Source organism: Parambassis ranga, chromosome 3 (genome assembly GCF_900634625.1).
Source record: "Parambassis ranga chromosome 3, fParRan2.1, whole genome shotgun sequence".
NCBI classification, from domain to species: Eukaryota; Metazoa; Chordata; class Actinopteri; family Ambassidae; genus Parambassis; species Parambassis ranga.
The window spans coordinates 19,443,455-19,681,557 of NC_041024.1; the positions used below are offsets into that span (position 1 = coordinate 19,443,455).

General features: G+C 39.8%; 5 protein-coding genes across 9 annotated transcripts; 1 reads left to right on the forward strand and 4 right to left on the reverse strand.

Annotated features, from left to right (window-relative positions):
• Positions 1–41,439: 41,439 nt before the first annotated feature.
• mdga1 (MAM domain containing glycosylphosphatidylinositol anchor 1) lies at positions 41,440–175,196 on the reverse strand. 3 transcript variants are annotated; one of them, XM_028402468.1, is made up of 18 exons: positions 174,657–175,196; positions 173,488–173,577; positions 136,744–136,883; positions 119,633–119,807; positions 92,705–92,901; positions 91,595–91,727; positions 81,872–82,141; positions 79,443–79,769; positions 78,483–78,782; positions 73,388–73,654; positions 73,142–73,290; positions 66,851–67,031; positions 66,685–66,708; positions 64,439–64,591; positions 64,094–64,255; positions 59,714–59,844; positions 49,708–49,816; positions 41,440–45,974 (listed from the first exon to the last, which is right to left on the reverse strand). In XM_028402468.1, the coding sequence occupies exons 2-18, from the start codon at positions 173,552–173,554 to the stop codon at positions 45,889–45,891; spliced, it is 2,871 nt and encodes a 956-aa protein (XP_028258269.1). In that variant the 5' UTR covers positions 173,555–173,577; positions 174,657–175,196; the 3' UTR covers positions 41,440–45,888. The 3 variants fall into 3 exon arrangements, with proteins under 3 accessions (XP_028258269.1, XP_028258270.1, XP_028258268.1); XM_028402469.1 differs by having other exon boundaries at positions 41,440–45,407; positions 79,440–79,769; XM_028402467.1 differs by having other exon boundaries at positions 79,440–79,769.
• A 19,915-nt stretch (positions 175,197–195,111) lies between these two features.
• Positions 195,112–208,282, reverse strand: LOC114433151 (AN1-type zinc finger protein 3-like). The gene is made up of 6 exons (XM_028401523.1): positions 207,913–208,282; positions 204,148–204,188; positions 203,526–203,711; positions 201,981–202,046; positions 200,016–200,234; positions 195,112–197,115 (listed from the first exon to the last, which is right to left on the reverse strand). Exons 1-6 carry the CDS (start codon positions 207,993–207,995, stop codon positions 196,961–196,963), a joined length of 750 nt encoding a protein of 249 aa, XP_028257324.1. The 5' UTR covers positions 207,996–208,282; the 3' UTR covers positions 195,112–196,960.
• A 7,224-nt stretch (positions 208,283–215,506) lies between these two features.
• Positions 215,507–223,655, reverse strand: slc7a9 (solute carrier family 7 member 9). 2 transcript variants are annotated; one of them, XM_028401519.1, is made up of 13 exons: positions 223,539–223,655; positions 222,537–222,647; positions 221,601–221,748; positions 220,216–220,458; positions 219,873–219,998; positions 219,670–219,769; positions 218,693–218,737; positions 218,460–218,583; positions 218,101–218,204; positions 217,843–217,939; positions 216,785–216,934; positions 216,376–216,550; positions 215,507–216,246 (listed from the first exon to the last, which is right to left on the reverse strand). In XM_028401519.1, the coding sequence occupies exons 2-13, from the start codon at positions 222,636–222,638 to the stop codon at positions 216,185–216,187; spliced, it is 1,476 nt and encodes a 491-aa protein (XP_028257320.1). In that variant the 5' UTR covers positions 222,639–222,647; positions 223,539–223,655; the 3' UTR covers positions 215,507–216,184. The 2 variants fall into 2 exon arrangements, with proteins under 2 accessions (XP_028257320.1, XP_028257321.1); XM_028401520.1 differs by having other exon boundaries at positions 222,537–222,644; positions 223,539–223,652.
• Positions 223,656–225,392: 1,737 nt separating this feature from the next.
• On the forward strand, positions 225,393–234,401 carry nudt19 (nudix (nucleoside diphosphate linked moiety X)-type motif 19). Of its 2 annotated transcripts, XM_028401522.1 has the most exons (4): positions 225,393–226,247; positions 227,194–227,401; positions 227,489–227,586; positions 233,989–234,401. In XM_028401522.1, exons 1-4 carry the CDS (start codon positions 225,468–225,470, stop codon positions 234,001–234,003), a joined length of 1,101 nt encoding a protein of 366 aa, XP_028257323.1. In that variant the 5' UTR covers positions 225,393–225,467; the 3' UTR covers positions 234,004–234,401. The 2 variants fall into 2 exon arrangements, with proteins under 2 accessions (XP_028257323.1, XP_028257322.1); XM_028401521.1 differs by lacking the exon at positions 233,989–234,401 and having other exon boundaries at positions 227,489–228,652.
• On the reverse strand, positions 231,348–232,373 carry LOC114433152 (regulator of G-protein signaling 9-binding protein). The gene has a single exon (XM_028401524.1). It carries the CDS (start codon positions 232,371–232,373, stop codon positions 231,630–231,632), a length of 744 nt encoding a protein of 247 aa, XP_028257325.1. The 3' UTR covers positions 231,348–231,629.
• Positions 234,402–238,103: the final 3,702 nt, after the last annotated feature.

A 238,103-nucleotide genomic window follows, 5' to 3' on the forward strand; every position in this document is an offset into this window, starting at 1 on the left:
CATTGTTATGAAACTGGAAAACACACACAAAAATGAACATGTGAAACATCAAGTATTTCAGTAATTGAAACAAGTGCAGTGACACACAATCCTCTTCCAAAACTGTATTTTAATATCCATTTTTATTTTGACAGGCAGCCCACTTGATTCAGCTGTGTATTGATTGAATCTGAAAATAAATGAGCATGAAAATAAATGGTATGTCCTCCTGTAACTTGTCTTCTCCTCCTTATTGTTTTAATTCTTCAGCATTTCACTGCCGTGGCCTTGTGGAGGTGGGCAAAGTGTGTTTAATTTAAGTATGATTAGTGTTGAAGCTACTTTTGGTTGCTCCTTTCTAGTAACAACATTCCTGGCAGAGGCTTTATTACTTTAATCTGCTTTCAAACCTTCAAAAAAGCATTGTTTCTTATTTATTAGGTTTACATATCCTTAGTTAATCCTGTATATATTAAATGCAGCATTAAACTTTTTGGCTTAGAATCTAATGGCTCTACATAAATGCTACTATAATTTCCATTTCTGTAGATGGTGTAAATGGTGTTCATATTTTCCATATGTGGTATTGCTGCTAGTCTGAATCATAATCATAATGTTGGGGTCATCCCTGTATCAGTGTCCCTCCAGGTACCCTCTTACATGTCATGCAGAGAAGAATATGTTTCACAGCCCGAAACCTCCTGATGCCAGATATCATTATATAGCCTAATTAAAGTACTGCCAGTAGTGCCACAGGTCATAATACTCCAAATAATTCACTGTCATTATACTTCCCCCATGCCTTTTCCTGTAGGGAGCTATTTTCACAGCGGGTTTACGTTTGTGATTCTTGTTTCAGATCTGTGAACCTCAGTCTGGCTGACTTTATATTTGATCTATAAAAAGAACATGGGAAGATCACGTTCCTTAGAGAGCTCCTGAGTGTCCTGTTGAATTTCAAACTAGTCACACAATTAGCCATCTTTGTTGGAGACAAAGTCTGTGAACATAAATGAATATAAGGGAGAATATGCTGCCAATGTAACCCTTCCTATAGGAGTAGAACTACATTTTTTAGATGTCTTTAGGTCCACTGAAGAATCACCCCAGGGGCGATCGGAACAGTGTCTGTAGTACGGTCAGTTCTGCAGGTATCTGTTCTTCAGAAATAAATAGCTACAGAATGCTGTGATGACCAGTCAGAATCATGTATTCAACACAGCAGGGTAATAAAGATTTATGAAGAACTTCTGTCTCATGATTGGAACCAGGGGAGGCCAGTTTAGCATAATCACACTGCCCCTGTGACCGGACAGGTAATTAACAGTCTGAAGTCTATGGTTCTCCCCAGGACTTGCTGGAGGAATTATTGATTTGGAAAGTAGATGTATTAATGGATGAGGAAATATTATATTTTTAATATTTATATCAAACCATATCTAATCTCATTTTTTAAATACATTTATCCAAGACTGGTGTGTGAAAGGCAGCTGAGCAATAACCAATTGCTTTTACTGGTTGAGATTTACTGCTGCTGGCTACATGCTAACGATGTGTCATCTTTAATATAACGCACATTTAATTTCATAGTTTCAGTCATCAGTTAATAATAACTGATATGTTTAATGTCCTTGGCCAACATTGCTTCATTAATTCTTTATAAAAAGCATTTATATTGGAAACACATAGCAATACTTTAAGTACTTTTTACCTTTGTCTGACCTTTACTCTCTAGCACTGTGAGGAAAACTACCAGAAGCAAACAGGGGTGTAGTGGAGAGAAGCTACAGGTTGTGTACTTCTGAGCTGTCAGGCACTTAAAACACTAGACACAGCTCTCACAGAGCAGGAAGAGACAAAGGGCTCAGCCAAAACAAAGACACTGTGCTAAGCCACTCTCAGACTGGAAATTCTACTTGTAAACTTTATCAATTGTAACACAAAACACACACACAAACACAGAGATGGTTCATTAAATTCACACATTTACATAGTCATATAAAAAAGAAATAAATAAATGCTATCATGACAGGAGCTCTACCAGCATTCCTCTACTAACAGACCCGTATTGAAGATGGTGTTATGGAGGGAGTGCCGTGCCACTATGAAGCCCCACGTTGTGTATTTTCTGGGGGACATGCATCCAGTCTTAGTGATGGGGTTAAACAACTGCCAGATGTTTGAACGTGCTTCTTGTGTGTCTTTGTCTGTGAACATTTTTCAATTGGAAGTCCAATTCTAAAACTTGCAATGCAAGCAAGCATGTCCAAACTGAACAGAATATCAATAACCCGCCTCTTACAGAAGTAATGACCACCTCTGCTCGCTCTGAAGGTGACTTTGCGTTAGTAATGGCTGTCACATAGACCTGTGTTGAAACTTTGAATTGATTTGCAGTTATATTTTCTACCTCTTACGCTTAAAAACCTGTGCGTCAGTTATTGCTGTATATGCTGATGCCAAGGTCATTTTGAACGTAAGAATGATAGAGTCTGACATTAGCCCCATTGCCTCTGAATGGGCAGATGCTTTGCTTCGGAAAGTAGGTTGCCAAGTGTCTGCTTTGATAACCCATCGGGGCTAGCTGAGAGGAGTTGGCAGGCTTGTGTAGGGAAACTCCCTGTGCATTTACTCAATGTAGATAGACTCTGCTCTGCATTACCATTTAGTGCAAAATGAACACACAAAACGTATGGCTATATATTTCACACACGATCACACATTCACAAGTACAAAGACATGCAGCTGTATACTGGTTGGATGTGGACATTTTTCCTCTAACTTTGTCAGTGATGAAGAGTTTTCCCACTGTGACCCTTCGCTACTTTTTGTCCATTACAATCCTCTTGCTAATCCACAGTAATTTTATTCCACCTGCTACTTCTAATAAAAGGATTATTGCTTTTCTTCAGTACCGTAAAAAACACACTGGGACCATCGGAGTTTCACAGTTAAGATTGATGTCCTTTTATTTCATTCAGGAAATTTGTTTCAATCACAGCACTGCTCTTTTATGTATCAAACATATCCATTTATATTATATCATGGGATAGACATTTATAATTACCCCCTTGTCTTTCCGTTTGAAATATTTGCTTTGGGTATTGCTCTATCCACTGTGATCTTTTACACCCTCATGATCATTGTGCAATGTGTAAGTTATTCATAACTCATTTTAAACATTGTTGCTGGCTCCTCCTCCTCCACCGCAACTCTGTCCTCCCGTGGCTAGTGACCTCCTTTGTTTCTGCAGTGGTGGTAGGCAGCAGCAGAGGACTCGAGGATTGAGATGCTGAGATAATGAGAGCTGACTGTTAGAGGGCAAGCCTCAGCTTCTAAGATTCCTGTTTGTACTGCTGCATCATCTGTTATTAACTGCTTTGCCTACATAAAGTCAGATTCACACATTTTATTACACAGAAGAGTTTCCAGCTAATTCATCCATCTTTTGTAGTCAGCATACTCAAAAGGATTTGAGTTTTTGTACACAGTGAGGGTTCCTCTGGTATGTGAAGATGCTGTTTATTGATGGGAAAGAATTCTAAGAGGATGTTATTAGTGCAGGAGTAGTTTTAGACTATATTGGATGTATTGTACAAAGCAGCTATCATACAGAAATGACTTACCCAGATATTTGAAATATTTGCCTGGAAGTAAAAGCTAATGTAAATGCACCACGTTTTGTTACAGAAGGTCAGGTAGAAGAAAATAGACAGATTCCAATAGTTATGCACAAGTATGCAGAACACAATAAAGTTTATATTAAACCATCATATGTGAGCTTTTCATTATCTTGCCAAGCCTAACCCCAATCAAAGTGTTCATCATCATGAACTACATGCAGGATCCAATTTCATATGGTTTGTTGTTCTGTAGTTTTAGTTGTAGTAATAATTCTGTAACTAAGCAGTACAATTTGCCTTCAGAATGAAATAAGGTAACAAAAATCAAGTGACCAACAGGACAGCTTGCCAGCAGCTGCTAAGTGATTTGTGGTTTATTTTGTCCTTCCTTCTTAATATCTCTGTTACAACTATACCTTTTTGTGTATTTTTCTGAGAAAACATCCATTCTGACGCTTTCCCTGTCCTTTGATATTGAGATACAGATCTTTTGTTGTGTCCAATTAATTACCTGGTGAGTCTACCCACTGCACTTACTTTGATCCTGGGCGTTTCATGTAAGAGAACACTCCACAAACTTTACTGCACCATCACACATTTGTCTTAAATCTTAGTTTTTTTCCCTAAAAAAAAGAAAATCTATAGCAGCCACTTTAGGTTATATTGGAGTTATAAAGTGACATTCCTCCACACACCTGCAGCAACACCAGCCTGGTCTGTGGACACAAGGAAGTTTGGATTCATGCTGTCAGATCAATTTTTTATTTACTATTATTCTTACTTCCCCAACGCCTCACACCTGTATCTGCATAATTTAGGGTTAGATGATAACATTGACCAAGTGTATATGATCAATTATGCATAATTCTGTGCATATTTATAACTTTACAGTTAATATTAAATATTTTCAAGTTTCTGTCAATGATACCCAAAGTTTTTATAACGTTCTCTATAGAGTGACTTTTATATTTTCAATCAAATTTAAAGCAGTGTCACTGAGTTATTTTGATAAAGAGCCTTAAGGTCAAAAATTAAAGACAGGCCAGGAAACAGGTGAATTAAATTTCTATAAAGGTTGTCTGGTAAATGCCAGGTCACCATGATAGAAAATGAGTTTGCTTCAGGGATTATTTTTATTCACAGCTCTGCTGATCTTTTTCCCCCTCCCCCACTCTCCCCCGCTCTCCCCCTCTCCTACTCTCCACAGACTCTCAAACCTGTTTAAAACATCACCCATTCTACTGTTCTACTCCAGATCTCTTACTCTGCTACCAATTTAGTAGAAAAAAAAGCAGAAGCAAGTGCAGGAAATGTTGAGAACCTTGAGGAAAGTGTCAAATAATCCATGCATTTTCCATTGTTGTGCCACTCACGCATGGAAACTAGGTCATGGTTGCATGTGGTTGGTATTAATTGTCCAGGAATAGAGATGAGATGAGTTATATGAGTTATTTATGTTACATGAATGTAGAAATATTAATCGTTTTCTCTGTGAGTGGAAGTACCTGAAGAACATGGTGTGTATTAGCTCCTAGGCATGGTTCACAAGAGACTGAAATACAGCTTTGATGACCACCAGCACCAATTTTACACTTCAATTATATTTTTAATCTCATAGGAGGACTATTTTAAAGTATAACAACAAACACAAATTGACTCTTAACAATTTACAACCTACCAGTTCCAATTTCCACATGACCTGCCATGCCCCCCCTCCATATCCAGTTAATCCTTGGTGTGACTCATTTTGTGGTGACCCTCCAGTGACTGTCTGTACTAGTGAGCAATAATCAAGGCTATAGCAAAAGCGAATGAAAACAACAGCATGGACGAGGAGGAAGGTTGTCTTTTATTTGCTGCTTGAAAGACCCGAATGCTCTCAATAAGGTTCAGGTAAGACCAATATTATTGGAAAAGTTCAAAAATGGAGGCAGGCTAGAGTCACTTGGATTTACAGGGGGCAAACCCAATCATAACCAATTTCATCATTCCTGTGTGTGAATGTATGTGGCTGCCTAGTGTCTGAGTAGGAGAGATGTGTGTGTGTGCACGTTTGTCTTTATAATTATATGCATGCTGAGCATTGCACCACTGCCTCCAGGACCAACATTTAAATCTTCGGTCTGACCCATCCATCTGTCTCTTGCTCGCAGCTGACTGCCTGTGTTGTTGACTCATATTTCATGCAGGATAATATAATGCACATACCAGGCGTATTGTACCAGATTTACACCTGCTTACCAAGGCTGCGATGTCGCAGCAAAACACTGCTAGGGTATGCCAAATAAAATGTGCACTTATATAACTTGTTTGAGATCCAAACTGGTCATTATTGATCTATTTGATTTAGAACACATGTGACCACATGTGTTTTTGGTTCCACGCACCACAGTCTACTACAGAGATCCCCTGAGAAAGTATGATCTGAGAAAATTTGACACGTGAAGCTGAGAAGATTGCCCAGAATGAAGGAGGAGCTCATTTGACAGCAATGAAGTTGTCACTGTTGTGAACCAGTCACGATCACCGACTCACAAGGGATCTATGTGCATGATCCACGATACCTGTGTGAAGACTTTAAATATAGGGTACTATGCTTAAAAAGAGTCCTAATCAGCCAGTATGATGAGGAGATATATATAGATCAGGATCTTAAATTCAAAGGTAACACTGACTGAGAAACACCTTTAGCATACCCCAGGGTTTTCCTCTTCGTTTGCCATGCAGGCAAATCATTTAACCACCTACATACTGAGGTGATCCAGGACTCAAACCTAACATGTCATGAATGTCAAACACAATCTATCTCCAATATATCTCCTTTCTTTTTTGTCTGTCCGAACATTCCTTATCTTTTTTGACAATTAAATCTACAAGCATACATCTAACCCCCTTCTGCTGCTGTCTATTTCTTTTTTATCATTTTCCTCCATCATTTGTTGGTTCCCTCTGTCTTGCCACAACATTTCTGCCAAAGAAATCTGGCATGAATTGTGATCCGGCCTGGAACAACAGAATATGTTAGATATCTGCACTACAGGGAAACAATCTCACAGGGAGACACCAATCAACTGATTTAAAAGAGACCGATACAGACTCCTGACAGAGAAGTAATTGACATTCTTCAAAGCTTCTTTTTTCAAAATGTGCGGCAGAAGAGCAGCAGTGGGGGACGTCTCTGCCCCTGCGCCTGATAAGAAGCCACCTTTAGAGAAACCTTGCATGCTGGCCGGTGGGGCTGCAACGCTATGAGATGTTATTGAGACACACAAACATATTCACTCATAGGAAAACACACACACATATACACACACATACAAGCCTTTGTCAACTGGTGAGATTACATCTTTCTCTGATCTGCGAAGAAAGTGCCGTCCCCTCCCATGGGCCAGACGGTAAACAAAAATCACAAAATGTTGCACTGTCACAACAACAACAAACAGATGCCACGTCTGAGAGACCAAACAAAGATCTACAAATTATTCATGCTCCCAGTTTTAGATCAGTGATTTTTATTCTCTCATTATTAGTCATTGTTGAAGTGATTATTAAACAGGGAAGGATGGTGGAGACGGATAAGGGAAGAAAAAAATATAAAAGACTGGAAGATTGCACAGAGATTTGATACGAGATGGCAAAGAGAGAGAGAGAAATGACGAGGATGATAAGAAAAAAGGAAAAGATGACCGAGTTCAGCAAAAGTGTGTGGGTTGATAATGAATGTAATCTGCATTTAGATGATATCAGGCTATGTGGTCATCCCTGATGTGAATTTGCTAGTTCTGATTACATGGAATTGTGGTGTTTGGAGAGAGGCTTCAAAGCGGGTCTTTGAACAGAACTCGGCTGATACATACCATCACACCATGACTACACCTACTATACAGTCATTTAAAGAGAGTTTACTGCAAGTGACTGATTCCTTTGTGTTTTTTTTCAATACAGATTTCTAAACTTCGCACATGACAAATATTACCAAATTTAGAGTGTGAAACCTGCAACAACCTTGAGCTACATGTACAGATGACACTTGGAAAAACTTTGGAATGGCACCAAAACAACAAAGAATTGGCATCATGTGTTAAGAGCCACTCTTCCAAACTGGATGCAACAAAGTTTAAGTACACAACACACACTAAATACATCCCATTCTTGGTTGTGTTTTTAACAGTTTCAGCCAATACCATTAGCATGACAGTTACATAAGGGTTCACTACCACTTACTGTGTCTGCGTTTCTGGTTATGGCCTGATAAAATATTTTGTAATCGTCCATGCACAGCATCTGTTAAAAAGCTCCACTGTGCACTAGGTCTCCAGTTAGAGTGGTACAAAGTGTCTCTATCAATAAATGCTGAAGGTTGTCAGTTATTTAATCAAAAGAAGCTGCCTCATCTAAAAAATCTAAGAGGGAGACAAAAGGAAATGTGTCTTCAGTTCTGAAGGTAAAAACTGTGGGAAACCACTTAAAATAATGAAAATACACTCTATGCTATATGCTATTTATTCTAATGAAACCACCACTGATGAATAATGCTGACAGCGCAGTCATACAAAGAGGAATCTTAAATTTATGGGAAACCTTCTGATCATCCACGGCCATTGATCACAATATCATTTTTTAAAATTGGTAAAATATGTAGGTGTGAACATTTTCATGAGTAACGCTTCAAAGGAAAGCTGATTCACAGTAAGTGACACACAAATGCTCTACTTGGATCATTTGTAATTTTGAAGACTTTTCCCTTAAATTAGTCTTTTGCCATTTATAATCTTAAAATAATCTAAATCCCTTCTTAGTAGCTACTAAGTCAGTACTGAGAGGCAGTCTTCGGTCCTGAAGCAGCTTTAGCTTATAGGCATGTGACATTACTTTCTTTGCTTTGGTAAAAAGGGCAGAATGGCTTTATCAGTATGTGCACAGTGGCAGTGTGATGAGACGCACAACGCTTGGCAAGTTAGTTTCCACTTATTTAACAATTCCTGATACATATTCAGCAGGGAGATTGTTATCTTTAAGCGTGTTTTTTAAAGATAGTGTGTATGAATCAGATTTGATATTTGGCAAAAAGAAAACAAGCATTTCCGATTAGCCCAGCACTGTACCAACAGTGCACTTGGATTATATTAGCTCTATGTTTATTATTACATTATTTTGTATGAGCACTAGTAAGCGTGTGTTTTGAAGTATTGTTGAGCAGCTGGCCTTTATAGCATTTTGCTTCAAGAAAGACGGTTCCTATTAACCCGATAAATGCATTAGGCCCGATGGTCCTCGTATTTTTTTTTACTAGGTCAATACACAATAATGCAACTCCTGATGCAAGGACAGGGAATGTTTTTATAGTTACAAATGATATGATATGTAATAATAATGATAATAATAATAACTTGCAATGCTGTATTCAATCTGCAAATGAAAGACATGTCCTCATCTCTGTTCTTGCACCAGGTTTTTGTTGTTTCAGGGACTTGTTTTTTTAGGTTAGCAAGCAATAACTGCTTTCTGTCAGGATCGAGAGATTATCCCTTAAATCTGCACTCTGTTCCATGCTTTTTTTCCTGGCCTGTTTTCTCCTTTAGACCTTAAAGACATACATTTTATTTGGCTCAGTCCTTCTACTATCTTTGCCTGTCATCCTCTTTCCCAAACACATTTACAATCTCTGTCCATCTTTTCTCACACTATTGTTCCTGTCCACTGTCTCTCCCTGTAGTTGCCAATCAGTAAAAAGAGCAGGGCAGACACAGTCATCTTCAGAGGGTCATGCAGAGAGGTCACTGCCAGCAGGGCCTGTTGACAGCTTGACGTTCATTATCTGGAGCCGATACTGGGGACAAATTAGATCCCCACAGTGAAGGGAGTTGGTAAGAGGCTCCAGGTGTGGCAGTGCAGAAAGTAAGGGTGGCTCTCAAATCAAACAACCCTTTTGGTAGACAAAAAAATGAAGAGCATTTCTGAAAGCAAAATCTATGTTGGTGTTACTCTTTGAACACTATATGCAGTTCACACATGTGGCCGAACTGTGAACAAGCTCTTTCACACAGAGCCCACGTCTGATAAAATAAAAATGGGTTGAATTGCTGCTTGGTAACAAGATGCTTTTATGTGATTCAGACAGAAACAAAATGATCCATTGGTCCTGCTGCTTATTACAGCTGTTAAGGTGTCATCCTGTAAATCTCTGCTTTTACCTCTGATTTACTTCCTCTTCCTTTTGGCAACCAAGCTTGTTTTGACAGCAGCCAACACCCTTGTAGCAGCCCTGATGTACCAGAGGAAAACATTTCTCTTCATAGAAGGAGGACATAGTGCTATCTAACATGGAGGAGAGTGACTTGAAGAGAGAAAACAGGACAGAGAGCAATGGGTGCACCATTAAGAAATAGCCTCTAAACTACATCTGACAATAGCCAAGATTGCGCTTGAACCCAATTCATCGAGGTAAAGTGGCCATTTGAGGAGGTGCGGTGGGGAATTGGTGTTCCTGGATTGAGATAGTGAAATGCAGGGAGTGTGAGTTGTTTTCTATATCTATATGTCACTTCTGCTCACTGCTACACACTCACACCGTGGCCAAGTGGGGTAAAGCACACTAACACCTAACCAAGCAGAGGTATGCAAGCTTGTATGCACATCTATGATACAGAGGAGGCCATAGAATGCTGTGTGTGAAGAGAAGAAAGTCAGATGCCAGTGAAACAGCAGTATACACAAAACCAGATTGTCTAAAGGCTGTTACATACTCCACGAGAACAGAGAACAGAGAACTCGCTCCACGGGTGGTAAGAGTAAAAAAAAAAGTTATTTTCGGCACGGAGGTACCATACTCCGCGAGACGTGTGTGCAGAACTCCTCATACGGCCCTCCTACGCAGCGCACGTCACACACAAAAGGTTGACAATGCAATTGTATTGTAAATTGTGAGCACAGTCGTGGTTACCTGGCCTAACGAGCTGATAATGTTCAGAGAAGAGGGCGTACAGCATGACAATAGATAGAAGATCAGTGTAGCTGACTGTAGCAGACCTCTGGTCTGTGTGAGTTTAACTCTGAACGTGTGGATGACTGTCTGCAATAATACATCCCGTCTTCCGGTGTTTAATGTGCGCGAGCCACTGTAACACCGTGATCAATACTGGGATTAGTTTTTATCGCCACCTTTTGGACAGACGCTCTCCTCCGTGCGCCATGTTTCTCCTTCCAGGAGCTGTATGCCAGCTGCTCATCTAAACTGTCCATCGTTGCTGTGCTTCCTCCTTCTGTGTGTTCTGCATCTGAAGAAGCTCTTGGCTTCTCCACATTCATCACGCACACAATAAATTCCGACCAATCACAGCATGGTTGACGCACAGCCTTGAGTTCTGCCCGGACCCTGTGCACGAGATCGCTGCACAACGGGTGGTCCGAGATAAAAAATGACATCATTTTGTGGGCGCAACGTCTGCAGGGGGGAGGGAGTTCTCTGTTCTCGCGGAGTATGGATCCAGCTTTACTTAGCATTTTTCAGTTGCTATGCTACATGCTAAATCCAACATTTGGACCCAGCTGAAATGAACAAGAGTGTGTAGTCTGACACCTTCAGCATTTAAGTTACATGTATAAACTTTGACTGAGACATAATGTTTTTGATTTGCTTTATTTCATGGTATTTTCCTCTTCTTCCACGTATTCCTCTGATGTTTCAAGAGTATGATATGATATAATATTTTCACAATATGATGCAATGTTGATTAAAACAAGAGTAAGGACTTGTGGTTCTTTGGGACTGTACAGAGTGCTACTTTAAAACAGTGAATTTGAGATTTAATATTGTGTAAGGTGCAACATTTGTGGCACTTCACACAATAACGGTGAGGATGATGGGGCCACCTGGTGTTTTGTTTGACCAGTTGAAATTACTCACATAATACTTTACCTGCATTTTACTATTGAGAAATCCTCAGTCTTTGTTGTGCAGACTTTTAGTTTGGATCTACGAGCTTAACGGACAAACAGCTGTTGTGGGGCATCTAAAATGAAGGACCATCAAGTTTGTTGTTTAATAAGCACATATTGAAATGGTTAGGCAAACAATGGTTAGGCATCTCTGTGAGTCCCTCTCTCCATTACTGTGGACCAGTGCTTCAAGTGTGTATGCTCATGCATGAATTTGCATTTGCAAGCATGCAAACTGCTGCTGTAACACAAGCGTCACTACTTTTTTTTCCCTCCTATGTGAGTGCATTCCCTTCATTTCACAGGCTCTGAGCCATAACAAAGACCACTGGAGCTGGTATATTGGCAATCACACAAATCTGCCTTCACCTCAATATTTAATGAGCTGAGCAAATTAGCCATACAAAGCAATCTATTGAGCCTTTCCTCCCCACTTTGCAGATATACATGCAGAGGAAAGCACCTCACAGAATGCTTATTACAGCTGAGCCAACACTTCTCATACTCATGGTCAAAGGTATATTGTACACACAAACATCACACACACACACGTAGAGATGCACATAGAACAGATTTGCAGTACATACCAAGAACAACAGAATGTATTTACATAACCTTCTGTCATCAATGTCAATCTCTATTAACACTCTATTACAGAAACTCAAAACACTGAATTAATAATGACATCAGCACTCATTTTTTTCATGTGTGAAATAGAGACATTTAAAGAGATGATGATGACAACTCCTTAGCAGAAGCCCTGATCAGTGATCCATGATGATGGAGCTGTGTGTTTCTTGAGTGTTAATTAAAATGTAGCCTCAACCTTGACAAGCCTCTGACTTGCACAGTAACTTAATTACCTTGTTAAAGAAACATTTAATGGTGCTATAGACAGTGGGAGGTAATATGGGAATGTGTTCTGATTGGGTTTATAGTGGTCAATAAATGTACCTGCTGAATCCAAATGTGAGCCTAACTTACCATTCTCAGTATGCAGAGACAGCTGTTATATGGACAGCTTTTATTTTAAGCTGCTTTGGGTCAAGACATTTCTGTGCAATTATACACACTATTCATTCCGTTCAGTGTTGGTATAATATTCCTCTTTAAGCAAAAATGTGAATGGTTGTGTGTCTAAGCAGGAGAGGAAGGTCTGGCAGAGAAATCCTTCTGTTTAAATACTATATCCCTGTCTAAACAACTACTCCATTTCAGCCTGCAGCGTAATCCCCGGCACTCAGTCAACTAAAACTAATTCATCATGCTCAGGGGAGAGTTGTCTCACCCTCTCACCCTTTTTCTCACTTCTAGCCTCATCAGACCCTCGTGTAACAGGGTTTCTTTTTATTTCAATAAAGACTTATAAATAGCTTGATAGACGTGTGGGTTCGTCCTCTCTCTCTTTGCTCATCTCTAAAGTAACTGTCTCCCTTTATGTACACTGTGTGCTGAAATCCATGAACCAATTGTTGAAGGTAGCCCACTGCTGTGTATGGACAGTGAGTGCAGACAGCAAAACTTACTCTAGAACCTGTCAGCGGTTAACAGTGGTGTCAGAAAGTTGAATAACTATCACAGCACACTTGAGGAATTTTGTATTTGTCAAACACAAACAGTATTATGATGTTTGGGCCCTCACTATGTTGTCTGAACTATTATAATTAAACTCCAGGGATAAAAGTTGCCCCTTTCTTTTGCCCTCAATGGCGCCTTGGGGCGGATTTCTTATTCTCTGCATAGTTTGTGTATACGTGCATCATATGAAAATGTACATATCTTCAGAGGATGTGGAAAATGAGAGGCTGTAAACTTTGGTTTGGTCCTGGATTCCTTCCTGTCTCTTCACCCCTTCATCATTCCTCATCTTTATCTGGCACCCTTTTCTTTCACTGGCACTTTCTTTGCCTCTGTGCCACCCAAGTTCTTGGCGGTAGCCCTGCTCGCTGTCTCACCCATCTGTTTCCATTCATTAGGACAGGATTCGCCTCTCTGCTCTTCTGACACCTTTTCACATCAGGCTGCACAATGTAATTAAACAGGGTTGTGGGGGGATGATTTCTGAGCTGCAGCTCCCTCTTTCCTCTTCCATCTACTCTAACTGTGTCCTGTTTGTTCTCATAGGGTTGACACTGCTCTATGCTCCTTTGTGGATGGACTGTATATTTTATACCCCCATCTCTACTTGTGACACACTTTAAGCATCAAAGGACTCATAGTCTAATTCTCAATACGCTTGTTTCTAATGTTGTCGCTGCGAGTAATTACACAAGTCCTGGAGTCACATGTGTGATGTTTGCCTACAGGTGAACTCACCTCACCTCAACTCACTAATGAGAAACTTTCATGTCACTTTATAAAACCACAACAACTACTGTGTTTCAAAGACTGGAACTCTATCCCTGACACTAACAACTGTGGAAGATCACATTCAAAAAATTGTGATAATGTCGAAAAAGTGATGCTCAGTACAATTTACAGAAGAGTAGTTGAGTTTATAATTTAAATCACATTTTCACATGCAGGTTTATCAGTGTTGGGGACAACTGGAGTAGTAATTAAGTGCACAGCGTAGGAGACTAGTTTATAAAAGCACATACATATCAATAAAGCCCACACACACTTGTTTTCTGACATTGTGACGGATTAGAGCACTCCTCATGATGTCTGGGTAGAACTTTTGGTTTTCTTTAAATAAATGTCTAAATTGCCATTTGAAAAGCCAAGGCTACATACCAGCTGTGTAAAGAGCAACTGTTGAGGTACTGATAGTGGTTCTGTATGAAGATAAAATTCATTTTATCATTTTAAACTTAAATGTAATAAGCAGTTATTTCTGACTTACATTGCATGTTTTGAAGAGCACTTTGTGTGAATGTTTTTGGGTGTCTCAGTAAACATGTACTTAAATAATAAGTGAGTTGTGTATACAGTGCACTGATTTGGACCATCTTGATGACTTTTTTCCCAGGTGAGTCATGTTGTCAGCTTCAATTAAAGGGGCCATGATATTGCTCACAATGACACAATTTCTTAAATGTCTGGATCATGATTTCTGGAAAAAGACATCATTTTTCACTTGTTTATTTTGGTATGTTTCACAAGTTGTGAACCCTCTAGTTCATTATATTGTAGACTCTACATACAAAGATTTTAGTTTCTCTACAATGTAGAGAAACTAAAATCTGATACTTTCCTGCAACACACCATTACAATCTATAAATGAATAAAAGTATAGCGCTGCAGGTCACAGCAAAGAAAGAACAGGACAGACAGGGAGCACCTGGAAGTGAGACTGTGTTAATGTGAGTGACCTAGCCAGACGCACACAGACACAGAGAGAAGCATATTTCTAATCAGACTCTGGGCATTGACTGGTGACTACAAGCCAATATGACAGACTGGTGGGAACGACTCCTGGGGTAGAAGGGCAGCTTGCGACTACAGGAGGATTCTGTGACTTGATTTCTTCATCAGCAGGTGCCAGGGTCCCCTGACACATGGACATGTGCAGCCAGCTTGCACACACATCGCTGTATATGCCGCCTGCACAGACCAATAAACAGCTACACACATCTACACACGTGATGCCATCCAAGTGAGTGTTTGAGACCTTTTGTTCAGGTTACATGCTGAGGCAACCCCTGAACTGTCCACATGATGACCCGAATGTACACCTGACCTCTGTTATTATTTAACACTTGACATTGTCTTCTTTTGCTGTTAGCCTACATCAGGCTTATTTTTACAGTCACCTCCAAACTGGGGTGGGTGCAAACAAAATGCTGATGCTATCTTCTAAGTTCAGATCCAGACGTAAATACCTAGAAATAAAATCTGAAATGTTAATCTTTTGTCTGATATTCATCCATTCACATTTGATGTCAAACCCAAATGTTTGGTTTTGGAGGGGACTGTATTGGGTTCATTGTTACGGGCAGACAAACCTGCTACCTGAGCATGAAACCAAACATAAGGGGCCATCCTCTATCACTGAAGTGTCTTTTTTCTCCTCTGGTGGGCTTGGAGAGTCAGTGTGTGTGTGTGTGTGCTTATATGTATGCATATCCAGCAGAGAGACCTGACACTTGGTTATCTCTCTCCTTTGGCCTCTCTGTCACTACAGCATGGGGAGTGATGAGTCACATAGGGTGTCCCTCAAGTGAGTGATACAACCCATGCATTATGGAGCCTCACGTACATAAACAGGACCCAGTGACCTTTTTGGACCAGCAGAGGAGGCAGCAGATAAAAACTCTCACAGAAAAAAAAAAAACCCAAAAACCCAGAATGATATTTTTAAAATCTTTACACCAGGATGTGCACCACAAAATGCATTTAGAATATCAATGTACAGGAAACTCTTTCCATTAGTTGCCAGCACAGAGCACAAATAAATAAATAAATTACTATTTAATAAATAAAAAAATCAAATGTCACAACAGGTTCGATTGGTCCATTGATGATGGTCGATATGAGACAATACATACTTTCAGAATCACTTCATGGTGAGTTGCAGATACATATTTTTGAATTCATTCAAGGGTCACATTGCCTGGCCCCAGCTGTCATTTGCAACGCAAAGTCACAGGGAAACAATGCCCCATGCCACCAACAATTTAAATATGTATCATGTCATATATACATAATTAAAAATGTTATAATAGTATATACTGTATATGTACATTTTCTGTTTTGATTCCATACTGCATAACATTTTTTTTTATTGACCTACAATATATCTTACATCTAATCAATTGTAATTAATTGTCATAATAAAAAAAAGTGTGAATGTTTGCTATCTTTGGTTTTCAACAGACAAAATTAGTTGTGATTATTGTCAATGATGTTTTTAAATGAAATACCTCAGCCTTAAGATTTCTTTGTATTATTACTGAAATGTAGTTTTTTTTTTTTTTAACGGCATCTAAATTGAAACTAAAACAAAGTCCCACCATGTAACAAAGGATTTTCAGCAGCCAGAAACAGAATTGGTATCAAAATTTAATAGTAACATAAACATAGTTAATTTAATCAGATTTAACGTAGTATTTTCACTGCGAATGATCGTCTTTTTTTCTACAATAAAAGAATATATACTGTATGACCTCATTTCAATCAATACTGTTGTTTGAGAAGTACACACTACAGGTGCCTGTGTTAAGCTAAACGGTGTGTTGTAAAGTCAATAATAGTGTTTTTTTTCTTTAATAAGACAAATTGGGAACACAGAGATGCTATTGATCTTACAGATAGCACAGCATCTGTTCACAAAGTTAGTGTTCCTGCCAATAGAAAGGAGCCATAAGCAGACATAAATAAATAAACAATACATAAATAAAGCTGGCATTCTTTTCCATCCTTGTGTTTTGTTTATGGATGGCTGCACCGTGAAAGGCAATGATCCTAAAGCAACATCATTCACAAAGTAGCAGGCATTCCTGTAAGAGCTGTGTAGAAGCACATGCAGAGATGATGGAGAGAAAGTTGTTGTCTTACAAGCAGATGCTTTATGGCTCTCACACTGACATTCCAAACTTTTCTATATGACTCAAAATTGAAGGAGCTATGATGTCCAATAGAAGAGGCATTAAAGTAAACCTGGATTAAATCCATGTGGACTACTAACCCAGTTCCTAAAGACATAGAAGTTTCATTGGTAAGTTTAGAACAATGGGCCCCAGATTACAATCATAAAGGGAAAAAAGGAAAGAAACTAGTAGTAGGTATTTGTCAATGTCATCTGTAAAGAAGCCCCAGATCCTGGGGATTCATTGTTATAAGGACTCCTGTGAATAGATTTCCTGTACCTTCATCTACAGAAAACAACCCACAACAGCCTGATTTCACCAGACCAGTCCTCCTCAGATTAACTGAGGGTAACCCCACCTCTGGAATCAACACTTGTTAAAGTCCCTTGGGGCCCTGGTGCACAATACAGTATAAATAAACATTTGAGAAAGCATGAAGGAGATGTATGATTAAATCGTGTTCTCCCATGAATGCAGCTCATTTGGTTCCAAGATGTGCATGCTCTCAACTGTCTCTGCTGGAGTAGATCTCTGATACATTTGCTCTATGGGTCTAAAACAAGGACAGAGAAGAACCTTGTGGTGTATCCGCCCAGTGAGCAGCTTTGATTAAAAGAGCCCACTCTTTGGCTGCAGCATCTGCTTCTTCTAGAGAATCTGTGATGTCAGTACAATACTTACAGCATGCAGGACAGACCACAGCAGCACCTAAACACAGCTTCTTCTAGCTTCATGTGGCTTGTCCTGTGTTGGACTCGCACACTTACAGAATATTAGCAGCAGTATATTTATCAAATGGATACAGTCCACAGGGATGTGTAAAGATGTGTTGCACATCTGGCAGACCCAGTGTGCATACCACTGGAAAAACATGTCTACCTTACAAATATGGTCACTTACTTTTGAGCTCTCATTTAGTCAGCAACACTTCTGAGACTATGTTTTTTTTCCGCTAGTGACTTCCTGTCAGCTGTGCTGTTTCTTGCTGGACAGGTACAAGCTTCCGCACTTCCTTGTCAGATGTTGCTGGAGGCTTGAAGTCAAACAAGTATAAGATAATTGCTCATGCAAATTTCACTTTGATCTAGTCCAGTTGATAATAGAACAGATATGTTGTCTACAAATAATGCAGAATAAACAGTATAAACTGCATATAGATACTTACATTCTTGGTGTTTTGACTTTTGGAAATAAAGAGTTAATCTTTGTTCTGACTTTAATTAAGGCAAAGTTGAAATCTGACAATGAACTCAACAAGCTCTTTTCTCTGTGTGAAGTAATGTGCCCATTTCCTTCATTCCTCCTTCTTCTGCTATGCTTTAGAACCCAGAATGACCTTTATGAATAATGAGGTGCTCCAAAGGTAACTGTGACAATGGCTCTACTTTGGAGGCAGTGAACAGGCGCTGAGGCAAAGTAATTCAACACCTGACAAGGAAGTGCAGCGTGTTTGCTTCATCCTGTGAACAGAGAGATAGAAGTCTCCTGATTAACGCTGACAATCTGAAGAGCACATTGTGCAAGCACATTAATAATAAACTCTTAAAATGCCTGAGCATGCTTTTAAAGAAGGTTACACAACCATGAAAGGGAGGTAAGATGTGGGAATGAACGATGAGCGAGGGATGGCAGCAAGGTTAAAAGATAACTTGGCTTGGTTTCACGCACTTTATTTGCACCGTTTGTCCTATTTAAAGGTCTTAAGAAGAAAAATTACAAATTTTTAGGGGTACTAATTAGCTGATTTTTTTTCAGTATAGGAGGATATTTTAGTATGTACAAAGTGCATAATTAATAAGCCAAGAAACTTAAATGGCTTCTGGGGTGTTCAGCATTAATTGCCTCCTCAAATTAACATATCCGCCCCATCATTTTCTCCCACTGTGACTTCAACGCTTTCATTCTCTAGAAGTGAGAAAAAAAGGTTTCCTCACAGAGGGACCAGGAGGGTCATGAACCTGAAAAAATTCTATTTATGTGCTGTATGCCACCAGTGTCTAAAATGGCTAAATATTGGTCTGAGTGTTGGCATGAAGAATGTAATGTGCGGTAAACCCAAGCCCAAAAGTTACTGTGGCATTGATCTCTATTCATTCAATGAATTAAATATTAATTATCCTAATGCTTGCATATACCTACTATGTAACAGATTGTGTAAGCTTAGGTTACCTTCAACAAATCCCGAATGCACTTAGATGTCATTGTATAAACCACTATGACGAGACCGTGTATGCTCCATTGCATTTCTAAATTTGTCACTTGTTTCTGAATCCCAAATGACAAAGTAGCTGTAGATGTCTCAGGTTTTGCAAAACCAGTGCATCAGAGATTAAAAATGATAGTTTGGGTTAAAACTTAGTTGACTTGCACCCTGCATAGATGTAGTGAGTGTGTGCCAAATGTGCCAAGCCAATGTGCCAGCTCAGTGGGAGCAACTCCCCCAGTGTCAGATGACCAGGTTGTGAATCATTGATCTGAGCAAATCAATAGTCAGCACGTCCATCTCCCGTCCACTCTCAGTGGGTCACCATCTGTGTGTGTGACCATATCCTGTCTGAAACCATTGCAGGAGCCCATCAGCACACACCAGGTGGCTGCCATCTGGGTCCCGCCGCTTAACACACAGCATGGATCTCTGTGTAGGAGAGTGTTGTATGTGTGCATGTGTTTGTGAGATAGAGAGTGACTATTAAATGTCACATTTGTGGGTGTGCGTCCACAGTCGCTATGCTGTAAGTGTTGAATTGAGTATGTAAAAATATGAAGGTGCCAGTGTGTCTGTGCAGAAAGGTGGACATTTCGATGAGACACGTGTGGACTCAGATACAAAGTTGAGCTGGTGCTGTTGGCTAGCGGTGAAGAAGGTGGGGCGATAACAACGTGTTGACAAGGCGATTGTTGTTTTGGCATGATGCTGTCCTGAAGATTGGATGTGAAATGTTTTGGAAGAAAGACTCAGCTTGTGTGCATGCTTTGCGTCGAGTGTACAAACATGGAAGTGTTACTGCGTTGGTGTGAGCTTCTGACACGTCAAGACTATTCTTCACACTCTTTAGCATAGCAGGCTTCTCTGTGTATGGACTTGAGTCATGACAGTTTTTCTAATCACTGCACATAAATATAACATTTATCACTTTGTTACTATTACTAGTTACTTTTAACTCATTTATCGTATGTACTTACTATTGTTTTATTCAATATGCTGTTTGTGGATGCTACAAGATACTTGAATTCCCCCTGAATGGGAATTCAAAGTGTCTGTCTGACTGTTATAAACTCATGCTTTGCTTTGCTTTCTTGGAGTCTCAGTTTGGTTCTCCAATATTTTGAATCAGGGGGTAGAAATTCCAGCACAGGCAGTATAAAACCTGCCTCGGTAGGTAAGACTGATTGATCCAGCCGCTGGTTTTGGGTACATATTTGCTACCAAAATCAAGATTTTGAGCAGCAGAGCACAGAGAAGCAAAACAAACATCTCCTTAATGAACCGCTGATATTACTTGGGATTACACTGAATTAATGAGAAAGATAATAAATAATCGTCTTACTTTTACAGCAAGAAGAAGCGCTTGTTCACATAGTTTCCATTTTTTCTTGTTTGGTTAGAATACAGTGGTATGTAATTTGTGTGTGTATAAGTGTGTATGCACACGGCTCTCAGCTCTTGGACATTGTTTGATGAAAGCATGTTTGCTTGAGGGCTATTGTGCAGACCATTCCTGTGTGATGTCTTCTTTGCAGCACCTGTCACTGCCACACCACAAATTCTTTATTTTGATACATACAAGTGGACATTTTCATGTGGTGTGTATGCATTAACATGCACATATATAAAGTACAGTTTTTGTTTTTTTTTTTGCAGGGGACTTTGTCCCAAATCCCCAATCAGTGCTACCTGCTATCAGACTAGCAGTTACACAGGCTGCACCACGGAGCAGAAAAGTAAACACAGTGTGAAACACTCTGTGTCCCTTGGTGAAAGTAGAAGCAGCCATACATCACACGAAAGTGACCTGGAAAAAAAAACAGACAGATTTGGGTTCATAGGGAGAGGTTGTTTCACCGCTAACCAAAAGGAGATGAAGCTTGGCATTTAACTGTGATTACAGTGTAAAAGTAAACAATTTCCTTGGGTCTTATGTATGTTAAGTAAAGAGAAAAGATAAATCAGTGTTGTCTCATGTACGTCTAGTTAATGAGCAGTAAAACACAAAGAATGCCAGGCGAGGAAAGTCCCCAAAAACACCCTTAGACCTTGAAGGGTTTTAAGGTTTTCCTGTTGAAAACCATAAGTGTCCTGATGCAGAAGTATGAGAGTACATATACTTTCACTTGTTTTCTTTTCGCTGTTTGTTTACCTTTCTGCAAAGAATCTTAGCTGCACGGCTCTATTAAAAGCAACGTCAGTTGGTCAGTAAGTGTACCCTGTACTTGGACAGAGCTGAAAAGTAAAGTGAGAGCATCAGGATGATGAATAAAAGCAGACTGTGATGTACACTGATTGATGTTACTGGTGGCGATGAGTGTATTCATACTTGCTGTTTGTTAAGATTTAACACTGCCCTCGGAGGGACTAGTGACCTGTACAGGCTGTACCTTGCTGTGAAGGATAAAGAAGGTTAAGAGAGTAGATGGGTGTATGAATGGAACAATCAATATTTACATGGCAACATCCATATTAAGCTTTTAGCACTGTGAAAATCACTGTGAATCTGTCAAAATCAGATGTACACTTAATGGTAACAAGAAACCCAGAGTCTCAGTACTGTGTCAGCATGGTCATATTAGATAAGAGTAAACAGACCTGTCAGGATTCTGTCTTTTGTCAGTTTATTTTAGAATAATTGTGTTTCATAGTTTGTTGTCATTTCTGTTCCTGACCTCCCTCCTGTGTTTGTAGTGGTGTCGTGTATTTCCTGTTTTATTTTGAAAGTCTAATTTTTCTTGTGTATTCCCATGCATTGAGATTGCTTGCCCCATCCTAATGTGTCATGTATTTCAGTCCGGTGCTCCCCCTTGTCTTTCTCAGTCGGTCTATTTACCTCCGCCTTGTCCACCTGTGTGTTGCTGCTCCTCATTCCCCCCTTTGGATCACCTGTGCTTTAGTTGGGTTTGTTTTCAGTTGTTTTCCCTCTTTGTGTTTTATACTTTGTGGTTTTTGATCTTTGTCTTTCTTTTAGGACTATGGCTTTTATTAATTAAAACTAACCTTTAGTTTACTTTCGGTCTTTTGAGTTGTCTGTGTTTAGGTCCTTTTGAACCTATAATCACAACAAGATCTGATCTTCTGTGTTTTATTGCTGATGTTTTCCAGCCTCACATGCTCCTGTGGTATGAGCAGGTTAGCTCGCCCTTTCTGCTTGACTGAGCATAAGAGGATTGCACTGCTTATATTATAAAAATTGAAAATAGCCACCCAGATAGCAGGTATGAGTAATACTATGTACAGTATGCATGTGTATGTGCATGTGTTTGTCTGTCAGTAGATACTTTGTGTCACAGTCGTTCTACCCTGTGAAGCTCAGATGACAGGGTCGTATGTCTTCTCTCCTCTCTCCCTTCTTCAGGTGTCAAACTTGGACAGGAAGTCGGAGAATTTAAGCCGTGTGCTTCCTGCCACAGTATGACTCAGTTATCGTTCAAGCACAGCTGTTTCTGCTGAGAAGTGTTGTCATCCCCTTTGTTGCCGGGATCATTTCGATTTGGGTATCTGTCACGTATGCTGATGCATATTTGAAAATAAAGACAGCAGAGTTCAAAGAATGTTGAGAAGTGCTGTTGATTAAAATTCTGACCTTCAAAGTGCATAGAAATTTAACACTTAACCAAGCAACATGAGGCACGCTGAGATTTTCTTTTTATCTGGAAAGAGATGAAACCAATAAATTATTGTTGTTTGTTTGTTGTATCACTATAAATTATGCAATGCATATCATAGGTATTTATTGTGACACTGAATACAGAGTGAGGCAGAACACTTTAAAACAAGACACAACTACAATATTGCACTTTAAAATAACAAATACTGCTCAAGGTCAGCCTTGAGTGAAAAGCAGCTGATGATGTGTCAGAGACACAAAAGAGGTGTGTTGTTTTTTTTTTTTTTCATGTATGTTGTGTAATTTAGTGTTAACATAATGATGTTGTCAGTAGTGACTACAATAGATTCAGTGTTTTGTGTGGTTACTGCATCATTATTACTTAGGTTCAATAACATCAGTATTTCATCCAAGTATTTAATATTTTCTCAGTGCACTCTGAAACTGAAGTATTAATTAAACTGCAAGCAGCTTTGTATTCAGGCATGTGTAGGTAAGATCCGAGTGTTTTCCTCAACCCCGCCTTCAGCTTTAGATCACACTGTTTCTTCAGGTGTTGCCAGCAGCCCTCTTAAGGCACGGTTTGTTTCTTTGCTTTAAGTGAATGGGTTATTATCAGTACGTTTATCTCGGGCAGGTCATTTAAAATGACCATAAGGTTAATTAATTAATCAAGCTTAATGGAGCACCTTGAAATCCTCCATGAAGAAATATGTGTTTTATAAAGGCCTTAATGAATGTGGTTTGCTGTTTGCCAGGACTTTATTGATCGGAAAACCTCATTCTTTTTAAAGGTCTTAAGTACGTTTATATAGAAATATGTTTGAAGTTTAGTGTGAATAAGAGTATAGAAATTGTTATTGAAGTTCAAAATATTTAAATGAATGCAAGACATCAGACATAATAGGTTGACATTTGAGAGCTGAGCATACTTAATATGCTATACATTTCTAAATTAAAATTATTACATACAGTTGCTGTGTATCAAGACATTTTTCTGCTAAAGCGGCGCCAGTTCCTTTGAGTCACGTTGTATTGTTCTGAAACTTAGTTGGTGCCCTGTGTTAAGTGGAGTAATTTAGCGGCCTTAATCAATACAGCAACTTCAATTAATTCACCAAGCTTGAAATTCTGCATTAAATAAATATCCCTCTGACTAAATTCCAGGATTTGTGTTAAGTATAAGTAAGCAATGTTTATAGTGGCATCATTTAGCCCTTTTGCTTCATGTGTGTCATGTGTTTCAATAACAACAAAAACACAGTCTCCATGTTTCTACAGAAGCCAGTCTTCATTGTAAATAACATGTCAGGGTACAGGCTCATTCACCTTGTGAGAACATTACTAATGGCTATGTGTGGAAAGAGAGCGTCAACACAATGGGGTCTCAGTCTTGCAACATGCAATCAGGAGACTTACAGTGTATGATCATAAGCCATTACGCAGATTGTTTGAGGCACTACAGAAATTAAACACAGCAATTAAACCATCAAACACCTACTGATCAGACGGTGTCAGAGAGTGGATGAAATGGCAATATTTTATGCAGACATTTTTAATGTCTAACTTGCTAATGTGCATTTCCTGTAATGGAGATAATGGCAGGATGCTCAGTTTGATTTTAAGATTTGCAATTATGGTGGATAAACCCTGCTGTGAGTCCAAACGCAAGTCTGCCCCACGGGGAGTATATCGTAAGTATATCTAATCATAGCATGCAGCTCAGCATTCAGTCACACTGACTGTGTTTGTCTGACTTGGTGCTACTTTTTCAGAAGGGGTAATTGCATATCTGGGGTGGACCTATAAACAATATCAGTATCAATATCATCCTCCTTCCATAAATATTTAGGTGATTCTGCAAAACTGATAATTATATTCAATGACAGCGTGTCAGTGTCTATTCAGGTATTTTGTATACTTTATGAATGATAATGAATCCATCTCTCTTCACGTTTGAGTACTGTGCTTATCTAATTAACCAAAATATTTCATTTCTCATAGCTTTTCTATCTTTTTGGCTATTTAAAAAAAAATAGTCAGTACATACTTCTGTACACTTCCAACCCAACTCACCTACACACCAATACTTTTCCTTGGCTTTACATGGCACAACTAAGTGTAAATTGAGCTGCAGATTTGTTGTATAAAAACTATTGCTTTGGATTCTGTACATGTCAGCTTTATCAAGGATCATCCAGCCGACTTTTCCAAAACATGCAGATTCCACAGCATGACTGTGATCTAGTCTGAATTAGACAAAGTGGTTCTCACGTCTTTGGCAAAGGCATCATCAGCTCCCAGACATTTTGCAGATTTTGTAAATAGCTAATTAAGCTCTGATGGTAAGGAGACACACATCATCCTTGTTTAATGCACTGACAGACACACTTGCTTGTTTCATAAACACAAGAGAGCATCCCACCGTGAAATGAAAAGGTGTTCCTACTGGTAAATGTTTGGTTTATTTTCCATATTAGCATGCAAAGTGTAATTAAAAATTGAAGAAAACTACCTGCACGTGGCCTGTGAAATGGAGTGTGCTGATGAAGCCGCATTAAAGCATTGATTTTTAATTAGCAATTCCCAGGTGTGACATGAGCTTGAAACATGAGTCTGATTAAATATGGTTTCAGATTTCCACTTAATATATTGATATTAATACATTTGTTTTTTTTGTTCAATATGTAATACAATATAATTATTACTTAATAAGCATCCATGTTACGTTAATATTGGAAAATATGGTAAAACTGTTGGATGTTAATTTCATTTTCATTTCAGCAGCACAGCACCATAAACATCTTGCATTGTGGCAGCAGTTTATTAAACACACATTGGTGACAACATAATGGAGCACATTATTCTTCCTGCTTTCTTTATATCTATTACCATAATATGACTGAGCTGTTGTGATAAAACAGGTGGGTTCTGGTAATGAGAAAAGCATACTACGCAGCAAATAACCATTGGACAACTACTATACGTCACTCCACTCTATTTTCTGCATTATTCAAACCCTTTTAGCTTTGGTGACACTGCAGTGCTCCCAGCACATTTGTACACGTGCATTTAACCTATTGTTATTTCCAAAGAGCAGGCTTCACTGGTTTGTTAGTTTTTTTGTCCTTTTTGCATCTCATTCAGTGTGAATGCTGTTTTTTTTCCATCAGTATTTTAACGGCTCTGTCTGCCCCTGCTTGGCTGGATTCTATTGTTGTTAGACGGCCATAAATTTCAAATGTTTTGAATAGAATGAGGTGGGCCATAATTCAAAGCAGATGCTTTGGATAATGGTATTAAATTAAATAGATTTACAGTGCAGCATACACTTTAATACACACCATAACACAGCCAAACACACATACTGTATTCTTTCAATCCACGTGCAACTTCACACTGACAGGTTAGTCTACAATGTTGTTGGCTGATTGAACTACCGTATGTATTTACTGCACTGTTGAACAGTGCAAATAGGTCATGTTAATAGCGCTTGCCAATCATAGTGCAACTGAGTAAGAAGGAAAACACACCATCTGATCTCCACACGCGCACACACACATTAATAGAAAGGAGCATACATAAACATGCATGCACACATTAGTACATGCACAAGTGCAGTCATCCGGAAAATTGTTTGGTGGTCATGTACTGTGTGTTTGGGGGGAGAGAGACAGTCAGACACAGGGAGAGAGAGTGGCGGTTGTCTGTTTAAATGTTGACAAATCCCTGACACTTAGATGGTTTGTTATCTTTTCCTTCTCTCATATACAGTGCGCTGTCAATGATCATTTACTGTATTTCATGCAGAGATTATGAAAGTGTTCACTTAATTTGAGTTTACAGATGTTAACAGCACAAAATCACATCTTCAGAAAATTCTTCAATCTTCAGAACATTTTCAGAAAATAAGTGTGGTTAGTACAGTATTTTACAGTACTGACATAATAAAAATATTTTTAGAAGTCATTGTTGGCCTTTCTGATAGATGCTAAAGTGACACATCATAGAGTAAAGTGCTTCATCTCAGTTTCTACATACAGTATGAATCACACCGTCAAAACAAGCCTTTGATAGCGTTGTCTCCCCTGCTGGAGTTTGCATTTCTGAAGGCACGAAGCAGAATGGTGATTTTGTGATTTTTAATTACGGCCGTTGGTTATGTCTTTGGCTTGATTATAGCAGTGTGCCACAGCTCTGTTTGCAATGGAAGAAAGAAGCAGCTCCCTCACATCGCTTCTCATTAGAGACACTCCCGGGGCCTCATCAAAGATCTCCCTCCCTCCTCTCTGCCACTTCCCTCCCTCACTTCTTCCATAATGCACCGTTTTCCCAGAACACTGCTCCCTACAGCTCCAGGACATGCTTAACAAACACACCAGCAAAACACCCCTCCTAATGCTAACTTTTTGCCATTTTGCTTTACCAGAGAAAGAAAATCTCAGCAACTCTACTCAATTACAAAATGCAATGTACAAAGTTGACTGAGGTGAGGTTTTCAGGACAGCAGGAGACATGATCTTACTGAGCACTTTCAGTCTGCATTCAGTGTCAACATTGTGTTGGTCAGTGTGAAAAAAAAGGATTTTACATATTTCACTGCAATGCAATGACATGAATGACACTGATATTCATGGAAATTTTGATTGATGATGAACTGATGTTGACCTGTCCAGGGTGTACCCTGCCTCTCACCTGTAGATAGCTGGGACAGGCTCCAGACCCCTGTGACCCTGCACTGCAGGACAAAGCAGTTTCAGATGATGGATGGATGGATGAACTAATGATAATACATATTCAGTATTATATTGTTTGTGTCATCATTAGTAACATAACAGAAAAAAAAATCATGATTCTTTCTTTCATGAGCTGCTGAGAGAAATAGATTTTTCATTTTTGAGGAATTGTCTGTTTCCCTGTTTTCCCTGACACACAAAAGGTCTGGAAGGCATCATGTAACACCTGGTCTATCTATTATTTATCAGGCTAGAACTATTGAGACACACAATAATTTTACACTAGGTTATCAGATGACTCAGCTAACAGGAGAGTAGTTACTTTTAGTGCAGTATCTACATTTCTTTCTCAGTTGTTTGTCTTTAGTTTGAAGCAGTGAGATGCAGCATCAAAGCCAAAAACGTGTGTGTTGTTGGAGAGTGCTTATTATATACCATGTCCAATTTATTTTCAAAGTTTGGGTACAGTTTATAGGGCTGATGTGACCATGTCACAAAACATGGCACATGTCATTGAGCCTGGATTGCAGCTTTGTAGACTGATAAAAAGATCACACAAACCGAATTCCTACCTTGAACAGGCTTATTGCATGGATGAAGAGATTTGTTTTCATGATTTCTTGCACAAACATGGCTAGGCTTACTCACGTTAAAAACACACCATATGAATATTTGTTGTTTAAAATAAATAAATAAAAACACAGATTAATGAAGCAAGCAATGTTCTGAAACAATTCAGTCAGAATATTTCTCAGTTGCTGCAGTGGCCCTGCTGTTTTCCTATGTCTGACAACACACTGACACAGGTGTGGTGCACTATCATGATAGGGTGGTGCAGCTGGACTTTTTATTATTAATATTATTTTTATTATTATTCATGACTTCAGAAAGGAATACATTACTTCAAGTGAAACATGGCTCAAGGTGTAACACAAAAGGGTTTCGTTCTTCGTTCTGCAAAATATATATTTTCTACCGACTTCTTCATCAAACACATGGAAGAGTGGAGAACACATACAGACCTACAGTGTGGAACAATTTGCTGGCAACCATTGTTTAAAATTGATGAAGCACAAACTACTCCTGCAACTTCCTTATTCCCAGAGGTGCCACTAGAGTCTTTTGAGGCCCAGAGCAAAACAAAAACTATTTCATAGATTAAGAACTAAATTCAAAGTGCATTAAACAAGCTTTGACAATAACAAGCGATATCAAGAGCATTCATGTTAACTCTCACCCCAGTCTCTGTACAGCACTGTACAAGGCGCTATACTGTGGACATTCCACGACTCATCCATGATGCATGAGCAGGCGTTTAAAGCTCTACGGGTCATTCACACCTTCATATCACATGAGAAGAGGTCACGTGTGAGCTGTAAGGTTGCATTGTAGTCATGTCAAAGTGGTCTGAGCACGACAATTTAGTGTGTGAAGTGTTATGAAAGGAGGGAATGGATGTTGGATGGGAATAGCAAAAAGGTGAAAGAAAGGAAACAGCTCTACATAGTGCAGAGTTATAGGGATTGTCTCCCATTTATGTGAGTTATTATTTTCTATTTGACTATAAGATGAGATAGGAAAGGAAGAATACGTTAAAAGAGGCAGATGGAAGATCAGAGAAAACATGGTGAGCTATTCTTCATGCATACTATCTGCCTCTCTATCTTCCTCTTTATATTCTTCCCTCTATTCACAGCAAATTGCTCTGAGACTTATAACGCTCCTGTAGCAGCCTCCTCACCTGGGAACTGGCCCAGGTCTACGATCTATGCCTCTTGCACTTCTAACTTTAAGTGTGTTGCCATCAGCTCAGCCAATTAAGACTCTTGTTCCCCCAAAGTCCTGCCTTCCTCCTCTAACACCAGTCATTGGAAATGAAAATAAGTTACATGGTTTTCCTCAGGCGACAGAAGGAGAATAGTCTCTTCAGGTCTCTGTCTGCTGTTGGACGTATCAAGCTTCAGATGTGTGCCTTATCTGGAGTTTAAATAGTAAAAATAATGCAAGCGCACAGAAAACTGCCAGGTTTTCATTATGGGGTTAATGAATATGTTTGTCACCTAGGCTTGTCACTGCACAGTCTGCTGCTATCAGTAGTCCAATTATGTCCAATTCCAGACCTTGTAAGGAGGTGGGAATATCACAGCATACTGGCATTAACCCCTTGAATACTAAAAATACACAATAAAATTGCTGTTAAGTGCTGAGGGAAGGATGACAGGCTCTAGATTTTAATAGCCTCCTCTGAGAGTAAATGGGAATTCCATTTGTTCAGAATGGACCACTGCTCCTAGTAAATGCATATGAAAACACACACATGTGTATGTGTACCATATGTTGTATGGCCAAATAAAGTATGCATAATTTATTGACCTGTACTGTACCTCTGTACTATAAACTATTGACTCAGCTGAAGGAAAGCAAGTTTGGAGTATTAAACATCTGCCCCTGAGGGCTAAACATGGCCGTCTCCTTCAACCTGTGGTGGTCTGCGCACTGTGGTTATAATTGCCACTGTGTTCCTCTGCTTATTGAGCTTGGAGAATAAAATGTCCCGCTCTGATATAAAAGACTATCCATTATGGTCAGTGTGCCTGTTAAGAATAATATACTTTATCTGTATACCATGTGTAGCCTTCAGATCCAAATGATTGTCCTTGTTCTTTTGCACAGAGAAATATAGTGTAAGAAAATATAAAAATATAATATAGTTTAGATTTATTAAAAAAGGTAGAAAGAGTCTCTGCCCACATCAGGTTTGAACTTTGAAGGATTCTGCTTTATGTAAGTATTTATGAATTTTGTTACGTCAGGATGTTATATTCAACTGTTTTTCACCAAGCAACAGATACCGAATATGCATACTGTGGTTGTTATGTGAAGAAGCTGGGTTTATTATCCACATTTTTTTAAGGCAACAATCTATGATATGCTGTATGATTATCAGGATATATATTGTATTGATTTCTTCCCCAACAATGTTAACAATGTAAAGTATGAATGATATTATTACCTTTAATGCATTTTAATCAGTAGGAAAAAATGATTGCCTCAAATGTAATTAAAATGATATTGCTTGCAATGCACTGTCTAATTAAACAGAAAGTTTGGTTCAGTCACTGGTAACTTCAGAAGGAGAAATCAATACTGGAAATTGCTAAAAAACTTTAGACACAAGTTGAACAGCTCACCTTGTTTGTAAATGAGGTGTGGACTTCTAATCAAGATCTTGGCAAAGCAGGAAGTCGAGGAGGGATACATATAAACTTTACCAAACTAGCATTTGTCAGTTATACTATGTACAGTCCTTTCAACCTGCATTGTGGAAAAACCCAAGTGAAAGCAGTCTGACATGTCATATACTGGTTTGGTTTTATTAGGATAACACAATATATACATTTAATTCCAGTTCTGTGTAATGCCATGTAGAGGCCTATAGATACTGTGTTTATGTTTAAGGGGAAAAAATGACTTAAAATATCTATATTTTATAGAAGAAAGAATGAAGGTCAAGGATTCGAATGAAGTGGCTGCAATACTGGTATGATGGCAGTATAAGCTGTCTTTTATATCCACTACCCATTCATCTCGTCTCTTCTCCTCCTCCCACTGCTGTGATGTTCATTTGCACCCTGTAATTAACTCAGCATATCTCTGTCATGATGTGGAAATAAACTGCAATTTAGCTCAGAAGGCAATTTAAGCGCACGCATGTGTGGAGGGGTAATGGTAAAACAAACGATACCAAGAGGTTAATAGGAAGAGAATTAAAAGTGAGATTAGACACTGATTAGCTTGTATTGGACATCTAAAACCAGATGAAGGGGGAATGGGAAGTAGAGGAAAAGAGTTCAGGAACAAGCATAGAAATGAAGGAATGATAGATGTTTGACTGAGGGAGGGATTTGAGATGCAAGCAGTTTATTAAATTCATACAGCACATGCTCAGGAAATTAGAATAGAGAAAAAGGTGATGATGATGATGCTAAAAATTAATATTCCTCTTTTTTGCATAAGATTGCTCAATAGAGCAAACACTGAAAGTATGTTTGGCTTCCTAATTTGTCTTTGCACCCACAGATTATTTGATTGGTATTTGTCTTTTTAATTGTATGCACCAGCAAGGAGCTGTTTGTATGATTTTTATTCATCCAGGATATTCTGACATTTTCATCTTTGCATTTAGAATGCATGGCTCAATAGGAAATGCACACATTTATTTCATTTAATACAAATTTAGCTACACAAGTCCTACTACAAGGGGAGAAACAGTGGACAGGTATTTAGAGGACTTTAATTTAGGATTAAACTCTGAGATTTATATTCTGGACAATGCCAGATGTTCTGTTTTTGCTCATTCTGAAGTTTTATTTTTTGCCAACAGTTAACTTACAGTCACAAAATTCTTTCCCCTTTTTGCACTTCTTTTTTCTAAGACTGTATCCCTCTGTGTATACTTTACTGACAAAGCATGGTGAGAGTCTGAGTTCTTTTCATTTTCTGCTCCATCCTAATGAAGGCCACTTTCTCATCCTCATGTCCACCAGTGAGATGTAGAGTGAGACCAAATGAATCCCACTGTGCATAGGTCTTGCAGATGCTCTCTCAGGGTGACTTGAGTTCAAATTTGCCAGCACATCCTTAAATGAAGTCTCCATTAAGTGTGTCTGAGTAGCTACTGTAAGTTTATCAGGAAAAGACAAATGTGACTGATGAAAACTAAACAGTGCAGCTACTGCAGCTGTAATTTGGTACCATTGTTGGTGAACCCTTCCTCCCTGTATAGACCTGTTTTCTATTTCTATTTCTTTGTTTAATGCCAGCCAGCTCAGTGCGGATGGCTAAAGAAAACATCTCATTCACTTCAATTTCAATCAAGCAACACATATTTTCTCCAGTTTTTGAGAAGGATAGGTGATAACAATGTCTAACTTGTCTAACTTGCACGCTATAAGAGGCCAAGACATTTTAGCCTCACAATCTTTAAACATGCAAACATACATACGAGTCCATCCTCACCAGGAAAACATATCTGCAGCTGTGTGTTCATGGAGGCGGGACTCATCCCAATGGCAAAAATGGCGACACTGAAGTGTTTTTGCTTGTAAAATGTGTTTAAAGTTATCATGTGTGTGTTTTAAGTTGAGCTTTAGCTAAACCCTCACATTGTTTTTAATTAATAACCTTAACCAGTCGCTTCTATGCCAAATTCAGCTGTGATCAAAAGCAAAACTTAGCCGTGGGTTAACCGTTGGTTATACATGATAACAAGGATGACTTTTATTGGTTTTCCTGTATGTGTGACAAAGCATTACAACATGACATCATATTGTAATATCCATTATACATATCCTGCTAATTCATAAAGGGTTAAAAGCCTCAAAACTGCACGTGTTAAATTAATTGTTAGATTAAATGCTTTGTTATCTTAGAAATATAAAATACCTCTCCCCCACTGGTAAATATTTGTGTCACAATAGGCATTGACTGTTAAGTGTGTTTTCCTATTAAAAAATAAATGTTAATCTGAGGAAATCACCGAATCACCACAGAGCTTCCAGTAGCTGGAATAAAGCTCTTCTCTTCTGTTTCAATTGAATGTTAACAACTGCAATTTGTGTTCACTCTCCAAAAAGCAATCTACAGTCATCCTGCTCGTTGCAAAACTGCCGTTCCCTCTTTGTGTTGAAGGAACACGTCGGCACTAGAAGTGGCAGAAAATAAAAACAACACAAACTTGAATCAAACGTCTTCATTTACTCATTTTCAGCATGCAGATGTGTTTTTTTTTTGTTTTTTTTGTTTTTTTATCAAGCGCATCTGAACACAATCAGCCCCAAAGCAGATTTGTTCATCTTGTTTTATGCATGCACCCCACTTGTTTGTTTGCTGTTATTATTGATGGGTTCTCTCCTTTGTATTACCAGAACAAATTTAATTAGAGCTGAAGGAATACAAATCAGAGTTCACCCACCAAATGATATTTGGTCGCTTAATAAAGAGATTGCAGAGAAGAAGGAAAGGTTTACAGATGTGTTTCAGGAGTTAGAAAGAAACTTGCTTAAGGAATGAGTCATTTAACAAATGAGTGTAATTTTACAAATTGGCTGTATCAATAAAAAAATGAAAAAATGAAAGGAGCCCCTGAACAAAGATAGTGCTGTTTTTATTAGTAGGTTTATTTTTTGTTTTTGAAATGAAAGTACAGCTCTAAGTCAAACAGAAATACATGAACACTTCAGTTGATTTTTAGACAAATCCCAAGCTGAACAATTACACGTGGTACCTGTACAGCAGCTGTCACGTCTGAAATAACAAAGACTGACCGCTCTTCCATTCCAAATTGAGCAGTAGCTTCCTCCTGATGGGTCAGAGTCGTTCTTGTACAGAATTACTATCACAGGTTCTCGCCCTTTTTCTCAGTCTCATTTATAATCACTGATACCAAAACCTAGCAGGCTAATTGTCAGGCTAATTGTTAGTGATTGATGATTGATTAATTTACTCAACATCATATGCAAAGTGAAGTGTTTAGTATCATTGTTCAATGGGGTCTCTTGTCTTCCTGTGTCTCTTCCATTGTCTTCCTTGTCTTCCTTCCTCTGGCTTCCATTCACTTCTGTTCTGCTGCTTTTTTTTATTTTACCTGGTTTTGTACCTTGTCTGCCACTTTCTTCTCCCTTTTCTTCCTCTACTCTTCCTCTCTCACACATTCCACTGTTTTTTCTTCAACTTTCCCCAGTTCCCACTTCCTTCCATTCAAACAAACACACACCTTGACCTCAGCTCCCTCCCCTGTTCTCTAACAGCCAGTTTTCTGCTTCTCAGTATTAATTGGCCCAGTCTTCCTTCTGCTACCTGGGTCTATTAATAATGTTTTTTTTGGCTGAGAGGAGCTGTGGATCTGACCGTCAAGAAACTAACAGCGCACAAACTTCAACTCCAAATACATTATAGTCTGCTAAACAAATGTGACTAATAATAAGTTGTGGCAGAGGTGGCGGAGGTATGAGAAGGAGCCTCAGAAAAAAACTGCACTTATCACAGTGTTCACAAGCTGTTATCACAACTGGGTAAACAGCGTTTCTCCAGCAGACAGATTTAAAGGGAGTTATTGGGATTATGGGATTTCAGCCCATGGTATTCACTTTAAACTTTACAGGGTTTTCAGAGGTCATGTGTATGATTGCTCACACTTTACTACACACAGTTCTTTATAGGAACAACATGATATGTGCTTTATGGATTCTTGATTTGAACTTTTACAAAACTAGTATTGTAGTGTAAACCCTGCAGCAAACTTTCATCCAGGAGTCTGGGGTTTGTACCAGATGAACATATTGATTGATTAATGAGTTGATTGATTATATCTGCCTTGACATTTTGCATGAAAAGACTGAATAGGAACATCTGATGCTGACAGAAAACAATGCTGGTCAATGCCAGTGTGCGTCAGCGTTGCAGAGTGTAGGATGAGTGTCTGGCTGCACTTTACATTCAGTCCAGTACAGTCCTGACATACAGTACATTGGATATTGAAAGGCATGCTGTACTTTAACATCCATGCCTCCAAGCAGATGTACAAGAACAGTACTCATATTAATATTATTCCTATTATTTATCATTGTTGTTGTTTTTAACATTTCAAATTATGCCGACTCCACATATCATTAATAATCCAGCATGCTTCACTTCCATGCGGTGCTCACCTCAAACCTCTGCTGTATTTACACACAGACATGTCCCTCTCTGGATGACACCATTTCCAATTCATTAAGCCAGGTTTTGTTTGAGAGGGCTTTTAAATTAAATTGAATTTTTTTTTTCAAGTTCCCATCCCCTTCTACCCTGCATCAATTCGTATCTTTTTCTACTCTTACACAGCAGTGTGTGGCTGTGAGCATGACTTCGTTTCTGAACCTCTAATATAAAGCTAGGGTCCTCAAAGCTCTCCACTGTGTGTGTGTGTGTGTGTGTGTGTGTGTGTAGTCCTTTTTGCTCTTCCAAAGAAACTCTACCCAACTGAGTTCTTTCAATTTCCCATCAATGCACCCTACCAAAATAAGCAGAAGCAGTGTTTGTTTACTGCGTGGCAATACACAAATGAAGCCCAGCTGACAATGCGACTTTGAACATGTATGCTTCTGTTATTTTTTTTTGTTTTGTTTTTTTTTGTTTTGAATTTTATTATTTATCTGAAGAACCAGAGTGATGGCAATTCATTATCAGATTACTGTGTGACATAAAAGAAAGCCACCATTCCCATTGTTGTTGAAGGCAATTCACAGCTAAAACATGTTACCCAGAACCTTGTATGACTGCATGGCCCTACGGAGCTGTTTCAACAGTAAACGTGGCAGGTGCACAGACAAACCATCCAGTAAAAAGTCAATCCAATCAATAAAAGAAAAAAATACAGCAAGCTGCTGATGTAGAACTAAGTACCAAGTGGGTGGTAATGAAAATATCCAGATTAACGGCTTTTTATGCTCATATGTTAAACAAAGTAGAGTATTTGTGAATAAAAATAGCTTGAAACTGTGTAAGTTCACAAATCTACTACTACTAAATTGAATAATAAGAGCCAATATATTCTGACTAGTGTCAAAGTCAAATTTTAAAAAGTAGTTTTGTTGTATGTGTATTCCCTGCTTCCAAAGTCTCACTATGCTCCTATGCTTTAGGTAAAATAATCCTTTTAATGCCAGTTCCAGCTCTTCGTTCCTTCCCACTATTTCCCTCAATGCATTTGTACAAACCACCCAATTCAGAACTCCAAATAATCAAATTTCCACAGAGAGAGGGAATTCAATATAGTGCAAACATTAACTCCAATCCCTCTTCTCTCTCTCTCCCAGTGCAAAATCTTTGTTGCCATCCAAGGAGAGCCATGAAAACATTTATATCTATGTGTTTTTATCTATTGACATAAACTCCAGACTTTTCTTAAATCTATTTTTCATCAATCTGGGGCCTTAAGAACATTCACCACATGAGTCTGCCTAAAAATTGTTGCTGTGCTTCATCAGCAGAGACAATAACAGGCAGGCGTGTTAAATTAGATAGATTAAAAAGAGGAGGATGCTGGTGGGTTCACAGTACCTCTCAATGAAATGCAAGTCAGGTCTAGCCAGTACTGAAGTCTGGCAGAGAGCATCTCACCTAATAAAGCTCTAAGAAAGCAGGACATGAAAGACAGAGAAGGAGAGAGAGAAAACAGAGACAGCATGTGGCCGAGGGAGAGCCAGCACTCTGGGAAAGAGACCAACAGACCAGAACACGCAAGGGAGTGGAGCTAAGACAGAAAAGAGAAGGAGCCCAGAGGGAAACTCAGCTACAGAAATAAAGAGTTTAGGTTTAATCTAGGCTCGTATTGTGACTCCTGCTGTTTGTGTTATGATTTGTTGATGAATTAGTTTTTTCTTGTTCTATGTCCTGGTCCTGTGTTGGTTTTACAAATGGGACAGTTTAGCTTTCAAACTTTTCTCGTAACTTTTCAATAACAGAGCTTAAAGATAAGCCAGTCACATTGGTGATATTAACTGTTATCTAGCTGTTAGCACCATTGGAAAGCAAACATACTTAGTGCAATGTTCTCTATCTGCTCCATGCTGATGCAGACTACACAGTTTATACCAACCATGTGTGTGTCTGTGTGTGTGTGCAGAGGGTGTGCAAACAGAGGAACAGATAAGCAGGCGATTCAGTGAGAGTGGGTATGAGACTAATTGGCCGGTAATAAAACCACTGGCTTAATTACGCAGATATTTAGCTTGTCTGACACTGGAATCTCAGTAACATCCACACAAGGTCAGGATGTACTATAGAAACTCAGCAGTGCAGTATATCATTTTAAAAAGTTGTTAAAGTTGTAGTGACAACCGTTCTATGGAAATGTTACCATATAGTAGCTGTCCTGTTTAATAACTTTACACATATAGCAATGCAGTAAATCTATATTCTGAATATTGATTATTGGAAGTACGCAGAGATAAGAATGAAGGAAATCTAATAAAAATGCATAAGAGCTGCTTTATTTGTGATGAATGGGACATTCATTGATTAGACTAAGCTGTTTGGACAGTGATGTAACACAAGGGATAATAAATTGCAAATACAAATAAAATGCAAACCATTTGTATTCACCAGCAAGGGATAAAAGCAGTGGTGAAAACTTCACAAATAAAATGCTGCATCTGTGATAGATCCTTAGATGATCAACCATGGGATTTTGAGGAGTAGTTTTGAGTCTCAATATGGCATCAGGGTCTTATAACACCCTGACCAGCTCCGGTTAATCCACCAGAACTTTCATTTACATGATGTTTAAATGAATGTAAATGAAACACAGAAGTCTGTGTTATATAAATGAGTATGGCTGCAATAAAATATGCACACAGGAATGCTGTGGCTTATTAAGGCCAATTCAGTTTCAAAACATGAATTACCATCAGCCAAGTATTCAAGCACATATTGCATTCTTTCCAGAATGACTAAAGAAACTACTTGTAAATGAATTGGTCTAGTGTGTCCTAAGAGGATGTAACCTGCTTCCTGCTGCAGCTGTGTTGTCTCTGTTGTTCTTAGAGAGTTTCTGCTTGACCTTGCCAATGCGGCACAGACCAATCAATAGCTGTGATTATTACAGCAAAGTGAGTCACTTTGATTCCATCTAGATGCCAAGAAACGCACTGTTCATGAGGACAGTTAATAGTCTTTGGTATCTTTTAGTTATATATATAAAACAACACTGACTTTCTTCCACTTAATGTAAATTAAATATAGAAACACAATTAATTAAACATGGTGTTTGATTGAAAGGTTAACATGGACTGTCATATAACCATGAGAAATAGATACTGATCACTACAGTAAGACGACAGTGTTTGATGATTTACAGATAATTACGGTGGTAAAAATCATAGCACATGTTAGCAAGCTACGGAGCACTGAGCACAGCTACACAGGGAAGTTGTTGATTTGTGTTTGTGGTATATTAAGCTTCTTATTAAGGTCTCTATATGTTTTCCATGTAGTTTCTAGGTGAAATATTGTGAGCAGAATTTTGTGATTTTATCATATTGCCTGTGTGCAGCCAGTAAAAGGTTGTGTGAAGGAAAGAAGTGTGACCTTTGTCAGTTATTCAGATCGTTTGGAGTCCTTTATAGTAAGTTGTTCTCACGAGACTCTGAAACATTTATCAGGACAATTCAACATTTTACCTTCAGATTTCTGCCACAGAGGAAGCATTTAGAGACGCCAGAGCAGAGCTCGATGAATAATGTAAAGAGGACAATCGTAAGGATGTAGAAGTTTCTCTCCCTCTATACTCAGAGTGTCTGGAACAGAGCACATAAGATCTCCGGTGGCAGAATATCAAACAAATGGAATTCACTCCTCAAGCATAACAGAATGTGTTTTTCCTGTAAGGATATCAGTCCTTTGAGAGTAATGCACATGACATGGTGAGGTGTGTGTTTAAAAATGAACCTCTCATCCATAACACGCACTGGTAGGGTAGAATAAAAAAGGAGAGGGAGGAAAAGTAATAAGTAGTAATCCCTGTGTTGGCTGCCTTCAGAAGCCTAAAATGACAAACATACCTGGCTGTATTTTCAGATGAAGAAACAGAATGCAGCACAAAATATCTCAATTTGATGTTCTGTGCAGACAGCGTATTTTAATCCTAATCGTTTTATTCCAATGTATTATACCAATTTTTCTGCATGGATCCAGTGTAGAAGGTATTTAATTGGCTTATTCAGAGGAACTAACCCAGAAAATAACTTGCTTAGTCACAATCAAACCTTAACAAATGTACACTAATACCAGGAAACAATCTCGATGTCGAAAGGATTTATCAGAAGCAAAGCTTGAAATTGAACTCAGGTAACATTTGAATCAAGCAGCATACACCTACAAAACCTTCCTCAAACAAGCACGAGACAATTGCACTGTCACAGGCTCAGTAAGAAATCCCACCTCCCCAGTGTAACACGCAACAAATGAAGGAGAACAGCGCAGCTCTGAACAATTCAGCCCAAGCCCCCTCCAACTAACGCTCCACTAAGAGGCAGCTCAGAGCGGAAAGCACAGATTAATTAGACTTCTATCTGTACATCTCTGCCTTGCTCAATTGAGACAGAAAGAAATTAAAAAGAAAGAATAAACAGAAAGAGATGAGAAGGCAGAGGAGCTGTGCTTTACGTTTAGAACACATCAAAGTAAAAGCTAACAACTTAAATGAGGTATAAATGGATGTGATTGAAAAACGAACATGGAGTGCATGTGTGAGTCTGTGTGTGTCGGTGTGACAGAAAGCCATGATGCAGCTGGACCAAACATTTTAGTGTGAGAGGACAAAGCTCTCCTCCTTCTAGTCAAAAGCCAATAAACACATGAAATCGATCAACTTTAAGAAACCCTCAGACTTTAAGAAACCCTCAGATGCTTACTGTATATTTTTGGCCTATATCTATTTTATTTTTGACACCTAAAATGGGACAAGATGAAGAAAAAAAAGAGACTAATAAAATGAAACAGGAAGCATTTGTAAAACACATTTAGAGACAGTGATAATGTCAGCGCAAGTGAAACGATAATCACACCAGAGAGGAGTGTAAATGAGTTGTGATTACTGTATTCTTTGTGATTACATGACTTTGTGGTGACATTCTAGTCTAAAGTGCTGAACGATGGGGAAAAAGCCATTTGTGTCACCTCATTGCTTTTTTACACACATCTTCCAAATTAGGCGTACACAGTCATGGCAGCCTCAGCAGTAAAGTCATTAGAGAGCAAGTGCTGAAATTTGTTTAGCAGTAAATCCTGAGATCCTGAGAACTTTCATTATATACATGTATCCGATGGTGTATTTGTGCCATCTGTAAAGTCCATGTGAGGATAATATCACAATACATGAAAATGATTAAAGAATGCCTCATTCACATGTTTAATTGTATCATCATCTTGTCATGTTGTTATGCAAAACACGGCAGCTCAGTGTCAGTCCCCATTCCAAACAACTGTCTCTCTCTCACACACACACATATTGGTCAATTAATGGCACATAATGAGTAAGGCTGTGTGTGGTAGTATCCTGTAAGTTGTGGGCAATACGCTTCAAAGCTCTTGAATAGTATCCTGTAATTAACCCCCTGCTGTTGTGATATGTGCCCGAGAATGCGATTTCACTTGAAACACTTTGCAGCTGAATAAGTCACACATAATCTGAAGAGCATGGACGCTAAAAATATTTGAATTTACTAAATGAATTCCATGTCAAAGCCAAAGCCCACATACAGCATAATAATGCTCGTCTGGTTTGCAGTATTACCCAAAATATCAGGATAAAAAGGTTTTCAGGTGTTCTAGCATGTTCTATCCTTACTATTGTTTTTTCACAAGTTTGATGGGCTACTATTCATTAGTGGCCACGCTCATCTTACATTCAGTCACCTCAAGAAGAAGAAATATGTGAAATAGGACAACAATATGATGTGTCATCTTATATCCAAAGAGTCATAAGGTACAAAAGCAGAAACTAGAGAAGGTTTGCTTTTATTTTCATCATTCAATAATAAATTTAAGTTAGTAGTTAAACAACTAATAGGTTCTTATTAACATGAGACTGCTATCAATCCTGTCGTCTGCTTTCCCTTCATACACAGCAGAAAGATAGAAGTAAATACACCTTTGTTTCATTAATGTTTATTTACCTTTCAGTCATATTTGAAATATATTTTCCTCTAAAATACTTAGGTACATGACAGAGATATACAACACGCAGCACTGTGTGTGACCCTTTTCCCCTTTTCTCCCCATTAAAGGTGCATTTCACATCTTTCGCTCCAAAATGGATCAAGACATTGACTGCTGTGAGCTGTAAAACCTGACAGTCAATATGTGCACTGCCACTGTGACCACTGCACTGTTTCCTTGCTTAATGTGAAGACAATGCATTTCACAGTAAATCACAACAGTCAGGTGAGTCCTAAAAATGTCATTTATAAGATTTTAAGGCATATCATTTTGAAGGGCGTGCTTTGCTACCACTGAACACTGCACAGATAGATGGTTGTGTGTTGACCAAAAAGTCCACTGAGACGCTGTGATTATGTTACTTGTGGAGACTTGAAAGGCTTGCGGGTCAGACATATGTTGAACAAAGCTGAGTTGATGAATCATCAAATTGAAACACTGTTTCTGTAAATAAACGTGAATCTTTGTTTGGAAAACCTGGCATGGGTCACAGTGGGAAAGGTAAGTCTGGTTTTCAAACCAAGGCTGTAATATCCAAATAATGTCTTCAGTCACATTATAGGGAAAATTACCCCAGTGTTGCCAACACTCAGATGCTAATTCTTTAACATTATCTATTATCTTTAACTTAACCCACAAAAAAGAAAAGAACTCTCGAGTGTATGCTTCACTTTATTTTCTGTTGCCTGTTGTCACCCAGTTGCTCAGTGTTTGGCAGCTTCTACGTAATCTCATCATGGTCAGCTCCAATCATTCCAAGACAGTAGCCAGACATTATACAATGAGGTGAAAGATTAACAGTCAGTTTGTCATCCCAGTTGTTGTTATTGGTCTGTACAATGGCAGAAATCTACCTGTAAAGTGTGTGTGTGTGTGTGTAAGAGGTGACAGATGAATGACGTAAGGTGGAAATAGACATTTAATGGACACAAGTCCTAGAATTTTGACATCACATACATCGATCACGTATGTTTCATATTTTGAAAGGATTGCTTATTTTTAAATAATATTCTCCAATACTTGCCACATAAAAAAGGTCAGAGTCATTTTCGGCAGGTGGTAAATATTTTAGTCCTCTCTTTGGTTTGACTTTATCAAAATAATTTAATACTGGATTAACTATTCTGGAGATCTGGAGAAATGCAATAAGGGCTTTAAACATTTGGACAGTAAAGGCATTCCTTATCAGCATCATCCTCCTCAGAATGACAAACGATAAGGCTATTGTAGTGATTTTGGTTTTCATCCAAGATACTCCACCGTCCATTTAGGTTGTTTTCATAAATGTGTAAAAATCATTTTACTGCAGTAAAACACCCTCAGTGCTGGACTGTTGTGTTCAAACTACCAGCTGTGCTTCACTTTTCACTGTCTTTAGCTACAGCTTGACAGCCAGCAGGTTGAATATGTTAATTATCTGGGACAGAAGTTTGTTGACAATACATTTCTTTGATTATCTTAAATTTCCATTTTATTGACAGGTGTTACTTTGTTGCAAATGAAGCACAGGACGTGTTATATTGGATTATTAATAATGAACATCACTTGAAAGCTACCTCACTCTGCATCTGTCCTACAACATGACCATGTTGCTACTTGTGATAATACTGTGCAATGGCAATTATGAATAAAATGGTCATTATTGAAACAAAACAAAACAGTGGCTTACATATTCTGATTCCCACTGGATGGTAATTTAAGCAGGAATCCAGCACTGCCTATGATGCCTCATGTTGTGTACTACTTTGGAAGAATTAGTGTGTAAATGAAATTTCATAACAAAAAAAATAACAATAACAAACTGTTTCTCTATTACATACATACATTCTAATCTTGCCATATTGCCACATGTCATAAAAAAGTGACGCATTGTTTAATCAGTCATCACTAGATAATAACAGAAGAGCTCAGCAGTGGGTTGGGTTAATTCTACCTGTGGATATGTATACTTATTATGCTTTGTTTTTCTGTCCTGGTATCAGACCATCTGTCACTATTAACTTCTAGTCCTAAATCATCTCATTATACAAAGGCAAACAAATGTGTGCATGTCCTTGTCAAAATGGTTACAGACAATGCAGCATAAGATTTCCATCATTAATTTGCAGTTGCCACATGTCCAAGTGATATGAGGCAATATGACGAATGATTTGACAGTCAGCATGATGAAATGCCATGCACATCAATGCTTAATAATATTTCTAAGGTGTAACTGCTATTGTGTTGGATAATGCTTATAATACTGTACAACTTATATGACCAAAAGAAGCTACACTGACAAAGGCTGTAACTTAAAATGACCTCAGTGGCTTGTATCAATAACAGACCTCCCATCAGCTGAATTCATCAATGACTACATGTAGGATTTTTTACAATACTGCAGGTTTGCTTGTGAAGAGATTCCATGTATAACAAAGTACTGACAGTGGCATTTCATGCTTTACATATCCTTGCAGCTGTTGTACAGTATGGTGATCTTCACATGTCTTGTGCAACCCTGGCCACCAAACACATAGGCACATCATCTATGCATGGTATGTATTATTTATGATTCATAAGCAAGTAATACAAATTATAGCACAATAACAGAATAAAGAAAAAAATGGGAATGACAATATGAGATGACACAGACAGAAGTACACTCACATGTACACATGGTGAAGAAGCATACGCAAGCAGATCAGGAACAGCAGGTCAGTGTGGAGATTTAAATAATCTGAAGCACGGTAAGCTAAAATTTTACATCTGATATGAAAGATGAGTACGCTGGCTATTATAACTCAGACTTGGTACAACACATTATAATGCATTATGTGTTTATAATGTGTTGTTGGACACTGGGTTGTGTGCATTCTGAACTTCTTTCTTAAATCAAAAACTAATGCATATAGACCTATAGATATGAGTATTGCTTAATTTTAACAACCATATCTATGAAAACTGAATATGCTACAGACATTCAACATGACAATAAACTACGACAGTCACGCAATGCACACCTGGCAATCTCCATCTTTCACCCAGTGATGCATGAGTAATTCATTCATTACATTCAATAACCTGTGGAGAAAGATGTGCTGCAACTTACTCCCTTTTCTGCTTCCTGTAACCACACCACAGTTTCCTTTACATGTCCTCTTGCAGACAGACCGAAGTCCGGCGAGGAAGTTTATGAAAATGTGAGCAGAAATGTGAAAGATGCATCCATCATTTATAATTTTTTACCTCAGTGTTACGTCAGACCAAGGGTGAGCTGAAAGGCTGACTGTGATGCCAGCGAGGACAAATAAGTTGTGTTGTTTCTGGGTTTATTATTGTGTGTATGTGTGTTCAGTATACTGTATGTGCAAGAAAAGTTGAGGGTCTATTAAGATGGCATGGGTCATCTTTCCATTTCCCTTCACGCATTTAAATCATGTTCAGTTCCTCTCATAAATATTAATATAATACTTTATTACCCATTGCTCTTGACCTTCATGACGCCATAACAAAACAAAAAGCAAAATATCAAAAACATTGAATAGGTCTGACAAATTGCAACATCACATAATAAGAAGAATAAAACCCAAAGGAACAGCAGAGTTTGTATAAATGTTGTGCTTCTTTAATTTCATTTTGTAAAGTCCTCCACTGTCCTAGTTGTGTTTTAGTTTAAATTTTTGTTATATGTAATATATATAGATAAATGTACACGTATAATCCGCACTGAGGTTTGTCTCTTGTGGCAGCAGAGAGCCACTAGGGGCACCCTCCATTTATCCTTTGTCTCTGGTTCGTCCTTGCTTCGACCATTCATGTGTTTATTCATTCATTCATTCATCAGCTTTTTCATCTGTCTGTCAGAAGCTCCCATGATCCCAAAGGCTGGGATGGAAGGAGACAGTGTTTGTGGAAAAAGATCCCTTTTTTTAACCACTTTTTCTCTCGCTTTCACTTTCTCTTCTTAAAATCCCTCTTGACTCATTTCATTCCCTCAGGTCCTTTGTCATCTTTGGTAAGGTGTCCGACACTTTGGTGTGTCTGAGGAATAGGGTGGAGGGGACGTCAAGGATCGTGGTTCAAGGGAGTGGAGATACATAGAGGGAGCACATATGGACGGATTAGGTTGATGAAAGAGGTGGAAAAGATGACAAAGTGACACATTAACATGGATTATGTGAATCTAAAGTGATTAAGGACAGAATGCCAAGTTTGACTGTCAAAGATCATTCAGTATGTTAACCTTAAATACAGTATAAGCATCACTTGGTTATACTGATTGGATTGGGGATATATTCAAAGAAAGCGAAGGACAGGAGACTAGACAAAGACTTTTTTTATCTGAGCTAGAAGGATGAAATGGAGGCGTGAAGGATAGAGGAGTGACGAGGACAGCTGAGTAAGGAGACAGTAACGCAGAGGAAAGGACAGGGAGGAGGGTAGCGAGAGAAGTAAAAGAGCGCGAGTCAGGGCAGTGTCTGTCAGCACAGACAGGCGGCGATGCTGTGGAAAGTGTTCATCATCATCTGTAGAGTAGTGACAGGAAGCAGGAGAGGCCAAAGGTCAGCCAGTTGGTCAGTAGGAGTGAGTGTGATCCTCCAATTAGAACTATGGAAACAAAGACATACTTGTTTAATATGGTTTAACAAACAACATTATAAGCCTTACTCCATCTGCAACAAGCTTCTCTCGACGGCCATGGTGGCAGGTCTCACTGTGGCAGGATTTGACATGCACATATTCACATGACCAAAGATGGCTACATAAGCCGTACAGGTAAATTTCATATTTATTTCTTCTGTGTTAAGGCTGTGTTAAAGTAAAAGAAATTTTTTGGTAGAAAGTTTCTTAACAAGAAGCATCATTTGAACCAAATCAAAGTATGTACCAATGTTTAAAGAGGGGAAGGAGGTTGTTGTATGATTACACATGGTGAAAAGAGACACACTGTCAGAATGAAGGGGCTGAATAAGGAGACAGATAGAGCCATATGAGGGGGTGGAAGAGTAAACAAGAGAATCTGAGAGATTCACCATTGAGATCCCACACATTGTCATGACAGCTTTGAGATCTGAACGCAGAAAAGAAGTTGCGATTGATGTCATCACCAATATGTGATGGATTGTTTTCTTAGTTTTTTTTCTTTCTTTCTTCCTCTACAGGTTGGGACTGTTTATGCACAGTTTGAAGATTCAGCGCACACATCTCTCAGGTGGCGTAATTGTTTAGAACCTGTTTGCAGATGAAAACAGCCGTCAGCTGCATACTTCAGATCATCTAAAACATATTTTCTTTTATCTTAATATATTACAAGAACAGTGTATACACACTCACACACACAATATACAGAAATTACCAATACAAGCTGCTCAATTTACGGTTTCATAAATAAAAAAGTAGATATTGTTTTAAATAGATAATATGACTTCGTATCAAGGGTCCTTTCCTCTAGGCAGAAAATCTATATTTATAATAAAGCAAGATTTGTATGCAGCCAACACACACATACATTTCTATAGTACAGCGTGCAGGCATCAAATTGATGTGGAAAGATAGTGTTTTACATATTTCTGTTTATCTGTCCCTTAACCCACCCTATGCTCTCTTTCACACTCTACTTCATTCGTTCGCTCTTTCTTACACTCAATCTAGTGTTGGAGCAGCTTGTGTGTGTGTGTCTGTTTTTCTTCAATCTACATCTTCTCTGTGATGCACATGTGATTAAACCAACAACATTTCCCATCTTTTACTGCTTTAGTGCAACCTGCTAAACCTTAAACATATTTATCGACTAGTTCGATCAGTGCATTAGTAACAGAACTGTTGTCATTTATTTATTTTTAAGAAACCCATGATTTTGTGAGGCTTTACACTCATTTAAAAAATTACACTATGTGATGTCACTGCTATTGTCAATGCCTGAGAAAAATCTCTCAGCAACTTCCCTTTATTTAAGCAATTTGTATCAGAAAATAAAGTAAGGGATCAGCATGATAGCAGAGCATTACCACTTATTGGCTTCTTTACACGTCGGAGGCAGGTGGAGCTGTGTGATTTGCACAGGTAGAGTTGCACCAAGGGAATTATGGATTATTTGAGGAGGACTGCAGGTTAACGGGTCTGCAGGTCCCTTGATAATGAAGTGAACCTGCATGAAAACTCTTGCAGGTAAGTAAGTAAAAACACATTTTTTAAAAGTTAAAGAATAAACCTATGATTCCATGTTTATTGATTTGGATTTAGTCAACTTGTAAGCTGTCAGTGATCCAACTCCTTGACAAGGAGCAGACTGCTACTGATTTCAGTCTGCTTACTATAGTGCACAGTCAATCCTAACCACATTCAAATTTGTCATTAAATTTGTGGTCAGGCTGGACAAACAGTATAATTTATTCCTTCTGTAATCCTCATTCTACCTCACCAACTCCATGGAGGTAAAATTTTTACACAAGACAGATGCATTGTGTTCCTGAAAGTGGCAAAGACGCTTCAGTCGCCTGCCTGATAATTACCCATCTGTCTGCACTGTATGCCTCTGCCCGCACGAAACCTGCAGGACACACATGCACGCGCACACACTCTGGGAGCTCAAGAGCTTTCCTCTTCCTGTTTACACCTTCATCCATTATTCACTCCATCCGCCAGTGTTGTTAAATGCATATGCGTGTGAGTTCGCACCACACATCCAAGCACAAACTCATAAGCACACACACACACACACAGGCGTCTTACACTAGGGCCCTGAGTAGGTAAAAGGAGATTGTTAATAATTCAGTGGAGTGTATTTTTTGCTGTTTTTTTGTTTTTTTTGTTTTCATGCCTCTATTATTTTCTTTGTATTGAATCCTGGCAAAAGTTAAGGAGATGAAAACTTGTCACCACATGTTGCTGCATAAAATCTCACTTGTTCTAAGACCCTCAACACATCACGCCTCCTATATGTCTGTACTTCCTGGGGTTCCTATTTTGCCTTATATATATATATTTGTTCCACTTTTTCCTGTTTTATATGTGTTTTATGTTTTGATCCATGTGAATCTGTGATTTAATTCACTGCACCCCTCACGCATAGTGTGCTGTTTGCCAGTAATTATCAATACAAAATATAAGGTCAAATATGCCTGACAGTGAAGACTGACAAAGTCATCAAAAGGATAGGATGATCAGCCTAAACCCAGACATTAAAACTACTTGGTTATGTTTGATTATGGTTTGTGTTAAAACAGACATCTCCCCTCCATCTCTCATCTAAGCTAAGTTTCCTAATCATATAAAAAAAACTTATGGTCTCCTGGCTACCATGGTGACAAGTCCTGGTGCCTGGAAGATTTTAAATTAATTTGTTCCCCTTCAGTTGTTTGATATAACTGTTGTTTTCTGGTGAGGACAAGCTCGTCTGGTTGTTATGCAGATCCAACGTTTCAGACTGTCCCCATTTTACCTACCAGCAGTGGCAGCAGGCAAGGATAATGGTGCCAACTAGCTTTTCTGTGAAACTCTGTAGATAAAATAATGTCCCTATGCATGTGAGTGATTGTGTGTGTGTGTGTGTGTGTTTGGATGCATGACTTGGCTGACAGAGGGCAGCTCTCACTATAACTAAACTGCTGGCAGGTCTAAGTCTTGGATTCTCTTTTGTCTTCTGGTTCTTGGACCCATTTTCTCTCCACGTCTCTCTCCTTTCTCACACTTACGCACACACACACACAAACCCATGCGCACAACTAACACGGTTTTGGTCACTCTCTTTTCTTTGACCTTTTCTCTTCTCAACTATCCCTCCCTCCAGGCTATTGGAGTCCCTCCACACCTTCACATGGACACAGAGTCCGTCACTAAAATGGCCTATTTTTTGATTCTGATTCACCCTTAACATAAAGTGGCTTCTCACAAACAGTATTTTTAAGTACCAAACTAAGACAGCTTGATTTGACTCAGCATGTCAGCCTGAGTGGTATAGAGAAATTGGGCAGTTTATGTCTTACACTGTGTGCCACATTTGTGTCCTCACAATGACAATATTTTTCTTTCTGCTATATTCCCAGCTCACAAACACTTAAGAAGACAAGTGAACTCTCATTTTCTTCTGTCTCTGAAAAGGAAGGCATCCATAGAAACGACCCTCTCTGCTGCATCCCAATTTAAAGTTATTTTCAGCTTTGTTTCACTATTTTCTAGAAGATAAACTTACTGGCATGTCAACAAGATTAAGATATATAAGAATTGTATTTATCGCAGGTCCTCTGAAGGTGCATGCACACAGAGGATCATACTCTACTTCACTGTGTGTGTTTGTCTTTACACACACACACAAAATGTACATTCTCCCTTAAATTCTTACCTGCATTGGCTACAGTGTTCTCTTGCTTGCACTTTCCTATGGTGATGGATACGTCGTCAATGGCAATATCCCCCTCAAATCCAGCATCTCGAATTCCTTCAAACACAATCTGTTTAGGAAGAAAATGCAGACAAAGACAGACAGATGCTATATGAGTATGACGCATAAACACACAGCTGGATCCCTGCTAAAACAAAAGATGAATCAGTATTAGAATAATCGTCTGAATAAAATTCATACAGCAGCTAACATTACAGCTTTCTCCTCTGTGAGGCATTCTGCTGTAAGAATTTATTGCTCAAGAACAATACACAGATAAGTAGTATCCGTCAGTAGAATTAGGATTTGTGTCCCACAATCATTCGCGGACCCACAACAACAACACTAAACAGGAGAATCATCTGACAAACTTTCCAGGCGGCTTCCCCATTTTAGCCACCAGCCATCTGGTTTTGACTGACAGCCTAATTACAGTGGTGTACCAAGGCACCAAAAGCCCATCGCACCCAGCTAATCAAAAACCAAGTGTATTCTGTCTAGCATCTGAGGAGGGAAAAAGCAAATAAACAGGGAAACTTTGTTGCTAAAAAACAACAAAAGCAGCTTTCATGACTGTAGAATTTATTGCTGTTTTCCTGCAAGCTACAGTGATTACATATCATTTTAAGCATCATAGCCAAAATGCTTGTTGTATAATCATGTCTGAGGGATTTCCTTAGTTTCAACAGTAATCTGCTCCATGCAAAAACTGGTGTATGGAGTGGTTCGTAGACTACAGCTGTATTTTCTATTATATCTAGCCCACAAGCAAGCCCACAATAATATCCAAAACAACAGAGAGGACCATCTCTACAGTACTTACAGGTTAACGAGAGAGTGAACAGGTGCAGGCGTGAAGGGGTGGCCAATATGCATGACCGGCCTCGCTTTAAAAACTCCATCTGTTAATGCTGACATGCTGTGGTTAGAGCAACGGAGCGGGCCTGCCATCAATGTGTGTGTAAATATATCAAGCCAAAGCAAGAGTGGGTTCAATTAACCTGGTACTGACCCACCAAGGAGTAAAGCCTGACCTAACCCCGTATGCTCCGAGTAAATAAAAGGTGGAGAATGGCAGGGTGAACACCGTGATAACCATATCTCACTGCTGCGGCATTCCATTACCTGTGTTTTAATCTGTGAGTGCTGCACTGATAGCATCTAACAGCAATGTCAAGTAAGTCACAGGGTAGTTATCACTAACTTATTTTTCATTGCAAAAGAGAAGGAGCAGCATGATGGCTTGCATGTTTATTCACCTCACCTGCATTGTAATCACAGAAAGCCAAGGTAAAGGCACACAAATAATCTGAGTGGAAATGGATAATTATGTAAATGTCCTTGGTATATGGTCACATCCTCACATAGAGAAGATTGAATAGCCATGTCTGGATATAGTATGATCAATACTACCAACCAGAAAGCCTCTGGTACCAAAAGCTTGTCTTTTGTCTATGGATTCTGCATATTCATATCAATTAAGGTACCCTAAACCATTTTCTTTCACATTCACCCTCTCCACCTCCTCAACAGTTCATCCAATTACATTCATAAAGTGGAGGAAAGCATACAAGCAGTACCTTCTCTTTCCTATTTTCTTTCTAATTTAGTCCCAGAATGAGAGATCTTCTTTGAATGAATAAATAAAATAATTAGGAGAACCCTGGAGCTGATTGGGTGGTGAAGGAGAAAGAAAAGAAATACAGTCACACAAGCTGGATGGCTTTAGTTCCTTGGCTCATTTGTGCAAAGGGTTTATTTGATTTGTTAGGCAGAGTGGTAGCTGTGAGGAAAATTCAGGAGTGGTGAAGGAAAGAGGCTAATTGGTCAAAGGGCCATGGTGCTCTAATTTAAAAACACTGTGATGCTGTTTCTTCATGGTGCAGCAAGATGGGCCGTTATTCCAAAATCCTACACACAGTTCTGCACACTATAGTATGCCGATTTTTTTTAACACATGCATATTTCTGTACACCTGCAAGCACATCTGCAATTAACAGTGTGTAATTAAAGGCAACGAGGAAAATATATGTGGGAAGGAAGCCCACTGACAAATACTGACCTTGACACTGCTCCTTTAAGCTACATAACAATCACATCATAATTTCCTCAAAAACATCAAAGAGAATGGCACATAGCAAAAAACAATGAAATATACTGGCATTGCAGAACTGGCAGGATTCTATATTATATTTAAGTATTTACTTTTATGGGAAGGCTCAAAATAAAAGTGCCCTTTAAGTGAATGTTCACTGCTGAAGTGTGAGTCTCTACCAACAGTGCCTCACACTTAAACACCACAGCTGTGTACTGTGCTGAGGTGCAGAATTTCTCAACCTTGAGAGCAGCAAGGTTGCTTGATTTACAACCAAGAAATATTTTTAGAACTAAGAGTTTTCACAGGTATACTGGATTTCCTCAATAAAAGAAAAGGGATTTTGTAAAAAGAAAAAAAAGGGAGGGGGAAGAAACAAAGAAAGGGAGAAGACGTATTCGTTTTGGGTTTTAATTTACATTTACCAAATCACCAGGCTCTAAATTTCATAAACTTTTCAAAATTCACACTTGATGCCATAACACTGTGTAGTGTGTGACACAGAGAGGGTGTTAGGAAGCCTGACCGAGATAGACAACTCGTGTCTGTGTGTATGTGTGTGTGTGACTGCAGGATCAAAGGGTATACAGTAAACTGTCAGGTTGAAGTTGTGAGTGTGTCGTTTTGTCGAGCCTTGTAACCTTTAATGTTCCCATTGATGTGCTATCCACACACCAGAGGGGACACAGTCGTGTGAGAGAGAGAAAGAGAGAGAGGGAGACAGCTTTGAAATACCAGCGCAGAAGGGAATCAGTGCAATGTGAGGCACACAAATGTGGGTTGGCCTGGTTTCCAACAAGCCCCCCAGGTACCAAACACTGTGAGGAACACAGATGGCCTCTGGGTAATCCACAGAGGAGCGAGTGGGGACACAAATAATCTACTATAACATGCTAGCTCTTTTTTTTCCTGCATTCAGTTTATATGTACATGTAGTAGATGCTTTAAAAGTGGGTCTCAATGACCAACCACCAAGGTGTGACCCTGCCTTCCTACAGTTTAGCTCCTTAGAGTAACCCTTGTATTAATGCAAGCCAATAGCTGCATAGGGTTCAGCTATTGTTTTAGAGAAGCAGGAAAACTGTTTCCAAAGACATCATTACTTTTGTTGGCTGGAGCACAAAGTGAGAGGAAATGCAGAGGCGAGTGGCAGCACCTCAAAGGCCTTCGGTGTGTGCAGTCAGTGAGCTGTACACAGGAATAAAAAGTTTCTGCTCTCCATGGACATGCTCTCAACACGACGCCAAAATGAAACAAGCGTCAATATGCTGTCACTCCTGCACTCATGTGGAACCAAATAACATCTACTTCAAAATCCTCCCATGAGAATTTAAGTGAATTAGAAAATCATATAAATATTGTTCAAAGGGGAACTTTGGGTGAACAGATAAAGGAGAAGGTTTTTTTTTCCCACATATAATCTAGATCAATGGTTTCTTTAGCTGCATGAAGACATTAACATTGCCTATCAAAAAGAAAAGCCTCAGATTGAGATGCTGCTGTACAATTCAGCTACATGACACAGTGTCTGATACTGTTAAGAGTCTTGACATTCCTCTGTAAAGAGAGCAACGCATTGATACAGTTATGTGTGGTCTTATAGGTGTATGTGACCTGGATTCATCATTTTCCTTCTGACGTGATTGATCCCATTACTGATTTTTGACATTTATTCGACATACTAACCTCCCTGAAAAAGATAACTATGAGCATAGCAGGGCAGAGAATGACACTTAAATGGCCATCCCATTAGGTAGTAGAGAAAAGAGGCTAATTGGTCAAAAGGCCAGGCCGTGGGCCTCTAATTTACAAATGCTACAATGCTGCTATTTAACTGTGTGTCTGGATGTACTTTTATACCAGAGTCTTCTTCGCTGTACATTTTCATTGCTAATAGGTCCTGCCAAGCACACTATAGGGTGCCAATTGTCACATGCATGCCTCTGCTGACATTTAAAGGTAGGGTAGGAGATTTTGAAAACTCAGTGAGAGTCAGTCAGATTTCGAAAGTAAACACACACCCTCTCTGGTGCACGCAGAGCAGGAAGAGAGTTACAACCAGCCCATACTCCGCGCAGGGTCCACCCGGAGGATTGGCTGATGTTTTTAGCATTTTATACCTCCACAGATGATTAATATTCTTCGTTGTAATGCGAAAACTAATCGGATTGTAAAGAGAAGTTACACTAATTTAACAAAAAGTGCATCAGAATGAAATCTCCTTCCCTACCTTTAAGTAGAGCTATAACACCTGCAACGGCATCTGTTTTAAATTATACATGTTTAAATTAAAGACAATGGGGGAAATATTTGCATGGAGTAAGCTCAGAAAGAAAAAAAACTTAAGCTAAAACAAAAAAAATCTCCAAGTAAAATTAATTTATTATAATGTATTTTGAACTGATTTTCTGTTAGCTGAAACCTCTCCTCCTTCATACACATCACCACTAAGCTTCTGAATTCAGAATAATAAAACTAATAGAGCCATTCTTTACAGTTTTAACTTGGAGAAAAGAAGCTAAACAGCACAACACCAATTGTGTCAGGTAATTTCCTTTGTCAACAGCAGGCAGTTCAATCACTAATATTGATTGCAAAGAAACCGGCACTCCCCAGAGACAGACAAAGGGAGAATGTGAGATAAACAGAAAATGGGGGAAGACTGAATGATTGGACGAACAACAGCAAGAGACAGTGGTGGATGTCTGCATTAACCTCTGAGGTGATCAGGAGGAGGAAAATGGTTCTTGATACACAGAAACCAGCTAGTACATTGGAGCAGAAATTCATCAATTAATCAATTCATGGAATATTAATTGGAGGACATTTTCTTAATTAAATATTTATTCCAAATGTAGGTCCCTGACAGGGACTCCGCCTCCCATAAATGTTTAACAGAAGAAGAGGTTAAACAGTTTCCCCCTCAGATTAATAAAGTATTTCTGATTCTGATTACTTTGCTGTAACATTGCGATCGCTGCACATTATTCTATTTATTACACAACCACAGACAACGTCGATAATTTTAAATAAGAGTTTTCAAACAACTTTAGCGCATTGGATGTGATCTTCTCCGGTGATCAGAACAGTGTCCATAGCAACGGTCAGCAGTGATGTGCTCTTTAGAAATAATTGCAGAATGCTGTGACTGACCAATCAGAATTCAGGCAACATGGCTATGTAGGCCTGGCTGCGGGAGAAGACCTAAGAAAGACAAGCAGGCGTGGGGTTTACCCTTCTCTTTTATTTTTTTCTTTTGGCCCTTGGAAAGCTTGATGCATAACACAAAGTTGTAAGATATGAGGAAATATGTGAGAAGGAGTGAGTAACAAGCTATATTTATCAGCTCGCCTTCACTGCTGCTGGGATAACAACTGCATGCTCTCTACATTATTTAACAACTCTATTTGTTACACAGCAGTGGTTTGTGTCTGTGTGTTCTTGTGTGAAATGAACTGATAGATAACACCGAAGCATTAAAAGCAACTGTCAGAATTGTTATAATAGAAAAAAATACAGTTTGCAATGTGATTACAGAATGACGGCTCGCCTACATATGCATCATGCTCTGATACTACTACTACTACTACTACTAATAATAATAATAATAATAATGAAGTTGTTGTGTTGTTATGCTGCCACAACAACTAAGGTGTCTGTTGACTTCACTCTGAGACAGAACCAGTGATAACCTCAAACCTCCTGACTTCAGTGGCCATGATTGAGGACCACACCATTTTCCTGATGGAGTTGACAAAGTTCCCAGGTCACACATGGGCAAGGACACGCTGACATGATGGACTGCACAAACATAATGCATGTGTAAATGTGAGAAAAGCAAGTGCAAACTTTACAAAGTCAAACTTGTATCCCTAACTGCTGTGATGGAGTGGAGAAATGTGTGTGCATACGAAGGAGTGTATGTTGAAGAGCGAGGGAGAGAAGAAGAAAAAAAAAACAGCCATGTACAAAGCAGCCTTCAGTTGCCAAGGAGACAACCCCAGTCTTGCATGCGTTCATCCATCCTGCCTCATCTACCTTTCACCAGAGTCACGACACAAATAGGGGGATGAATATTTAAACGCATTAAGTGCTTTATTGATGATATAAACACAAACTTAATGGTCCAGTCACTCTTGCACACACCATTTTTTTTTACACGCTGGCAGGCCACAGCAGTGTGGTCAAACCCAAAAATGTAGATAACAATTTTAACAACACACGTGACAGAAACGCTCATAGTGAGCTATAGGCTACTCTGTAACTTCTGAAGACAAACTTCTGTCTTCATAGCATCCGTGCTGACAATGTATGTGTGGAAGATAAATGGATGTTACTGTATACTGTAAGTGCCTGCCACAGGTTAAAGGTAGGGTAGGAGATTTTGAAAACTCAGTGAGAGTCAACCAGATTTTGAAAGTAAACACATGCCCCTTTCTCTGGAGCTCACCCCGAAGCCACGCCTCCTAACCAGTCTTTGACTTCGGCCATCATGCACGTACCTCTCTGGTGTGCGCAGAGCAGGAAGAGAGTGACAACCAGCCAACTATACGCGCAGGAGCGCCTCGCAGGATTGGCTGATGTTTTTAGAGTTTTATAGCTTCCACAGATGATTAATATTCTTTGCTTTAAAGCGAAACTGCCGAACTAATCGGTTGTTATCGGATTGTAAAGAGAAGTTACACTAATTTAACAAAAAGTGCCTCAGAATGAAATCTCCTACCCTACCTTTAAAACATTTGTCTAAGAGACTTAAATATGCAAATAAATGAATGTCTGTACTGTCCAACGACACGGAGGAACCTTAAAACATACAGCATGTCCAGTGTTTCAGGCTCAATGTTCACTTTAATGGTGAGAGAAACCTGGTGTTGGAAAAGCATAGTTAATGAAGAGCAAATGCAGCCCCCAGCTAAGGCCTTAAGCCCACATTCATCATCAATTCAATTTCCCTCATGCACGTACAGAGAGTATCTGGAATCATTACAACACAACTAGCAGGCATCCCTTGCTCATAAATAAGCCTGTTAATTGACCTGTCATAGCTAATTGCTGCAGGGGATAGGAGGCTGGTGTGTGTGTCTATAAAAAAATATCTGTATATGTCTGGATTTAAGTGTGTTTATGCATGTGATTTATTTGTGTAAAGATAATGTGGACAGACAGTTATACTGAGGAAGAATGTGTGTGGGAATGAGGAGCTGGATAGTTGAAGACTTTCTTTCCTGGGTTTGTTGATTTTAGAGCTATTAGTCATCAGCCTTGAGACATGAGCGTGTGAAGCAGACCAGGGCAAGAATCGACCCAGCTGGTTCCCCCTGTCCCAGCACTGGGCCAGACAGGAAGATAAGTAGAGAGAAAGAGAGAAGTAAAAAACAAAATAGAAAGAGGGCGAGACACACACACACACACACACACACACACACAGGAGGATAGAGGCACGCGCAAAACAAAATCATCATCATTTTTGCCCTCACTTTTTTCTCCCTATGCTGGGTTCTACTGAGGTACACACACAAACACACACACAGTAACTTAGGCTGGGAAAAAAGAGACAAATGAAGCACCATGTCCAGTCAGGAAGAAGGACTGAGTCAACTAGTTTACACATGCCAACAGGGAAGAGCTAACTGCAAGCACAGCTGCCAAAGAGCCAAAGGGACTGCAATGATGTGTCAACAGACAGCGCTCACACACAGACACCTCCTGTTATGTCTCTCAGAGCATTTTCCTACACTTTTGACTGGATATGTACAGTTAACTCTTCAAACATCTGGTGACTCAAACAACAAGGAAAATGTGTGTTTGATGTCCAACTCTCAGGAAGAAGTCCAACTGAGAAAAAGTTGACATCCCTTCCTACAAAATATTTTAGAATGATAACTAATCACATCCAAGTAACAGGCAGGTAGAGAAATTTTCAGTCTGACACATTTTCTTCAGTATTGCATTCACGACTGCATCTCTCCAGAATAAGGCAGCATTTCTCTGTATTCACAGTATACCACTGGTGTATCATGGTGAAACCTTGGACTGACACCTTCCAATAAAAAGCTGAAGATATTGGTCCAAAGGAGTGCAGACACAGTGAGGACAAATGCTACCGAACTGCACTGGTCCTTTTTTGTTAGAAAAAAAAATACTGAGCTATTATATTTACACAATTCTAATAATGAATACTTTCAGTAAAATAAAAAGCTACATAGCTGACTTCTGTACCGTCAATCTACAAGTCAAAGGTAATGTGTATTCAGGCTCCATTATGTCTACATCCCCTTGTGTTTGCAAAGTCGGTAATACTTTTCATCTTTGAGGGAAAATAATAATGTCTCTCAGATTACTCTGAGCGACAAATAGGGCAGGGACAAACAATGATTTCTGATGGTGCATTTATGTTGCTCTCTCCCTTAGTTCCAGGCTGGGTTAGCCCAGCTCCTATACCACAGGCAGGTAAATCACTTTCTGTAGCATTGCTCCACCAGGGGGAGACAAAACTTCCACAGAGTAGCTTTAATGTAAATTAGTCATACTATATGACGTAGTCCAGCGTACTGGATCGCTGTGTTTATTGTAATGATGGTGCATGGCTACATACGGATCGTTCAAAACTGTGTGAAACCTCGTTTCCGGCCCTGACATCAGCACTTTCTTGATGAAGCGAATAATTTTCTCGTTATTATGTGGATAGGCTTGCTGCTGACATTCAGCAGAAAATGAGCTGAATGTTCACTCAAAGGTCCTCATTTATCAATACTCCCCTAGTAGTAAAATGTCAAAACGCTGTGTCCACGTTTAATTAAATAAATGAAAAATAAACGCCCTCATATGAAATGTTTGGGGTTAATTTGTATTTATCATATTTTTCATTGCCTTCATTAGTTCTGCTTTTTTCAGGTTGTTGCTTATATTGATAAATAATAATATGATGCTACCTATATTGATTCAAAAGGGGCACACTCAGAGTGCATACATGTATATTCTGACCGGGTAATCAGCTGCAGTGACCCCAGCGCTGGCAGCAGCAGTCACAGGGCAGGTGCCTGCCAACAGAATGCCTGTGTTCTTCCTCTAACCTTGCCACCAACGTGCAGCTAAAAACTTTAATCCATATGTAGTACTTGTTTAATACTTTACCTTTACTGAAAGTGGAAAAGTGATTTTAGATATAGATTCACTTTAACATGAGTATATGGAAAGGCAGTCAGATTTTAAGTCATTTCTTAAAGTCTGAATTTTGAAGGCTTTCTCGGGTTCCTTTAAATGTCAGTGACTCGAATAAAAACTTTGAAAATTCATCTTATTCTAAGCAGAGTTTTATGCTCAACTCCTTGTGGAATTCCCTTGTTTCAATGAAACAGCCATGAGGGTATAAAATTCCCCTGCTCTTTCTAGGCTGCAGTGGAGGCCCTCCTCTTGGGAAGGAACAAGTAGAAAGGAGAAATGGCTGAAGGAAAAGGCTCAGAAATAAGGGAGGTGACAAGAAAAGGGTTTTTTTTTCTCTTTCTTCTTAAAGCAACACAATGGAACCACACAGTAAAACTGAAATGGAACAAAACAAGCACCAGAGCCTCATTTCAGATGAGTTCAGAGCACAGGATTGGCTCTCAAGAGGTGACCAGGTCATGTCTTCAGGTCAATTTATTCATGTGCACACAACACATCTCAAGTGAAGAGACGGAAAGAATCACTACCCTCTGAAAAACAAGCACTCTGTGGTCTGCTAACTTATATGTGCTATAATGTAGTATGCATAGACAAACATCCTCATAACATCTTATTTAGCTGCTTAAGGGGTAAAGGTTGTCCACACCATGCAATGTTTTTTTCTGGAATTGTGTATGTTTGAAGGAAAAGTAATCACCAGGCTATTACCTGGAAAGGTCCACTGGGGCTGATGTCAAAGAATGCTTTTTTCCAGTCTAGGCCCTGATGACCTGACTTTGTCCACACCACTGAGTCCACAGAGGCGATGCTTCTTACTCTCAGAAGTATATTGAGAGTACCTGTGGGAAAAAAAAAAAACACACAGGTCATTAGGAACTGTCAATGCACTGTCAGTGTATCTGTTATGTACTGAACAATCTCAACTGTTGTTGAGTTATGATGGATACTACCTAAGTTGTAATGTAATGCCTCATTTTCAGTCACAAGAGACAGATAAGGTAATTAAATGTAACCATCACAGTGACACCCAGAGAGACTTATCTACGTATTACAGCAGCAAATTCCAATTTAACACTTTAAAGTAAAACATTGCAGAGTGCTCTCATTGTATGACATTCGTTTTGCTGTATTTGATCAGCACATCAAATTGCTGTTGTGAGCCCAGAGAAGAACTTCCTGCTAGCATAGGGTGAAAGTGAAACCTTGACTCAGTTAAACTCTGAATAAATAGAAGCTGTTTTATGACTCTCAGCTCCACATTGCATCACACAACTCAGCTTATATATAGTGAGACACATGACTGTGTTGCTGTATGACTTCATTTATACTAGAAGTGGAAACATCATGTATTGCAAATACATTGATGGTGCTGTAAGGTGCTACAGGTGGATGACATTTAGGTGAAAATTAAATGTGTGAAGTCTCTTCGGATGACATACTGATATATAGTTCACTCTGCAGTGAAAGTCCAGTGAAGAGTTTTGTTTCATACTGACAGGGCCGCAGTGTGAGTGAGGGAATGCCCTCACAAGCAGTGGTGGAGAGAGCTCTGAAAGAAATATTTAAATAAATGACCTTTGTTAGCTAGCTTTGCTTACATTAATAAATGTGCAATATACACTTGAAGTCATGTGATGTCTGGATTAAAGAATGGCAGTCTTCAGCCAAATAGTATCTTTCCTTTCTTCTCTCAGGTCTCAGAGTTGTGAGAGAATCATTCATCTTCTTAATGATTCCCAGCCAGCTCCTAATTGGAACATTAACCAACCAGTAGTCTACTAAACAAATACACTAGTAGGGGGCATGATATCTGTGCAATACAATGCATTAGTGTGTGTGTGGGTACACATCTGTAGTTTGCAGATGGCACATGTGAGTAAATAATTCTGTGGATATGTGTAGACACTATCCATTAATGGCATCGCTAACATCCCACTTTGTGAAAGCAGAGGTGTGTCTAGAGGATACCTTTGTAAAAACAGCAAACTGGGAAGCCACATGTCAGGAATATCTGTGACACAAAGAAGTACCTGCCAACAAACTATCATTCAGTTCTAAACCCTATAATATACAGAATGTTTGGACATGATTAACCTTTTAAGATCTAGACGTAGAGCATGGAGTAAATGGGATCACACCAGGTCTGCCTCTAGACTAGATTGAATGTCCTTAGTGACCTGTAGATGTGCTCATATTTTGTCTGACACCAGCAGTGCCAGGCTAGGCGTTTCCCCTTGTTCCAGTCTGCAAGAACATGAAGTGTTTATGCAGATACAAACAGCAGCATCCTCATGGTGAAATGAATTATTGCAGGAAAGGCTGTTTTAAGAGAGCCACATGTGACTGTCCATTACATTAAATTTAGAGGACATGGGCAGCACTGCAGTTACATAACAGAGACGTACGATGGCTAATTTTGATGTAGCCCACTTTCCCCTGCTTAACCCACTCTCCCTCCACATATCTGACCATCATTGGTTCTTTCTTTTTTTTTTTCATTATCCATTCCCTCCCTGCTCCTCCTCCCACCACCACCTACACACACACACACACTAAACAGCAGTCTATTGATTGGACTGAGGTAAAACAGAGTGTGTTGGTAAGAGTGTCAGAGAGGCAGAAGAGAAGGCACAGCTCTATCAGGTCTACTTGTCTGTAGAATCATGAGTGGGGGAGACAGAAGAGATACACACAGAGATGGACATGCGCTGCTATACTTGAACTAAAATGAGTTGTTTTTCTTTTAATAAGTGAAAGTAGGCCTGCCTGTATTGGTTCTCACCTCCCTCTGTCCTTCATCTTCTTCTAAATAAGACTCTGCTGTTGATTTTGAAGCAAGAGAGGCAGACAAAACTGAGAATTGTGCCTCTGTCACAAAACAACAACATGGCAAAACAGTGTTAGGTCCCAGTAAATAATGGAAAAATGGACAAAAAATGTTTTACTTTGGTAGACAACACACTGGTTATAATGGTTCCACAAAATAAGTATTTAAACTAAACAAATGTTATTGGTAGGAGCATAAAACACACTTGCTATCCGTTTTCAACACACAAATTGTCACAGAGTGGGCATTATATTCCCACACAAAGTTACAAACAGGAAATGTAAAGTGGATGCAAGAAGAGCAATATTTTAACCCCCAAACTTTAATTTGTCTTCCGTCACTCTGAAGTGAAATTAATCCGGTGATTCTAAGCAAGCTTGCCAGTGGCACTGCAAACCTGAGCCAGTCTTAAATATTACCCAATGCCAAACAAAACTAATTAAATGTTGTTCATTGTTGCTGCCAGCCGGCCCAGAGAGAAACATATTAAGGTGAACAGCAAAGCACATCACCTGGGGAGGTCTGCCCCACTCCAAATCTAAAATACAAAGTAAGCAAAGAACACGAATCCTAAAAAGATACTTATACACTGTTACATACTGTCACACTATCAGTATTTCAACATAGCCAACCTATGTGAGGGTCAGGAGAGAGCAGTGTTTGAACAGCTTTTCAAAAAAGTGTGTTGTGTCAAAATGCTTTCAACTTATAAAAACCTTTTAACATTTCATAGTATAACACTATACAATCAAGTACACTAAAGCTAGTTCAGTACTTCAGCATCCTCTCACTACTCCTGCACAGCAGCAGGTTGATACCCCCTCCAGAAGCTGTCTTTCTCTCTCTGTTTGTACTTCTTTTTACTCAGACCGTCTCTTTTTTCTAATAATCTTTTTTGTCTCAGTCTCATTGTTAAAGTCTCCCTTTATTCCCAAAGGCTAGTTGACCCTCGTACACTCCTCACTCTTCCCGTCTTATCTCTACTTCTCTCTGACCCCCTCTGTCTTGTCCTCACCTTGTCTCATCTCATCTTACATGACTCACAATGTGTCTCCATGGCAAGTGGGTTACCTCCACCAAGGTGAGGCAATTAAAGGAAACACAGATTGGAAGAGACTGGGAGAACAACAGTAGAAATTGAGGCTGGGGTTGTAGCAGGGCTGGGTTTAACTGCTAACACTGTGTGCTAATTGTAAGTGCTGTGACTGATGTTTCACTGTCTTGTAAAATCACCTAGTTGTGAAACACTTGCAATACCTTTGACCAAACTTAACAATAGAGAGGTAGACTTTGAAACAGATTAGCTTCTTATAAAGGGCTATTATTAATGTGCAATCTTCTGCTTACCTTGAGGTAACATTACGTTTTTATTTTAACAATAGGAGACTTAAAAGAATAAATCTAAAATAAAACTAAGGGGCCACCTGAGTCACAAGATGATGCATCCATATAAAGTCAAATCTGTATATTTGTTTCTCATTAATTGTTAATTGTTTGCAATATGTCTCTCTTATGTATGCCTAGTTATATATACACACATATTGTGCCCCTTTAAACCATGCACATCCTTCTGAGACAGGGGAGGTCAGCAGGGGGAAATGTTACACTGAGGTATGTATGCCTGAGCCATGGACACATAAATCAATATTGTTTGGTGTGTGTGTGCGTGTGTTGACCAATGTGGGTGTACCTGTATGCTAGTCTTATAGCACCATATGCTTTTTCCTTCTGTTGGAAATCCATGTGTGTGCATGCTTGTGTTTCGATGTGTGTGTGTGTGCAGGTGTGTTGGCTCCAAGATGTATGCATTCTAGCTGTGTGACAGAGCATATTATGATGAACAGCTTCCCCAAATGACTGATTGTGTCTTGCCACCGCCATAAATCACACACCCACTGCCCCCTTCAACCACCTCCAAACGCACACACACACACACACACACACACACGCTGCAGCACATACAGTACAAACAGAACTTTTGTAACATCCTGCCCCCTCCCCTCCCATCTCTTCTCTTCCTTTCTTTCTTGCTTACAAACACACACCTACAATATTGTCTCTGACAAGCTCTACAAGCAAGGGTCAAGCACAGAGTTTAACTTTTGACAGGAGCCCAGTGATATGAGAGCCCTGATAGCATTGACTGTCAGCATACTCTGCACCGCATATCTCTGTGTCCACTGTGTTTCTGTGAATGCTCTCATATGGTAAAAAAAGGCCATGTGTGTGTGTTTATGTGAACATTTCTCTCTACCACTCACCAATGTGTTTGCCCTTCATGTGATAGTAGAAGGAGACGCAGTACGGGACTCTGCCGGAGCCCTTGGGGCCCCTGACTGAGGACACGTTAAAAAGTGGAGACAGCAGACGAGCCTTGTCCCCCTGAACACGCGGCCGTGATGTTTCGATGTACATGTAGTAACCTGCAGCCAGTCAGAAAAAAAATAATGTAAAGAACAGAAGAATAAATAATACTTCAATGAACCATAAAGTGAAACAAATTTTATGTTACACCCCAGGCCATAGTATGTGGACATGTATGCACTTTTACACGTTTTATTCTTTATGTTTTTTTAATTTTCTAAATACTTTTGAATGTTCCTTACCTTCCTTGGTTCCACTGCGGTCAGTATCGGGGCCAGTGTTGGGAGATCGCTTGGGATTCTGTGTCAGGTGATTCTGTCTCGTCCAGTCAAAGACATCAGTCCGGTCTTGTGAGAAACCACAGATCCGCTCATCCTCGAAACCACACACATGGTCTGAGATGTGTCCGTGTGTGTGTGTGGGTGTGTAGAGGGAAAAAAAATAAAAGAGAAAAACACATTAAATCAGTGACATGTCAGGTAAGCAAAATGCTGGTGACATAACCTGCTTTTCTTTTCTTCTTTTTTTTCAGCCACCTTTCCGAGGATATAAATTGCAACAATTTGGGTCTACAATGACCTCTGCAATATGCACTTCAAATCAGATAACCAGGCAATTACTGGCAAAATGATAGGCACAATGTAGGAGGCATGGTGTATAATACAATCCTATAAGTGCAATCCACACCTGAGTCTGATGTATGACTCCTACAGGCAGAAACAAATAAAGGCATATATAATATGATATGTTAAAAAAGAGATAAACAAAACAATCAAATCAAAGTGTTTTGTTAAAACATGATATGCAACCTAAGGATAACAGCTATAACAACTAACAACTATTTGTACATTATTACATGATCAGCTCAATGCTGTTAGTGAAGGAAACAGGAGGGAAGGATAGAAAGAAAATCAAAGTCCTTTAATGGACTTAGTATACAGTGTTAGAGTGGACCACGGAGACATACTGCTTTCTCAGGGAAATTCAGAACCCAAGGACAGCCTCTAACATATGTTATTGTCTGAAGTTAAGGATCAAAGTTTGCTTTGACTCATGTCCCACACATAAACCAATTAGATAAGAATACACTGTTTGACATGTCCAACACTCAGGTTAGGAAAAACACAAACCCACATGATCAAAAAGAAAAAAAAAGAAAAAGACTGCAACTAGATGACTCAAGTTGATGAAAGGAATTCACTCATATTTTTTTCTATTTCCATCTAAGTGCTACGGTTCACTACACATTCATTGCACAATCTGACATGCCTCAAATTGACCTGTCTGACACAGATTGAGACCAAGATTTTATTAGAGCCATCTTTCTCAGTGTGACATGCAATTCACTTACACAGTCATTTCTGCAGAGTATAGTGGAGTGTTTAATTGTGTTGCAAAGAATTACACACATAGACTCATCTGCACAGTTAGAAGATTGTGACTGAATATAATCCGCAGTGTTTAATATGATTTTAATTCAACAAATAATCTCTTAGAGAAGCTTTTAATGTTTAGTGCTCCCTTTTATGTGTTTTGATATTGTCACATAACTAATGAAGGAATTATAAAACATGCCTTTAGGTTTGTCATCCTTGATGTTGATGTCTCTTGTTAAGCAAGATAAAGGAGTTTCTCTCCATGGTGTTGTCACCTTCATTAGCCCATCTGGAGGGCTCTGTCATTATCAGAGACTCACTAAACAAATGAAAATTGAGCCAAGAAAGTATAACAACAGCCATCTAAAACCATCCAAGCTGACAGCATGAGTGAAAGCTTCCCGGACACGCACACCACCCGCTGCAGATGCATATGGCTTGTGCTACCCACAAGAACGGCTTGTGTGTACTGCTTTGTTTCAGGGAGCTAATCTATTACTATTCACACCCTGCTCCACTACATGCGCTGCTTTCAATTTGCACTGTTGTTCTCGCAGTCTGTTCCAATCTGCTGTTGTTTTAATTGCCTCACCCTGGCAGAGCCAACTAACAGTCTTGCCAGAAAAATGCTGCGTGTCTCTTAATGAAGAAAACAGACAACATTCAATTGACTGAGGAAGAGACAGGAATGGGAAGAAAGGGGATGAGTGGCAGGGAGAGAACAGGAGTCAGTGAAAAAGAGCAATGAAGAAGAAGAAAGAGGGGTCTGACAGAGAGGAAGAAAGCACAAATTAACGGTGCAATGTAAGGTAAAGTAATTATAAAGTAGGTCTGAGCATGAAGGACATATACACTATTTTAAACCAGTCTAATATAAACAACATCATATTCTACAATCACAGCCACTTACATCCAAGCCAACAAAATAACAACAGCCAAAACTGGTTCTGAGCCAACGTTGTGCTAACACTGCTCACTGAAAACATGCTGAAATAGCTGCTAAATACAAATCGAATACAAAGCGAATATACCTCCCTTTCATCAATCAGGTCACAACAGCAAGTTCAAGACTGGAAAATGTGGAAAAGCAGAAAAGGGTAGTGAGGTCTCACCTGAAGGTCTTGGGTAGGTGTAGGCTGTTAAAAAAATGAAAATAAAATTGATTACCACTCAAATATTGACAATTTCCTGCTTTGGCCCTGCTCTGTATGAAGTATATAAGCAGATATTATAACGATGAGTTAAAAAAAAAACATGTAGGCTTTTAAAGGAACTCACGCTCTGAATACTGGATGATTCGACTGATATAGTCCCCGGTGCTGTAGGTGGTGATAGGGGCCAGGCGTACTTCATAGGATAGAGGGATCCTCAAGTCTGCTATGGTGTGGGACATCAGCACACCCTTTTCTGGCTCCTTACCCTTCAGGTCTATTTGCTTTGAAAGCAAGTTCTGCTTGTTCTACAGTCATACAGGAAAACACGGACACAAGCAGAAAAAAGGCAAAGAGAAAAGTTAAGATATGCTCAAATATAGCTTTCTCCATGGGTGTATTCCTTCATTTCTTTTAGCACACAGCCGTTGACTTTACGTCTTTACACACTTTCACTTTACGCTTTGACACTGATTTTTTTTTTTTTTTAACAGAGGTCATCAGAGAGAAAACTCACAGCCGCTAACAGCTCTCAGCTCATCATCCATCTCGAGGGTTTTCACAGGAAAAGTAATTGCTCCTACGACGTAACACTATATACTCCCAGCAATTAAATATAAACAGGCCAACAAGATCAAAATCAACGTAAGGAAGGGCTCAATTTATTTTGGCAAAAATATTTTCAAATATATGTGAAACACCTTATCAATGCTCTATTTGGAATGTGCTGTAAAGGCAGTAATCATCTATGCGTAGTCAGGTAAGTAGGCCTATTTATCACTATATTAGCAAATCTTTTCTGTGCATGCTTTCTCTCATCTCCACTTAAGACATACTGGTGGTACTTCTGGGCATAGAGCCAGTTTACCTTCCTCAGAACTTGGATAAAACATGTCTTGAATTGCAGGTTTTCAGTCTCATGTATATTTATCCTAAACAAACTCAGCCAGGCGCATTGTTATATTGTCTTCTCACTAAATAAATTGAACAACAGCAAAGAGTAGACAACACCACAATCTGTTCCTGAATATTCGCACTAAGTGTAATGTACTGTAAGTCAGTAATTGGTACTTGCAGAAATGCAACATGTCTGAGTCATATAAAGTCCACAACAACCTTAAACTGACTAAAGAAGCTGCTAATAATGAAAATGAAAATGATGCTAGTCCAGTTGTTGTCTCCAACTTTTTAGGTTAAGTTAGGAGTTTTTTTTTTTTTTAGTACCACATTTAATAGGGCTATTGCTGTGTTATTCCACCCACGGAGAGAGGGATCCATTAGCTGTGTATCTGCCTCTGATCCCAGCTACTTAAAGACCTGACAGTGAGCTCAATCTAATGCATTAGGTCAGCCACTCCACCATAACAACTTAGTACACCCACAGCCTGCCATTATCAGGTAAGGCATGCAGCAGAGGTGTGTGTGTGTGCATCTGTGTGCTGCACCTTAAACGGTCACTGAGGTTTTCTGCACATAATATGTTCAAAGACACATTTTCTATCATTTATCATTAATTTGGATACAGAATCTCCCAGAAGTCACATTACATGTTTTTAAATTATAAATCACACTAAAAGATGAATATAAAGTTACATAGATATATCTCTATATATAGATAAAAAGGCCTAAATGTCTTTGCATGTGCCTTGAATCCAAATACTTAAGAGTCAGTGATGGATCTCATAACACTCCCTGTAAATGCTACAGCACTGTATGCTCAATAATATGCTCCGCGTTCCCTCCCTGACACTCACGTTGAGCTGTGCTCTTCCCATTGCACGTCTACTTACCAACACAAATTGAAACTCAGCTACACTGAGCTGATCATTTTTATTGACAAGACCACGGTGGCTCCTGGCTGGGCTGCCAAGAATTTGGTATGCCTCCAATTACTGTGCAAGTCCCTCATGGCAGCCACTGCCCAGTCCCTTCAAGTGTGTGCTCGGCAACATGTTTGGAATGAAATCTGTTCTTCCTCACCAGGCGCTTTGCCACTAATGGCTGTTCAAGCTCAGTTTCTCAGTGCCATTCTGGCTGTTTCCATTTCGGTTGCTCCAACGTTTCCCCCTCACTTGCCAATCCTACAAGACCAGTCTCCTGCCACCTAGGCAATGCAGGCTAAATTATTGTTTTCCTAATGCTAAACCACACTTTCTCCCACTAAATAATACAGAACTGTAATGATATGTCTTACTGGTGTCACAAAAAAAACAGTTTATTGAAGATGTTTCTGTGCTAATCAGGTGGCTTCTTCAGGTTGTGATTATGTTTACAGTCACTTTGAGTGTTGCTGTAATACTTATGACATACACATGCATGCATTGTACATTCTGTACTATTTCACACTGCAGCAGTTACGTAGTAAAATGAATTGTGTCCTTTTTAACACCAACTTACGCTCACATTCAGCCATATAAACATTTACACACTGCTCATGCGGCATGTGCATAATTATGTGGAATATAGCAGGAAAAAAGCTACGCTCATGTAAAATGCATCAAGTGTGTTAGCGGCAAAAGATGAGATAATGCTGAGGAACTGAGCTTCAGAAACAAATGCCCTCTTCTTGAATGGGTAAAATCTGCAGTATGCACATGCAGATTTGTTTTGTTAGTTTACATAGTGTTAGGAAGATGTCTGGACTAAGCATTTACACAAATGACACACATTCATAGTGTGGACAAAGAAACACACACTGGATCAATGAGCTGCTGAAGTGTGTCTCAGAGGAATTCGGCTGCTCCTACTACAGGTTAAAGCCTCTGTCTTCCCACCTCAGTCTCTGTGTGCTTCTCTCAGTTGGTGGACATGACGTGTGTGTGTGTGTGTTTAAGTGAAGTGGAAAGGGGGAATAAAGAAAGTGAAAGATAGGCAGCGTGTACAGAGGAGACCAACAGAGGGAGACAGTCAAAGTGACAGCAGTGAGTGACATTTTTAGAGATGGAGAGAGGTGGCTGGTTGATAAGTCTGATATGGAGGTCCATCACCCTCTTTTTGACATGTGTGTATGTGTAAGTGAACATTTTCAGCTGTGTCTCCATCACACTGTCAACAACAACACAACAAGGTAAAGAATGTGTGAAAGAGGGTGAGAGGAAGGGAAGCGGCCATGAGATAAAAAAACACAAATGCACAATGATGTGTGAGAGGCAGCAAGAGAGGAGACATCTTCATCAAACAATAAGGAGTATGAGGTTAATATCTCTATTATCCTCTATTAGGGAATCCGTCTTATGACTGATCCAACTTGAACTGACACTGGATATGAAAAGGAAAGCTGTGAATGTGCACTGCATAGTTACACTTGCATAAATCCATGTGCTCTTTCTGTGTTTTTGTATGTGTATACACAAAAAATAAAACAAAAATAAAAAAATCTGCATAGTTGGGCTGGTTAAATAAATTATTCATAAATTTGATTTAATGTACAATTCTAATTCATCATGAATATTTGTAATCTCTCATATATATGATAATAGGAATGTGTGTTTGCACAGGAGTGCTTTGCATGGCTGTGTGCGACTTTGTCTCAAAGTGTAGAAACAAACAGAGAGCTGTTATTATATAGGGGCAGATCAGCTGTGTAACGTCTCCAAGATAACACACTGAGGTGCTGCTGAGGTGCAAAGACTAGTAGAAGTTCGATAAGTACGGGAAAATACGGTGGATACGGTGCAATTAGAAGTGGTGCAATGGAAACTAGTTAATAATTGCACCACAAGGGATGGTCATTGTTTCAATCAAGGCCACAGGCAGGAAGAATAGCAGCATGGCAGAAAATGCCGAGACACTTATGCTTTTTGCATCTCTATTTATGGAATGCTTTAATCTGCTGTGATAGCTCCTCTGGCTCAGTTTGTTGAAACGGAAGCAAAGGTAGTATAAAGGTGTTCTTCATCAGCCACATTACATAACAATCTCTGTCTAAAAGGGATTGATACTTTGTTAAAAGATACACTGCAGCCTCACTGTCCCTCATAAAGAAGGTAAATATGAATCATGGCTATAATATTTACATGATGATCCCCTAAAAGAATATGTGTAGGAAGTACAGATATAAATTAGAGAGGCTAACGACAAAATACCTGAAGAAACTATCTGCACTAAGCAACACAAGGTTTTGTAAATCAGCAGAAAAGTAAAAAATATCACATATTAATTAAGTCTTGCAAATTAAGCATAAGGATGCAAAAAGAAGGTCTGTCAACTCTATTAATTCCTACGCAGGCGGGGAAAAACCCTGCAGGGGGAGCGAAACGGAATTAAGAAGTGAAAAGTGGGATTTCACAGCTTGTCAAAACATGTAGACAGGCAGGCACACAGGAATGAACATGCTGTTTGCATTCAGATAAATGTATTTAAGAGCAATTACGATGTGAACAACCTTACTCATCATCGAAATGTAAGCTGAAGCATATGGCTGAAGTCGGAGTCATGCGCTCAGACCTTCACTAAAGAGCGCTGCTCTACATGAACTGATCTGAGTCCTCTTTCATCCCCCTCTGTGTCTGCATGTCTCCCCTGGGACCCCACATCATTTTGTATGTGCTAAAAAGATAGAGTGTCAAGGCGTTAAAAGGATGAGCTGGAGAAACTGTTGCAGAAATAGATGGGTTGTGAAATTGAGATGGTATTACATTTGAATGTTCTCATACTCTATTTAATAGTCGAGAGGACCAGTGAGATTTGCTGTTTTTCTTTAATTTGCATCGTATTTCTCTCTTTTGCCCCCTCTTATTCGCTTCCTCCTTCCCTCTCTGCCTCTGCTTCTCATTGTGTTTTTCGCTCTCCTTAACTGCTGCATACGTAAACCATACAATTACAAAAGCATGAAATTAAATTAAAGTTTAACAACGTTTAAGAAACCTTAAAATGCCACTTAATGCAACTCATTATTTTAACACTCAGAGCCTAACAACTTGCAGCAACTATTTATCAGAGCTATTTCAGCTGCCTCAGTTCACCCAGCATTAAATGCCATTAAGTTTGCACTTATAATGCAGCACCTGAGAGCAGGAAAATGGAAAGCAAGAGCAAAAACAGAGAGAGAGCAAGTGATGTAAAGAGAGAGGGAGAACTAAGTGGAAACACAGCAGAGAGAGACTGTAAAAAAGAGAAAGAAAAAGAAAGGAGGTGGGGAGTGAAATAATGAGACACAGCAGAAAGAGAGAGGACAAAGGAGAGGGAGAGTGAGAGTGTTAGAGACCTGGTGCCTGCACTCTGATGCACATGCTCCTGTGAAGACCAGATCTTATTTCCTGTCTCTCTGAAGAATCATACTTAATAAGGTAAGCAGCCAAGTCTTAAAGTAGGAGGGGAATTAGCTATTCATCTGCACAAAACAAGCTGGCAGACTCTTCATTCCCTCTGTTTCACTGTCTCTCTTTCTCTCACACATGCACAAACACCATACACACCCTCAGTCACATGTGTATAAATCACTATTATTCACTTCTCACGTCTTCTCAAGCCCAGTACTCTATGAATAGATGTGTGAAACATAAACAGAAGGTGGATGCTCTCATGGGGCACCATCCCACTGCATATCTTACCAGTTTACTGGTGGAAAATATAAGGGGATTGCAACAGGTTAGGTTTTAAGAGGCTACCATGGTAATTCTGTGTTGGTGCCTGAGAGACTAATTCAACACCCTGCACTGGGGTGTGAAAATAAAGTCACATCAATGCATGTCAAATACCTGATGGCAGGCTAAAACACGAAACTATCTTTTAAAATGTAGCCTCTGAGCTGAAATGACAGAAGAGGCCAGGTGTTGTTAGGTTGTGTTTAAAAGATAATAAACTGTTGCCAGTCTAACTCTTGCAGATTCAGACAGCTAAGAAATTACTGGTGAAAAGTTGAAATGATGTTCTTCATTGTGTTGTAACCTTCTGTGAATGAATAGAGTTCTTTCAAAGTGGTCTTTCCTTCAAGAAACAGACCAATTTCTGTAATATCTTTACTATTTTTGATACATATCTTGTAAAAAGGTAAGAGAGGAGAGGAGAGGAGAGGAGAGGAGAGGAGAGGAGAGGAGAGGAGAGGAGAAGAGAGATGTTTTGTTCATTCACTGCGGGTGTCTATTGATTGATTCCACATCCCTGACACTCCCCAAGCTCATAAAGCCCCATGTTTACTTAGCATGCAAACCTTACTTCATACAGACTTGTGCGTGTGTGTATTCTTGTCTATAGAAGTTGTGTGCCTGTTCTGTCAAGGTAATACTTACAAACAAAGGCAGAGACTAAAGTTTGCCTTGGTTTAATCCAAACTGATCAATGTCAGTCTCATACTTCATTAACAACATCAGTGTGATCCTGTTTGGCAGACCATATACATACCTGTAATCCAGACTGCATGAATATTTCAAATATGTTTGTGTGTGTGTGTGCAGGGGTCCGCATCAGAATACTTTACCTTTCGGACATTAATCCAGTAGCCTATGATTCGATCTGTGGCCTCTGGATCTCTCTGTGTCCACTGCAGGTTGTAAGAATAGTTGTTTCCTTTCAGGATCCGGACTGGGTTGGGCGTATCAAAGTAAAACTCTGCATTGTAAGGTTTTGCTGGGATAGAATGAGACAGGGAGAAAAATAGTGTTTTAGAAGAGAGAGATTTCAAAGATGGATGGATGCAGATGTTGTACAGCACGATTTCACTCACCAGAGACATTAAATGTACATGTTGATGTCCCTGCACTATTACTGACTCTGCACTCGTAAGTGCCATTGTTTGTTGGTTCCAGTTTAAACTTCAGCTCGGGTGTCTCCTTCAGGTCGGGCATTGGCATGCGGATGAAGTCGCCATTACGGAACCAGCGAATGTCTGTTAGACGAGGAGGGTTTGACCGCAGGACCGCACACCTCAGGGTCACCATCTGAGAGTTCCTAGAACGCACATCCTGATAGACAGGGTCCAGAATGGGAGGGTCTGCAGAAAAAAAAGACCTGTGATGTTTAATACAATCAAAGTCTGTCTACTGAAATGATATTACACACCAAATACTGTGCAAAGCCTCTGTTAGTGTCAGGTTTATTTATATAGCACATTTATAAAGCCAAGGCCTACCAAGTGCTTTACACTAAAATACACACAAAAATACAAACACACCTATAATTCATGTCTCATTTCTCTTTCTACCCATTTTTTTTTCTCTGCAGTGTGAATTTCCTCAAAGCACCAGAAAACATGAGTTTTGACAGATCATCTGACACAGAACAACTGTAATTGCCAGGAGGGATCAAGCATTACAAGGCACAGTCCCATTCCTGCTGCTAACCTATCCTAACCAGTTGTAATTAACCTGTCAGCAGCGATGTGTGGCTCTGTGATAATGACTGACTAGCTACTGTTGCCCTGGGGTCAGCCAAGACACAACACAGCCAAATTACTCTGCCACAAATCACCAGCCAGCTAGTTCACCCCTGGCTAATCATGTAGAAAATAGACAAGATGCTAATAGTGGTGCAGCCGTGCTAACTGTGATGAGATCTGGTGTTAAGGCCCTTGGGGGGGGTTAGACTGCATGACTAGAGCCCCTTATGAATCAAGTTTATCAGACACAGATGCGTAATTATTGTCTAATCTATGTTATGTCTGTAATTTAGACAGATAGGGCATCAGAATGAGCTGCAGTAAGGAGGAGAAAATAGACAGACAGAAAGATAATGTACAATAAAACCAGGGGAGGAGACAGAAACAGAGACAGATTCCCCTATTGTGTTTTTTCAATATGGAAGTCTCTGGGTGACTGACAAAGAAGAGAAGAGAGAGAAGCGAGATTTGCTTTATCTAGTTCTCAAAATTTAAACTTTGCAACTAATCATTTAAAAGGCATCATTTAGATAGTGACGGCAGGTCCTTCATCACCCCAAAATGGCGTGAAACATCTTAAAAACAGAATACATACTAACACCATACAACAAGACTTGTGTTACTCTTACAGTGTTAGTTGGAAGCAGGCAGGTTTATTCTACTGTGTTTAAGCTTTCTGCCTCTCTTGGCCCTTGTCCCAGTCAAACATGGTGTGTGTCAAATCAGTTTAAAATTGAATCAAATGTGACTGGCTGACAAGCCCTGTCATTACATGACCACACACAAGAACAAAAAACTCTTCATATCCAAGTAAAGTAAGTAAAAGTGATTGTGTCCCCTCCATACGTCTTTCTTCTCCTGACATGTAGCTCTATGTCAGCCTTGTAAACTGCCTATGATAAATGTAATTCAGCTGTAACCCAAACTCACTGCAGCTCATTTTTAGAAATGTTTATAAAAACCTACTTAACCTGATTGTAGAAGTAAAGTTGTTCATTTGTTGAAATAGACAGGTATACACAGCCAAACCAAACTGTTGTTTAGAATTGGTTTACCATTCTGAGCTTGCACTCTAGTCTGAGGAACATGGGCAAGCACCTGAATGCTAAAAAGACTGGAAACCACCACAGCATTTAACTTCTCAGCTTCTCAGCATGCGGATACAACAGCCACAAACTACTTTCCTCCTGCTTGTTTTATATTAGCATTTATTGAGTCACTAAACACACACACACACACACACATATATATATATATATATATATATATATATATATATATATATATATATACATATAACCTACTGGAACAACTATACAGACATTCCATGTAAGATGTGGTAGACCGGAGAGTAGAGTGTGTGTGTGTGGTCAGAGGTCATACTGTAATCCTATGGACTGATTAGTGTATGGTCACATTTTCTGAACCACCCCCCTCTTATAGACACACATGTGCATAATGATGACTGAATTTGGAAACAGGTGACAAGGTTAAAGAAAAACAGGCTAACCCAATGTTGATCGAAGTATAGGGAGCAGGGAGGAGAGGAGGCGGAGGTGAGTTGTGAGCAGTTTATAAATCATTCCATCCCCTGTAGAATTTTGTAGGGAAGTTATTTCAATCCCCTACCCTGCCATGTGTATTTATTTTAACAATTGCAAAAGTTTCTGAGCAATTCTGAGACCATAGGTTTCACTTTTTTCAAGCTGTTAAGTTTCTTTAATTTCTGACTTCTTTTTTTTTTATTATTTGATGTTTGGCCTCACGGCACCACACTGCAATGTTTCATAGTCAGAAGTCTATAATCCATGTAAACACACTATCACTATCTGTCTTATCGAATGCAAAATAGATTCCGTCTGCGAATGCAACACTGACCAAGCCAAACATTTACAGTACACAAAAAGAAAATCAATTTACATGAGACAGAGAGAAAGAGAGAGCGGTAATGTGTTTGCGGTGGGTACGAGGTGGGACGATGGTAGAGAGAAACAGCTCTTAAAAAAGACAATGAGGAAGACAAATGACAGAGAAAGTATGGTGTGAAAGTGAGAGAAGTCAGTGATTGAGTATAGGAGGTGGAGAGCGAATGAGAGAATGCGGGATGCAGAAAGAGAATGACAAGACAGAGAGAGGTCTTCTCTCATGGCCAACAGTTAGCTGATTGATGATGATGAGAATGGCAATGAGGAAGAACAGCCACCTCTCTGGGAGGGGGAAAAAAAAGAAGACTTGGCAAGTAAGGAAGTGATACAAGGCAAAAAAGGAAGTGGGAGAGGCGAGACTGGCAAGAATCTGTAAATCCGCTTAATTAAAAAAAATGATGGGATTTTTTTTCCAGACATTGATTAAATGTGACGGAAAACAAATGGGGGGAAGAAAGATGTGTGTTTGCATGCCTTTAGCTATAGCATCTCTGCCCTAATAGACTCTACCACTCCCTTCTGGTCTCCTGTGCCATCGGGTGCAGTGACCACAGCAGCAGAGCTCTCAGTTGTGAAGTGAAGCCTCACAACTTCTTGTTTTCCAACACAATACATGCACATGCACAGATGCTCATCAGAACTGAATAATGTGCAACGCTTTTATTAACACCTCATCATGCTCTTCCCCTCTCCTTCCACCACATCCCCCAAACCGTGCTTCCCTCTTTCAAGCTCCCTCTTAACCCCATTTCTCACTCTTGGTCCTGCTCATGTATCTGTCTCATTGCTCACTTGCTTTCTGTGTCCGTAGTGGGCTGGCCACCTGGTCCATTAATCAGAGTTGGCCAGTGAGGACAGCAGAGCTGACAGAGTGTTGCCCTTCCACCCTGCATGAGCAAGCCCTGCAGATCTTTCTTAAAGAGGAGCAGAGAGGAGGAAAGAGGAGGAGAGGAGGTCTGTATCTATCAGCTGTGTCAGAATAGGAAATTACTCCTACACTTTGCCTTCAAAAAGAGGAAGAGCCTTTTTCTAAGTTTTAGTTAATAGCAGATCATTGCCCGGATACATACTTGATGCTGAATCCACAAAGATAAAGAATCCCCCTTCCATTTTTCTTTGTCGGCAACAGTTAAATTTTCTCAAAAGATCCATGCCATGCATGCAAGTGCCCAAATATTGGCTTTCCTTACAGTTTTTAATGAAATGTTTCATTTGGGACAGTGTTGCAAAGGCTGAACTTATAACTCTAATAATTAATAATTAATTAATTAATTGAACACCTGTATTTAAAGGCTGTAGAAGATGGAAACATCGGTGTTCTAATGAATCATACACAAACAACAGAAGTAACATTTCTCATTTTAGAAATGAAACATCACCAACTAGAACTTTGAAGTCATCACTTTTCTAAGCTCCTTAACCCTTTACAGTGTAAATTGTTGTACCCCTGAGGGTACCTTGCAGGGTTTTACTGTTTTTAATTGCATCACTACTGAAGTGATGAATATTCTGAACAGCATTGGTATTGGTGATGTCACTTCTACTTCTACGTATATTTTTAAGATGTTCAAAATGTGTGCTGTGGTGCTGAGGAGATACCCTTCCCTTAAACCAGCCTGTCTTTACCAGGAAAATATATGATGCTGATATTTCAGAAAGTGAAAAACTTAAACAGTCAGCAGCTTAACAGACCACTAGCCAACTTAAAACAGAATAAATAAAACAGTTGATAGCTGATGGTTCTGAGGAAAGCTTGCTTTAGCTTTCACAGTTAGATGTTAAGTTAAAGAGTATCACTTAGCACTGATGAGTCACAATGCAAGTTAAAGTACATAATCCCACGGGAAGTAAAGAAGTTATTGAAATCATTTTATTAAAAGTCAGATCATATTCCTTCCTCAAGGCCCATCCTCTGGGGGTTTATAATGACAGAGCTGGGTAAAGTGCTCACAGAGGTAAAAGGGTAAGTTTAAAGATAACAGCCTTCAAGCTGAGGCATGCCTGAGTCCTTTTTCACTTTACGCTCTTTACATTACAATAAATATACTATATTTAGAAGGTATAGTTTTGAGAAATGTGCTAACATTATGCCATTACTGAGGGTGCGGTAAAAGACAAGTGGTGATTTAATGGCACTTAACCCAGAGCCACAAAGAAAGCTTTTACTCATAGCTTTGAAAAGGTGACTAGAAGGAACTCAACTTTAAATAACACCTAATGTGCCAGCTGTTCAATCAATATCCTAGAATACTCTTCATAACATTATAATCATTTATAATGCATCACAACAGGATTTTACTGCCACTACTTCGTGTTGCTACTGCTGCCCTGATCAGTTTAAATTTACATAACAACAATGTGCATATTATTCTCGTTTATCTTAGTAATGCAACAGTGTTGGTATCAGAAAGCAGAATCTGGGCATATTACACCAAACTGCACAGAAGATTGTCTCGGTGTATGAACCCCTCACCCCTGCCTCAGTTTATCAGTCAAAGTGTTTGTTGACCCACACTTACACTGTACATTGAGCTGGACCTGTGCTTCTCTGCGTTTGATGTTGAGCCCGTTGTATGGAGCAGTCTGGCACCGGTATGCCCCCATCATGTCCCGGCTGACATTCTTTAGCCTCAAGCGGCCATCAGGCGTCTCCACCATGGGTGCCCCCGATGGCATTAGCAGGTCCTTCTCTGTCCGTGACCACAGTATTGGTGGACGCGGCTTGCCATCTCCTACCAAGCACACCAGCTCAGCATTTCCTCCTTCTCGCACACTTACTATCTGACCCCCTTGTGGAACTGATAGCACTGGAGGAGAAACTGAAAGCAAGAAAAAGACAATGTAAAAAAGGAAAGTAAAGAATCTCATACACTGTTGATTGTAAATATCCAGTAAAAAATTGCCATATTTAGAAACATTTAGTTAGCTAAACTAAATGAAACAAAACTAGAAAGAAATCCTTGACGAAGTATAATGAATTCTCCTTGAGGGAAATCTAAGCTTTAATGCAAATGGTAAGAATAACAGAATGAAAAGAAGTTGTACTTTATACAAGAAGTCAAAAGCCAAATGTGAAATATTCGAAAGCAGATTATAGAGACAGAAAAAAAATAGTTGGACTGAAACAACATAAGGCATAAGGTTGAGGTTGAGGTTATATACTGGACAATCACACAACTGGAATGAAACAGGAACTTTGAAAGATTATTGCTTAGAACGAGCTGCTAATATTATAGTTAACCTCACAAAAATACACACACGAACACACCCTCTTTACACCATGCACTGTGTAGAGGCAACAGTGCAACAAAGAGGTGAGATGCATTTAGAAAAGGAGGAATAGATATACTGTCTGAGGGAAATGCTGTGGTTGCCACCAACATTTTTTAATGCCACTTATCAGCTAAAAAAACACATTGATGTACAGCTGTAATATTTACAGCAGACAGATATGGAATGAAAAGGAAGAATCTCACCACTGTTCTGGGAGATGTTGACATCCACTCGAAGCTCTGGCACCCTGCTGCCGGGAAAGTTCACCACACAACTGTAAGTGGCCAGGTCTCTGAACTTCATGTCCACTATCTCCAAGCTGCTAGTGCCGGGTGCCATGTCTGGGTCGCTGCGCAGTAAAATCAGACTATCCGAATTGAAGACCGGTGCGCCGTTCTTGTACCAGGTGTAATTGACTTTGTCTTGTGGGGTGGCATCAACGTGGCAGGACAGCTTGAGGTCACGACCCATCTGGATGGTCTCACTGTCCTTGTTAGAGTCAGGTGTAATTTGGAATGTCAGGTTGTTCATTGCTGTGTGTGGTCATAGTGGGATGAAGAGAGAGAGGAGAGAAGAATAAGTCTGAGTGTATTGTGATGTGACACACAAATCACCACATAGTTGTTCATCAAAAATGTCAACAAATGTCACACTGTGAATATTTGACGCTAACATAGTGTTGCCCCTTTTATATAAACAACTTTCAGGCTCTTGAAAAACTGTGTCACTGTTTTCTATGCACACATTGTTTTCAGTTTACAAGGTGGTCGTGGGTTCTCTTCCACGCACAGCTTGTTGTAAATCCCACTAACTTCTCAGTGGGAAAGAGATGAGTTTTATATACCCCATCCATAACTCCTGGCATCGTCTTGTGATTTTTCTGTCAGATTTGCTCATGTGTTTCTGTTCTGGGTCCACTTTAAGAAGGATGGCCTCACATTAACTTAAAGCACTATAATGCTGAAATCCTTTCTGAATCAAAGACGTGTCCACTGCCACACTTGGGATGGTGTGAGTTCCTTCTCTGAAAAGCTGGCTTAAGTTTGCTCGAAAAGTGTCTGTGAAAACAACACAGTATTGTCAGTCTAGAGAAATAAATAAAAAATATGTGGTCTAACTTTTGACTCTTCTTTTGACTGTGAACGCACCGCTCTGCAGATCCTGTGACGTAATGTTTGGATTTTTTTTTATCAGACTTTCTGCTCTTGGGCGAGGGGGGGGCGGGTTGCTGTGGCCAGTCCTGGACAAACTACTATTTGGTATATGCTTAACTTGCAGATCATGGTTCTTACAGTGGACTTATTAAAAATGTTGATAACTTGCCAGGGTTCTTCTATACATTTGTGTACATTTACCATGCCTTTATATCTGTTTAAGAAAGAGTACAGTATTTAAAATTTACTACAGTTTGTAAATTAAGATAAAAATTGATGAAAGACAAAAAAAAGGATATGATGGAATATAAAAGCAATTAAACTAACAGAAGTGGATGTGGAGGAGTGCAGGAGGAAGATGGCTAACACAGAAGGGTAAATGAATGTGCAACATGGTGTGTGAGGCATAAGGAGGGGGCAGAGTGACAAAAAGAAACCAAAGAAAAAGGAAATTGGAGAAGAAAGAAAGAGAGAGAGAGGAAAACGCAAATTGTGAAGGAGGGTGAGACAAAAGGAACGAGATACAGAATAAAATAACAGGGGGATAAGGAGGAGGGGGGAAACAAAATCAAGGACAAAGAGTAACTCTCACACTGTCACATTTAATTTTCAGTTTCAAAGGCTGCGTTTCCCCAACAGATTTCCATGTTGAATACAAAACAGCTCTCTGTTTCCCCACTAAGGGGAGAGACAGGCAGCGAGGAGAAGAGGAGAGCTTGATTTAAACTCCTTTCGAGCTTGTTAACAAGATACTTGGGTGGAGCCATGGATGTGAAACAGTGACCATACGGTTAACAGGAGCCTGCGACTTTACCTGTGTGTGCATTCATGCATACGTGCCTCCCCCATACATGCAGACCCCTTCCTCCACATACTCACTGTCTGTGAGTGTGTGTCTCTTTCAGCATCTTGCCACCTGCGCTGGTGTGACAATGCGTTCAGGCCCATTAAGCTAACAGGAGAAACCCATCCAGCATACGCTCTCCACAGTGTTAACTAACAGAAGAGACTGTCGCTAATTGCTTCCACTCCAGTCTAACTAATTGGAGTGAATAAAGATGATTAAAGGGGCTAAAAATAGCCGGAGGGGGGGAGAGAATGGAAGGCTTCTGCTTTACCAGCATCGGGAATTACAAAAAAAGCAATACTTAACCCGTCTATTCTGACAAGATTCACACCAGCTCTCTGTAATGATGGATCAGCTGCTCCACATACACACTCACACATGAATACATTTGTACAATCATGGCAGTCAATGAATGAGGTTAGTAAGGACTGAAGAATTTCATTTTCAGTTAAGGGGAATAGTTTTAGCCTTAAGCATTTTATTGAGCTATAGGCTTGGAGTGTGTGTGTGTGTGTGCTTTTACTACATATGTACTGCAGCCCTTTTTTGGTCACAGATAAGTTATTCCCCTGCTTTTTCAAATTCAATCTCTTCACTACTGTACATGAAACAAACAGACACGTGCTGTACTTACACCTGACAACCAGATTGACATTCTTGCGAGCAGGATTTCCAACATTGTTGACTGCCGTGCAGTTGTAGAATCCTGCATCTGCTGCTGTGACAGCTCGCAAGATCAGCGTTGATCCTCGAACTTGGGCACTTAGAGGAAGAGGGCCGGGATAACGTGACCATGTCACTGTGGGCAGCGGGAAACCTGCGGTCACCTCACAGGTTAAGACCACATCCTGCCCAGGATCCACCACCACTGTGTCGTTGACTGACAGTCGGATCATTGGGGGGCCTGAGGGGGCAGACACAGGGGGAGGAAGTGAGAAGAAAGGAAATTATAGTGTTAGGAATATGGGAACAGATATTAGAACACACTGGTGTTGAAGACTTCAATTTCTTTGAGTTGGGTTCCAGGGTTTGACATGTAACAGCAGTAGTTCATTTATATAGCATAATATCAGATTGATGTTGTTCATGCAGGCATGTGTTTTATGAGTGCATAACTGCAAATGCATTTATCACACAATAGTTGTTTGATTGAAGAAAGTAAAGTGTAAACAAAATAGTGTTATTGAGATAAATATCAGCAAAAATCTCAAGGGCAGTTGTCCACGTGAATCAACATTTCACTCTTTGTATCTTGGAATGTGAATGTTTGAACCTTCAGGCTTTTCTCAGTACAATCAGTGTTGATAGTCTAATTCATGTCCCTTGTTCCCTGCTCACCTGGCCATTTCCACTTTCCGTGGCTGACCTAACAAAAAGGTACAAGATGACCCAAAATGCAACTGCAAAGGGACATAGATTGATTGGACCAAAATAGTTTCAAAATAAAAAAGGGCAAAGCAGTTGGAGAGAGGGGCACACACACTACACAGTAAATTACCAAACAGCTGAGGGGTATCAGAGAATAAAAGACAGGGCTGAAGCAGGGTAGGAGGAGGAACACTCCAGTACTGGTGGAAGACCTGTTCCATATAGGTGTAGAGGTCCATGTCAAGTTTTTAACATTAACACTTTTTAAACGATTCAACATGTTCCATATCATGTAGGCGGCAATTCTATTTGCCAAATCTGAAAAAAAAAGTTCCCCCTGTAACTTGCCTCAGGGTGTAAATGTGGGGGACAGGATCATAACATGGGAATAAATAAATACCGTATGTGACCAAAATGTCACCTGTTTAAATCCCTGGAGTGCTTACAAAAATCTTTTTGGTGCTATAGAGTGGAGAGGTTTCCACCTCCCTCACCAGCTACAGTAAAAACACCCTGGGGCAAAGCAGTCAGACCCCAGGTTCTCTGAGGCTGGTCATGAGTTAACCTGTAGTTGTACTGTGCATCTCTCTGGTGTGAATTTGTCTGTGTGTAACAGTATGTCTCACTGTAACTGTATAGCATAGTAACAGCACAAAATGACTGAGAATTAAGTGTTTAACTTAACCTGCCATAACTGCCATATGCAGGCGTGGAAAACATACACACACAATAACTACAAATTCTCAAGTATGCACAGTTGGTTGGAGTTTGCTGGTTTGATAAATTATCTTTATTCAGAAAAAAATGCTAAAAAAAAAGCTAAAGTACAAACTGCAAGCACACACACACACAAAGTTCTCACATTTTAAGATCAAGAAAACCTTCATTTGTCCCACAATAGGGAAATTTCAGTGCTGAAGCTACAGTGGTTTCTATTGGCAGTGTGACTTTATTCCAGCTGTGGATGAATAAAGATGAAAGAATACACTCTCTAATAGGTTGAGATGCTTCATTCCATCTCAGTCAGACATGAACTCCAGTAATAATCATCTGCAGCAACATGTGCCATCTGAGCCAATCACCTTTTTCTGCCAAAACCATTTTCATTGTAGTTCTTCAGAAATTAAAAAGGCCTTGACAGTTTTAAACACATTTTATTTCCTACATTATCATTGGCCCATGAGATTCAACAGGCATTTTAATCACATAGTATTTGGCTTATATGTGAAGGCAAATGTAGGAACGAATTTTAAAAGATGTTCTTCCAATATCAATATTAAGCAACATCTTTCTTCTTCCACTTTAGAGCCTTACGTGTAATGCAGTGTAACGCTTCAAACTCTAAGATTAGGATTACGTATAAGAAAACCTTTAAAACATTATTCCTTCAGTACATACTGTATGTAGTTATGTATTACATACATTAATGTAGTATTTTCTACCGTTGGGAAGCTTTGGGGTACATCAGTTAATGTCCCAGTTTGTGCTTAAACAGACTAACTGCTCAAGCCCAGTGATCTTATGCTCCAGATTTGGATATTTGTTTGTGTTTGATGTCTGATAAGAATGACTGTTTGATTTAATATTATCCTTTTATGCTCATGTTTTTAAGCAAATTGTTCTTGTTGTCTATAAAACATATTTGACTTGTGGGACATACTATGAAAATATGTTAGCGTTTTAAATATTTGAGCATTCTGTTTTACTCTTGTTTAATGGCCTCTAGAGGACAAGATGGAGGAGAATCCAGGCTTTTATCAACCTGAGAGAGAGTTAATCCTCCATGAGAGACCTACCCAACAGAGTCCAGGACGCAATTCATTCCTCTAATAGACTTTAGGCAGTACATCCTCTCATCTAATCTCTTTTTTAACAGATTGCAATCGCTGTAATGAAAGAGGTACTAGTTGACAGATACATGTTTCTACTAAAACAAGTACCCACACAATGGGGTGCACACATGCAAGCACACTTGTATATTCCGTGACAAAAATGTGCATGCAAAACACACACACACACATGCCAGCACACTAATGGTTTATCTCTTTAGATAACCTTACTAGTGATGGTTCCAAAGCTGACAAGAAATTTCACTGGTGTAACAGCTGCAATCAACACATAAATAGCACTGTCTACTCCCATCGTATCAAATCACAGGGCTCAGAGGAGAAGTAGGCCTGCAAGGCTCTCTAGTGTTGAATGAACTCCATGAACATTTATTATTATTATTATTATTATTATTATTTCTGTTTAGTGGTATTACAGTGAAATAATAATTGGAGGCACACTGTATGTTCATTATTGATTATAGCGTTTATTCAGAGGTGCCTTCGAATGACATATTGAATATTGATAGACATGTATGTCAAACAGACTAGTGTTGGTTAGTGTGTTCATTCTGGTGAGGAACTGTTCAGAGGCTCCCCCTGTTCTATGTTAAAGGCACACTCTCCCATAACTTTTAAAGGGTTGAGTCATAAACCATAATGCTCAGTCAATAGACAGCCTGCAGATGCAGATTTTACAGATTAAATAGGTTAAAATCAATGCAGGCAAATATTACTAATATTATATTTGTGTCGAAATGAATGCACCAAATAATGAGAATACGTCCTTTGTTCAAAGAGAAAACATGATGTAGCTGCATGTGTGATGTAAATTGCCTGTGCGTTAGTGTATTAGTGCGTTAGTGTATTTAGCATGGTGTGGCAGTCACAAGCTTCACCTCATTTTCAGCACTGCTGAAAGGATTTAGCACTACTTTAAAAAGAAATTATCCAAATTAAACATATAACCCCAAGAAAAAAAAATATCAAAAGAATAGGTGAGAGAAAGTCTGGGAAGAAGGAAAAAAAAGAGAGAGAGTGAAGCAAGGAGGAACCACGGATTTGAAAATTATAGCTTCAATTTCCTGGGGATGCGTGGGTGATGGTAGCGGTGGGATCAGCCAGCGCTCTTCCCAAAGTAATGGGATTTATGTGCAGCACAGCGGTTTACAACCAGGTAACAAATGCCCCTCTCTTCCACACTCACACTTTCTCACTTGCTCTCTTTCTTTCCTCTCCGTCAGTTTGTAAACGTTGCATCTTCAATAACAGTCGTTTTACCTCTTCGTACTTTTGTTTCCATACTTTTCTTCTCTCTCCTATTTGCTTGCTGTATAACTATCAAGATGTGTTATCTGAAATTTAATTTATAAAGTAAAGGCAAAGGGGATATTGGGGGTGAAACTGGCAGGACATAAAAGCTTAAAAGTCTCCAGGTTTGTGCCTAATAACACTGCAGTTCGTCTTGGCTTGAACAATTTCTTACACCTCTGCATGAAGTTTCACTGTGTCTTATTTTAGGTGATGGATCTTTCAAAGGGCAATTGTTGCACACACAGTTTGGCCTACAGAGCTACTTGAATCACCAGTCTGTCACAAAACAACATGTCACTGCATAGAGTCATAGTTTAAGGTCCACACTGTGGCAAAAGAAGGCTGCCTTTGGAGAATTCTTTGAAATGGGATGAAAGTGTCTGCCTGATGTGACACGACCTCAAATGTATATATGCTATAACAGCCCATCATCACCTTGAAAGCATCATGCACCACTGTGTATGTATCTGCCACCTGCATATCATACACAGGACTATAGCAAAAAATGCAGCTAGCAGATGGGAGCATAGTGAAATGTGCTTAATGCAAATCATTACTGCACTTCAGTAAATTAGAGCTAGAGTGTGAGGGGGCACATGAACCACGGGTTTTTGGTGTCATATTCGTCCTCTGATCAGATGACACCTGTCTATAGATGTGCTAATCTGACCATTCAGTATGTGTAGTGTTTTATCTACTGATCAATCAGCATGAGTATCTGTGCGTACATCCTTAATGGATATTTTCCTCTTGACTGATGACTATTACTATTGATGTAAACACATACACATCAGTTATACCTGGATCTTTTTAAAAATAATTAAAAAGAGTTGAGAATATAAAAGACGGCTGAATAAAGACGTGGACTAACTACAGTTTGAAGTGAACTGAACAGGATAGAATATTTCATCTGAAGCCAGGCCAGGAATACATGCAGATGATTACAGTGAAAAATGTCATAGGTTTCCACCATTTCTACAGTGCTGCACATGGGAGCAAACGTGTGAGACAGAGATTATTGGGCATTATTGAATAGGGTCAGCCTGTTCATTCAAGAGTGCTTGGATAATTAAAGCAGTGTGTTTCAAAACCGCAAAGGTCAAACTCTGAGAGCAGGGTTCTGAAATCTTGAGACTCTTAAGGCTCCGACCAATGACTTCACAAAAAAATGATCAAAGCAGCCTTACAAGCAAATTGATTCTTGCCTAGTGTGTGGCTGTACCCCCGCTGTGATCGCCTGACTGCACTGGATTTGAGAACGATGAAGAAATGTCAGAAAACTTTATGAACTCAACGGTGAAATAATTCCTGCAGGAGGCCTCTCACCTGTGGTCATGCGGACCAGACACATGATTATCAAACGTACATGTTTGCAGGGGGGGAAACAAATTACATTGGTAAATATGTCAGTGAACAAGGTGTCACTGTAAACCAATCTTTGGTGTTTTGAGATATATTAACCGTTTGTGTGTTTTTTTCCACTCTCCCCTGAGGGATTACAGCCTTACATAAACCTGATTGCACAGATGCACTGCCACATCCTACCAGGGGTTTTACTGTACCGAGGATTACTGCAGATTGTTCATTGATCTTCAACTTCAGGGGATTTATTTGTACTAGGATTTGCACACTTGTATGACTGCCATATTTTTGTATACTGTTGTGAGTGTTGCACATATAAAACACTGACATCAACTATTTCAGTTTTACTGACTAACTCAGCTGGCTCAGAGGTTGTCAACAGCTTTAAATCACAGTGTGTCACAGTGTCTTTGTGTGTTTTTCTTTTTTATATCAAACACATCAGGTAGGGTTATTGTGATTGTTATCATTGATAAAGATTGAGATTTTTTTTAAATGCACAGTAGTCGTGTATTAGGCATCACATTGGGACCAATTTTTCTGCATGTATTTTCCAAATCCAAAGTCTATATTCATTTATGCTACAAGTCAATCTAATGCTATCTGCTTTATCTGTCCACATCCCCCCACAGTTGTTCCATGACCCCCCCTCCCTCCACTCCTGCTCCACCACTTTAAATAACACGGCAATCATTGTTCTTTTTTATGAGAGGCAAGGGGAAGAGGATTTGGTTGCTGTCGACAGTTACCGTAGGGCAGAAGTCCCATACTTAAATCCCAGGATGGGATTATAATGTAAAAATCAATCAATCTCCTTGTTCCTGTGCTGTGAATCAGCAGTGATGGCGTGACCTAGTTGGATGAATCTAGTCTAAGCAGGGACTGATGCCACGAGGATGTAGAGGGGTTCATTGGAGACTAACAAAATATGCTTATTAGATAAATATTATGGAGGATAAAATCAAACAAGCTCACTGTTTGTTTCCTCTTTTACAATCTGTCTAACTCTGCCTCCGTGTCCATCTGTTTATTTCTCTCCCTCTCTGTATCCCCTGTGTATTTGTCTGTTGTGTAGCTCCTTTGTAATTTTCTTTCTTTCGTGGGTTTCCCCGTCTGTCACTGCACTTCTTTCAGTGATATGTTGGAGATCTGAGTTAAGATATATAAAAGGATAACAGGGTTATATTTACACTTGTCTGAAAAAGGCTGTTTTTGTTGTATTATTTGTATGTATTTGTTTTTGTTTGTTTTTGGGGGAGTTCAGTAGCTTTTCACACACTGTTTTTTTCCATGTTCCCTCTTTGGTAATTTAACAATTTAATGAGTGCCTGGTGATAGGCAGTGACAGACAAGAACAGGTGGATCTGTGATCTTAGAGTCTTGCTTCCTTTGCAAAGACGAGGTCAGAATGCGGCCATTTGTATTTTTAGATTTGAAAACACTATCGCCGCAAAGATTTTCTAACACACACTTAGGATGATTTATATGTAAAACTGCTGAGTTTAGAGCAGGACAAAGAGTGGTTTGAAATCTTGTATACAGTAAGTACAGCTATGATTTTGGTATCTAAATTTTACTGTACCAGCGTTTAACTGAAGGGAAGACTTGTAGTGAAAAGGGGAAGGTAAACATGTTAAAAGCAAGTTGGGATTTATTTTAACTGCATGTAAATAAAAGTAAGCAGGAAAATAAGAAAATATAGTAGTAGTATTTTTCCTAAAATGTAATTCTATCTAGTACCTTCAATTACAACAACTGTGTCGTAATGCCACTTGTATCCTGTGCTCTGTGGAGCAAGTTAGGAAATAGAGACAGCAACACTTTCCTTTTCTTTTTCTTTATTTTGTTACTACACACTCTCTCTCTCTCTCTCTCTCTCTCTCTGACACACTCACACACACACTAAGCAGTGTGTTTTCCATCACTCTGTGAGGCTGTGAGGTCCAGACAGATTGGCTGTTTTGGCAAGTCTCTGAGCCCTGATACCAGCACCAGGCACACACTTATTGTTGTGGTTGCTGTGTGTGTGCATGTGTGTGTCTGTGTGTGTCTGTGTTGACTGCGCTGTGGGGATACAATTGATCTTAGCCACGGAAACCCAAGAGGGAGAAGAGGAAGGTAGAAGCAATGAGAAAGTGAGGAACACCAATCACACACAGCAGGGGCATAAAGGCCTGTTTGTTTTCCTTTAGTGCCTGTTGATTTTAACACTGCTGCATTTCATGACATGCACTGGTTGCCAATAAGCCAAAAAGCAGACTACTTGTCTTACACTCTTAATTAATCAAATGTACATACAAACACCCTGCAAAATCAGAATAACACATCAGCACCTGTTCATCTGCTCTATTACTCATTAGGACATAAAGGTCAGAAGCTGTAACACCCTTTTTCTGTTTCCTCAGTTAAAAGCATTTCTTTTTAATCAACATCAGCTATTTATTATGTCCGGTCCGATGCGTTGTGTGCTCTAATTAATAACACAATCTTTGATCTACTGTGCATTTACTTGATGCTGAATCACTAGTGTCATTATTTTCTGCAAGTCACATCCATGGCCATTTTCTCTCTGTTTCATTCTCTTCCTCGTTTCCCTGTCTGTAGCTTTCTCATCTCCCACAGAGATGCCAAACTCTGTTTCATCTCCTCTTAACTTTTTCACACCGTTAGTTCCCACCTTCACCCCACTTTGAAAGACTCCTGAGGAAAGTTTAACTCTTATCTCAAAGAGTTCTTATTGCTCAATTGATAACCTCTCCTTCAGTTCAAAGACTCTAAATCAATCGTAAACAGTCATGTGCCCACGTCGTACAGTATAAATGTTCTCTTTATGGTGTGGCTGATGGTTTTGTAAGATAATGTATGGTTTATTGTCTATGTGAGTTAAATTTATTGATACACATAAAGTTAGAGGCTAAATGTTACCCTGAAATACCACAAGGCTAAAACTGAGCAGCACTGCCTTGCTCAGGGGCAATTTGATGTTTTGCAGTGAAGGAAATACAAAGCTGCTTCCTAGCTGATGTTGTAGGTAGAGTTTGATTGAACCCTGATGTCAGATAGATGTGAAGCTCCCACCAGGGCTATGAGCCAAGTATTAGTCTAGAAATTGATTTGAACCTCCTGGAGTGCCCGCAGCTTGCCTGGCAACCTCAAAGTGATGACTGTATGTAAAAGTTGCAGTTTTTATACTTTAATTTGTGTACAGACCCAAAAAGTATAACGATTTAATTGCAGAGCTTTAGAGGTGCTGGATGGTGGATTGTGTTACCTTTGATCAAGATCAAGCCTTGTGGATGCTGCAAGCTGTTGCTTCATATTTAACACAAAAAAAAGAAAAAAAAAACACTTCAGCACGGTACAGAGCTTTTCATCTAACTTGGAAAAAAACCTAAATGTTGAACTATTGCTTTAAGGGTGTATTAACGTTTCATTTTCTCAAGAGTTATAAAGTTCTGATTTGTAGTCAAGGCTGCATATGTGGGTAACAGCCTCCTTTCAGTTTAAGAAGTCATTGCATCTTTGTTTTTTTCTACATTTGCAGTGCACACCTATGCAGGCCCCCTGACTGTGAGAAAAACAGGATTAAGACAAGAACCTCTCTTGTCTTCAAAAGGCTCTTGAATGTGTAGGCAACAAACCCTGCGCTATGTTTCATTAAATTTGACAAGGACCATCTTTTCAAATGAATGCACTCAGATTACCTAAATAAATATCTGACAATGGCTTTGAAAAACACTCCTATAAAATGCTATAAAGCACTTAATTATCCTGTAAAATTCATAAATTCAGACTGGCTGGCATTTAAAAAATAGGTTAGAAGAAAAGGAAGAAAAGAAAACAGAAAAGAAAAAGACCTAAAAAATACTGCACAAACATAGGCCTTTCCCTTGTGGTGTCTTAGTCTGACCGTACCAAACCTGACAGGGTTGTCAATAGCAACAATGTTGTCATAAGTAACAGAGTTGCCGGGTGGTGGCATGGAGATGGACAGAGCAGTGCAGAGTGAATTGGAGATAACAGGGAGTGCGACAACCGAATTACAGCCGACGGCCCTGAGATGAGCTCTCGGCAACAGAAAAACAAGACAGATAGACTATAGGGCATGCTGGGAGGCAGGCGAGAAGATGGAGAGACTGAGAGCAGATATTAGTGTAAAGTCAAAAGCTGGAGACAAAAAAGAAACACAAAGAAAGGAAGAAGTCAGAAAATGAGAGGATGAGAGGGAACTATTCTGCACAAGATAGAAGAAAGAGACAGAAAACAAGAGATTCTTGAGCCAAGACACAACAAGCATGCACAGAAGTCAGATGAGGTGGGAATATCAAAGGAGGAGGGAAGAAAAAGTGCAAGACATTGATAGCAAACAGAAAAGTCTTGGCTTTGTGAAGGCATGTACATGTCTGTGCATGCAGCGTTTCAGCACTTGTTTGTCTTCGTGTGATTTAAAATAAAACGAACTGAAGAAAAAAATGAAAAAAACTTACTGGTGGCATTTGTGAGTCTGAAGGTGACGGACTTATCTTCAATGTTACACACATTGCGGACAGAGACCTGGCAGGTATAATCAGCAAGGTCCTTGGGTCTTAGGTTTTTCAGTTTCAGCACCTTGGTCTCACCCTAAATGGGGCAAAAACACACACATAAAATAAATCAAATGCGAATGTACAAATACAACATAAAACTAAACACAAATATAATATGGCCACATCCCATCCCATTACAGCAGCTCAAATCTTTTATTTTAGTCCTCTCTAAACTGGGTTTGTAATCTTGTAAAAGTAATTTTAATTTTTGATGAGCTGCAGTGTGATAAACAGGGTCAAAGGCACACCAAGCTGTGCATGCATGCATGTACACACAAACACACCCTGCCTCTGTATGTCTGGTATGCCCTGATTATCAACTGAAGCATTTCAGGGCTTCATATGGAGCTCTATGAATGATACATTTCAAATGGCTTTCACAGGAGACCATCAGGAAAATGAAACTGATCTGATTGTCAGTGCAAACAATAAATGCTAAATCCCCTGATCCTCTTGCTGTTTGTGAAATCATGTTCTCTCTTTTTCTCTGTGCTCCTCATGTAAGACATACGCACTGAAGGACACACAAAGGCAGGCCCACATCTCTTTTAACATGACTGATGATTTTTCAGATCAAGACTTTGTGTCTGATACAGTAGGCAATGGGCTGAAAGTGTCTTAGGCAGCCCTGGGAAAGGTTCTGCTGGCTGCTTAATTGAACTCCAGGGGCTCTGCTTTGTGGCTGACTGATGCTTTGATAAGTGGAGAAAAAGGGAACAGTTGTGCTAACTCCACCATTGTGCGCTCAGCCTGGGGATCGTGCTCGGGGACTGTTTATTTGGTTATTTTGTTAGCTTTCTGGTTATTGCTGGATAACAGCACAGAAAACTGGCTGACTGACTGGATGGTTGTTCTACCTGATCAAAAACTGGACTCCATTTTGTTGTGTTTTAGCTAAAATAATACAATACACACATGCACATGCCTTCCTAATATAAGGATTAAACTTTAGAGCTGAACGTGACTGCACACCTGGCAGTGCGCTGGTGCTGCACATGTGTCCATGTGTACCTGAGTGTAAAGAGGCTCGTAGATGTCCACTCCATTGTCTTTGCTCTGTTCGATGAGCATATTTCCACGTTTCCAGATGAAGCGTGCAGGAGGGTTGGAGTTAACGGTGCAGCGCAGAAACACCGTCTTCTCCTGGTAGTAACTGCCACGCACATCGCTGATGGTCTGGTGCACCGTCAGAACTGGTTTGTCAAGATCTGCAACACAGCAAAGGAGCGAAAGCATAAATCATAGAGGCTTTGGTTCGACTGGGGGAGAGATTATTGGTTATTATGTCCCAGAGGATTGTTCATTAAGCTCTTTTGTTCTAAAATAATAAAAAAAACATTACACACATTGTACGCTGTGTAACAGCACAAGTTCTTTAAAGTAGCTCAAAGTGCTTTTCGTTCATATGATCTTTTCATCTTTTCAGTGAAAACATAATAATATTATGTGTGGCAGAGATGACATTTGGTAACTGGGACAACTGTATATAAGGGCAAACAATGAAAGTTTGTTGATTGCATTGCCCACCCACAATGACCAAACCTGTCCAAACAGCTGCCTGTTTACCCTCACTTCTAACAGACAAAATGTCCAAACAGTCTCTGTGTTTTACCATTTCCTACTCATGCTGTGACTCTCAGACACACTGCATTTAGATATTTTCTTGTCATTTTTATCCCCCCCGCCTCTTTTTCCTCGTGTATTTCCTTCATGGGAGTGTCGTCTCCCTTTTCCTCCAGCGGATGGGATTTCAGCTGCTGTCACGAGCGCGGAGGCTGCTTTCCCTCGGTTTCTGCCATCTCTCCAAAACTCACTGCCACTTTCACTCCACATCACCATCCCTCCTGTTCTATCCTCTCCTCCTCGCTCTTTGCCTCTGTCTCTTACAGGGCAGAGGTCTGTGTGTGTATGTGTGTGTGTGAAATCCCAATTCTTTACAGCCTAATTGGACTGTGGCAGACTTCAAACATTGTGGAATTTCACCAACACCTCAGGTTCCTCCCTTTCCGTTCCTTCTCTCTCCTTCCTGCTCATGTTCTTTTTTCCCCTCTTTACAGCTCCTGCCCCTTACTTCTTTTTCTGTTGTGTCAACCCATCTCACCTGCTGCACACATATCAAGAAGGCATGGTGCAAGCTCAAGAAAAAAGGTGAGATATAGGCGTAGCTGCTATGTTCCTTGACACCACCAGATGTGAGCGTAGCAGAGTCTGTGTGCTGCAGTGAGGAGGCAGGTATTTGTTATATAGTGTATTTTTGGTTGGAGCCGTTTGAGAGAAACAATGTGTAGATAAGCATAGTGGATTTTTGAGAGTGCTGTTTGAAAAGGGCACAGCTGTCACATGAGGAATGTGTCACGCACACACAGGCACGTGCACCTGCCTTGCACACACACTCACATCTGGAAGCACATAATCAAAGTGTCTGCATGCAGCCTCAGCCTAGCATCAGAGCACTTTTGTGGTTTGAAGGTTACAGCTCCGGGACAGACTGGCATGTAAACAGAGGCAACTTAAGATCATTGAGGTGGCTACAAACAAACCAGACATTCCATGAGACAACAACCTTTTTCCAGTTCCAGGTGAACTGCAGGGTCACAGGAGGGGTTACGTAATCGCGGGATGAAATACCTTGCCTGCACAGTGAAGAATTCTTGCCTGGGGTATGACACTAAAACCACACATGAACTCTGTGATTGTGGTTGTTTTATCAAATCATTATGAGTTCACAGGCGGCCTGGCTTGGATAAGCTGATTACTTCAATACAGTTTTTTTATGTATTTTTCATGTGTGCTATGATGTGTGTCCACCTGATTCCACTGCTATCATCTCGCTGTGGACAAAACAACCATCCACAGACTGGAACAATAGACCCAGTAAAACTCCACACAGTGGGGTACACTGGTCCCTCTTAAAGCCTCTGCCAGCAACAGTCCTTTAAACCTGGGCAGCTATTAAAAATATCTGCTCTTGCCTGCATACATGTGTGTGTGAGAGACAGATCTGGCAAAAAACAGCAAGCACCTTTGTGAATTTGTGAATATGTGCATGTACATGTGAGTGCATTTGTCTAAAATCTGGCACAGGAATCCTGTATGATTTTCACAGATCATTTGCAGCGCAGGGGGAATTCTAGCTGACTAATACTCTGGTAGTGTGTGTGTCTGCCAGAGAGTGAGCTAGTGTGACTGTCTGCTGTCATTCTGTTTATTTCATGACACTCTGTTTGAATGTGGAGAAAGTAGAGAGTGACAGACTGATGCAGAGAGAAGGAAACACGGACAGGTAGGTTCTCGAGAGCATTACACAACTATAAGTGGACAGCACAGTCACTCAGAGGTCCTCAGCAGATGTTCATACAGGACCATCAGGATCCTGACTCCATAAATAGGATATTGTCCCCATTTAAAGTGGTACATGATGATGTTATTATCATTTTTTTGATATATATCAACAAAAACAAGTGCATAACTCATCAAAACAGCATGGGATATCTGAGCAGTGCAAAAAGCTAACTACCACAAAGATTTCATGAAAAAAAACTTCAGCCTTATTGAGAGCGTTAATAAAACTGAGAGTACGTTACCAATCTTTCTTCTACATGACAATATGTTTTTATAGCTTTTGTTTATGCAAACTCCCAGGGTGAGTCTAACTTTACTCGGTTTGGACCCTTAAGTAAATGGAGACACAGGATGACACTGCAAGTGTACAGAAATACAATATGAAACTTTAATGAAGCTTCTGATTTCCCCAAAGTCCTGCCTTTGCACACAGCTAGATCAATTGCACTGTGCTGCTTTTGTTAGCTACAGATTTTAATGGACATCTATGCTCCCAAATTTGTTTTCTGCTTAGACACCACACAGCGGTGCTGACACAAAAACACTTTAGTTAACCCTTAGAGTGAAAAGTAGCTTGAGCAGAATGACATTTTTTTTCCACTTTTAATTAGCAGAATGTAAAGCACATAAAAAGGGGGGCTGCAAATGTTTGTATGATGTACCATGGATGTGCCATATTTCATTTTTCATTTTTCATTTATTTATTTCACCATATTTAAAAGTGAAAGTCTGACAAATATTTTGCTGAACTAGGTAAAGTAGGATAATTATTGCTAATATAAGTCAATAAATGATAACGTTTACTGATATTGGTACAGAAGGGAATAGCACAGGAGACATAAAGTTAGAAGGTCAATAGTCCTAGTTACTTGGGGTTCACTGAATATTGTTTTTGTAATATACATAATAAATAGTTATTAATCAATAGTAATCACCAAGTTTTAATACTAATTCACATTAAAAGTGATGAGCCCCCTGGTAAACCCAGAAAATGACTAGCAAAAGCATCTAAATTACCCAGGAGGATTTTTCCTGACAGGTCACTTGATCAATTACTAGATCAATTCTGAATATCTAAATCCCAACAAATTACCAGCGGTTAGACACAATTCTGAACATGCATGGAAACAGAAGCAGACTTTCTGTTCATCAGCAGTAGTTGAAAGGGTTTCACACCTTATTTCAAAGCCCTGCACTCAGAAGGTGGATTCAATTTAGAGTTATTAGAAGAATTAAATAACAAATACCAAAGACGACTGTAATTTCACAACAATACATCTAAAACATAAATGAACCCAAAATGTGTCTGCATGCCATCACTTCCTAACACAATCCTAACTCAGAAATTGCTAACAGAGCAATAATGGCAATGATGGAAACAGAGATTTACTCAGCAGCAATCCTTCCTGGTGGTCAGAGTTGACCGAGTGCATTTTTGTAACAAGTTGACCTCCGCTGGGTACTTTCCGCTGCAGGAGGACGTTCTGGACTCCAAATCCTCTTTGATTTCCAATAACATGTCCTGTACTTTAGCTCTCTAGGAGTAGACGGCCATTAGGGGACCAAAGAGAAGATGACAGGTTCAATTGAGTGTGAGTGTGCGATAGAGGAGGTTTGTGTGTGTGTGTGTGGTTGGGTGAATGGATGTGATTGTGTGAGTAATAGGTTCACTACCTATTGTACAACACAGAGCAGCTATGGTATTATTCCCCAACAAGCAGAACTGCAAATAGAGTAAACTGCTTGAGGTCACCGATGAATCCATTATGTAATAAAACAATATAAAAGACTAAGAAAATAGGGAGTAATAACACACTCCATGCACATGCTTAACTGATACAAACCCTTTTAGGTGTGTGTGTGGGTGGCATTAAGATAATTCAGTATTGAAAGAGTTGATCATCACATAAATGAATTGGGGTCTGCAAATGGTACAGGACCTGCTGCACAGATAGCACAGGCACATATACCACTCTGATACATTGAATGTGGAGTTTCCTTTGAAAAAGGCTGCTGCTTTTAGCCAGATAATCAAGAAACTGTCTCTGTGAGGAAACATATTTTAGAAAGGTGGTGCTTCGAGATTATTGCTAAACATTCTAACATGGAACAGAAATTAAAATATCAAGTCATATCAAGCCAATAATGCCGATGGTATTGTCTCACAACAAAAGAAGAGGTAGGATTGGCATTCAGATGAAATGGTTAAAAAACCATGTGACACAATTATTGTTCTACCTATTGAATGACATTTGTAGACTAATGACAATGACATGGCTGAACATAAGAAAGCAATGAAAACAAGAATTTAAAATTAAGCAAACACAATTGGAAGTAAAATAATCCTTTATCCAGATATAATAAAGAGGAGACACCAGTCATTGGCAGTGACTAAATTAACTATTTTAAAAATTACTACTGTCAAATTGCAAATTAGAGCTTCTGTATTGAAGAAACATTGTTGAGATAACTTAATAACAAATATCACTGAAGATATATCCAGCTTTTTGACTGTGTGGTGGAAATTAGAATGTCGTAAAACTAAGACACAGCAGCTAAAGAGGAGAAAACATTTCCAGGTAGAAAACAGCAGTCACCTATAAAAAACTAAGACTGCGAACAATCTGCAGTAATAAGTGATCATCACAAAAACAGCAGGAAGGAACCACAGTTTTTTTCTGTTGTTCACACAAAGACTGAAACCTTGTTTTATTGGCTATCGACCACACACACACACAAACAGCCATGTCTGCATACAGCAATATGCACAGAGAAAAGTCTGTGCATACAGAGAGGAACAAACGGAGGCAGACTTGCCGTTTGATCCAGCTCCGCTTCTCGTCAATTATTCAGCATTCTGCTCATAGACATTGCCTTAAAGAGGGCATAAAACATGCACGAGGCCCACATTTGGAAATAACGAGAACATTGCCTGTGTTTAAAATGCAATGTTTAGAAGTAAAGATTGATTTAGGCTGATTTTCTCTGCTTAGTTTATCTTGTTTAGGTTTTTACTCTAATCACAGCAACCACTGATAATGGAAGAGGCTAGATGACAAATTCATATTAATATACAGTCACATTATATTTGATCTATATTCTTGGAGATGTATGTATGTATGACATGTTTTTTTCCAGAATGTTGGAATAATATTCATCAGCATCATGAGACCGAATTGATCTGAAAAATGTTGAGATCCAGTTTTTCACAAGGATGAGGAAAAAACATGCTGACATCTCCAAACCTCTACTACTGATTTCTTACATCTGCTGTGATTGTTCTAAAACCTCTTTCTGACAAAGAAGTTTATTCGACTGTCCCGTGCTAGCTACTCTGAAACCGTACTGAGACTACACAGTGTGAAGTGAAAGCATCTTGTGCTTGTGTACGTCATGTAAAGAGCAGTGCACAGGAATCAGCGTTAAGAAGAATTGCTCTAACTCTCTTCAATTTGCTGAAAATGGTACATTTTTGTTGAGCTAGCGCGTTATGTACAAGCCTTAATTAAGCTTTTGTCAGCAAAGAGCCTGGGAAAAAAGGTATTAAACATTCATGACGGTGTGACTCTATTATTTTAGGCCATAAAAAGACTAATTTGGTTGTGGTTATTTACCGTGAGCGTGACAGTGTAGCTGCACAGCAGTGGTGACAGCAAAGAGGGTATTAAGGGACACAGAGACATAGTTCATTCACTCAGCCTGTGGGCTTAAATAACACACGTGCAAAAGCACACAAGACAACTTGCACATCCAGTTATGCAACAGCAATAATGCACACACACACACACACACACTTGCAGATATAAATATGCCTACACAGAAGTACTATATGCTTTTGCCAAAACTACATGCACAAAATCACCAGGGCCAACATAACACATGATCCTCAGTTCCCTTGCTGCAGCCCCTGAGGGCAAAAACAATAAAGTCCTTCTGTGTCCCTGTAAACAGCTTCTGAAGTTATCTAAAGGGAGTAGAGTGGATAAAGGATGCCCTTCTAACGCCTTCTGGGCTTCTATGGATTCCTGGGTTGTGGTCTAACAGCTGTGTCCATGCATTGTGTTTTGATCGTGAGGGCAGCTCTCCTTAAAGGTGCTGTTCATACTGATGATCCTTTCACTTTGCTGTATATTTAATGAGCTCTGCGGCATGCAGGGCACTGAGGACCAAGGCAATAATGCTGGATGGAGAACATACACACATATATATATATATATATATATATATATACGTAGTGGTATAAGCTGTTTCTGCTCCTAAAATTATTAAATTGCTCGTGTTTTATTGTGTTGTGTTGTGGGATGTAGACTCGACTCAGGGGCAATCTACACAATGCCTTTATTAAAACAACTCTGTGGATTTCTGCTCAGGTACTAAAGCGGTACATCTAGTACAACTTAACTTTCATTGTTTCCTACTTAATGGGAGACATTGAACAAATAAATAAATAAGACTCCCAAGATAATACAGAGGCCGAAAACACATTCTCACTGAGAAGTTGGAAAAGTTTTGTGTTACTTTAGCCACTTTCTACAGTCATTGGTCCAAATGACCGATTGAGGTATTTATGCAGTTCTGATCTGATCTAATAAAAAGTGATCATTTTTATTTTCACTCTTAGAAAGTTAGACATCACCTACAGGTTTTAAAAGAAAAGTTCCCGTGGTCATTGTATTGTATTTCAGCTCTTGCTTGTTTTATCCATAAGCTAACTTACAAAGTGTGGGTCACCATAAAAGCAGGAGAAGGACACTTACAGTAGATGCCATTAACCTTCAGACTTCTTGCAGACAGACTTTGGGTTTGTGATGGTGCCCACATCCTCGGCCTCCCTCTGGCTATTTGAAACCGTCTGTTTTATTTGTCTTTCTTTTCTTATATCCATCAGCTTGAATTAGTCCCACAGACACTGCTTAATGTGTGTGGTTCTAGATGCATTATGCTCTATTTACAATTGGCCAGATATCCTGTCAAATCTGATAATAATGACTGAATATCTAATTTGCAGCACATCATTACCCATGTACCATTATACTTCATTACATCAAAACTATAATGGAAGTTTATTGAACACCACAACAGCAAATAGCTCGTGGACATGAATACTGTTCAAATTCTGCTAATGTGTGTTAAGACTGGACCACGATTGTTGTTTATAAATATAGCTCAATGTCCAATACAGCCATATTCACACAAATTTCTTCAAGACCTATAGAGAGAGAGAATTACCCGATATCTTTACCATCTCATAACAGACAGGGCAAAGGTTCAGCAGCTCTCAGCAGGAGCTAATAACAAATCCTACCATAAAGCCTCCAGCAAGACACCGAAGACACACCTGCTTACTCAATAAATATTTCAGACAAAAGCAGGATTAACTTTTTATGGTATAAATCTGCCTTCTGAATAATGCTAAACACAGCAGAGCATGTTTCGGGAGAAATCAGAAGTTACATGTTATGATGCGTCCCTGCTGACCCGTCATCGACCATTAGAGGAGTGTCTTAATGTGTCCTCTGACAATATGGCCGTCACATTACCCATTTATTTACCCTGGACATAAGGGGTTTAACATGTGGCCTCTGTGACCTCCACAAGGCTTTTATGGGGTCAGAGGTTGAAAGGAAGTCTGATGTTTTTCACAGTAATGCAATGTTATGAGCTGAGCTGTGGACGCTTGTGTCAGAGTACAATTCAATTTTCTTGATAAATACATGTGAAACACTCTTTACGAATTGTTGCAATATAAAATGGCACCATTACCAACAGAGAACATACTGATGAAACCATGAAATTAAAGCAACCCTGGCTTTCAGATATGTGTTGTTTGGTGGTTCATCCGATTTCTAAGGTATTTTACAAATGAACACATCAGGTTTTGGTGTTACTGTGACTTCACCAAACATATTTTGGGCATAACTGAAGAGTTTAAATTGTAATTTTGACACACAGATGAAATAAAATGATCAACATCGCTGACAATATTATCTGCAAAAATAATACTTTGGCCTTTAACCAACGCCATAACTCGGGAACTGAGGAGGAATTGTGACCATATTCCATGTGTGTTAATAAAAAACATTTGGTTAAACTGTTTTGCTGTTAAAACTACAAGAATAAAACAGTTTGAGGAGATCAAAGTCCTTACAAAAAGGACTAGCTGAATCCCCATCTGAGGCGCACCACTTTGGAGGATCTACTCAAAGCCAAACTATAGCTTTTCCATCCACCGGCAGTCCTCAGAGTGCTATTTTTGAAACTGCCTGAGAGAAACTCTTCACAGAGCTTATTAGGCAATGCTTTGGGAAAGAATAACCTACCTGCCTGTGGCTGTGATGGTTATTGCCTACTCTCTAGACTGATTTGTGTGGCATCCACCACCACCAGCTCTGCCTGTGCACACAAAGTGCTGAGTAAGCTTGCTCTTAATACAATTTAACACCTTGGATTTGCGGTTGTGCAGCCACTAGATATCCAGTTGAGATTTTTTGCTGGTCTTATTTTCTGGTTTATTCGCTGCCTCCTTTACATTTTTTATCTGTTTGTGTCTCAGTTTTTCTGTCCTCCTCTTTCTTTGTCTACAGAGACAGAGATTATTTCCCCAGGCTGGAGCACTGCAAAGTTTTACAGAAGAGTTTTAAACAAAGTCTGAGTTAGAAAGTAAAAGTGGTTATTGAGTTGCTATGGATGTGAGGGTAAAAGCTTTGTGTTATTCTGTGTTTGTACAAAACATAAAGAGAACATAAAGAACACACTTATTTTGTTTTTGGTCAGTTGAGATGAAATGTTAAAGACTGGATTCTCTTTCACGTTGGCTATGATGCCATGTTATGATGTAAAATTCATGATGAGTTATGGTACAATAAAGGAGATACCAGGGAGTAATACCAAATCCTCCATAAGATTATTTTCTTTTTCTTTCTGCTAACCTGAGTCTCATCAATATTTGAAGACCTTTCCTCATACAGATAATGACAATGTACAGTATGCCTGCAAATGACAGAATACAAACCAACCAAGAAATGGTTTCCTCAAGTGACACCAATATCGGTGTATTTCCTATCTTATGTTATATCTTCTCTTCTCTTGTTAGTTAGAACTGATGAAGCTGATTGGATGAGCAGTGAAACGTCTTCAAGAAAACTCTACAAGTCCAGAAGCCTTCCTTCAATCTTCTCGGATGAATGAGAATCTTCATCAACATGTTCTCTTTCTCGTTCCTCTCTCATCACTCACAGGTACTCTGAAGTATGCAACACAATGAAATAACTTCTCATTCCCACAATTACTCTTTCTAACCATAATATTTTTTACATTCTTCTAATCTTAGATCTTATATGTTTCATGGCCTTCTAATCCTCCAGTATTTTTTGCCCCTCCATCTCCATTCTCATCCTATTTCAATTTTTCTATCTGCCGATACACAGTCTGTAAGCCTGCCCCAAGGCACGTCCCATACTTTATAACACAGTCTTCATTACCCACCCTGCTGCAGCTGGTCATAAATGAAAAAAAAAACTGTGGGAGGAGGAATGGGAGAAGAAAAGTAAAGGAAGCAGTATAGGAAAGGAGAGGAGGGTCGTAACCCATACAATGAGTCAATTGTGTAAAGATAGTAAGGGTAGAGATGGAGAATAATAGTGAGCAGGAGGTATGCAGGGACTGACTGAAATGGGGAAAAAAGGGAAGAGCAAAGCCATAAAATGTAAGTTGGAAGTTATTGGAGGCTGGCTGGATGAAAAATGCCATCGCCATAAAATAATATTAGAATTGGTCTGGCCTTATGGCGTTGATGAATACAGATGCCGCCCAGCAGGGTCTTTGGCTATGGGGAATGTAGCTAATTTGAACAGCCATCTCACCTGTGAGGGCAGTAAAAAATATTAAAGGAAATGAAATGAAAGGTTCACTGTCAGTTGTTTAGTTTATAGCTCCACATTTCCATGGCATAGTGGGTCTAGGTGTCAGACAGAAGATCCACTCACTAAAAATAGCCACCAGCGGGGGAGCTGTGTGCAGGATTTATCGTTAATATCTCTACAATGAACTACAAACCAGAGCAGAAATGGACCCGCTGCTGCTTTAACCAAACATAATCTATGACAAGAATTAAACCTTCTCTCAACCTTGCACACTGAAATCAGACCTTATTTTACCATCAGCCCCCTCCATCAGGCTGTCAATAATAGCCCCGGAGGGGCCATGAATACCTCTAAATTGATAGCTGAGTGAAAGGGGGCCAGCTGAAATCTGATCAGCTGTATTGACTGGAGGATATTGAAAAGACAGCTGGACATCTTAATTACTGCAGCGTCATGCTCCTGCCATTTTATCACTTTTGAACTGGATTTACAGACGTACTTCAGCAAACCATCTAATCACTAATTCCTCTCAACAAAAATCAATAGCACAACCCGGCCTGACAAAAGTACAGTTACACTCACTGTAGTAAAATGTGTCCACCTTCACACATGTCTCTCTCTGTTCCTGTCACTGTGATTACCTGGCTTTCTGAGACATTGTCAACACCAGAGAAAAATCCACTCTGAGCCACTTGATTTATGCTTCATTCCAGTGTAATGGTTATTTTCCCCAAGAAAAATATCAGTGTGTGCTACAAGAGCTGGTGGTAAGGTCAAGATAATTTCAAGCCTGCACTACATTGTATAACCTTCATCGAGAAGAAAGAGTCAATAAATAAACGATGGAAAAACAAAGAGGAGGCAAGAAAAAACACATTTCAGATAAAGCTGGCCAAACGATGGGGACAAGTGAAGTGGTCTTATCTCCTCACGGTCTGCAGGACAGCTTATAACTAAACCATACTTCACCCTTCACCCACACACGCTAAGTGTTAGCGTTTGTGTGTGTGTGTTATGTGCACTCACTGTGGTGGTCTTGCAACTAAAAGTTTCAATCCTTTTTAGATGGCTCCATTTATGACAGAGAATTCATAATAATAAAAAAAAATGAAAAAAAAATATTTTCAAATATAAGATAAATGAGCAAACAGTGTGATAGACTGGCTGTATTTTGGTCTTGGTCTTAATACATTTACACATGACTATTTCCGTCAGCTGGGATATCTCTCACTGATATATTCCTTTATGCCACTCTGCCTCTGCCTTTCTCTCTATCATTGTCTGACAGTCAGCGTTTTTGATCAGTAGAACATAGTTTTCTTATCTTGTCTCCACACAGAAAAAAAATCATATAAAAGCCTTACCTTACTTGACTATGTATGAGACACTGGCCATAAAAACACACATTCCTCTTGGCCATTTATAATGTCTGGAGCCAAAGGGTTTCCATGATTTTTCAGTCATATCTCAGCCAATCTACAGCCATGCTCCACATTTCAACATACTTCCTCCTTTCCTGTTCCTCCCTACACCTTCTTCCTAAACCTGCCTTTATCTCTCCTCTTTAACTCTCCCATCGTCCCCTTATTTAAATGTAACATTTAACAAAACAATCCATAAACGAAAGAGTTAACGGTGATGTACTACCTCAGTGTGTGTGGGGGATGAGGGGGGATGGGGGGGGGGCATATGCGACCCCAAACTGTCATGGAAACCCATGTCACATGTTATCGGTGACTCACCACGTTCAATGATGGGGTAAGGAAACCTTTAGGGAGACTTCAGTGGAAAGCACACACAGTGAATGCATGCATACATGAAGCTACACAAACCACCTTCTATCAAAACCACATGATGTTACACATGCTTAAAAGTATGTACACATAAATGTCACATTACATATTCAGAGGCAGCAGCTGTGTGTGTGTGTCTTTGAGCTGATTACATGTAGTAGATGACCTCTGTTGATCAGTTAGTTTTTATCACAATGGAAGCCGATCCTATATTATCACTCCTGTAGTAGTGGCAATGGGTACATGTGACATCGTCTCATGCCATGATGATGGTAAAGAAACATGTTGTAAATCTACAACCTAAGTCATGTTTGTCTAAACCTAATGCCCTAATCCCTCCATACTTAATCCTGTTGGTTTATTGTCTATGTTGACCTATTTACTACACAACTTTGTGTGCTAAATAAACAGTCCTAATTGGCAAACCTATAATACCGCTCATAAAATCCCCATCCACCTTATCAAACCTACAATCTAAATTGCCAAAGTATCGTTCTTACTCTCCAATATCATATAAAATGCTGGGTCACGCTCTCTTCTATCTGGTGAAACCTCGGGCTTGCAGTTTTTTCTTTTTTTTTCAGATATTAAGTGTGTGCTGAAATGAAAAGCAAGAAAGTCTTTACACTGCTTCTATACTAAGTTTTATTAAGAAAAGTCTATTAGAGCAACCTAACTAATATCTAAAATTTGGATCTGCAAGATTCTGCTGTGTCAAAGCAATATGACACAATTAGATGGGGCCTGAAATTTGGATAAATGAGGCTTCATTGTGACAGCATAATTGTAACGTGTCATATTAAGCATATGGCTGGGAAGTAATGGCACGCTGATTGTGGTTTGTGCTCATCACCTCCATCTGCTCATCCATCTGGCTTGACAAATACAGCTGATTTACAAGCAAACTCGGAAACTTCTCAAGTCGCACTAATTGGAGACCTCTGATCAGGCTGTTAGAATGACCTAATTATTGCTGTGATATAATGCTGCATAGTTGCAATTACAATTACATACGCCTGCTATGGGCTAAATTTACTAATTTAAAGTTCACTTTCAAAATCAATATATGACATATATGGATTTCAAACTGTGATAAATCATCTAATTGTCCATACTTACATTGCGATAAATAGCATACATTTTTTTTTTTTAATCTGGTCTAAGTGTACCCTGAAAAAAATATTATTAACATCTTTTCAGCATGGGAGTGGACAAATATGTCTGCTCAGGGTCATAATTCCAGAATGTGTGTGGGCTAAAATGCATTAATGTGTTAACTGACAATTTTAATTTTCAGCTAGCACCTCTAAGATGATCGGTTGATGATTTGTCACAATAGAAATCGATCCTATATTCTATAATCAGACCAGCTGATCCTCACATCGAAAACAACATTAAGAAACTGTTTGGAGCTAGTGTTACAGTTAACACTATGTCTTCCTATTTATTGAGAAAATGGCACCAAGCTAATTACAGAGGGGTCTGCATAACCGTTACGGGCTGTTTTTCAAGCTCCTCGCACCCCGCGTGTCAGAGGTGAATCAATACAGTTCAATACAAACAAGAGTGATTTAACATCAGCTGCAGGGCCTTTAAATCTCTTAAACTATAAGACACCCTTTATTTGTAGTTGACAGTTTAGCATAGCTCTGCATGATTATCTGCATTTTTCAAGATGTTAGTGTTTGTTGTCTGTTTAGAAAACACAATAACTCAGTGGGTCATGAGGTCCTTCACAACAGCTATGCACAGCTTCTTTAAGAGTTCATATGTAATGTGACTTTCTGTGTCATCTGTCCCTTCCTGACTCCCTTTGTGGATTACAGTTAAATGGTCCCTCTGGGAAAGCAAATGACCTCTTACAACAGACAGGATAGAGCACATGCAGAAGAGATGAGTTTTTTTCCTTTTTTCCATAATTGTCTAAGTAATGGGACCAAAGCAATAACTGTGACAGCAAGATGTTAAAGGGACGGAGCTGCTGATATAGTCAGATCCAGGAAATCAATTATGACTGCTGTCACTCCCTCAAGTATTTAATCTCCCAGAAGCCTTCTTTCTATTGTTTTCCCTGGGAAACTCCTATAATTTCCATGTATTTTCCTCTGACATGTTCCCAGGTGACCTGCGTGTATCTCGCCTCTCCCATAGATAGCTGGGATAGGCTCCAGCTCCCCTGTGACCCTAGACTACTACAGGACAAAGCAGATTCAGAAGATGGATGGATGGATGGATGGATGGATAGATGCATGGATGGATGGATGGATGGATGGATGTTCCCAGGTCATTGATAAAAAATCTATACATGCAGGGCATTTGTAATGAAAGCAATAACTTAAGCAAATAAACTAATCATGTGAACAGTCCACTATAGAAACTTAAGTACAAATCAGCAGATGCTTAATTAATCTGATGTTTGATTGTTAAGAAATTACAGCTGACAGAACTCATTTTGAGATTAGCAGAGTCTCTATGGAAATAAGGTTGAACCTCGACAATGCACCTTAAAAGGTTTGACCTATAGCAGCCCCACTATGCAAATCTGTCTAATTTGTAAGCATGGCTTTCAGTGAGAAGCAGCTGTTATGTAACTACACTTTAGTTGTGAGAAATAGTGGCTGTAAATGATTAATGGTAAATATTTAGTTATATCTATGATATATTATATCACAAAAACCTAAAAAAATTCTCTTTGAGATATAATGTCCTGAAAATACCATTGATCATAAAGCTTGAATAAAAAAAGAAAAAAAATGTGTTGTTAGTTGAAGTCTATGCAACAGTAAATACTATGAGTAATATTAGTCTAGCCTTGTGTCATAGTCCAACAACCTGCAGGGTGAAAGCATCTTCTTTTACTGACACCTTCCCTATTTAATATTTTACATCACATTGCTCGCTCAAGAAATGTGAGTAATAAAAAAGGTAGGATAACATCCATCCCTCTTTTATGTGGATATTGTTCTCTTAGACATTACACGACAATGTGACAAAGTGACATGAAGGACCAGTGTGACATGAAGAGCAAGAAAAATCTCCAACTTAACATCAACCACTTGAGGTTTTAGCAGAAGGAATATTCAAAGAAATCTTGTTCTCTTTGCTGATCAAAAGAATTGTGGGATACATTTAAGTGCTTTTCCCTGTTTGGTTTGATCCATACTCTTGTGGACACAGAGAAGCCATTATCTGTAGTGCTGGCTTTCTCTGATGTCTCAGTATGTTCCTCCATCAAGGTGACACCAGCACACTTGTCAGGGAACGCACATGTCAGTTCGAAAAAAGATGCTTTTTGCTTGAAGGCAAAGGTTCTGTTAAAGACTCAATCACACCCTCCCTCTCTCCAGCTGTACGCTCACACACAGTGTCTGCCAGCAAGAGGAAATAATTAGGCCGTGGTGGCTGTCTGAAGCATAAAGATCCATTAGTAACACATTTTACACATTACAGTCTGCCTTTACAGAGGTAACCAGGGACTGATGAGCAGGGCAAATAGAAACCGCAATTCTCAAAACGAACACACAGTTTCACCAATGCCATATTTACCTTTAGCTAAAACAGGGCCGCTAGCAGTGTCCATACATGTTAGCATATTTTTGCATTCAACAAATACATTGAAATATTCAGGTAATTTTATAGAAAGTATGGTTTTCTTTTTCAGGACTCATCAGTTTCTACTTTTGGATCCTCCACACCTGCTAACAATTACTAAGAAGGACTGAATCAGGGTGCATTTCTGAACTTGCGGTGCTGAAATTATATTCACTAACTAACAACATAATACCTCATTTATACTGGCATTGCTGTGTTACACAGAAATAGATCTCTATTCTGTTGTTCTATTCTTGTTAAGGGCGAGCTACTTATATATACTAATCATATCATAACCATGAAAACAATGTAAGTGTTGTAATAATGACATCATATCATGTAGTGACAAATAAGCAAATTAATTACACCCATTCTACTACACAAACAATTACATATTATTTACAATATTGTCAGATACTTTAAAGACGTCTTTCTCTAGAATTTCAAAATCAATTTACTTCACACACATGTATGGACACATAGCGTACACCACTGCTAATGCAGAGAGTATTTTCATTATAAATATACCCAGGAGGGCTGTCTTCTCTTCTGAGAACTGAAAATAACTCCAAGGTCAGTGAGCTCTCATTAGCCATTTATATGCCATAGCAAAGCGCTAATTAATTAGGCCTAATGTGAGACAATGGTTGGAATGTTGACTTTTTTTTTCCTTGTAGGAGACACTGTTTTTTTTTGGGAGGCTCCGTCTCATTTTGCTTTAATGTGGCTGGTTTGCTGATTTTGCACCTTATTTTTCAGCAGTGCCTTAATACACATGGTCAGTAAACCCTCATTACCCCTGAGCAGCTCCACTGAAGCATTAGGGGGTTAAGGAACTTGCTTAGATGGTTGCTAACAGAGGTGATGTAGCACTGACATGGGTACTGCAGAAGCACTGCTGTTGTCACAATTGTGTTAATGTTATTCTGTACTCCTGCCATCTTCACAAGGGAATAATATAACCTTTCTGTTTTATAAAATGCACAGAATTCCCTTATTAACAAGATACTTCTTCAGCATTTCCCCAGGAAAACATAATAAAATGCCTTGTATGCAGGAAGAACAAAGACTGGAATGTAAAAAGCCTGGTGACGACAAGTATGTGCGATCATTACAGTATCATTTCACAGCTTGTCTATTAAAGAACCACTGTGACATTACTATGGAAATATGTATTTTCAATCATCTTCTGAATGTGTATCCACCTGCTACAGTTTTCAAGCATTTACATAATTGATGAGACTTCATTCCTTAGTAAAGTTCGACACATTCCTTTTTGTTGCTAATTGTCTAAAATTCTGAGAGTAACTTGAAAAGGACATCACAATAATCAAGAATCAATATACTTTATTTCTTGGTAGTGCTTTGGTCACTGCTATAATGTACACTACACCACACTGAAAGGAGATACTAAGAAGGTCAAATAAACAGAAAACTAAACAATCAGTGTTCTGATAATTTGGCCTGATGGAAACCCTGAAGTTGAAGTTTGAAGGGGAATCAAATCCCTCTCCTGTGCTTCTTCTCAAAGGGCTTAGAATATCATAGAGAAGAACTTAATCAAAAATCTGTATTCAGCAGGAGCAGGACAATGGCTCCTTCACCTTTTCATAGCCCTCATACCATCTGTGGAACATCTTTTTCATGTTGAGTCAAAAAATATAATACACAGTGGTTGGACTAAATTAGATTTGATAGAAAAAAGCTGTATTATCTTTCTATGACAATAGTCCTCTTTTTTTTTTTACTTAGCATGCACACTGTCAAACACACACTTATACACCCAAACTTGCTAGTACACTATCCCCAGAAACATGGATTGACAGGGAGTCTGATTCCCTCACAAACCCAGGACCTACAAGCAGAGATACACACACTCAGCATCAAAGTCAAACCCATTCATTTGAAAGATACTGTATGAATATGTGTGATTAGGTCTGAAATCTAACCTGGTATTTCATCCTATTAATTCGGTAGTGGAGCTGACAATGATATGATGATAATGTGGGAGCACAGGAGGTGATAATAATCAGATTCTACTAGTTACAAAGATCAAATGAGAATTCAAAGTGCCCTGGCTGCTTCCATATGGTGCAGGTGTGCTTTACTTGGTATTGTGAATCAAATTATTTCATTTACATATGTGACTGGAGGTTAGATAGTGGTAATGAGAATCTTTTAAATGTACAGAGAGAGCAAAGAACATGGCTGATAGGCCTGTCTGTTACTCTGCATATCTGTTAAAATTTTATTTTTAAAAAATATAGCTCTTCCTTGGATGCTACTACTTTTAGTAGGGTTGTGTTAAGTTCGTGCCATAGTTGCAAGGCCTTTATAAGTCTTCATACACATGAACCACTACTACCACACAGCATATACTGTATGTAGTTCTTGATGAGATGCCACAGCACTACCGACCTGTGACCTTTTGTATATTGAATGTCATCATGTCATCCTATTAAATTTGTATAAAGTTAGATTAGTGTTAGAACTGCTGAGGTGTGGAAAATCGTGTTTTCACAGTGACATTTGATGCCCAAATTTTAATTGGTTGGGATAAGTCATCAAATTTTAACTAATTTCCCCAAGGTGTTCTTGGGTTATCACATTACCAATATGGACAATTGAACAGACAACCCAACAACATCATGCCTTTGGCCTGTACTGTAACAGGTGTGGGGATCTAAAACCCAAAGGGAGCACATTTTATCCTTTAATGTACTGAGTTTAAGTGTCTTTGAATTTTGAATACAATATAATGAGGGATATCTTTAGCCTTTCTTTGTTGTGATATGTACAGCCTTGGCTCTGCATCATCTGGTGAAAGTGTCACATTGAGAGACGCCCATGTATTATCAACCCTAACACACTTCAAATGTGTACAAACATAAAAGATTTAGCCTACAATAGCCATTTTTTCTTAAATGTCACATTCAAATTTTTTTTAAGATTCAGTTCAGGTCTTAAACTGAATGAAGTCATTCAGCAATGACAAAAACCTCACCACACATATCTACATTAAACCTTCTTGTATCTTGCAGTTGCACTACTATATGTATGTAAATCTTTACATACATATAGTAGATGAATTATCAGCATTAAATTATTCTATACATTAAAGCAGAATTATTTTCAGCTTCATCGACGAGCTCAGCGTACAGTACCATCACTGCACTCTACACAATTTGCTAGATGGTTTAATCCAAAGTACTTTCCCGCTATATTTTTGGCAGATAGGCCCAGTGGGAACTAGACCCCTAACCCTGACTGTGTTAGCACCATATTAAACTCACTGAGCTACTGTACAGAAGCACCATATATCACTTAAGTGGAACATTTTTACTTTTAAGCATGTAGCCTTTGGTACCAGCTGTCCCAGATATCTGACATCTCACAATGTGCGAATCACAATGTGGATGTGTGGAAGTCTACTTATTCTGCTGCTATTATTCCCAGACACAGAACTCAAAAGATGAAAAAAAAAATCTATATTTCAGGATGGCTTCAGGAAGGAGGGACGCAGTGACTCACCTGAACACACACTTGGTCCTTCAGAAATGATAAAACAACAATACTTCCCCCCTTACGGCCATACATTCCTCTGAGACCTCTTGGACTTTCCCACTATAGTCCTAATACTTCACACTGGACGAAGAGCATCTACACAAAAAGATCCAGCTGTTTACAAGTTTATAGATCTGCCACATATTTAAAATGTCCACAGAAAATTTTTCAGAGAGATCACAATAACACAAATGTGATTTCCCTAACATACCCCTAAAATTCATCTTTCACAAAGTCTGGCAAGGTGGTATTTAGGGACTTCTCAAGCCATGGTAAATGAAACCTGTCAATTAAAAATGAACATATTCTGAATGTATATCTGATGGTTTGGTATCTAGATTTGAATTTATGAGACTCAAACATGTCCGTTTACAGAGATAGACATTTAAAAATATGCTTCATTGAAGAGCTGGGTCCTAATCATCTGGGTATTGTCAGAATCTGTGACAGATACCTGTGTACTAACCTGTATTTTGTGCATTTATTTCAGCACCACTTCCATATCTAAACACCTGTTCTTATTCCTCAATCATTCCCTCAGTATTTACTGTCAGCTGCTTCCTGCCAGCCTGTCTGACCATATGTCTGAATTTGTGGCCTCTGTCCTCTGCTGTACACCTGAACTTGACAAATACAGGCTTTAACTGAAATTTAGACACAATTGTAATAGAAAAAAATAATAATAATTACACACAATATTCAGACAGACCTATGGAAAGAACTGAAGAAGTAAACTATAAAGGGAAAAACTATCTATGGAAACAGTTGGGTTGAGGTTGGCTGGGTTCAGATCTACAGCTTTATTGCTGTGAGGACACAGTGGTAACCTCTAAGCCAATATGCCACCCTTATTTATTATACTGTACCCCAGAGCTGGGCAAAGTACAGCCCACGGGCCAGACCCGCCCCCTGTGTTCCCCATGGTGGCCCGTGGACCGGTCCAGCGCACTAATGTCCATTGAAAAGTTAATATATGGCAGCAAAATCCAGCTGTTAAGCACAGCACCCACTCTTTCTGTAAAAATGAGGTTTGCAACCATGCTGAAATGTACGGTAAAGCATGCAGAAGCTCCAAGGTGCATGCAGGTGTAACCACACTGCTGCAGCCCTGCTGTACACTGTTATGAAGTTATTATGGCTGAAGCAATTCCCTTAAATCACAGCTATGACATATATATCCAACTGCAAGACGGAAAGATCAAGATGAGACTGCAGTGTGAACAGATGAACACCACAGTGCTGAGGCACTGACTTTTATATATACTATACTTATACAGTATAGTATATAAAATATATGTTTTTACATAACAAGTGCTTTCTGAAAAACTACTTTTAATTTTTAAAGCAGTTGAATCTCACAAAAATCCAGGCTACACACACAGCAGGGTCTTTATCCTAGCTTTCCAATCACTGGCAATCAACCTGTTCTAACCTTTATGTGTGACAAATTAATCATAAGCCTTCCTTCATCCCATAAGTATCCCTTTGTGATAACCAATTGAATGAGCAAATAATTATATTCATAGAAATAAAATACTTCTGACTTGTGCTAGTCTGACTAATAATCAGTTTTAAAATCCCACCAACATGAACTGAAAAGTGCAACATCTTGCTGCACAGTGTTGTGCAACAGTTTGTTTGTAATTAACAGGTGGTTGGCACATTGACAACGCAGTCACAAATAAACATTCAGAAAAAAAGACTTTCATGGAATCAGCATTCACACAAAACGAGCTTCAGCACAAGAAGAAGCAGCTATCATAAGGACAATAAGGAGGAATCCATGATATTTTTTGTGTTTTGAGCACGTTTCTGCACAACCTGCAAACAGGTTTTTATTGCCTTGAAGGTTCATTCTTGTATTTTAAATGACTGTTCTGTTCAGATCACCAAAAACTGCCGTGATGGTCATTTCTAATGATTTAAATAACAGTAACCAGTTGCCGATCCAAACATGGAGTATAGGGGAGTGAAATAATGAATGACCACATAAACTATATATCAAATATACTTCTTCAATAACAGTCTGGCCTCTCGAAAGAAATTAGCATTTCTTCAGAGAGAGGCAGAATAATAAAAGCGGACAGTGGATGAAACTTACAAAAGGAAGAAGACACAAATCCTACAGAGACCAGACTGAGCGATATAGAAAACACAAACAGGCCAAAGAAATCATGAAGAAGCATACACCAGAAGAAATATAGACAACCAGAAGTAATAATGCACTGAGAGGGGCGCACAGTGCCACAGAGGAACATGGAAAGTTAGAAACAGAGAAACACATGAAGAGCAAAGGGAAAATAAAGTTTGTGTGAGACTTTGCCATAGATTGTGTGACTCAGACAGTGGTGGTGTGGAGGTCCAATGATTCAGCCTGTGGCATTAACTGGAACCTTTCACTGAAAGGTCAAAGCTTCTTCAAAAATACCTGTTTCTGCTTTTCTGTTTCTTCCAACACTGAAAACACCATTCACTGTGAAAGCTGTGGAGTTACTGAATATTCCCTGTAAGTCTATTGACCTTCGTCAGTGCATGTTTTGTTTTCATTCAGCAGAGGCACTGCCCTTTTCTCCAGTGTCCAAAGCACAGAGTCCATGTTGTGACAGAAGACTCTGCCCAACAGGGACATACCAGGTGCCACCTAGCAAACTGTTTATGGGTGTGAAAGTGTGTGTGCACCCCTGCCACTATCAAAAACAGAGATTCTAGAACAGTTACTTTGGAGCACAGAGGCCATTCACAAAATCATAGTGCTGGCATAACATATTACACACACTTCCACTGAGTCGCATAGCCAGTGACAGTTGGGGTGATAACTGCCAAAGCTGTGAAAGGGCGGCGTACATTTAAAGATTCATGGTTTTTACACTCCATTGACTTATACAGCTGTTACAAACAATACCACTGGGGGTAAGGGACAGTTCCTTTGAAAACCTTTTTCTGATATCATCTGTATATAGGACTGACATAGCAGCAAACTTCCTATTAGGAGGTAGCATGGGATTGTTTGTGGCACAAACACTGCAGCAGACCTTTACCTAGGAGTCTGAGGTTCTTGTTCCCCTGACACTGCCACTCTTAATAACACAAACTGTTTTGTTTTCACTCACTGTTCACTCACTGTTAAGTGTATTCCACAATGCATCATGAAAAGTACTGTACAACCGATGGTCATTACATTAGCAATATGTACCATCATGCATTGCACTCAATGTTTATTTAGCTGGTGGTTTTAATTGTGTGACAGCAATGTTGGAATTAATGTGAGCAGTGTCTAAAATATAATGTTCATTTGCCAGATGAGCTAGTGAGTGGATAATTTTGGACACAGCCGTGGAGATGCTGTAAAAGCAATGAGTTTGTGCTAGCCTAATTGACAGAGGCCTATGAAATGTCCAGTCATTTCTGACCATTTGACGGCTCTCGGTCATCCAGGTCGTTTTGCAGAGCTAATGTAGTGGCTAAAAAAAATCTTCTTTCTTCAACTAATTCAAACAAGTCCAGCTGTCTCTGGTCTTTTTACTCTTTGATAAAAAGCATGTCTATTACCATCGAGTAAATAAAACCCTTCTGAACAACTGTACCAGGTGCAAATGGAATTCCATTCAGCACTACTGCAGTGTAGAGGTCACACAGAAGACTGTATGTTTGTGGAAAATAATGGTTAGACACTAATAGTGGTTCCACAGGATCACAGAAAACCCAGATAGAAAAAATAATAATAATCACACCCTGAGAAGTACCATCATCCTTATCATAACTTCATAAACCTTAACATAAACAGCAGTTCCACTTACCTTGCAGTGTCCTGAAGAGAGTAAGGAATCCTCATAAAAAAACTTTTTCATAGATACACAAAAAAAAATCATTTGGGTTTCTGAACCAAGTCCATCCCATCAGTAGAGGCTATACTCAAAGTTAAACCCCGCCTGCTCACTAGCCCACTGTCTCAGTGGTTAGAGTGCCAGGTCATTGGTCAGCTGGTTGTTACAGGTGAGCTCCTATGTGATGGAAGTCTAAAAGTGGAAGGAGGTCATTTGCAGTAATGGCTGATGGGTGGATGGGGTGTTGTTGAGTGAAAAGCATTAGTGAAGCCAATTTAAGTGGCAGTACAGTAGATTAATGGAATGCCTGCTGTATGTGCTTTCTGTAGAAATGGAAAAAAAATGGGAAGATTGGCAAAAGGAAGGAATAGCCTTGCTTCACATGTATTTACTCATTGACATAATTGGTCCTGCAAATGGATTTATAAAGAAACAAGCTGGGAGCAGATTTATTTAAATGGTTAATTAGTAAATAATAACTGCTTTGCTGGCTGGATTCAGAGTATAAATAACAGGAAATCACTGTGTGTAGTGTGAAAGGAGGGAAGAAAAGTAGGAGTTTGAATAAAATAGTAGGAATGTTGCAGAAAAAGAGAATAAAAAAGTAAAATCAATGGGCAGAGAAGGAGAATGGGTAAACAAGAGGGACAGTGTGTTGGTTAAAAATGTAGGAACCTAATAGTCTAATATTGAGTATGTGCCTTTCCTCCGCTCATTTCCCCTGCCGTCCCTTTAGTTTCCACATGATTCCCTCTCTTGCCTACTCATTCCTCCCTACTGTTCCTCTAAGTTTGTGTGTGTGTGCTTATTTAAGTACACCTGCAAGTGTGTCTGTCTTGGTACGCATCAGTGTGGTTGGACAAAAAGGATGAACAACAAGATCAAAACACATTTAAATAAAAAAGCTGAGACATTAAAAAGAAAGAAATGATGTAACTGAGAGAACCAGAGAGGAAGAGCTGGTGCTCTCGTCTGTACCTGGTACAGGTAATGCATGTTCTGCCCTCTAGCCCTGTAACTGGTCCAAATTGAAAAGTATGACTGCACCTATCTAGCATCGCCTTTTTGCCCCCCCCCCCTTTTTTTATCAGTGGAAAGTTCAGGTTTTGCTATACTGCAATGTATTCAGCTGAGATCAATCGCCATTATTTTTCCTGAACATGCTGTTGAGCTTTTTGTGAAAAGGTCAAGTGTCCCTTAAGTAACTGCAGTCTGACCTGTATGTCTAACAGACAAGATCCAGGTCAGTATTCATGCAGTGTGTGTGTTTGTCTGACTTTTAGAATTGCTCTCAAATTGCATGTTTTGAGAAAATGAAATGTATTTGCATCGTTTCTATTTCCACACATCGCCCCCTCCACATCCATGCTTGAACTACTCCCTATTTCTCATGTGCCAGCTCTGTAACAGATATGGACATTTCATGTGTGCTGTCTTCCTTTTGTTTATATTTAACATCATATCACAAACTATTTACTTTTGTTTGTTGTTGAAATACCCTAAAATATATGTATCTCACATTATCTGAGCTTTTATTGTGAAACTGGGCTGTGACTCGAACGTATTGTTTTTCCTCATTTAATTTGCTTCTTATCTTTAGATTAATATGCATAGCATGCATAGATTCTTCCATTTGTGGAAAGAATTCAGTGGTCTTATTAGATGACCTCTACAGCATTCAGGCTACATCTCTGGGGATTTTACCATCACTTCAACACTTAAGCCTTGCAGGTTGCTACTTTTTCCTTCTCGTCCTCTGTCTGTTGCTCCCTCCCTGTCACAACCCTTCTTTCCTCTTCTCCTAATCATCCTTTCCCTTCTCTCTCCATCTAACTAACTCACTCTCTCTCTCTCTCTTTCCCTGGTAGCCTGGGCTAATTGTTACATCGTTTTGGTACTAAAGTCGCCCTGTGTAGGAAGCGTGGCTGATCGCCGCTGGGTCTAAAGCAGCATGGGGGAAGGGGAATTGAACAAGCATTGGCCGTCAGAGCTGGTTAGCTTTACAGAGCTCCTGTCACAACTACACTTACAATGCAACCTGTTTACTACCCAAGCTCACTGCAATTACCAGCTCCCCAGCAGGGGCCGAGCTAGCGCCTGGGGAGAACTAACACTATCAGCAGAAAGGGGGGCGTAAGACGGAGGGAGCCCCATTAAGAGGCTGAGGCAGGTTGGTGGCTAAGTGACAAATCCTAGAGGGACATGCACGGTGAGAGCAAGTGTGTGTATGTGTGTAGATGTGTGGATGCTTGTAAGTAATGGGGTAAAATAACTAGGTTTTAAAGATTTGAATCTGAGCAGACAGTCTGCACAAAACAGGAGGAGAGTGAATTTAGCAAATGAAAGGCAGTTAATGGATGTTCAGTGTTATAGGGCCCTTGGAAAACCAGCCTTTTTCTATTAGTCTATAAACCCCCCATTAAAATGATTGAATCAATGAGGGAAGGAACTATTTACCCAATAAGCAGTTGTAATAAATATGCAGGGATTTTTAGGGTGCCAGGAATGAAAGAAGTATATAATAGTATTGATGTACTGGGTATGCGGTTGCATGTGACCAACCTGTCGCTATGACCTGGCCCCTGACTCACAGGGACAGTGGGGCAGTGAAACAAGCAGCAGCACGGGACCCCTACAACACAAAGCTGCTTCTCAACTGTCACCTGTTGATATGAACCCGTCGATGACAATGATGGCAATACAAACAACAAAAAAAGCTGTGCAGTTATATTGTAATCTAATTGTCGGCAGACTGAATTTATAAATTTTTATAAATTATAATTTTATGAAATTGTAATGGGGCTGTTGACCTCAACACACTCTGAATAGTTTGAAGACGCTAACACATCCTTAACTGCATGAGAACATATTTTGAATGTATTTTTTTGAAATAAAAACTGATGATGGAACCTGAACCAAGGCCATGAAACATATTCATGCTATTTAATCAGTTACTGCAGCTACAGCATAACAAGCAGTTCTGGCATTTCATGGCCTTGCCCATTACTTCTTGTCTTCCTCCTACAATGTCAGTAGGCATTTCTTTTAATTTGATTGTGGCCAATTCTGAAAACATTGTGTATTTCTTAGCTACACTGCTGCAGAAAAAAAAAACCTTAAATGTTGACTGTCTCCATAGAAAATTACTGGATCAAGATAAAGGAGTCTCATAATAAAATCCTGCCGCTTTTGTATTACAAACAATAACAACATCCGTGTTGTAGAACTTCGGAGTACAGGGACGGGTCAAATAAAGCCTGAAGAAATCTCTTGATTATCAGCAGGTAATTTACATACAGTACTGAATGTTGCTGACAGAGAATCTAACAAAGCTGAAACACTGAGGATGTATCAGCTAACAATTAACAACCAGATTTAATGGTTCTTACTTTTCCCCTTCTCCCCCTTTTTAGAGTCCATGGGGACATTGGTTAGTTGAGAAACAGTTGGTTAGGGAGCCCGTACTGCCTGGACTAACTGTTACAAAAATCTTGATATGTCCCACAGACTTCACTTTTTTCCCAAGAGTATCTGACAAAAAAATTCTTTGTTTCATATTACCCATATTAGTCTTTTGGTGGAGTAAACCAAATCTGTAGCATTATTCCCGTGCATCATCCAAAGACTAAACCAATGACAAACAATGACATTGTGACAGTTTTTAATGTGTCGCACCGTCCCATAATGCCCTTCCCTGACACTATCTCCCCTCCCTCCTAATCCTCCTACTGTGCTTTTCATCCTCTCCACCATAACTCATCAGATACTCTTGGACACCATTCCCACCTGAAATCTCATCATCCATCCAATCAGTCCTCCATCTTTTATCCTGCAATCTTTTCATCTCACCCCATCTTGGTCTTCTCTAACAGTGGGAATGGCAGCAGTGAAAGTCAGCTGTGGTGTAGAAGTGGAAGGAGTTTTTTTTTTTTTTTTTTTTCCTCTTTCTCCCTGCCCACTTACACTGCACATCTACGCGGATGGACTTGATGGCAGCCACCCCCACCCCGTTGTCGGCCTTGCAGTAGTAGCGACCCCCCTGCACCCTCAGGATGCCTTCGATACGTAGCGTCTCGTTGTAGATGGATGTTTCCTGGAACTTGTCGGAGGCACTGCCGGCCGTCTTTGTCCACCGTACCTGAAGGGGATTGGGGGGAGGGGAGAAGTTGTTGAAAAGACAAAGATCCTGTGAGTTGTACTGAAGGACAAAATCAGTCAAGTGTAATGAAAGGACAGGGTGAAAGGCTATGAAAGACACTTTTTGACATTTTAGGTTCACAAGGACAGAAAATACACCCACATTGATATATCTGTGCAAAAACAAAAGTCGATTTTTATGCAACAGTGGGAAATGGATGGTAATGGTGGCATTCTATCAAATCTTAACACAGTGAAATGAGTCACAGGCAGCTCTTTGATACAGCACTTTATAAATATTGATCACAGCAATAAGTTGAAAAGCACTGAATAAGTTTGTCACATGAGAGGTTATAGTGTAACCCCCCCCCCCCCCAATAAAAAAAAAAGGTTGACAATAATGTTAAAAGAATTACGGTAACATTTAATATTTTGAGATAAAAGAGTTGAGCTTCGCTGTGAGCGGTTGAAATGCACATTAACTACAAGCAGCAAATTAGTTGACAAAAAGAGAGTCCATTAGGAAGACTGACAGAACAGTCTGAATTTCAGGTCATTAAATTGTCTAGATAGCTGATCAAAATTATAAATGCAGTTATATTTTTTTCCTGTGGTGATAAAAATCTGTCTGCCCCATAGAGTGGAAGTTAATGATGCTAAGCGCTGTACTCATGGTGTCCATGATGCTCAGACCACTAAGAGTTTTGACAAACTCTATATGGCTTTTTCACGCTTCAATTATCCCATCAAGCCAGGGGAACGTCGCATGGTCGACAGCTACATGATACGGAATAATCAAATGCACAAGTACACACACACACACACACACACATATTTAAGTGATACATAAAAGCCTGTAAACTCATCAGCACTTGAATGTCAGTCTCTGGTGTGTGTGTGTGTGTCTGCACCACATGTGCACAGTCCATTAATCCCTATTAACCCTTCGGTCTTATCAACCTCACCAAAACTATCAACCATGTCCCGTTGAGGAGGTCAGAGAGGATAATAGGCAAAAGTCACTGATATGGCTTGTGTTTGTGTGCACGCATTAAAGTGTGTCTGTGTGTAGAAGTGTGTATTTCCTTTGTATGTCTGTGTTACTGTATATGCACGGTATTAGAGGACATACTCCTGCATGTGAGTGTGTGTGTGTGTTGATTAGAAAGCAGGTTATATGGATTAGCAGATTATCAGGGTCTGTGTAAATGCTCCCTGTCTGTTTACTCAGCTCTGTTTGTGGGAGGGATTTGAAGGAGGCAGGTTGCCATTGATCACACCAGCCAAGGTGAGCAATGAACCGGACCCTGTCTCTCCACGGTTTAGTGACTCCAGTTTGCATGGATGCATGTGTGTGTGGTGTGTGTGTGTTTGTGTGTGTGTTTGTGGACCGTTGAGAGAGACACAAAGCAGGGAGCGAGTGAAAGTGAGCATGAAGTGTGCATCTGTGCTCTCTTTGCTTTTATCCTTCCTATTCATGATTAAAAGATGAGTGAAAATCTTACAAATTATGGACATTTTGTTTGCTACAGATTTAGAGAGGGAGCATTTTAGAGTTATTCATAGGATTACAGTTGAGGAGCATTAAGATTAGGCTCAAGTTAAGCAGAATTGTAATGACAAGATTATGTGATAAGGGTTTGGGGAAGTCTTTTTTGATCTGTATCTGATGACATTATGAGTTCTGAACATGAAATCAGGATCATGTATTGCACTAAAATAAAGTCAGTGGAAGTGGAGGCTTCATGTGAAGGTACAATACCAACACTATAAAGTAAAACACATTCTGAAACAGTAGGAATACCAGTGTGAGTGAGAAATACTATAGGTGTATTTGAGAGTCACTGCATATTTAAGGGAGATTCTTTTTTTCAACATGTGAGAGCAAGTAAGAATAGGGAATGTGAGGGAATGATATATACAGTATCGCTGGCAGCCGTGTGATGGGGAGAGAAAAAAGTGCATCACACTGGGAGTTGCTCCACCATGGCAGATGAAGCAAAATAGAGAGAGGTGATATTGCGAATAAAGGGGATATTGTGTGCGATGCAGATGACAGCCAGGCGGCAGAGGAGCCTTTATCTGCCTGTGACACCAGCAGCTTAAAACCATCACCTGCGCTCTCTTAGTCTGACCTCTTTCACCCTCCCTCCACACTTCTTTCTTCCTTCAATAGATGTCTGAGGCTGCTCCTTTTTTCCCCTGCTCAGGTCCTGATGGATTGGTCTGGATATCTTTCTCAGTCCTTTTTCTCTCCCTCATCTTATCCATGTGTGGGCACTTTTTTTTTTCTACAACGTACTTTATTTCTTTACAGGAAAGCCAAACACTTGCTTGTCATCAGATCTTGTGCCTAAATACACACAAACACACACAAATCCCCCTAGAGGTTTTTCCCCTACACACATGCTGAGAGATAAAGATGCATTTGTTGAGTCAGAGGCTTTTGTAATAATAGCTCTTACATTTGTTTAGAGGAATAATGTGAAAGGAAGTTTTGGTGTCCCCGGGGATCCAGCTCCACATGAAATGCAGCAGGTTTTGTTTCAGTGTTATGCTGGAGATCTGAACGCTCTAAGACACAGATGTTTCAACAGGAGAACAGAAACCGTACAGAGAAAAGAACAGCCTTGTCAGAGCACTGTGGGAGGAAGTTAGGGACCATTCCGTGTTTATGTTTCTATAGGAGGGTGAGTCTAATGGAAAACCATTAGGCACTATTCAAACTGTGGTTATTGAACGTAACACTAAAACACTGACCAGTTACTGCTTATTAGTATTTAGGAGCCACATGCTGCATGACCATTACTTCCAATAACTCCATTTGCACAACACTTATGCACTGTTGTAACTCCCTTCAGTCATATTACATCATCAAATTTTACTTTACAGCCTTTTGTTTGCAATGTTGAGAAGGTTCTGTGAGAAACGGGTCTTTCCACTGACACTACAGTCACTTCTATTAGCACATTAGCATCACTCCTTCCCAGCAGTGATCTCAATGCTGCAAAGATGTTTTTTTAGTATGTTGTTGTGGAATCTACCGTGGACTCCTGCTGTTTATGTGAATCAAACAAACAAACTGCATTGCTATTGTCAAACATGTTGCAACCTGACAAACAAGTCACCTCACAGCATCAGAAGCCACAGATTGGGTCCTGGTTCAGCTTGAAATAGTTACATCTGTGCTAATGTAGAGAGAAAGTGAAAAAGACATCAGGCACTAATTATGCATGATTGAAACAGCATGGATATTGGCAGTTTGGGTGAAGAAGAGCACTGTAGAGAAGAGGGCTAATGTGTGTCAACTGTACTGACAGGTCAGTGGCCTGCAGCTGTCTGAATCGCTGATCTCTGTCCTGTTCTCTTTTCCATGCTTGTGTGTGCTCTCTGTCTCTGCTTCTTTTAGGCCTTCTCTGGGTCAAGTTGTTTTTCTTTAATATGTAGATGCACTCTAATCTTTCTCACACACTCACACACACATCCCTCTGCTGATCTGTCTCTGAGCCTTTACTTCACTCCTCAGACTGACACATCACATAGGATCAACAGGATCCAGCAGACATGGTCCAATGGCTGTCAGGCTCCTTTGCCCTGCTGTCCGAACTGGAAACTGTCAACACAACACAGCAATACATGAGAGGCCTAAATACTGAATTAGCATTTAGCCTGGAATAAAGTGGTTCCAATGGTGCTTCGTATCCCTCCTTATTCAGGACAGCATTGACAAATTACAAAATCAAAAACAAACTAGACAGGTCATCGCAGGTGTCTCTTATGCTTACCGTCAGTAACACTCATTGATTTGTAAATGCTAACCTGTCTATATTCAGTAATTTCCCATCAGAACAATCACAAAGAATAGGCACAGAATGTACTGCTCTGAAGGTTAAAGCCTTCCTTGTTTGACATCGCTGTGAGCAGTGCTTGAAAGGTTTTCCCCCTTCTCTGTACAACAGCTGCTTCCTGGTGTGTTACAGAGTTTGAATCCTTTGTATTCCCTCCCAGTAACTCAGAGAGATCCTGCTAGGCCTGCCTTCTACAATTTTACTAACGCTTTTCTTAATGTAACGCCAGCGGAGTTGACGATACAGTGCTTTATCCATCCAACTGGCTCACTTACCGTGAATAGGCTTAAGATGGTAATCCTGTTATCGGGGAATACTACTTGGCACAGATGCAGGCCCACACACACACACACACACTTATACAGGCACTGAGACATACACAAATGCACAAGCACAGAGGATGCAACATCTGAACCGGAGAGTGGGAGAGGAAAAGAAAAGTAGCAGAGATGACAGTATAGAGAAACAGTGCAGGTTGACACCACCAGCTTGAACTGATGAACGTTAATCGTCCTCATATGGCATGCTTTACAAACAATGGCTAAACTGAAGTGACACAGTGCAAGAAGGGAGGGAGGGAGGAGTCTGAAAAGAACGAATAAATGAGCGGAGACAACAGTGAGTGACAAATATAATTTCAAGCATCATCGAGTGAGGGAGGTTATTTTGCTGGTGCAGGGCATCAGGTGGTAAACAAACCACAAATAGTAAGAGTCCTGATAGCTGATAGACAAAATAATTAAACTGCTTTTGGGCAATTTCAGATCTGATATAGTCAGATATTTAAGTGACCTCTTTAAGTGCAGAAAACACTAAGCCTTTCACATACATCTCTTTTAGTAAGGTCCACTTATTATTGCTATTATTATGAGTTATTATTGTGAGTTGTTGTTACTGTTATTTCATATTATGGTCACAATCTGCCGATACTGACGTCTTGCTGATAATGTGCATCCCTAAAAATAAGCAGTTGGACGAGACAAATGCTTGTCTTAGCATTTTCATTATTCATTCTCCTCTTACTAATGAGCTTTTTATACAAACAGCGTTACATATTATCAATAAGCTTGTCATTAAGCTCATATGCATCTTCTGTTTGTTGCGTCCCAAATAATTGTGTGCTTTGCCAAAAAGATTCTTCAGGTACATCTTCTGCCCCTCAGTGCAGAGATCAGACTGAAAAAACAAGTTCAATAAAAACTGAGTCATTGATATTGAACACGGCACCCCTTTCCCTAACCTTGTCATACAATATGAATGCCTTTATCGTTCTTTTTGCCTCTGTAACATGAGACCGAGGCTGTGATAAAATTACAGTACGAATAGGAATCATTAGAATTTACAATAATGCCATGATCTTTGCAAGAGAATGAATATTACATTTCTGTGCTCATGAAGTCCTTTTACACTGATGCTTCCCTTTAAAAGACACAAGTATATTTAGCAAATCCACTTTCTTTCTGGTGTTAAAAAGAAACTTGCATCACTCAGAAGTGTTTCAAATGTTTGTTTAGAACTTGCTTGACCATCAGATGGTGTGAATCAGTGCAGAGCAAACAGTGGCAGGCAGAATCAGCAGACACAGGCAGCTCTTTCTAAAGTGTCAACAACCATCAGCTGCAGTGTCAGCCGCCACCGTACACGCTCTGCCCATGTTGGATGTGTTAGTTGTAATGAGCAATAGCTAATTACACATGCAAAGCAAGGGATGGGGAAATCTGAGCTCTCACTCTCTTTCCTTGAGTGCGGTGATGTCATTGCTGATCAGCTCATATAAGGCTGCTGAGAAAGGAGAAATGTGAGGAAGGATACGTGTAGGAATTTAAAAAAAGGCCTGACATTTACCTAGTGTGTGTATTAAAGCCAGATTATTATCAGCAAAAGATGAAGGAGGGGTCAGGTTTTATCCCAGTTATGTGCAGGACATCGCCATGGCAGCAATGAAACAAAAGTCTTGTTGCAAGCTGGAAAAGACCTTGTGTCTATTTTAAGCTCTGATCTTTTCCAAGACCTCACCAAACAGAGAGTGTGAATGAAAGTAAAGTGACAGAGAATGATCTATTTTATAACACTGCTCAAAAATTCCACACTGCCTTCTCCTTTCATTCATTCATTACAAGAGTAAAACTGATCGGTTCAACTTCAAAGAAACGTTAATTCGAATAAAGCATAAAACTTCCTAAGAGCATACAAATCTGTCTCTCTCTATGTCTGTCTCTGTCTAGCCTCTTTTTTATATTATGCCTGTGTTCCTTCTGTAGTTTCATTTTAGCTTGTGCACAAAGACACACAGACATTTAGACCTTATCATTTATTATTTTTAGCCTCAGAGAAGGGCTTGTCTACAAAGTACAATGTGTTACCACGGCAGCAGACACTCCAGAGACACTCAAACATACAGACAAGGTATAGAGGAATCCAGCACTTCTAGCTACATCACACACTCTTCTTTTGTTGAGATCTAATTTGATTTGTCTTTCTTCTTCTTGTTTTTCACTGTCTCAAGCAGTCCCCACACTGGTGCAAAAAAAGAGCTTGGTCCTGTGAGGTTACGCTTTTGTTCTCAAACAAATGTAAAAAGGTCATGTGACATCTAGATAGGTATTTTAAACATGTCTGTCATGCAAACAAGGGACTGCAGCGAGTGTAACATGTAGGGTAACAATGCAGCAATGGTTCTAATTTAATTTAATTAAAAAACATACTGTTTATAACAGCAGAACCTATTGATTTTGGCGCTAAACCATTTAATGCTTTATAAACCAACAGTAGCATTTTAAAATTGATTCCTTGACGCACAGGAAGCCAGTGTGCAAAGATGTCGGAACTGAAATGATGGTATCCACTTTACTGGTCTTAGTCAGGACTCCAGCCGCAGCTTTTTTCATTAGTGTTGGCCAGAAATGAACCAACAATTAGTTCTGGCTGGCATTTCACATTTTAGTTTAATAAAAATCAGGTTTTCACTGGTAACAAACAGCCTCCATGGAAAAGCCATACGCTCCTGCCTCCCACTCTGTTACCAAGTAGCAGTAGTAGTAGTAGTATTACTAGCAGAGAAGAGATAATTGTTCATTGTTAACAGCTAAAATTGTTTGATATTAAAATGTGAAACTACTTTAAAAACTCTAACAAAAAAACACAGTGCCTGATATAATATTTGAAAAACAAAGAATCCAGAAAATGATCATTGGTTGCAGTCTTTCAATAGAGTGTAGATGTTAAGCCAAAACTATGTAGATATATGATTTGATTTTTGAGTGATCTGCTCCAGATTGATGACAACTACACTCTTTGAAGGTACAAAGTGAAGCCTTCACTATTTGTACTGTGTTGTAAATCATTTCTTTTTTAAATTTAGAAGTTTGGCATTTTTCTCTCATCATGCGATAACACATAATGACATACTGAAAGCATTTTTTGGAATATTTTGCAAATTTATTCAAGACTGAAATCTCTTAGATAGATTAGATAACCAGAGCTGGAAGGGTTATTGTTCTGGAAGGAAGCCTTTAGAAAGTGTAACAGAGTTTCTGGAGTTCTCTGCAGAGATGGATAAACCTGCCAGAAGGACGATCATCTCAGCTGCACTTCAGGCCAGCAGGTAGGCTAAATGAAGCCACTCCTGAATAAATGGCAACTGACAGTCTGCTTGGAGTTTGCCAAACTGCACTTAAAGGAATCACAGAGAAGGAACAAAAAAGAAACCTTCTCAAGTCTGATTAAACAAACCCTAAACTCACTCTAAGGGGACTCTAAACTGAGGCCGGATCACCTTTCAGCCTTACAACTACCCGACCTGTCTGTACCTCTGCAGTTCAACAACAGATCAACTTTTCAAAACACTGAATGCCAAACAATGCTTATGTGTGCAGCACAGAGGATTTTCTCTCATCAAGTAATTTGCTCGCCCCGTTGTCTTGACCCTTTATTAATTCATATTTAGGAGCATCATTTGCAGAGTGAATGTTGAAATACAGTGTCCCACAAATTCTGCATGTCATACCCTGTCTGGCTGTTATCATTTCTTCTTTCCAACCATATCCTCCTCTTTTTATTTACCACCTGCCCTGTGAATATCTTTTCTCTAACTTTTATCTTATCACAATCTTCTCTTTCTTCTATCATCTTCCTCTCTGTGTTGCCTCTTCATCCACTTAGGGGTCAAGCAGTGACCTTGTTTGCGTCTAGGTCGTGTTCCCGCTGAGTGCCTGTGCAGCCTCGTGCTGCCACCTGATCGGCCTTGCTTTCAGCCTCACTATCGATTGCCTTCCACTCACCCCTCAAGGACGGAAATCCAAACCCGTATTCCAGACCGCAGGCTTCATCTCCCTCCCTCCATTCCTCCCTCTTCCCCACTTCTTTTCTTTTCTCTCCCTCACTTTTCTCATCTATAGCACTCTCCACCTTTTCCTCGTATAGAATTCATCACACACACACTGATGCAAGTCTCAAGGTTGCAATGACCAGCAGACCCATGAATAAATAATAAGGAGGTAGGAATCACTTTCAGAAAAACCATTTACTCTCCTATTGTGTTCTTGAAGAAGCCATGAGAGCGTGTGTGTGTGCCCTGTGTGTGTGTGTGTAAAGCTTTGTGAGTCAGACTACAGTGCTTTGTTAACTAAAAGCCCCGCTGTCCCCGGAGTTAACTTGAGTGATGCTACAAGCACCTTGTAGGTGACCTCTAACACTAAGGGTTTTTCTTGTGTGGACACTTTGATTTTCTTTGAGGACTGTTAAAATATTCAGGGTACAGGCAGCTGTTATTATGTCACTCTGTTGCCTACAGTCTTTAATCTTTATTGAAAGGTTATAATGGTCATGTTTCATAAAAAAAAGAAACATCTCACTTTGAGCCAGCAGTTTTGTTTCTTACCAACCACAGTTTACACAAAATATACTCTTTCCCAAACTGAGCTGCTAACTGTTTGTGACTTGATGTATGGCTTTGTTGGATTTGATCTGTAGTGTAAAGAAGATAGAGAGAGCCTAAAATAAACAGAGAAAAAAAGGGGTAAAGAAATTAGTAGAGCTAGACTGGGGGAAAGGTCGGTTCAGAGAAGACTATAACGATGGGGATGAAAAAAAGAGCAGAGAGGAGAAAGATGTGGAGAGCAAATGATTTGTGGTGAGTGAAAAAAGACAAAGAGACAGAGCCAGAGACCGGGACCATATGAGGGGAACGACTGCAGCAAAAAGAGGTAGAAAGAAAGAGAGAGACAGAGAGAGAGAGAGAAATGATTAGATTTTTCTCCCCTCTGTATGGATCAGGGCAAAAGCCCCGTTTTCATTCCAATCTAGCTCAGGCAAAAGTAAACAATCAGTCTTGATAAAGAATTGGATAAATCCTCAATCAGACTCATTCTCAGTAAAGCAGCTATTTATTGGGCTGGCCTCACATGGCTAAATTGGATCCTCCTTCATCTCAGAGGAGGTGAAGAGAGAGCAAAAGAGTAAAAGTAGAGGGAAAAGTCTCCATTATCTCACTATGAGGAGGAGAATAAAGTTTTTTTTTTTTTTTAACCAACAAAATGGTCCTTGCATTAATAAATAATACACAGTATAAAAAGCTTTAATGCATTTAGGCTGAAAATGTAGAAAAACCTCTGCCAATCAGCCCTCATACATCATATTCTTATAATCTTAAATAGAGCCATCAAAATGTGGGACATGAGCAGCTGCCTCCCAAAGCCAGAACCCAGAGACAGATAAAAGATTCTCAACTGCTATGAAAAAGCTTATCTGATTAATAAAACATTAAGCTCTGATGTTTTAACGGGTGAGTGTGGTCCGCTATGCAGCGAGTGTGTTTATCAATAAATGAATTAAAATGTTGTCAGCACAGATTTGTAAGTGTATTGTGTCTTTGAAGGGTGAGTACAGAGAGCATTATGAGGACATTTGCACTGGAGTGGAGTGCAGCCATAAATAATAACAAAGCTGCCAGAACTCTTGAACATCTTGCATGGATGCCAACACCTAGAGGCCAATACAAACTTCTCACAGCAAGGGCGGGAAAAGAAGTTCTCTCCATAGCTTTTTAAATGCTGTATTTATCTACTTCTGCATCCAAAAGGTGGTTTAACCTTGGATAAAAAGTGTTCTTTCCACACTGCAGACTATATGTAGAGTAATTCATATAAAGAGTATATTACATGTACAGGATTAAATAATAATGTAGTATCATTATGCTTCCTGGTTTGATTTTTTTTTATTCCAAATGTTGTGAAAAAGCGAAAAACATACTGAGAGATGGAAAAATCTTCATGACAAAAGAAAAACACAGAAACCACACACTGTGCATTTGCAGAGCCAGGATTTTGTGTCTGTGCAAAGAAGAGGAGGAATGAAAAGCTATAAGGATGGATGAAGGAGAAGCCGAGGTGACAAGGATCAGGTTATCAATACGGCCAATGGAGTGCAGTGGAAACTCTGTAAGCCCAATGGGACACAATGCAGAATGCTGCAGTGTGCTACTCCAGCAGAACACACTGGGACAGAGGTCAGCACACTGTTTATTTCTACTGGCGCAAGCTAATAATCCTAAGCATTTTATTGTCATTGTGTGTGATTTCAAAGACACCGCATGACACTAATACACTGTATACACCTGTTCAGCCCCTGATGATCATCAGCAGGTGCACAGACCTCTATAGAAGCAGACATTTGGGCAGTTTGCTGCTCTGGAGCATTCAGGTGTGTGTTAACAAAATGCAGAGAGTTAGCGCATTAATCTGGAAAGGCTTATAAAACCATTTCAAACTATTTAGAATTCAACATTCTACAGTGAGAAAGATTATTTACAGGTGGAAAACCTTGTAGCTCTTCCTAGGAGTTGACGTCCCCTTTATCTCGGAGCACACCCCGAGTGCACCCCGAAGCCACGCCTCCCAATCACATGGACATGCATTACCTGAAGACGAGCTGAGGTCTGTGACTTCGGCCATCATGAACGTACCTCTCTGGTGCCCGCAGAGCAGGAAGAGAGTGACAACCAGCCAATACTCCACGCAGGGTCCACGCGGAGGATTGGCTGATGTTTTTAGCGTTTTATATAGTGTTTTCCACAGATGATTAATATTAATTAATAATAATATAATAATATTAGGGTTAGGGTTAGGGTTAGGGTTAGGGTTAGGGTTAGTATTAATGCGAAACTGTCGAACTCATTGGTCAAAGAGAAGTTGAGAGAAGAATGAAATCTCCTACCCTACCTTTAATGTCTGATTAACATTAATCATAACATTAATCTAAAGCAGGAATACTTGCACAGTAAAAATGCTGAATGACTGTTTTTATTAGCAGCCTCTGTGTTTACTTGATGCCCACAGTCTGCCTCATGACACACAGACCTGTCCATAGCTGCTTCTAAGTACATTTCAAGGATGTCTGTACTGAAAATGTACATTTTAATTTCAAGATGATTATTTTACCCTTTGCAATGGAAATCAAATATATGCATTCAGTGCATGAGTACTTATACTTTTAAGACTTAAAAGTAAGTACCTTAAGACTTTTACTTTTATTTGTACTTTTACTTTTACTCCCTCCTCCACTGCTGAAAACACAGCATTTCAGCAGAAACACCTCATACTCACTGTCAAGCATGACAGTGGAGGGCTAATGATTTGGACTTGTTTTGCAGCCAAAGGCCTGGGCACCATGCACTCATTGATCCAATCATGACTCAACCTAGACCTCAACTCAAGACCAGACCTCAACTCCATCTCCATTGAAATGCTTTGCATAAGCAAATGCTCAACAACATCAATGAACTAAAGCAATGTCATTAGGAAGAAGTCCTCCACAATGATGTGAGAGACTGGTAGTTAAACAGGAAACCATTACTTCAAGTTATTGCTGTTAAATGTGGATCTGCAAGTTATTGAATCATGGGGGGGTACTTTGTACTGTGTTTGAGTGTTTTCAGTTGTTTGTTCGTTCATTTGTTTGTTTGTTTGTTTTTTGCCACAGGAGCAGAATCAGAATCTGAAATGGAAAAGACTTGAGACACTGAGGGAGTTGTGTGATCAAAGTGGGATTCCATATAACCTACAACTGTAAATTCCATGCTCCTTCTTTATTATAATGATCATAACGATCATTGTATAATCTGTCCTTGTTTCTCTGGTGTCACTATAATCTTTCATCGTTTGATTTTGTTTATATTGACCTTACACTGTTCAATCCTGCTCTTATTACCTCATCTGTCTTTTACCCCTGTCTTCCGCCTACCCATGTATACACATGTATGTGTGTGTGTGTGTGTGTGCATGCGTGCATGTCAATTTGATGGTGCTTTTAAACACATGGTCCTCTTCCATGTTTGGAACTTTTGATTGCTTTCCACTGTCTACATGTTTTGATTATTTCCCAACTTTTTGTAATTACACTCAACAAAAATATAAACGCAACACTTTTGTTTTTGCTCCCATGTTTCATGAGATGGACTTGAAGATCTAAACTTCATTCCAGATACACAATATTACCATTCCTCTCAAACATTGTTCACAAATCTGTCTAAATGTGTGATAGTGAGCACTTCTGCTTTGCTGAGATAATCCATCCCACCTCACAGGTGTGCCACATCAAGATGCTGATCTGACATCATGATTAGTGCACAGGTGTACCTCAAACTGCCCACAATAAAAGGCCACCCTGAAATGTGCAGTTTTGTCTCACAGCAAAATGCCACAGATGCCACAAGCATTGAGGGAGCGTGCAATTGGCATGCTGACCGCAGGAATGTCAACCAGATCTGTTGCTCGTGCATTGAATGTTCATTTCTCCACCATAAGCCGTCTCCAAAGGCGTTTCAGAGAATATGGCAGTACATCCAACCAGCCTCACAACCGCAGACCACGAGTAACCACACCAGCCCAGGACCTCCACATCCAGCAGGTTCACCTCCGAGATCGTCTGAGACCAGCCACTCAGACAGCTGCTGAAACAATTGGTTTGCATAACCAAACAATTTCTGCACAAACTGTCAGAAACCGTCTCAGGGAAGCTCAACTGCATGCTCGTCGTCCTCATCGGGGTCTTAACCTGACTCCAGATCGTCGCCGTAACAGACTTGAGTGGGCAAATGCTCATATTCGATGGCGTCTAGCACGTTGGAGAGGTGTTCTCTTCACGGATGAATCTCGGTTTACATTGTTCAGGGCAGATGGCAGACAGCGTGTGTGGCGTCGTGTGGGTGAGCGCTTTGCTGATGTCAATGTTGTGGATCGAGTGGCCCATGGTGGTGGTGGGGTCATGGTATGGGCAGGCATCTGTTATGGACGAAGAACACAGGTGCATTTTATTGATGGCATTTTGAATGCACAGAGATACCGTGATGAGATCCTGAGGCCCATTGTTGTGCCATACATCCATGAACATCACCTCATGTTTCAGCAAGATAATGCACGGCCCCATGTTGCAAGGATCTGTACACAATTCTTGGAAGCTGAAAATGTCCCAGTTCTTGCATGGCCAGCATACTCACCGGACATGTCACCCATTGAACATGTTTGGGATGTGCTTGACCGGCGTATACGACAGCGTGCACCAGTTCCCACTAATATCCAGCAACTTCGCACAGCCATTGAAGAGGAGTGGACCAACATTCCACAGGCCACAATAGACAATCTGATAAACTCTATGCGAAGAAGATGTGTTGCACTGCATGAGGCAAATGGTGGTCACACAAGATACTGACTGGTTCTGAGTCCCCAGACCGCCAATAAAGCAGAAACAAAATGCACATTTCAGGGTGGCCTTTTATTGTGGGCAGTTTGAGGTACACCTGTGCACTAATCATGATGTCAGATCAGCATCTTGATGTGGCACACCTGTGAGGTGGGATGGATTATCTCAGCAAAGCAGAAGTGCTCACTATCACACATTTAGACAGATTTGTGAACAATGTTTGAGAGGAATGGTAATATTGTGTATCTGGAATGAAGTTTAGATCTTCAAGTCCATCTCATGAAACATGGGAGCAAAAACAAAAGTGTTGCGTTTATATTTTTGTTGAGTGTAATACAGAAAATGTTTAGTTCAGTCCAACGTGGAGCAACAACAGATTGTTAATGTCTAGTCTGACAGAGATAAATCAATCTGTGTCATGCTGAAGATGAGAATCTTGCTGAGGTTGAGGTTATTCGTGGTTACAGTGTAATCTTGAAGAGGACTTTAAACGAGCATGACTTCTCCATGCACATTTTCTAAATTATGGCTACAAAATGGCATGTCATACATTTCATGTTCACAAAATGTGTCTGCAGTGACAATTCTGACAGGATGACCACTACCACTCCAATAGGAGAACATGCCCAGCACCAAAACGCTTTCACTTAAAGTTTTTCACTTAATTGTGTTTTTCCAGAGTGGAGTTATATCAATGTTATTAACTAACATCATTCTCCTGACCTGGAGCAGGCATGGGAGCACATACAAGCACTTTCAGTGTTTGTGGTTGAAAATTATAGTGTTCCTTCATAATATTGATCATATACCAGCCATTGGGTGTGCATCATCTCTCTTTCAGCTCTGCTTTAAACCCTTTCAAGTTATAATACAGTTGATCTTTGTTGGTTTCAAATGTCATCTTGACTGGGGTATTATTCTGGGGCGTGGGTTGTGATTATGTTTTTGAATCTGTGAGGCAATGTATATACATATTTTAGTCGTGGAGATATCATGTGAATGATTTAATCAAGATATGTTGTTTCTACCTCCATTTTTTATGTCTGAGGGCACGAGGAAATGTTTTTTTTTTCCACTGCTGCAACTCTAACAGAGCCTGTTATCTGTTCCTTTGTTTCCGACTGCCTTTGTGTGTTAGTGTCTACATATACATTTTTCTCACTGACAGACACAAACACAAACATGAGCACACAACCACTGGCACACACATTCACTCAACCAATGTCTCTTTGCCAGAGGCAGTGTAAGTCTTGTTTGCTCACAGACCATATATATTTTATATTCTGACAATGTGACCAAAGTGATCATTATTCAAAATACACTCCCACCTCCGACCCAAGGAACAAGCAATCACTGACGCAATTTCCTACATCTTTAAACCGCTCCAGGGGTGTAGTTTGTGTTTTTCAGAGTATGTTTTGTATAAATATTATTATTCAGGCGCAAGTGAAAATAAAAGTTTTATTAAAAGTTGTATTTGTTTTTTTGGGCGAACGTCCTGTACAACTGTGCATGTGTGTGTGTGTTGCCTAAAGAGTATGAGATGGATGGATCAAATGAGAGACGAATGACAGCAGTTAGTGTATAGGGAGCAGTGTGTAATTAAATATTGCAACTTTTTTTGCATCTGCAGAGTAACACATACACACACACACACGTAGTAGAACACAGAAGAAAACAAGGCCTAGACACACGCACTGTTTTATTCATGCTGATGTGATGCCAGTGGACATGCACCCGTGAGGAACACTGCTTTTCTCACCTCACACACTCCCACACAAATACACACAACACACACAGCCCCTCCGCAGTCACCTCAATTCATTTTACATCTAGCACTCGAAGCCAGCACACAACACAGAGACAGAGAGAGACACACACACAGAGAGAGAGAGAGAGACACAGACACATAGGGAGAGAGAGAGACACACACACACACACACACACACACTCACACACACACACACACACACACACACACACACACACACAGAGACCCTGGTCCAAAATGTCTTGCTGGAGTTCAACCCAGGAAACCAGATGTGTCCAGCACAGGCTGAGTGTGTGTGTGTTTGTGTGTGTGTTAGTGAGTATATTTTTGTCTATTTTTTTCCCACACATATTAATGTTATACAGGTGTAGTACATTAAGATTTACACATGTGACAGCTAATATGTTTTCATATATTTATCTAAGAATTAGAATATTCATAATATTTAATAATATTTTCATATAATTGGGTTTACTCCAAGCGCCGCATGTCTAACCCTGTCTCAGTTGTTGTATAATAGCATTTCTGCATTTCTTCTTCTTCACTTCTTCCTAATGTAACTTAAAAGGGCAGAAGGAAAATCAGCGGTGCACTGAAGTAGATAATTGCATACTGTGATTTATCATATACTAATTATTTATTAATTTAATACGTTGTATCATTGTCGTGTAGTATAATTTTATAAATTGAAGACCTGCACTGTTAGCCTTGCTAAAGACAAGTGTTGTGATTAAATTATAACAGTTTACAGCACAGAGCACATTCATCCAGTCACTCGTTTTGTGGGATTAAACCAATGACCTTTACGTCACTAAACATATTATCTAGATAAGTGCTTCCAACCAACTAAAAAGAAAGAAGGATTCGGGACAGAGCCAGCTGGTTTCAGCACTGAGCCCAGAGCAGAGAAGCCAGGGTTTGGTTTTAGTTAATGCCTCTGGTGAGTAAAGTAAGATATTGTGTGACTCAGAACAAAACAAACATAAGCCCACTGACACTATAAACATGAGTAATGACTCATGGATACATCATATAGTTTATGCTAGCCAGTAGTGGGCATGTTTTGTGATGCTAATCATGGAATGCATCCACGCTGCCTGCAGGCTTTTCAGTCACCAGCATATTATGACCCAGAGCTTTTTGCATGGAAATAGACACACCATGTAAACAAAGTTAGATTTTAGCAGATTTATGGAGGTGTTCAGGCATTATAACAACATCAGCAGCTTGATAAGACCTTGGGCTTTTGCATATCTGTGTCAGGAAAATGGGACTCATATAAACACAAAGGAATTAGCTGAAAGAGTCTGAGACCTACTCTGGCAATCAGCTAGATGAGTAGAATATATTCTCAAAGTATCTGGTAAAAAAAGTGGAGTATGAGGGCTGGAATGTAGGAATTATAAATTTAATGATGCCAATTTGACTAATCGATTACATGTTTTTTTTCTGAAAGCCAAAGACAACAACATATTTAGTCCTTTTATAGCTGTTTTTCTATGCTGCTAGTTTGTATGAGTTACTATCACTGAAGTGTCCTTGAGCTGGAGTTTCAGAACCTACGTTCGCACTCAGTCGAAGTGTAGTTATATATGAGCTCAGCAGGGGCTGTAGGAGCTTACCTGTGGTCGCGGGTGTCCTTTAACAATACACTGAAGCACCAGTGTGTCTCCTTCTTTGATGGTGTAGATTCTCTCACTGATGTTATCATCCTTGACGTTACATGCTGCGCCGGAGTGCACGATCTGGGCGTTGGCTGGAGCTGTGAATAAAAGGATGGACACACACACACACACGCGCACACACACGCATACATCAAGTAGCCATGCAAACATACGCATATACACACAGAGACACAAAAAGAGAGGAAGAGAAAGTGTTACATATTTAGCAATATCTCTGCAGCAGGAAAATAAAAAGGTCATGGTCTTGTGGGCGCATGTGTAATACTAGTGCTAGTATTGATGACTCAGATAAATAAATATATCACATTACTCCTGCATCTGCATGAACGAAGCCTTTTACAAAAAATGCTGAAGTGCTACATGTGTCGGAGTCTGTCGAGATGCAGTCACTTATTTGAAAACTGAAACGTCGGAGCAGCGTTAGAAGGTCGAAAGGCAGATTCGTGTCTCACCAGTTGTATCAGTGGTGGAAAAATACTGAATCATAGCTGTGTGATAGCAACAAACGAAGTTAATTGCATGTAGCATATTACAAAAAAGGTCTCATAAAAGTCCCTACACTATTTATATTGTTATTATTATTAATATTGCTTAATATTGTACAATTAACAGTACAGAAATGTATTGTTATTTTGACCCAAAGATAAAAAAAAGGTCCCATTTTACAACACTATGGAAAATACAGGCTGTGATGGCTACAGCAGAAATAATGGATGATAGATGCATGATGGAAGCTCTCCGGGCTGGCGACAACTACAATATCTGAGTCTGCACAGCGCTGACCCATGTGGAGGGCTGGCTCGCGTGCAAGTAGCCTCAGATGGCTTCACCTCCCCTATGATGAGGGGAGACAAGAGGGAGGAGGGGAGAGACAGAGACAGAGCGAGAGAAACAGCGGGTGAAGAAGAAAAGGCCAGAGAGGAGTGTGAAACCCCAGAGAGAGGCATGGGGGACAGGGCAGCACAATGATGTGATTAGCATCGATTCACAGGGAGAACAAATCTTCACTGTGCTCTACAACTGTTATCATTGAACAGACAGGAAGAAAGTAGGCGGCCTGTTCACCTTAAACTTCAACTCGATCAGACATAACAACACTTGGCGCAATCTGCAGCCAGAAATCAAGTTCAAAATAAAAGAAGGCTCTGAATCTGTCTCTGTGTGTTCTCTCTTGTGGAAACAAGCAGGAGGTGCTAATAGCTTAAGGTATTGTGACATAACGAATATGTCCACTTGCATTTGCACTTTTTTTTTCTACTTTTTTTTTTTTTTTAATCTTCGAAAAAATAGTTGTGAGAAACAGGCAAAAACAAAAAACTGCAATTCAGATTCAGTCTTGTGTCCAGCATTTTCCACTTGCTTCTGGCTGTGGCCTTAAGCTGGGCCGGTACATGCACTGTACTCTGTAGTCAAGCCATAATCTCTTCCACAGGCTGTCCAAGTAAAATAAAAAATAAAAAATAAGCCTTCTTGAATAAAAATGAAGATCATCTGAGAGACAAGTGAAAGTAATCCTGTCAGTCTTTCTGCTCAGCTCTCATTGTTTTGCTCTTACGTCCAGAATGTCTACAGAAGAATAGAAGACAGGTCGTGTCTGATTGTGTGAGTTCATGTTTCAAATTGTGTACTACAGAAATCACTGCGTGTCAATGAGACATTTGTGTTTGAGGGGTTTATCAAGTGAACAGTCAATTATTCACTTCACATATACAGGCGAACACACACACACAGACTGGGCAGCTCTGCTCTCTTGCAGCTCTGTCTATCTCTTGAGAAATGACTTAAAAGTGAAGATTATGATGAATAAGAAGCAGTTTTGTTTGTTGTTTGATGATATGTTCGATAATTTCAACGAATACTGCAATGAAACGAGAAGTCTCTTTGATGGCTTTTAACAGCACAAGACAAAAAAATAAGCAAAAGCAATGTGGGAGATGAGATCCTCTATTTTCTTAACTTGACTTTTCTAACAATTTCACAGTTGTTTTTTTTTCAGTGAGCTATTTGTTCCAATAACAAGCTGACTGTAACCTCTAGGCTACAAATCTGCAAATCTCTAACAAGCAATAGAAGAAAATGCTATCATTGCTAGCAAAAAAAGGCTAAAAACACAATGTGGGGTAATGAAGCTGCGCTCCTGAGGTGTGCTGCATGATCTTGTAACGATGGAGGGCTCATATAAATGGTGAATAATTGTTTCCTTACACCTTATTGGCGTGTCTGCATTAGTTTGCCTCTCTGGAGAGGGAGGGAGGTCGGACAGAGCGGCTCCTCTGTCTGCTCTCGCCTCCGGCAGCTTGGCTGCTTCAACTGTCTGATCGACTAAAGGAAAGGGAGGCTGCGAGAGAAGAGGAGGAGGTAAAAAGAAAAGAAAGATGTGGAGGAGAGAGAGGAAGGAGAGACAGGATGAGCAAAAAAAGAAAGAAGAAACCTGAGAAGAGACAAATTACTGTATCCAGAGATTTGATAAGTGAAATGAAAAGAGATCGATGGTAAAGGGCACATGAGGTGAAAACAGTGATAGAAGAAACAGGAAAAAATGGCATTAATCATAAGATATGGAATAAAACAGGCGAATGTCAAACAACTAGGGCTCAATAGGGGAAGAGATGTTCGATAGAGGAAGACTCCCAGGGCAGTGCAGACAAAGCAAAATGAAGGAATGATGCAAACCAAGCAAGAGGACTCCACATGTTACACCACGGAGGTAACGCAATCCTACTCTGGTCTCACACACAGCACAAATACACACAACCTGGCACAGAGTCAACAACTTACTGACCCAACAAGCCTGAAACTACAAGCTATAATTTAACCTGTTTCTAACTTCTGCAGGTTGCTTGATGAGACCAGTTAAAGACCAGGCCCTCCTCTGAACATGGCAGCTGCATGTCCTCTCCCTAGCATCTTTTAATCAGACCCACTAATATTCTGTGTGGCCTTCAACATAAAACAAGTCTATACAGCATGCAGTCACATTTACTAATATGTCCACACAGGCTTACAACCAGGAAACAACCCAAAACTGAGTTCCATGTGCAGGCTTTTGGCCTAAAGAGATTTTATGTAAAACAGGCTGTCTGCATCCTGGAAAGAAGGAATATGAGAACAGGGTTCACAGAGAGCCAGAAACAGGTCATACAGATGGCAGGGTGGAAGGAGATGCTGCAATAAGTAAATATCACGCACTTCCTCTGGCTCTCCATCACCATCGAAAGAATGTCTGCATGAATCTGTGAGAAACATTAACATTAGCGATGTTCGATGCTACTTTTTTACTCTTTTTGTACTCATTCTTAAGATTAAGAAACCTTTATTAGTCCCACAATAGGGAAATTGCATTGAGTACTCACAGTACTTGAGTACTCACTGATATCAAACGCGGTCATGTTTGGCTGAATAGAACATGATGTCACCATTTTCTGGGGAGGTGTAATAGTTTTTTTTTTTTTTTTGCCTTGAGTATTGGTGGCTGGTATCGGCAGCCTTTAACAAGTACCGATACTCTGAAATAACGTCAGTATCGGCCCGATACCAAGACCAGGTATCGGTACTTGGCCATCCCTAAGGGACAGATGACTGAATGATTCGCTCACTCTATGGATTGATGAAGCCAGGACCAGACCTATAGGAAAAGGGGCTTATTTGAAATTATCTGAAAGTGGTCCAACAAAGTATCATCAACAAGGAAAAAAAAATAAACCTCCCACATAAGGCCAAAGGTTTTTTGAGAATAGACACATGCTCAGGAATTATCAACACAAACACCATGACTGTGCTGTGTCCAGCTCAGGGGTGCATCAATTCAGTTAGTATGGAATCATCAGTCACAGAGTTGCTGCTTTGACAACAATCTATCTAACTCTGAGGATTCATCAATCAAAACTGTGCTGGCGGATGCTGATTGAAAATGTTGTCCATGCATTATTGGAAACTTTTCTGAGACATTCGATGCACATTAGTTGTAAGGGAAATATAACTATCGGCAAATGCCTCATCTGATTAATTGATTCGTCACCGCCTGCCATGTTTGTTTTTGTTAAGGGGACAGGACATCTCTCACTAAAACTAATGATGAGACAGGAGAGCTGGTGTCAAACCGCACTGACAGTTTGACAGAGTGCTGAGCAGCATGTGTGTGATTGTAGTTGAAAGAGTGAACGAGTGTGCACACTGGTGAAATGTGAGTGAGCATTCCCTGCGTGTGGTGTGTGTCTGCATGTACGTTCTACTGTATCCTGCCAGGAGGAATCCCACACAAATCCTGTTGAACACAAAGCCACGAGGGGCGTGATTGATATGCGTAGTTACTTTATGGGAGCAGCTCATGCATGCAGATGAGCTCCGTCTCAATTCACTTCATTCACAGGAGACTGTTTCGATGCCTTGGCCCTACCCCTGCCATCCCAAGCAGAAGGGAGGGAAAAGAAAGGGAAGGAAAGATGGGAGAAAGAGATAAGAGCTGCGGACAGTGTGTATCTGAGAGAAGAGTCACAAAATGTATTGATTAACCACAATTGAGGGAAGTGTTCATTTGACCCAAAGGAACACTAATCACACACACACATAGTTTTCCACACAGGCTTATGACCAAATGTCCAGTGACTCACACAACCTCAGCATTTTATCAGGATTCTTCTCTGCAGACAGGAGAGAGGAAGATCAAATGGTTGATGTCACGACCTCATCCTTTTCATTTTGGCTCGATTTGAGCTTTAGATATCAAAACGCATCAGGGACATTGATTTAACTTCTGACCTGACCACTAAATGACCGTTAGAAATGAAAGGACTAACCTTCAGTAACCTCTTGGATGCTTTCAATCAACTGTAAATTGCTGATTCTCTACGAATAAAATACATACAAAAAGAATAAATAGATTATATATTTTTATTTCCTCTGTACCACAAAATAGGTAAACAGATACCCCTTTCAAATGCGTATTATATAAAAATGTGTCATTTCATGTTGTTCAGTCTGCACCTGTATAATTACCAGCAAGATAACGTTTATGTAACCTGTAAATAAATGTCCGTTCACCTTTTTTATTTCCATTAGGACTGATTTAAAAGTTAAGGGAAAACATTTTTCCAATCTTCATTTGCATACACTTAAGTCCCTTCACATAACTTTACTGTGACACACACAAGACATGTTTATTTTCAGTGCAAATACAAAGTGCCAACACTTACAGTTTCTACTTACTTACTACTTACAGAACTAAAGTAATATATAGTTTCTACACCTATCATCTTAACTAATGTATGTATTGCAACAGAAATGAATAAATTACTAATCTATTAATTAATAGAGAAATTCAACACTACAGCTCAAAACCTTTAATGTCAATCTAGAGTGTAATTTAAATAATCATGTTTGCACTCCCTATATAGCGCGTGCTTGTCCATGTTGGCACAGATTAGTCTATATAAATGTGTGTGTCTGTGATGTTGTATATTTGTGAGCACAATGTATTTGACAGTCAACACCACACACAACCAAAGCCTCTTGATTAAACTTTCATTTACTTTATCCAAGCCAGTGGAGTGCTTTTCTAGGATTATGAAACCGGCGTGTCATGGTGTGTGTGATACATGCTGTGATACCCCATGCGTGTGTACCAGTGTTTGTCATTGAACCACTGTGTGTTTTCCAGCACAGTTGCTGAAAAGGACAACGAGATTGTGCGATCAACAAAAGTGTCAGATAATAGCAGAAGCCAATGAAAGGGGATCGTTGGAGAACAGAGGGTAGATTAGAGGAGAGAGGAGGTGGACAAACAAAAAAAGTGTAATGGAAAAGAGACCATTGGTTTCCTGGCAGCTCTGCAGTCTGTGGATCTCCTCTTTGAGATATTGTTTAATATAGATTATTGGCTGGCATAAAGTGTGCAACTGCAGAGAAAGGCGAGAAAGAAAAGAGCCCCACGTTGTCCATCCAGTTTCTTCTTGATATGGCTAAGCTTTAAAATCATTCATCAGAATTTTCTCATACTTTTTTTATCACTTCGGTCTCACTTTGATTCTAAAATAAGCTCTAAAAATGTTTTCTTTTGTGCCCCTATGGTCTTATGGACTAAGATACCAAAAAAGATTGAATCTAAGTAAAGCAGCACAGGGCTTTACACAGGGCAAGTGGATGAAGGCATACCAAGCCATAGCCACACAAGCTGGTAAATTTAATATGTGCAGTAAATGACAGGAGCTTTGTGAAATGCAGGCAGGAAGAGGTGAGAAGGGAGACACTGAGAAAAGACAACAAGGCAGAGGTTGGGGAGTCAGGGTCTGACTGCGGTGAAGGACTGGAGTGATGTGAAGTGATTGGGGGTTTGTAGAGCGCGGTCAAACATGACTCGTACTCCTCAATAGGAGTGTGTTTGCTACACTTGAGCTTTCCCAGGATGAAAAAATAAAGAGAGGAGAGAGAGAGAGAGAGAGAGAGAGAGAGAGAGTTCCGACAAAGAGATGAAAACCACTTAGATCTTTGGCACAGATGGACAGAGGAGAGTATACGGCAAGACGGAGCAGAGGAGAAAATAAAGAGAAATATGTGACTGGCATTCTCTTTGTGAGAGCTCCATTCACAAAGCCTGTGGTATCCTATGCACACAGTCCTGAAACTCACAGGGCAGAGACAGAGGAGAATGTAGACATTTTTTCCCCATTTTCAGGTTATGTTATGTTTCATTTTGATGACATACAGTCAGCACCATCACATCAGGTTCTAGGCAAACATGACAACACAATAAAAACATGGATGGATTTTAAATTTGTCTCAGTCAAAAATGATGCAAATAAAAAAAAACAAGAAAAGAAAAGAAAACATCTGGCAGCACATCAGGATGGCGTAGCTAACAGGAAGCGCCTCTACTGCCAGTGACGCATACTGGAAATCGGAGCAGCGCACAGTGAATGTTAATGTTAAGTAGACAAGACTGTTGCAAACTTGTTGCTGCAGTTCATCGTAAGATGTTTTCAGTTGATTCAGTGTAGAGAAAATACACAAGAAGAGCAACATCAAGCCGCCACAGAAAAAGCTGTTTATGGTCCACAGAGAATATGACAGTAGCTATACGTGTGTATGCCTCTTGTACTGTGTAGTTGTTATTTAAATGTATATGATAATAAAACACAGTGTCAGTGTGTCTCAAAATGAGCACAGACAAACCAGGCTAACCAGGACTTTTACTTTGACGAGCCAGATTTTGTCATTACAAGTCGGCTTCAAGTAAACAAGATCCAATTGCCTTTGATTTGAAACTCAACAAGACATCAGCGTGCAGTCAGAGTTACAACAGCACATATTGATACCTTGATTAGAGTTTTAAGTGTTGTTCAGACACAGTAGCTGACGAATCCACGCTGGCACTAAAACACAGACTCACAAACACGTTCCCTACACTGACTGGAGCTTAGTGCTGCTAAAAACAGCAGTAACTTTCTGCCTGAGGGTGCATAAACACATCATGTTTTTGCACAGATTCCATGAGCTAATTAAGTAACCATCATCACAAGAACAGTGCTCTAAGTTTGGGTGTTTTGACAGTAAAGAAACACAATGATGTGAGTCTTCTTAAAATCTTTACTGGAAATAGTCCTCATTAAATAAAATGTTTTCCTTCTTATGCAAAACCAACAATGTAACCTGAGTGTCTGTAAAGATGTATGGCAGCCGCTACCAGAGGATTTTCAGAGGATATGCTCCATACTGTCGCCTCCTCATGACACTTTCTGTCCCATTACATCAAACAGTACTCACTAAAAAAAATCATTGTTTAAATAATAAAATGCATGTAATGTATCCATTAAATTATGTTTGAGATTTACACACACTACATTACTACATCCTCACTTCCAACAACCTCTGCGTCCCTCAAAGCGACACAAACATCTGTTACAAGAAAAAACAACAAGAGCAGTGAAAAAGAAAGAGGAAACAAGAGAGAGAGGACAGTAACAGCTGGTGAGGTCTAGAAATTGCAGCAAAGGTTTTGCTTCTTTCGTTGCGTGTGTGCCCATCGTTCCTTTCTGCGTTTGTACAACATATGCCACGCAAAGCACCTTGGGTGTAACATATGGTTATTCTAGTCAATGTAGCTTTTTGAACAGGAAGAGCATGATGAGGAGAGGCAGAAAGGAGAGGAGATGAGATATAATGAAAAGTCAAAAGGCCAAGAAGAAAAGAATGGGAGTACAGAGAGCAGAGGAGAATAGAGAGAAGCAGTGAAGACAAGGCAGTGCGGCGTGGTGGTCATGTGCCTCAAATCATCTGTCTGCCTGACTGTCAACTTATTCTATTCAATCATAACGCACCAGCTCCTTTTGATGGACACATAAACACACAGATGCACAGACCAACAGCACCAGATAACAAGAAGCTCTCTTCATGTGAACAAAAGACAAAAAGTGTGTGTGTGTGTGTGTGCATTTCAGAGGAAACTGCAGCAGAGCAGCCGACAATGCATAGCGGTCAGTCCAGGTGAAGTGGTAGGAAGGAAGGAGGTACTGAGAAAGGATGTCGATAAAGAGGAGAGCGAGAAGAAATGCTTGAGTAAAAGGTCAGAGTAGGAGCTGGAAGTAAGGAGACTGTGTGTGCGTGTGTGTGTGTGTGTGTTTGATGGGGGATCCTTACAAGCAGAGTGGAGACAGAATGTGGAGGAGAGGCAAGATATTATGCATTTCATCAGTTTTAATGGTCATGCCAATAAAGTGACTGAAATTGTAAAATTGAAATTTACAGAAGAAGGGAGACAGACAAAGAGCAACCTGCAGAGAAACCTGCTGAGACAGACTTCAATCCCGGCAGAGAGAAGAAGAAAGGCGGACATGGAAGGATCCTATAACAAGCATGATGTGTAAATCATGTAGGGGAGGGAGAATATGAAAAGGTGAAAAGGAGAATGCATTAAGAGCAGGTTGAGAAACTGGTGACATCACAGAGAGAGAGAGAGAGAGAAAAGCAAGAAAGGCAGCAGCAGTTACCTCACACTTAAAATGGAACTTGTCAAAACAGCCAGACTTTGGATATTGAAATGAACCTGACAATAAAACACCAGAGCTGTTTTACTCATTGATAAATAATACTTCATTAATGTGTCACACTTCATTTCACAGAGGCCTTTTTCAGCAGCTATTAGAATTTAATGAAGTGCTGGCTCATAATAAAGGCAGGGCTCACCAGCAGTGTAAAAATGTATACATTTATTTTTCATGTTAAGAAAAGGAGCATAAAGATCTGTGGGTGACTGACACAACGACACAAAGAGAGTATTTTCTGTAAGAAACATTGAAGCAAATAACATGCAGCTATTGAACTGTAATTATGTAATGGTGATATCAGTGGTTAACTGTATGTAAATGGTAACCATGAACCACCTTTTAACTCCTTTCAACATGATCGACACTGTTGGCAGTCAAAGCTTGCCAATGACGTGCACACTGCTGATGGTCAACATGGACAATGCTGTGCTTTTGTTACACTGTAGGCAGAAAATAGCCTGAAAGGCTCAATGCAACATAAAAACATATACATATAAACAGACACTGTTTAACTACAGAGGATTTATGTTTTGGACATTTTTAGAGTATAATGTAAGACTGTTTTTACACCCTGCCAAACTGCTTACTGTTTATCATTCAGAGCAAGAGAACTGTGGGAGACTGCTAAGGTGTACAGGAGGATAACATCTGGTGTATTTGGCAAAGACAAGTCATGATAATTACAGTTACTGAATGTGTGTGTGGAGAAGGGAACGAGAAGAGAGACAATGCATGCTAACAACTATTGTAAAACTCCTGTCTGGAAATCTCTGCCCTTCATACAAGCTGCAACATTTGATAAAACATGACTGTTATGGTAATCACCACATGGCTGAGTGGTTTATAACTCAACAACAAACATAACCCTTCTAAAAATAGTCGCCCCACTTCTGTGTGCGATGTCCAGTGTCAACAATGTCCAGAGTTTATGAAGGAAAAGGAACACAAAGCTGGAGAAGGTGCAGAGACACCAGGAGGAGGAGGGAAAGGTTCAAAGCATAACTGCAGGAGTATTACAACTGGACTCTGATTGATAAATAATGAGATGATGGAATAGTTACTGGAAATACACACTGATAGAACACATCACACACAGTTGTTGTGCATTATAGTGTGTACAGTTCCTTAGAACATACTTCAGAGAGTGAAATGATTTAGTTTGAGTGAAAAAAAAAGTCGCCTAAACCCCTGCATTAGTGTGTGCATATGTGTGTCTTTTGTGTAACACCCAATACCATCAGCTATGATGAATTATCAGCTATAGACCTGCCCTGGATGAGCCCTCCGATAAAAATGGAGCAGCACTCTAAAACCTGACAGCTGGCTGAGGACAACCTTGTTGCGGCTGTTAGGCTAGAAAGCCAAAGATGGGTCAGTGAAAAAAGGCAGGGTCTGTGGGTTCATCCGGGGAGAGGGAACTTGGAATTTTATGTTTGCAGTGAAATAATAAAATACACAGTAACAAAGTATTAATTCCATCCTGTTTCCTGGAGCCGATACACCCTCGACAGGTCATCTGTCTACCACTGAGATAACACATATAAACAAACACATTCACACTCACATTCACACTTACGGATCATTTACCATTCACAAACACTCCATTTATAGCTAGAGGAAGCAAACCCACACTGACAATGGATGCCTACATAAACTCCACAAACTATTTTCAGCTGCAGTTTCAATCTCACATTGTGACTGGTGTGTATATCTCCTCATATATAACTCATAACATATCTTTGTAATTATCATTTTTTTTAACCTTTTGATACCCGTCTGTAACCTAGCAACCTCATGGCCGACCTCCTCTTTGACTAAGCGTGTCATGTTCTTTTTTCAAGTCAAAGCTTTGTTTTCCATAAAGCAAGGCTGCAATTCACAGGCAGGAGTGTCCAGTCCAATAATCTGCACAACCTTTCTTCTATTGATGAAATTACTAGCAAGCAAAGCTTGTTTGAAATTAGAAAAGAAAAGTCTGGTCAGCTGTTCATGTAGTTGAGTTATACTTGTGTAGACAAACTGGGTTTCATTTAGGTATCTAGCAAGATTTCTGCATTCAATTATGAACCATTCCATTAGATCGATAACATAACATCTGTAATGGATTATTAACATCATCCACCATAGACATAGACATGACCAATGACCATGTCCCAGCCATGTGAACCATTTTGTTTGAAGCCAGTGCTTTTTGCATTGTTTCTGTGCTTGTTTGTGTTGTTTTGTTAGCAGCAATTTATCATCTGTGTTATTAAGATTTCACCACAGTATAGTAGAGTCCAAATGTTTGAGACCACTGGTGAGGATGCATTTTGCAGCAGTTCTTAATTTAATCACATCATCTTTCATTGCAAATAAAACTCCATCAGGGCCTCCTTGTGGGGGTGTAAATGGCATTGTGAGAAACCACATTAAGATTCTGAAACTTCTTTAGCAGCATAGTACTAGTAATAAAACACAAAAAAGCAGTCACGATAGTAGACAATAACCAGACAGATTCTAGTCCTGAATACCATCAAACCCTGTGATGATTCAGAGTGATGGGAGATTTCCAACTTTAAACACTAGGACATTGTTGCAAAGAAAAATCCCAGTGGGGTATAAAACTGAATTTGTACAATTTAGGTATTCAGATAACCTCTGTAAACTCAGTACTAGGTTCCTTTCTTTGCTATACACATGATTTCTGGCTTCCAGTTCTTGTTAATAATGTAGGTTAATGTAGGAACCAGAGCTGCATCATGTCTTCTACAATCAAGCCATAGGTTTTGACTATTTTGTACTCATTCTTAATGCTCATGGTCTGCTTTATCTGGGAAAAACACATATATATAAAACATACTTCAAGCTGCTTGAGTCTGCCACCCTTGGAAAGTATTCCTGTCTGCCTGTCTGTCTGTCTGCTGTAGGTACATAGGACATCTTTTTAAGTGATAATGTCTCTGTCCTCTGTGACATATTTGATGTAATATATATCAGCCAAACTGCAGTCTCACACAGAGAACACTGAGGGTGGAGAAAGGTCCCAGCGGATTGTTTGCCAGCTGAGGACACATCAGATACTGACTTAGCTGAACAAGAAAGCCCTGAAATTTACTGCCAGAATGAGGAATCACTTCCAAACAGGGCTTCTAGTCAGAAAAAGCAGCCAGCTGAAACACAAAGTAAAAACGGACATCTGTGCTTCTTAAATGGCTGCGTGATGCTGTGGACACGGTCCGCCTCAATCTGTGACAACATGTTCATGCACTGAATCTCTCCAAGGTAACTTTGGAATAGTAGAACTCTCACATAAAGCATTTCACCTTTTTACATTTGCAAATACGCCTTATCTCAGCGTCCAATAAGAGGCAACAAAAGACAAGCAAAGCACCAAGCATTTCAGTGGCACCAGTTTTACTTTTTTTTATGAACGCAGGCAGGGTGGGGAATCAGAGCCTGGAACATCAGTGGTTTGATAGACCTGCTGAGGTATTGTATTTTTTTTTTTTAACATGCAGAGATAGTAGTTCCCAGATTTGCAATATAAGCCACAAAAATACACTCTGTGACTAAATGTATTTAAAAGACAGACAGTGAGTCATCAACAATGAGTTATTTAACAGCAGATTAAATATTAACTAACAGCTGAGAACAGTCAGACTCAAAACCCCTGTGGAGGGTGGATAGTAAGACAATAACAGCTTGACGGAGAGAGAGAGAGAAAAGAAGGCGTGATAACAAGAGGCAGAGAAAGGCACTGAAAGGACAAATGGCAAAAAAAATAAATAAAAAGACAGACCCTGAACGAACCAGACATACAAAATGCAAACAGAGTTCTCAAGATTCATTCAAATTATAAACAAATCCTCCTGCTTTGACCACAACAGAGGAGGTCCGTTGCCTATAGTGAGATATAAAGACTGACAATAGACAACAACTAAATTGGAACTATGGGAGGTGGGGAGGAGCCTGGGGTTAATATTCCATGTTGGACCTGTAATTCTACCCTAACCTTTGGATCTGTGTGTGACTTTTGAACTGCCTTGACTGAACCCAAGTGCCCAACCATTCTTACTGCTTAGACCATCAGTGTTGCTGGAGTAAGATGCCAAAGCCTAAATTTCTCCAGCAACATCATGGAGACTCTCCAGCCACAGTCATTTGAGAGATATAATCCCTCAAGTGACTTCAGGGTCAGCCTCTGGCCAGCTGGGCATGACTGGTAGACCACTAACAGGAAGCATCAAGGACACATCGATATCAGGCGCCCAAAGGACCTCCACTGTTTTTTGTTTCGTTTCGCTTTTTCCCCAATAGTTATGGCTGCTAAGTGGCAGGAAAAAAAAATCATTTTTAGCTCTTAATTTAAAACAAATTTGCTAAAAAACAAAAACAAACCATAACACAGACATCCTGTCAAATATAGTGTCAGAGGAACAGCGTATCCTTCCTGAGGGGGAATCACACTCTCTCATAATTTGAAACATTGGTCATTAATTAAAAATCGTGTCTGGTCTTCCGGTCACAGAAGACTAATTGTGATGCAAAGGTAGCATTTAATCATCATATTTAACAAATCCGTATTATAGTGTGAAAAGAACAGTGAGACATAGCTGAACAATGAGTAAAATGCATCCAATAATATAAGGTCTAAATGATGTGCACACGCGCACACACACACACACACACACATGGCATCAGGCCCTTTGAGCTCACTGTGTTGTCATCCCAGCACCTCTGTAGTTTCACTCTGGGCTTCAGAAACAGAGAATTGGGGGAAAAACAAGACAACAGAGTCTTTTGAAGTCTCCTCTCCCCCTGTTTTGTCAAAAAACTTTGACAAGAGTGGAGGAGGAGTGTTGATGAGAGCAAGAGGAGATGGCTCCTAATTGGCTGAATGAAGAAGAGGAGGACAAGGCCGTGAATGCTTTGTTATGGTGAGCGACAGAATCACAATTCCAAATTTCCAGAGGTCGTTGTTGTGAGCTCTTCTAAATGTCTGGGTCACACCAGTATTTAACATGAACTCGAAACGGATTTACCTCATTAAAAAATATGATACAGCCCTTGTTACTGGTCTACTACAGGAAACCTATGTGTTTTATGTTAGAGTCCTGCAGTAAAGGGAAATTCAGAATGAGTGTTCTTGTGTCAGTCTACCCTTCAGTACAAATACTCTACAACCATATCAGTTTTACTTAAAACTGAATAGGCAGCATGGAGCATTTCATTGTACTAATAATGTAGTATTATGCTGCAGCATTAATGAAGGACAGATTGAGGATAGGGAAGAATCATGGCCATTACTGCACACTCTGTTCAAAAACATGCAAGCGTGCAGCAATATCTTGCTCAAGGACATTTTCATGAATGAAGAGTAGAAACAAAGCTTTTACTCACTTTCTGGTATGCTGCGTGTACAACAAGGCAGTGAATTAAATATTATAGATATTCTGTGTTAAGACTTTACAGGATGTTACAGAATATTCAAACTGAGTAACAGCTGCAGCTCAATATGGGTCATTGTGGAAGGAGAATATATGCAATATATGCCACAACGAAAGATGAATCAACACAATATGCATGCACACGCACTCACAACACCAACAACACATTGAGCAAACCCCCCAGATGCTGTTTGAGTATTGCAACCAACTTTCTCACACAACAATGAGAAGCCAAGAAGAGGGGAGAAGGCAGACTGGATTCAGAGGAAGACAGAGAGGGAAGGAGGTACTGAAGGAAGAAAAGAAAGATCTCTCAGCTAAGGAAGAAAACAAACAGAAAGAGGGAGGAACATAGAGGAAGTGAAGGGGAAGGGAGAATTCAAAGGGGATACAGAGGAGAAGGACAGAGCACAAGAGTGAGAGAGGAGAGCAGAGAAAGTGAAAGCAGAGAGCGATACATGTGCTGTCACTGAGTGAAATGCCACCCAGCCTGTCACATATCTCTACAATATTAATTACACTGTGCCACGCTTCTGAATAATGGAACAGCCCTATTTAACCAGAGTGAATAATTTAGCAGAGGCTTGGCCTAGTGTATATAACAGGATCGATAAGCACCAAGTACAGGTAATGAAATTCCAAAGGGAACCTGAAGGAGGAAAGTTGAGTTCAGAGAGTTAGAGCCTGTCCAGACGACCTGTGACTGAGTGACTGAGCGAGTGTGTGAGTGTGTGTGGATACTATAATGTTTATTTATTGATTCATTCTGTGTACTTAAGAACAGTCTCTTCAGAAACCTTTATGTGCCAGCCTGTAGAAGTATTTGTAGAATACTTATTCAAACCTATGTACAAAGTACTTTACAACGAATAGGGTAAAATATATTTAAAAAAAATAAATAAAATTAAACAAAATGAATAAAATTCAAACAACAGAAGACTGTAAAAAATGTGTATTAAAACTTATAAGAGGGAAATGTCAGACTTAAACAATCCAACATCAAAAATAATATATCATGTGACGGGGGAATTCAATATAAAAAATAACAGAAAGAAAAAAAAACAGATACTAAGGCTACGTTCAGACTGCAGGTCTTAATGCTCAAATCCGATTTATTGGTGTTTACAAAACGAATGGGACTGCTACCACTCTCCTGTTTGAACACACTGAAGTGACCTGCATGCGCAGAAGAGGACACGACGTCACACAATGTGTGCTTGTGTGGCTTTGTTTATGTCAATGTCCAACTTAATTACAACCAAATAATATTAAGAAGAACACTGAGAAGAAAGAGAGCCATAGCTGCAACGTCTGTGCAGAGATGTGTGTGGGTGCGGAGTGGTGGGATAACTGTAAAGTCCGTATTAGGAGGTAGGCTGAGGGCATTAGTAGTACAAGCAGTGTGGTGCACCTTCACCTAGGAGTCCGGGGTGGTGTCCCACAGACAATGTTTTATTTTCACACGCAGTTTCGGTTAAGCGTTAAAAACCACTGGTTAAGGTTAGGTTGTTTTCGTCAGACTGCTGTTATTCGATACATGCATGTCATGCCTGTGAAACAGGTTGTAATCTTCTAAGAGCTAGCGGGCTAGTTTCACCAGAAATGTCAATCAGTTCTAAAAGGTACCCTGAACAAACTTTAGCAGGGCCACCTTATAAAACACATGTATTTATCAACAGAGATTTCTTACAGTTTAAAGGCATAGATGAAACATGAGGGTGTCTTGTCTCTCGTTCTTTGTATAGGCTTCCACATATTTTTCAAAAATTCAGTTAAAAAGTCTTTACAGTAAAATCATCTATCAGCTTCCTCCTGTCCTGCTATATGTAGATCCAGTGTTGCAGAGCATTCTCGCCATTAATCGCACAACACTCATCACAGGCAGCTCATGATACATGAACATAAGAGCCCCATCTGCCCTGCATTCACAAAGTGATGCCCATAGGGACATTCATACTGTGGTTGTATATAATGAGATGATGCTGCTGTTGATGTCACAAAATAAAACCAGCTTCTCTGGGCTTGATTTTACAAATACATCAATTGAATAAGCAACAACCGACACCCTCCTGGAAGCATCCCATAGGGAGATAATAGCTGTTTTAACATTTTACCTAAATGTGCTACTACAATAACACACTACCACACTAGTTAGTTAACAACCTTGGTATATCATACTGTATGAATGCAAACACACACAATGCTCCCAGTAGAGGAGTGAGTTGTATGTAAGCTACTGTATCCCAGATTAAACATTCAGATAGGCCAGTTCCTGTGAGGGAACTCTGCTCTCCTGGAAAATGGTTAAAATAATAATGGCACTGTCCTTCTGGTGAAAGTGAGTTAGTATTTGCTTACTGTGTGTGTGTTGGTGTGCCTTATGTTTCCCTTAGGTTATAACCCCCTATGTTAAATATCCATGTGAATAAGCATCTATGTAAATGTTTCTTGAAGCTCGTGTCTGTGTACCTGTGTGTGTGTGGGACAGTGTGTCGACTGGGCACAGCAACCCTCTTCACAATTAATCAGCCCTGCCATCGTCCCCTCCCTGGGAAATGGATGTAAGCAAAAAGTTAAAAGACTTAATTCATAAATAAATCACAGAGTAAATAATAGGTGTTTGTGTTGCCCGCGACAGCAGACAAGGCCGTATGCAAGCCGAGAGAGAGAGAGAAGATTTACTCACACACACCGTACATGCTAGATGAGGTAGGAGTGCATAAATATGCATCACTGGTGGTTGTAAGTGAACACAATAGTTACACAAAGCCAAGACCAAGGAAAGAATGGAGGAGGTGACATAAAAAAGGTGGGGGGATAGGAGAAAAGCGAGGTATATACAGTATGTGAGAAGAGGAAGGGGGAGGATAGGCACAAAAGGGGGAGACTTTTACTGTAGGTATAGCAGATTTTGAAATAGCAACAGATAAAGGTGGTGGTACTATTCAGGATTTGAGGGTAGATTGCTGAGTTTAGCTTTAAAACCAAGGCAAAAAAAATATATATTTTTTATCATGCTTTAAAGCTCAAGATTCATAAACATATAAAATGTTTGTGTGTGTTTTCATCAGATAGGATTATACATTAAACACTCGCAGAAGGAGTAAGTACATGAGAGGTGTCGACCTACAGGTCAGACATACAGCAGGGGTGCTACTGCTTTACCTTTTAACTACACAATACATGCTTAATACACCATGAATTAATTAAATATTCACACATAAAGAGAAAAGGACAGAGGTAATGCACACACAATCTACCTACTCAAGCGTGCATTCGCCAGTTTGACATGAATTCCTACAGGCACTCAGCCATAAAGTTAACACACCTCCACATCATCACACTTACTCTTTCCTCAATAATTACTTCAATCTCTAGTTTATCTCCCATCTCATTTGGCAAACACTGCCATCACTGAATGGTCATTAAGTTTGGTATAAAACACTTCAGAGAACTGCTTGGAGTGACAACAGCCATGTCTATGTCATCTTAACTGGCTAATGCAGAAGTGTAAGAGGAATGGATGACATGATGATAAAGCAGCATCTTTCAGTATGCATCATTATGCTGCACAATGTAATATTATGTTTATCTTTTCCACCGATGCAAAGAATATGCAGTAAGTGCACAAAAATAAAAATGTCTCACGCATCACATTAAAAAATATATTATATGCAATATAATGCACTGCAAGTGTGATGAATATGAAATTAATCCTTTATTGCTTTTTGTGTTGACAGTATTTCATGCTGTGCTCTGACCTTGCTTTTTATTTCTTGCAAGGCAATACAGCCCTTGTCTTTCTAGCTGAACCCATCTTTCTGTCATAATATGAGGGTGCATGTGTAATTTAAAAAAAAAAACCACATAGGTGACATTAGCAAGAGAATCAGAATGTCTTCAGGTTGTGTTTTTAACACTTAAACAAATCACGAGAAATTAATTTCTAGTTTCACTTAAAATTCCCTGCTGTTTTTTGAACCAAGCACACCTGTGAACACACGAGCTGTCTCCTGACAGCTAACTGTATCTGGGAAAAGTGTATATTGTGTTAAATTATTCTCACACACACACACAAAGGAACATAGACACATAAATATCCCTCACTAGCTCCCAGCGGGGCTTGCCTTTTTCCAATGACTTTCATTTTTATTAGAGCACTTGGAATCTGATTAAGTCCCATTTGCAGCGTTAATTAGCTGTGCTGCTCTGCTTCAACTGTCTATACACCGAATAAGGTCAAGACAACAATGACAAAACCATGAGGTTTCCTCGAGAGCAGCTGAGAAGTTCTGTGACTGCAAGAATACAAAACATTTTCTCATGGTACAAGTCAATTTCTTTTGATCCGTACATGAATAGCAGTGAGAGGGAAAAATGACTTACCTGCACTAAATTGATTTGATCTAGCCAATAGTCTGAGTCCTGCCCTAACAAGAATGTGCTCACTAGAAAAACAGCAGCACCAGACGGGGCTTGGATATGTGTTCCTTTTTGTTTTTTGTAAAGCATCTCTTGCAGCTCTGCCAATAATGACTGTCCTCTCTCCAAAGCAAAGGTCACAGTCACATTGTAAATGACCGTAAAAAAAAATACGAGTAGATGTTAACAGTATGTGTACCAGTATGTTATGTGTCTACTTGCCCTCTAAATCAAAATAACTGGGTGTTAGATGTTCAACAACTACTGGGGTTTGGCTGCCTGCTGAATTCAACAGTACCAGAGAGTTGGAGAGCATATTAAAGTATTTATTATTACATGGTTTGATGATGAATTACCTGAACGAGCATTAGAGTGCACAAGCTTTTGTAGTTAATCCTTTGTATGAGTTAACAAACATCCACTTTTTTTGTCACATCTGCTTCTGTCTAGATTCTGTTTCAGCCACACCAACACTCACTGTAACAGCGGCCTGTGTTGCCATGGCAATTAACAAGACGTGTGAATATCAAAGTCACAAAGACAAGAGGCTTATGACTTTCACACAGAGAGATCATTCAACTGACAAATGGATTAATTAAAGCTCAGGCTTACTTTTACCCTGGAAGCTGTGGTGGCATTATTTCCCCTGATCCCAGGCAAACAAAGCCTTCTTGCCTTCTTCTCTACATTTCACTTAGAGATAGGCTATTTTTTAAAGCAGTTTTACATCTATAGAGTTATTAGGTTCTTCATTTTGTCTGTGGGAACACAATGTACAATCATTTTTATGAGGAGACAGCACACATTGGGAAAAAGGTGGACACGTAGCTGGTACGAACATAGTTGCAGGTTTAAGGTTAGCATAAGCTGCCCTTAAGGTTCAATTAAGCCCATCTAAGTCCACATGTCCACATGTCCACAGGGGTCTTTGTGATTCTGTCATTAGCCCAAAACAGTGAGGATACATATGGACTCCTCTGCAGTCTTCTTAACTGTACACACCAAAAGTGTACCAACAGGAAAACCTTTTTATGTAGACAGTGTGTAAGAATTCAGTAAGTGTGATGTAATCTATTTTAACACCACAACAAACTAACTTTCATTGTTTTTTTTATTATTATTATTTCACAGGGTTGAATTAGTTTCAGCTACAATGTGGAATACAGGCAGACATCAGAAATTGCTGTGCTGTTAGCCGGTTGCTGTGGTTTGGGGAGTGAATGTACTCTAGGTGATGAATGATATGTAGAACAATTTGTGAGTATGAGTGTACGTGCATGTGCGTGTGTGTGTAATAGCTTCTGGTTTTACTCCTTTTGGCTTTGCTGAGTGTATAAGCAGCGCACACGGTGAATAATGAGGCTATTACAACCACAACAGACCACAGAGCACAGCCTGCTCTCATTCAATATTGTGTGTGCATGCCTGTGTGTACAGTGCCGTGTGTGTGTATTGTGTGTGATCCTCATAGTCAATATGGCTGATGGACCCTTGCTCTTTATTTTCTTCCTATGAAACACCCCTGCTGGAGCATCACAGGTAATTCAATATTCAGTTTATAGAATAAGTCCTGTGGAGAATTGGTAAACTTAGCCGGTGTGTGTGTGTGTGTGTGTTAGACCAATACCAAAAAAATACACATAATTGTGCATTTGTTAGGGCATTTTATAGACTTTCCTTCATTCTGAAATGACTGCTCAAAATGAACTGATGGAAACATGTTTCACCCTTGGCCTTATTTTCCTTTTCCTGAATCCTATTTATGACCTCGTCCCATAATTTAAAATATCTTCTCCCCTCTGGAGAACCAGCAACAATGCTCCAGTTAAGTCATTTCCTGAAGACCAGCTACATCTGTTTAAATGTCAAGATCCATAACAATCAAAGTAAGGTATAGATATGATCCTATTTCTGGACACACACACACACACACAATTGTTCTTCTGATAACACTGATACCACATACTGTAGCTGTTAGATCTACATGGTAATTGTGTGCACTTTGTATGTGAGGCAAAAAAGAAGAATCGAATCAAATACAAAACAACACAGTCCTTGGTGTATTGTGTAACCAACACATCCTTATACATGAATGACAAAAAGCTTGATTGTCAATCATTTCTACAACATAATGTATGTGGATGTCCAAAGAATGAGAAAGCCTGCAGGTGAGACGGTGTGACTGCATACTTGGTTAGTTCAGGACAATATCATGGTTTGTGATTATAATAAAACTGACCCTATCACACCTCATGAGGCAAACATCTCCCATCTACAGAACGCTTCTCCAACATTTCCTGGCTGTCGTGATGATGAATCCCAACTGAATCATTTTATATGCACTTATTTACGAGGGCCTATACCAACAAGGCCAACAGCCATTTTAATGACCCTAATATTTAACCACTGCTGTTCCTTTTCTTATATGGACATTAAAATAGAACTAATATTTTACTCAAGTTGCAAAAATGAAATAAAAACCAAACCAGATCATAACTGTAGATAGATTTATAGTGTCCTAAAAGTGCTGACAGAGCCATCAGAAAATGTGCTTAGTTACATTTAAGACAGCCAAGAACAAGAGCATGTCTCTCCACGACCTTGTCACCCCCCTGCAGCTCCTGATAATGGCTGTTCTGGGATCAGTTCCCCTGTGTAAAGACATATCTGCACCCTACACCCTCCAGAGGCTGGCAGAAAGTGAAAATTCAGCCTCAGAGACAATTGACTCTGACAGACAACTGTAGGTAGGCTACTGAACTTTTTTCTTTGTCCTATTTCAAACTGCTGTTACAAAGTGTGTGGATGTGCCCATTTTGAGCACCATGTGAAAAGTCAAATCGCCCTCAGTTGTCACATCTTCTAAGTTTAGTGCAAGATTCAAAAACTAATACAAGTAAAAAATGAAGCTTAGTTTTACAGATTTTAAAGCTGCTTTGTGAACCTCCCATTTTATAGTAACTATTAAGTAAAGTCTCCACTGCTTAAATTTAACTTGCTTTTATTCTGCCTCACTCTTACACTCCATTACAATTCAGTGGCAAATATTGTACTTACTTATTATGTCTAATAGAATTAGTCACTTTTGAAGGGAGAGGATTTTACATAAAGGAGGTGTAACTGACATCTTATGAAGAGTAATGCACACTCAGATTCACATTTAAAAAGCCTACAAGTTAACAGCTTCATGTAGTGATTTACGCCGACTCTAAATTAGTTTCATTTAAATAAATGTTAAAATCATCCAACAAATCTCGACCAAATCCTGACTTGTATATATCATAACTGTCTTCTCTGCCATTACAGAGGTTTCTTCTGTTGTGAAAATAGAACCAGCTCATGTCCACCACCTACAACAATAGCATTGTATACAGTAATATCTCACTCAGAGGATATCAACCAAAGATATAAGGTCATAGCTACTGATCATAGCATGTATGAGGTACATTCCAGAAGAAAATAAAACAGGGTGATAGTGACAGGAAGATGAAAGAGAATACAGCATGAGGGAGGTGTAAGACATTCATGCACATGCACACATCGACATACATAAAAATATAGGCCAGTCACTTTGGCTTTTTTTAATTAAATTCCACTTACAGATATCCACACACACCCACACACACACACACAAGGAATATAAACACTCAAATGCAGTTACAAACATAAAAAAGTCCCTGACTCCTCTATGACTGGTATGAGGAGAATAATCTGATAACATCATGTAATATTGATCTCTCAACAAGGGCATTGCACTTAAAGTCAGTGTCAGAGTGTGTTTAGCAGCAACTCCAGGCAATAATGGCTTTTCACTGACTGTGCATGTACAGTGTTGTGTTAAATAACTATGGATATGTAAAGACCACACTAAAACATAACTACTAAAATATTCATTGATTAAAAAGATCTCCTTACTACTTATCATAAAATACTTCATTTAAAATCACTTGTCAAGCTCAAGGACAACTGCTAAAGCTAAACGTTAACCTGCGATGCTCACAAACATCTGAAAGGGCTAGTATCTGCTCCAAACTTGAGCCAAAGTACATTCATCAACACTCTGGCAGGGAGCCCATACCGTGGTGAAGCACATTTATACGGCATCAACAATTTTCAATTCAATTTGGCACCAATAAAAACGTATTTTCTTGGGCATGATTTCAAAGCTCTCACTGCCAAACAAAAAAGCAGCAATTAGAGAAGTGGGAATCTACAGGGAAGATGAAAGTGCATGAAATCCTGCAGTTACCAATTACAACATTCGCATCTACTATGTGTGTGGTGTATTTTCAGTCTGGTCAGGCTTTTTGGAATAAATCATGCAGCTAATGACATCATGTATTAAGTTCAATGTCTGTTTTGGTACAGTTTTTAATATATATATTTTTTGTAATTTTACCCACACCAAGATTTGTTTTGGTTAACCTACATAACACAGCCACACATACTGTACCTAATATTTTATGTTTAAGAGTGTCTGAAGCTTTCGCCAGTTTTTGACTTACACACATTTTATCCAGAGGTTTATTTTAATTCAATATTTAATCATTCAGAAAAACAAATGATGTTTATACTACTATGTCAAAGAGTTATTTGACAACTCTGTGTTTTAATCAGAAAAGGTTAATACCACCTGGCCCTGTGAAAAAAAGTCACTCGTTCATCAAATTGGACAAATCCTTCAGTGTATTTCCATCAACTGAGTCCAGGCTACCAGTATCCAATCCACAGGTTGCATGCACAGCTCCACTCTGAAGCTGGATCCATACTCCGCGAGACAAAGAGCGGAGAACGCGCTCCACGGGTGGTAAGAGATACAAAAAAAAGGTCTTTTCCGCACTGAGGTACCATACTCCGCGAGACGCGTGTGTGCAGAACTCCTCATACGGCCCGCCCACTAAACTATAAGGAAAGACTTTACTGAGTTTTTAACACACCACAAGGACTTGTGCCATGGCAAGAGGGCATTATACAGAGAGGGAGCCTGCAACAGCGTGAGATGTCCGGCGATGAGTTGTGAAAATGCGACATTAAAAGTAACAATAGCAAAGATTCAGTGTTTGTGCCTTTATGACCACATTTGCACATCTACCGTGTTCCAATGTGCCTGCGATACTTCAAACTGTCCGGTGATGAGCTGTGAAGATGCGACATTAAAAGTAACAATAGCAAAGATATACAGACATTGTTAACGAGCCTATTATGCCCGGGTATGTAGGAGTATATAGAATGGTAATAACAGTCACCATCTGGTATGTGTGAATGGCTGTCTGGAGTTATTGGTGACAAATCACCCTGACTTGCCTTTCTTTCTTTCTTTTATTGCTCATCATGCAAAACCGGTATGGTCTTATCTAAATCTGTTGAATCAGCGCTGTTTATACACCTACCTATATACCTGGAGAGGCTCTTGCGCTTCTCCACTTTCATCACGCCCACAATAAATTCCGACCAATCACAGCATGGTTGCCGCACAGCCTTGAAAGACAAAGTTCGGCCCGGACCCTGTGCACAGGAGTGCGGATCAGCGGGCGGTCAGAGACAAAAATGACGTCATTTTGTGGGCGTAACGTCTGCAGGGGGGAAAAATGTCTTTGTCTCGCGGAGTATGGATCCAGCTTGAGCTTTACCTCAGCCATTATTCACAGTACCACTCTGACATGATATAACATGTAAACCGATGATATACAAACATCCCACATGCTGTATCAATTAGTATCCAGACACACTTCATGGAGAAGGACCACAGACAGGAACCAGCTTTACTTATATGACATGGAAGCACACTGACAGACCATGCAGTCAGAGATCTCATGATGTTTTGTGTGCAAACGAAACCTGCACTTATCCCCTCACCCTATTTTAGACCCCCTCATTTACTAAAAGAAATGGCCTTACTGTCAAACAGCAGCAGCACAGATTAGAGTCACCTCCAGTTCACAGCCCACCATCACCGGGAAAATGTAGTATGAGCTATGTGCCTGGAAATGACGCTGGCATGACTGCATGTGTGGGAGTTGTCATAATGTGTTTAAGGTTATGAATGCATGTTTTTTATACCCCTAATCCGGTTTTAACACCTATGCCTAACCAGTTGTTAATTGTAATGCCTAAGCCCAACCACAAATAAAAAGGACGAAACAAAAGTGAGAATCATGAGAAACAAAACTTCAGACTTTCAGCAAAAGTCCAAATGTGCAGTCGGTTCATCATTCTTTTATTCAAGCTAAACAAGCTCAAATGAGCAGGTTCTCTTTTAAAAGCTTCATGCCCTGGGCTTCGCCTCTCAGGCTACATGCAGACTGCTATACCTGGCTTGTGGAGGTTGTTGCCACCCAGTGATGCCTGAAGTGAATGCCAGTGGACAATACAGAGGGCTAGAACAGTACTTTGACTACAACTGCATCATTTACTGAAAAATGATGTCCTTCTACAAAGGTCTGTAAATCTGCCCGGACATCTGGGAAAGTTTATCATGTAGCAAGTCTATCAAGTTTGCTTTTTTTGGTTTATTATTATTATAGAAAAAACTATCTGTGTAAAGACATCAATAAGAACATTGTGCCTGATTAAAATGTATGATATTTATATGGCTGTAAATCTGACAAAGACAGCAACACAAAGAAAACGGAAAGAAAAACACACAGACAGCAACGGTGTCAGAAGGAGCCAGAGACAGCTGAATGTGTACTGACGTCTAGTGTCATCCTCACTTTATCAACAGAACACAAAGAAAACTCCAATAGTCAGACCAGCTTTACATTCTCCCATCACATATTATGTAACAGGATATCTAAATATGTGTGTGACCCCCTGCCTTGCACATTCTTGTCCAGCTGTAAACACACTCTCATGTTGTTGCAACCATGTAAACAAAATTAGATTTCTCTGCCTCTCTGCACCCTTAACCCTGCTTCATTTTTCACAAATCTATCATCTGTGTTTCTTTCATGCGCCCTCCTTCCTCCCTCCCTCCTCTTCCTCCATGCTGCCTCTGCGGTACACTTCTGCACTGAGGGAACGGCAGCAGTGGCTTCAATAATTCACTTCCCTTCAGAACAGGTTGTGTTTGCATTGCAGGGTGCTGCAGGCTAGAATAGAGAGGGCGAGGGAGAAAGATTAAAAACAAGGAAGAATGAAGAATGAAGTTGAAATGGATGAAGACTTTAAACACAAAGATAGAATGAAAGTAAGAAAAAAATATATAGCTGAGGAGCAAAAATATGTTGAGTAACCATAATGTGTTAAAAGTAGGAGAAAAATAAATAAACAGTGGGAAAAGGTACATGTTACCCTCATCTGTGCTGCCCTCCGTGCACTTAGCCTGCTCTGTCCTGAAATGTGAAAAAGTGTGAGATAATGGAAAAAAGAGGGAGAGTCTCTCTGAGAGAATATATTAAGAAAAGCTCCCCGTGCAGAGGCAGAAAGGGAAAGAAATGGGAGTCACACCAGCACCTGAAGCATTTCTGCTCCAACCTGTGAAGACCTCACAAAGACTCAGAGGAGTCCAGCACGGTGGGCTCCTTCAGGTCTATGTCCAGTGTTTGAAGCGGTTTAGAGGGTTTGCTGACATGACCAATGCTTTAGAGCAGCTCAGAAAATGTGAAATACTTATGTTGTTTGGTAGATATTGTTGGAGCAGAATTCATGACCCTTCTAGCTGTGGATGTTGAGTTTCTGTGGCTAATATTAATGCGTATTAACCCAAACCCTGTCCTTTCCCTAAACCCAACCTGACTGGTCCATATCCTCGTCTCTCAACATGACAACATAGATATTCCTTTCATCCTTTTGTGATTTGGTAGTAAATAGCAACACAGAAGTTTTAGAAACCAGATGTTTCTTTTCTCTTTTTAAAAAAACCTGACTTCCATAAAGGTATCAAATGTAAAATATTTTCAAATTTGGTTTGGGCCAAAGCAAATAAAGTTCAGGTCTTGCCCTCAGTCCCACTTTCTTTCGCTCTCTCGCTGCAATTCGTTCCCTCAGTTTCTTTCTCATTTTCTGAGCACCTTGTCGCTGACGGTACCTCTCTGTCTCTAGGGAAGCCTTTCTTCTTTTAGCTGCTCTGTATCTGGCCCTGCCCTTTTCAATGTCACTCTGACTGTGTCTCTCGGTTTTTTTAATACGAGCCTTTTGCTCTGCCATGTGTCCCTTTTCTCATCTTTTATAAGCCAGAACCATGACATTTTTGTCAAATGACAAATTAATTTTCAGACGCCCAGATGTGTTATTGCATGAAATAGAAAGGTGGTGTTGTGGATAAATAAATGACATGATGAGTTTGTCAGATCTGATTCATACATATCATGATGTAAAAGACTTTTCTTCCCACATCATTTTTAATCTTTGAATGTTTGACATCACAGCTGCTCACACAGATTTTCCCTCTGCATTATGTCTCTGAGACCATCAGATAAGCTGACGAAAATGAGAATATCGCTGAGCATGTCTGGTTTCTTTGAATAAAAGTTTGAAATTTACCTGCTACGTTTCCGCTGTTTCATGGTTCTTCCACTATAAATGATGGATGCGTGCAGAAATTACTTTTATGCAGGGGTGACATGTCCTTACTGAGCCACAGGCATCACAGTGACTGAGTTCAAAATAATATTCTTATTCATGTATCTGGAAATAGCAGCCCTCAATAGTTTGCTATCCTATAGAATAAGTGTGTGCTAGCTTGGAAAATGATGTGTTCTTTTTTTACGTTTGCACAAAGGCTTGAATGATCTCCACCTCGAAGAAAGACTGTGACCTCTCTGGTTAATTACATTTTTATTATTTTGATTTGTCACCTGCAGTATAAAGGAAGGCGTAGTGTAGCCATGCTAAATTTAAATAACTGATTTTGCTTCAGTTCAAAAATGGGCAAAGAGGTGGAGCTGAGGCCGACTGCACAAATCTAACACAACACCTCTTATTTAGCATTGCACGTGAAATTAGGGGCAGCAGATGTTTGTATCCTGACACCAAGCATATTGATTTTGTTACTTGGTAAAACTCACAATGGTAAGAAATCCAGGTATGGCAGCAGCTATGCTGCCTCAAACTGCCACCCCAACAGAGAAGTGAAGCAGGTTACAGAGGTTTGATGTGCTGACTTCTTTCTTTACGCCTCCAGATCTTTTCACATTTTCCTTTTTTTTCTTAAATGGTGAATCTTCAGTTTCATATACCAAAAAGAAAAGAAGCAGGTTTCTCACTCTTTCTCACTTTTTTTGGGTGGTTGCTGCTAACCCAGTCTGTCTCCCTTCTCCCCAGTGCCAGCCCTCCACCCAGCTTCCCAAAAGCCTGTCTGCAGCGTTCAATGACAGTGTGCACCATGTCCTATATATGCAGTAAGTAGAGAGGTGGGTGTATGGTTGCTACTGAATTGGTGGATGATAGTGAGAGGATGACAGGGCTTTGGAGGAGAGAGGTGCTGGGAATAAGGAAAGGGAAGGATAGTGAGGAGAAGGGGAGGAGGGAGAGGGGGAGGAAGAGAGGTGACGACAAGAGTTAAAGGGCTGAAAGGTTTTGGATGAAGGGAGGGAATTAGGATGTGAACGAGATGGAAAGCAGAGAATGGGTGCATTTTATTTGACATGCTAAGGGTAGCTATATGGATGGCAAAAAAGAAGGAGAGGATCAGCGAGAGAAGGGCAGAAAGGATGAGAGGAAGATGACAGGAACATCTTTTTTGACAGGTAAAAGTTTAGTAGATGGGTACAGACAGAATGAGAGAGGAGGAGGAGAGGGATCAGGATGTGTGTGCTGGAGGCAGGTAAATTGCTACACTGAGAACATGGGGACTTTTCAACATAACCGCAAGATTATACCCCAACTCCTCTGAGATGCATGAAAAAAAAATACGAAAAGTGTGAGAGCAGCAGGCTGAAATTTCAAACAGTTTAAAGTGCCAGGAAATTTTACTAAAACTGGCATGAGCAGGGGAGGAGGAGGGGGGTTCACCACCAGGGGAGAACAAGATTGAGACACTGAGTGAGAGCAGGAGAGCAAAAGAGAGAGGGCGAGATCTCCAAGCAGCACGCATCACTGAATTATTGAGGCCAGATGTGTGTAGGAGCAAGATAGATTTCCAGTGCTGATCCCTTCTCGCTGTCAGAAAATTTAGTTGGACATGACCAACTCCAGCAGTTGTGGTTGTTTTGTTGTTGTCCAAGGTTTTGTGTGTACACCACAGGGACAGGCAGAACATACGTGGCGGCAGGAGCAGCCTTGAAAACTGTGTTTCCTGCCACTCTTTAAGTCAGAGAGCATATCTGTATGATAAGACTCAGGCAGTCAGCAGCATGTGAAGTGACAGAATGTATCTATGGCTGTGCTGAAGGTGCGATTGACAGCGAGAGCGGCTGCCTGTAGGCTCTGTAAAAGCACTCTATTTGTTGGCATGAGCCAACAATCCCAAATACTTTGAGGCTCTCTGAGGAAATTTACACCTGAGGTCTGGCACAGTGTGCCAACAAAAGGGATTGCCAAATATGACACAATAAGCTTATAATCTAAATTCTAACCATTTGATCCAGCTATTACCATGAAATATGGTTAAGATTTAAAAACATTTTAACAACCCCTGTCTACAGCTAAATGACTTATTGTTACTTCAGTTGAATGCTTCAGTGTCAGAATGATGTACGTACAGAGTCTGACACTAGAAGGCTGTATGCAAATTGAACTGCTGAAGTCATAACATCTCTCTCAGCTTAAATATAAGTTTAAGACATGGGTGTATTAGCAGGATTTTATGACATATGGAGCTGAAAAGTTAGCTCAAATGTCAGACACAAGATACCTTGTGTAAAACATTTGAAGAGAATACTGGAGAGACTTACACAGTTTGTGTAGAGCAAACTGATGACGATTGATCAGTAAGTATTTATCTTCATACATTGGCTTTTATCAAGCCCTGGAGAACTTAGGGATGGTCAGTACAGATGAGTGAATATCCCCTCATGGGGATAATTCAAGTATCTATCTATCAACAGTTGCGCAACAAATGATACTGTAATGTCACCATAGCAACAGCATTCAATGAACAGTCTGAAGCTTGATGAATGTGGATAGCCACTGACCGGTTTGTTGTTGTACTGTCTGGTCTCATCCTCATACATGTCCCTGTCCACTCTGTGTGCAAAAACTCATTCAAGCTGACGAAGAGGAATTCTTGATAAAATAGTGTCTTTGCATCACTGTGTGCTCTGACCCTAAACAATGTTTAATAATAGCATAGGTTGTCTTTTTTATGAAAGCATCCCAAATTAACACTGTAAATTAATAATCTGATACTATAAGCATATTATTCAAAGTATTCTTATAGGATGATTTTGATCCATATAAGCGCCGATCACTAATAAGAGGCTTTCACTGTATTTTCATAGTGTCCGTAATTATTATTTCAAACAGTGATTTTATATGTCTAAATCATTGAGGGGTTCTTTGAAGATAGTTTGTATATTTCAAAAATACCCAGCTGTGAAACTCCGCCTCTGGTATTTTGTGTGGCAGACAGTAATGGAACACAGAAAAAAAGCATGTCAAAGAGTCTGGACAAATAATACACATATAAGTGTTACAGTTTTGCTAAAGTATGCTAAAAAAAATTAATGAAACTACAAGGAATTGAATTTAAAAGCATAAAGAATGATGCTGATGTGCTGGAGACAGAGCGGAGTGCAAGAGAAAGAGAAGAAGAATGAGAGTGACAGTGTGAGAGAAGTGCAAGAGCAGGCAGACGGTCTCTGATGTAAGCCATGTTCTCACCACTGTTCACAACCATCCTGTCGCCTTCATGAATAAGTTAGTTGCCAAATGTTCCCTCCCTCTCATGTTCACGCAGGCAAACGCACAGCACTGACACACACAAACTTCCCTTCACTCTCAAGACATCAGGATCAGACCCCGTGCTCACACAGACACACCTGCACTCCATTAGCTGTTGTTAAAGTACATTAAAACATTAGGACGATGACACACAGACATGTATGCACACATACAGTATATATCCCTCTTGAAGAATAGCCACAAAGTGGTGCTTGATAATGTCTGACAGAGTGACAGGAGTACAGAGGAGAAAAGTGAAGTTTCCCTGACAGTTTTTCCTACCCACAGGGCACCCACGTCGTTCTGTTACACTCTGGACCACTCTCAGCCAAAGAGGTGTGTGTGTGTGTGTGTGTGACTAACATCCCAGTACAAAGACATGAGAGTGGGTGAGAGTGAGGTAGTAATCGCTGAGTTCAGCAAAAGGTAAATAGTGTTGTGAGAGATGTTTGTGCACATGTGTCTGTATGAGCAGGTCAAAAACTGTGTGGGCTCTGGCACGATTGTGCGTGGAGGTGATCTGCATGGAAAAGAGCATCATCATCTTCCAAAGGAGAGAGTGTGAGAAAGGACCAAAGCCACGCAGAAAGAGGAGGGAGGAGGTTACATGATAACCTTTGACAAAAATTACAATAATTCTGATGGCTTTTCAGCACAGACACATGCTGCTGGAGCCTGTGGTGATACTCAGCGTTTCACTCCTCCTCATCAAACTTTCTTTGATTTCTTCTTGTTTAACATTGAAAAACTGAGACATTTACAGGGCAAGCGGATAATAATTCACCCAGTCAGTGTGTGTCTATTCTTACTGGATTCACATTGATTGGCTATGTGAAGGCTGACGCAAGAGAAATAAAGCCACTCAATCAACAACACCAAAAACTGTACCTGTGTGATATCATGCAATTGCATATAAATAACTTTCAAAGACAATTCACATGCATTAACTTACATTTTAATCTATCTGCATGTTATAACAACAAAAACCTCAGAAGTACTGTCTTTGACAAACAAGTAAAGTAACTTGTTAATATATAGCCCTAAAACTTGCCAGGCTATGGTTACTAAGGAGATATATTACACTCTCACCTCACCGGAGCCCCCCATGCACTAGACTGCCCAACTCTACCTCCTGCCTTGTGTCCACCCAGCGCTTAGAGTCAAACTAGTGGGAGGCAAGGTGATAAATCAGACCTCCCAAGATGTTGTCGTGGAGCTCTTATCCTTTACCCCAGGTAGCAAGGCTAATGTAAACCGCAGTCAACATATCACTCCGGCCATTGGCCTATGGCTCTGCTGCTGACCTGAAGGTTAATAGAAATGTTGTCAGGCTTTCATATCCAGTCAGCCATACAGAGAAAATAGAGGAGAGGAGAGGAGAGGAGAGGAGAGGAGAGGAGAGGAGAGGAGAGGAGAGGAGAGGAGAGGAGAGGAGAGGAGAGGAGAGGAGAGGAGAGGAGAGGAGAGGAGAGGAGAGGGCAACAACAGGAAAAAAATTAGCTGAGTAAGCATCAAAACAAGCAGGTTTTATATTGTATTCTATTATGAATGTTCTCTGACCCTTTTAATAGTGAGACAGGAAGAGCAGTAATGCTACAAACCAGACACGGTTACACTGACAAAGACACAGGAGAAGGAAGACATAATTAAAGCATAGCGTGGACTGAAAGTTTTAGCAGAAAGGATGAGCTCATAGACACTGACAGAGATGAGTGGAGACAGACACAAAGAAAGGGAGGGACAATGGCACATAAAGGATGCAAGTGAAAGTAAAAAGCTTTGCTTCTAGTGTAGTTTGCACTGTTACAGCTGTTTAACTGATCACTGTTCGGATTTACATTAATAACTAGTGCAGCATCTGTCTGTTCATATCATTTAACAGTCTAACCAGCACTACTCACATTTCAAGGACTTAAAGTAGTGAAACAAATGTGCAACATGCAAAGCAAAAAAACAGAGAGTAGAGGTGTGTGTGTGCATGGAGCTGTGTGTTTGCATGTATTCAATCACTCATAAGAGCACAAACACACATGCTGTAAACAGAGGACTAAAAGCAAGAGAAGAAGGAGTGAAGCAGGTGTCAGACTGTGGGAGGTGAAAGATTATCATCATCTACCGCTTAATGTTTCAGTCTCTTCCTATCACTGTCTCCCGTCCTCTTCTCCCTCTTCCTCCTTTGCCTCAAAGCCACCAATAAATTATGGATGCTTATTAGAAAAGGGCAATATTCAGCATCCCAAATAAACTCAGCAGCAAGAGACATGAAAGAGACACACAAACAAAAAGTGCTGATGTGGGAAAAAGAGGAGTTAAAGTCACCAGGGAGTCAATGGCCGGTTAAACCTGGAACGATCTCTTTCCAGGTCACTAGCAGTCAACCCGAGCGCCATGGCAAACTGATGTACCGCAGCAAGTGGTTTATTTCTGCAGTATTGATGCCACAGCGTACAGTGAAGGTGTCAAGTGTAGTATTATACCCAAATATACCAGAAGATATTCCAGAGTACTTGTTACTTAGATCATAATTCATTAATGTGTATATCACTTCAAACCACAGAACTCCAAAAACACATCACCACTATTACATCATTCATCACAGCAGCAAAAACAGAGGGAATACAACTGCATTTTCCAATAGTCTTTAAATGTATCATACAGTATGTGCTCTAAAATATAATAACATGCAAGTAACATCTAAAAGAAGCAATTATTTAACAAAAATGTATTTTATTAAATGTAATAAAAGTATTATATTATATTATCTTAATTTGGAGGAGGTTAAAATTAAAATAATAAAATGGCTCATACATAAAATACAGAAATTGTGATTTTTCCTAAATTGGTAACTCCTCTCTGTTTTTGTTCAAACCCAACAATCAAAGAAATTTCAATTATTTAAACACATTAATGACATAAGTAAACATTTAGTTTTTTTTTTAATATGACACTGAATGCAGTGTCATATTAAGATATGCATGCATAATAAAATGAAGGATTTCATTATTCCTTGGGCTAAATCTTCAAAGTGATGCTACATTAATGTAAAATTTAAGCATATTACACTTTTTCACTTTCTGCACCTCTTATAGTGCTGTGTTCTATGGCCAAGGGCGAGGCCTCATGTCTGCTGCTGTGAGGGCCTTGCTCAAATCAAAAACTAAAAAAAAAAAACACTGTTAACAAAATCATTGATTTGAGTTCATTAAATTTCCTGTTAACAAGCACATAATGAAGCATCATGTTGCAACCTAATGCAGTTTGGATTCCATCTACAGCGCCAGCTAATGGCTTTGTGTGACTTTGTCAAGCAATCAATAATTTGGTGTCTCTGTGAACTCACGCATAGTGTGAGATGGAGAGACACTCTTTCTGGTACACTCTGAATGCGTTGAGTCCTTCACTTGAAGAGTCACATCCTGATAAGTGTCTTGAAACTTTCTGAACCTTGCTGATCCCTAAATGTGTTGCTGGCTTGTGTGAATGCCACATGATGCTTGTAATGTCCTTGGATTATAGTGTCTTCAGATTAAATGAAAATTTAAAATTGCTGTATTCTGTATAAGATCATTGTGTGGAGACAAATATAACAAGCTTAACCACCCCAGCCCAAGAGAAAACACAGAGATTCTAATAAAACACACAGGCTAAAGATGATCTTATTAGACTTACATAACAATGCTTGCTGTGACAAAACATATGGCGTGCAGCTTTTCCCTTTTCTTGACAATACAGCATAACTATTCCTTGTGCATTCGCCTGTCCAATTGCAATTTGACAGACAGGTGTTACAAGCTTTTTGACAGCCTATCAGAATTCACAGGAGTGCAATCAATACTACACTGCTGCCACAGAAACAGTGGCTGATCCACAAGTCCCTGCTGAGCCAGCAAACTGTTGCAACGGGAAGAAGAGTGCGTCTCCTGCACAGACACATCCCACTCACACGCGCACACACAGACTCGCACACTTCTCACACGCGAGCACAAACACCTGCACACACAGATTCACAGGCGTAAGCTGACAAAACACAAACACACACATATCTAAAACACACCCCAGAGAAGGCTACACTAAATGAACCTCACAGCCGTCCAAAGCGCTGACATCAATCAGACATGCTTTCACCGTACAGCTCCCGACGGACAGTGAGTCGCATCTGTCTGCTAGAGCAAGTGCTAAACAATTCCAAAGTGACGGAAACCATTTTATGCATATCTGCATACAAAGAGTGCCAAACTAATTGGCACTCTTCCCAATCTTCCCTATTTGTGTTGTTTACTGCAATTGTGCAAACTGCGAAACCATTCGCTCTTTCTGAATGAGTCTTTTTAGTGTTGATGATCTACCTACATGAAGCTGTTTGATACAGTGATGCACAGCTGAGCAGCACCACCAGACGATTCGCCTGGGTGTGCACAGTTTGTGAATATTAGCCAGCAAAATTCCCATAAAGCCTTGGGACTTGTCTCGACTAAAACACCTATCATCAAAAAAAAACAGGAAGTATGATTGCAGCCTCCACGCCTGGCGCCGACTGCCTCGACCCACTGCATATTTGTGACAGAACCCATGAGGCAACGATGCACAAATGTACACAATCAGAGGAAAACCTGAAACAGTTTCACAGTGCAGTTACGAAAACATAATGAGAATGAGGACCGGAAATAGATCTGAAAAGTCACTCCATGAGGGGCAACAGCCCACTCCAAATCACAGCTGGAAGTCTTACTTCTGGACATTATTATATAAGTATAAAGTATTATGTTTCAAAGTATCTTGGCGAGTATGCTGAAAATGATATTGAAGAAGCACAAGAAGGCTCAAAAAGCTGCAGGTGAAAAAATGTTTTTAGATGAAAAACTCCTAAAAAATCCTCTTTTATTGTGAAGCTATGTTTGACATTTTCTATTTAAACAGAGCAACAAAAATAGTTCCTGAGATCACATGCATCACTGTCACTGCACACACTGCCATCAATATAATCCTTTAACTGGGGCTTTCAACAACGTATATGTTAAAGGCTAAAACAGATCTCAGAATCATCCAAATCAGAATAAAGTTTGCACTTCTACTGACATGTCAGCAAAGTGTTAGAGTGGTATGAGCCTGATTAGTTAGCGAGGACTTTTACACAGGCCTTATATGCCCCAGCAAATGACAGTCTGTCAGCATTTCTCAGCGTGACGGCAGGCTGCAGGATTGCTTATGACAACAGCACTCTGCGCTACTATGACTAAACAGACCTTGTTTTCAATGGCTGCCACATGCCTTCAAATGTCGAAATCAAAGTATCAAAGCTGACAGATCAGTTTGTGTGTTTGTCTTGCCCGAAGGGACAGCAGGATGCATGTCTGGCCAGGCGCCTGTAGCTGAAGTGACTGAGCCTCTGTAATACAGAGAGAGTGAAGTCTTAAGAGGGGACAAATCTCAGCCTTATCCTCAAAAGCACAGGGAGACTGTCCTGTTTAACCTGACAAAGACAAGCTATCTACGAGAGCTCTGCCACGCTTAGCCCTCTTGCTGAAACCTGTGTGTGTGTGTGCAGTTGATTTAAGATGAACTGAAATTCTGACCGGGTTCTGACCTTTGTCAATGTGCATCACTCCTTATGTTATAAAGCACAAATCATAACTCTCCGTTAAGGTTTATTCCTGTTTATAATGGAGCTGAAGTGGATTTACAGTAGGTGTTCCCCCCCTCAAATTGCAGCTGGATGTTTTCCCAGCTTCTCTCATTTGACTTCTAAAAAGTAATATGTCCCCTTTCAAGATAATTTGCTGTCCATCTCCCTAAAGCTGTTCATGCAGTAGTTTAAAGGCCAGTTATTACACTGAAATGCGGACAATAGGAGCCACTAAAAAGCCCTTAATAATTGAACAAATTCCCATCAGTGCTGCAATGAAGTGCAATAAGCCTCTACTAATAAAGTATGCAATAATTCACTAATAAAATAAATATGGCGTTCTTACCATACACTCCTTGGCCCCAAGCAAGAGGATAGACACCAGAAAATAACAAAATCCAGAAAAGCTCCATGTTCAACTCAGTTCCGTCATAACCTGAGAGAGAGAGAGAGAGAGAGAGAGAGAGAGGTGAAAACAGAGCACAGAATGTTTTTTTATGTTAAACTATGCCTCCTCCAAACCCCTAAGCCATGAAAATAATATTACAGAGCAATTTAGATCATGGCGCACAGCCTACACCAATTTAAAGGGCGGGTAATTCAATCACAAATCGTGGATTATACAAAGATTACAAACTATGCTTTGTGCTTGAGAATTGGAGATTGACAGGATTGTACATGTCCGCTGTTTAGCGTGACTAAACTTCGCCTGTGCTGCTGCTGCTGTCCTCTCTGTGTACAGGCACAGAGTGGGCAGGTGCAGGAGGAACAGGAGAAAACCGAGGATTAGACTGCAGCATAGGCTACCCACGGAGGATTAGCAACAACAAGTGGGGTCATGCACTAAGACCCCCAAACACCCACACATACACAGACTGCCTTTACTAAGATCAATTTAATTATTCCTACAGGAGGAGGGTGATAGGTCGGCTTTTATGGAGGAAGACACCACTTTCCTCTGGTGCATTCTACAGATGCAGCGCAGCATTAAAGAAAAAGAAGTAATCTTTGTATTTCTCTTTGCAAGGTTCACAACCTGTGGAATAACACGGATAAAAGCAGCTGTAGTCAGGGAATAATGGAGCGTCTTATGTGACGCCTCTGACTGAACATGAGGGTTTCCTCCGACGTCTGGCGCACACGTTGTGTTCAGTGATTACGCCGTGAAGGCTCACTTGAAAGCGCTCTGTGATCAAAGTTTCATTTCGTGAAGCATGTGAGTTAATATACTGTATAAATGCTTGTAATGGCATTTAGCAGCTCATTGCTTTGCCTGCAGAAATAGAGCCGTGGTGGTAATGGCACCGGTGGGGCATACTTAGCTGTAATTAAAGCAAAGACGGTAAACTTTGATTATTGGCTGTAGAATAAAATCTGAGCTTTAAGGCACTCACAGGGGCCTGCTCCTTTTTATAATGAGACATAGACATGGCGCAAAGAATATGTAATTTTGACAGAAATCATTTTAAAAATGTAGTCTCTGTGTAGCCATGTAATCGCCGTCTACCCCTCTACCTTTTCTCCGAGGTGCCGTCCTTTGGGTCAGCCTGTACCCTGCGCGGCGCGCACGCCTCTCGGCTCAGAAACGAGGATTCCTTCGCCCTCCGTTAGACCAACCAGTTCCCACAAAACCAGCTAAAAAGTTGTATATCCTCCTTCTCTGGGCGTCCAAGTAGAAGCTTTACAATTCCCCGAGAATTTAATGTGAGTTTGTCTTTGGAATAATCTCCTCGGTGTGAAAACTTTTTATTTTACGCACAGATTTAGCGGTCAGAGGAGTCTCGCCGCCGCTCGATTCCACACAGTCCGTTTTCCCAAAGATGAAAATAAAACCACTTTCCTTCCGTAAAAAAACTCAAGCAGGGCTAATTGGGGGATATCCTATACAGACATTAGGTGTGATAGTTACTACAAGGCGTGGTTGAAACGTCTTCACAGCCTCTCTCCCTCTCTGCTTCTGGCCGGTGACAGTCTAGTGAAGCCCCTCAACACAATCATAGGCTCTGAAAATGAGCTCCCCTCCGCTCGTTCAATCAGCGCTGTGTCTGTGGACTTCAAGTGATGCTGGCCAAGTGGAATATGTGCGCAGACTGAGAACGACCGCCCCTGTCTGTGAAGAGAGAGAGAGAGAGAGAGAGATGGAGGGATGGAGAGAGGGAGGGGAGGGAGGACAGAAGCTTACACATAGATGCGCTCAAGCCTCACAGCTCCACACTGAACAGGTTGTCAGAGGAGCACCACTGCTCCCTCCTCTCTCTCTCTCTCTCTCTCTCTTTGCACCCGGTGCTTCTTTAAACTGCTGTAGGTTTTGCATGCCTCACAGAAGGGGCAGAGGAGGGTTCGTGTTTGTCCACTCCTTTGTAGAGTTCGCCAGCTGCTGTGTCATCAGTCGTCGATACCAATTACAACCGAGATGCGCTCCCAAACTTTTTTTTTTTGCCTTAATACTGGGGCACATAACACTAGAACCCCTCTGCGTGGACCAATTATTTATGACAGCAAAAAGACACTGACTATTGAACAACTCCCCCGTGCACACACACACACATCCACAGTCTCTCACACACTTAACCCTGCCTTCCCTTCTATCTCTCTCTCTCTCACTGGTCCTCCACTCACGAGCATCAGAGTCGTTCTTGCGAGCCCCTAAAAAGGCCACGGGAGGGCGTGTTTCAGCTCATCACCACAGGAATGCACTTGCATTAGTGTCTGAAATCAGCATCCGATGTAGAGGGTTCTTGTATTCCCGGCCACCCCACGAAGGATGCTGTGTTATCACAAAGCCGCACCTCTGTGTGTAACTGGAGGAAACATAAATATGAGCTTATCAGAGTAGAACGCAGGCTGTGACTGCAACAAAGGAATAGCCATTTAATTTCACAAAGAAAAATAAAAACATGTACAGCAGAAGAAAATAAGATTCTGCCAGAAACCACTAGTGTGAAGCCACAGTCAGTGATATGTACAAATACAGTCGTCTGATTCCTGTAATTGTACAGTATGATGAGTGTGACCCTTAACAGGCAGGTTTTAAACAATCCACCCCCCATTTGTTCTGCTCTTTTATGACTCAGCTAACTTTCTCGTATTCTAATAATTCCACATGACAGCAAAATAAATCCACACTTTAACCTCGGGGATTTATTGCAGATGAATATCTGTTTGGTTAATGTTTTAGTCTGCATGAAGCAGTGGGTGGATTTTGCAGTTTCAGGATATTGGGTGTGCTGGAATGTTTATGCTGCACATTATTAAAATACAATGCAGTTGTAATCCATTTTACTGCAGCGAATAACACAAACATAAAAAAACACCAGACCACTGTCCTCTGAAAATATAGTTTTCATAACAAGAGTTGGACTATTTTTTCCCTTTTTTTATCTTTTGTGTTTTTATATCTCTGACGTCAAATATAAGAATAGTGCGACCTGTGGTATGAATAATGTGACATAGGATGTGTTCTGTATTGCTCTGCATGAATCATCACTGCCTGTAGTCACTTTCTGTTCAGTCCTCAGTCACACAGAGAACACAATGACAAAAAGTACACAAAATGTCTGGGCCAGCTGTTCCAGGGATGCAGCTGCAGGTGACACGCTTTGCTCAAAGACACATCAGTAGCTGAGGCACAATTTTTAATTCTGTTTTATGTGCTAACATTTGCCCATATTGTCTGGAATTAGAACCAGCGACCCTACAGTCAAATGTCCATCTGTCTGTTCTGCAGACTGCAGAAGTCTCTGATGTTAAACTTCAAAGTGGTCCGTATTCCGTATGCCTTCCACAAAGTGATTAATTCTGCTGAGACAGGCAATGTTAATTAATCCCACATGACAGCTTCAAAGTTTTCTAGAATTAAAATTTACCAAATAACCTCCGATGCATCAGCACCAATCATCTGTTTAAAATGTATAATGGCAACATTGTGAATACTCTTTTAAGCCTCTTGGCCTATTAAGTGTCCTAAAGCAGCTCAACAAGTACTCTACCTTTTTAATGTTTTTTTTATCTGATCACTTGGAACAAAGCTTTTTTTGAGTAGCAAGCTTTTAATGCAGATTGTTGTGTGCCAAACATGACAGTAACATTTGTACACTTCAGTCATTTCTGAGCAGTAAACATTCAGAGGTTTTCAGCTGACATTCCTACACAGTATAAAGACACTCTATAATAACACAGAATTCTCAATTCAATCGAATCTTTTACTCAGTGTAAACAAATCATGGATCTGGATCAAGTATCTGTCTCTTTCTTTCCTCCCTTTCCTTTTTGCCCCACATCCTGGGCTACAGCCAGCAGTCTTGGCATGTCTTGCTGAGAGTGCATCATTGCTGCTTAAGGCGATGAATCTCAAAAGACAACATGTTGTAGGAACAACCTTGGGTGGGAGCCACACACACACATACACACACATGGGCACAGAGTTGTATGTTAGGAGACATTGAATTGACTTCCCATCATTTCCTGATGAAACCTGACCATAACTGCTACTCGCCAAACTGGAACACTTATCATCATTATCTTTAAATGAACATTATGGGGACCTGGGTTTGCACCCATAAAGGGAACATCTCCAAAAAACAATTAACCGTAAACAGGTTATTGTCACAACAATCTTAATATTTGCTACCCACACAGAGAGAACCACGATTGCTAAATTTACAGGATGTACAAACAGGTATTCCTCACCTTTTACTGAGCATGATATCATCAGCATGATGAGAACAGTTTTACATGTTACAGGACAGCCGGTTATCCCAGAGCATTGCTGCCCTATGCATATAGGTACAATATAACTACAGGTGCACACATTTTTCTTGTGATTAATCAGTTTATATATGTATATGTGCTGCTTTTCTGTCTATAGTGAGCAGATATACACTACTATTTCACAGTGGGTAGATCTGTGGGGGGGGGGGGGGGCAAACAGCAGGACACAGGAGGTTTAATGAGCGACAATCAGATTTACTTACACGGCTGGTAATGTGTAGTCCAAGTACTGCAAACATAGAAAACCTAGCTCAAGTAGAAATTCAAGGAGGCACAGTAACGAAAAACTCAAGCAAAGAGCATGGGCAAACAATGAAGATGACTGAATCCACACAGATACTAACCAAACGGACAGACATGACACTATAAAGGGTAATCCTTTGTAGACAATACAGGAACAGAAGCTGCATTAGGGGACTGCAATGATACATTACCATCCATACAGTAATGGTAATGAAAGTGCTAACACTTACAATTTATAGTGCAGCTTTGTTCCACTAACAATATGATTTTGTAATGAAAAAAAGGGTTACATACACATCCAACATTTAGTTATTTGAATATTTTAATAATTCACATATCAAGATAAAAATAATCCCTGTTTCTTTCTTTAAATACCTACAAGCCAAGGCTTTCATTTTGACACCCCACCTCAGCACTCCCGACTGTAATGTGATCTGAGGTGCTCGGTTAAATTTTTTTCTGGTACCGTGCTTCGTAATTGATGTTCCCATCAGTGTAATTCAATCAGAGCTGAAAGTGCTGTATATCAGCACCAAGCACTTTCCACATAGAAACAGCTAAATGGACAGAAAAGATACACTTGAGACTGCTGATAATTTCATTGTGTGTTAACTGTGTGTGTGTGTGTGGAGACAGTGGGGAAAAGAGAAGCAACATAACTTTGTTAAACAGAGATGTGATAACAGGCAGCTGTAATTGACAATTCAACACATCCATAGACAGACACCTTCCATGGATACTGCACAGAGTCAGACATTCTGAATCTAAGAGCTAATCTAAGAAAAGGTTCTCAGGAACTGAAGACACACTTTTTTCCCCTTAAAAACCCAGAGCGAAGATTCTGACAGTATACATATGGTATTGATCTCTCCATAGTGTCAGACAATGGACTCGCCTCTATACTTGTCCTGCTAGATCTTAGGCTGAATTTGACGCCACTGATCACAGTACTTCATCACAGAGCCACTGGCATTGTGTCACATGAGGCCAGTTTTTATCATATTTCACAGTACATTTGCTGTATTTTAACAATAAAGCATCCATCAAATGTTGAGGAGTTGCAAGTTCCCTTTTTAATTATGAAGTGTGGCAAAAATTTCAGCTACTACACAGATGACACACAAAACAACTCTTTTAGTCAAACTCTCTGGAATGAGCCCAATCTGCAGCCACACTGGATGGCACAGCCTTGGCCTACAGTAAGCTAAATATGTTGCATGCGAGTCCCGAATGTTGTCAATGGACACAAATCACTACTGTGTCACCATACAATTCCCCAAAACTAGACATGACTTTTCAATGAGCTGGGATATAATTTCCAGGACAGGAGTAGACGTTAGGTAATTGCTGTATTGTATGTGAAAAACAAAAAAACAAAAAAATATAGTCAGCTTTGTTGTTATTTAAAATCACACCTTTTCCAAGCCTTAAAAGTATAAATTAAAAAATCAGGACTTTTCTCAAGTGTGGGAACTCTTGTTTGTGTATCATTTTTTAAGCTGACTATATTACACAAGTTTTCTTAGGACTGTCACAAAGTTTTAGTTGGTCTTGTTAGCCATAATATGCCATCATATGCAGCCCCTGCCTATCGTGGATGCTTGGTTGGCTGTTGAAACCACACATAGATATGGGACACCGGCTCTGAAGCAGCAAAGGAACTGTCTCATTGGGAAGGGGGTATATTGTACATTCTGAAGGCCATTACACAAATTAGTAGCAAAAAAAGCAGCAAACGGACTGCTGATGACTAAAGTCAAAGTACGCTCTTGTGCATGGCTATAATACATAAGGTCTCTTAAAACTATGATGTGATGCACCACAGCATTCCTTGGTGTGCAGTAACAAGGGAAACTCTGTGGTCCTCTAAAGCTTGATGGATCATTTGTTGCCTCCCAAAAATAAATAAGGTACAAAATGGTCATCATTAGTCACAATGTACAGTGTGTGTGTGTAGAGGGCATAAAGACAGACAGAGGAGGTGTAGCTGTCCACAACTGTGTGACACCAGCCGGTCCGTGTCAAACTCTCCACCCACCCCATATCCACACATCGGCACGCAAACACACACACACTTTCATCCAAGAAAGGGTCATTTTTCACTGGGTAATTGGCGGCGAGGCACATTGCCCTTGGGATTCGATAATTCATAACCTCCTTCCATCCGATATCGGATAGTGAGTAGAAATGGGCTGAGACAAGGGGTGGTGTGCACAGAGAGGAGAGGAGGGGGTGGCTGCATCATTAGAGCGGAGAGGTAATGGCTCTTATTGATTCCGCCCCGCCGGGCCCCCCTCACCATTTCATGTTTAAAACAACACTGATCCTCATTACCCAGGCAGCCGCTACTGTCTTGATAAGGAAGAGAGGAAAGGCACAGTGAGGCGAGGTGAGAGGAGTGAGGAGAGGAGGGTGAAGGTGGGGGCAAGAGAAAAGGGGCAAAAGAAGGCATTTAGGGGAAAACAGGCTGTGAGGAGGGAGGAAGAAGACTGAGGTGGGAAAGGAGAAAACAATCTGGGTGAGGAGAAAAAGGGGAAAAGAACGACCATGGGTGCACAGCTTGTGTTTTGCTGCCCTAATGCCTCAGCTTGAGCAGTATAAGTAATTACTGTCACCCTTTAATGCGTGTAATGCAGTATTACTTGTTTAAATCTTCCTCCCTCCACCCCCTACAGTGTGTAATAAGACTAAAGAATTGACTCAGACACAGACTGCTAGGATCTATCTAATAATTCTCTTTGCTATTATCCTCTCTTTGCTGCTAACACACAGTGCTCTCTGTGTGTTTGGCCACCGGCAAACACTATCATTACTGAAACAGTGGAATAAGACCAGCTCAGATGTCTCTCTCTCGCTCTCCTTACTCTCTCCTTGACTCCTTCTAAATGTAAGTTTTTATTAGAAGAAGGTAATTTGCCAGATTAAACTGCTCCAAACTATCAATGGGAGGATGAAATATTTTATGACTTTGCAATTATGTTGGTATATGAAGGCTCTAGTGATTCTTTTATTTGTTTGGCTTTACTCACCAGCCTGTCTACTTGACCCATAAATTCAGTGGTGAGAAGTCTTCTGGGTGGATTTTGTTTGTGCGTATTTATGCATGCTGGGTGTGGTAATTGACAAAGGGGTGATTTAAAAAGAATACTAAAGTACTTTGTAGAATGTATTTTCCCTTTTTTTCCATTTGAACATGGAATGCAGGCAAAGAGTCAACATACAGCAGATATGGAGTCGATCCTACTACATGAAGCTTAAAATAACCAAGCAGAGGTGTCAGCCACTGACAACCCACAACTGTGTGTGAGATGATAACATCCTACCAGAATGTTACTCATGCTCTTGAAGGAACAGCTGCAGATACTGATAGTATATGCAACATCTGCTTTTGAAATTAAGAAATTAATTGATATTATTTGATTATCTATTTGAGGTCTTGCAAAAAAATCTCTACACTTTAGAAGATCCTCCTTTCTATAGCTTCGGAAATTAGCACCAATAAAACATTCCTGTGAATGTTGCATTGCCTCACACTAACTAAGAAAGGCATGCGAGACATTTTCAACAGCTCTGGAGTAGAGGATTAACTCACCCTTAAGCCTCATTAGGGTACCACCTACCAACAAGCCACAACACATAATCAATATCTTTGGTTGCTGACAACAAAAAAATCCTAACCCTCATTTTAACCCTTGTAAACTGACTCACTGCGGTAGCTACTCCTACACTCTTGCACTGGCTTCAGTGTTTTATTTAATGTAGGTTAACATTTAGATGCAGATGTAAACTACTCACAGGCACGGTGTCAGAATCCATAAAAGACAAATTGCAATGAGTCACTGATATCATTTCTATGTGTTCCAAATCACCATAACAATCAGGGATTTCATCTACACAAGAAAAGCAATAGCATAACAGACCAAAACATTTCATTAACTGTGTGTGTCTGCCTTTGTTTGTGTGGACTTTTTAAAGCTAATGCATCCTTAGAAATCAATAACAATCATTCAGTCACATTACTCCATCGCTTATTCTGAAGTCTCTCATTATACTTCTTTTTTCATCACTGCATTGGCTGTTGCAATCATGAAGAGAACAGCTGGTTAGCATAACACCTTACTGTCAAACAGCAGACAGAAAGAGTCATTTGGACCGATCAAATCAGATCCTTTTTAACAGGAAAGCAGTGCAACACTGTCCAGTGCAGACAGGGGGATCTCCACAAGGACTACTCTTAGATATGAATCATGTCTGTCTGACTAGATAAAAGATATTCCTAGAGAAACCACATCTGCTACAGCTCCTCATAGCGCTTTTCAGCTTTTTTGTTCCCACACTGACAATCGAAGAGTCTGGGCTGACAGAATCATCCGTTCTCTCCTGCCCATGCTCTAGCCCTTGCCTTGTCTCTGATGCCCTCTTTGCCCTTGTTCCTGACAACAAACAAGCAGTCAACACTCCTCACTCCCTTTCAATTACAGGTCTATTCTGATGCTCCCTATCCCCAGTATGGGCCTGTTAGCAGGGCAGAGAAGCAGGAGAAAAGGCAGTAAATTGGAGAGGCCGACCCCTAAGGGGATAATCCTTGTTCTGTGCCATGTTGAGGGTCAGCTCTTTGCATCCTGCATAGTAACGAGTAGAGCATGAGAAAGAGAGAGAAGAGAGACTGATTATTCTGATTAGCTATGCATTCTTCCATCCATCTCACCCAGTAAAAAAGCTGCCATCCACACATGCACACACACACACAGACTCACTCAAAGCCCGACCAGCCAGCCAGCAGATCCTGAGATAAGCTAGCTAAAGGGCAGAGTGTCCACAAAGCAGAATTTACACAGAAAATCATCAGCAGAGAGACATGTCGGCCCTCATCTTTTGACCTCACAGATAAACCACTAGCTGTATCAACCCAGTCACAGCCTGAAAAACCATCATGCCCCCAAAAGTGGCGTTGCTGCTTCAACATCAGATGTTGTGTGTGAATCAGACTCAGGCATTAATAAATAATGATTAGCCACAAAGACACTTGTCTAGGTCTCTACATTCCTATCTCTTAGATGTGAAGTCCCCATCACCCTGTGTGTGTCTGTGTATGTGTGGTAACTAGTGGAGACATACTTTCCACAAAATGCCTCTATTGATGGTAGTCAAGTCAATGGCATCCTTGCAATAGTCATCCACACAGTCAATTACCTCACAGAAAGGCATGTTATCTTCCAGATAGTCTGGCTGTTTGCCCAGAGTGTCTGTTAGGCATGAATGTCTTTCTTGAAATGGTTCATTTTTTAGGAAATAATAAGAATTCAAATATTGGGCCATTCTGCAATCGACATTGAAACTGAGGTCAAGTGAAGAGAACATGTGTTATTTTATCTTTGGCACAAATTAAGTCCCAAAACAAGTGTTTTCTGCTTTGGTTACTTTCAGTTTTGTTTCCCATGAGACATAATGTTAAGTGACAGTTCATCATATTTGTATCATTGACTTTAATCTTACAACGTCCACTTCATTCAGCTCCCGATTGTTTTTGTATTTTTTTTATTGTTTTGCCCATGGAGTCTGGTTAATTATTATTCTGGTAGTTGTTTCATGTGGGAATGACACAAAACCAAACTGCTGCATTGCCAGAATTTCCCCTGTTGTTTCCCCTTTCCCCTTTTTTCAGACACAATAAAAGTATTCATCCCTAATATTGAGTTGCTGCTGTGTGAGTTGCTCGAAAAATAGTGCAGTCTTTGTCAAAGACAGTTTTCCAGTTTCAAAGCCACCACACTGACATGTTGCATGCTCAGTAAGGATGGAAAACAGGATATTGTGGTTTACCAGCAGCTTAGGTTCACCAGAAATCTCAGCATCAGTGCCTGAACTCCAGGAGTCCTTTATGGGCAGTGAATCTAAAGGCATTTAAAGACACTGCCAGCTGTGAAACCCAGGAGAACGTGTGTTTGAAGTCATGTAGGCATTCTTCCAAAGTCTGACCAAATTATGTCAGAGACGCATGAGATGGATGGACTAAAACTTTAGCAAGAACATGACAGCTGAGACAGTTTAAGTCTAGAAACATTCCCTAAGATGATAGGAAAAGGAGGAGAGGACACACAAATAATTCTGTCAATTGTTCTTCCAGTGTTTTCTCAGCCTTCTGTCTAGGATGGTACTTGTTGATTCAGTGTTGTGTTTGAGTACAGTATTTAAAAAAAACAACTTGAAAGCATGGTAGATAAAAAAATAATTGTCCTTTAAGAACATACTGAAAGCAAACGGAAGTAAAACAAAGAGGATAACCAGGTAGATAGAAGACACAGATAGAGGACCGATGTGAATACAAGCCATCCGAAACCACCCAGGAGATTGTACCTAGCATGTGCTAATTGAGTGCTACAAAAAATAAGCACGTATCAGATGGGACCTCCCTATTCAAGTGTTGATCAGCTATGGGAGAGTGATGAGAATTGACTGAGAGTCTCAATTTCCAATAGCAATCACAGTGTGACATCTCTTTCTCCAATTAGGACTGGAGGAAGGCACGATGAATCCACTGGGAGCTGGTAGTGCTTTGAATAAGTTGTTGTCTTCTTTAATAGTCTCTCTCTTTGTCTCTCTGACCTGTAAATGATGCAGATACTGTTGAGCCCACGAACACATTCTGCCTTTGTCTGCTGCTGGGTGAATTACATACTACATGTAGTGTTACTCTCAAACAGCCCTTGTATTTTTGTTTTATTTGAACTGTAAACAATTTTATGTTATAGACAGTGCTGGTCACCCATGGAGATGAAAAATTATTTTTAGACCCAACACTAGGAGCATAAAAAACAACAAAAAAATCCTGTTATGAAATAATCATGTGAAATATCTCTGAAAATTATAACAGGAAGTTGTGCTAATTGTGTTCTGTTGAGACAATAGAAACACATGGAGGAAAATGTGAGAAGATTCAGGGTGAAAGCTTCCAAAATAATGTGCAGCCAGAAGGCTCATTGTTTAGTACACTAACTGCAACCGACAACATCTACAGCATGGCATCATAGCTGCTATTAATGATCATTTTGATCCATATTTTACCTTGTATGTTTTTGTCCTTTTTGAACATTGTTAGATGGCAGTTATGTGTATTTACAGTTTACAATATTAATAATAATAATTTGCTTATACAACAAAAAATAAAATAAAAAATTCACACATAGTGTCACATAGTGACACATGCTTAACCTCCTGGTGAAAAACCGGGGAGTATATGTACTGCATATGTCACAGGTGTATGTATTTCCTATCAGAGAGTTGTTTTGAATCATAAATAACAAAATAATTCCACAAAATAAAATTAATTTAAATGGATCACAATATTGTGACATTTACTAGAATATATTATGAAATCCTATGTTAGTAGGAAGGTATAAAAGATCATCCTTGCAATAGTCATCCACACAGTCAATTACCTCACAGAAAGGCATGTTATCTTCCAGATAGTCTGGCTGTTTGCCCAGAGTGTCTGTTAGGCATGAATGTCTTTCTTGAAATGGTTCATTTTTTTAGGAAATAATAAGAATTCAAATATTGGGCCATTCTGCAATCGACATTGAAACTGAGGTCAAGTGAGGATAACATGTTTTATTTTATCTTTGGCACAGATCCAGTCCCAAAACAAGTGTGTTCTGCTTTGGTTAGTATCGGTTTCCCATGAGACATAATATTAAGTGTCAGTTCATCAGATTTGTATCATTGACTTTAATCTTACAACGTCCACTTCATTCAGTTCATAGGCTGGAGTTCCAATTTTAATTTTTTTATTTTGCCCCTGGACTCTGGCTAAGTACTTGTTTCATGTGGGAATGACACAAAACCAAACTGCTGCATTGCCAGAATTTCCCCCGTTGTTTCCCCTTTTCCCTTTTTTTCAGACACAATAAAAGTATTCATCCCTAATATTTGAGCACAACACAAGCAGCGTTGTGTGAGTTGCTCGAAAAATAGTGCAGTCTTTGTCAAAGACAGTTTTCCAGTTTCAAAGCCACCACACTGACATGTTGCATGCTCAGTAGGGATAGAAAACAGGATATTGTGGTTTACCAGCAGCTTAGGTTCACCAGAAATCTCAGCATCAGTGCCTGAACTCCAGGAGTCCTTTATGGGCAGTGAATCTAAAGGTATTGAAAGACACTGCCAGCTGTGAAACCCAGGAGAACGTGTGCTTAAAGTCATGTAGGCATTCTTCCAAAGTCTGACCAAATTATGAATTATTATAAATTATTTGAAGGTATAAAAGATCATCTGACGGAGCTACAACTCGGTAGACATATAGGGCAGCAAAGCAGAAAGAATAGGCAGGATAAACCATTACAAAAGAATCTAGTGCAATGCTTGGTGAGCTGGGGAGAGAAGAACTGCAGGAGTAATGAGGGGTCATGGAAAAAGGTGAGCTCATTGTGGGGCCTGAGAGGAGGTGAAGTGGATGCAATGGCCAGGATACTAGACATGAACACAACACACAAATATCCAGCTGACTTAAGAGGAGATGAACCTGAGACTGTAGGAAGACAGCCTGGAAAAATGTGGGAGGATGATAAGAAAGCTGGGGGCAAGGTTGTGCCCCCTCTGGTGTTCAAATGGAAGCCTGGCAATGGAAGCAGGACCACCATGAAAGGTGAGATAACTACTGGGGTTCAGGGCAGGAGGCAGGACAGGCAGAAGGCTGCAAACCAGGAGGCCATAGCCCTGCACAGATGCTCCAGCACAGTGTAGGTGGAGACAGCCAATTTTGGATTAGGCAAGAGGTTGGTGGAGGCAGGTTATTTTGGATTGCACTTTTTGCAGTTATTTAGTGTCTGTGACTCAGTCAGCAAGTTACTGTCATCCAAGATGAAACAAGTGAAAGTGGATATTCTAACTGAGTCCCAGTGGGTTCAACCCTAATGATTGGAGTTCCCATCTCTTCTAGCACTTGTGGCTCAGAGTAAACTATCATGGCAGTTAATGGGTGGATTGCTGTGAAATTCAGGTTGTAAGACCAGCAGAGCTGATGAATCTTATTGGGGGAGGGGCGAAACATCTCCAGAAAACTGGGCTATGAGTCCAGTTGCCTCAATTCTAAACTCCTGGAAATGTTTTTCTGAACATTTTATCATACATACACAAATAGCATTCCCATCAGCCTCAGCTGCATGTTGCATTTAGTACTAAGAACTAATGCCTCTCCATCTGAGTGGTAACATGTTTGTATTTTCATTAGAGCATTTTTTTTATTTATGACTCATCCTCGGTATGAAGTCATAGAAAACTGTTCTCTAATTCAGCACTGTGCATTTGGGCAAAGCACGTATCAACAGTTTCTTCCCTTCCCTGCAGTCCTCACTACCTATTGAAGGAGAAGACCTATTAAAAACAAAGGCTTGACTGTCCGCTCACTGCTCTGTGTGAAGTAAAAGGCAGCAGAGAAGGTTGTCAGGTGTTCTCCATTAGTCATTTAAAAGCAGCATCTCACTCCCAGCTGACTGTACTCTGACATGACAACTCCGAGCTGTGTGTGTCTGTGTGCAGCCTGAAAAACAGACATATGATGTCGAAGAAGGCAGAGGGAACACAGTAGCAACAGAGAGAGATGCAGGTCATAGCAGCAGGTAGAAATCCTGTTTTCCTTTTTGGGTAGTATTTTAGTTTCCAAGGTAACCTTAAAGCTGCTTTTTCTAAAAAAAAAAAAAAAAAATAGTAGACACCCAGCGGTGCCTCGGTGGGCAGTAAAACTGAATAGTCCATCCAGGTCTCATAACAGGCTTATGGAAATCTGCAGATAATGTGCACACCAAATGTGTGGTTCAGCCCACAATGGGTTTGTATAATTCACCAAGCATGCTTGCATTAAATAAACATAACAGGTCATTCACAAAAAACAACTGGCGGATACTCCCGGTTGAGAAGTTACATTTATATTGTGAGGACTGTAATGTCAGAGAAAAACACTTCATGTGCAGCGTGATGTTGAAACAAACTATAACTATAGGCTGTTAGAAGGCATACCTCCATACAAAGTAAAAATCTGCCTTTAATAATTGTGACTTTTATAGTTTCATTTATAATGAATATATTTTTTCATATTTCACATTTACTGTATGCATGATACAAGGGTGCACATCTACATCTATAAACCTGTCTCCATTCAAGTAATATAATTTGCTGAGCTCTGACTCATGTAAGAGATTTGAAAAAGTAACCAGTGTAACAGGGTCACTGGCATCCATGCAGCTTTTTACAGCTTGCTAATGTGGGTCCCTTCAGATTCTATGAGCATATAGGCAGAGATTTTCTGGTGGTGCTGACTGGAAGATGCAGCTGATGGTCATCTTTTAGCAGGTTCTGTCATATACAGCTGTTACAATCTGCTGTGTTATTCTGTGCAACTGAATGAAGACTTCTGCTTCATGTTTATTGAGACTGCTGTGCTGCAAACTCTGTTTTGTCATGGCATCGTGGCTTACCATAGGAATAACTAATTACCTACTACAACTACTAATTGCATAATAAAGCATAATTAAAGCCCGGAAGAAGTTCCTGACCACAGTGTGCGCACAGTAAAAGGGATTGACTGTATTTTTTATTTTGATTGTAATTTGTCTTTCTTTTTCTTCCATGATTTTGCTCTTCAGCTAACAAAGCTTTTTGGGTTTGTCCCATGAGTAAAGATTGAAGGTACCACTGAAAAATGGTACTGAATGGTACTGAAAAATATTATGTTCCTAATAGAACACTCAGATCTCAGAGTGCAGGTTTACTTGTAGTACCTACGATTCATAAAAGTAGATGAACCTTTAGCTATCAGGCACCTCTACAAGGGAACCGGTCACCAATCAGGAGCAGAGAGGCAGACACCGCCTCCACCTTTAAGACTAGACCTAAAACCTCTCTGTTTAGTAAAGCATACAGTTAGACTTAAACATAGTGTGTAAGGCTTATAGGTACAGATACAGATGAGCCGGGTCCTGTTCAAGGTTTCTTCCTTGCAACTGTTGCCCTTAAAGGGGGTTCAGGCTCTGGATTTCTAAAGGGCTTCGAGACAATTCTGATTGTAAAATGTGCTATATAAATATGATTAAATTGAAATTGAATTGAAAAATAAAACGGTGCTAGCATATACATACAGAAAAGCTTAAGTGCTCAGTAACTTTCATAGGATCAATAAAGGTTTATGATACTTTGAAAGTGTTTTACTTGATAGTTAAATTTCCATGAGCACCACTTTGTTTCATGATGATTATCTAGCACCAGCATTTACAGTACAATTTATTTGAAGTAAAATCATCATTTTGAAATGCAGTTTATGGTTTACTTTAGAAAATAAATTTATCTCTCCTTCTTGAACAAACACACATTTATATACACACACCAAAACTTGGCCTCTATGAAACTCCTCCTGGATTGATTTGCCCCATATCATGGACGACTGGATAATACATTTGCACTTCCTCCTCACTCAGTCCTGTCTCCACACACGCCACAGGCCTCTATTAGCATCCACTGCCTGTAATACGATATAACAACAATGAACAATTAGATGCTATGTTACACTGGTACAATTTATGATTCTGTCTTTGCCTCTTGCAGATGTGATGGTGCTGGGTGTCACAGGGAAATTTTATCACTGCTTGGGTAATGGAGTCGCAGAGCAGGGCTGGGAGGGGTCTGAGAGATTGTGTTGTCATGGCTTCCTCACAGATGAGCTGAGGTATTTCTTGCAGACCCTTCCCTCCCGCCATCCTTCTGCTCCCACTGTTCTCTTTCTCGCTCCATTGCTATGAAAGTTCACCAAATAATATATAAAAGCCATTACATGGAAATGACAGATGATGATGAAGTTCTTGCACTCATGTTGAGCATGAATACACACTTGTGAGTGAATGCATAACAGCACAATAAAGTAATTACAGCAACATGACAACTCATGAAGAAGGAAACAAATGAGGAGGAGAGTAACCGATTTCTGTCTGGGTCTTGCATGTTTGATACATTTTGCTGCCCCCACGGTGCTGGATGTTTTCTACCCAAGGAGATATGTAATGACAGCTGGTCAAAGGATGCACTGTTTTTTTTGATCTTAGTAAAAAAAATGTAATGAAATTTCAAATTGATAATTAAAGATAAAGGCACAGATACATTGTCTGTGCCTTTATTTGAGTCTATTATAAGGCCTTGTTTAATGTTAATGAGTCCCCTGATAAGCATTTCATTTTTCTCAGTTTAAATTAGTTCTGTTGGTCAGATGAAAGATTTTTTTTAGCTTTGAAGTTTGAGTTTTTAGTTATAATTTTGTTTGGAGGTCTTTTGAAAGGTTATTAGCGGGGGAGGGCTTAAGGACGGGCCAGCTGAGAAGACTGTTGTTTTAATGTGGCCATAATTAATTGTCTCTGTTTTTGTATTTTCAAACATCTACACACAAGTTTTCACCCAAATCTCCAGCTGCAATGAGTTTTGTAGAAATTGAAGGTTTTTGTTTAGTTCTCCAACCTGCAGCTTTCTGTTCACTCCCATCCTAATGGTTGTAAAACATGTTTTTTTAGCCAGTGCACATGAAGGATTTTGCACTGGACAGAGACCAAAAGCAGAACTAAAAGAGGATTAATAATTTACAAAAGACTCCAACTGCTGGATCTGTAACTGGCTATTCCCTAACAATGATGCTATGTTCATTAATTACTGCAGGGTTAAATTAATATATTCTCAGAATCCAGTAAACATTATTTCTTCTATCTTCTCCTGCCTGTCTCACATTATCTTTTAATCTTGCTCACTTGGACCTTGTCCATATTAGAAACACTAAGGGAAAAGACTTTAAAAATAGACCAGACACTAATCTGCTGTGAAAACAATAGGCACGTTGCCAAAGCACTTTATTATGCTTTGGTGATAATGGAGGGTCATAAATGGTACCTGCTGAGTCATTTCTGGGGTGATTAGTGGTATGTTATTATTTATGACCTTCAATCATTCTCAAATACTTGATGAAAGAAAAACATGCCAATAACAACATCCTGTGCTGTAATGACAAGGAAAAACAGAGGCGACAGAAAGATGGTTTCTTAACTTCACTGGAGCGCAGCATGTCAGCCATGTTTGTTACTGTCCAGTGTTAATAAGCTCAGTATTGGGTAGCCTTAAAGTCTGTAAATGTGAGGTGTTTGTTTATTTGTACTACTTACACACTCAGACACACACTGAGTGGTTTTCTCTCTGTCCTTTAAAGGAGCTAAATCAGTGGCAGATAAGGAGAGTAGTGTGCGAGAGAGATTAGGAGAGTGGAAAATGTCAATAGGGGAAAAAGAAGGAAAAGGTGAAAAACTGAAATAACTAAAATAGTACGAGCAGAAGAGAGAGGGACTGAACATGCAGGCAGGGTGCGAGCACCGCCAGAAAATTATAATCGATAATTAGTAGCCAAACCTTCTCTAAACATGGGAGGTACACATAGGTATACACTTAAGAGAGACATTGCACAAAGAGCCGATGCTCTTACAGAGAGTTATAGTACATCAACACACAGCCCCATGGGGCTCTGGGTTGTCTGAGAGGCAATTTCAGGAGATGCTGTGCTGGAATATTTACCCACATGGGATGGCAAGCAAAGGAAATGAATTGTAGGTCTGTGTGCTAATTGATAAACCATGTATGTTACTTGCTAACCTCACATGGTGTGTGTGTTAACAGGAGGTGTTGGCAAACTGAAGTCTTTTGGATTAAATTGATATTGACCAGATGTAGCATTGCTTCTAGAAATTCCAGTTTCTTAAGACTAGCATGTAAAAACACATGGCCAGACAATTGGTAGTACTTTCTGGGAAACTGTCAAGGAAAAGAGAGAGGAAAGATGGGGGGGGCATAGACACATGATGCTGAGTGTATCTGAAGTCACAGATTCATACCCAAGTAATAGTAGGACTTTTTCCAGACTTTACAGAGTCAATATGTCATGGCATATAGTTCAATTGTGTATTTTCAAAACAAGATTAAATGACAGTTCTCTAAGGGATTCAGCTATTTTGTGTTTTTAATGCTAGTAGTGTCTACAGCATCCTTCAGTTTTGCTGTCTTCAGCCACAGCTGAAACTATTTATCAGACTGGACACAAATCTGTCTGGAGCTACCAAGTGTAGCATTCAGCAGTATAGTGCACATTTCACGTTTCATGCCTAGGTTTGTGAAATTTAGCTTTTTGTGTGATTTTGATTTCTGATTGAGTATGACTGAATTATGAGTGAACAGAGATTTAAACCCACTGTTCCAATACAGACTCTCACTGTCATACTCTGCCCTCGAATTTAAACGGTAATGCTTCATTAAAGTCTCATCCCCTTACTATGTTGAAGTCAGCCAGCAGCTGAGGAGAAGTGTGGTGTCAGCTTCTTCCTTAAAGGTCACATAGAAAAAAAAATGTCTAACAGACAGTCATAGCTATATTGGAATTGAATATTCTTATTATTAATATTTCTTCTAATTTTCTCTTAAACCTGGCCAAATGTCAGCAGCATGCCAGTTTGAACCTCCTGCTGAACACTGTCAGTTTGTGGTGGCTGAAGATCGGGATGGTAACGGATTGATCTGAAGTTATTAGCTATGGTATGAGATGGGATTAAAGCCTTATGTGTCTGTAGGCATTTGAGTTACACTCAAAGAATATTAAAAAAATACATCTCAACTCTTCATCTTAATAGCTTAATGTAGATACTAGATCCGCAGAATGCATGGCAGTGCATTTGTAAGAGATCAATATTATAACCACACTTAAGCTTTTAAATATGTCAATGTCAGATAACTGCCATCCATCCATATTTTGAACCTGCTTTGTCCTGAACTGCAGGGTCATGAGAGGGGGTGTAGCCTGGACAGGTCACTGCTCAGATGACTGGTCACTAATACAAATATTGAAAATTACTTTTCTATTTCTATAACTTACTTTTAAAATAAAAAATGACATCCTGCTGCAGGAATAGATGGCATGAGACAACTCATATTGTGGGATATTGTGTGGACAGGAAGTGTTTTTATGCCTAAAACTAAGTGAAAGCTAACACTGCAAAAAAGCTAAAAACATCTGACACTGTGCTGCATTGGGCAGGAATTTCAAATGGATATTCTCCACAGGTGTATTACTCTCTTGAAACAGTTAGCAATAAGGGGCACTGCCTTGTTTTGCTTCTTATTAAAAAGTATTTCTGAAGTACTAGTATTTTCTGTATTATGAAGAATCTGACAGTTGTCTGCATCTGTGGCATTTATTTGCATAATTAATAAGGAGGGAACATCATCTGTGCTTAAGTGGATGTAAGTCATCAGATGTAATTACAGACATGCTTTCTCACCAACGTGTGTTCATCAAATTTAATAAGACTAATAAGTGACCTTATCATTACGTCGGATGAGACAAACTCTGCCAGGAAAACAGGCTGTGATGCATCCTACAGTGAAAGTGATACTACCCTTACTTTACTGTTACCTTCTATTACATTTACTGTACATCTGAGATCATTCTCTCTGTAACCTCTGATTCCAACACATCAGTGGTTCCTCCTCAGTACAAATAGGGTGTCAGCAGGGGGGGAGAAGGTGATAACAGACAGGACATGAAGGCACAGAGAGACAGTAACAAGACAGACAAAGCACTTAACCAAGCAATATTCAATACCAGAATAGTGTATGTAGCCGAACAAGGCAGAGAGAATGGCAGGCTTCCTTGTTTGTTGAGCTGTAAGGAGATTACTTACCACTGGCCACAACATCTTATCCTCCAAATCCTTTTCTAATACTAGGCTGCCTCCAGCAAATACAGAACTCATGCTCCTTGTTGCAACCCAATCCTGGCAAAGTGCTTTATCCTGGGTGTCAGGATATAATCAAGACGGCATAAAACACAAAGGAGACTATAGATACTGACAACCACAACAAAGAGAGGGCTTTCAAAGGGCTGAAGGGGACTTAATACACATATATATATATATATATATATATATATAAACACAAGTGTATTCCAGCCAAATTCAAGAGAATAAAAAGCAGAAAAATATTTACTTCACCTCCAATAGAAAGGAGGCCATCAAAGTTTTGAGACACCATTGGCATGGCGTACTAACAGTGGAAGACCCAACTGAACCTTTTAGAGTTAACATACATTACAAGCCTATTTTTTCATCAAATATACATCAAACAAATACAGACTCCATTACATCTCCACAGATACTGTCTGCATGTGAATAGACCCAATATGGGGTCTAACACCAAAGCTGAAAAAATGACAGGACTGCCTGAGATAGTAAAATATGAACGGTACATAGGGACATGTTTCAATAGATCTACATGTTTTCTGTTATCCTGAAGAGCTTGAAGTTACCACTATAGTGACAGAGGAAGGGGGGGTACTCTTTTTAACACCACTTCATATTCTAGGGGCTAACTTCCATAGTTCTGGCTCAGTTCGGGTGCAGAGGAAGCAAAGGGATTACACACAGCTTGGCAGCTGGCCAGCTAAGCATCAGAAGATGTCTTTTGATCATGGCTACATGTGTTTTTTCCCCCCCCACAACATTAATTAACAGTAACCCACAAGACTCATCGCTGCCATCAGATGCCTCTTTAGTTAAAATTCCCCATTAGTAAACACACATGTTCACACACATACACACTCAAACAGATTTGTTAAATAGCTTTAGAGCATCAGTGCCTCAGTAAATATATGTTTACATCACTATAAGGGTTGGCAGGAAGTTAGTACATACATGAGAGTATACAACATGTTGCAGGAACAATCGCCCCCTTTATGTTAATAATTGTCATCATCCTGCTGCACTGTAAAATGCAAAGTAAATTAGATGTATCTCAGATTCCTCTTAGTCAGGAAATACAAATTCAGACCTAAATGAAAATACTGAATTCTATAAAAAATATGCATGACTCACATCATTAAGTACAACAAGTGATGTTCATGTTGTTTTATCCAGTTTATTCTTTCTCAGGTAAAGAAAAAACATTGGAAAGGGAAAGCAAAAAGTAAAGCAAAGGGAACAAAATATAGAATTTTCCACGTTCACCTTCCCATTTCATAACCACGTCACAACTGAAAATGTAGCTCTACAGTTACGTCTGAAACGAAAAAGAGGTTAAATAAGATTATCTTTAAAATGCACAATATTCATTCATTATGCATTTTCTATTCTTTCCTTCCATAGTCCATCAGGAAATTGTTTGGAAGGTAAATATTTGCTGATTTTAACTTTCAGCACTCTGTTTGAGCCCTATTCCCTCATCTGGAGCATAACAGGAAGGAGGGAGGAAGGGGAAAAACAGAAAAATGGAGCAATCAATACAGGGAAAGATGAGAATACCAAAGTAAAAGCAAAGATGTGGGGGTGCCATGTGATCTCATCATGCTAGCTTCAATACATATAGTACTGTTACTGTAAATGGGTGAAAAAAACTAAAGACATTAAATTTCACTTTAATGCTGGCACCAAATATTACTTTCACTGTGATGTTTGACTGAAGAAAAGTCCCTAAGCCTTAATTTTAAAGAGATGTTCACAGTCATCCCTATTCCACGGAGGAATATGCCATCACAGCTTCAGTCCAGACTCAGTGAACAACAGAAACAACATGAGTCAGTCTGTGTGTATTAAGTAAAGTCATGTAGAACAATGCAAACATTCCAGGTCCAACCAAAAAATCATAGCACACTTTGTCTGGTAAATGTTGTCATCCTGAAGTTTGTAGATAAACACACACACATACACACAAGTCACACACTTACTTGGTAAAAGGGACTATGTATGTGAAGAGGAAATATGTTAATGTTGAAGCCTTGTAGAGAGTAACACGATGAATATAGACAAAAAGAGGAAGACAGAAAGTTTGCAACAAATTAAGTCTTCATTAGTCACAACCTAGTACTGGAGACGGCTGTGTGTAAGTCAAAGACAATTAGCTCACCGTTTCTGCCATAACATGTGAATCTGAGTCCAGCACACTCAACGAGTTCTAAACACGGACTTACAGTATCACCAGTTTAACTGTCCATAGTGGCAGAAACACCTCCACAACAATCTTTAAAACAAAGGAGTATGTGGTGTCCTGTGGAGCAGTGGGATAGATGTGGGAAGGAGGAGGAGGAGGGAAGCTTTAGCTTCAGTGTCCTGAGGTGGATGATTAACAGGTGGCTCTAAAGGTTGAGAATTATAGGTGGTGGACGGCCAGGGGGTAAGACACTGACTTAAATGGAGGCTGTCTAGCTTTGCTTTACAAAGTCTATGCTTGGCGCAGTGTACAAAGCATCTCTGGTCTAATTTTGAGGTAAACAGCACAGTCTATAAACAGCGCCAATGTGTACATGAAGGTTAACCATTCCATTCCCCTCTTTCTTATCCATTCTTTTCTTTATTTTCTGAGGTAAAGAGTGAAGTCTGACTTCCAAGATGAACATTTGTATAAAGCATCACATTTCTTCTCTTTATTAATCAGTCTTTGTCCATTCATACTTCTGTAGTCAAGAGCTTCAAAAAAAGTAGAGAAATCATACTTCCTTTGCTCTTTATTGTTCTGTAATTCCTGTGTATGTTTTTTTTCCAGAAGGCATCCTAGCAGCAGGGATATCATCAAGCCAACAGAAGCAGAAAACAACTAGGTGCCAGCAAGCACTATTTAAAAAGAAGAGTGGAGGTTTGTATCCCAAAAACCTGCGAAAGTCTTGAAAAACAAAATGTGAAGAAATAGAAACATATCCCTGTTAAAGCTAAGACACCTTCTGAATGCAGAGATAATTCTGAGGCAACAGCCGCTCAAGAGCACTCTTCCCCGATGCGCTGGCATGAGCGGCCCACTTTGCGGTCAAGCTTAACCATCTTGAGGACAGCCTCCTGTCGCCCACGCCCCAGGTGGTCAAACAGACACTCGTGCTGCTCTGGAAGCCGATGGAGCATACAGAAGACATAACCTGGAAGGTGGGTGGGGGTTTTATGGGTATATGAGAGAGAGGGGTTAATTTTCTGTGGTTAGTGAATTTATACACAACTATTCCTTAGTGACCAAGGTAGATTTTTGAATGTGTAATCACCAGTACCTATTGCATCAATTGTTTGAAATGAGCCCTAAAATCTAAATTCTAAACACCGCTTGCAGCTATGAGTTTGTAAAAAGCCTGTGTACATAGAAGACATTCTACTAGATTGCTTCTTCTTTTGACTCCATTCAACAGACAACTCTCATCTGTCTCATCGACTGTCTGTCTTTACTGTAGCACAACCAACAAAAGGGGCCTGCCACTGTAGGAGGCTCGTTAAGCTCAGAGAAGCTCGTTAGCTCACATCGTCTTAAATTCATTCATTAATACACATAATAACACTGCTGGCGTTCAATAAGTGGTGATTAAAAGCCCAGTTTGACAGCTGGTTGCTATTAAAAGCCGTACAATTACAGCACACATGAATGAAGAGGAAGGGAGAAAGTTGTGTAACACTGGACGTATCATTCCCCCCATTAAAAACCACAAATCACACATTTTCTACAAAGCTTGCTGCTGACGTTTTGTAACTTAATGGTGAATCAAGTTGTTTTGAAAAATTAATGAGATGGGAAGAAATTCAGTAATATGAGAATGTTTGGGCTAATATAATAAAATCCATGTGTGCACAGTTAGTGTCTAGATTTCAAATATTTTACTGCATAAATCCAAGCTGTTTGAAATATTTATTCAAAGGCAAAAAGGAAAATAAAGCAGAAGTGTGAAGAAGAACTACAAAACTGACAGACTCTGTACAGAACTCTCTTAAACACATTAGTTTTATGAACACACCCCAGTGCCTGCAATACAGGTCTTGGTCCAGCGACCCAAATTGACTGTTTCCACACCTACTTCTGTCCTCATAAAGACGTGTACACTAGCCTCAGCAAGGCAAGGCTAATTATTCACAGTAAATGGTTTTACCATCCTTGCTGCTGCACTTCTAAACTACTTGCAAGAACAAAGAGAGTGTGATTACAATGTGCTCGATGATAAAATATGTACACAAGCCACAGCTTTGGATCAAAGTAGCCAGGAAGCCAACAAAAAGTTTAGTTTTGTAGTCCCAGCTAAGTCTTATTCACAGGTTTATCCATTTAAACCTGCAGTTATAGAGGTGCTTCTTCTCACCTATAAAATCTATGACCAACTGAGAAAGTAAATTAATGTTTTTTCATAAGGTACAACCATCAGTTTTAAATGTTCTGGCTTGTTTTCCCCCTTTTTATCCCATACGTCAAAACCATTGACAGTAAAATCTATGGACAAAGCTTTCATGACGTTGCCCGTTTGTTTCTGAAGAGCTGTTTTGAGGCTCAGTGGGAGGCTCCAGGATGCTATTATATTTTGGCAGCGTCACAGTCCACCAAAACTCCAAATACGGATAAAGAGGGGGAGCATGAGCGGAGTTGATGCAGGAAGCTCGCACTGTGAGAGGGCAACCGCCTGTCACTCAAAGCAGCAACACCCATAATCTTGCAAAATTTTAAGTCAGAATATAATTAAAACAAGCGAGTTATAAAAAAAATTCACCCCTGTACAATTGACACTAGAAGGAAACCAGAATGGTTTTTTGTACCAGGCCGTAAACATGTTTATTTCTGCTGTGAAGTTGGCCTTTTTAACATGGGAGTCTATGGGAAATGACTGGGCTTTAAGCCGCTTGGTCAAAACTAAGCAAGCCATTAATAGAGAGCAACAACCAGTGCAATCTTTTTCCTATTCTGGTAGAAGAAGAGCATGTCACAAGAATGCAGTGAGAAGGATAATGTTACACCAACTCTAACTGATGAATCGGGTATATTGCTGCTAAAAAATGAATAAGTATAACTTTAAATTGACACTAACCCATTTTGAATAACAAAGCAGATGTTGGTGGAAATTTAACCATTAAAAAAAGACATTTGCAAGACATTTTTTGACTAGTGTTAAAAGGTAAATTACATTAAAATGGTTTTTGATCTCCTTTCACTTCAAAAGATATTATTATTATTATATATTTTAATTCCACTGCCTTTATACCAACATTTAGTAAGATGAATATGGGAGGCGCTGTGTAACAGCAGAAATATAGCGAGTGTGACAACATTGGATCAGCTTCACTGCTGGAGCTATCTTTTCTCCCTCATTTAGAATCTGAAAAGCATTTATGCTTTCAACTCATTATCAGACCTTCTTGGCTTACACTGTGGAACATTCTGCAGAACCATTAGCAAACTAATCTGCAATTACTGCAATAGTCAGAAATCACTGTAATTGCCATCATTTCCCCCTTTCAGTGTGTAAAAAGCATGTTTTCATACTAAGCACTGGACTATTAAGGATGGATGGCCCATGCATAAAGCAGAGCCTGCTGAAAGAAAAGCAGCGAGTCAATTTCCAATTTAAAAATTAGTGCGTTGGTTTAAGCAGATTGGTCTTTAAGCAGTGAAGAACTGTGACTTTTTAAGTACTTTAATTTGTATGCAAACAAGTTGATTAGCAAGCCAAGTATTGGTTTAAACTGCATTAGTGTTTCTGGTAATTGGCTTATGTTTTATGGGCAATGTGCAGCATTGAGATTTTCTGTATTGGTCCCCCAAGGCTAGCCAAAGCACTCTGGTCATTGATGTATCCTTCCAACACACAAACACACACCCAGGTAAGAGAAGTACTTCTGTGCACTGCACGTCTGCAAAACCACGACCAAGGTAACTGAAATGTATTTATGATGATAATTAATCACTGCAAAAGATTTTTTTCTTACCTCACATATAAGCTTAATAATATCTACTCTTCCATAATGTATGTGATTTTTTTTTTTTTTTTATATGTAGAGAGGTGCATCAACATACCACAGCGACAGGAACCCAGCTCTTGCTGTACCAGCTCCAGTTTGGTTTGGCAGCGATGGCAACGTTTGCGGCTTCGCTGTTTGGAGCCACTGCGAGATGAGGATGACGATGATGATGCACATAAAGATGATGATGAGGATGATGAAGACTTCTCTCCTTCTGGGACCTCACCCACTCTTGCCCTCTTCTCTGGAGAAACATCACTTTCTGACTCTGAGGCTGGAGACACACACACACACACACACAAGACACACAAGGAGCGAACTTTAATAGCTGTACTTAATGTAATAAATCTGCATTGTTTTTACAAAAGAAAAAATATATAGTAGAAGAAGAAGAGTCTATACAGCTTCAACTGGTTTAACTCAAATTACACATCTTAATTCCATCTGACTATACTTTGCCAATTCAATCATAGTTAATGTAACTGTGACTTAAAATGAATCTTTTATGAATACAACAGCATGTGAAGGTTGAACTACCTTATAAAATGGTTTTAAATAATTAATCCAATATATTTGAAGCTAACACTCTTTCCCCTTTATTACTCCTCTGGTCATATTATAATCCAAAAAGCATGAATCTTTCATGTGACCAGGACAGCAGCTTTGACTGGAATTCCAAGAGAAAGACGTTTTCTCTAATTTGGTCCAGTCAGCAGCTGGGAGACAGCAGACCATAGGTTACTGGTACAAAATCTCTTCTTTGTGTTAAATGGAAAAAAGAGATTGATGGTTCTCCTGCATTAGCCTGCATGTAGTCCAGTATCTAAGACATAGGAGCATGTAGCTTCTGCTGGTTGGCTGGAATTTAAACTCTTTTCTTCTCTTTTCTCATCAATCCTGCAGACTTTTTCCCTGGCCCGGCCAAAATGCAGATCAGCGCTCAATAAATCTCTGAGAACTAGGCCAAGCTGAGCAGTCAGATCCCGCTTGCCTGCCCCATTGATTCCTATACGTGTGAGAGTATGTGTGTCTGTACATGTGCGACTGCATGTAACTAACCTTTTGTTATCCTAGTATATCTCTGCTGCCAATTTCAACTACATTTTACTGCAGGTCAATATGTTTTTTTTCTTCAGCAACAAAAAGGCAGCTGAAGCTACTATAAAATTACTATAAAGCGACAAGTTAAAGTAGCTATAATCTTTAGTGGAGGTTGCACAAAAGACTCATCCAGTCCAATCCAGGCTTCAAACTAAAATACAGACATCTGCGGAGAGAATGTCAAAAGCTACTGTAACCAACATCAGCAGGTTTAAATCATGCTGAGTGTACATGAGTGTTATGGCATGAAACTCACATGATCCCAGTGCATTAGACAAGGGATCAACATGTTCACACACCGTTTCTGCAGTTGTACGTAAGTCATGTGCGAGTGTGCATGTGTCTGATTGTGTCAGGTTGTGCTACCTAAGGTTCAACAAATAATAAAAGGAATTCTACAATAGAAGAGTTTTTTAAGATTTTGTTCAGATTAGTTTAATCAATGCCACTGATAATGCTGCACCCAACACCAGAACACATTTCAGTTCTGCCAGTCCCTGTAACCCCTTTCCTCTTTAATTTAATAATTTTTAGATCTACAGCCAGACACCTTCCTGCTGTGATGTGGTGGTGCAAGGAACTGAGCCATTTTAAATATCAATTTCATCTGGAGCTTATCATTCCATGTAAATATATATATATATATATATATATATATATATATATATATATATATATATATATATAGAATTGTGGTCTTCCTTCACTTTTACATTTGCACGCTCTAGCAGACATGCTCTATTGCATCCCAAATATCCTTCCCTCTGCCATTTCCCCTGTAGGAACAATTAACCTAGGCATCTTAGATCAATCAAATGCCCCTGATTCTAGTGGGTCCTAATTGTGCTACCTAATTGGACTTGACACACACAATGCAAAACACAATAATGGACATTGTGCCGGTAGAACTGAGACATACCTGACTCAAATGAACGTTTTGTTGGAGTGGAGAGTGAACCCAAGACTGGATCGGTGCTGGATAACCCTGAAAGAAACAGTGAGCAGAGACATGTCTATACTGGAAGAAAAGCAGGGATATAAAGGAGTTTCAGGACTAGCAATTTCTTGAAAGCATAAAAAAAAATACAGAATACAACCACACTGCATTTAAAATAACCGTGAAATACATACATAATCATGCACATTAACCCATTCCCACACACTATAAAAACAGATATCAAAGCCATTCCACTAAAACTTCAGCTGATTAGGAGACTGGGTCATGACTTAGGTTACACTAAAAAGCCCAGAGTATTTAATTGGAACAGCCTAAGGACAGAAGCTGTTGGAGAATCAGTTGGTCGTTGCCCGGATACTCTGGTGCCATTTTCAACATGGTAGGAGGATAAAGAGAGAGACTGGGCTGTGTGGAATCCTTGATTATAACTGAGCTTTTTCCCTTCACAGCTACTATGATAGTTATCTGTGAAGTATGCAGACTGAGGCTAGCCAAGAAGCGGCTCAGCTGCAGCACAGTTTGAAAAAAGATTACAGCTGTACCAACTAAACTATGCTATACAAACACACTCTTAATCATACTGTGTAATACTAGACATGCAGTTAAATCAAATGGCCACAGTTCAATTTTATTTGGGCAATCTGACCGTCATGTATCACAGGCAATTTTCTAAATGTGCTTTTCAGAGAAATCGTATAGATTGCATCATCAAGTAAATAAGTAGAATGATTTGCTAAACCTTCCTGCTCCTCAGGAAGCGAAGTGAGGCAACTGGAGTTTCTTGAAATCATTTTGCTGCTCCTCCAAACAGCTTCTCTAGTTCTGATGATTAATAATTAAGAAAACTCTCACTAAACATACCACATATCTTGGAGGTGTGGTATGTCTAGTGAGAGTTGTCTTGTCTTATCTGATAGTGAATTATTAATCACTATCAGATTTGAAATTTCAATTGTTTCTCAATGAAATCATGTGAACGTCTCCCATGAAAACAGAGCAGAAGGTTAATATGAGATATTTTTTTTTTACTGAGTGCATCTGTTTGGAAGCAACTTCATTGTTCTTTTCCTGAACTGGCCTCCACAAATAACCTTGTCACTGTACAGTGATGACGGATGCCCAAGCGATTGTAGGTGTCCTCTTAAAACCTTCACTTCTGAATAGATACCCTTTCCTATCATTCTATCTGTGCCATGAGTACAAATATAGCCAGGGCAGGGACACTGCAGCTGCTGCTCTGCTGTTCCAACTAGCAAAAACTAGTAACAGACTAACAGTGTTCAACAGAAAGATGTTTTCAACCAAAGGCTATAACAGTCCAGACCACAAAAATGAATGGTTGATTGTAAATGGGCAGCTTAGTTTAAAGTTGGAGACAAAATAAGCCCTCTGCATAAAGTAAGAGAAACCAACAGCACAGTGTATTTTCAATATTCTGTATATATTACTTAGTCAGAAGGTTCCAATGGCCACAAGTTCAAACTCAGTGAACAACTGTTTTCTTACCGTCCTGAACAGCTACAGATGTCTTTCCTGTGTCTCCGGGCAGAGGGTCTTCTGTTGTGTTAGGCATCGACATCAGGGACTGACTAATGCTGCTTGTTTCACTACAGAAGATGTCTGTTTGACTGCTGCTTGAGCTGGAAGAGGCCTTTGGAGCACATTCATCATTTGGCTGTTTCTTCTGAGTGTCTATAAAAAATATGACATGGTGAAAAATCGTTTAAATGTTGGCAAACATTTTTAGGTGACATTTTCTGTGCTGCACAAGGCAAATATCTCATCTTGACCCATTACACCAAATGGTCCTCACACTAAATGACTTCCAGAGAGAAGAAAGGGGAAAAAACACCAAGAATGAAAGTCTAATTTCTTTTTGTTTGTTTTCAATCAACCATCTTAAGCCATTTTTGGCCAGTCAGATCTGACAAGAGATTAAGGGAGATTTGTGTGTGAGTGGTGGAGATTGCGATCAAGGGACAGAAAATGTTTCCAAGTTGTTTAGCCACAAAAACAGGAAAAAGAAGAATTAAACATAATGACCATCTCATTATGAATACCAGTAAGATGTAGTCATGGTATGTTTATAGGTGTTATGAAGAGAAAGAAAAATGCAGCAGCAACTTACCTGCAAAACATTTTGAGCAGAGATTCATGGTTTTGCTTGACCTGATGAAAAGAAAGGCAAAGAAAAGGTGGGTTATGGGAGTAACTTGTCCTAAGAGATAAAAAAAAATCTAGAATAAGAAGCAGCAAAATTCAAGCGCTTTTTGCTGGTGGCTATCCACACAGTCAGCGTAACAACATGTTTCCATGACCCTAAGTCACAGGCTGAGACTTTACTTTTCATTTGGGATCCTGGCAAGGAAAAATTCAAAATAAGGGGCATGATCCATGCAGCAGTTTTAAATTATTCAGAGAATCCAAAGCCGCCACACAACAGTCTGAGGCTGCCAAAGCCTATGTAGAAGGCCAAGGTGGGAGACCAAACCAATTAAGGATTGATCTATCAATCTTCTACTGAGGAATTTAACAAATCATTAATTAAAAATACAATATACAATATATACAATAGTCAATACAATATATTTAGAGTATGTAATAATACATAAAATCCCTGTTCTTTCAGTTCTGGTTATAGGTGGTGGAAATGTTACCTCCTGAATGTTATCTTAACACAGGTAGCATTCAGCCATAGTATAGTCACCTGCAGTAATCAACACAGTATTACACAATCTGTATGGTCATAGGTAATGATCAGCTTCTAACACTGCGATTGAACCACTGACTGTAAGTCAGTTAACAGTGGGGTGAAAATTATTGGTACGATAGCTCATTAAAGTTTAATTCTGATAACATACAATGCTCCCAGGATGGTGTGTGTGTGTAATGGGCACAAATAACCGATCAACAACTGGTTTGATAAAGTTGACCAAACCATGTGGATTTAATTATAACCTCATTAACTTGCTTTGTTTACCACAAAACCATAGTCTAGTTAAGCGTATATTCATGTATATCAATTAAATTGTTCAGTTTTTAGTGTTTCTGAATTGCTGATCAAAGATAAAGACCACTGATATAAAATAACTGCTGTTAGGAAGTTGATCGCTGAAGCCTTGCTGATTTCAGTAGGACTGCTCTTTCACATCATAGCTTTGGCTTTCCTCTGAGAAGCCTCCTCTCATTTCCTTTCCAGCCCTCGTCCTTACTGTCTGTGCATTGAGCGTGACGGTCGCTGCTATCAGTCACATTCTATTTATTTTTGGCGCTTCATTGCACACCTTTGTCCTCATTTCTAAATGTAGGGTCAGCTGCAGTCAACCTGAGGGCTGTCTGTCAGTCTGGTGGTGTGACATCTTGGGCATAAAAGAAAAAGAAGGAAGCAAAAAAAAAAAAATAAGGGTGGAGGTAAAAAGTCATCATGAGACACAAGTAGGGAGGAAGCCAGTGCTGTGTAAACAACAGTCACATCCTGTTATCAACCTTGCAAATCAGATGTAATCAAACCCCAGGTTCATTAAGGAAACAAAAATGGATGAGGATGGGTAAGAAAAATCTACACAGGAAAGAAAGGACTGCATGGTTGTTAAGCTGAGGGAAGCCTGAACAAAGTGCACACAATCTGTCTTTTTCATAGTTGGCCCACTGCTGTTACTAATGAGAATATCTGATTGGAACAGGCAGGAAGATGGGCCATGTCGCCTTGGTGATTCAGTTTAAAGTGGTACAAAGGAGTGAGAATAACACATGTTTTGAAAAACTCCAGTTAAATCTCTCTCTCCTACAAAACAGTATCATATTTAGAGTAAAAATTCATTTTTTGGGTTTTTTTTTGCTGAATGAAGTGTAGTATGTCACTTCTGCTGCACTGTGTCTGCAGCACAAATATAAATAAATAGAAACAAATATTCATTAACTTATATTGATCTAAAATATTTTGGTTATAAAGCAAATAATAAGTTATGAATACAACAGCAATTAATACATTAATTAATTAAACAATTGTTTAACTGATCAGGCAATTCTCTTTAATTGTTCCCAGGATAATATATATTTAAAGCTATTTAAAATGATCAATGCTGGTGCTGTATTGGCTTTACACACACACTTACACACAAATATTTTCGACCAGACACTTTAAAAAGCACACAACTTAACTTAAGGGCAGCTTTATATGACCTTTGTAACAGATTTTTAAATTGCTGACATAGGCTGAAAACAGCTGTATGTATACAAACGGTATTTGTAAACATACAGTAATCCTTCTCTCCATTTATGATAGTATCTCAATACACTACTGCCAGCATGGTACTTCCCTGTGGTACTTGAAGAGAGAATTTAGTAATCAGAAAGTATGCTGAATGTCACATTACTTTAGAAAATATAAAAAGAGCACTTAGACATTGTATATTTAGCTTTTATTCCAATGTGTTGGGATCTGACTGACTAAGAGCCAGGTCCCTCTCAAGCTGATCTTGCCACCTTTAAATAGAGTTAGAGTTTCACATATAATCTAAAAAATGTAATAGAATGCAATATAATAGGCTCATTTCTGTTTAAAGCATAAATCTAAAACGCTCTGCAGGCTAAAAGACATTGATCTAACAGGATAAAAAAAAACCTGAACAAACATACAGCATGATTCCTTTCCTTCTCCTTCTTGTGTCTGCCTCACATGTAAAATACTGAGACAAGCCTGTTGCTCTCTAGAGAACAGTATAAAAGTGCAAGAATTTCTCTGACATCTCCAGCTAAATGTCACATTTAATTATGGCTCACAGTGCACCAGTGACAGCCGTATGTGGTATTTCTAATTGTCACTCAAACAAACAATTTTAAAAATTTGAGGCAGAAAAAGTCATGTTGAAATCGAATACTAAGAATGCTATCATGCTACGTCTGCACAGCAAGGTTCAAGTGGTTTTTTCCCTTCTCCCAAGTCCACAGACACAGCATAATAGTCATTCTGGGTCATCAGATGACCAATGTACTTTTCTAAAAAAGCCTGTAACAAGGAGATGCGTGTGTCAGGCCATTTTAGCACATTTGGAGAGGAAGTGTATGTTCAGCTACAGCTTCATGTGATCTGAAGGGCCTGTCATCACTGGCTGCATCCTAAAATACCCAAGTAAGCTAAAGCCTTGTGTTACTATGGAGGAAAGACATTCCATCCATCCACTCTCTAGACTAACTTGTACTGAATTCTGTACAGGACTAAAGTTAAGATTATATAGGAAGGAGGAAATCCAGCTTTTAGGGAAGTCTTCAACCTCACAAGATAAGCTATATATATTCACATTTCTCAAAAAGACAAATGTAAACAACAAACAATATGTAAGGTTAGTAAACTATAGTTCACACATTACTTTAAACACATGCCATGGAATGCCTTTAATTGCTCACTATATGCTGGGTGTCCAGCTACACATGACACATGTAATGTAGTTATCAGGCCTCATGTGGTCAGGAAATAAATAACAGCCATGTGTGCATACACTGCTGCCAATCTGTGGACCTGTGACACATGTAGATTACCCACGGCTGAACAACCAGTGCCTAGCTCCTACCCAGACACTTTATGGTTTCAGTGTGGTATTATTAACCCACAGTAACATATATGAACCATATATCTACCGTAGCAGCATTGTCACACTACCTAGGGGCTTATCCCATGGCTTGCCCTGCTTTCTTCTTCTTCTACAGGATCGAGTTACCGAGACCAGCTGGTGTTAGCCAGCTAATGCTACAAAACAATGGGGAGGGGGTAATAACAAGAGAAGCAGCTCATCCCTGTGTGAGCTGCTAATGCTAGTGGCTATCGACTCTGCTAGCTGTTGCAAGAGAAAGAAATGATTTGAAAGCGAGACACTTGACGAGTTATTCAGCTTACCCCCAAAACCCACAGGGGCAGCGCGGGGGTATAACGTTAACGTTAGTCGGAGGCTTGCTGCCCTCGCTCCCCGTGTCCCCCATGTCGGTCTGTCTTGTCAGGCTCTTCGCGTAGCAGGTGAATCCGTGGATGGAGTGAGGGCCTCGTCTTTGCCTTTAGATCCGCTTGTCTTAGACAAGTATAAAGAAAATATTCGGGTCAGATTGCTCCTTAGAGGTTCAGACTAAGATGAACAACTTGCCGACACGAGCGGCCACTGACTCCGTTAAATTAAAACAGTAAAAGTCGACGCCGGAACCGTCAAAGCCAACAAAACGGAGAAAGCTACCGGGGATCCTGGGCCGATCAGCTGTAGAGAGGAGCAAACCACTCGCTGAGAGGGGGGACGACTGAGAAAACTGCAAGTACAAAAGTTAGACTGGTGAGTGTGGTGAAGAGAAAGTGACTAGAAATAAACTCGAAATAATACTCTGTAAAAGCGAAAATGCTATGCACTCCGAAATCGACTTTACAGGTTTGATTTTTAAAAGTACTTAACATGGTATGATCCATACAAAACCATCTTCCTACAAGTGGGTGGCCATCAGCTCTGAGTGTGTGTACAGGATTTTCAGGGGGGGGGTTCAGGCTTTGCTTGAAAAACAATCTTTTTTTCACAGTAGACCTACTTTCTTCACTTTCTTAAACTTTGAAACGTACAATGTTTAAATGTAACATTATAGCTGAAGATTGTTTTTTACCTTTATTATCCTTTCCACCGCACCCACTCTAATAATATTGACATTTATTTTAATGTTATAATGTTATATTACACCTCAACCTTTCTCAGTGTTGTGGTCCTAGATTAACTGTTGTGTTATTTTGATTTATTTGGGCTGTACCAAGAAAACAGACCAGATGTCAATGGTGCTGTAAGTCACAGGTCAATGAACACAATTTGTAATTTGTATTTTAATTTGTAATTATTAATTACCTGCACCAGTGTTTAACTCACTGTGTTTTAATGTTGACCCAGCTATCATATAGCTCTATACTGGCAGCCGGCTTCCTTCTTTGACACATTTTAGCTATTAAACAGACATTTTACTGCTGCTAGACTTTATGACACAAAATAGCCCTGTGGATGTAAGCCATGTCAGTAAAAGAGGTAACAGGTTCAAGTTGGTTGTGATATATTTTTTTTTAGCAAAACATCCCAAAAGCCGACTACATGCTGTTAAGAAAGCAATTTGTTAACACCAAAGATGATTACAGGCTCAGCCATTTGTTGCTTGGAAAGGGGCTTGTTTAATGTTCCCAAACACTGATGGCAACAGAAATAGCCTCACTGAAGTCTGTTTTTCACCTCAAACTGACTTTCAGTAGAATGCGACACTGTGCTTTAGAGCCAGGAGGTTTGGATTCCCCTCAGCAAGACTTGCCAAGAAGTAGCCTCTGTCTGCAGGGAGGGACAAGTGGGCCTTGGGTGGAATGAAGACAGATAGCTGATAGTTCATTAGCTAGTTAGGCACAAGGAGGGGTATACCACAGAGGATTGCAGACTCTTATTTTTCAGAGTTGCTTGGATCTTTTATTTCAGAGCAGGGTGAAATAATGCTCGTTGCTGCTCAGTTGTGGCTAAAGCAAATTTTTACTCATCTCTGTTGACATAATATTTCTGATGGAATTCATTTCTTCAAACAAACAGATAACAGTGGCATTTCTGTGTGTAGGGCACATGTTCATAGTAAAAAACATTTTTTGTTGCCCTGCAGTGAAAAAGAAGTTGTTGCTTCTCTCCCTACAGCATGAGTCCAGCCTCTGGCTTGGTCATCCTTTGGAGATTTGGTGAACACCACTTCAAAGACAGTTTCCCTCTTCTTATATACAGTATTTTCTCTGTTCCCTGCTCTGCAATAAACACAAGAACTTAAGGAATTAATCAGACACTGCATTAAACATGGGTTAGAAACTTCTGCTCAATGAAGAAACCCAGAATAGTGAAACCACATGTTTGCATATTGCTCTGGAGTATGTTTGTTATGTATGTAAAAGCCTGTATTAGCCCTGTCTTATTCACTGAGGGACATAGGTGGGAATAGTTTACAGGCTTTGTGCCTCACACAGAAGGACAGTGGCGCGGCTTTAAAAAATGCCATGATACAGCAACACAAGTCTCTGATCCATATACACTTAAAATAAGCAGAGGTCCATCTAATCTGTGAAGCATCACATTGTCCTGCTTATGTTACAGGCAAGGAGAAGAGGTTCAGTCATTCTACATTCAATTTATGTTTAGGATCACCCAGTATAGACTGATCAATAGCTCATAGCCTTCATGTAACTGTCTACATTTATAGGTACAGTAACATATCACTGGCTGAAGCGTATACACTGATTACACTGACTACACTTGCATTAGCCCATGTGCCAATGAAGAGAATTGATTTATCACTGGTAATATGAGAGGCAAGCTCTCTATGGATGGATTTTATGGGAGATCTATGTGAAGACATTTGTCCAGAAATGAGAGTCTTTGTTATCTTTTAATGCAATCAACAGATAGACTGACTGGCTGTTAGTGGCTTGAGGACAAGCAGCATGTCAAACTTGTAAATTCAGTCTGAGGGAGTGGATCAGAAAACACAATTATCTTTGAAAACAGCATTATTGATTTAAAACCCAGGTTATATAAAATTTGGAAATAGTTTTTAAAAAGGGATTTTTCAATAATGTCCACTGCAAGTTTGAAAAAAAATTAACTGTAAGAAAGCTGATGAAGTGTCTTATGTAAGAGGGTTAGGGCCACTGAAAAAAAGTCATGAAAGGTCTGAACTCTGAGAAAAAGTCTGAATTCTGAGATTAAAATTTGAATTCTGAGAACTCTAAAAACCATGACCTGTTTTTTTTTCAGTGGTCCCTCATCCTCTTCCATCCATCATTCCTCATCATTCCTTTTTATTTTTCATTTATTTTATTTTTTTTCGTGCACTAGGCAATATGACATAATTGCATTTGCTGTGTTGATCTCAGTCAAATGATGCTAAGCACAAATGTTTTTTATCAATATGCTGTTTTCATCTGCACAAATGCTCGTTGACACACAAGGAAAAGCATCTTTGACAAGGAGCTGAGAGATCATAACTTGGCTGTGAAGCAGAATTGGCTGCAGGCAGTGTTTAAAAGTACACACAGGCAGGATAAACATCAGAGAAGACCCTGCCAGGCATTCAGTGAAAGCTGTTTGCACTTAATTCTTTTAAAGCACTATTTTTCCCCTTTTTCCTCTTTTACATAAACTTTCTTTGTTTCTCTCTTCTTTACCTGTCTCTTGTCTGTCCTTAATCCATTTTTGTCTCTCTTTTACACACAAACAGTATGCATACTGACACACACACACACACACACACACACACACACACACACACACAAACACTAAAATCTTGCCTCCCAAGGTGTGCAAAGTGTTAGTGAAGCCACGACTGAGGAAAGGAAGCCAGTATAACCAGCCTCCCTACCATCTCACTATCTGCTGATCAAAGAGCCGCTAAACAGCCAGAAACTACAGCGAGTGCAAAAGCGAGAGGAGCATGCACAGCAATACAATTAGCGAGCAACACTTTTATACATCTAGAATCCCCTCACGACCCCATTTTCACGCACAAACACAATCATGAATATGTACTGACTGAGGAATTGCTAGCAGAAACATACGAATACCTCTTCTTATATTTTGCACACATATAGAGAATGTAGTATAATGAACTGTTGTTTCACCTGAAAGTGTTGGTGATGGCATGAGCCACTGATCTCTAAGTTGCTCAATTGCAGCTGGTGAAGAGGAGAGGAAGAAAAAGATCAAAGGGAATATATAGAGAAAACCCCGGCAGGAGAGGGTGACAGAGAGAACGGGGGGAGAAGAGAAAGCAAAGAAGAGGTTAACAAGGAGAGATGGGTAGTGCAGAGGAGACAGTATATGCCTACAAAACATATTTATGTTTCTGTTGTAAATGGTCATCTAAACAGCATTTTAAGCCTTATAAATATACTTTTTACAGTTAAGGCATGTCATATATGGGATATGGCATAAAGTGGGTTAAAACCATGGATGGGTGTTTAGATTTTATGATCATTGGTTGGGCATGAATGTTCAGAATACACCTCTTGAGGTCAACCCTATGTACAAACCTGTAAGCCAACCGTTTGCACAACCTTTCACCACAGAGATCCATGTCTGATGGAAAAGCTCACTTTCTTAGTTGTAAGGATGTTGTGTGGTGAGAAAAAGGAGAGGATCTAAGCGCAGGTCTAAAGAGAGGGTAACAAAAAACATCCATGAGGGAGAAATAACGGGTTGGACAGGTACTCTGGAGGACTGCAGCTGAAACTGGACAGGACCAGGGCTGAGGGTCCTGCAAGGCAAAAAGGTACATTAGTTGGCTTGCGGTCAGAAGATCTGCAACAGAGATAGGAGGGAGAGCGATCAGTACCGCGGTTGATAACTGAAGAACTGACAGGAAGTGGGTGTGAGTGAGGTCCTTAAGAAGGCTGAGAGGAGTGCAGGGATTGGATGCAGGTGAGACCAATCAGCCTAGTGCTCCGCCCAGCAGCAACTGCAGTCTCATCAGAGCACCACAAAGGAGATTACACCTCTTAGACCATTGGACCTTTTTCCACAAAGATATACAGGAAATGAAAATAGGATGATGTTTGCATGGTCTAATAAGTCTGATTACTTATTTTGACATGTCTTCAACATTACCTGAAACTACTGTCTGGCTGAAGCAGGTCACTGTATTCTTTTTTTGCACATCAGTCTTCTTACAATGCAACCTGTACACTAGCTGACAGTATGGCGGCTAATGTTAACAAACCTGAGTTAATTCACTGGATATAATGCTCTTATGAAGTTAGTGGGCCTACATTCTCAATCATAAATAAATGGCAAGAGATAGCTAGAGAAAGGCTGTCAGACAAAGTTATTAATGAGACATTTGTAAAAGAACAGTCATTTGAAACCTAATAATAAAAATGAAGAGCATTTTTATGACATTCCTAGCATTAAAAGCAGTGCCAGGGCATTTCTGGGAGCAGTGCCAGGTGGAGGGGTAAGCCACAAATCTGGGGAATGTGTGGAAAATGGATGTGAATACTGGACTGTAAAAGGGTCACCAAGTACATGAAATGGCTCTGGCTACATTCACTGCCACTGCTTATTCAAGTGTGCCCTCCAATGGAATAAAATGGGTCATGTTGACAAAACTGTCCCCTCTACTGTTGATAGGATTTTGGTTCTGCTTCCCACCAGCAATTGGACGTTACAGAAATGTTCTTTTTCATCAAAATTAATGAGTGTTTTCAGGAGCAAATTAGAGTTAATAGTAATTAATCTAATTTAATATTATTGGACATTCAGTGGAGCAAACAGAAGACATCAAATTGTAAATTCTATTGTGAGTCAGATAAAACCTACTTAGGTCATCAATTTACAACCCAAAACGAAATATTTTGTTTCTAATTTAAATCAGTGACCAAAAACTTCTGGAGACCTTCAAGCATTGTTTCTGATATTAAAGAAAAAGATTTTGTTTTTTAGCATATGTTCATTAGTGACACATTATAATGTGGTTTTTGGAAAGGTCGCTGAATGATTGCGAGGTTCTAATCCAAATGCTAATTCAGTAAGTGATTGGAAAAGCATAGTAATGTGATGATAATGATATGCAGATGACTTTTCATCAGTGCTGTCTATCCATTAATGAGATGATATTTGAGTGCATTGTACATGGAGTGTGTGACTGTGAGTCTGTGCCGCATGCATATGCACAAAATGTGAGTGTATGCTGCTGTATGAGGGTAACCTCACTTTCATTAAAATACTTAGCATATTAATGTCCAATCAGTCCACCACTCTACTAATGCGAAGTTTGATTATAAAATGCCACAGTCAGCAATATACTTTACTAAGCTTCCTGTCTGTAGGTTTTTATAATTTTAGCATATAAAAGCTAAAAATCTACCTAACAACCACCTAAAATATTTTAAGGAAAATGAAGTTTTCCTTTTAAGTTTACCAACCTGTATCATGATCTGCTGAACAAGCTACATGATGTTGGCTTGCTTCTAGTCCTCTGTGTCTCTCTGTGAGCAATATGTGAGGAAGCAGAGGTAGGGGATGTCCATGCTGAACAAACTCCAGCCAGTCAGTCCATTGTGTACTCGTTGTTTGTGCAATATATCATTATTCTTTAAGGTCTGTGCCACTAGAGGGCAACAACACACAAAGTAGGTTTTGGCACATGCCTGTGTTCTTACTGACCCATGTCAATCCATGCTGCACAAGACACACACTCCTTTGATTTGTGCCTTCTGTTCTGTAATGTTTATGTTATTGGTTATGCTAATAATGACTACATTATTGAAGACCACAGTTCCCATCCAGAGCCCTTTCTGCTACTGTAGCAGCAAAAGTCATTCTCACAGTAGTGTACAATAGTTTCCATGTTATTGGAAATGATTTATAATTTCTATACATATTTCTGAAATTGAAACGTGGCAGAGACTATTGAAACTCTTCAGATCACTGTAGTTTAGAATAGCAGTGTTATACTGACATCTAGTGGAACAGATGAATTATTAGAAAAGGTTTGCTGATGCTTTACACAAAAAGCAAAATTTAAAACAAAGTGCAAAATTAAAAACAATAATAACGAAATAAATAATAAACACAGATAAAAGAATACCAATCAGACACAATAAAACATATAAAAAGGGATAAAGTGTCACAGTGATGTATTAAAAGCCATCCTAAACAGGTGGGTCTTAAGTTTGGCAGTGGCAGGTCCATGATTATACCCAACCCAAACGGAAGGCTATTCCACAGTTTAGGACCTGCCACTGCAAAAGAGCGATCACCCCACTGTTTGAACCTGTAAAAGCTGCTGGTCAGCAGAGTGTAAAGCTCTGCTGGGTTGGTGAATGTTTAAAATCTCAGATAAATAATAGGGTGCAAGACCATTGATAGCATCAAAAACAAACAGTAGAAGTTTAAAATCGATTCAGATCTCACAGGGAGCCAGTAAAGAGAGTAGAGGACAGGTGTGATCAGGCTTAAAGAACAGAGCTCCAGCACCAAATAGGGAAGTTCAGGGTATATCATCAAATAATATCGGAAACTTAGTAGTAGTATTGTTAATGGCACAACCTGTAATCCCTGTAGCAGCTGATCTGATTTGGTGTCCATATTAGACCAGCTTTACAGATGCTGACGTTCAAATGAAATTACCATCCCCACTATTAGCTGCATTTAAAAGTATTGTGTTCAGTGGAAGTCTCATCTTTTCCAGTTGCCTGACGTGTGACAAAGTATTTTTTTTAAACTTTAAAATCCACATTTGACATTAATTTGCTGTGTTAAGAGCAAAAGAAAGATTGCATTAACAAACATTTCTCAAAAGGTATTTAAGATAAGAAGACTTTGTTGGCACATCATTGTTACAGCCAGTTTTTATGCCCTTTGATTGGAGGAGGTTTGTGACCCCCGAATTAAAAAGGCACTCACAGAGATCTACAACTTGTTTCTTAATTTTATTGACAAAAACATAATCTTCCCAATGGTTGTTCTTCACAAAGAGTGGCTCAAAATAAAATGAAATTCCACTTATTTTTATCAAAATGTGGTAAAAAATCTGCATATCTCCTTCTGCTTCCTACTTCTATACACACACCTGCCCCACCTGTCTGCAGGTGTTTAAGTCTGATTTGGGAAGAGCAATCGCAGCCACCCATTCTGCCTTTACAATCAATGAATTTTATCAATAAAAAACTAATCTTATCTAATCTAATCAACAAGCAACAAAGGTTCAAATTCAAACCACATCTGGCTCCAATGCTCACAATAATCATATATATAACACACCATTGTGATAATATAGCAAGTAAAGCATCTTTTACTTTTTACAACCTCAGAAGCAACCACAAATTTATTGCTGATCTGCCAGGCAAGTTATTTGTAGTGTTTTTAGCATTTCCCTTAGCTCACTGCAGCTTCATAAAAGTCCTTTAACATTAAGAGAAGTACAATCTGAATACGTAAGAAATTGTTGAAAATGACTGCCCGGCAGAGCTGTGCTGTGTACGAGTTATTTCTGTGGAGGACTAGTAGAAGCACAGTGTCAGAGTTTTGACTCAGCTCTGATTCTTGACCATTACATTCATGTCATTGTTTCTGAAACCAGGCAGGATATATTTCATGCCTCAGCAGACCAGTAGATGCTGAACTCACTGTCGCTTCTCATTCAGTTTTCTCAGGAGGGACTACTTCCATTAGCAGTTGGAGGTGCATAGTGATGGGCCCTACATGGAAACGGAGGTCAAAGGTCACAGAATCAGCTCAATAGCAGTCAGATCTTTCAGTCATTTAAAAGTCTACCTTTTATCTCTTGTCTCAGTTTGTTCTTACTGACAGAAACAGAGTCAACTTACTCATGAATCTGCATGCCCAGTTGACCTTCCGGTATACAAAAGGGTAATAAAGGAGGAGTCCACTAAACATGAAGATGGTGCAGTACAAGTACTCCAGCTCTGGTTTATCAATGATGGGGGCTAAGACGAGGTAGCAGGACACCACGACCATTAGGACTGCTATGATAATCGGCACCTTCAAGTGATCACAGGAAGTACATGGGTTTCATACAACAGGATTGTTTTAGTTTTAATTTACATCATATTTTATAATACTGTATCTGAACTATTTATTGTTATAAAATCCTGTTCAAGAACAATTTTAATGAGGAGTTTGCCAGTTGAAGGAATATATATAAAAAATATTACATACATACATTATAAACATTACATTGGCTGATTAACTATGCTAAACTGTTGTAGGCCTCACCTTTACGGGTCTGTGGAGTTCCTTCCTGGTGAAACGCATGACTATAAGAGCCAGTGCTGTCAGACCATAAAACACCCACTGAGCAAAGCTGAAGTAGTTAATAAGGGTGTTGACGTCTGCTGGAATAATGTAGAAAATGGCCAAAATGCCCTAAAAGACAGAGAAGTAAAGCATATCCTTTATTATACTTGTAATGAAAAACATGGTGGGTATTTATTATGGTAATATATTCAAATGGATAAAAACTGTCACATTGTCAACAAAGTGTCAACAAGTTAGGCACTTTAGATGATATGAAACCCAGCGTGCCTGTCCAAATATTTTTCATGTATCATTGTGAAGGACAAGCTGAGGATTCTTAGTCTAGGTTTGGAGAAAGACTTGGACGTCTTAAGCAGAAATGCTTATTGTTACAGCTCGACTCAGGAGAACATGTAGTTGACTATACCAGTGACATTTGCACTGCCACCCTGACTTCTGGTCTCACACAAGGCACATTTTTATTGTTTGTCTACCCAGATAGGTCATTCTGGCCGCAACAAAGATTGCTCTGTCTGGAAAAATACGTTATCTGAAGTTAGGAATGCCCAGTACAAGGCTCTCCAGCAGCAATGTTTCAATATTCTAAATAGTCAGAATGAAACAGACATGGGTTTTATTCTAATGCTGATGCTTCATATCAGACTACTTTAAGACATTAACTAATATTCCCCATACATCCCTTACCACAATGCAACAAAACCTTGTAAAAAAAAAAGGAGTATTGAGTAACACATATTTGTCCTCAAGTACTGTCTATCCAACATCATGACAGCAACACTGAATGCTGAAGTGTATTTAACCAGATAATCATTTCTGAGTTGTCCATAATTATCTTGTGATCAAATCATTTCCCTGATGATAACAAGATACATTCACTAATAAGACAAGGAAATTGACTTTTAAAAAAAAAATCCAGAATAATTAACTTGTGATCTGAAGACAAAGGTATAAAAAAGTATGAGATCAAATCTGAAAGTATACAAATGAACTCATTAAATACATTATGTAGGACTCACATTGAATACGAGAGCAGGCAAAGGAGTGTAGCGCTTCAGACTAATGTAGGATAAAATTTTCACCATGTGACCTTCTCTGCCAGATACATAGACCAGTCTTGGAGAAGAGGAAAACAAACATCAGTATTCCAGCACACTTTTATTGCAGGTTTCTTTAATGCAAATGCCTACACATGTCTTCTTAATACACTTTTATGAGACAGACAGAGAATATTAGTGGTTTTTTTTTGCATTTCATAAGTAATTATTTTCTCTTACCTGCCAGCGGTGAAGCAGCTTCCATTGGCAGAGCCAAATGTTGAGAATACAACGAAGAGAGGAACAATCCATGCCACAGGGTAAAGAACTCTGTCTCCAAAAGTCTAAGGAGGCACAAACAAATCCTTCAGAAAACATAAGGAAGTAGAATAAATTGGCCGTTACTGAGATTTAAACTAACCTCTTGGAAATAATGATAATAAAAAATCCAGTATATAGTATGTTAGAACTCTAAGAGCACTTTTGTTAACACTGAAAGCTGCATAGCTGTAACAGCTGTTCTTTAATTGGAATTTGAAACAAATAAACCCCCAATTAAACAAAAAAAGGTCTCCATGGCAACTTTCAATTCTTCTTACCACAGCAACAGCTGGAGATAACAGCAGCTCAGTGGTGGTCATAACAGTGAAGTAAGCAATGTTGACCAACACATAGCACACAGTAACCAAGGGGATCCCAATGAGGATGGCCAGTGGCAAATTCCTGAGATGATTAGACACATAGATGCAAGCTTTTGGTAATGTATATTTATTTGCGCATCAGTTGACAGGAACAGAACTAATGCTTAAACTCTATTTAAATAATATTTTACCTGAATGGGTCTTTAAGCTCCTCTGTGACAAAATTCAGCTGATTCCTGTGAATAATAAGGAACAAGAAAAGGAGATCAGTCTCCTCTGCAGAGCAGAGCAATGATGTTTACTGAGGAAGGCCCCAGTGTAAGAGATCATACTAACCACACTAAGAATTTTCAGTGTCAGTATTTAACTGGTCCTATGCCATAGTGTGTTATATGCACCTGCTGCCACAACACAGGACCAAAGGCCCCTTCATTAAAAGGGACTTGAATACAAACACCAGCCATTCAGCAATGTTCTGCTGTAGAATCTCATTGAAATTCAAAGATGTTTACAGCACAGGCTGGCCAAGCTTCACTTACAGATATGTGGAAAGTAGCCTCTATTAACTCTTAGGTGCCACCTAATCACAAACACTAGACACTAGACACAAGGACATTTTTAGGAACAATGGAAAATTTGCCTTCCATACTTTCCTTTTTTCATTTTTCAGCACTTCAGCTGGCACTTAAATCATGACTGGACAACCCGGTACCTAAACAACAACAGAACTGTCTCTAGATGCACCCCACAGGTTCATTGGTAACTCACACATGGCAATCTTCTGCAAGACGCCCGTTCAAACCTCTTTGCACAGGTCCCCTCCTCCCCTGTCTCTACTCTATCATATCAATGTGTGTATCATTGACTCTAGTCAATGATACACACACATTACTCTGGTTATACACCTGTTTCATAGCACATTAACACACTATATTTGTGAATCATCAACAATACAAAACACGCCCACATACATGTTTTCAGTGGGATTTCTCCCACCACACTCTCTATCTATGGATTCAGGCAGGTTGTTTTCTGTCTGGAAAGTTGAGTAGAGCCACAGTGGTCCTTGTTAAAAGTCACTTGAGCTGCTATCTTTAAAGAGCAATGTTGTCACTGTTGTCATGTACCATGAGCAAACAGGCAAAGTAAAGTGAAGGTTAACCATTACCATCCATCGTAAGCCCAAAGCCCATTATAAAATGCAAGCCCGATTGCTCCAAAAGATGATGACGCACCATCAAACGCATTTGACAATGTCTCTGTTTTTCCTGCACAATAACAGAAATAGAAAAACATTAACATTCCAACAAGAAAAAAAACATTCCAAAGGTAGACTTGTAAATCAAAGATATTGACACATAAAAAAAACACCTTGCGCTAACATGGCGATGCCAGCTCCCACGATGACGATAATGATAATAAGTTTGGCAGCAGTGAAGAAGTTCTGCACGTAGCTCGCCAGTCTAACACTCAAACAGTTGACCATGACAATTAGCACTGAAAATAAATCAGAACATTAATAATATAAATGAACATTTGAAATTGATTATGTCTCTAAAAGAAGGGTTACAGTTATATTGGCTCTATTGTTTTCTTTGATACATCAGATAGTCATTGAGCAGATTGTTTCTTATTTGCTGTATTTACTTATTTGCACCTCAAAGTCTGTCCCAGTGACCACTTACACATATTTGTCTTTATAGCATGAACTCACGTATAGCAGCTGCTGAGAGTGACTTAGTGACAATCAGAGGAGGAGTGCAGCCAGGGTAGAAAGGAGTGGACGCATATTCTGCAAGACTCAGTGTGATGATGGCAAAGGAGGAAGGCTTCAGCACCATGACAGTGGTCCAAGAGTAAAGGTAGGCTACAACGGAGCCAAAAGCCTCCATTAAATATGAGTACTCTCCTCCTGATTTAGTGATCATGGTACCCAGTTCAGCATAACACAAAGCTCCTGTGTCACACACATACAGAGAGAGAACAGAAGAAATGTAAACAATAACTTAACTTTGTCTATATGTAAGCAAATTGAATCGTTTTTGCTCAACTTATTGAGCCTAATAATAGGCTCATTAAGTTGTTCACTGTAAAAATCACAAATTTTACCTCCTACCAACAGGGTAAACCCACAACAATCAAGAATGCATGATTATGTAGTGCCATGGCTGTGCAGTCAAAAACCGTGGTTATAATGGAAGTCAACACATAAGGGAGAAAAAATGAAAATCCAGTGCTGTGCAAAAACTAATAATGCATTAAAGTCAATGTTGTTACTGATGTTTGACATGACCAAGACTGTGATAAAGGTTAAAAAAAATCCAGTCCACATTCACCTTTTTTATTAAAAATTAACCATTTTGTGTGTTTTTTTTTCATTTATCAGCACCACCCCTTACAAAATTGGTGATTAAAAATATTTTTCTGATAAATTTTTAAGAATAAGAATTAAATGTAGAGGACGTTTTTGTCCCGAACAACACGAAAGGGTAGTGTCTGCGAACGTTGCACAAGGGTTAATCTATGTCATTGTCATCATCCAAAATCAATGTTATTCAACCTCATGCAGATAGACCTTGAAATCCCAAAAGGTGCCAATGATTAACCTTCTTTGAGAACATACAATTTTACTTAATGGAACACTTTGTAATGTTTAAAACAACAAAAAAACTAAAAGCAAATAAAATTACCACCAAAGGTAATGCTGTTGTTTTTCAAATCTGCCAATCAATTATGTTGCCCATAAACATTAACATTTATCAGTTTTTGAGGTGCAAAGTCCTGTGCGTCTAAATTCAGTGAAAACCTGGGATTTTATAACCCTCATAACACCATGAGTAGTGCATTCATTACTGTATTCAGTAACACTCTAACCCGCAGGTCAACAGCATCAACCACACCATCCATCGAAGAGTTCCTTTTTGTATGTTGTCTATGTACATTCAGTGATATCGTTTTATCTAATGTAGCCCTGAAGTCAACTATTATAAGTTATATATATATATTATATTATATAATATTAAGATTATCCTTAGTATCATTTTATCTAAATTAAATCATGTTTATGTGGAGTTACAGGAAGTGATGTGTTGGTCTCACCCAGTGTAGATAACACGCCACAGGCAGCCCAGATGAGGAGACATGGTCCCACAGCTCCAGTGTACAGTAAAACAGACTTTGGAGAAATGAAGATGCCGGAGCCGATCATAGTTCCCACAATCAGACATATTCCACTCAGCAGACCAACCTGCCAACAAAACACAGGAAAACAGAAGTAATGCAATGTTTTCGGGAAGCTTTCAACTTCACATGTTCTAAGGTTGTGTTCAGTGTCTGCAGTCAGCAAGATGCATGTGTGAACAGTTATTGTAAGAACAATAAATAAAGGTAACAAAAAGAAATTGATGTAATTAGTGTTGGGTTTTTATTATTGTTGTCCAAAACTTGATTTATGGCCAAATACCCACAGTATTGACAATATATCTTTCTCAGTTGGGGAATATCTTTGTTTAGGGGAAAAATAAAGATGAACATTTGACTTAAAGCACCATTGTGCATTAAGCTAAGGATAAATCTAGCTCAGAGTTTCTGTTTCATTGTCATGTGATTCTTGCTTCTTTAAAGTAGAACGAATGGATGGAAAATTATTATATGAGAAATTATATGAAATTATTCTCTATCTATGACACACTCACAACCTAAATATTATAGTGATTTTATTAACTGGAAAAGATTGTGATAACTATCAGTGGTTTAGAAAAATGCTCTGATGGTTGATTTTTATCCAGTGAAACTGTTTCAGTCCCCCTAAATTTACCTTAGGGTTTAGTGAGCTTAGGGCCCTGGACAGCAGCACTGAGCAGATGAGTTAATTTGCAGAGGCGCTAGTTGTGGTACCACCTGGTACTCAGTTCCTGCCCCCATTACTGTAAAATGGTACGGCTGATGGGATCCTGTGGTGTGAACATCTAAAGAGACTCGTTCTCAGGAACCCACACATGCATTATGGACAGGCAAACAGACACACACACTCACATCTTTTTGAAGCACGGCGGCCTTCTCAGTTTGCTTGTCTTTAGTGCAGCCACTGTGGCCATTCTGTGGCTCCTTTCTCTTTCTGATGCTGCCTTCATCCATGTCAGTCTGCTGGTATGAGAAATTACACAAGGTAGCTCTTACAAGAATGTCATCTTTGTTGTCCTTATCAAAGGTTGTCACACATAGTTCATGGGAAGTGATAAGGTTTATAAGGTGTCCAGCATGTGATTGGTGCCACCAACAGTAAAAGTCCCTCCCATGTAGCTAAACAATGAAGCTTACACACAAAGAAAACATTTCAGAGAAAATCCATGCAAAACCAAATTCATTTACATTCTTAACGCTGTGATCTGCTTTTATTCCTGTAAGAGGCACTGATCTGTATCCACTACACAGATTTTACCTTTGTACTGTGGTTCGCAGTGAAACTGAGAAACAAATCTCAGCCTCATTAAGTGATATCTTACACTAACTGTCGTTAGAACAGCTCAAGCAGGGGCTGACAGACTTGGCCCTTTAGAAAGACTCCTGAAAACCAGCTTCTTAATTCTGGTTTAGGGTGGATTTTGTGAGAGGACCAGGGAGTCACACATTTTAAATAAAGCATTGTTGTTGTAAAGATCACTTCACATGCATATACTTTAGCTTGTAAAATATTATACATTTGTTAATTTGGATGAAAAGAGCTCAGTCATAATTTATACATTTATATATATATATATTTATGTTCTGTTGAAGCTGTGAAAGTACTTGAGCTTTACATTCCTTTTTTCTGTCTGTTCTCATAACATGTCAGCATTGTAAATCTTGGTTAAAGAGATCAATGTGTAGGATGTGTAGAAACAGATGTACTAACTACTTATGGCAATGTTTAACTTTACATTGTTGTGTTAATGTATAACAAACAATGACAATGAATGATGATAAACAGACTGCAACAGACTGTCTAGAATGTAATGTGAATAAATAAAGGAGCATTTCAGCAGACGTTTCACTTACATGTGCTGTGGAATGAAACCACCTCCATGAACGTCAAATGCAGCTGTTTTGCAGACCCAGGTTCAGTGATGTGAAGCAACAGATGATGCTAAAGCCAAGTTAAATGAAAGAGGCCAGGAATGTCTGATGCAAATGAAAATCTGGGGCTCCCAGTGACTGAGAACACTCCTTCAGTGGGAGGTTCCCAAATGCGATTGGACATCCAGGATAGCCCTAAACGAAAAGGGGGATGGTCTAAAACAAGAAAGTACACAGTGTGGTAAAGTTGTGAGTTAATGAAATTCTGATCAGTGTCCAGGAAATGCTAGTAAAAGAGGGCTGCTTTGAACATATACAGTAATTTCAAGAAAACAATGAATATGAATGGTCTAAGAAAAATAACAAGGGTTTAAGTGGGTAAAAGAATGTTGTAAACATGCATTTATTATTAACTGTATTTTGAGACACTTAATCTGGCACTCTGGTAACAGTCCAGCAGTCCTGAGGATATGACAATGAGTCTAAATGTGTCCAAACTAATGCATTTTAAACACGAATCTCAGACACACTTCTTTTTTCTTGAGCTTACCTAGCCTGACTTCCTTCACAATGCCTCTTTGATAGGGATACATGACACCCCTGCAGTTGTGCGCTCGTACATTTGTGTGTAACATTCCCTCTCTGCTTTTCTTCTTTTCCAGCTCTCACTTCTCTTCAGAAGCCTCGGCCTGTTGGAGAACTTACAAATTACAGTTTCTCTTTAAAGTTTCTCTGTTATTGAGAGATTTTAGTAGATTCTGTTTTGCATCAATTTCCTTAAAAAGTCAAACTCCACCTTTGCTAATCCAGCCCTCCTTCTGTTTATGCATGTGTGAAAGCTCCATCTTAAATTGCAGACCCCTTGCACTGAGAGGGTCAAGCGGATTATGCATGGGGAGATTATGGTCAATTAAAAATGTAATGTGTTTGTTTTATGAATGATTATGTCTTATGTTTTTGAGAAGCTGTATCTTCAATAGAATTACTTCTTAACTGAATAACATCATGCACGGCACAAACACACACACACAGTGAATATAACTCCAGTTCCTTGTCACAAGATGTTATAATTTGGTGACCAGACCAAATCTGGTGGTATATAGCTTACTACTGGTTTCAAACAAGGTCGCTGCAGCACTTCTGGCACTGAAATACAAAGAACACGTTTTTTAAAGCTCAAAGGAGAATTTGAACAGTTGCCGCAGACACGGTTCTAATCTGCTAACACAAGAACACATATGAACTCAGTAACCCTGAGAACAAGAATTTATGACCGAGTTTCAGACACATTCAGGGGGACTAAGAATCTGACTTACAGCAACATAATTCTGGTAAGCCAGTATAAGAAGAAAATATTTGGCAAAGATGAAAAAATGAAGCAGTAAGTAATAAGTAGTAAGTAGTAATGAAGCAAGAACCAATCATAAACGGAATTTGTTTACTGGTCACCTTACAGTTTACTCAATTTGTTTTTAAATACTGCAAATATTAGCCAAATCTCAGAACAGCCTAAAAACAAAAATGTCTTAAAGAGTAGGTATGGGTCATTGACTTTTGCCATAGACACATCAACATTAAGTTAAAAAGCTTAAAATACAATAAAAATGGATCATATATTATGTTACATATATATTCTACTATTGTATGATGTGGTGTCTAACATGTGGAAAATGCTCGAAAGCTTTATATCCGAGGGGGAGAAATAATAATACAATTCTGTAAAAATACACTGTGAAAGTTAGGGGCACCTGCATTCCCGCATGTCTTTTGGTCTTCCGGCCTATAGGTGGCGATAGCAGCACGCGTCCCCTCGGTGTTTCGTCACTTCCACCAAAACAAATGTTGTGAAGCAGCTGAGGACAGAGCGACCGAGGACAGAAACTCACAGGAGCCAACATCTGCTACTTCAGTATGAACACCACATTAAAGCATTGGAAGGAGGCTGCCACTCTTATTTTAGCCGCTGGACGCAAGCTCGGCTCGGACAGTTTGTCATCCAGGACACCGGCGCTTACAGCCGCCACAGGGTCACCGCAGGGCAGCAGCCCTGCACGGTCACAGCTGCCGCAGTTTGATTACGGCGTTTTGCTGCTTAAAAGAAGCGGTAAAAGTGGCTTCATGCCGAATGCGTATGTGTTTCCCGGCGGTATGGTGGACTCCTCGGACTTTTCGAGTGACTGGTTGGACGTTTTCAAGTCCTTCAGCAGCTCTCCTAGTTTTGGTTTAAGAAGTGTTAAACAACCGATGGAGACCAGACCTCCAATCTTTGCTACAGACAGACTGAAACTGGGCTCTCCTATCCCGGGAGAGGTCGCCCTCCGGATCTGCGCATTGAGAGAGACGTTCGAGGAGTCCGGAGTGCTGCTGGTTGTCTCAAATAAGGAGGACAAACATTTATTAAAGGACTGTAATGATATCTGCGCTAGTGATCAACCTTGTAAAGTAAACGATATGTGCAGTAGCGAACTCAGTAAGTGGAGGGATCTGGTGAACCAACACCCCTCCAACTTCATCAGGATGTGCAGGGAGCTGGAGGTGTTGCCCAACATCTGGGCTTTACATGAGTGGGGAAACTGGCTGACTCCTGCGGCCAAGTACGGAGCCACGAGGTTTGACACAGCTTTCTTCATCTGCTGTTTGCAGGACATTCCACACACACTTCAGGATCAGAAGGAAATAGTGCACTTTGAGGTACTTACCAAACACCAAATGTCATTTTAAGTCTAGAGTTAAAGCAAGTCTTAGCAATTATATATATATATATGTATGTATGAAGAAAAACAAGTGGCAGAATAAGATACATAGGATATGTACAATTAGATGTGCAATGGGATGAAGATCTGTGCAAGTGTATCCACAGTATGTATATGAGAAGTATATTAATAATTTGAATAAATAATGACAGTCTTTATACAATTAAAACAGTATATTGTACAAATGAAATAAAATAATGCAGCAGAAAGCAGTACAAGTTGTCCTAATGGTAGTAACAGTATGAAGTTGTAACAGTAACAGCAGTACTCATCTGTCACACAGAGGTGAGCTGTTGTACAGTGTTACTGCAAGTGGGAGGAATGATTTCCTGAACCGTTCTTTGCAACAGCAGAGCTGAATGAGCCTGTTTGTGAAGGAGCTCCATTGTCTCTGCAGTGTGCTGTGCAGTGGGTGGGATGGATCGTCCACGATAGAGAGCAGTTTGTTCAGTGACCTCCCGTTCCTCACTGACTCAAACATCTCCATGTCCTGTCCAATGATGCTATTGGCCTTACGAATGAGTTTGTTCATCTTGGCACTGATGCTGCTGCAGACCACTGCACAGTAGATGGAGCTTGCAACAACAGACTAGTAGTAGATCTCCAGCATCTTGCTGCACACATTGAAGGATCTGAGCTTCCTCAGAAAATAGAGTCTGCTCACCTTGTTCTTGTCCACAGCATCAGTGTGCGTCCTCCAGTCCAGACTGCAGTAGAGTTCCCCAATTAGTTCCACAATTAGCCATCAGACACTTCTAGATCCTTTAAAGGTCTTTTATTTGACAGGTGATTACATTTATGTCAATGTATGTAAATATTATGCCATTTACTGTCAGAACACTCACTCACAGTTATTACATACAATTTTCTACTGTGTGTTCCAGTGGTCCTCACCCTCAGAGGTCCTGCAGAGTTACCAGGCACAGGACATACAGATTGCACCTCCACAGTTCTACGAGCTCAGCCGCATGTGTCGCTTCCCGTTGCTGAATGATCTCCACAATTTTGCCCACCAGCGTGCCACAGAGGGCTGTGAACAGTGGATGCCTGTTTTTGTTTCAAAGGATGGCCACTACATATCACTGCTGCCAGGTACTGATGAGCTTTCATCAGCTTGATTATTAAGGGCGTCTTTACTTTTTTGACCTACATATCATCTGCTGAAAATGTCCCCAACAGGTGACCATCTTTATCCACTGGATGCTTCAGCAAGGGTAGATGAGAGCACCGACCATCAGCCGAAGGATCCTCAGGAGGATTCTGCACTGCATCGCATGGTGATCTTAGATCTGTACAATATAGATTTACAAATCAACATTACACCCAGGTGCAACCACCTGCTCCCTGTTGTGGAACAATCCTTGCCACATGATTCAAAAAGTAAGCTTTGACGTGACATAAAGTGATTGCCTTACACACTGAACACCTTTTTCTTGGCAGCACACTTTAAGGAGGTCACTTTTAAGGCTTTTGTCAGTCTTACTCAGTGATGCTTGTTGCACACGTGTTGTTTGATTAATGGTGCTTATGCCTTGTTATTCCTTTTATAAAAAATATGGGTGATTGGGTTCATTATTTTAATGAAATGTTACTGGTTTTTCATTGTTAGACCCCCCCCCTATGAAAATGAACACATAAACATATTGTCTCTTGTATGACCTGATATTTGCAACTTAGTTTACCTCATGCTGTGCTGTAAAGAAAAATCCATACAGCCATTATACAGATATAAAGAAATAATAAAATGTTTTAGTTATAATGAGTAATATATGTGTCTAAAATACTCTATAAAAATAATGTAAAGAAAAAAAATACTGTAAAGACATTCACACTGTCATGTGGCCAGGACTCACCTTTCTGTTAAATCTAGAACTTGTCTAATATTAAACAAGAATGATTTCATCTGCAAACAGAAAACAGCAACATGAACAGTTATAGATTTCTTCTTAAACAACATTGGGTGGATTTCCAACATGTTTGCAGCAATTAATCCATTTGACAAAAGAATTATCCTTAAAGTAAATCAGTGTAATATCCTTTTAAGTGATGAAAACAAGACCACTGTGCGTATATGTTAGGTGGTCTCTCTCAGTTGGAGTGCATATGTCAGTGATGGAAGCCCTGCAGGGGCTTTCCTCCCCCGGATGTCTTCCCTGCTCACTGCAGTGTCCTTCATTGCAAATTAATGACTCATAATAAATAATCTCTGTCAAATCTCTGTACATTATGTCTGCCATTTATAAATTAATTTATTATTAAACCAATTAATTTATTATTAATCTGAACTTTTCACTCATGCTGTCTCAACCTGTTGTCAGATCTTTATATACTCTGGAGATTTTTTTTTCTTCAGATTTGTCTTACGGTGTCCGTGTGCCTTAAAATAATCTTTGCATCATGATGCTGATGCTTTTTTGAGCCAGAATATGTCACTCTAACCTAACTGACAACAACAACTTCTCCTAAAATGATGAGACACAGCACAATAAAAGATGCTGAGGTTTTATCCCTGCCCTCCTCTGTCCTCACAGCACATCTGCTTCTGCTTCAGAGTGTCTGTGTGTGTGGGATGGTGATGGCAGAAGGGGGGTGAGTTGAAATAACGCTGCTCAACCTTCTGTGCTGTTTGCAGAGTCTGTTGAGGGTTTCTATGGCAACCCACAGCCTTGGAAACCCACCATCTAAGTCCAGATGAAGTGATGATGCAGTGGTCTGTCTCTGCCAAGTGTGTAGCTCACCTCTCTGTGAACCAGTTGGTTTGTTTCCAAGCGACGGAGTGAAACAAATAAATGGCTCTGTCGTGCACAGGTTAAATAAGACACCTTCAAATGACTGCAAGAATAGCAGGTGACTCACCTGCAAAGAGCTTGTATTTATATCTAATGAAACATTAAAACTTTGCTCCTGTGACTATTTAGAGATCTGTATAAAACCCCTTCAGGATGCACAAAATAGTCTCAGAGTTGCGTGATGAATCCCTTTTCAGAGACAATTTTTATAGTGCAACTTTAAAAGGGCTTTATCTCGTCTGCAGTTTAAATCCCCTCCCTTTCTTTGCCATGTTTAATTAATCACTTTTGTATTTTTGGATCTGAGGATGACACTAAGTCTGTCACAAATTCCAAGACATTCGAGGTTCATGATTCAGTGTTAGCAGAGCTGAGTGCCTGCGAAATGACAACAAGGATAAACAAGATGTCAGAAAGCCTGCTGTGATTTTCATGCATCAGAGTCCTGCCAAAAAAATGTTCTCAGCTCCATGGCCTCTGCAGTTTTAGCAGTTATCTTTTTTTTGGTACAATGTTTCATTAATGTTTCTTCACAGGATTTCAACCATGGGAGGCTAAAAAGAGTCAGTCAGAATAACAGATAAAAAGACAAGAAAACAGAGAAGGCATTCTGCTGATTTAAGAGTAATTACTGACATAAACACCATCTCCAATACTCTACCCTTAAATGCTTCTTTAATATAAGAAAAATGCAATTTGTGTTGCATGTAGTCCATTACTCCCACAAGAAGTCAGGTTTCTGCCTATGTTGAAGAGGTTGCTGTAAATAAATTTGATCCTTTGAAATTACTACATCCAGCTTGCAGCCAAGGCTGAATGGACTTTAAATGCCAGGGATCTATTCACTGCGTACAATTACTGGAGAACCCCCTCAAGAATGAAGGAGGTGATCAATATTAGTTATTTTGATGTGCAACTGTTGTCAGCAATTACATTTAGTTTATTACAATTCACATGAAGGGCACTAAGTTCACATATTTATTTGTGAAATGATATTTAAAAGAACCTTGTGATGTTATTTTGCTTCACTCCCATACACCATAATAGTTATAATGTAAATGTTTCCATCCTGAGGTCACTCTGAACTTTAAGCATCCCTTTCTTATATAAATATTCACATTTTTAGATTTCATTCTGCATGTGTGTACATAATAACATCTGCTAGATTATGCATGTTTCACAATACCCGCAAAAAATGGAAAATAAGTGTTAATAAAAATGTAATTTGTATCTTCCCTCTGGATCCGATATTTTTCCTAATCTTATGCAAATATATAGAGGTAGCCACCATACGTCATCAGCGTGGAAACTTTCAGTGTCCTCCTCTTTAAGTGCCAGTCTAAAAATACCTCCAAATACTCTTACAACTAAAACCATTATAGAGTTTAAGCATCTGTGTTAGTCTCCTTTCCATTTTAAAATAGCCCCTGTATCAAACGCCAAGGTCGTTAAGTCTAAGATTATAAGCCTGTGCTTGGACTACTTCTCTGTGGGCATATGCATTTCCAGCCTGGCAGTGATTACAAACTAGGCCTAGCTTCTGGTTCATGTAAAAGCAGCAGATCTGGAATCAAAGTCACGTTTCTTGAACATCAAAAATCATTTGCGAAGCAGCTGTAGAGCTACAAGCACACGTCAAAGTGTGTTTGAGAGTTTTATTATAATAAATATACTTGATTGTATGTACATTATCTGACAGCAGTAGACTGTGTGTACAAACCTTCTATTCACATGTTGGAATTTATACATTCAACACTGTTTGCAAGAAAAAACCCTGAAAAGGAACATGAACAGGCTTACAGTGAACGGGTGCATTATTAAAAGACTGTGTACGTCTCTTAGGTCCAAAGGCTCTCATGAAGCACATTGTGATTTGATGCAATGAAGTAAGATGCAGGCCTACTACAATCTGGCTATACAGATCATTATGATGCATTAAAACTGTGCTAACATGAGTGTAAAACAGTGCAGATTTGATCACATTCCACCAGTGTGATGTCAAGAGCAAAGACTAACCGTAGCACTAGGATTCCTCTTTACAAACCTCACAAACACTAGTCTCTCTGAAGCATGAACACTTGTGTGCATTGAAATGATAAATTTAAAGCATCAATCAACAGCACATCAAGGGGAATACTTAGGCTACATTTATGCTTGAGCTTTTCCACTAATCCACTTGGATTACGTGTTGTTTGTATCATCCTGATGGCCAGACACTGTCACGTAATTTTATGACTTTTTTTCCCCCTCTTCCAAAAATACATGACCCATTGGCCCCTCAAAATACTTTTTGTGCACCACGTTTATTCTCTGTCTGAATCACACACACAGTGGCTCTATTGATCTATTTTATCTAGTGCAACTCCTCAACTCCCCTGAATACATTCACAAATCTGAGAAAGAATAATAACTTTGTGTGTCCACAATTTGTTCAGCCCTCAATCTTACAAAACGCGCTTTTCGCGGCTCTTACCCACGGTGACGCTTCCGTGGGAAGCCCCGCAGGATGTCCATCAGGTTGGACTGACAGTTCAGGACATATTGACGACCAGATATCCTAGAACCACCGCGACTATGACAATGACAAAGAATCCAACCACTGCGCAGATTGATGCGAAACCAGTATCCCTGCTTCCTCTTCCTCCTTCTTCTTCTTTGGGCTCCTCTTCGCAGATGGAGATGACACCCACGGAAGAATTCCCTACACTCAAGTTAGACTTGAGCTCGGCGCCCGCCTCCTGCTTTGCTTCCACGGCCCACGGCGCCACCTGCACCTTCATCTCCATCTCCTCCATCATCTGGCTCACCTGGGAGATCTCGGACTGCAGTTCTCTGAGGTCCGCCGTGTCGATATTGCTGTCCGCCTCGTACTTCATGTTCTGCACGCTCATGGCTCGGGCCGCCACCGCGGTGGTGCTGCCGGTCATCCCCGTCTGGATGAGGTGTCTGGTCGGCACCTTGAGGGGGAAATCCTGCCCTATCTCCAGGGACCTTTTCATGTCCACCTCTAGGAGCTCCATGCAGCTCGAAAACAGCACCCATAGGCGCTCGTACTCGGCCCGGTCCTCTTTGCTGATGGTCTTGTCTTTGAGCAGAGAGGTCAGTTTAGTCCTGTTGGCCACGGCCAACTCCTGGGCCTTTTTTCGGGTCTTCTTCAGCTCCTCTCGCAGGTTCTGCGAGTCCGAGGTGCTTCCCATAGCGATGACCAAATGCCTGTAGCAGGCAGTCACTTTGCTCAAAGCGTCCAGCATTGTTTTGCACTCCTCTTTCCCCATGGCTGATTAAAAACAATCTATATCCTCCTAGAAAAAATAGTAAAAAATGTTCAACAAAAGAAGCTTGTAGAGAAATGGCGAGCTTATGGTGGCAGTGCTTTAGCCACTGTCCCCAGTTTAGTTTCCACGGGAGCACACCCCCCGCTCTACAAATCCACTCAACGCACTAGTCAGAGAAAATTCCTCTCTATCCATGCTCCTTCCTGTGCGCAAGCAGGCACTGAGAGCGGCTTAGAAATTAATGCGAGCGTACCCTAAATGGCTTTACCTTTGCGCTTCCCCACAGTAAAGATCAAACGGCCCAGGAGCTCCTCTCCTGCAGGATGGATACGAATAGATCTGAAACAATCCAACCTCTCCTTTTATGAGACTGTGATCCACATTCAGCTACATGTGTCACAACATCCGCCTGACTGTCGCTTCCCTTTTCTCTTCAGCAGCTTAACATGAGTCCGTAGATGTTTAAAGATGATGTGCGGCTGGATCTTCATTCGCTGTTGAAAACAGAAAGGGTTTGAGAGCGTCCAAAACAAGCAGCCCAATCAGCCATTGTGCTTTGTTGTTCTTTTTATCTGCATGGGGAGCTGTCCACTTCAGCACCCAATCGATGATGTTTAAATACCAGTAAGCGCCTTCTGTGGTCACATGTGCGCGCAAAACAGAGCCATTCAGCGAGAGGCACAGAGGCAGGCAGGGAAACAAAGCAGCTCCGCTCCCATTGGCTCGCTCACACAGGCGTCTGGTTTAAATTCACTGTGTCATTGGCTGCTCTGTCCCCTATGTAGGCACAACTGCAATGTCTATCAGCAGGGATGTCAAATCACAAAGCCCTAATCTATCTGACAGTATTTGTCATCAGGATGTCTGCATATTGTCAGTTCCAGAGACAAGGTAAGTGATGGCTGTAAGGACTGACAACAGCTTCCTTGGCTGATGTGATTATCAGATATTTACAGTTCTCCAGAAGCATTCAGAATCATTTAAGCAAAGAAATAATTGTCACTTCTTATAATTTATTCTATTTTGGTGAAAGCGGATAATTTGTCACCACACCTGCCTGCACACAGCTAAAGACCAGGGAGGTTTCCAGTTGCTGTACACAGATCTGCTTGGATAATGTGTTGTTTACCTAGTTGACTCCTGCTGTGTTGAGAGGTGACAGGCAGCAGATAAGGCCATGTGGTGTTTGCCTGGTTTGCTCTTTTTGCATTATTGAAGCGGATGCAGCCTAATGATCCAGTGACTGCAGCGTAAAGCTAATGGACTGAAGTGCAGAGGATGGCTGAGGAACTCAGGGAGCGGCCCGTTGTTAGCTTTACATAAGATGACATCTGTTATGGCACCGGGATTTATTTATTCTTTCTATTTATTCAAGTCTGAAATAAAAAAACAAACTCCGGTTAGTATTAGCATTCAGAGGATTATTTAAAAGAATCACCATAGGATGAACAAATGCTTTTTGTGAATACAATGTGACTTGGTGACTTGATTTTGGATTAAATTATAAATTGTAATAGCATGTAACACACGTTACATACAAGTAGACCCTATAGGTCATGGTAATGCTTTGTCAGGCAAAATGATGAACTTCAACTTACACCGTTTTGTTTTGTAGGAGCACCATGAGTGATGTTGACCCATCCAGGGTGTACCCCGCCTCTCACCCGTAAATAGCTGGGATATAGGCTCCAGCCCCCCGTGACCCTGCACTGCAGGATAAAGCGGGTTTCGATGATAGATAGATGGATGGATGAGTGATGTTTCTTGTTGGCTGTTTTTTCAACAAGTTGTAGGACCTCTCATACATATTACAAACTGTGTAAACATGAGTAAATGTTCTATATTCTGTTTTGCTGACTCATTGAAGCATGATGTACCCATCATATAAAATGCATTACCAATTTACTCATCTGTAAACTGTGTTCAATATATATCTGGTGAACATACCAGTGATGTCTGAGTAATAACAAATATCTGGGCTGAGTCAGATGATCTTGGCAAATAGATCTTCATTCTCCTTGATGAATGTTTCCATGGCAACCTTTCACCTCTTGGCAAGCACACTTCAGTCATTTTTCTGCATGGTATTCAAACACTGACAACACTGTAAGTTGTCTGTCTGAAGCCTGATGAATTATGATACAGCCTCTGTTGACAGTATGAAGGCAGAACACCATGATTGTAAAATTGGCTGTGCTGGCTGTCTGTCTCTCTGCTTTCCTATAATAAAATTGCTGATAAGCTCGCCTGTTCAATTCAAGTGTTGGGATGATTCAGAATTGCTGTGGCCTGATTGCTCTGAGAGTAAACACATCATGGAAAACTCAATTTTTTGATTTCCTGTGCAGAGGCTCTCTCCGTGGTTTGCTATTACAAGAAGCAAGACAGACCGACTGACTCTCCACATATTGATCACATGTTTACACTCTGAAGAGACAAACAAAACAAACATCTTTAGAATCACCTTTTTGTACATTTTTGTACATTTATTAAAACTGTCTCTGCATACATGGTTTTGGGCAGGTCATCTCTTTCCTCTTTACATACAGTATTCTGTAACTGTGTGGAACAAATATAGATAATGGCAATCTTGGAGCCTGTCAACAGATGTTCTGTTTGGTTATATTTGGGGCTTTTCTATGCTTTAGTTCACTGTCAAACTGAAAGCTGAACCATTGCCCCAGTCCCATGAGGCTGCACTCTGGAGCAGTTTTTCTTTAAGGATCACTCCAAATTTTGCTGCAGTCATGTTCCCTTAACATAGGAAGTCTGGTGCAAGCCCTTAATTTCTAAATTTCTGTCTTTCAAAGTACTTAAATGTGTATGTGATTCCATGTGCCAATTGACCACATTGGGAGAAGAGTAAACATCAGCTACACGAGGTGAAGATGACAGAGAGGAAAATGACTTGATATATTGAAGCTGACAAGTGATGCCATGAAATGATATAAACTCTATAATCCAGATTAGTAGGTTTCTAGAGGTCCTGGGATTAGCAGTATAATGCCCTTTAATGTATCTTTTAATGGAGGCTGTCGTCTGGCTGTTGCATTTTCGTCATATGGAATCAATGGTTTTAGGCCTGAGATGGAGCCTGCTGATACTCACTGTACTTCATGTGAGATAATGGTCAAAAGGGGACAGATGCTTTCCCTCAAAGCACAATAAAGCTTTGAGCAAACACATTAGAAGTCTATTTAATAACCTCTGTCAGTCCTCTTGATAATCCCTGTAAAAAGCTCCTGCACTGACTGACATTTTCTCTAACATCAAAGTTTGCTTTCTAGATAAGTTAGGCTATAATCACTACAGTGTCCCGCTGGTTTGGACATACTTTGATATACTAGACAGCCATAAATGTAAGGCCAGCACCCATATGGCAGTAGATTACCTGCTGAGCATCTATGGTCAAAACTATCATCTCTCAAAAATCCACTGAAGCATCACTCATTCCACCTCTCAAGTTTGACAGCCTGGCATTGCCTATAGGAAAGATAAAATGTCCACAACAGGATTAGCACTCTCTGCAGCCTTAATCTTACATGACCACGAAAAGCTGACGTGATGTCTTGTTACTCAGGAAAAATCCCTTAAAAGCCAAAGATCACTTAGGCGGGCCTCAGATTTAGATTTGGAAGTGTATTGCAGCTTGTTTTAAGTGGTTTGTGACGCCCGGGTTAGCACAGAGGCAGGCAGGCAGGTGGATGAGGGAAAACCAGAGATGAAGGCTGTTTTAGGAAGTACAAGAAAGATTCAGTCAGTTAGAAATAGACACAGAACACAGAGGAGGGAGAGAGAGAGAGAGAGAGAGAGTGAAAACCAGAGAAAGAGGAAGTCTGTCTTTGTTGAATTATTGATAGACCTCATCCACTATGTGGTCCCTTACACAGCACAGCAGCGTGGTGAACCGTGAGTCACGCCTCAACCTCAGCAAGGTCCAGACGAGGAGGATCTCTACTCAACCTTTACTACACGTACACAGACAGCTGTCTTGCCATCACCTCTGATGACATTATACTGACAGATCAATGTAATCCAGGCTTTACTAGACAATATGCAATGTTTTACATACCGGTGATGAGCTTTGTGTCCTTAAAAGAAAGGCGAGTGCCCTCTGTGTGACTGTGTGATGTCCTTACAGCATGAATAAAACAGCCCCACCTGCACACACATATTATCAGTCATCTCCTTGAACACAGGAACAGAAAGCTGAGCTTACCTTAAAAGCCCTCATATAAACTTTGTATTGATTGTGGTAAATATGATGCAGCACTCAGGAAAGGTGGAATGTACTGTGTATGGGTGTCTGTCTGTGACGGTAAAACAAATCTCTATGATTTTTATCATAAAGATTTATGATAAAAATACATCCTCTTATGTTTTTGCTATTTTAATGACATAAGCATCTTTCTACTATGATTGAAATCTGCATGTTCTAAAAACTAGGAAACTTTTTTTCACTAAAACTGCCTAAATTGATGAATTAATGTTTATTTGATTGTTTTTTTTATTGAGTTTTAAAGGCGCGTGTTACTGTTAAGCTGTGGAAGCCCAGCTGTCTCTGTTGCCAAAGTCTATGTTAAGCTATGCTAACTAGTTACTAAAACAGATATCTGTCAGTAGGGAGTCACAAGATTGTTGCAGGGTGACGTATACGTTTCCCCAAGTGTGCTACAGTGTTTTCTACGTCCAGCTGAGATGAGCCACAGGGATCCTTGCCGTCTGCCAGGTCAAAGCTTAGCACTAATGCGATCAAACTAAGGTAAACTTCTGAATTCCCGGGAGACGTTTGGCAAGCAGGAGAAGTGTTGTGTTTGTGGAATAAAAACAGCACAGCAGGCTAAGACGTGCCTTTTCCTTCGCATTTGCCAGTAAACATGTGTTTTGTATACTACACGTCTTGTCAGTTTTGTGCAGTGTCTGATAAAAATGCATTAAGCAAAGAGCCCAGCTTGCCATTCTGTTGCTTGTGTGTGAAGGAGGTACTTGTTTTTACATTGGCTCCACTCTCTGAAGCCTTAATGTAATCCATTGAAGCTGTAGCTTTTTGCAGAAAAGAGAACAGCGCAGGGAAAGGAGGAAACAACAATGCTTTTAAAACATGTCCTTCATCAGGCCCTCAAAAGACATTCAACTTCACCACAACAATGCACTGTGGGAGAGAAATAAATTAGTTACACACACAGTGTTGAGCTGTTATCTGTTACTGATTTGTGACTTATACAAGCATGTTGTTACACTGCAACAAAACTAGGAGAGATGTTGACCTGGGTACAGGGGTAAAAGGGTTCGGCCCTTGTCGGTTCAGCTCAGAAAATCCCCTTTTAAAGGCTTCTAGGTTGGATATGTGAGGGTGCGGCAAAGGTGGAGCAGGGATAAGCCTGTGCAAGGTCAGAGGCCATTTCATCTTAACCTGGGTCTGGGTCATTTTCCATGGGACTGTGGGAATTCATTGCAAGTGACAAAGTCTTGACCACTACAAGTTATAGTTAGTGTGTCTGAATACATATGTTTTTTACTGACAGATCACACTCAAGAGCAGTTATGTGTAATGTTGCGCATTAATAGAAAAGGATCTCTTTATTGCTGACCTTTACCCTTTGCAGCACAAACAAGTCTGTGGAAACCACAATGAGACCTTGAAGCACACAGGGTCACGTGATGGTTGACTCAATACCACTGGGTGACAGGTCTATGTACTGATCATATAAATGGATTCACCAAATAGAC

Excerpts from the sequence above, each read along its gene's own strand:
- LOC114433151 (XM_028401523.1), bottom strand. The coding sequence starts at position 207,995 with ATGGGGGACACGGGGAGCGAGGGCAGCAAGCCTCCGACTAACGTTAAC. Across the intron at positions 203,712-204,147 it reads CTGCTCAAAATGTTTTGCAG|ACACTCAGAAGAAACAGCCA; the intron begins GTAAGTTGCTGC and ends TATTTTTTATAG. Across the intron at positions 197,116-200,015 it reads GCTGGGTTCCTGTCGCTGTG|GTTATGTCTTCTGTATGCTC; the intron begins GTATGTTGATGC and ends CCCACCTTCCAG.
- mdga1 (XM_028402467.1), bottom strand. The coding sequence starts at position 173,554 with ATGGAGCTTTTCTGGATTTTGTTATTTTCTGGTGTCTATCCTCTTGCT. Across the intron at positions 73,291-73,387 it reads ATGTACATTTAATGTCTCTG|CAAAACCTTACAATGCAGAG; the intron begins GTGAGTGAAATC and ends ATTCTATCCCAG. Across the intron at positions 64,592-66,684 it reads CACCTACCCAAGACCTTCAG|ACCATGTGTGTGGTTTCGAG; the intron begins GTGAGACCTCAC and ends GACACATCTCAG.
- LOC114433152 (XM_028401524.1), bottom strand. The coding sequence starts at position 232,373 with ATGGGGAAAGAGGAGTGCAAAACAATGCTGGACGCTTTGAGCAAAGTG.
- slc7a9 (XM_028401519.1), bottom strand. The coding sequence starts at position 222,638 with ATGGATGAAGGCAGCATCAGAAAGAGAAAGGAGCCACAGAATGGCCAC. Across the intron at positions 218,584-218,692 it reads GAGCTTAAAGACCCATTCAG|GAATTTGCCACTGGCCATCC; the intron begins GTAAAATATTAT and ends TAATCATCTCAG. Across the intron at positions 217,940-218,100 it reads AGCTGCTTCACCGCTGGCAG|ACTGGTCTATGTATCTGGCA; the intron begins GTAAGAGAAAAT and ends CTCTTCTCCAAG.
- nudt19 (XM_028401521.1), top strand. The coding sequence starts at position 225,468 with ATGAACACCACATTAAAGCATTGGAAGGAGGCTGCCACTCTTATTTTA. Across the intron at positions 226,248-227,193 it reads AGGAAATAGTGCACTTTGAG|TGGTCCTCACCCTCAGAGGT; the intron begins GTACTTACCAAA and ends TGTGTGTTCCAG. Across the intron at positions 227,402-227,488 it reads CTACATATCACTGCTGCCAG|GTGACCATCTTTATCCACTG; the intron begins GTACTGATGAGC and ends TGTCCCCAACAG.